This window comes from Pinus tabuliformis, chromosome 7 (genome assembly GCF_031772625.1).
Source record: "Pinus tabuliformis cultivar Carrire ecotype Pingquan chromosome 7, CPIR1, whole genome shotgun sequence".
NCBI classification, from domain to species: domain Eukaryota; kingdom Viridiplantae; phylum Streptophyta; class Pinopsida; order Pinales; family Pinaceae; genus Pinus; species Pinus tabuliformis.
Window position 1 is genome coordinate 33474692 of NC_142293.1, and position 288358 is coordinate 33763049.

At 39.1% G+C, this 288358-nt stretch overlaps 1 protein-coding gene, 1 non-coding gene and 5 pseudogenes across 2 annotated transcripts; 1 reads left to right on the top strand and 6 right to left on the bottom strand.

Annotated features, from left to right (window-relative positions):
- Nucleotides 1-11971: 11971 nt before the first annotated feature.
- LOC149245072 (5S ribosomal RNA) lies at nt 11972-12100 on the bottom strand (annotated as a pseudogene).
- A 210-nt stretch (nt 12101-12310) lies between these two features.
- On the bottom strand, nt 12311-12429 carry LOC149245073 (5S ribosomal RNA; annotated as a pseudogene).
- Nucleotides 12430-12651: 222 nt separating this feature from the next.
- Nucleotides 12652-12770, bottom strand: LOC149245074 (5S ribosomal RNA). Its single transcript, XR_016267495.1, has one exon. It is a non-coding gene; the product is annotated as a 5S ribosomal RNA (ribosomal RNA).
- Nucleotides 12771-13353: 583 nt separating this feature from the next.
- On the bottom strand, nt 13354-13472 carry LOC149245075 (5S ribosomal RNA; annotated as a pseudogene).
- Nucleotides 13473-15141: 1669 nt separating this feature from the next.
- Nucleotides 15142-15260, bottom strand: LOC149245076 (5S ribosomal RNA; annotated as a pseudogene).
- A 210-nt stretch (nt 15261-15470) lies between these two features.
- On the bottom strand, nt 15471-15589 carry LOC149245077 (5S ribosomal RNA; annotated as a pseudogene).
- Nucleotides 15590-64268: 48679 nt separating this feature from the next.
- LOC149245078 (ankyrin repeat domain-containing protein 2A-like) lies at nt 64269-188902 on the top strand. The gene is made up of 8 exons (XM_089457646.1): nt 64269-64662; nt 99553-99800; nt 120648-120857; nt 120973-121121; nt 121332-121503; nt 144185-144277; nt 188314-188453; nt 188536-188902. Exons 1-8 carry the CDS (start codon nt 64650-64652, stop codon nt 188633-188635), a joined length of 1125 nt encoding a protein of 374 aa, XP_089313772.1. The 5' UTR covers nt 64269-64649; the 3' UTR covers nt 188636-188902.
- Nucleotides 188903-288358: the final 99456 nt, after the last annotated feature.

Sequence of the window (288358 nt, forward strand, 5' to 3'; positions counted from 1 at the left end):
CCATTTCCCCACCATTGCTGGCGAGTACCCCGATTATTTTTTGATGACAAGCTTGATGGGGATAGCATATGCTTGAAAGGCGTCATTTTGACAGGAATCCGATGTCATTAAGTTTTAGCGAGTCTAACAAAGGAAGAACTCGGTCTTTTCATGTTAGAGAGTTTGAAAAGACAGCAGAAAAGAAAACTCCAGGGGTGTCCTTTTTCGTAAAGTTGTGTCTCTCGAGCCCGAAAAAGTATAAAATAATGCTCGAAAGAACCGCCCGACCATTACGATCGAGGAGTACTTTTCATGAGTAGTGATTTCGACTTGAAAAAGTAAAAAAGAGATCGAAACCATGTCACTTCGTAACCGTTAACGAACCTGAAACGACAAGGGTCCGACAATCTTTTCGTTTTTACACGGTTGGAAAAGGGTTTAAAGATGACCGCCTCTCATTTACATTTAACGAGTCGAGAGGAACAACTCGGCGTTCTTTTCACGTTTAGCGAGTTAGAGAAGATCAGAAAGATGACGCCAGGGTGACTTTTTCGTGTGTTTACCAAGTTCGAAAAAGTATAAAATACCACTTGTTTCGTCGCCTAAGCCGCACAAACACCTGTCGCTGCACAAAAACCCAGTGTAAAATCCATTTTGCCACACAAATATATATTAAAATATTCATAAAATGACTTTTAAAACCTATTTGAGGGTCAAAAAGTTATAAAATGGGTGAAAATGGTAAAACAAGAAATTACTTTTCACTTTTACCTTTGGAGAGTGACATTAGGGCTTTTAGTGTGCGATCTTCAAGCGTCGATTGCGACAAATCCAATTAACCATTCGGAGCGCTGTCAGTGTCAGGTAAGAGGTCTCTTTCTCCACTCCATTTCCATCCGTTTCAAATTTGTTTTAAATTGCATTTTCATCCTTTATGGGACGGATTTTAAAATGAGGGTTGCGCCCACTGGCGCGGGTTTCGGGCACAAACCAGTGCCAATGGGGCAACTTTCCCTAAGGGCACGCGCCCATTGGTGCGACTGTTTTAGAAACAGTCGCGCCAATGGCCGCGCGGGTTTTTTGCTCAAATTTTAACGATTTAAAGCAATTTTCACTGCATTTTTTAAAATTTTCCAAGGATCTAATTCAGTCTTTTAACCTTGTGAACGCAGAGAAACGATCAAAATGGCAATCCAGTGGAAGGAAAGGGAGCATGACCAGGTAGACGAATTGGCTTTAGCAGATGAGGGCTGCATGGAAGCTCTCAGAGCTTGTGGGCTCAAGAAATTTTTCCTACTGTCCTATTTACGAGCTCAGCCAGAGCTCTTGCAGTATTTGATTAACTTATGGGACGAACAGGAACAGGTGTTCCGAATACGGGACCAAACATTGGAATTAGATGTATCTGATGTCTACTTCCTTACTGGATTGTCGCGACGAGGGCCGGTGCCCCGATTGACTGGTAGCAGGCCATCTGGAGAGAAGATGGAAGAGGTGAAGGCTCGAGTTTGCCCAACTGCAAGATATGGGTCGGGCAGCGCGAAAGTGGATATCCCCACTGTTGAGGACCTGACACTCAGAGCTTTACTATTCACCATTACACGAGCTGCGGGGGCACAGGCGCCCCACGAAGCTACGAAGAACCACCTGATCTTGGCGACAGAGTGCCTTAGTCCGACGGTCTTCAATTGGGCGTCAGCTGTGACGACCAATATGAAGAGGCAGCTAACGAAGGCCAAGCGCGGCAAGCTGCAATAGTTCAGGTACGGCTCCATCTTGGTGGCGTTCTTCTTGGAACGTGTGCCACTCTTCTAGGGCCAAGGGGCCCTTGTTCCTGACCTGGCACCTCGAGAGCCGAGGCTGGCTCGTTGGGCGGCACTGATGCCGAGAGGGGGGGCGGTCAGCAGATGTCATTCAGACCAGAGTTTTTTGGGTGGCTTCGCCGCCAATTGATCGTGGTGGAGGACTGGCCGTATGTGGGGACAGACTTCATTGGTGACCCTGACCTCCCACTACCAGAGGGGGAGGACTGGGACAAGGAGATAGGTATGACTTCATTTTAATTTTGTGTTTTATGATTTTTTGTTAATACATGTTCGCTCTAACAACAGTTATATGTGTATGCAGATGTTGGCCCAGAACATCCAGCTAGCATGTCTCCTATTGCGCGGAGAAACCAACCTGCAGCTGACCCTCAGCTATAGGGTGTCGAGGGAGGAGAGTTGATCCAGAACCTCGAGGGGCTAGCCCGGGGGATTCCAGACTATGCCCGGCTAGCAGATGTCCCACCGGCGTACCAGAGATATACAGTGGGAGTGCCCACTCATATCCACCGCCTCTTGAAGCGCCTAGTGCATGTGGTGACGTGCTATCATGAGCACCACAGGGATTAGACATCTAGGGTTTTTTCATGCATATTTTTTGAGAGACATGTCGTCTCCGGATGTATTAAGACGAACATGTATATTTTTTGAGCTATGTGATGCACGTTGTGCAAACATTTCGACACATATATATACATGCCTATTTTGGATTGATCTTTTACATGTGATGATGTTTTTATATGCTATGCAGATGTCTAACACAAATGTAATCTAATGTATTAGTTGCATAACAAATGACCCAATGCGAAATGTATTTAATCACATATTTTATTTTTACGCAAGCTTAAAAGCACACATGACAACACATATGCAAACTATGCTTGGAAATGGATTTTATTTTTATGCAATCTTAAAAGCACACACACACAACACACCTTCTAGAAGCACACGTATGTACAAAAATAGAGTGCACGCATGATACTTAAGTCAAGCCCATTTCGTGACTTACCCTATTGCATCGCTATGTGACCGGCCTAGGTAGTGTAGGCATTGTCTCGGCCTGTTTTGTAAAATGATCAACGGCACCGATGATCTGCCCATGCCCCCCGGCCGAGCGAGGGTTACCGGCTAGAAAATCAATGCCCCCCTTTTCAAAGGGGCCAAGGGTAGCGACAGTGTGCAATGGGGAATCAGAACAAGCGGAAATCAATCCGATCGAGGCAAGATTCGGAGGTGGGAGTGAGAAGACACCCATGAGGGCAGGGTCTTTAAAAAGCCCAACTCCCACACTCTCTACGGGAATGGAGGTATGCTCCACAAAATGCACGTTACCTTCGGAAGAGGAAGCGAAGAAGGAGAGCTAGTCTACCGTGACAATTTTCCCCTAATGAGGGAAACGAATGACACGAAAGAGGGAGGAAGCCACGGCACGCATGGCATATGTCCAGCTCCGGCCCAAAAGGAGGTTGTAAGTAAGGTTAGCATCGACAACTTCAACTTCCACTTCAATGGTCTTCCCTTCCAAAGTAATCGGCAATCGTTGGAGGATACCGTAAGGGTGAGATTCTCTCCCGTCAAAGGCTTCCAGTGTCGTTGGAGACTGACTCAAAGTCGGAGACCCAATAGCCTTCCAACAAGCAACAGACATAATGCAAGTTGACGTGCCTTCATCAATAACTGTACGATGAATCGTTTTCGAATTGATGATGACCTGAATGAGGAAGGCAATCTGGTGAGGCAATCTCGGTACATGGCTCTCAAGATCAAACGTGATCAAATCCGAGTCGGCCGGGTCGATGCCACCGATGGCCGATAGCAAGGACTTCCTCTGGGGGGGGCAGTTCTGGAGAACTTCTAAAGCGGACATAGCTGATGGAGCCTGAGCTAAGTCCTCAATGATGCTGTAGTGCTGGGCAACACGAGCATTAGGGTTGTAAGATGATCTCCGGAGTACACCTTTAGGAGGGGGTCGAATAGGTGTCTCAGTGCTAGGTCTCTCGATATGGAGCGGACGAGAACTGGACGGAGGAGCACTTGAGGGGACCTCAGGCTCCTTCCCGGCGGATGACGGATATTCCTTTGCTCGAGTCGTAATATGAACGGGAATCGTTCCAACCATGAACACTTGGGAACCAAAGGGAGAAGAAGACGAGGATGGGTCAGCCACCATTTGCGTTTGATGTGAGGGAAAAGGCTCTTTCAGAGCCGTAGGAATCCCAGGAGCACCTTTCAATAAACGAATAACTTCGGACCTCCTTGGGCAGTCTTTGGTATAGTGATCCTCATCACAGATAAGACAAGGATACTTTGGTTTACGTTTGGCTCCTTCCTCGGGTGGAGGTTTAGGGGAGTCCTGTCTGGGTTGCTCAGATTTATCCTTTTCTTTCCCCTTCTTTTTTCCTTTCGAGGTTTTATCCGCCATGGTGGACTGGACGGCGTTGACCTCGGAAGTATTTCTGGAATTAGATACACCCTGAGAAGTGTTTTCGCTTGAAGCATTCGATTTTTGCTTCCCAGGGTTCGCGGATGATTTCTTCGAAGACGGATTTACAGAGCCAATAACATCGTCAACAGATGGCTTTGGCGGAGCTTAGGATGTTCTGGGTCTCGGGGCATCAGGAAAATAATCATATAAGGTACCCGACTGAGAATAAACTAAGTCGAGGTACTGAGCACGCGTGATAGCTTGCTCTTCAGTTACACAAGCTCCCATAGCAATGTCTCGCGCGATTGCAGGGACAAAGGAGGTCATAAACCAATCAGTCAGGAGCTGATCAGGAATCCAGAACTTGATCAAAAGCCGACGTTGTCTCCATTCATGTATATGATCGGATATGTGCGTGGCTGTGTCCTATTTAAGAGACGTGAGGAGATGCATTCCCGTCTCATACCAAATGGGCAACTGAAAGTGAGTTAGAAATGCCATTGCCAACAAGTTGAAATCTTGAAAGGATCTGCAATTCAACTCAATGTACCACTTAGTAACCGATCTGGTGAGAGTCCTTTGGAAGAGGCGGAGCCGGATGGAATCGTCAAGCCACGAATTTGACAAACACCAAAGGTGATAAGTCATAACGTGGCCTTGAGGGTCTTCTCCAGCTTTGCCATCGAATTTGGGACAATCACCGAGTATCTTGGTTGGAACTGGTGGCCAGAATGGATTATGAAGGATAGGATCATTAGTCAATTTGGACACATCCAGCAGTTCCAATGTTGCTAAGAAAGGTAACTGAGGATTGAAGGACATATGTGGTCGTGGATAAGAGGTAATACCAGAGTTCTAACCAGTTGGTGGTTGCCCCCACGGACTTTGTCCGGACGGGCCTAGCCCATAAGGGTTCTGTCCGTAGGGGTTGTAGCCATAACCGGACGGTTGACTCTGGATTTGCCCCCCAGCACCACATTGATTACCAACTTGGCCTGTAGGAGCAACATACTATTGCTGGTAATTCTGATAAGGAGCGACCTGCATTTGTTGATAATTTTGGTACGGGGCCAACTGAGCTTGCCCCTGGGGTTGCTAGTAACCATATGGTTGCTGAGCTCCATACTGAGCCTGGGGACTAGGCTACGCTTGGTAAGAAGGTTGGGATTGAAACCCACCTTGCATCTGAAGACCAGTTTGAGTCTGGGGCCCAGCCTGGGGCTGAAAACCGGGTTGAGCTTGAGAAGCAACCACCATTTGCATGCCCGGTTGAGCAGGCCCAGAAGGATGTCCTTGAGAGGATGGAGATTGGGCCACCTGGCCGGAAGGTTGCCCTAGTTGAGTTTGGGATGGACCCACTTTCCTAGAAGGTTGAGCTTGCTGGGTGTTAAGTTGTCCTTGTACAACCGAGGGTTGTCCTTGCGGAACAGATGGCTGAGCAGACTGGACAGTTGGTTGACCCTGAGGTTGACCAACTTGTCCAGATGGTTGACTAGGCTGGGCAATGGGTTGGCCTTGCTGCACGTAAGGCTGACCACCCTGCCCAGAAGGGTACCCTTGCTAGATTCTAGGTTGTCCTTGTTGCATATAAGGTTGTCCTGGATTCCCATAGGGTTGACCGGAAGGGTATCCCTGCTGGACTCCAGGTTGTCCTTGTTGTATATAAGGTTGTCCTAGATTTCCAGAGGGTTGCCCAAGATAAGTGAAAGACGGACCACCATAGGCCGAAGGTTGTCCCTGGAAGGGTTGTCCTTGTGGACCTTTGGGCTGCCCTGGATAGGATTGCCCGTAATACTGCTGCCCATAAGAAGGCTGCGTGTAAGATGACTGACCCTGATACGATGGTCCTTGGTAAGGCTGTCCTTGGGGCGCTTGGCCACCACCATAACCAGTGGTACCCCAAGCGACGCTTAATGGAACTGAGACCTCAACCGCAGGCTGAGATGGCAAGGAAGTATACAAATGATGCCCGATAGGGTCATAATAATGATTTGGACCTTGCGTGCCCGGATTTTGGATGGCATACGAATACTGATCATGTGCCTCCCCTGCTGGAATGGAACCAGAAGAAGGTGGGGCACTAAGTGCAGGATGAACAACTCTGGGTGTCTGTGCCGGCTGGCCACTATTTACTGGGCCGTGAGATGGACCAGCAATAGTAGTTACAGTCGAAGATGTCGTAACGACACTAACAACCGGTGTTGAATACGCTACACAAACAGTCGGAACAGTCGGGACTGAAGTGACGACGGTATTGTGAACTTGTGGAATAAAAGATCCCGTAGTGGGAGTGATGTGGTGATCCCACATGGTACCTGAAGAGGGGTTCCTAGAACCCATATTATCCCTCAAAGCCTTATAGCGTGAGGGTACCGGGGATGTGGCCGGGATAGGAGTTTTGATACTTGACAAAACAGGTGTCTCACTCGCTATAGGAGATGTGTCATCCATGTCAGAGGAAGACATTGGGACCGAAACACCAGTAGGAGTAACAGGAATATCCTCTTCGTAAGGCTCCCAAATAGGGTTCCAAAATAGATCGTGGAGATCATCTTCTGGAGCGCTAGAGTTAATCGGTTAGATACTCGGAACAATAGAGAGAGTATCACTCACAACCGGTACCTCAGGAGCAACAGAGGAAGGAGACCCTTGGTCACTTGGAACGGGAGACGGGATCGGTGATTCCGCCAGGATCACTACTTCAAAAGATCCTAGGCAAACTAACGAGAAAGGACCCTACTCAAGCTAACGCAAACAAGATCTAACCAGGTAAATGTGAATCGTGGCCGAATAAATTTTAAGACGCAAGGACATAACTTGACCTTTTCATTTTTTAAGAGTCGAGAAAAGGACAAAAAGATGACTCTAGTCGCCTTCGAATGCTTAATGAGCCTGAAGTGACAAGTGCCAGATGGACCTTTTCTTTTAGGGAGTCCGGAAAGGAATGAAAGTGACTACTCTAGAGAGCTAGGCAAAAGGGTTTACCAAACAAATCCGTAAAACTGCATATACACCTTGGCAGTCATATGAAAACCAAGGACTTTCTGTACGGCAGTCAATCTTCCTGAATGTTGTGTTCGGTGCGTTACGGCTTGTAAGGCGACAGACACGGCTTCCTATGGATAAAGGATGATAACCTAGTGGGGTCTCCCCATATACTCTACGGTACGTGGGAGCTCAAATCCGTGCTAGACCACTATTGCATCACGGAAGGAGGAATCACCCAACCTTGAGTGAAACAAAAGTGACTAGGTTTAATGACGCCGGAGCATGTCTCTAGTCTAGACCTCTAAAAAGTGTGCGTTTTGTTCCAATGCGTTGTTAGATTCATTCAGTTCATTTTAAAGTTGATCTTGTATTAGGTTTCAGTTTTCAGGCCTTACCGTATGTAATCTCTCAAAATTCCCTAAATGCAAACTATATGCCAAAATATGTCATTTCATTCGATGAATGCTAGTTATGAGAGGGTTTGAGAGCTTTCACGCAAACGAAATGATCACAAAACAACAAAGAACTTCCCTAATGCAGCTAATGGAAATTAACAAACTTTTCTTTAAGATCACTAATCACTAATCAAAATGAAAAGTTCTAATTCTCATTAACTAATACAAAGCAAAAGAGATTTTTTCTTTTATTGATGGTAAAGTGCATTAAACAAACTTTGAGAAACAAATTCTATTCAATACAAGCACATTCAGTTCCCTAAGTCACCAAGCAAACCTCCAAAGAACAAAAAAAGTCCCAAAGAGACCAATGAGCCGAGTAATCTAGGCTCAAAATGAGACGAAGCGGAATTCAAGTGAAAGCAAAGCAAGTCACCCAAATAATGCAATAAAATGATTTACAACCACCAAACAAGTGCAAGGGAGTAATCAAAGAATCGACTGGACCACTGGAAGATTAAAACACCTGAGGAAGGCTCGACACACAAAGCCACTAGATGCCCTAGAGCTAGAAATGTGAAATTGATAGAAAAAATCAAACACCCAAAGGGTAACGATCAAAGCCAGTCAAATCACACTCCAACACACTCAAGTAGTCTAAAAAAGGTACCCAGAACAAAAACTAAGCTCAGAGGGCTCACAGCCAAGCAAACTTCAAAAGTTCCCAGGCCTGGCGTGACTGTCAGGCTGAAACTAGCGCCTTTCAGGTATTGGCACGGGTTGTCAATGTGCAACATGCGCCAACTGGCGCGACTGTAACGCTATAAAACAGCGCCAGCCGAGTTTGCTATGGAAAAATAAAAACAAACGAGCCAAAGCTAAGTCAACAGTACCCAGGTACACCAAGGGGCAAGAAGCAACACAGGGATTCAACCCAGAAAGCTAATCAAGTAGGAGAAACCAAGAAACAAGGCAAGTTCCAAGCCGTTCAGTTCGTAAACCAAACCGGAGATGGACTGAAGTGGCGTTGATCTACTTTGCTAATGCGGAGCAATAGCGTTTCGAAGGCTATCTGGCCATACTTCAGGCTTCGTCTAAAGTTTACAAATCAAACAACAAGGCAAAAAGCCAACTCCCTAGCGAAGTCGCCAAATTGTTGTGGAGGTAAATCCCCTCTGCAGACAGAGGCGATCCCTACTAGTCCAAATGGGTTCTAGCAACAATCAAACAACGCTAACACGCAGGTTCCTAATTGCAAATCAAAGACCGATGATGATGGCCTACCTGGATTCCAACGCTAGTACTTGTAGAAGAGTCGTCGCTCCCGTTCCTTTGCTCCGGCTGGTCACAATCCCCACAATCCTCGTGAACGGACACCTGCACATGCAAAGAACAACACAAAAACAAGCATAAAATCTAATAGATGCAACTATATATCAGTCAAAAAGGATATAACTCAATCATCATTACAAAGACAATAAGAGTGGAACCATAATGATAGTCGTCTATTATTGATAAACAACAAAGAAGAATACAACCATAGTTCTGACGTCAAATCCTCCTTTGGCTGGGTGATCAGCAACACATGCCTTGCAAAGCTTGTTGGGAATGGGGAACAAGCCTCTCTCTCCTTGGTTACTTGGACAAGAATCTCCTCACTTAAGATTTAGCCTCATGGGAATGAATAAGGCTCCTTGTAGCATGAACTTGGAAAATTTCAGACTTTGGGACTTAGAAATTGGGAACTTGGAGACTAACTTGTCAAAGGCAAAAGGACAAGCTTTTATAGATAGAGGAGAAGGAGTTAGGGTCATCCACAAGATTCAAGGGATTTGCTTTATCACTAAGAAGCTTCCATGAGAGGTGGAGAACTACTTCCCTCCTATGGAGATTCGAAGCCAAACTGACCCAACTCAATATAGATTCAGTTCATGAGTGGGTTAGGAAGAACCTTCGTAAGTTTGTTTCTTAAAAACTTTACCCAACTGGGCTAGCGCGAGTACGACTCTGAGACAGAGCGCCAGCTGGCGCGCCCTCTTTGGAGGATTTCCCCCATTGGCACGAGTGATACACAGTGGAACCACGCCAATGGAAAAAGGGCTATTTTTATGGGTATTTTGCAAAAGGTGTCTTCAGGGCATATGAAGTACATACTCAAGGGGATACAATGCAAGTGTTTTCAAGTTATGTCACTTTTCACAGGTCCCGTAATAAGTCCTCCAATGTGCGGGAGAAGGGGTAACAGGGACGGTGACAAATTACTGTGTAACACCTATAAACAGTGAAAAACAAGTTATCAAACAGGTGAGAAAAGCAAGGGACTAGCAGGACTGATGGACTCAGGAGACAGAATTGAGAAAATCAATTCTACAGCAATCAGCGCGGGTAATACACAAGCAACAAGCGCTGATAAAGAACACGCCGCAGCAACAAAGCGATGTTAGCATTGAAGTACACGACTTTTCCGCGATGGTCTGATTTTCAGAACCGTCGCAACTGTGAGGTGTAATTACGCGATGAACAGGATATTACAAAAGGGTGGACGCAATGACAGTGCGACTGTTAAATTTAAAGCCACGATGATGTTCAAAACAATAACAGGCGAACCAAAACTCCCAAATCAAAAACAGTCAATCCTTCAATCAAATAAGGGCATTTCCCAGATCAGGCCAGGAAACTCAGAAGACTGATAACTAATCCCCAAAACTTCAAAAGAGACCAAATCAAAAAATCAAGACAAGAGTAAACAAGAAAAGAACAAAGGCCAAAGCTCCCCAACGCAGTCGCCAATTTGTGATGCAGGAAAGTGTTCCCTCTGCGGACAGAGGCAACCCCTCTAGCCCTAGAGTGGGTCTAGTCACAAACGAGGACAAATCAATAATAACTTTCCTTAAACAGTCATAGTTGGAGGCCTACCTCAACCAGTTGTCGATGGAGTTTTGTTGCGCTGCTCCAGCTTCCTTCTCCTAAACGAGTGATCAACCTGAAACAATGCAAAGGAAATACAACAAAGCACGTAACCGGAACAACAATGATCTATTTACTCACAAAGTCAAGAAGTAATGAGCTATCAAGTACATTACATACAAGACATAGGAAAACATTATTGATTGCATTAATAATGAAATAAGAGTAAGCTTACAACCAAAGTCTTCACATCACAAGCCTTCTTAGAGGGATCCAGCCAGCATGTTCCTCAAGCATTCACTCTTTGAAGATGGATCTCCCAACATGCAAGTCTCTCTCACTCATAAGTTTTACACAAGATCAACAACCTTCCACAAGCTATCAACAATCCCACACTTGTCACACTCACACCAGCTATCTAGCAAACTCACAAACACTAACAGCACCGCTCCACTAGCCAACTATCAGAAACTATCCAAAAACTAGCAGTGCATAGCAATGGTGAGAGTTTAAATAGGAGAAGGAGTCTCCATGAAAGGTGGAAGAGTGAGCTTATCTCCAAGGAAGGTAGCACAAATGATGGAACAGCCACGCCAAAGAAAGGAGGGCAATACAAACTATGCCAACAACCAGGCCTGGAGTCATCTAGAAGGCCGACTGTTGGACCAAATTCGCCCAATCTGGATCATCACGGGTACATAACTAATCTATAGCGCTTACATCGCTATTGAATAACGTAGCTAGTCAGGTCATCGCTAAAGATTACAAGCGACCTCGCGCTGGCACATAGAATCAAACCATTACAGGAATCAGGTGTTCTTCCACGATGGCAGCGCTTCTGGACTGTTTAGGAGTGCCCTTCAACACTTTTATTTAGCCAACAGATGCGATGAGGCAGATAACTTTAGGAAAAGTGGGTCATTTGGCAACATCAGAAAGCATTTGTCTAATATGAGCATGTGTTGACTTGGACACATGGCACAGTAGGAAGACTGGAGTGAAGATAGTGACAAATTACTGTGTAACACCCCCACAGGGCCACCCAAATGGCAGAGAAGAGGTATAAGTTCCGCAGCCACCGACGACGCTACGTAGAGCTCATCAGGCTTTCCGTTGATGATCCATGCATTTTTCCAAAGTCCGAATTCATAAAAAGAGACAGCGTATGACTTGAACCTCTAACATACTTTCCTCATGATGTCTTCATTGCAATGACATGAATAGCCCCCGGTTCATCTTCCACTCTCACAATACGTCACCTCTGTTGCCCCTAGAATCCCCGCTGTGACTCCCAACTAGGATGATAAACTGGCATCTCGTTTCTGATCTCGAACCTCTGTGATTCATCATGGCTAGAGAAGAGGCTCTTTCGGGTTAATCGCACATGATCTCTTTGGCGTCAACATTTCGATGAATCTGCGTGGAGCGCCTTGCCACGCAAAGAAAAGTGGAGGAGGGTGCAACACTGGGACTTCCCGGGAGGTCATCCATCCCAGTACTACTCTAGCCCAAGCGCGCTTAACTGCTGGGTTCTGATGGGATCCGATGCGTTCCAGTGCATTAACGCTGGTATAATCACACCCGCAAGGATCTCGCGCCCTCCCCCTCTTCAACGTGCACCGCGCAGGGAAAGGGGGAGGGTGCAGCACTAGGACTTCCTGGGAGGTCACCCATCCCAGTGCTACCCTAGCCCAAACATGCTTAACTGCCGATGGGATCCTGTGCGTTTAACACTAGTATGATTAAGCCCCCTCCCCCTGAAGTTCAACGGGCACCACACGAGAAAAGGGGCGAGGGTGCAACACTAGGACTTCCCTGGAGGTCACCCATCCTAGTAATACTCTAGCCCAAGCGCGCTTAACTGTGGAGTTCTGTTGGAATCCAGTGCATTAACGTTGGTATGATCGCACCTGAAAGGACCTCACGCCCTCGCCCTCTTCAACGGGCACCATGTCGGGAAAGGGGGAGGGTGCAGAACTAGGACTTCCTGGGAGTTCACCCATCCCAGTGCTACCCTAGCCCTAGCGTGCTTAACTGCTAATGGGATCCAGTGGGATCCGGTGCATTTAACGATGGTATGATCGTGCCCCCTCCCCCTGAGGTTCAACGGGCACCGCACGGGAAAAAGGGGGAGAGGCTGCAACACTAGGACTTACCGGGAGGTCACCCATCCCAGTACTACTCTAGCCCAAGCGTGCTTAACTGCGGAGTTCTGATGGGATCCGGTGCATTAACGCTGGTATGATCGCACCCGCAAGGATCTCGCCCCCTCCCGCTCTTCAACGGAGACCCGTGAGCCATAGGTATGCTCACAGCCCATCCACGACCCTCAATCCGAAGTGGCTCGACACGGTGTTTGCTCCCCTTCCCCCGGCGCAGCGCATTACCCGACTCGACACCGCCCTCGGCCCCCGCAGGGCCATCCGGACGGCGGAGAAGAAGGCGTAAGTTCCGCGGCCACTGACAACGCTGTGTAGAGCTCGCCGGGATTTCTGTTGATGATCCATGCATTTTTTCCAAAATCTGAATTCATAAAAAGAGAGAGCGTATGACTTGAACCTCTAACCTACTTTCCTCATGACGTGTTCGCTACAATGATGTGAATAGTCCCCGGTTCATCTTCCACTCTCACAATACGTCACCTCTATTGCCCCTAGAATCCCCGTTGTGACTCCCAACTAGGATGATAAACTGGCGTCTCGTTTCTGAACTCGAACCTTTGTGATTCATCACGGCAAGAGAAGAGGCTCTTCCAGGTTAATTGCACATGATCTCTTTGGCATCAACGTTTCAATGAATTTGCATGGACCACCTTGCCATGAGAAGAAAGTGGGGGAGTGTGCAACACTGGGACTTCCCGGGTGGTCACCCATCTCATTACTACTCTAGCATAAGCGTGCTTAACTGCAGAGTTCTAATGGGATCCGGTGCATTAACGCTGGTATGATCACACCCGCAAGGATCTCGTGCCCTCCCCCACTTCAACGAGCACCGCGCAGGAAAAGAGGGAGGGTGCAACATTAGAACTTCCCGGGAGGTCACTTGTCACGCCCCTACCCCGGCGATACTCTTCCAACCACACAATCGGGGGTGCAGCACCACCAACCACTTTCTTTTTAACAATACTTGCGATTGTGGACTATGCCTACTTCTGTACATGGTTTATTTTTCAGCTGCTAAGTACAACTTTTATTAACACAGCAGAAACATTCACATTAACTCATAAACACATTATCATCATTTAACACAAGTGCACAACGGATATAACTTGGGAGGGGCAAATCCCTACAAATATGAGTTTGCCCGAAATAATGATAATCTTTCACTTTTTACAAATTTACACTTAGCCTGCAAATTTTACACCAACACTGCACCATTGTGCAGCTTTGGCCTTTCACCGGACAAAGGCGCCTCTCGGGCTGCCTTGCCAACCCTTCGTTTACTTGTCGCACGAAATAGTCACACGAATCTTTCGTTCACCGATGCCCCAGCTCGCCTTGTCGCCTCCACACGCACCCACCGTTCGGCCAACCGACTAACCAAACTCACCGTTCAACTCGCCCACCTGGCACCCCTAGCTCGTCGTCGCACCGTTTACCCAACACAGGTGCTCGTTCAACACGATTCGCCAACCAGCCAAGTCACAACGTGCGCGCCCTTTGTCGTTTCATCCTGCACAGGGCGCGTCCACCCAACTCACCAACTAGCCGAGTCACAACTTGCTCGCCTTCGTCATTTCACCTTGCCCGGGGCGCATCCACCCAAGTTGCCCATTTGGCACGAGTCATCGCACACCCACACAACTCGTCGGCCCACAGGCGCCCTCGCCCGAGCTCGCCTTCGCCCGAACTTGCCCGCCCGGCACACTGACTCGCGGCCTTACCTAGCGCCCCTGTGTGCGCCCACCTAACCTGCGACCGACCCACACCCTGACCGTTCTACTCAGCCCGACTTGCGACTGACCCACGCCCTGATTGTTCAGCTTGGCCCGACCTACCACCCAAACCTGTCATTTCCCGTGTCACTACGCCCTGCGGCCACCCACCGAACATAATTTCACAGTTCTGCAGCTAGGGTGCTTCGGCCCCTAGCTCCGCTTGCACCTCCGCCTAACGTTTTAGATCTCACCCTTGACTTCTCACTTGAAGATCTTTGCACTTACCTTGGATTCTTTTCCTCCAACTCGCCCACGCTACTTATACACCAACTTCACCAATATGGGGGCATCGGCCCATGGCCCAGCCGACCCATCCTTTGGCTTTTTGGCTATTTTACCACGTCGGCCATGGTGAGGGCGCCCACACCCGGGACCGCCCCACCATATAAGTCTGCCACCAAACTTGAACCTCTAACCTACTTTCCTCATGACGTGTTTGTTGCAATGACATGAAAAGTCCCCAATTCATCTTCCGCTCTCACAACATGTCACCTATGTTTCCCGTAGAATCCCCGCTGTGACTTCCAACTAGGATGATAAATTAGCATCTCGCTTCTGAACTTGAACCTTTGTGATTCATCATGGCCAGAGAAGAGGCTCTTCCTGGTTAATCACACACAATCTCTTTGGCATCAACGTTTCGATGAATCCGCGTGGACCGCCTCGCCACACGAAGAAAAGGGGGGGAGGGTGCAACACTATGACTTCTCGGGAGGTTACCCATCCCAGTACTACCATAGCCCAAGCGCGCTTAACTGCGGAGTTCTGATGTGATCCGGTGCATTAAGGTTGGTATGATCACACCCACAAGGATCTCGCGCCCTCCCCCTCTTCAACGAGCACAGCGCAGGAAAGGGGGAGGGTGCAGAACTAGGACTTCCCGGGAGGCCACCCATCCTAGTACTACCCTAGCCCGACCATGCTTAACTATTGATGGCATCCATTGCATTTAACGCTGGCATGATCGCGTCCCCTCCCCCTGAGGTTCAATGAGCATCGCATGAAAAAAGGGGGAGAGGGTGCAACACTAGGACTTCCTGGGAGGTCACCCATCTCAGTACTACTCTAGCCCAAGTGCGCTTAACTATGGAGTTCTGATGGGATCCAGTGCATTAACGTTGGTATCATCACACCCACTAGGATCTCGCGCCCTCCCATAGGTTGCTCTGCCAACAACTAGGACCTAAAATCACTCCCTTGACCCATCATGCATGTGACTGGGCAGAGGATGAAGGAAAATCATAGTATCTTCAACTCAAAACTACCTCCAACTTGTTGCTCAACATCTCTTGCATATATAAAGCTTGTCTAGCCCTTTACAAGTCTTAAAACCATCTCGCAACCTCCTAAATGAGATTATACATGAAGTAGTCACCATAAGTGCAAGGACCAACATATGAGTGCAGAAACTATATGAAGTGGCATCACACATGAATCTCAATTATAGAAGGAAACTTGATACATCATGACAACCTCTACAACACCTTTAAACATCATCATGAGCATCGAGGTCAAGGTTATCTCCAGAGAAACACCACAAACATCATCCAACAATCAAGGTCATCACAACACAAGCATCATCTACATGGAGACCTAGTTGATCAACAAACCAACAAAACGATCAACGCATTTGCAACATAAACATTTTCCATAGAAATCATGTACCATCAAGCAATCAAGCATGTTCATACCATCTCCAAGTCCAAGTTGACATCAATGCCAACCATCACCCACTGTATCACTCCTCAACTATCACCTCATCACAACATTAATGCAACCTCCAACACCATGCTAATAGGTTGACATCAATGCCAACCAAACAAACTCATCACAACATCAATGCCAACAACTTCTATTTAATAAATTTTATTCTTTTTCCAACCCTTGATGATACACTCTCCCACCAACTTCTCCACCTAATTTTGAATTGGCATAATGTGGCTTCCTCCAAAAAAACCCTAACCATGCCTTCTCTTAGTGGAAAAGTTTCAAAACCACACAATTTTGAATTCCCAATTGTTTATCCAATGAAATCTAGCCCTAAACCATCATTTATAAAAGTTGATGCTTTAGAGCCAAAGCATAAAGGCAGTTCTAAGGGGTTATTCTCCAAAGAAATCTTTGAAAGAGGCAATGCATTTCTCTTAAATCAAAGTCCTCCTTTTATTGCCATCAATTTCCGACCACCATAATACCCTAGTCTTTCACCTCGGGCCTCAACTACATCACCAATCCAATACGCCTAAGCATGTACAAACATTGGCCATTCCTGTCAAGTTTGTTGATAACTTTGGAAAATGCATTCTCCCTATTTAAAAACCCCAAATTTACACCCAACCTTGAAGTTCCAAGGGGATCTTTATGAGGGAGGGTGGACCATTGAACACTTACACCTCTTGAAGGAGTATTCACTACATCATTTACCTTTGGATTACTATAGATTTGATAACCTTCAAGGGGACCTTTAGTGAAATCAACTAACTCCTCTTCTATCACTCCCACCCTTGATAATAATAAAAATAACTATAAAATTATCTCCACCTTCTTAGTATCACAAAAATCTAGCCACTTATATTTATATTTAGTTATCGTATATTATTATCATCAGTATTTATTAGAATAATTATATTTTAAAAAATGATATAAATAACATGATTAGCGTACATGACAACATCCATATCATACTAAATTATAAAATTAACCCTTTTTATTACAATAAACATGATTTATTGATTTATTTTAATCAGGGTGAATCAATAACTTATTGGACGATGGCGCCCAAGATCAAAACTACCAGCTACCACCATAACACAAGGAGTATATCCAATAGCCCGCAAATTAGATATACCAATCACTTAAAACTTAGAAAGAGTCAAGATGTTATGAAGGCTACAAGGGGAGCTCTATGTCAATGGTCACTTACTCTTTGAGTCTGATCACAACAAGCCAACACATCCCTCATAGAAATTAAAATTCAATAAAGAAAATGACAAACCATTATTCCAACCACTCAAACTAAACCAACAAAACAATAAACCTACACCGAGAGACGCTCTATAACCCAATATGGGGGTGGTGTAAATGTTTGTTTGTAAACATTTACATGTCGGCTTAATTAAAAAATAATAAAAGGCTAAAAGTAATAGAGAGTCCCATATAGGGGAGATGTTGTAGTATCCATAACATTTAAATGTTGGCTCAATCAACAACAACAAAACATCACTTTATTATAATTTTGTTTTTGTTAATAAAATTATGAACATTTTTTAATATAAAAGAAAATCATAATATACATATCACATTAAAATAAATAACATATAAATAGTAACTATAATTTAAGATCAATTTTACCATATAAATTAAAATAATGATTCTATGACCATATTTATACGTAATTAATAATCCCATAAAAACTTAATACTTATAATATAACAAGATTATTAACCATTATATTCACCCCCACTTTACCATGGATATTATTAACTTTAAATAAACTTTGTTACAATATCATGGCCTATCAATACCACATGCCCAAAAACCATAACTCATTTCACAATCAAAATATGTTTATAAATATTTTAATTTAATTTAATTTTGTAACATCTCTTTCCTATGAAAAATACCATAACCTTTTTTAGGCATAATAAACAAAATTACATTTTGCATATATGCTTTTATAAAAGGCGCATTACTAAGTATTGAAACAGATCCTTGAGAGACTCTAGAGAATACATCAAAATAGATGGTAGATTTTGGCCAGTCTAAAATCCCATGAGATGCATCAAACCATAAGTTGATTAATAACAACAACAAAAAATGTGACAAAAACTGTCCATCTAAGAATAGTACAAAAAACCCAACCCATAAGGCATTGATAATATATACATGATCACAAAATGAAAACAGAGTCTAATAAGATAACCATCCAAAAAAACTGATACAAGAGAAAATTAAAGGATCATGAAATCAAAGCTGCAAAAATTGATCATCCATAAAAGGTATATGAAAATAACTATAATGGGTTCCATTCAGTCTCTCCTTGATGTCCCAAAGACCCTGAGCTAGCTATAAGCCTTCTTTAGAAAGCATGTTCGCCTCTCTATTCTTGTCCCTGGAAATATGAGTGCATGTGACATGTGAGATAAAAATCTTTATCTTTTTTAAATCCTCCAAAATATGAACTAGATGAATGTTATGGCATTGTTGAATTTTGTTAACCCAATTTATAACCAAGGAATCACCATAAACTTGCAGATAGTCACATCCCTTATCCATAGCAAAGACAATCATAGAACGACAAGCTAAAATCTTAGCCAAGTTATTTTTGCCATGCTCTAGCCCCATACTGACATATAAACTATGTTGGTCATAAAGGTGAAGGATAAAACCACCACCACAATTATGATCCACTCCCTACTTAGCCCCATCAAAATAACCATGAGGATGGGATTTGTCTGGCTCTTCCTGGACCACATTCTGGATCCTCAAAGGGACCCTTTGTTGTGGAAGAAGGTCCAAAATGACTAACACTTCAACTACCAACCTATCCGGATATGAATATTTGTCTTGAAATATTTCTTTATTGCAAGCCAGCCAAACACCCCAGCAAATGAGAAGGGGTGGGGCTTTGAAATATCTGGTACTTCTTCTCTAGAACCACGATCTCCAATGACCCTCGACAAAATTCCCATGCCACTCACATAATTGACCAAAAAGCGATCGACATCAATCCTAAATTCAACAGACAAAAGGATATTTGACGAAAAGGTGTTCAATGGATTTGTTGTTTAATTTGCACAAAGGACACCACCCAAGCCCAATTTTGTGTTAATTCTGTAAAATAATCCCAAGTAGGTATTGGAAAATGGTAGCTTTGGTCGATATTTTCATGGTCAAAATTGAATAAGAAATTAATTATTTTACAATTGTCCAAGTTGATCTCAAATAGACAAGTTGGACCCACCACTTGAAGGGGTTTGACCCCAAGGTTAAAACCCTTCGCTTGACTCACATATATATTGAAATTCATTAACCTCATTTGGCATCACATCATCACTCACTCATTTGACCAATCACAAGGAGATCTATTCACACGTGCGAAGAAGAAGAAGAGCATTGATTTATGCATTGACCAGCTCATTTGACTATTGTTCACCAACGTTGACTTGATTCGTTTATCTCTTGTTTGACCGAGCTATTGATTGAAGTTTGAAGGCCGAAGTTTCTATGGTTTGTTGACTGTCTTTGACAAGAGTTTTTTCTCCATTATGGGTGTTTACCGAGAGTTGACCACAAGTCAACTACTGAAATTTGACCAAAATTGTGACTATCGAATTGCAAGTCAAATTTCATCCCCTTTGAACAACCGCCTCAGGCATAAATTCGACTATCTTGACCAGACTTTTACTCTTAGCAATTTGTTGACTTTATTTCTTATGATTGGTTCTGACTTGGCAATTATTGAGGTCAAAGATTGACATTTTGACTGGAATATTTTGATGTACAATTGATGAATTGAATTCTCTCTCATAAGGAAAGATTACCCATTTTCCCCCTTGTGGGTTTTTATCCCAAGAAATTTTGGTGTCTCTTATTTCATTGTTTTTACTGTGATCTCTATTGCTCTACTCAAATTAATGGTTGAAATTTTCAAGTATAACTATTTAATGATTAGAATGCTTTAAAGAAGTCAAATTGTATCATTGGAAGTAGTTATCAATTTTAAAAGTTCTAGTCTTGTTTGCAACTAGAAAATCAATAGTAGGGACCCTTTTTGTCAAGATACACCACATGAACAAGTGAGACTTTGCTAGGATTTTAACCTTCCATATCCCTTTCCACCACCATAGCTAAACATTGATCTTCACTTCCACATTCAACTGAATGTATCTCAACTTTGGGGTGTAGACACCATCACGAGTTATGGCCCACACCTTCACATCCTCCTCCCCGAAAATGTGAATATGATTTATTCCCAGTGCCTCTAAATATCGCTGCCAACTCTCTTTAAACTCTTGACCAATGTTCCTATCATCTGCCTCCAGCCAACCTTGCCGCTAAATACTAGTAATGTCATTATTAGAAATGTGAGCTAAACAAAAGAAATCATTGTCACATAACATATCCACCAATGCATGAGGAAGGCAATGTTTATGACCACTTCCAGGCCAGGATCCTGCCCCAACCTCACCCTAACGCCATTTATGACCTTCCATGCCAAATCCAAAGCAACGAGATTAAAATAATTCAACATAACATGACAAATCAAAGAATTGTTTGCCCGAGGCATTTCCGAAAATCGAATTCAGTCATCAATTGAGTATAGATGAATATATTTCTAAGTTAAAATAGAAGTCAAAAGACTTGCTTTAGAGTGAAGCCTACATCCACACTTAGCAAGAAGGACTTTAGAAAGCATGAAAATGTTCTTAAGTTCCCACCCACTAAGAAGCTTTGGTAAGGCAATTCAATTCAAGTTCACCCATGGGAGAACAAATTGGTCCAGAGTCCTAACCCACAAGAATTTAAAACATAAACGTCTCATTTTTTCTAAGTTTCCCTTGGGAATCTAGGCCACAGACATCCAATAAATAGGAATTTCCTCAAGAATTGACTTTACCAAGACCAACCTTCCCGCACAAGATAACCACCTGAAGCACCAACATTTTAATATTTTCTCAATCTTTTGAATTATCCACATCCAGTCTTCTTTTTTGTAGCAATTTGGTTTTAAATGGAAACATAAATATTTCATACTCACTGCCAGATCAACAACATGATATGGGAAAGTCCTGCTGAGATGTTGAAGTTGCAGAACATCCAGATTTTGAGCATAATAATTGAATTTTGAATATTGGCAAGCATCCCAGTCTCCACCTCAAACATATTAATTATTTCAGTAAGAGTCTCCACATCACAAGCATAGCCATTACAAAATATTAAAATATCGCCGACAAATAATAAATGAGTGATTGCAAGGTTTTTGTAATAATAACACCCTGAAAGACCCCCCCCCCCATTTTGCATTTGAAATCACGAGGCTTAAACATTCAAAGACTAGAAGAAACAACAAGGGAGACATAGGGAAACCTTACCTCAGACCACATTGTGCATGAAAGAAAGGGGATGCAACCTTATTCCTTAATACAACAAAATAAACCATTCTTAGACAACAGATGATCTAGTTGATGAAAAAGACACCGAAACCAAGACGAGTCAACAACAACCTAATATACAACCAACAAACTCACCCACATGCTTTGGATGAATCAATTTTAACGATGACACCTTTTATTCTAAGGGTTTTGATATTTTGGAGACCCTTCTGAGCCACCCCAATGGCTTCATGGATCTGTCTGCCTTCCATAAAGTCAAATTTCTCTTTAGAAAAAGCTTGAGACAAGACATAATTGCATATAGAGATTGGGTGGAAATCCTCAAAAGTAGAAGTATTATCAACTTTAGGGATGAGGGAAATAAAGGTCAAGTTGAAAGACTTCAAAATTTTCCCTTTCCTTCTAGACTCATTTACCACTTCAAGTAGATCAATCCCAGTGAAACCAAAGAAACCCACAAAAAATTTCATACCCTACCCGTCAGGCCCTGAGCTTTTGTCTTTTTAAATTTGGCCAACACATGTTTCAAACCTTCTTGAGAGACCTCCTTCAAATCACATTGACTTCCTCATTTACAAAACTGGGAAAAAATTGAGCCACTGTAATTACTTATGTTATATTTATCCTAGAGGCTCTTGAAAGAGAGTCTGAAAGTGATCTCCTGTCGTAGAGGCAAGACCCTCAAAATTTCAGGCCTCCCTACCATTCACATCCTGAAGGTTCCATATTGAGTTTGCAAAATTCCTGCCCTTAGCGTAAGCCTGGTTTTTGTATGTGTTTTCATCCTTACTTTCGAGCCATAGAGCATGACTTAACCTCCAGGTAGCCTCCTGATCCTCTAGAATGGCCTTTTTTCTAGCTTCCAAATGGAAGATATTTTCCCTATATGCTTCATTCAAAAAAATCCCACCCTTTGAATCAAAAGGTTCAAGAATTGCACCTTCAATCTCCACAAGCTCCCCTTCCTCTTTTCTACGTTTAATTTTCGCCCATTCCACTACTTTCATTTTTAGTATTTTTAGGTTTTCTGTAAATTGTTGAGTCGTTGAGGCCCTCGGAGAGGATCAAAAGGATGTCAACCCTCTTTGAGTAGTGTTACATAGTGATTTGTCACCAACTTTGCATTCCCTAATCTCGGATACTGCCAGTCCATATTACTGACATTTGTGTTGTGTCATGTTGCCAATTATGTATCATTACCTTCCTTGCAATCTCAGGAAGAGTGTCTCATTCCATTATCCCTGAAGAAGACCCTTTTTACCTAAGTTTTTGGGTCGGTGTGCGTCAGAAGTTATCCTCCTCGCGAAGATTGACAAATTAACACTAGCCCTAGCGAAGACTTCGCTTTGTCCCTGTGTTTCACCTGCGATGAGCCAGATTTGGCAAGTTTTTCAACAACTCGTCGAAACTCTAGATGAAATTGCTTCATGGGCAGTCCTAGGGCTGGTTGTTGGGTCAGCTGAGCTCACCTTTCTCCTCTGGGATAGTTGTTCCACCTTTTGTGCAACCTCCCTAACAGATGAGCTCCTCCTTCCTTCTCTTATGGGACCTCTCCCTCCTATAAATATCTCTTCCATGAATAACATCAACTAGCTTGGATGTAATGGAATGATAGCTAGATGTAATTTGATAGTTTCAAGTTTCTAAGAGAGGACTAGAGGTAGAGAGTGTTATTGGAGTGTCGAAGTAGCCTCATTTGTGTTGTGATTTGAGAGATGCTTGAGTAGAGTTGGCTTGAGAGCTTTCTAGTATCAACCCTGTTGGACAGAAGAGAGAGTCACATGTTCCCTTGGGAGATGGTTCACAAGTAAATGCTTACGGAGACATACAAACAGGACCCTTCAAGGAGGCTTACGACGTCAAGGCCCGATTGTAAGTTTATTTTGATTTATATTAATACAAATCAATAGCTTGTTTCCTATATCGTGTGTTAAATTATATGTCGATAGCTTGAGGTTCCTTGACTCTTCAAGTAGATTGTTTGGTTGTTTTCTATTTGCGTTTGTGGTGTTTCTCTACATGTTGTTTTTAGGTATTAACGACTAGAAGAACGAAGAGATGGAGCAAAAAGACGAGTACTTCATCGAACGTCGGATTGAAGGTAGGTCTTCATAACACCAACTTTCTAAGGAAGCTTGCTTTGATATTGTCTGTGCAATGACTAGACCCACTCTAGGGCTAGAGGGGTTGCCTCTGTCCACAGAGGGAACTTACCTGTGTCACAAGTAGAGAGGCAAAATCTTCCTCTTTTATCCAAGAAGAATTGAATTTGAATGGGCATCCATGCCTGGATATGTGGCCCTTTAATTATAGTAAGATGGGAGCATGATCAGAGATTCCCTCACAACCAACTTACTGTTTGATAAAATTTAGATGCTTCACCAAACCATCAACAATAAAAAACCTATCCAACCTCTTGACAATACACTCCTCCCCAGTGTGATGATTCCACTAGGTTAGTTTTAATTTAACAAGTTCAAGATCCATAAGATTTGATGAAGCAATCTTGTTTTCGAAATAATCTGAGAGATTGTCAATTTTGGCTCTGGGACCTCGGGACTTAGCAACACCAATAGAAAAATTTAGATCCCCCTTGAAATCAAGATTTTAGACTCCAACAACTTTAAACCAAAAAAATTATTCCAAAACCCTAGTATGCATTCGCAAGGGCCATAAAGATTTAAACAAGTGAAAGATACCTCCAACTCAACTTAAAAAATAACAACCCTTAGGCTCAAGCAAATCCTCCACACATTTACGACCTTCACTTCACTTTACATTGAATCCAACCAAAAAAACTACCCCCTGAAAGACCCCTAGCACTAGATGCAATTAATTTCCAACCATAAAACATGGACTACAGAGCAAAATAAACAGATTCACCAACACCCAAAGTTTCTTAAAGGAAGATAAGGTTTGATTGATCAATCTTAACCAACCTTTCTAAATCAAGTTTTTTGTGAGGGCTTTCCAACCCCCTGTGATTGAATGAGGGGATCTTCATTAATACACCACCCCTTGGGCATTCACAACTCTAAGTGCCCGAGGACTGGATAATTGTCAGTCTTTTTCTTTTGAGATGGTAGATTTACAACCATAAGATTTAGACCCCAAAGAAGAGGGTCCAATTTGACCCAAAGCACAAACCTAACCCTCCGATGGTTGAAAGATAAATCTAGACCTAAGGTTGTAAAGGAAAGAGCCACAATCAAAGTCCCTTAAGGATCTAGAGAGAGTAAAGGCTTTATGAGAGGGAGTCGACATAAACGAGGAGGGGACCAGATAAGGGATCTTAGCAAAATGTGTACTCGAAAAAAGTGATCGACACAACCATACTTGATAACCGAAATGCATGACTCCAATCATTCCCCATAAATGAGAAATCATTCAAAAGAACAGTACAAAGGGAAGGGGTAAAGAAGAACTTGGAGGAGGAGAGGTCATATCAAACCCAACATCTGAATTCGGCAATATTATGAAACCAGCTCACAAAAAGATAGAAAAGATAAACCAACGTATTAAAAATTAGCCTCTTCAAGGGGGTAACCTCCTTTACATTACAAAAATGAGCAATTCTTAGATGATACAAATGAAAAGACCTCCTTTCTATATCTAGGAGTCTAAGGAGTCCTAATACAATCAAAGCCTACATAACAATAATATTGTAGGGGCACAACACTAACAATAGTGGGCTTCTATTGGGCATAATAATAACAACATGGGGACTATATGGGCACACTAATACAATAAGGGGGTTGCACTAATAACAATAAGGGGTTACACTAGTAGCATAGGGACCTAACATGCCCCTCTCCTTCAAAAAGTGTTGTCCTCAACGCTTGAGTAGTTATGGATGCTTCTATATAAAATTCTCATCCTCCCATGTGGAATCTTCAGCGGGTAAGTTCTTCCACTTGACGAGATACTCTAAAATTGATCGATTTCGTAGTTGTCGATTTCTTATTTTTGTGACTGCTTCCAATTCCATAATGATCTTTCCTTCCTCGTCAAATTCTGGCAATATTGTTTGAACTGGGATATCCTCACCTATAACCTTCTTTAAGCATGAAACATGGAAAACTAGGTGCATTCGGGAAGATGTAGGAAGCTCCAATTTGTATGTTATAGTACCAATCTTTTGTAACACCTTGTACAGACCATAATACTTTGGTGATAATTTATTATCCTTCTTAGCTTGCTTGAGGGACATTTGTTTGTATGGATGTAGTCGTAGAAATAACCAGTCACCTACATCAAAAATGCTTTCATTGCGATGTTGATCTACTTGTTGTTTCATTCTATTATGCGCCAAAGTGAGGTTATCCTTTAAGAATTTGAGAACTTGTTGTTGATGCTCGATGTGATCTTCCACTATTTGAACCTCAGAATTTTCTTTTAAAGATGATTTGATGGATGGTGGATTATATCCATAAAGTGCCATAAATGGGGTCATTTTTGCTGCAATATGAAAGGAAGTGTTATACTACCATTCAGGCAGAGGCAACCACTTGACCCATTGTGTCTGTTTATCAGATACAAAGCAACGAAGATATCCTTCCAAACATTTGTTCACTATCTCAGTTTTCCCATCAGATTGAGGATGATAAGATGAGCTATGAGCTAACTAAGTACCCAAATATTCCACCTCTTGTACTCCAAAGAAACATTTGGAGCTTTTTGCATATAATTGTTTATCCTCCAATAGTTTGAGCAATGTATCAACATGTTGAACATGATCATTCTAAGACTTGTTGTAGATTAGTATATCATCAAAAAATACTAACACAAACTTTCTAAGGAATGTTTGAAAATGGAATTCATCAAACCTTGAAATGTAGAAGGTGCATTGGTAAGGCCAAAATAAATTATCAAAGATTCATAATCACCCTCATGAGTTCTAAATGTTGTTTTTGGAATGTCTTCAGTCTTCATTCTGATTTGATGATATCCTGAACGAAGATCCAACTTGGTGAAGTAAATTGCTCCATGTAATTCATCCAATAATTCATCAATGACATGAATGGGAAATTGATCTTTAATAGTAAGCTTGTTGAGCTCCCTATAATCTGAACACATGTGCCATGATACATCCTTCTTGTGTACCAATACCACTAGAGAAGAGAAAGAATTTTGGATAGGTTGAATTATACCAACCTCTAGTATTTTTGCACCCATACATTCAATTTCACTCTTTTGGGCATATGGATATTTGTAAGGCCTGATGTTGGGGGAACACTTCCGGGAATCAAATGAATAGCATGATTATGATCACTAATAGGTGGGAGGCCTTTGGGAGTCTCAAATACCTTGGAATAATTGTCCAAAACATTTTGGAGATCTAGAGAAAAAGATGATTTCGATGTGGGAACCTCTAGTGAACATAATTGTGCAATTACACCTCGTTGCTCTTTCTTTAGAAGCTTTGTCATGCTGTTAGAGTTGATTATCTTTCCCAGTTTCCCTTCGATACCCCTTAATTCGACTTCCTTTCCTTCCCAAAAAAAATTTCAAGAAACATTCTTGAAAATTAAAAGCTATCATACCCAAAGATTGTAGCCATTGGACTCCTAGTACAACATCTGCACCACTCGTTGGAATGGAAAGCATTTGCCTATTCAAGACATATTCTCCTATGGATAGATTGATATTATGACACTTTCCGGAGCAATTTATGTTTCCTCCATTTGCAACCATTATTTGACACTTTGGCGATGGATATAGGAAGCAATTCAATTGCTTGGCTATCTTACAATGAATAAAATTATGTGTACTACCCGAATCAATCAACACTATTACCTTTTTATTCATGATATGCCCTTCTATCTTGAGAGTTTGAGAAGTGGTAATTCCTGTCAATGCATTAAAATATATGGTTAGATTAGTTTCTTCTTTCTCTGGGATTGGTTCCTAGTGTATATCCTCTTCTTTTGATCCTCTTACCCATCTATGTAAATTAATTTCTTCTCAACACACTTATGACAATTGTAACAAAGCCCTTTTTCTCTTTTTTCTTCCATTGTGGTGTCAACCTTGTAGGTGGTGAAAGGCTAAGAGAAACAAAACTTCCATCTGTTATAGCCTAGATTTGCCTCAGGCTGAAAAGACAAGGTTCTAGGTCCACATCAAACCACGCTCAGCCTCGTCGCTAGCCCTACGAGGACAGGAGAGGGCTCTCTCCGGGTCGATCTCGGCAAAAGGTAATCGATAAGGCTCGAGATGACTAAATTTGCAACTGATCTTAGGCTAGGTATTAAGTGCAAGGATTTGTATTGAGTTTTTGAGAGTTTTGTGTTGGAAACAGGGAAAGGCAAATTTGGGCTCGGGGATGAGGCGCAGTTTCTGCAGGATTCTGATTGGGGCAAGGAAGGCAATTGTTTTGATGCTTTAAAGTGAGTGAGATGGATAGATCAGACCAGTGAGGAGCTAAGGAGAGCAAGATAGTCTCAAGAATTCTCCTTAAACAGATGAAAACATGAAAATTTAAACAAATTCAAAGGCAGAGCATAGCAGTTATGGATCCTACCTTAATCACTCATTTGCTCAAATTCAGAAGAAGAAGCAGGAAAATGATACACATAACATTAATGAACTTACAATTACTTAGAGAAGCACACCATCAAAACATAAAGCCACATGGATCCCAAACAGTGCTGCAAAACCCTGGTCTTTCCTTTGCCAAAAATGCAGAAATGAATGTACAATAGAGTGCCAAACTTTTCTCAAGAGTCCAACCCTGAAAATGACTTAGAAATTACATGATATAGACTAGCTCAACCCATTCCCTTGCCTCTAGGGGTCGAGCTCATCATTATAGAAGCTGTTTCAACCAATTCTAAACAAAGCACTACAATCTAGGCAGTCAAAACAACTTGCCTCTATAAGGTAGGAAACTGACTCATTCATTAAATTTTCACTTATTAGAGAATGAATCCTCTAGAAAAAGTAACTAAGTGCCAAAATTACATCGTTTTCATCCAATTACATCAAGATAGGTCAAAAATAACATCACAAAGCAAAACTAGTCAAATTGGCCGAATTTCTGAGCTGGAAGGTGAAAAATTGGGCAAAAAACCTTTGTGCGCCGCGCCAATTTCTGTATGCGTCGCGCCACTTTGATGCTGATTTTGAGGAACTTGCTGAAGTACAAATTGAGCCCAAGTGTGCTTTTTGGAAAGCCCTGCCTATCTACTTTCCAACCCAATTAGAATTTCTGAATTTGGTGCCCATTTGCCCCTCCAAAACCTCAATCTCCCATGACTGCTTCCTGTGTGTGAAATTAGGGGCAGAGAGGTCATTTTTAGGGTGTTTTTGACCTCCTGAGGACTCAAAACTTGCCCAAACTTCTTGGCCATGCCCCAGCAGTCATGATTTTTCATGAAAAATCCAAAAATATAAAGTTTTTTTCATTTGGAGCCTCCTATCATAAGCGTGCGCCACACGGCGCGGCGCACAGGGAGAAAAACCCTGTTTTCTGTACAAAAATTTGCAAAAATACCAAAAATGCCCCAAATTTATTGAAATTTGGGCTGGAGCTTCTTCATTAAGTGTTATGTTGGGATAAAGAGGCTTTGGCCAATATTTGAAGACGATCGAGCTCCCTTTTCCTCTTTTGCTTCTTTAATGCCTTCCTCAATTTTGCCTTCAAATTCCTGATTCGGGCCTTGCACACCTTGTTTCGTGCCATGTAGTGAAAAGCCATGTGTCTCAGCAATGCATGATCTTTGTCGGCCTTGTCCAATAGCCTCTCTAAGTGCATGTTAACTCTCTCGAGATTGGCCTCCCGATCCTCATTAATCTCTTGCTCCAATGACGTGAGCTCAATTCTTCTCCTTTGTGTAGCTTGGCGATGCTCATGAATGTCTTGTAGCTCCATGATTGCTTGTTGATCCTCAAGCTGTTTGTTCCTCTGCTCCAAGTACTTCATGGTCCACTTAGCCCTCTCCAAGTCAAGGGATAAGGCTTCGATCTCTGTTTGGTACTCCTGGATGATCTCTCTAAGTTTGGCGCTTTGTGGACCCGTATATGTATCATCATCATGAATGAGAATGAAGTCAGTCTCTCTTTCACCTGAAGGTCCCTCATCCTGCATTGGCCTCTTGCCTTTGTCCTGTAGTAGTGATGCTGATGGAGGAAGCGAGGCCCCTTCCACCCCGGGTGGAGATAACACTCGCTTTGCCGCTGCAAACAAATATCTGGTGCCTCTTTGATATGCGATGAATACCGGCACACTAGTGGTCTCATGGCGCTCATACTGATGAGAAGGTTCACCTTCATTCTTAACCTCTGATAATCCCCGTGAAGCTCTGAAGAAGTCACAAGAGATGAAATCATCCCAAGTGATGCCCTGTACTCCAAGCTAATGAACCACCAAAATCTTAATAAGAGCAAAATGATAGACACTATTTAGTTGCTGCTGAGGGGTTTTATGTTGTATAAAGGTGGTCATCCTCTCTATGTTCCAGCAAATGAAATACGAAATGTTCATCATCCGTACCCTGGTGAAATGCATGAGCAACCTGATGTGATAAGCATAAAGACGAGAGAACCGTCCCTCACAGCTGAAATATTTCATGATCAATTTCATATTCATCTTTCAGATATCGGAATGGGAACACTCTCTTGAGCTGCCTCAAGAAACTGGTTTTAATGTATGGCTCATAATGCTGCCGGTCAATCTTCTGTTTCTTGTGCCATGGTTCACCAATGTTCGGTATACCGGTTGCTAATGAGACAGATTCTGGTGTAAGCGTGAAGGTGACACCGGTTAAGGTAGCTTGATCTCCATGTAAGTGTAGCACGAACATACGAGCTAGATCATGATGAAATTGGACACTAGCCACCTTTTGATAAAACTCATAGCATGATTGATGCTGAAAACACTGCATAGCAAGAGGGCAGGCCTGCAATTCTGTAAGGGTGGTTGGTTCTTCCCTAACATGTCTGCCACTTTTATGAGGCCTCCGGGGTGCCTGTTCTTCCAAGGGTGAGTCACTTTGGGTTTCCACTTCATAGTCCGATGAATGCTCAGATGCCATGACTACTGTACAAAATACCTTGGAGAAAAGATGTTGTTGTATATGAATTGTGCTTGGACTGCTCTTTAATGATGTATGAAACTGTTGTGTTATAATGCAATATAGTTGGGTTTTGCCACCAAGGGGAAAAAACAAATGCAACCAGGGAATGTTAGGAAGGGGAAAATAGTAGGGGATTAGGGAATATTGAAATCAATTTTATTAGGGAGAGGAGGGGGAATTTATGTATGGGAATAGGGTTTAGGGTTTGGGATTGTTGTATAGGGTTGGGAGATTTTTACAAGGAATAGGGTTTTGAGGTTTTGGGATTTGAATGTAGGAAAGAAAATGTAGGATTGATGAGCTTGGTAGGGGGGGGGGGGGGGATAGGAAATGATGAAAAAAGGGAGAAATGGGGAAGGAGGAGAGTCCTTGGTGACAAATCAAAGATTTAAGAACCCACAGCAAACTTCCTTTGAAGGCACTTTAGATGTAGGGTTTGGATTTTTGTTTCAACCTTTATCACCCATAAACCACCACCACTTATCACAAAATTTGATGCAACATCAAGAAGAAGGGCCTACCTGGCAAATTCACGCAAGGAATGAACAATTTGGACAAATTTAAAACAATATCGAGCTTTGGACTGTATGCACCGTGCCAAGAACCTAGTGCATCGCGCTCGTTCAGAATAACACTGGACAAAAACTCCCAGTGCGTTGCACGCTTCCAGTGCGCCGCACCACCTATTCTGTGCGCTGCGCCGGCTAGCTGCAAGCTATTTCACCCCAAAACACGCACTTGCTCACCCAATTCAGTTTGAAATGCTTTTCTTTGACCTTGGCATGCAAAATGACATTGATCTTCATGGCAAAAGCTTATAAAGACATTGATTTGATTTTTGGTTCTTCAAAACCCATTTTGTAATGTTTGAAATTGGCACTTTTTCATAATTAATACAACTCCGACTTTTTGTTTCCTCCTTGACTTTTTGGTTGAAATGATGAAATTCTTGGCAAATGTTTGCAGGAATAGCCAACATGGGATTTGGAAAAGGAGACCAGGGCTGCGCCTGAAGAATACAAGAACTGAAAATTTTGGAAAATTATTACAAAAAACGAAATGTTGACTTGTCTTCAAAACAGAGTTTTGAAGAAAATTCATAATCCATCCATATGACGATAAAAATCTTTGAAATAACAACTTATTAAGAACCTCCCTCAGGCCTGCTGGCTTTATTAGACCTTGTTGAAGACCAAATTGACTAACCCTAGACCTAATGACTAAAATGACTATTATGACCTAGAAACTGAAACAGGACTGCAAATGACTTTTAAGACTTGATTTTGATGGACAGACCTGAGCCAGCAGTGCAAAGCATGAGGGGGATGAATGACAGAAGCCCTTCCGACAGATTTATGACATGCTCCTAATGGTATGCAACTGATCGAGCGAGATGGGACACCTCAAAATGAAATGCAAAAAGAGGTTTGATCTCTGACGGAGGGATGACCAAACCGACTCTAACATTGGCTCTAATGGGGATGGTAGCTCCTTGGAGGTGCCAAGAACGGCAGATCTCTAGAAGAGCTAGACAGTGCCTTCGTCCATTAGGCTATGGAGTCATTATTTCGACAAATAACACAAGACTTTGACTCAATTTATTTGACTGAAACTTGACTCAAAATGACTTGATAATAAAAGTGTAATGACTGAAAAACTAACTCGACAAACTGCACTCAAAACTGAAATATTTCTTCAGAATTATAGCCTTCACTTCGGGCCCCAGACTGAAGAAAAGATCACAGCACACACTTGCAGTGAAACTGAAATAAAATGGTATTTACAATGACAATGATGACAGCAGAAATAACTCATAAAAGGTACCGCTTGAGTAGCCAACCATTGACAGGCCCTCCTAGACAATATTCCCCATTCATCTCTTTCAAAAGAAAGGCATTATGTCCCCGATATGCTGCAATCTTAAAGGACCTTTCCAGAGATTTTCAAACTTACCGTGCTTGCCCTTTTCTTCATTCCTTGCATCCCACTTTAAAACCACATCATCCAACTTAAATGTGTCCGCCTTTGCTTTTTTGCCATAAATCTTTTTAATTCTCTCCTGTAACTTGAATGTGTTTTGAAAAACATCCTCCCGTGTCTGTCGCAAGTGGATCATTTGATTTAGTCTTCTCTGCATTGGATCCTCTTCACTACCAGCCTCTTGAAGAAGTTTGACTACCGGAGCTGCAAGAGAGGTAGGGAACATTGTATCAACTCCATAAACTAACTCAAAGGGGGACATACCAATGGATTTCTTCTGACTCACTCGATCTGCCCAAAGTACATGGACCAGCGTCTTATGCCAACTTTTCTTATTTGTTTCCAGCATATCCTTAATGATATAACCAAAGATTTGTTGGAAGACTCCGCCAATCCATTGCCTTGTGGATGATAGGCGGTTGAGTGCCCCAAAGTAATATGATATTTACTACAAAACTCAACCATCCTTTTTGACTTGAAAGCTGCTGCGTTAACAGTGATTAACTTATTCGGGCAACCAAAACGAGACAAAATATTATTCTCAAGGAATGAAATTATTACCGCATCCGTAGCTTGCCTAGTGGGAATTGCTTTGATCCATTTCGTGAAGTAATCTATTGCTGTGAGGATCCATTTATGCTGACCTGAAGAAGAATGATGAATTTCACCAATGAAATCCAACCCCCACTGCTGAAAAGGGGCACTCACCTCAATGGGCTTAAGCGGCAAAGGTTATAATTTCTGCTTTCCCTCAAAAATCTGGCAGTTATGACAGCTCTTGACAGTCTTGAACACATCAGCAAACAATGTCGGCCAATAGTATCCAGCCTTCAAAATTTAACAAACAATTAGATATCTGAATACTACCACCAAACAATTTAACAAAATGCCACCGGGATCTTTCCAATAAAGTGCAGAATTCAAGATACAAAACTTAGCAACATTTAACTTAAGAGTTCTAGCTTTGTTTCTAGCCATACCCGATGGCGCAGACAAATTCTGAAGGACATATATGATATCTGAATACCATGGAGAAAGAACAAACATTTCTGATACCTGAAGTGACGAACGTTCCTCATTTTCATCGGACATAGTAGCGATCAGATTCATGTCTAAGATGTGCAGATTTGATTCAACCATCTACTTCGCCAATCCCTGACCTTTAACAAGCTTTGTTGGCCTTATCTCTACATCATACTCCAGTAAAGCTGCTATCCACTTGCCACGTCTTCCTTCAGGATCTGTCTGGACCAAAACATCTTTGACAGCAGTGTTAGGAACATAAGCTAAAATATGGGAATGCAGAATGTAAACGCGGAAATCTTTCAGTGCTTTAACAAGTGCAAGGGCTTGCTTCTCAATAATGTTGTATTGAATTGAGACTTCTGTGATCCATATCAAATTTTTGAAGAATTCTTCGGCGAAAATCACATGGAGAAATTTTTGTCGACGCGTTTCGAACCAACCAGTGTGGTTCATCGTCAGGACAAGTTGAATGAGTAGATCTGGCTATGCACTTTAAATAGACAGGGCAGAATATTCGATGACTCAGATTTCTCGATAAGGTAACAGCTAAAAAGACAACAGCTAGATTTGACTTGATAACGGCTAGTTTGACCATGATAAGGGGTATTATATTAATTTATATTATTTATTTATTTTATTTATATAAAAGAAATTTCAGTTATTAATATAGAATAAATTAATATAATAAGTAAATCATGAAATAAACAAATTACAAATCAATTAATTTTAAATATATCAATAGACCTAAATTAATTTAAAAATTGTTAGAAATGTATACTAGAATAGGTAAAATTAGTAAATCATTAAATAATAGTAATAAATAAATAAATAATTTCAAATATATTAATTAACAAGAATAAGAATAAAATTAATTTTGACAATTAACTAACTAATATTTTTATCTAACAGTTCAAAATTAATTTTATTCTTATTCTTGTTAATTAATATATTTGAAATTATTTATTTATTTATTACTATTATTTAATGATTTACTAATTTTACCTATTCTAGTATACATTTCTAACAATTTTTAAATTAATTTAGGTCTATTGATATATTTAAAATTAATTGATTTGTAATTTGTTTATTTCATGATTTACTTATTATATTAATTTATTCTATATTAATAATTGAAATTTCTTTTATATAAATAAAATAAATAAATAATATAAATTAATATAATACCCCGTATCATGGTCAAACTAGCCGTTATCAAGTCAAATCTAGCTGTTGTCTTTTTAGCTGTTACCTTATCGAGAAATCTGAGTCATGGGATATTCTGCCCTGTCTATTTAAAGTGCATAGCCAGATCTGCTCATTCAACTTGTCCTGACGATGAACCACACTGGTTGGTTCGAAACGTGTCGACAAAAATTTCTCCATGTGATTTTCGCCGAAGAATTCTTCAAAAATAATGTTGTATTTCAACGCAGCATCTCTTATAGTCCGGCTGAAGAAAGCAATGGGTCTCTCATGCTCATCTTTTTTTTGCATTAACACAACTGCCACAGTATGCTCCGAAGCAAATGAAAACAATATAAAATCCTGAGTATAATCCGGGCTTATTAGAACCGGAGCTGAAGAAAGAGCCAATTTTACTAAATTGAAAGATTTTATAGCCTCTTCCGTCCACAACACTTGGCTGTCCTTCTTAAGCATGTTTGTAATCTCCCTAAGATGTTCAGCAAGATTAGGAACAAAGCGGCGTAGAAAATTCATCTTACCATTAAACGATTGAATCTCCTTTTTATTCCGGGGTAGGTCAATTTGTTGAATTGCTTCCACACGTGTTGGATCAATACGGATGCCATCCTTTGAGATAATGTGCCCAAGTAGTTTGCCTTCATCCATGGCAAACAAACTCTTCTTAGGATTCAGCGACATACCATATTTTCTGCACTTTTGAAAGACAATTTTCAAATGATACAAGTGTTCTTCATTTGATTTGGAAAACACGGTCAAATCATCAAGGTACACAACCAAGAAGACATCCTTCTCATTTGCAAAAGCCAAGTCCATTGCCCGCTGAAAAGTGGCACCCGCATTCTTCAAACCGAAAGGCATTTTGGCGTAATGAAATGTCCCCCACGGAGTGGTGAATGCTGTTTTGTCTCGGTCATCTTCATGGACTAAAATTTGGTTATATCCGGAATAACCATCGAGTAGTGACATGCGAGATGCTCCAACTACTCGCTGAAGTATGTGATCCATTTTTGGCAGCGGATAATTATCCTTCAATGAAACTTTGTTGAGATTCCGAAAATCAATGCACAAATGAATCTCACCGGTCTTCTTTCACACGGGCACCAGATTAGATATCCAATCAAAAAAATGGATGGGAACAATGATTCCTGATTTGTACAACCTATTTAACTCCTTCCCAATTGATGGCAGCAATTTTGGATTAAGCCTTCTTAACTTCTGTCTGAAAGGTTTTTGATTAGGCTTAATAGGAATTGTGTGCTGAATTATATTGGTATCCTATGTTTTCAAATCAGAATAGTCCCAAGCAAACACATCGGCAAAAGATGACAACAAACCGATATATTTGGCCTTTACCTTCAGTGGCAATGTTTTGGACAGCTTTACCATCTTTGGATGCTCGGCTGTTCCAATATTCATGTCTTCGACTCCCTTCTCTGTTGGCTGCAATGTTGGTTTGCGGGCTACGTCATCATGATCAAAGAGTTCTTCTAAAGGTATCAAACCTTTAGGAATCACATTATCCTTGAGCTGAAACACTTCCATTTGATTGATCTGCACATCATCTTTACCATCATCATGTTGTACATGAATTGAGGTATCCTTAAATTTACCTTTGTTTTGCAGAAAATCATTAATCTCCTCATCATCTTGGAAAACTTGCCAATATCTCTGATTGTCCGGGACAGTCGGACAATGCTTCACGTGGATTTCAAATTTATTGCTTGAGTTCATAGGAATCTTCAAATTACTTGCTGCCTCAGCAAGTGCATCAACAATACTATTTTGAATACGAGGCACACACGTCAAAATCGGAATGGGAACACTCTCTTGAGCTGCCTCAAGAAACTGGTTTTAATGTATGGTTCATAATGCTGCCGGTCAATCTTCTGTTTCTTGTGCCATGGTTCACCAATGTTCGGTATACCGGTTGCTAATGAGACAGATTCTAGTGTAAGCGTGAAGGTGACACCGGCTAAGGTAGCTTGATCTCCATGTAGGTGTAGCACGAACAGACAAACTAGATCATGATGAAATTGGACACTAGCCACCTTTTGACAAAACTCATAGCATGACTGATGCTGAAAACACTGCATAGCAAGAGGGCAGGCCTGCAATTCTGTAAGGGTGGTTGCTTCTTCCTTAACATGTCTACCACTTTTATGAGGCCTCCAGGGTGTCTGTTCTTCCAAGGGTGAGTCACTTTGGGTTTCCACTTCATAGTCCGATGACTGCTCATATGCCATGACTGTTGTACAAAATATCTTGGAGAAAAGATGCTGCTGTATATGAACTGTGCTTGGACTGCTTTAATGATGTATGAAACTGCTGTGTTATAATGCAATATAGTTGGATTCTGCCACCAAGGGGAAAAAACAAATGCAACCAGGGAATGTTAGGAAGGGGAAAACAGTAGGGGATTAGGGAATATTGAAATAAATTTTATTAGGGAGAGGAGGGGGATTTTATGTATGGGAATAGGGTTTAGGGTTTGGGATTGTTGTATAGGGTTGGGAGATTTTTATAAGGAATAGGGTTTTGAGGTTTTGGGATTTGAATGTAGGAAAGAAAATGTAGGATTGATGAGCTTAGTTGTTGGGGGGGTGGGTAGGAAATGATGAAACAAGAGAGAAATGGGGAAGGAGGAGAGTCCTTGGTGACAAATCAAAGATTTAAGAACCCACAACAAACTTCCTTTGAAGGCACTTTAGATGTAGGGTTTGGATTTTTGTTTCAACCTTTATCACCCATAAACCACCACCACTTATCACAAAATTTGATGCAACATCAAGAAGAAGGGCCTACCTGGCAAATTCACGCAAGGAATGAGCAATTTGGACAAATTTGAAACAATATCGGGCTTTGGACTGTATGCGCCGCGCCAAGAACCCAGTGCGCCACGCCCGTTCAGAATAACACTGGACAAAAACTCCCAGTGCGTCGTGCGCTGCCAATGCGCCGCGCCACCTGTTCTGTGTGTCGCACCGGCTAGCTTCAAGCTATTTCGCCCCCAAACACGCACTTGCTCACCCAATTCAGTTTGAAACGCTTTTCTTTGACCTTGGCATGCAAAATGACATTGATCTTCAAGGCAAAAGCTTATAAAGACATTGATTTGATTTTTGGTTCTTCAAAACCAATTTTGTAATGTTTTGAAATTGGCACTTTTTCATAATTAATACAACTCTGACTTTTTGTTTCCTCCTTGATTTTTTGGTTGAAATGATGAAATTCTTGGCAAATTTTTGCAGGAATAGCTGACATGGGATTTGGCAAAGGAGACCAGGGCTACGCCTGAAGAATTCAAGAACTGGAAATTTTGGAAAATTATTACAAAAAACGAAATGTTGACTTGTCTTCAAAACAGAGTTTTGAAGAAAAGTCATAATCCATCCATATAACGATAAAAATCTTTGAAATAACAACTTATTAAGAACCTCCCTCAGGCCTGCTGGCTTTATTAGACCTTGTTGAAGACCAAATTGACTAACCCTAGACCTAATGACTAAAATGACTGTTATGACCTAGAAACTGAAACAGGACTGCAAATGACTTTTAAGACTTGATTTTGATGGACAGACCTGAGCCAGAAGTGCAAAGCATGAGGGGGATGAATGACAAAAGCCCTTTCGACAGATTTATGACATGCTCCTAACGGAATGCAACTAATCAAGCGAGATGGGACACCTAAAAATGAAATGCAAAAAGAGGTTGATCTCTGACGGAGGGATGACGAGACTGACTCTAACATTGGCTCCAATGGGGATGGTAGCTCCTTGGAGGTGCCAAGAACGACAGATCTCTAGAAGATCTAGACAGTGCCTTCGTCCATTGGGCTATGGAGTCATTATTTCGACAAACAACACAAGACTTTGACTCAATTTATTTGACTGAAAATTGACTCAAAATGACTTGATAATAAAAGTGTAATGACTGAAAAAACTGACTCGACAAACTGCACTCAAAACTGAAATCTTTCTTCATAATTATAGCCTTCACTTCGGGCCCCAGACTAAAGAAAAGATCACAGCACACACTTGCAGTGAAACTGAAATAAAATGGTATTTACAATGACAATGATGACAGCAGAAATAACTCAGAAAAGGCACCACTTGAGCAGCCGACCATTGACCGGCCCTCCTGGACAATCTTCCCCATTCATCTCTTTCAAAAGAAAGGCATCTTGTCCCCGATATGTTGCAATCTTAAAAGGACCTTTCTAGAGATTGTCAAACTTACCGTGCTTGCCCTATTCTTCATTCCTTGCATCCCACTTTAAAACCACATCATCCAATTGAAATGTGTCTGCCTTTGCTTTTCTGTCATAAATCTTTTTAATTCTCTCATGCAACTTGAATGTGTTTTGAAAACATCCTCCCGTGTCTGCTGCAAGTGGATCATTTGATTTAGTCTTCTCTGCATTGGATCCGCTTCACTACCAGCCTCTTGAAGAAGTTTGACTACCGAAGCTGCAAGAGAGGTAGGGAACACTGTATCAACTCCATAAACTAACTCAAAGGGGGACATACCAATGGATTTCTTCTCACTCACTCGATCTGCCCAAAGTGCATGGACCAGCTTCTTATGCCAACTTTTCTTGTTTATTTCCGGCATTTTCTTAATGATATTAACCAAAGATTTGTTGGAAGACTCCACCAATCCATTGCCTTGTGGATGATAGGCGGTTGAGTGTCCCAAAGTAATATGATATTTACTACAAAACGCAACCATCCTTTTTGACTTGAAAGTTGCTGCCTTATCAGTGATTAACTTATTCGGGCAACCAAAACGAGACAAAATATTATTCTCAAGGAATGAAATTATTACCGCATCCGTAGCTTGCCTAGTGGGAATTGCTTCGATCCATTTCGTGAAGTAATTTGTTGCTATGAGGATCCATTTATGCTGACCCGAAGAAGAAGGATGAATTTCACCAATGAAATCCAACCCCCACTGTTGAAAAGGGGCACTCACCTCAATGGGCTTAAGCGGCAAAGGCTATAATTTCTGCTTTCCCTCAAAAATCTGGCAGTTATGACAGCTCTTGACAGTCTTGAACACATCAACAAACAATGTCAGCCAATAGTATCCAGCCTTCAGAATTTAACAAACAATTAGATATCTGAATACCACCACCAAACAATTTAACAAAACACCACCAGGATCTTTCCAATAAAGTGCAGAATTCAAGATACAAAACTTAGAAGCCTTTAACTTAAGAGTTCTAGCTTTGTTTCTAGCCATACCCGATGGCGCGGACAAATTCTGAAGGACATATATGATATCTGAATATCATGGAGAAAAAACAAACATTTCTGATACTTGAAGTGACAAACGTTCCTCATTTTCATCGGACATAGCAGCGATCAGATTCATGTCTAAGATGTGCAGATTTGATTCAACCATCAACTTCTCCAATCCCTGACCTTTAACAAGCTTTGTTGGCCTTATCTCTACATCATACTCCAGCAAAGCTGCTATCCACTTGCCACGTCTTCCTTCAGGATCTGTCTGGACCAAAACATCTTTGACAGTAGCGTTAGGAACATAAGCTAAAATATGGGAATGCAGAATGTAAACACGGAAATCTTTCAGTGCTTTAACAAGTGCAAGGGCTTGCTTCTCAATAATGTTGTATTTCAACGCAACATCTCTTTTAGTCTGACTGAAGAAAGCAATGGGTCTCTCATGCTCATCTTTTTTCTACGTTAACACAGCTGCCATAGTATGCTCCGAAGCAAATGAAAACAATATAAAATCTTGAGTATAATCCGGGCTGATTAGAACCGGAGCTGAAGAAAGAGCCAATTTTACTAAATTGAAAGATTTTACAGCCTCTTCCGTCCACGACACTTGGCTATCCTTCTTAAGCATGTTTGTAATCTCCCTAAGATGTTCAGCAAGATTAGGAATAAAGCGGCACAGAAAATTCATCTTACCATTAAACGATTGAATCTCCTTTTTATTCCGGGGCAGGTCAATTTGCTGAATTGCTTCCACACGTGCTGGATCAATACGGATGCCATCCTTTGAGATAATGTGCCCAAGTAGTTTGCCTTCATCCATGGCAAACAAACTCTTCTTAGGATTCAGTGACACACCATATTTTCTACACTTTTCAAAGACAATTTTCAAATGATACAAGTGTTCTTCATCTGATTTGGAAAACACGGTCAAATCATCAAGGTACACAACCAAGAAGACATCCTTCTCATTTGCGAAAGCCAAGTCCATTGCCCGCTGAAAAGTGGCACCCGCGTTCTTCAAACCGAAAGGCATTTTGGCGTAATGAAATGTCCCCCACGGAGTGGTGAACGTTGTTTTGTCTCGGTCATCTTCATGGACTAAAATTTGGTTATATCCGGAATAACCATCGAGTAGTGACATGCGAGATGCTCCAACTACTCGCTGAAGTATGTGATCCTTTTTTGGTAGCGGATAATTATCCTTCAATGAAACTTTGTTGAGATTCCGAAAATCAATGCACAAACGAGTCTCACTGATCTTCTTTCGCACAGGCACCAGATTAGATATCCAATCAGAAAAACGGATGGGAACAATGATTCCTGATTTGTACAACCTATTTATCTCCTTCTCAATTGATGGCAGCAATTTTGGATTAAGCCTTCTTAACTTCTGTCTGAAAGGTTTTTGATTAGGCTTAATAGGAATTGTGTGCTGAATTATATTGGTATCATATGTTTTCAAATCAGAATAGTCCCAAGCAAACACATCGGCAAAAGATGACAACAAACTGATATATTTGGCCTTTACCTTCGGTGGCAATGTTTTGGACAGCTTTACCATCTTTGGATGCTCGGCTGTTCCAATATTCACGTCTTCGACTCCCTTCTCTGTTGGCTGCAATGTTGGTTTGCGGGCTACGTCATCATGATCAAAGAGTTCTTCTAAAGGTATCAAACCTTTAGGAATCACATTATCCTTGAGTTGCAACACTTCCATTTGATTGATCTGCACATCATCTTTACCATCATCATGCTGTACATCAATTGAGGTATCTTTGAATTTACCTTTGTTTTGCAGAAAATCATTAATCTCCTCATCATCTTGGAAAACTTGCCAATATCTCTGATTGTTCGGGACAGTCGGACGATGCTTCACATGGATTTCAAATTTATTGCTTGAGTTCATAGGAATCTTCAAATTACTTGCTGCCTTAGCAAGTGCATCAGCAATACTATTTTGAATACGAGGCACACACGTCAAAGTGTAATCTGAAAACAGCTTCAAAATGTCTAGAACAGCATTCCAGTATGCCCGCATCCGAGGATGCTTTACTTGATATTCGCCTTTAACTTGCTTAATCACCAATTCGGAGTCGCCATATACAGTAATCCTCTTAGCATTCAGCTTTCTTAGGATCTTTAGGCCAACAATCAAAGCCTCATACTCAGCTTCATTGTTTGAGCAATCAAAAGCAAGTTTATAAGAACATACCCGAACATTACTCGGCACTTTGTTTGGAGCAGAAAAAGGACTGCGTACCCAAATTCCAATTCTAGCACCATAATTACCCACTGTGCCATCGAAATCCATGGTCCACAGGCCATCTTCCTCTTCTTTTAAGTGTTGAAACTCTTTTTCCTTAGTTTTTTCTGCTTGCTGTCCATTATCATTTTCTAATTGTTGAATGGCACTTCCATATTCTTGTCCTTCTCTCTTCAAAACTTCTCTGAAATTTTCTGTTATTTCTGGAATATCATCTGCTACAACTAACTGACTATCAATATCATTGAAACTATCTGAATACAAAACAAAAGACTATAGATCTATATGTACATAATTAATCGGATGATTAATTGGTTTCTCCTTGCTTGTAATCATGTATTTCATTTTCTGTTCACGATACAATTTTCTCATTTGGCCAAACATTGGAATCGTTGCATAGGAGAAATCAAGCTGCATAGTTCCTTTGATCTTTGCTCCCCAAGACTTTGAAAGAACCATACCGAATCGGGGAGGAATGTCTGCCACGACAACATCCATCAAAATATTCTTAGCCGGAATCTGATCCAAACTGACCACCAAGTCTTTAATAAGCCCAATACATCTCACCCTGCTGGAATCAAATGAATACAGATCATGATATTTCCTTGTGATGTCCAAACCCAACTTCTCCATGATAGCTTTTGGCATAAGATTGTGGGAAGCGCCGGAATCAAACATAGCATTATGCAACACAAACTCATGCACTCTCAAACTGATATAAAAAGGAGGCACATCACTGTCTGGAGACTCACCATTCAATGCTGGTCCAAAAATCAGTTCAGGTTTATCATCTTCCACACTCACCATATCAGACATTGGATCAAAATTCAGAATTTTGGTGACCTGACCTCTATAACTATTGTTCTTCATCAGCTCTGTCAAGGGAATGGATACCTTCAATTTAGAAATTTCATTTTCTAAACTAAAAGTGGAAATCTTCTCTACCTCTTTGGCTGGAACCTCTTTCTTCTCAGCTTTATCTTTTGGTACAATGGGCTGATTGACTCGTTCATTTGCTGATGGAGATTTGTTAGGCATAGGATTAGCAACTTCTTTTCCTTTATTTGGTGCAACAGGTGGCTCATTCTTAGATGTTGGACCTTCCTTTCTCTTTTGGATTGGATTGATGGGGACATTTCTGTTTCTTAATGAATACTGACGCTGCTGGGCGGACAAGGCATGCATATAACCTCTTTGATACTCATCCGACTCCTCTTCAAGAGTTGTGTCATTCGCCAAGATAAAATCTGCATCCTGCTGTACAACTGAACTTTTTGCATACTCATCATCTTCAGTGATAAATGTGGGCATATCATCAGGAGTAAAGAAGTGATTTTCTTCTCCTATTACATGGTCTTCATCATCAGATTCGGGACCAACAAAATTCTACTAAAGAGGTGTCTTTACTTGCTGCTGTTGTGATGCCATTTCTTGTGCTCGCTGCTCACGCTGTTTGATCCTGAATTGTGGCTGCTGCTGGCCACAGAAATTGGGATTCCGAATCTGCGGTTCAGGCTTATCAAGTGTCAACCTTTCAATCATCTTTTCTACCTTACGAAGCACTTAATATGAGGTAGAGGCTTCTTCTTTTATTGAGACTTTCTTCTCTGCTTTCAATCTAGCTCTCTTGTCATTCAAATTTGCCTCAACACTAACGGCAATTTTCTGCATTTCTTCTAAGGTAGCTGGATCTCTCTCCCTTAACTGATAAGCCATGTCTGGATCAAAACCATACGGGAACCTAAGCAAAGCTGATCTTCTAGTTGGCTTTAAATCATCAGGAATTGCATTATAAATCGCATTGAATCTAATACAATAGTCTTGAACGGACTCACCAGCATTTCGCTTGATCTTGGTATATTCAGAAGTGATTTGCAGAGGATCTTTCTTTACTTCCCAGCGTTCCAAAAACTATCTTTTAAGCTCTTCTAATGTAGGAATACTTCTGGCCGGCAAAGCTTTGAACCATTTTCTTACCTCGCCACCGAAAGTCTGCACGAATAACCTCATGGTCACATTTTCTGCATCGATCTCATGGAGATCGAAGAAATCCGTCATTTTGTCCACATGTTGCTGAGCTGTGATACCCTGAGGCGTGCCATCAAACAAAGGAATTTTGCTCTGATAATCTGCGGGCATGTCATTCAAAACTTGAGGCAGCGCAAGAGGTGCAAACCGAGCAGCCATTGCTCTTGGTGGACTTGGTCTGGGGGATGTTGGAGGAGTGGGAGCAGCTGATGTGTGAGGTGTATGAGGAGGTGTATGCGGGGGTGAAGCAATTTTGGGTGTAGAAGGAGTAGATGGAGGTGAATTTACAGAAGACCTTTGATCAGCAATATTAGGCTGCGGGGGAAGGGTGGGAATGAAGGAAGGTTCTGTAGGGTTTTTCAAAGCGGATGCCGTTACGGAAGATCCGAGGGATGCAGATGCGGCTTTTAGGAAATCAGCGATATTTGAAGCGTGAATTTCACTTTGGAGGTGCTTCGAGATAAAATTCTCAATTGATTTATTATTTCTTTCAACTTCAAGAGCTGCAGCAAAGTCAGGATTTGGAACTATAGAACCAACAGCACTTTCGGATTTGGTTTCAAACAATGACAATTCAAATTTTTCATCAAAATAAAGCTCTTCAAGATACCTAAAAATTGCAGGACATGAATGAGATTTAAACACGGGAGTGACAGAGCTCTCTTGGCGAACAATTCTTGAAATCAAATTAGGATTTTCGTAGAAAGGGGGAGGATTTGGATCTGGATTAGCTCTGGTATATCTCTTTGAAGCCAGCGTGTTATTTTCAAGAAATCAAAGGAACATAGACAACTTATTCAGCCTTTCAGATTCTAAACTTATCATCCAAAGCTTAGAATTCTCAAATGTACTGGGGCGATTTACAGGTCAAGTGTCACGATTACAAGCTAGACCGGAGATTGACTGAAGCAGCGTTTATCTACTTGCGCTAATGCAAAGCAAAAGCGTTTCGAAGGCTACCTGGCATAACTTCAGGCTCCGTCTGTAGCTTAGAAAACCAATGACATCAACAAGCAAACCATTTTCTTCCCCAGTATGGTCGCCACTATGTTAGAGCCTAGATTTGCCTCAGGCTGAAAAGACAAGGTTCTAGGTCCACATCAAACCACGCTCAGCCTCGTAGCTAGCCCTACGAGGACAGGAGAGGGCTCTCTCCGGGTCGATCTCGGCAAAAGGTAATCGATAAGGCTCGAGATGACTAAATTTGCAATTGATATTAGGCTAGGTATTAAGTGCAAGGATTTGTATTGAGTTTTTGAGAGTTTTGTGTTGGAAACATGGAAAGGCAAATTTGGGCTCGGGGATGAGGCACAATTTCTACAGGGTTCTGATTGGGGCAAGGAAGGCAATTGTTTTGATGCTTTAAAGTGAGTGAGATGGATAGATCAGACCGATGAGGAGCTAAGGAGAGCAAGAGAGTCTCAAGAATTCTCCTTAAATAGATGAAAACATGAAAATTTAAACAAATTCAAAGGCAGAGCATAGCAGTTATGGTTCCTACCTTAATCACTCATTTGCTCAAATTCAGAAGAAGAAGCAGGAAAATGATACACATAACATTAATGAACTTACAATTACTTAGACAAGCACACCATCAAAACATAAATCCACATGGATCCCAAACAGTGCTGCAAAACCCTGGTCTTTCCTTTGCCCAAAAATGCAGAAACGAATGTACAATAGAGTGCCAAACTTTTCCCAAGAGTCCAAACCTGAAAATGACTTAGAAATTACATGATATAGACTAGCTCAATCCATTCCCTTGCCTCTAGGGGTCGAGATCTTCATTCTAGGAGTTGTTTCAACCAATTCTAAACAAAGCACTACAATCTAGGCAGTCAAAACAACTTGCCTCTATAAGGTAGGAAACTGATTCATTCATTAAATTTTCACTTTTTAGAGAATGAATCCTCTAGAACAAGTAACTAAGTGCCAAAATTACATCATGTTCATCTAATTACATAAATATAGGTCAAAAATAACATCACAAAGCAAAACTAGTCAAACTGGCCGAATTTCTGAGCTGGAAGGTGAAAAATTGGGCAAAAAACCTATGTGCACCGCGTCAATTTCTGTATGCATCGCGCCACTTTGATGCTAATTTTGAGGCACTTTCTAAAGTCCAAATTGATCCCAAGTGTGCTTGTTGGAAAGCTCTACCTGTCTACTTTCCAACTCAAGTGGAATTTCTAAATTTGGTGCCCATTTTCCCCTCCAAAACCTCAATCTTCCAAGACTGCTTCCTATGTGTGAAATTAGGGGCAGAGATGTCATTTTTAGGGTGTTTTTGACCTCCTGAGGACTCAAAACTTGCCCAAACTTCTTGGCCATGCACCAGCAGTCATGATTTTTCATGAAAAATCCAAAAATATAATTTTTTTTGCATTTGGAGCCTCCTATCATAAGCGCGCGCCACGTGGTGCGGCGCACAGGGAGAAAAACCCTGTTTTTTGTACAAAAATGTGCAAAAATACCAAAAATGCCCCAAATTTCTTGAAATTTGGGCTAGAGCTTCTTCATTAAGTGTTATGCTAGGCTAAAGAGGCTTCAAAAAATATCTGAAGATGATCAAGCTCCCTTTGCCTCTTTTGCTTCTTCAATGCCTTCCTCAATTTTGCCTTCAATTTCCTAATTCAGGCTTTGCACACCTTGTTTCGTGCCATGTAGTGAAAAGCCATGTGTCTCAGCAATGCATGATCTTTGTCGGCCTTGTCCAACAACCTCTCTAAGTGCATGTTAACTCTCTCGAGATTGGCCTCCCGATCCTCATTAATCTCTTGCTCCAATGACGTGAGCTCAATTCTTCTCCTTTGTGCAACTTGGCGATGCTCACGAATGTTTTGTAGCTCCATGATTGCTTGCTGATCCTCAAGCTGTTTGTTCCTCTGCTACAAGTACTTCATGGTCCACTTAGCCCTCTCCAAGTCAAGGGATAAGGCTTCGATCTCTGTTTGCTACTCTTGGATGATCTCTCTAAGTTTGGCACTTTGTGGACCCGTATCTGTATCATCATCATGAATGAGAATGAAGTCAGTCTCTCTTTCACTTGAAGGTCCCTCATCCTGCATTGGCCTCTTGCCTTTGTCCTGTACCTGTGATGCTGATGGAGGAAGCGAGGCCCCTTCCACCCCGGGTGGAGATAACACTCGCTTTGCCACTGCAAACAAATGTCTGGTGCCTCTCTGATATGTGATGAATACCGGCACACACGCGGTCTCATGGCGCTCATACTGATGAGAAGGTTCACCTTCATGCTTAACCTCTGATAATCCCCGTGAAGCTCTGAAGAAGTCACGAGAGATGAAATCATCCCAAGTGATGCCCTGTACTCCAAGCTGATGAAGCACCAAAATCTTAATAAGAGAAAAATGATAGACATTGTTTAGTTGCTGTTGAGGGGTTTTATGCTGTATAAAGGTGGTCATCCTCTCTATGTTCCGGCAAATGAAATACAAAATGTTCATCATCCATACCCTGGTGAAATGCATGAGCAACCTGATGTGATAAGCATAAAGACGAGAGAACCGTCCCTCACAGCTGAAATATTTCATGATCAATCTCATTAGTGGAGCATATTCATCTTTCAGATATCGGAATGGGAACACTCTCTTGAGCTGCCTCAAGAAACTGGTTTTAATGTATGGCTCATAATGCTGCCTGTCAATCTTCTATTTCTTGTGCCATGGTTCACCAATGTTCGGTATGCCGGTTGCTAATGAGACAGATTATGGTGTAAGCGTGAAGGTGACACCGGCTACGGTAGCTTGATCTCCATGTAAGTGTAGCACGAACAGATGAGCTAGCTCATGATGAAATTGGACACTAGCCACCTTTTGACAAAACTCATAACATGACTGATGCTGAAAACACTGCATAGCAAGAGGGCAGGCCTGCAATTCTGTAAGGGTGGTTGGTTCTTCCCTAACATGTTTGCCACTTTTATGAGGCCTCCGGGGTGCCTGTTCTTCCAAGGGTGAGTCACTTTGGGTTTCCACTTCATAGTCCGATGAATGCTCAGATGCCATGACTACTGTACAAAATACCTTGGAGAAAAGATGTTGTTATATATGAACTGTGCTTGGACTGCTCTTTAATGATGTATGAAACTGCTGTGTTATAATGCAATATAGTTGGATTCTACCACCAAGGGGAAAAAACAAATGCAACCAGGGAATGTTAGGAATGGGAAAACAATAGGGGATTAGGGAATATTGAAATAAATTTTATTAGGGAGAGGAGGGGGATTTTATGTATGGGAATAGGGTTTAGGGCTTGGGATTGATGTATAGGGTTGGGAGATTTTTATAAGGAATAGGGTTTTGATGTTTTGGGATTTGAATGTAGGAAAGAAAATGTAGGATTGATGAGCTTGGGGGGGGGGGAAGGGTAGGAAATGATGAAACAAGGGAGAAATGGGGAAGGAGGAGAGTCCTTAGTGACAAATCAAAGATTTAAGAACCCACATCAAACTTCCTTTGAAGGCACTTTAGATGTAGGGTTTGGATTTTTGTTTCAACCTTTATCACCCATAAACCACCACCACTTATCACAAAATTTGATGCAACATCAAGAAGAAGGGCCTACCTGGCAAATTCACGCAAGGAATGAGCAATTTGGACAAATTTGAAACAATTTCGGGCTTTGGATTGTACACGCCGCGCCAAGAACCCAGTGCGTCGCGCCCGTTCAGAATAACACTGGACAAAAACTCCCAGTGCGCCGCGCCCGTTCAGAATAACACTGGACAAAAACTCCCAGTGCGCCGCGTCGGCTAGCTGCAAGCTATTTCACCCCAAAACACGCATTTGCTCACCCAATTCAGTTTGAAATTCTTTTCTTTGACCTTGGCATGCAAAATGACATTGATCTTCATGGAAAAATCTTATAAAGACATTGATTTGATTTTTGGTTCTTCAAAATCCATTTGTAATGTTTTGAAATTGGCACTTTTTCATAGTTAATACAACTCTGACTTTTTGTTTCCTCCTTGATTTTTTGGTTGAAATGATGAAATTCTTGGCAAATTTTTGCAGGAATAGCTGACATGGGATTTGGCAAAGGAGACCAGGGCTGCGCCTGAAGAATTCAAGAACTGAAAATTTTGGAAAATTATTACAAAAAACGAAATGTCGACTTGTCTTCAAAACAAAGTTTTGAAGAAAAGTCATAATCCATCCATATGACGATAAAAATCTTTGAAATAACAACTTATTAAGAACCTCCCTCAGGCTTGCTGGCTTTATTAGACCTTGTTGAAGACCAAATTGACTAACCCTAGACATAATGACTAAAATGACTGTTATGACCTAGAAACTGAAACAGGACTGCAAATGACTTTTAAGACTTGATTTTGATGGACAGACCTGAGCCAGCAGTGCAAAGCATGAGGGGGATGAATGACAAAAGCCCTTCCAACAGATTTATGACATGCTCCTAACGGAATGCAACTGATCAAGCGAGATGGGACACCTAAAAATGAAATGAAAAAAGAGGTTTGATCTCTGACGGAGGGACGACCAGACCGACTTTAACACCATCTTTATAGTTGTGAGTGGTAAGCTTCCTTGTTGCCATAATTTTGATTTCCATTTTTCTTGCCAACATGAATGCCTTCTCCAATGAATCAGGTTCCCAAAGGCGAACCTCATGTTGGATGTTATCCTTTAAAGTCCCTATGAACACATCAATCCTATACTCCTCTGGAATATCTTTTACCCTTATATCCAATTTTTGGAAGTTCTTAATGTGCTCCATCATTGAACCCTTTTGTTTGAGATTTATCAATTGGCTAAAAAAAGTGTTGCTTTTTGTATCCTCATAATGTGCTATCATTTCTTCTATAAAAATTGCCCAAGTGACAAATTGTTTACAAGAGCAAAGCCATCGATACCATACAAATTGATTTGGTTCCAAATATAATGTTGCAATGCGTACCTTTTGTGTGTTTTTCACATTATGGAGATCGAAATATTGCTCCATCTATAGTATCCATGTTACAGGATCCTTGCCATCAAACTTGTTCATATCGATCTTTGGAACATGGTGGGTCTTCAATGCAACATTAGAGTCTATGAAATCATGATTAACATTTCTTTTGTTCTCATCGTGAGTTTCCTTTACTACCCTTTCAACATTAGTTGGCATTTCTTGTAGCAACTTTGTCAAATATGTCTTCAAATCTTCCATGTTGCCTTTAATATTTTCTTCTATACCATCCATCTTAGCTTCCACGCCTTTTGAATTCCTTCAAACTAATTTTTCAACCAAACTTATGCAAAACTTAAAAAGAAAACTACATACCTTTTTTCACTTTGTAGGAGCTCAATATTGAATATGTTGTATCTCTATAATTTCGAATCTCCAAGGTCTAAAATTGCATCCTGCGGTATCCCTTTGAGTCCTCTTTCCAACCTCGCAAATCTAATCAAGGTTGGATTCTCTAAGGAAGAGTTATGCTAAATATCCCACGATGGCCTGATTATAGACTCGTCTAGTAAAGCGAACTTGTACAAAGTACCACGTGTCACTGTTTCGACCTTAGGACTTGAAACCGATACACATAAAACTGCAGGTTTCTGTAACTTTTTATGAAATTTCAATATGATGCTTAGAGAGAAAGTTATGACGATTTTCTCCGAGTCACTTGTTTGGGATGTAATTTGGGATCCTACAAAAACCCTAAATGTCTTGGACCATATTTCCAAAAATATAGTGAAACAAGATATGAAATTTGGTCCTAAGCTTCACCAAGATTTCAACTCAAATGGGTTTTAATTTCAGAGTTTGAACCTTCATAGAAAAAAAATTATAGTGAAAATTCCACGATGACCTATTTGCGATGGAATTCTGGAGCTTGCAAAAACCCTAACTTCCTCAGATCATATATCTGAAAATATAGTGAGACAAGATCTGAAATCCAGACTTGAGATTCAGAATGATTTTGGCTCAAATGGGTTTTTTTTTTAGCTTCTGAAAATTTGTAGAGAAAAATTTATATCGAAAATGCCACGATGACCTGTTTGGAGTAGCGAAACCCTAGAATCCAAAGCTCTGATACCAAATGTTATGAAACCAACTCACAAAAAGATAGAAAGTATAGACCAATGACTTAAAAATACGACTCTTCGAGGGGGAAACCTCCTTTACATTACACAAATGAACAATTCCTTGATGATACAATGACAATGCCTCCTTTCTATATATATGAGTCTAAGGGGTCTCAATATAATTAGAGCCTACATAACAATAATATTGTAGGGGCACAATACTAACAACAGTGGGCTTCTATTGGGCATAATGATAACAACATGGGGACTATATGGGCACAATAATACAATAAGGGGGTTGTGCTAATAACAATAAGGGATTACACTAGTAGCATAGGGACCTAATAGGGAAAAGTGCATCCATTATCCTCCATGCCCCCTTGATGCAAAGGTCCCCTGTCTGCGACAAGCTCATTCTCCGCAACATCCACCATATTTGCATCATTCTCTTGGATTCCAACACCATCTTTCGACCCCTAGTTCGAAATTAGAGGAGGGCCAACTTTATGCTTCTTTCAAATTTCCCCTCGTGACATCATTCTCTTGAAGGGAAGAGGGAAACAACTAACCACATGACCATATCTATGACAACGTTGACAAAAAAACATGAATCCCTCATAAACTAGAACTTGAAGCCTTTTGACCCCCTACTTATGTTAATCATCTATAAGAGATTTTTATGCAAGTCCAAGGAAACCATAATTCTCACCATAGATTTATCCCTAGTCCCTCTGAAAGAGAAAGCTACCTGGAGGAACACTCCAATGCTACTACCAGATCTTTTGTTAGGTCCCTATAATAATAGTGATTCCCCCACTACTATTGTCATTGTAGCCCTTATTCTTATTGTTGTGCCCCTATTGTCCCCATATTGTTATTATTATGCCCCATAGAAGCCCACTATTGTTTTTGTTGTGCCCTTATATTATTATTGTTATGTCGACTTTGATTATATTGTGACCCCTTAGACTCCTATATATAGAAAGGATGTTTTTTCATTGGTATCATCTAAGAATTGTTCATGTGTGTAATGTAAAGGAGGTTGGCCCCTCGAAGAGGCTGACTTTGAAGTCGTTGATTTATCTTTTCTTCTATTTTGTGAGCTGGTTACATAACATTTGGTATTAGAGCTTTGGATCCTAGGGTTTCACTGCTCCAAACAGGTCATCGTTGAATTTTCACTATAATTTTTTTTCTACGACGTTTCAGACGCTGAAATTAAAAACCATTTAAACCGAAAGTTCGATGAACCTCAGGTTCGAATTTCAAAAATTTTCTCGTTATCTTTTCAGAGATAGGATCCAAGGAAGTTAGGGGTTTTGCAAGCTCCCGAATTATATCTCAAACAGGTGACTTGGGGAAAATCGTCGTAACTTTCTCTTTGAGCATTAGATTGAAATTTCATAAAAATTTACAGAAAGATGACGGCCTATAGTTTTCAGTGTATCGGTTTCAGGTCCTAAGGTCGAAACAGTGACACACGAAACTTCGTACAAGTTCGCTTTACTGAACTAATTTATAATCAGGTCATCATGTGAGAATTGGCATAACTCTTCCTTGGAGAAACCAATCTTGATCAGACTTGTGGGGTTAGAAAGAGGACTCAAAGGGCTACCACAGGACGCAATATTAGACCTTGAAGATCCGAAATTACAGAGGTACAACAGATTCAATATTGCACTCCTACAAAGTAAAAAAAGGTGTGTATTTTTTTTTTTTTTTAATTTTGCATAAGTTTGGTTTGAAAAATTAGTTTGAAGGAATTTAATGGGCATAGTGAAGCATTATTATCATTAATTGATGCCCCGAAGAAAAAAAATGGAAACACCTAGTAAGCAACCTGAAAGCTCTAGCACGAATCATGAAAAAGAGGAAGAAATGCAACATGATATATCAAAATTACAAGACCAAGCCCAACAAATTTCACTCTCACAAAAAGTAACAGAAGTTAAGATGAATGGTTTAAAGAAAGACATGGAAGCTAAGCTAGATGGTAGGAAAGACAACATTGAAGATTGGAAGAAATACATGGAAGGTTGGAAGGAAGGTTTGACAAAGTTGCTATAAGAAAGGCTTCCTTATGGCGAACAGGTAGTAGAGGAAACTCATAATGAGAACAAAATAAATGTTAATCATGATTCGAAGAATGACACCATTGAAGATTTGAAGAAAGACGTGGAAGGTTTGATAAAGTTTTTACAAGAAAGGCTTCCTAATGGTGAAAAGGTGGTAGAGGAAACTCATGATGAGAAAAAAAAAATGTTAATCATGATTTCATAAACTCTAACGTTGGAGCAAAGACCCACCATGTTCCAAAGATCGATATGAGGAAGTTTGATGGCAAGGATCCTGTAACATGGACACTACAGATGGAACAATATTTCGATCTCCATAATGTGCAAAACACACAAAAGGTACGCATTGCAACTTTATATTTGGAACCAAATTAGTTTGTATGGTATCGATGACTTTTCTCTCGTAAAGAAATTGTCACTTGGGTAATTTTTACGGAATAAATGATAGCACATTATGATGATACAAAAAACAACACCTTTTTTAGTCATTTGATAAATCTCAAACAAAAGGATTCAATGATGGAGCACATTGAGGACTTCCAAAAACTGAATATAAGGGTAAAATATATTCTAGAGGAGCATACGATTGATGTGTTCATAAGGACTTTAAAGGATAACATCCGACACGAGGCTCACCTTTGGGAACCTGATTCATTGGAGAATGCATCCAGGTTGGCAAGAAAAATGGAAAGCAAAATTATGGCAACAAGGAAGCTTACCACTCACAACTATAAAGATGGAAGTGTTGTTACCCCTAGCCTTCCACAACCTACAAGGTTGAAACCACAACAATTGGAAAAAAAAAAGAGCAAAAGGGCTTTGTTACAATTGTGATAGCAAATACAATAAAGGTCATAAGTGTGCTGAGAATAAATTATTTTACATAGATTGTGAAGAGGAGGAGGAAAAGGAACAGGAAACGTCAAAAGAATAGGATATACACTAGGAACAAACCCTAGAGAAAGAAGAAATGAATCCAACCATATCTTGTAACGCATTGGCCAGAATTACCACTCCTCATACTATCAAGATAGAAGGACATATTAAGAAGAAAATGGTAACAATCTTGATTGATTCAAGCAATACCCATAATTTTATTCATGGTAAGATAACCAAGGAATTGAATTGCTTCCTATATCCAGCACCAGAGTTTCAAGTGATGGTTGCAAGTGGAGGAACCATAAATTTCTCTGGAAAGTGCCATAATATCAAGCTATCCATGGGAGAATATGTATTCAATAGCCCAATGCTTTCCATTCCAATGGGTGGTGCTAACGTTGTATTAAGAGTCCAATGGCTACAATCCTTGGGTACAATAACTTTTAATTTTCAAGAACTTTTCATGAATTTATTTATTTATTTTTATTTTATTTTTTTCGGAAGGAAAGGAAGTTGAATTAAGGGGTATCGCAGGGAAACCAGGGAAGATAATCAGCTCTAACAGAATGACAAAGCTTCTAAAGAGAGAACAACAAGGCGTAATTGCACAATTATGTTCGCTAGAGGTTCTCACATCAAAATCATCTATTTCTCTAGATCTCCAAAAAATCTTGGACAATCATTCCAAGCTATTTGAGACTCCCAAAGGCCTCCCACCTATTCGTGATCATGATCATGCTATTCATTTGATTCTAGGAAGTGTTCCTCCAAACATCAGGCCTTACATATATCCATATGCCCAAAAGAGTTAAATTGAACGTATGGTTGTAGAAATGCTAGAGGCTAGTATAATTCAACCCAGTCAAAGTTCTTTCTTTGCTCCAGTAGTATTGGTGCATAAGACGGATGGGTCACGGTGCATGTGTCCAGATTATAGGGAGCTCAACAAGCTATCTGTTAAATACATTCATGTCATTGATGAATTATTGGATGAATTGCATGGATCAATTTACTTCACCAAGTTGGATCTTCGTTTAGGATATCATCAAATTAGAATGAAGATTGAAGACATTCTAAAAACAACATTTAGAGCTCATGAGGGTCATTATGAATTTTTGGTCATGCCTTTTGGCCTTACCAATGCACCTTCTACATTTCAAGGTTTGATAAATTCAATTTTCAAACCCTTCCTTAGAAAATGTGTGTTAGTATTTTTTTATGTTATACTAATCTACAACAAGTCTTGGAAGGATCATGTTCAACATGTTGATAGGGTGCTCAAACTATTGGAGGACAAACAATTATATGCAGAAAGCTCCAAATATTTCTTTGGAGTACAAGAGGTGGAATATCTAGGTGATATTGTATCTCGTGAAGGTGTTAAGGTAGACCCTAGTAAAATTAAAGCCATTAAGGAATGGAAAATCCCCACATCCATAAAGCATCTACGAGGATTTCTCAGGTTGACAGGGTATTATCGCAAGTTTGTTGAGAATTATGGTAGAATAGTAGCACCTCTAATAACATTATTGAAGAAAGATGCATTTTCATGGACTTCGGAAGCAACAAAAGCCTTTGAACATCTTAAAGAGGCAATGTGCCAAGCACAAGTCTTAGCTAAGACAAACTTCACAAAAACCTTTATTATGGAATGTGATGCCTCAAGAAATGGAATTGGTACTGTTTTAATGCAAAAAGAAAGACCTGTTGCTTTCGAAAGTTGTCCAATAAAAGGAAAGTATTTAAACAAAGCTATTCATGAAAAGGAGATGTTGGCAATACTACATGCACTTAGGAAATGGCGACCCTACCTAATGGGAAGACACTTCAAGGTAAAAACGGATCATGATAGTCTTAAATACTTTTTAGAACAAAGATTATCTTCAGAAGAGCAACAAAAATGGGTCACAAATATGTTCGGTTATGACTTTGAAATCATCTACAAAAAGGGAAGCAAAATGTTGTGGTAGATGCACTCTTAAGAAAGGAAGAGGATGTGGAAGCATTTCTTTGCACCATTTCTATTATCCAACCAGATTGGATAAACGAAGCAAGGGATGAATGGATGAATGACAAAGAAGTGTGGGCACTCATTCAAAAGTTACAACAGGATCCTTGTACATCTGATACATTTAGTTGGAAAAATGATTCGTTATGGTACAAAGATCGCTTATACCTATGTAAGAATTCCCAACTCAAACAAAAGATTCTTATGTAATTGCACACCTCTCCCTTAGGAGGGCACTTGGGATTTTTAAAAACTTACCACAAGGTTAAGAAGGATTTTTTTTTGGGATGGCCTTAAATTGGATATTCAAAAGTTTGTGGCGAAATGTTTGGTTTGCCAACAAAATAAATTTGAAGCAATTAAGACCCCAGGTCTATTACAACCTTTATCCATTCCAAGCCAATGTTGGGAGGACAATGGAAGTTATCACAGGTTTACCCAAGTCCGAAGGAAAGAGTGTCATCATGGTCGCAGTTGGCAGACTTAACAAGTATGCACACTTTTGTGCATTATCACATCCATTTAAAGCAAGTACAATTTCTACTGCATTTATGGACACAATTCAAAAGCTACATGGAAACCCAACAATTATGTAAGCAACAGAAATCCCATTTTCACTGGAAATTTTTGGACATAATTATTTTATTGTCTTGGTACTTAGTTAGCTCATAGTTTATCTTCTCATCCTCAATCTGATGGGAAAACTAAGATAGTAAACAAATGTTTGGAAGGATATCTTCGTTGCTTTGTATCTGATAAACAAACACAATGGGTCAAATGGTTGCCTATGACTGAATGGTGGTATAACACTTCCTTCCATATTGCAGCAAAAATTACCCCATTTATGGCACTTTATGGATATCATCCACCGTCTATCACATCATATTTAAAAGAAAATTATAAGGTTCAAGTAGTGGAAGATCACATCGAGCATCAACAACAGGTTCTCCAACTCTTAAAGGATAACCTCACTTTGGCGCATAATATAATGAAACAACAGGCATATCAACATCGCAATGAAAGAAGTTTTGATGTAGGTGAATGGGTACTCCTATGACTATAACCATATAAACAAATGTCCCTCAAGCAAGCTAAGAAGGATAATAAATTATCACCAATTTATTATGATCCGTACAAGGTGTTGCAAAAGATTGGTACTATGGCATACACATTGGAGCTTCTTGCAGCTTCCCGAGTGCACCCAGTTTTCCAGTTTTCATGCTTAAAGAAGGTTATAGGTGAGAATATCCCAGTTCAAACAATATTGCCAAAACTTGACGAGGAAGGAAAATTCATATTGGAAGCTGAAGCAGTCACAAAAACAAGAACTCGACAGCTATGAAATCGATTAATTTCGGAGTATCTCATCAAGTGGAAGAACTTACCTGCTGAAGGTTCCACATGGGAGGGTGATAATTTATACAGAAACATCCAGAACTACTCAAGCATTGAGGACAACAGTTTTTTGAAGGAGAGGGGCATGTTAGGTCCCTATAATATTGGTGATTCTCCCAGTACTATTGTCATTGTAGCCCTTATTCTTATTGTTGTGCCCCTATTGTCCCCCTATTATTATTATTGTGCCCCATAGAATCCCACTATTGTTATTGTTGTGCCCTTATATTATTATTGTTATGTTGGTTTTGATTATATTGTGACCCCTTAAACTCCTATATATAGAAGGGAGGTATTGTTAGTTGTATCATCCAAGAATTGTTCATTTGTGTAATGTAAATGAGGTTTCCCCCTCGAAGAGGCTGATTTTGAAGTCGTTGATCTATCTTTTCTTCTATTTTGTGAGCTGTTTACATAACATCTTTAAACTTTTCTCATTCCACATATGAGTTGGAAGACTATGGATTTGAACTCATATGGGGACAAAATCCATTCTCTTGTGAGTAGTGTAAAAAAGGGGGTTCCAAAACTTGAACACAAATGGCATGGAATAGTTAACACAAACACAGTTAGCAATGATAGTTGCCTCTTCATGTGAACCAAAAGTTAGCATAATCATCCCGTTATCCAACATGTATAACTTAGGCCCGACCTTTAATTTAGGGGTAATTTATTCCTTGAGCCACTCCCGGAAAGTACCGAGGAAAAATTTACGACACCTCACTTTCCCACTAGAGATCTTGTAGCCATGTCTTCTACCTCCTCCATCTCGACATCTATCCCCAGGCTCATCTTCTATGGAGCATGATTCTCTTCCCAACCAAAAACTTTGGTTTCCCCTTCTTCCGATTAGGGTGAGCTAAAACCCTAGCAGGCGAAAGTGAGGCAACTTCACCTTCCCCTTCCTTTTCGAGCAAAACCTCGACAGCCTAAGCAACACCAAGGCAACCCCTCCACTGTCTGCCACAAATGAATTAAAAAAACTACTAGTGGTTGATTGAAAGTCTTCCACAACTACTTCCTCATGAAATATTTTCATAGATTCCTCTACATGAAACCCCCCTCCACCCCCACCCGCCAGCGAGAAAGGGACAAAGCCCACCGCACCCACACAACATGAAGGCAAAGGAGACACTTCATCTTGTAACAAACCCAAGGAAAACCCCGAGATTGAGGGGCCAAAACTGATAGAGAAATATGGGTTAGATAAAAATGCACCCGAAATAACCCTTACGCCATTTGCACCCCCATTTTCCACCAGAGGGTTTGAAACAAGATCAAACCAAGGAATTGGTGGGGAAAGGCCCGAAAATTTGACCCTTAAGAAGCAGACATTTGACCCACCAATGAAGAGCATTCTGAGGTAAACCTAGTAGGGGTTAGCCCAACCCTGATTGAGAAACCACCAGTACCCTAAGTTTGAGCCTTGGATACCCAAAATTCCTCGTCAGTAGAAAAAAATTGCATGTGACCAAGGTTAGTTGAATAATCCGCCAACTTTGGTGAATTCATACTATAATAGAAAATTACTAGAAGAAAATGAATAATCGCAACACAGAAAGTCAATGCTCGCCTTCCTACCCCATAAATCATATGAAACCTTATTCGTTAACATGAAGCACCTCCATCATTCCTCTGCGCAGCATGAGCCTCCAATTCTTTGTAACATATTTTTAATTAAATCTAAAAGAAAAATAGATTATAATTACCTTTGAGTTATATCTAAATCCTCTATCTTCACTATTACTAAAAAGATTTAGTGAATATTTTATAGATATTAAATCAAGGTTTTAACAAAATTAAAAATGAGAATACTTTTATATATAGAAATGTGAAATTTATTGAGCTGAGAGACTCATTTTTATAACCTAGTATGAGGGGATGTGTAAGTTTGTTTGTCCATTCTACAACCCAGTATGAGGGGATGTGTAAGTTTGTTATTTCGTTCGTTGTCCTTTAAAATAAAAATAAATAAATAAAACTATGTTCTAAATAGAAAAATAATGTGGGCTATAAAAAAAATGAATATGTTATAAAGTTATCATTTTAGGATTCAACTGTGTTAACTAAGTCATTCATCTATGACCATTTTCATGAGAGGTAATCATAACTGACTAATTTCTCATGATTTTTGAATAGTCCACTTAGCACTCATTGCATCGGGTGATGCTCACAGGGGCGAAGAAGTGGGATTGAAACTAGTGAAATAAATCACATAGCATCAATCATCACTTTTGGGGCTTACACCTGGTAACCAGGACTTTCTGGGAGGTCACCCATCCCAGATTGCCTCTGGCTCAAGCACGCTTAACTATGGAGTTTCCCCCACAATCAAGCCCACTTAGCTTGCTACCCCATTTGCAAAACCTTAACAAGTATTGTGCCTCGTGAACCATTCAAGTAGAGTTCCCTTCACTATTTTGAATTAAGTATTTGGGTTTTCACAGTGCATTATATTAGATATAATTTTGGGATTCAACTGCGTTAAGTAAGTCATTCATCTATGACCATTTTCATGAGAGGTAGTCGTAACTGACTAATTTCTCATGATTTTTGAATAGTCCACTTAGCACTCATTGCATCGAGTGATGCTCATATGGGTGAAGAAGGGGATTGAAACTAGTGAAATGAATCACATAGCATCAATCATCACTTCTGGGGCTTGCACCCAGTAACCAATACTTCCCGGGAGGTCACCCATCCCAGATTGCCTCTGGCTCAAGTGCGCTTAACTGTGGAGTTTTCCCCACAATTAAGCCCACTTAGCTTGCTACCCCATTTGCAAAACTTTAGCAAGTATTGTGCCTCATGAACCATTCAAGTATAGTTCCCTTCACTCTTTTGAATTAAGTATTGGGGTTTTCGCAGTGCATTATATTAGATATCATTTTGGGATTCAATTGCATTAAGTAAGTCATTCATCTATGACCATTTTCATGAGAGGTAGTCGTAACTGACTAATTTCTCATGATTTTTGAATAGTCCACTTAGCACTCATTGCATCAGGTGATGCTCACAGGGGTGATGCTCTCATGAAAATGGTCATAGATGAATGACTTACTTAACACAGTTGAATCCCAAAATGATATCTAATATAATGCACTGCGAAAACCCCAATACTTAATTCAAAAGAGTGAAGGGAACTCTACTTGAATGGTTCATGAGGCATAATACTTGCTAAGGTTTTGTAAATGGGGTAGCAAGCTAAGTGGGCTTGGTTGTGGGGAAAACTCCATAGTTAAGTGCGCTTGAGCTAGAGGCAATTTGGGATGAGTGACCTCCCAGGAAGTCTTGGTTATCGGGTGCAAGCCTCGGAAGTGATGATTGACGCTATGTGATTCATTTCACTAGTTTCAATCCCACTTCTTCACCCCTGTGAGCATCACCCGATGCAATGAGTGCTAAGTGGACTATTAAAAAATCATGAGAAATTAGTTAGTTATGACTTACTTAACACAGTTGAATCCCAAAATGGTATCTAATATAATACACTGCGAAAACCCCAATACTTAATGTTATAAAGTAATTAGAAGTTAAAAAATATGTGAGTAGGATGTTTAAATTTTATACTTTTCAAAAAAATATTTCAACAAGAAATTTAAATAAACTATTTGATTTTTTTGTTGTTAAAATAAAATATTTTAATGTTGTATATAAAAAAATATTCAATGTGGGTTATTAATAAAATATTTTAATAGGAATTAATATTCACATATTTTTAAAAATATATTAATAATAAAAAAATCATTTTAGTTTGCGTGATAAAATGTCTTGATAGACATGTTATTAAAATGTTTTAATGTTAATTCTGTATCATTTAAAAAATGTATATATCACGATTTTTTATTTTTTATTTTTATTTATTTATTTTCTAAATATGACTAAATCTATTAATGAAACAAAAAATAATAATACATGGAGGCACCATCCTCTGCAGATCTTGTCTCAGATTTTACCATGTTTAAACCAACAGTAACTGAAAATGACTGCCCTCAAAGGGGAAACCAGTCCAAAATTCGAGGATTGAGCTGCCCACACAGGGAACCAGCCTTTAATAACATTGTAGTAGAGTTTTTTTGACCAAAACAACAAAATTGACATCAATTTTAACAAAACTTCAAAACAGACCAGAAAAAGACCTTAGCTTGCTAGGTGTCAGTAGGTGGCAGAGGTTCCTCCACAATGAGACACCTGTAGGCATCCATATCTTCTTCGTCGTGCTGTTGCCCGCTCGTCGTGGCTTCCATCTTCACATTGCCGCCTGGAGTGTTGTGTACCTAAGTTGCGTCCGTCCGGTTCAGAGCTTCACCATGAGTTCTGCGAGTCCCCGAGCTGCTACTAGGAGTTTTCCGTTTGCTGGTGCCGGTCCTTTCCTGAATGATGCGTTCCGGGCCGACAGAGCTCTGTGGCTCCTCTCTAAAGGCAACAGAAATGGTAGCTATAATGCACGGGCACTCCAACGTACAACGAAACTAGAACTGAGTAGAATGGCAGGGATGCATCGTTGGGTCAGAGTCATCAGGAGGTTGTTGGGCATCCGCAGCACGCCTATAGCCGGCCGTCTGGGCACGCCCCCTACCACTGCGGGTGGTGGGATACCGACCCGTGAAGTGAGCAGCTGTCGAGGGCGAGGAGGAATCCGCAGGAGTGGAAGCAGAGAGGGACAACGAGGGAGGCCGAGGTGCTCTGCCTCTGCTGCTACCCCTTCTACATCTCATCCTGTGCCGCAAACGAGGCATAGTGGTCTGGTTGGAATTGGTTCGACGGGTGCTTGGAGGAGCAGGATGAGGGATGGAATGGCCAGTGGAGGCAGGAGAATGGGGAATTCGATTATCAGAAGCAGAATTCAGGGCCGAAGCAACAGTTTTGAAACAATAAATCAGGTTATGCGAGAAGTGGGCACCTTCAACCATTTCAATGCAACAGAGGATCTGGCACCTTCTCCCTATAGTCGTGCGAGAGCTCGGCTCTGCAGCAGCGGGGAGGTAGTTACAGGCCAAAGGAGGCAGGACGGGGGGAAGGCGATCCGAAATTGCCATCTTATGGATCAGTGTGAGGTATCCTCGGCCTTCACACAACATTAAATTTTTTTGGCTTTCACATAGCATTAAAACACCATTAATTATGGCGGTGGGCTTCTGGGTGGAAGCATGGGTGGCCATGTGGCCACGCCACTTGCCAGCCCAAATTAGCTGTGTTGTACCAATGCGATTAATCACCCGCATCCGAGATATATATCATGAAAACTTAAGTTTTATGGTTAAAACGTTTATTTGGTCATAATATAATCTATTTAATAGTCACAAATACAATTTAAACAATGAAAAATAACACATTGTATTTTGCACTGTGCTCATATTAGATCTGTGCTAGTATAATATAAATAATGTTATTAAAAACTAGCGTAAATCTATTTTAACTAAAAATTTCCTAAATAAACAAACTCTTTCGGTAGAAATCACATGAGAAATTTTTTTTGGCCGACGCGTTTCGAACCAACAAGTGTGGTTGATCTGGTCCCAACCACACTTGTTGGTTCGAAACGCGTTGGGCAAATTTTTTTTCTTGTGTGATTTCTACTGAAAGACTTTGTTTAATTCATTATGGATCACAGAAGTTTAAATACAGAAATTTCCTAAATAATTAAAAAATTAAATACATTTAAGTACAATTTTTTTTTTTTTCAAATTGTACACAAAAAAAATATTTAAATCTCCTAAAATTTAATCTTCGAGGTAAATTTAAAATTAAAATAAATATATGCTAGTATTCATCACCAATTCTCAAATAGATAATAAATAAGTACACCCATTTCGAATAACTTGGATAGTAAATAAGTACACCCATTTCAAATAACTTAGGCCACCCTTTTCACACAACATCATTATAAAAGTGCCCATTTCAAACTTAAACACACCTTATACTATATCTGTGGAAATTGTTTTTACCTTGAAAAACATCTTCCCAACCGCGTAGTCTAACGAGGTAGAGGAGTTGTCCGGAAAGTTATGGAAATTACGGTAGGAGTTGTCCGGAAAGTTATGGAAATTACGGTCATATTTAGAGAAAATCCGACAAAGATTTTTGTAAATCCAAATTATAGTTGTTAAACTTCAAAATTTTAGGTGTTGTTTTTGATGGTGCTGAATCCATTTCCACCATCAAAAACACCATTCAAACACTCCTTCTACAAGATTTTTTTGAATTTTTTTACACAGATTCCAACCATTTTCAACCGTCTGATCAATTCCTCTACATTGTTCGACGACTCCCTCCAACTGTTCGTCATTTAAAACGTCATAAACAAAATAATAATTTCATAAAATGGATAACCTCTAACTAATCTTGCCCGCTGTGCCACCTCACGGGTGGACGCATCATGCCATGCGATGGCAAGATTGGGGTTAGCCCACCTCTCAAGGCAACCCTAGTTGTGTTTAGCGGAAGGGGACAAGGAAAAAGGAAAGGATGTGGAGATAAGATGTTGTTTCAACACACACGTATGAACCCATATGGAATCTGTAACAGAGATTGAATTTTGGTGATCCTTTTTTTTTCTCGGGAGTTAAATATTAAACAAAGTTTAAAAGTATACAAGTAGGATCGGCAGTGGACATGCAGTTAGCAGAGTGTGCACAGAAAGGGAGGATCTGCAAAGCATTAGGTGTAAAGCGGATTGGAGGTTAACTGCCCTAAAACCTTCTTTGCGACCTTGAAAACAACAGGGAGACAACAATACATTGTTGGGGGATTTTTTCTCACTCCCGTCCTTGAACAACAGAGGAAAAAGAGGACACCTGTGATCTGTCGTTTGCTGCAAATCTGCGGAGGATTTAGTGTATTTTGCTGCAGCCATGGCCTCCGCAGGTTAGTTTGTTTGATTCTGTTTTAACCCTTATATACATAATGTGCAGTTTTTCTCAGGCTTGGTATATTATTAGGGGTTTTTAGGCTTGATTGGTAGCGCTGGATTGGCTGACTCATTATTGCCTTCTTCGTTTACATCGATGGTAAGTGCTGGAAAATAGATTTGAGTCGATTACTTTAGATTAATTGTTAGTAAACATTGGACCAGATGGACTAGGTTTTAGCTTTCCTTAGTGCTGCGTTTTTAAGACCATTTGTATTTTCTACACGGGTATCATCAAGATCCATCCTATTACAAATGCCATATGTCTTAATCCATACTCCAGCTAGCACCCTTGATGGATATTGCTTAATTGGATGACCTACTAAAGGTTCTTCGATCTCGCTTGATGGGTGTTGCCAAATTAGATGGAGCGCTAATGGGTTTTCGATTTCGCTTGATGGGTGTTGCTTAATTAGATAACCCGCTAATTGGTTTAGGGTATTGCTTGTGATGTCCATTACTCAGTTAAAGAACTGATAATGGGTTTCGCGTATTGCTTAACTAAATAACGGCTAAAGGGTTCTTGATATTGCTTGATGTGTATTGCCTAATAGCCTGCCAATTGTTTTTGATTTTATTAGATGTGGGTATTCATTAATCAGATGAACCGTTTACGGGCTTTTTATTTTGCTTGATGGGTATCGGTTAATTAGATATCCGGCTTATGGGCTTTTGATTTTGCTTGATGGGTGCTAGACTGGCTGATCAGGCTCTGAAGAGCGTGTTTTTAAGGTTGGGTTTCAGGGAAACTGCCATCTTGGTATTGAAGGGGCCCAGATAGAGTGCTCCATAACAAGCTTGATTAGACTACCATATTTTTGTTGACATCCCATTTCCTGTTCTCTCTTCGGGTGGTTCTACTCGACATGTGCCGGATCTCGAGTGGCCTGAAATGTATTGATGGAACCTCTCAATGCTTAATTTAGCTTTTGGGTTTTTTGATTTATTGAATATTCTGGTTATCGTTGAAATATATTATCCTGAGTGTTTTAGAAGTAGGCTGGGTGTAACACACTTCGGCATTTCGGCCTTGATTCTGCACACGATGAAGAATTGATGTTGCAAAACTTATGCAAACATCCTTAGACAACCATTTCAATGGATCTCAAACTTTTGTTTAACAAATCCTGAGGTCAAAGGCCGCATCCCGTAATACGGAGACTTTCTTTGGCTCAGATGCCAGGTTTGTGGGGTGTGTATTATGCAAAAACTGCTTGCTGCTTGCATCCAATCTCATCCCTTTTCTATATTCCCTTTGGGTGGGGACAGAAACATTGAAAATAGATATCTTATGGATGACTTAATACTCGATTGTCATAGGGCAACCCCTTATTGCAAATTTATTTTGATTCATTTGTTGTAGCAGGCTGATTTATGTGGATTGTTTTCTGATGTGCATATTCGTTTGATAGAGATAGCATTGTATGGTATAATGGCCATGTTATTATGTTTATTAGGTGTTAATATGACAAAAAAAAGTGAGTTTAGGTACAACGTAATAAAGTCAAGCATCTCAATAATAAATAAAGTTAAAACATATAAAGTATTAAATGTCTTAACACAATGGTAGTTGGTGATACATGCAATCATGTCTCTCGTTACACCTCAGGTTTTGCATTGTGATTTTTATCATGTTTGTGGAGATTTGCAGTTAATATCTTGGAACGTTGCGTTGACTTGGGGGGATATATCTTCATAGAGCCAATTCTACTCTTGGCATTGGATCATTTGATTGGAGGTTTTTGGTGTGGGGGAGTCCCGGTGCTTGCTGGTTTGATGGTCTTCTTACATGTGTTTTCCTCGATCACGACTTGGTTGCACATTTAATGGTTATAGAGTATGCTAGCTCATCATGGTGTGGTTTTAGTGTTCTTGTTTCTCTTGGATGTGTTACATTTTTTTATTGGATGATGGATCTTAGATGATGGTGTTAGGAGGGAGACATTTCATGATGTTGGAGTTTTCTTACTGAGTAGGTGTATTGATGTTATGATGTAGGTTTGTCAATAGGAGGGGTGTTTTATTTGGTCCTCATGTGTTAGATGTGTCGTGGGGACATACTAGATGATTGTATAGATATCATTTTCTCCAATGAGGTTGATGTGGTTGGAGGGCGTGTTGCGGTAGTGCACCTTGCCTTGGTTGGATTTCCCTAGGTGTCGTGACTTGACATTGTAACATTTGCTTAGACATCACTTAGATTGAATGCGTTTGATGATGTTACCACCCTTTGTGGATGTTCTTTTTCCTAAGTTTGAGTTAGAGTGGGGGTATACCACGTACATTTTTGGTGATCAAGCCTTCTCCTAAAATTTGATGAGGTTTTATCACTTGGCGGTGTGTCGTAGGTTCAAGCTTAGGATGAGATTCTGTTTTATCATTGTGGGCTTTGGTAAGAGATATAACTTGTTTGCATGGTATAATAGTTGTTGGAGCATGCCACTCCCTCATTGGCACTCATTTTCTTGTTTATCTAATCAATTGGTGACTATTGGGAGGTTGGACTATGTTCTATTTCAACATCAATCATTGTGCACATATGTTGAGGTTGATTTAACCATTTAATAATTAATTTAGTTTATTTTACTATCGTGGAGGTTAATTGCTTAAGTGCCCTACTTCTCTGGGTAGCTATTCACACTTTGAGGGGTTTTTATTTGGAGGAGATTTAGGGTTTTTGATGGAGTGCACCTTTATTGGGTACAAGTTCCAAGGCTGGCATGGATATTATCTAATTGCTGGAGATGTTGGCACACTTATCTAAGGTGCACTTTCTCTTGTGCACATAGTTTGGGGAAACTAGTAGATGGTATTGAGAAAAAACATATCGTTTTGGCATTCACTTTTGGCATTTCTTCTTAGGACACAATTCACATAGAGATTTTTTATTGTTTGTTGGGTGGATGAGGTAGTTACATGGTATAGTTTTCTAGGGTGCACCTCTCTTAGATGCTCTCTCATCTTCTTTGCATGGATATATCAATTACAGTTGTCAATTTTTTGACCTCCATTGGAGATTGTCTTCACCTCTTTGATATGGCATATATATTATTTTATTCGTGGTAGTTATTTTATTCTAGAAGCATGTGGCATACTTGGAGTGCCATACATGGCACATTGCATGCTCTTGCTTGGTCTTTTCTATATTCTCAGAGTATTATCTAGGAGGACATTTGTGGAAATGGGCCACTTTTTATTTTGAGATCTGACCACTTCCTTTTTTGTGGGACACTCCATCTACTTGGCATCGTGCACATTCATCCATGGAATTGGATGCCTTGGGATTCTCACATGTGCATTGCTCGCATGCATTTTGTAGAACACATGCTATTTTTGGATGGTTTCTATGGAACATTTTCCTTAGGAGGATTATCTTATTGTTTTATCTCTCATGCACCTTAGTGGGTGCTCGTTTTTAGCTCTTCTAGATGGACCCTTGAGCACATCCTCCTAGGTTTATTATATTTTGCATGCATCCATTCTTATAGGGGGAATTCTATGTGGACTTGTTGCATGATGATTTGACCTATTTTTGGTAGTATGCCCTCCTTTGGAGATATTTATTGTATTGTTCGTATTGTATTTATGGATGAGGGTGACTTCTCTTGGAGAGGTTGGATCCATGTGTTATGGCATGATCAATTATGTGATAAAGGATCTCACTACATTTTTATAATATTTGTTTGTCTTGTGCTGGAGTTAGTTAGCAAATAATATTTCTTTAATGTATGAGAGAAGAGGCTTCCTGTAAAAAGGAGCTTTCTCTCCATTGTGATGGTTGTTGGGTCTTTTGGGAGTGAGGAGCTCCCCCCTTGGACTACGTTTGTACACCATATGCTTGGAGCTTGACAAAGGATTGGAGTTATAATATCTTGTTCATATGAAGCTTTCATGTGTTGATTTTGATTGTAGAAAGCCCTTGTTATTTAGTTATGAAAGCCTTGTAATTAACTATGTTACATTTGGAAAATGTGATGTGAAGATATGTTAAGCTTACCCCAAGTAAACTTAGTTGCTGCTAGTATGATATGGCATCACCTTCATAGCTTAATTTTGAATGGCATCCCTCGCCTTCCAAGGTAATTTTTTGCTATAAATTTTAGCAAGTTAAGGCTGGTTTATGGCTTGCACAACAGTCCTTATTGCCTTACCTCTTCATGCGCTCACCCTTTTTGATCCATGCTTCCTTAACTCCATTTGCCCAAGGTTTCATTAGGCACTTGGTTTTGGGGTTTCCACCTTCATATTTTGTTCTCACACCATTCATTCTTCCACTTATACTACTACAATTTGTTTTGTTTAGATCTCCATTCTATAAATTTAACAATCTTATCCTTAGGGAAGCTGATCCAAAATGGATCCTAAAAACCTGTCTTTCAATACTTAAACACTATCGCAAAGGATAAACCTTCAAGAATGGCGGAAAACACTATTGGACGGGAAAAACATGAAGAAATAGCGAAAACAGAGTTTATCGGAGGCTTAAGCAACATCGCACAAGAGCCGTCGGATTTCGCCGATCAACGGTCTCGATCTAATCGGCATATCGCAATCGGAGGTAGCAAGTGGAGTTAATGAGAAGTAGCCTTATGGAAATCGCGATAGCAATTAAGCGCGATTAAACAAGGACCGCTGATCAAGCGCGCAGATCAACGGTCCAGATCTACTCACGCAATATCACATTGCTCATATGCATACATAGAAAGACTTAGCCCGTAGTTTGAAGGATTGGCGATATGCGATTGCGATATATTGCATCGCAACTTTGTAAGGGGTGATGCTAAGAAGGCCAGCGACCATGCGATAACGATGCGTCGATAGCTGATAAGGCCAATCGGCATAATTGGCGATCGAAAGTCAAAAGGGATATGCAACATGCGATATAGCCGGACCCGAAAGGGTTTATGAATGCGATATGATATATTTTGAAGTTTGATATGGAGCAATTTGTTAGGTTTTCTTGTGTATTTGGGGTTTTTCGTTATAAACCCAAATACAAAGGAACCCGCGACTAGCGACTTGCGATAGTGATATAAAGGTAGACTCGATGGAGTTTAGGGCAGATTCAATAATATTTCAAGTTCGATAAAAGGCGTTTTGGCGAATTTTTCAGTGTTTTTGTGTATTTCTCTGTGTAAACAGAGAAACGACTGTTTTGGGATTTCAAACGCATCGATGGTCCCTTCCGTTTAAAAACAGGTGGCCACCATACCTGAAGACGTTACACCATGATTGGTTAACGCTCAGAGGGGATTTGAGTGGACAGAGGCCGGGAGCCAGAGAGCCCGAAAGGGAAAACGAACAGACAAGCGTCGATAGGCTTAAAAGCCACTCAGTGTCAGAGACAGAGGGAGGCAGTGCTGAGACAAAGAGAAAACAGAGAGAGAGCCAGAGGGAGAGTTTGTGTACTTAGAAAAACTTGAGGGATTCAAGCAAGACCCTGTTGTTTGTTCCTGTTGTGTTCAGACTCAATTTGAGCTCACATTTGTAAAAACTTTGCTCTTGAAGACATAATAGAGAGGTCACCACTGAAAGCTGGACCAGGAGACGTAGCCCAAGAGTTTTGGGTGAACTCCTTGATTATTTACTGTGTTGTGTGTGTGTGTCTGTTATGTTTCTCTAACTGTTGTCTATATTATTCGCAATCTTTTCGATCCGTTGCACTAATTAATATAGACAAATCCTGCACATGAGTCTGTAATACCTTAATATTAATCTAAGATCTCATTTTTAGATCAAGTGGTATCAGAGCTTTTGGTTTTGGTTTTGTTAAGGTTAGACAAGCTTGTGCTGGATTTTTGAATGCTAACTAGGTCAAAGCTCAAACTAGGAGAAGGAGAACTTGTTGAGGCTAATCCAGAGATTGGAAGAGTCTATCCTCAGAGGAGAATGGCAGAAGAAACTCCATTGGAATCAGAATCTCAGTTCATGGACAGTTTTATGGCCATGCGAGCCATGGTGGAAGAGATGTATCGAGAATTTAAGAAGGGTCGAGGTGAAAGCACTTCAACACCCAAACAAGACAAAGGAGCAGAGGAACCTTCTCTAGATGCCCCTCCAGAGGGCAAAGGGAAAGGGGAAAAGCCTCCTCCATCATCTCCTCCACCATCACCTTCATCATCCTCATCTCCTAACCTTGATAAGAAAAAGAAGAAAACTTTTTTGATTAAATTAGATGTAAAGTTTGATTTGCCAATTTATGATGGAGAACTAAATGCAGAAAAGCTAGATAATTGGATAAGAGAGATTGATGTATATTGCAGGGTGCAGAACATTGATTCAGAAAGGAGAAAGATTCAGCTGGCTAGCCTTCGACTTGGAGGAACTGCACTAGTGTGGTGGGAAGGCAAGACACAAGTTGATCTGAAGAGACATGGTAAAATTCTTTCTACCTGGAATGAATTTGTTTCTGCCATAAAAAAAAATTCTATCCTCTAGCTTATATGCAGCAAGCAATGATGAGTTGGCAAACTCTTCGCCAATTAAAGGGCCAAAGTGTACAAAGTTATACCCAGGAATTTAGAAAAAGAGCTTTAACTCTAGGCATATCTCTAGACTCACCTGAAACTTTGTTGAAGTATATAGGTGGTCTGCATAGCTATTTGAAGCACACCATTCTCATGTTTAATCCCACTAGCCTAGATGATGTATCAGTTCAGGCTACACATCTAGAAGCTAGAGGCAAGAATGTGAACCCAGAGGTCGGGGGATCATCAAAACTCTCTGTGTTATGAAACCAGCTCAAGAAAAGATAGAAAAGAAAGATCAACGCCTTAGAATTCAGCCTCTTCGAGGAGGAAACCTCCTTTACATTACATAAATGAACAATTCTTGGATGATACAAATGAAAAGACCTCCTTTCTATATATAGGAGTCTAAGGGGTTATAACATAATCAGAGCCGACATAACAATAATAATGTAAGGGCACAATAATAACAATAGTGGGCTTCTATGGGGCACAATAGTAACAATATGGGCACTACATGGGTACATCAATATAATAAGTGGGTTATACTAATAACAATAATGGGTTACACTAGTAGTATAGGGGCCTAACATGCCCCTCTCCTTCAAAAAGCATTGTCCTCAACGCTTGAGTAGTTCTTGATGCTTCTGTATAAAATTCTTGTCCTCCCATGTGGAATATTTAGCGGGTAAGTTCTTCCACTTGATGAGATACTCTGAAATTGATCGATTTTGTAGCTGTCGGGTTCTTGTTTCTGTGACTGCTCCAGGTTCCAATATGATTTTTCCTTCCTCTTCAATTTCTGGCAATATTGCTTGAATTGGGATCTTTTGCAACTTTTGAATAAGTGGCCATACTTCTTCGTCCTTCTTCCATTCATCCCTTGCTTCGTTTATCCAATCTGGTTGGATAATATAAATAGCACAAAACAATGCTTCCACATCCTCATCCTTGAAGAGTCTTCCCATTCGGTAAGGTCGCCATTTTTCAAGTGCATGTAGTATTGCCAACATTTCCTTCTTGTAAATAGCTTGCTTGAGATGTAGCAGTAAAAATACCCAATCACCTACATCAAAACATTTTTCACTACAATGTTGATCTACCTGTTGTTTCATTTGATTTTGCACCGAAGTGGCGTTATCCTTTAAAAGTTGGAGAACTTGCTGTTGATGCTCGATGTGATCTTTCTCTGCTTGAACCTTTTTCTTCTTGATATGTCCTTCTATCTTTTGAGGAGTTGTAATTTCTTCCAGTCCTTTACAAGATATGGCCGGATTCATTTCTTGATGCTCAATGTGATCTTTCACTTCTTGAACATTTTTCTTCTTGATGTGTCCTTCTATCTTGATAGTTTGAGGAGTGGTAATTCTTGCCAATGCTTTACAAGATATGGTCTGATTCATTTCTTCTTTCTCTGGGGTGGTGTCCTGGCGTATATCCTCTTCTTTTGATGTTTCTTGATCCTTTTCTTCCTCCTCTTCATATTCTATGTAAAATAATTTCTTCTCAGCACACCTATGACCTTTAGTGCATTTGCTTTCACAATTGTAACAAAGCCCTTTTTCTCTTTTTTCTTCCAATTGTTGTGGTGTAACCCTTGTAGGTTGTGGAAGGCTGGGAGAAACAACACTTTCATCTTTATAGTTGTGAGGTGTATGCTTCCTGGTTTCCATAATTTTGCTTTCCATTATGTCACAAAGCCCTTTTACTCTTTCCAATGCCACAAGTCTGACCCAAATTGGATTCTCCAAGGAAGAGTTATGCGAAATCTCCCACAGTGACTTGATTATAGACTAGTTCAGTAGAGCAAACTTGTACGACGTGCCACGAGTCACTGTTTCGATCTTTGGATCTGAAAAACACATACAAGAAACTACAGTCCGTCCTCTTTCTGTACCTTCTTACGAAATTTCAATTCGATCCCCAGAGAGAAAGTTATGACGATTTTCCCCAGGTCACCTATTTTGAATGTAATTCAGGAGTCTGCAAAAAGACCAACTTCCTCAGATCATATCTCCGCAAATATCGCGCGAAAAGCTCTGAAATTCGGACCCAAGGTTCAGCGCGATTTCTTCTCAAATGGGTTTTTTTTGCGACTTCTGAAACGTCACAGAAAAAAAGTTATAGCGAAAATGCCACGATGACCTGTTTGGAGCAGCGAAACCCTAGAATCCAAAGCTCTGATACCAAATGTTATGAAACCAGCTCAAGAAAAGATAGAAAAGAAAGATCAACGCCTTAGAATTCAGCCTCTTCGAGGGGGCAACCTCCTTTACATTACATAAATGAACAATTCTTGGATGATACAAATGAAAAGACCTCCTTTCTATATATAGGAGTCTAAGGGGTTATAACATAATCAGAGCCGACATAACAATAATAATGTAAGGGCACAATAATAACAATGGTGGGCTTCTATGGGGCACAATAGTAACAATATGGGCACTACATGGGTACATCAATATAATAAGTGGGTTATATTAATAACAATAATGGGTTACACTAGTAGCATAGGGGCCTAACACTCTGCAAGCAAGAACAAGGAAAAGAAGAAGCTGAAATGGAAGGAGAGGAAGACAAACACTGTACAGAAGGACAAACTTTCATGCACTCATTGCAAGAAGGACGGACACGATGATGCACATTGCTGGTCTTTGCATCCGGAGCTGATACCTAAGAAGTTCGGTGGTAAGAAGAAGAAGACAATTGCTGCTATTTAGAAAGACTTGGGGTCAGACTCAAGTGATGAAACAACAGTCACAGCCACAGGTATAAAAGGTAGAAATTCTGAAGCATCTACAAGTAATTTTGCACAATGTATTGATAAGGAAGATAATGAGAGGAAAAGACATGAGCTTTTTCATATTAGACTTGTTTCCAAGCACCAAAAGATTGATACTTGATTTGATAGTGGATCACGACCACCTATATACTTGTATGATAAAAAAACCATTTTCTATAGAGCTGAAAATAAGTATCAACTCACTTGTATGATAGAAAAGCCATTTTCTATCATACTTGATAGGAAGTCCTTACTTGTATGATAGAAAAGCCATTTTCTATAGAGCTGAAAATAAGTATCAACTCACTAAAGATGGAATAGAATATATTGTAAGAGCTCATAAACTTAAAAATAACTATTCTCTCATAAACTCAAGGCAGATGAAAAGAATTGTAAATTCATGCAAGCAATTTTTACTAATGGTTGTAAAGGAAAAAAAACCTTGATAAAACCAATGTATTTGAAGGCTGTGATGCTAAACAGAAAGCTGATTTAGTTAAAGTTGTTTCAGAATATGATATCCTATTTCAAGAACTTAAAGGTCTGCCACCCAAAAGGGAAATAGTACATGATATTCATTTGCAGCAAGATGCTCCATTACCTAACATCAGAATGTACAGGTTATCTACTTTAGAGAATGCAGAGATAAAGAAGCGGGTACAGGAGTTGCTCGATAAAGGGCTCATAAGGCCAAGCACATCACCATGTGGATCTCCAATCGTACTAGTGAGAAAGAAAGATGGTTCGTGGAGGGTGTGCAATGATTATAGAGCACTGAATAAAATAACTATCAAGAATCGTTATCCTCTTCCTCGCATTGATGATTTATTAGATCAGTTGAAAGAAGCAGTTTACTTTTCCAAGTTAGACTTGCGTAGTGGCTATCATCAGGTCAGGGTTGCAGAACAAGATGCATGGAAAATTGCTTTCAAGACAAAGCAAGGGCTGTATGAATCGCTGGTTATGCCTTTTGGCTTAACTAATGCTCCTGCCACTTTCATGAGAGTTATGAATGATGTACTTAGACCTTTTATTGATGATTTTGTAATTGTATATTTAGATGACATTCTTTTTTCAGTAAAACATGGGAAGACCATTTGAGGCATGTAAAGCAGACTTTAGATGTTTGAAAAGAGAAAATCTCTATGTGAAGTTATCAAAATGTGAATTTGGCAAAACATCTTTAAATTATTTGGGTCATATTGTAGGGGGTGGTGAATTGAAGATAGATCCCTCTAAGGTCAAAGTCATTGTGAACTGGCCTAAACCCAAATCCGCTACAGAAGTTTGGAGTTTCCTAGGAGCAGCACAATATTGGAGGAAGTTTATTGCTAACTTTTCTTTGATTGCAACTCCCTTACATGTTTTAATAGGATTGAATAAGGTGTTTCAGTGGGGAGGCAAACAGCAGAAAGCCTTCGACACCTTAAAAGAAAAAATTAGTACAACACTAGTACTAGTACTGCCAGATCTTCAACGATTATTTGAGATTGAAACAGATGCCAATGACTATGCCATGGGAGCAGTGTTGATGCAACACGGTAAACCCATATGCTATCATTCTGAGACATTTAATTCTGTAGTAGTTAATTATCCCACATATGATAAAGAATTGTATGCATTAGTACAGACTCCAGAGTGTGAAAAAGTGGAAACATTACCTAACGGGCAAAGAAACAATCATACATACAGATCATCAACCACTTCAATATTTGCACTCACAAACTAAACTGCAACAATCAAGACATTATAGGTGGATGGGTTTCCTACAACAATTTCATCTTGTCATCAGATATAAGAAGGGCATACACAATAAGGTTGCAGATATGCTATCAAGACCAATCATAAATGCATCTACTATACTTAAGCATAACTCAGTAATGCATGAAAGTTACATTGAACAATATGCTCAAGATGTAGATTTTAAAGATGTATATGCAACTTTAAGTCATGGCAAGCAAGTAGAAGAATTGGATTATTATGTTAAGGACCAACTCTTATATCATTTGGGAAAGTTATGCATTCCACAAACTGAAAGAGTTAACATAATCCGAGAAGCACATACTTCTCTCATATCAGGTCATTTTGGTGTAAGTAAAACAGTTACACAGTTGCAAAGGTTTTGTTATTGGCCAAGAATGCATGAAACAGTTTCTAGATATATTAAAGGGTGTACTATGTGTGCTAAAAGCAAGCCCAGTAATAAAAAATTAGGCTTGTACACCCCACTTCTAGTTCCTTCTCGTCCTTGGGAAAGTGTTTCCATGGACTTTGTTGGGGGATTGCCAAAATCTAGAAAAGGTCATGATTATTTGTATGTTATTGTGGATAGGTTTAGCAAAATGTGTATTTTGATACCTTGTAACAAGTAGGTTACAACTGAACAAACAACAAAGTTGTTCTTTCAGCATGTATGGGTTCATTTTGGGTTACCCACTTCTATTGTATCTGATCGAGATTCCTGATTTGTTGGGAAGTTTTGGTCAAGTCTATGGGAGTTGATGGACACCAGATTGAAGAAGAGCACAACATTTCATCCACAAACAAATGGTCAAACAGAGGTGGTCAACAGGACAGTGATCTAGTTGTTCAGAAGCTATTGCAGCAAGCATCCTAAGCTTTGGGATGAACATTTGTGTTATGTGCAACATGCTTACAACAATGCCAAGCACTCTTCTACTCAGAGATCTCCTTTTGAGACTGTTTTGGTTTTATACTAAAGTCTCCCTTGGATTTTGTCTTTTGTAAAGACATAGCAGTTGATGGACACAGTGATGTGGATAAAGCAACCAAGTTCATTGAATAGATCCAAGAAATTCACCAGGCAGTGCAGGAACAGTTGGAAAGAAGTCAGGCCATGTACAAGGCAAGGCATGACAAGCATAAAATTGAGCATAGTTTCCAAGTTGGTGATCAAGTCTCGCTGTACATTAGCAAAGACAGAATGCAAGGCGAAGGTAAGAAGCTGAAACCAATAAGGTATGGGCCTTTCAAGCTACTTGAGAAAATTGGTGAAAACACTTTTCGCCTTGATTTGCCAACTTATATGCATATCTATTCAGTCGTTAATGCAAAGAACTTGAGACTGTATGAACCTTCATTGATTGAAGATCTTGAAGAGCAAAGTCAGTTGCTTTCTATTGATGATTTGTTCTAAATATCTCAATGAGTAGGAAGACACTGTGTTGGACAAGAAGGTGAGAACTATGCGCAGAGGGGATGTTGAGTACCTGAGGGTCGAACTCAAAGGTTCAAAACCAAGCAGTGCACGATGGATAGAAATTGGGCAAGTGAGGAAGCTGCATCCTCACTTGATCAATGCTTAAAAACCAACTTTTGGTGGTCCAAAGGCTTTTCAGTGGGAAGATGTGATCCAAAATGGATCCTAAAAACCTCTAAGTCTTTCAATACCTGAACACTATCTTAAAGGATAAACCTTCAAGAATGGCAGAAAACACTATTGGACAAGAAAAACATGAAGAAATGGTGAAAACAGAGTCTATCAGAGGCTTAAGCAACATCGCACAGGAGCTGTCGGATTTGGCTGATCAACGGTCCAGATCTAATCGGCATATCGCAAGCGGAGTTAATCAGAAGCGGCCTTATGGAAATCGCGATAGCGATCAAGCGCGCAAATCAACAGTCCAAATCTATTATTGCAATATCGCATCGCTCATATGCATACACAAAAGGACTTAGCCCGCGGTTTGAAGGATTGGCGATATGCGATTGCGATATATCGCATCGCAACTTTGTAAGGGGTGATGCCAAGAAGGCTAGTGACCATGTGATAGTGATGCGTCGATAGCCGATAAGGCTGATCGACGCAATCGACAATCGGAAGTCAAAAGGGATATGCAACATGCGATATAGCCGGACCCGAAAGGGTTTATGAATGCGATATGATATATTTTGAAGTCCTATATGGAGTAATTTTGTCTTTGAGGTTTCTACGAGTTTCATGATTTTTTAGAGTTTCTTCCAGATACATCGCATTAGGTTTCTTCCGGATACATCGCATTAGGTTTCTAGATAATTAATAAATAAATTAAAATAATTATAATTATTAATTATAACAACTAAAATTAATAATTAATTAAAATAAATATTATTAAAATAAATATAATCAAAATAATTAAAAGTAAAATAGTTATAATTAAACAATTAATTAAAATAATTATAAAATTAATCAAAATAAATATAATTAAAATACAAAATGATTAATACAAAATTAATTAATAAATAAATTAAAATAATTATAATTATAACAATTAAAATTAATAATTAATTAAAATAAATATTATTAAAATAAATATAATCAAAATAATTAAAAGTAAAATAGTTATAATTAAACAATTAATTAAAATAAATATAATTAAAATAATTATAAAATTAATCAAAATAAATATAATTAAAATACGAAATGATTAATACAAAATTAATTAATACCCATGATTACAATAAAACAGAAAAATTTATTCTAATTAATATTCAACATGATTAAATTCAAGTCCTGATGATGAGTCTTGGTCTAGACTCGAAACGTCGACAAAGAAAAATGAAAACTGTGGATTATCCGAGTTCAGATTCTAAAAAACCGAACCACAGAAATCTGCAATCCATTAAAGTAATAATAATTAATAAATAATCAATAAATAAATTAAAACAAATAGAATTAGAACATTGAAAATTAATAATTAATTAAAAGTAATATAAATAACATAATTAAATAAATCATTAATAAAATTAAAGAATTAAAATAATCAAAATAAATAATTAATTAAAATAATCAAAATAAATAATTAATTAAAATAATTACAATATTAATCAAAATATATATAATTAAAATACATAATGTTTAATACAAATACAATCAATATAACCATAACCCTAATAAAAATGACAATTCTATAATAATTAAAAAAAGAATAATTAAAATAATTCCGTCACAATTTAAAAAAAAGACCCCTAAATTTCATTAAAATAATTCTGCCCTAAATTTCACAAATAAAATCAAAATTAACAAAATATAATAAAACAATTAAAATTATAATTAACAAATCTTGATATCTGTCGGCTAAACATCTCATACATCTCTATATATTTGGAAAATGAGATCAGTCTTTTAACAATCTTTCACATCCTGAAGATGAACCATCGTTGCTGGTTCGAAACGTCGATTATAAAGAAGCCTAATTTGATGTATCCGGAAGTAACTCTACAAAATGGAGTAATTTGTTGTGTTTTCCTGTGTATTTGGGGTTTTTCGTTATAAACCCAAATACAAAGGAACCTGCGACTTGCGATAGCGATATAAAGGGGGATTCAATGGAGATTAGGGCGGATTCAATAATATTTCAAGTCCGATAAAAGGCGTTTTGGCAATTTTTTCAGTGTTTTTGTGTATTTCTCTATGTAAACCGAGAAACGACTGTTTTGGGATTTCAAATGTGCTGACGTCCCTTCCATTTAAAAACAAGTGGCCACCATACCTGAAGACGTTACACCATGATTGGTTAACGCTCAGAGGGGATTTGAGTGGACAGAGGACGGGAGCCAGAGAGCCCGAAAGGGAAAACGAACAGAGAAGCGCTGATAGGCTTAAAAGCCACTCAGTGTCAGAGACAGTGGGAGGCAGTGCTGAGACAGAGAGAAGACAGAGATAGAGAGTGAGGGAGAGTGTGTACTCAGAAAGACTTAAGGGATTCAAGCAAAACTCTGTTGTTTGTTCCTGTTGTGTTGAGAGTCTTGAGACTCAATTTGAGCTCACATTTGTAAAAACTCTGCTCTTGAAGACATAATAGAGAGGTCACCACTGAAAGTTGGACCAGGAGACGTAGCCCAAGAGTTTTGGGTGAACTCCTTGATTATTTGCTGTGTTATGTGTGTGTGTTTGTTATGTTTCTCTAACTGTTGATTGTCTATATTATTCGCAATCTTGTCGATCCATTGCACTAAGTAATATAGGCAAATCCTGCACATGAGTCTATAATACCTTAATATTAATCTAAGATCTTATCTTTAGATCAGAAGCTCCCCTTGAGTTGGAGAAGAGCCTTTTAAAAGTGAGAGGAAGAGTTACTATGGTGATAATGGGTAGTCTTCTTTAGTTGCACTAGCCTCTCGATGCTTGAGGCTTTACATCATATGGGTGTTCTCGATTTTGTTGTTACATTTTAGCATTGTTATCAAGGTAAAGTTGTTTTCTTGGAGACGTTTATAGAACAATTACATTCTTTTATGAGACTGTCGCTTTGAAGATCTTATTTTCATTTTAGTGACTCCATCGAAAGAACAAAGTCCTTGTTCCTTGTAGATTTTGGGACTTGTTGCTTGTAGAGCGAAGCAAACAACATTGTGAGAGAATTGAAGATTCATGTTGACGACTTGATATCCTTTCGTATTAGGTATGGAGATATTTTTTTTGTAGATTTTAGGTTCAAATTTGAAGATTTTGAAGTGAGGAAACATGGTTTTAGCTCCATGGTTCGCTGAATTTTATGCTTTGTTTGATTTCTTAGGGATTTTAGGATTTTCAAATGAAGGTTATGATCTAGATTTGCTTGATTCCATTGGGTTATTTCCTCTGTTACATCTGAACCGCATCCGAGAGGTGGGAAACCTGTTCCAATGGTTCCTGTGCTCTCGGGAGCTTTGGAATTGTATGGGAACGTTACCTTTTCAGCGGGCGCTGCAATGGGAGTTGGGGAAAGTTCCAGGAGCTTTGAAGACTTTTTTTTTTTGGAGTTCCGACATTCCCGGGGTTGAGGGAATACAAAGCTTGTAGAGAAATATGCTGAATTGCCCACAAAACAAGAGCCTATGTTGAAACCTTTGTGGGAAGAAAAGCCAAAGACATTCGTAACACCGATATCCTTAATTGAGAAACTGGAGCAATCTCTTGATGGGTTAAGGAAGCGTGTCGCACCTTGACGTAAGGGTGATATCTGGGATGTCATGCTGATGAGTATTTCTTTTGCCGTTTATGTATATCGCAGAAGATTGTGTGCACATATTGTATGTGGCAGTCAATGCTTAAACATTAGAGTTGATTTTTCTCTTAAGAGAATTGATAATGAACTTGACATTATATATATATATATAAAAAACGCAGAGACTCAGTGAGAGAGACACCCAGAGTATATTTATATATAAGAGAGATTATATATTATATATTTAAATTGATTTTAATATTTGAATATTTTGATTCAATATTATTTTTGATTATTACCTAAATTATATATATATATATATATATTTCTTTATTATATAATATTACCGCTCCCGATTAGCCGTTTTTTGTAAATTTTGGGGAAACCTCTAGCCGTTCCAGACACCTGTACCCAAGTTCCCAACATTCTAGAAAGTCATGCAACATAAGTTATTTCCATTGATCCACACCCTGGGGGGTGTACTCCCCATGTTTCCCACTCCTCTGGGATGGGGGGATGCCTAAGGAAACATTTCCCACGTCCCCCTTTTGGGGAAACTTGGAGAAACACTGGTGGAAGTGTTTCCCTGATGTGGGGGATGTGCTTCCCCAAAAGGAGCGCTTGTGGGAAGCCCCCCTCAAAAAGGAACGGACATCTCTTGAATTTTGCCTAAACACAATAATTTATGATTGGGAAGCCAAATATTCAACCCTAGGGCCTTATTGATGCTATGTAAGTAATGGACAATGCTATGATTGTTTTGGACTATAGGGGCCATCTATAGCCCCTTTGTTGATGTGTTTTTGGTTGAAAGATGCATTGCACTCGATGCTATTTTGGTTAAATGCACAATTGCTATATACGTGAGAAACTTTGCATGCTTGTGTATAATGGTTTGGATTCATATGGATGCACATGAATAATTATGCATTTGTTTTCAAAATTTAAATATTTGTGTATGTTTTGGTCTACCAATTTTTTGGTCCATTTTTTTCTGGTATTTTTTTCTTTGATGTGTTTTTAGTTCAAAGATGGATTGCACTCATGCTATTTTGGTTATACGCACACTTGCTATATACATGAGAAACTTTGCATGTTTATGTATAATGGTTTGGATTCATATGGATGCACATGAATAATTATGTATTTTTTTTTTTTAAATTTGAATATTTGTGTATGTTTTGGTCCACGAATATTTTGGTCCATTTTTTTTCTGGTATTTGGTTTCGAGGTCAACTGATTTGATGACCGTTCTGGTTTTGATAACACTGGTCCATTGTCCATTGATCTTTTTATTTTTGAGTCTTGACTCTAGATACTGATGACCTCAGACCAAGTCTCTGACTCTTCATTCTTCACTACATTTGAGTTTGAGTAATTTCATTTAATGGATATCATGATTCAGTTTGTTACATGTTATATCATATGTTGAAGTTATGGCAGATTTTCATATTTTTCATGAGCATGTTTGGATGATGACTTTTGCATGTACCTTTGAGGATGAGACATTATGATGGTGTGAAAATCTTGGCAGATTTTGGGGCCTTTGGACAGTCTTATGTGTGGATGAGTTGGCTGAAAGTGAGATGGTGAATTAAAAAATTTTGCAACCTAGTTTTCCATACATGCATCAAATTTAGTTAAGCATTTGCACTATTTTTTGACAGTGACAATGAATATATTGTTCATCCATTTAAATTTTGCAGCCTTGTTTTTCATACATACTGATTTATTTTAGACTTTACACTATTTTTTTGACATTGATAATGAATAAATTGTTCATCCATTTTATGCCATACATAGTTCATAACTTTTAGAAATTGGATATTGAAAGTGCTTGAAACCTAAAACTATCTATTTATTATTATTTTTTTGGTCCAGGGGAAAAAACCGTAATTTTTATTAAGAGAATAATCTTAATAAAAATTACATTTAGTAGACACACATGGTGTGTATGCAGATAGAGTCATAACACGAAGAAAGGTGCCACCAAGGCCCAAGAGAAAAACTGACCAAAAGGACAAAAGTTTCTGATAACTATATACATATGGATCAGAAAGGATCATTATCAACCAGTGAATCAAAGACCATAACCAGTTCATATAGATTTAAAACAAGTTATGAGAATGTTCTGGACAAAGGACAGTGCATGAAAGTTAAAATAAAAAAGAAAATTTAAAGTGGATGATCATCTTGGGGCTGCTACCAGGGCCTCTTGGAAAGGGCTGTGTGAGAAAAAGTGACTAGAACCATCCCGGACCTCCCTGATGTGCCACAACACCTGTTCATTTGTTAATGTTGCTTTTGAAAGGCTATCAGTCTCCTGATTATGCTCCCTGTAAATATGATGCCATGTAATAAAAGTAAAGGTAAAAGTATCTTTCAGCTGTGAAGCATTATCCAAGATAGGGGCAAGAGAAATATTTTTGCATGGCTGAGCTTTATTCAACCAGTTGATTATAAGCTTTGAATCACCAAAGATTTGGATATGTGTGACACCATGTTCAATTGCAAAAAAAAGGAGGTTTTGGCAAGCAAGGAGCTCAGCAGAATTGTTGGATCCCGGACCTGGACACATAGAAACCTGAAAAGAATGTGAGTCAGAGATATGTAGAATAAAACCTCCCCTGCTCTTTTGACCTTCCTTGCTTGAGGCACCATCAAAGAAGGCCCATGGAAAAGAGTAATCAGGCTGTGCTGGGACTAAGATCCTCACTCTTGAGTCTTTGAACATCCTTTTCGTTGTAGAAGTATAAACCATGTAAAACAATCATTTATCATCAAATAACCCAAGCAGAATACAAGATATTCAACAGACGCACAACGTCTTAGTAAGGATCCAGCAATTAAATTTTAAAAGATAAAAAGCTTTAAGCAACCACGAAATTTAAATGCTGACCAGATTTCAAATAGTTATCTCCAGATATAAACATTTAAAGCACGTTTAACTATAAACATTTAAAGCACATTTAACTATAAACATTTAAAGCACATTTAACTATACCATAACAGATAAACAACTCTAAAAGGAATTTCCAATTTTAAATTAGTCTTTTTTCATAATTTTTTTTAATTTTTTATATATTTTTATATTTTTTATAAAATTCTAAACTAAAAATCAAAATAGAACAATTAAAATCCTAAATTAAAAAAACCAAAGTCTAATCTAGAATCCTAAAAGAACCTTTTTAATTTTTTTGTTTCTTTTCTCTGTTTTAATGATTTTAAAATTCTAATTTTAAAACTAAACTAAAACCTAAAAACCTAAACTATAGAACAAAATCCTAAATGAGGACTAATTTTTTTATGCTTTTGATTTTTTAATTTTTTGTTTATTATGTATTTTTTATGATTTTTATATTTTATGATTTTTGATTTAAAAAAAATAAAAATAAAACAAAACTAAAAACTAAATGAAACTTTAAAATTTTTAAACTAAACTAAATAAATATATACAATCAAAAAATGAAATAAAAAAACTAAAAGCTACGCTAGAATTAAAAGAATGAACACCTGATCTATAACTAAAATTAAATCTAAATCTAACTAAAATTAAAATTTAAATGAAACAGAACTTTACAAGAATTTCGAAATACAAAATGACGCTATACATCCTAAATGGAAATATGAAAAAAATATCAAAACGTATTCCTAGTTCTAACATATACCCACAAACATACTTGAATAAAAGAAGAAAAAGAACACGCCTTTCTTATTTTTCTTTTTAGGTTGAAGGCGATGAGGAAGGGAAAGAAAACGCGTAGGTAAGGTTTGCGGACAAGGAGCTCGATGGTAAGAGCACGATGGAAGAATGAGATGGACAGGATGATGGGGATGCTGAGAAAGGGGCACGTAGGATCAGCAATGGATTGAGGGCAACATGGAGAGGCTTCGGACAGTGGTTGAGGAGCAGCTGCGTGGAATAGACTGCGATGAAGCGGATTGTGGAGTTGAAGGATAGGTAGTGGAGCTGAAAGGTACTGGAGCAGTAGTTGAAATAAACGCAATTTTTTTTTTTTTTTTTGTTTATTTATTTATTGTGTTTGCAGACCTGCAATGAAGATATGGAACAACGAGCAAAGGAAAGGAGTGAAATGGGCTGCGTGTATGAGCAAGAAGTGTACAGGAGTGGTACACACAGGAGGGGATATGGATAGGGTATCGATGAGATGGCTGCAGGTTGATGATGCGTAGGATGGACGTGGGCTGAGGACGTTGGAGTAGCAACATGCAGGCAATGACGTAGCAAGGGTTTCGAAGAACAACGATGAGAGAAGTTGCAATTTGCGGGAGAGTGATTAGACGCAGATCTGGAGCAGTGGAGATCACGCATAGATGAGCCAGGTTAAGCAACGAGGAAGGGAGAAACATGTGGGTAGAGAGAGCGAAGAGTATGGCTGCGTGGGATTTTTGGTAGCAGATGATGAATGCGTGGAAGATATGGGAGCTGCGGAATGGAGTGGGATGGCCAACATGGGCAAAAATAATGGCTGCCGCGAGATTTTGCAGCGTGGGAATTTTACACAGCCTGCTTAAAAAAATTTCAAAATTTTTCTCCAAAAAACACAATGAAACCCTAAGTAGCAGAACTGTACACCTGCCAAAAACTGGTTCTGAAACAAATATTCCTGCTAGAGTTGATCCCGAGGCCAGATCTTACCCTCCAGGGCCTAGATCTAGCTTCAAACGAAAATTTCTTCTCAGACCTGCAACCTGCAATGGCAAAAACAGAAAACCCAGAAGTAAAATGTGCAAGAAACAAAACTGAAAACCCTAAATCAGCTAAAAATTTACAATATTTACAGATTTTCGACTCTTAAGCAGCTAGATTTGTCAATAATCCACAGTAATATTTTTAGAATTTAAATTTAATGTGAGATACTTCAGAAAACCCTTCATGCATTCATAAAAAAATTCAAATGATAAGCCTGGGATTAAAACTGGCTGGGCTCTTTCAAAAAACGCAATCCGGGAGTTGGCTGGTTCAGCCGAGAACTTCCCCTAACGCCCGGTAAACTCAAAACTAAGATTTCCTGCACAGCTTAAAATCAACCATTAACATAGAGGGAGAAAACAATAGTGAAATCCAGATCAAATGGAGATACCTGCCATTATATTTCAGAATCTAAACTATCATTCAAACCCCAAAGATCAGACAAGATACCTGTGCCTAAATCAATCTTCATCAAGCTATAATCAATGGCTGAAAATAAAATTATGCAGAAAAATAAATCATCTTACAGCACTTCCAGAAGAGTAACACCAGCAAGATTTCAACCCCAAAGTCTTTCTTTATTGCACAAAAAAAGACTACAAGAGAGCTTTCTTTAGCACTAGACTCTCAGATCCCATCTGATCTCAAATGACCCCTAACACCATATTTAAAGGAAAAATTCCTAACACCCTATTTAAAGGAAAAATTCCCAACGACTAGTTCGAATGATCCATGTCAAACTAATCTCGACCATTGATGAGGATCAAAATCTCTTTTAATCTCATCTGTCGAATTTTTAAATGCATTTTAATATATTTAAAAATTAAAATTCTGCATCTATTTACTCAAAACTTTGACTTATTATTATTTTATTTTATTTTTTAAGTTTTTATTTATTTATTTTTAAATTTTATTTTATTTTATTTTTTATTTTTTAATTATTATTATTTATTATTTATTTTTTTAAAATTTTATTATTATTTTATTATTATTTTTATCTATTTTTTATTTTTTAATTTTTATTTTTAGATGCTCGAACTTAGCCTTTGGAAAAATCACTTAGGACTAGGACTTAAGATTTATGAGGGGATTAAAACATTTTCTAACCCTTAAGACACTTTACATCATGACTTTTACAATTTTACATCTCAAGGGGGAAAACCCATTTGACATAGACGCTCATAGACCACCCAGTTCTGCGACCAAATATAATTTAGCAGATCAACACACTAGGATTCCCCTAAGATTCTAATGACAAAATTCATTCCGGCTTTGGGGTCAGGGTGAAGGAAAACTCTGCTCATCATGGATTGGTGAGACAAAAAACCTTCCGGAACGTAGATTATCACTAGAAAATTAGGTTTGCCTAGGCAATTTACATACATGACTCAGGGCAGCTAAGATTATTTACAATTTACACATGCAGATTGGGTTTACAAAACAATATGATCGGGCTGATGATGACAGTCGAATGGCACGGAGACGTCGATCAAGCGCTATCCCTTTTGCGAAGAAAAGGGGGTGTACTGCTATGGGTAGTTGACACGTAGTGGTCAACAGTACCATTAACAATAACTTGTATCATCTTCAATCTAAAACTACCAAATTGAGCTGTGATGAAGATATGCCTAGAAAACCCACTAATATATGGATGTTGAATAATTTATTTGGAAGTGAACAATTGCTATGTTTGAACATTCCCATTATGTTGATTGGCATCTTGATAGTTGATTTGATTGATTAGAGGAAGCTAGTTGTTATGCTAGATTTCCTAAATGTTGGTTGATTTTTATCATTGATACAATTTTGAATCTTGAAGCCTAATTAGTAATTATCATCATTGATGTTTGATACCCCTCCTTGTTAAGAGCAAGATGAGAAGTTTGTTGAGGGGATCCAAGTTTGAGCTTTGGATTCTTCTATTATTCGATAGTTGATAGTTGAAGGGATCCAAGCTTGATCTTTGAATGCTTTATGTGGAGGTCTTGTTGGTTGACCATCTTAACTTGATTTGTTGGTTTTTGGTTGGCCACTAACTATATTCACTTGATCTGATTATGTTTGGTTGACCACTAACCATCCTTCATTCATGTTGGTAGCTTTTGGTTTACAACTACTCATTTTCACTTGAAAAATGTGGTGCTTTTGGATGACCACTAACTAATTTTATTTGAACAATGTGGTGTTTTTGTTTACCACTAGCCATCTTCCCCCCCGCCCCCCAACGTGCAAGAGAGTCATCATCGTGCTCCCCTCGAAGGTGTAGGAGAGTATCTTTTCATCAATGTGCTCCCCACTTGAGGTGTGGAGAGTACCATTGTTGATTCATGTATTAATTTCAGAGAATATGTAGAATTAGACATAGATTATGCCTTGCGTGTCATATGTCACAACCATCCTTCAGATAAGCTCCTCTGTATCACATGTTGCATCAGACTTTTCTATTAAATCTTTTGTGTCACAACTTGCATCAACCTTTTGGATTCAATCTTTTGTTGAATGTATTATATCACCATGTGATCAATTATGTTTTGTCTATGAAGTAATATGACATGAAAACCAAATTAATTAATAACATGTAACAAGAGGCCGAAAGGTTGCTTGGGGCATTGCTAAAATATTAAAGATAATAGTCTTTTGAACGCTTAAATCAAGAGCTGAATTGTAAAAGATGAAGAAGGATAAGTTATGTAATCTAAGTCATTGATTTGCTCAAAGAGAAGAATTGCAAGATTTGTTGTAAAGGGACCTACCTGAAATTTGAATAAGGAGGTCAATTGAGTCATCAAAGTCAATAACTATAATCACATGTTGGGGTGCATGAACAATGGTACCCAACACCCTAAGATGACATAAAATCAAATGAGCATGATATAAAAGAAACAAGTGTAAACAAGCGAGTGCAAGCAAGCGTGACAAGTAAAAATCACAAATGGGTAAATGAAGGAAGTGTTTACAAAATGCCTCCGAGGAAATCAAGGATTTTGCATGAGTACAACCATGCATTGCAGGATCAAATTCATATAAAAGATAAATTGATTGAAGCAATTGAGTGGAAATTAATTCATAGACAAAACATATTTGATCAATCTATTCCAAAAGTTTAATGCAACATGTGATACAAAGGAGCTTATTTGAAAGGTTGATGTGACTACAGAGAAGGCATAATATAGATGATTGATGCTAATTGTGATATAGAAGACTTAATGGTTGATACAAAAGAGAGAACATATGGTTGATATGGAATCTTTTAGTCAAATGATGAAGGAAACATTTATTGAAGATGAGTCACAAAAAGAGGCATAAATTGACAACAATAACATTATCAAAAGTAAATTCCATGATATAAAGGAACTAAGTCAATAATGATCAAATAATCATTTCAAAATGATTGTTAGACTCAAAGAATTGTCATTCAAGAAAAATTGACGTGGCATAGGATTTGATAACCATCAACTTGCATTTCCAAGATTGCTCCAAAGTGATTTAGTTTGTGAATGTGGGTTTTTTTTGAAGAAGTTAAGAATTTTGGTAATAAGTAAGAATATTGTCAAATAATTGGGCATGTGAAGACATAATGTTTCGATTTCTAAAACTGTTGAACTATGCTTTGATGAAGATAAGCTTTGAAAACCACTGATATCTAGAAGTGAATAGTTGCCATGTCCTCTCAAGGAATAATTGAAATGATTGTTGGTTGCCTATTGAGGAGACTAGAAGCTATGTTGGAATTCCCAATTCTTGATTGGATTTTGATTGTGATAAGACTTTGAAACTTGAAGCCTGACTATCATCATTAATATCTACATTGCCAGGGGTAAGGTGAAAAGCTTGTTGAAGGGATCCAAGCTTGAGCTTTTAATTTTTTAATGTGTTGGTCTTGTTGGTTGACCACTAACAATCTTCACTTGATTTGGTGGTATTTGGTTGACCACTAATCTTCGTTTGATGTTGGTGGTATGGTTTATTAACCATTTTCACTTGAACAAGGTGGTGGATTTGGATGACCGCTAATCTATTTGATTTGAACAATGTGGTGGTTTTGGTTTACCACTAACCATTTTAGATCTAGATTTCTTTGACAATTCATGAATGGATCATGACAACACCTCATCAATAGATAAGGTTTTACAACTCATAACAATGTGGGCTCAAACTTTGTGATTATCTAGGGACTCACAGTCTAACATGAATATTAGATTTCCATGATCATAGTCAAACTCAAAGATTCAAAGTCTCCTTACATGTTAAAAATTAGATTACAAGTAAGACAAGACAAACATTGGTGGAAATGGTTTTATGCTATTTTCTACTCATTGCATTGATCTTATGATATCAATCTATAATACATGAAATTGACTACTTCCAGATCTAGATTTCATTGGCAACTCATGAATGGATCATGATAGCACCTCATCAATAGATAAGGTTTACAACTCAAATCAATGTGGTCTCAGACTTTGTGATTGCCTAGGGACTCACAATATAACACTATTTTGGGGTTTGACCACTTCCTTCCCCGTTGAGCACTCCATCTACTTGGCACCTTGCACATTCATCCATGGGGTTGGTTACCTTGGATTAACACGTGGATTGCTTGAATGCATTTTGTAGACCACTTGCTATTTTTGGATGGTTGTTATGGAGCTTGTTACTAGCACTTTATGAGCTCTTTTAGGTGGATGCTTGAGCACATGCACCTTGGTCGAAGATTATTTTATTATATTTTGCATGCATCCATTCTTGGAGGGTGAATTATATGTGGACCTTTTGCATGTTGAGTTGATCATCATGCCTGTGCTTGGTAGTACACACTCTCTTAGAGATATTCATTGTATTTTTCTTCTTATTTTTGGACATGGTGAACCATGGTGTGTCCACATATCATTACGTGGTGAACAATGGAGTGAAAAGGGATCTGGCCACTCCCATTTTATAATGTTTGTTTGACTTGTCATGAACTTAGCTAGCAAATAATATTTCTTTATCATATGGCGGGGAAGGCTTAATGCCATTCTCAACACATTGTATTAATCTTAAGATATGAATTTATAGTATGTGAATTTGACCATTTTAGATCTAGATTTCATTGACAATTCATGAATGGATCATGACAACACCTCATCAATAGATAAGGTTTTACAACTCATAACAATGTGGGCTCAGACTTTGTGATTATCTAGGGACTCACAGTGTGACACAAACAGTAGATTTTCATGATGATAGTCACACTTGAAGATTCAAAGTCTCCATACCATGTTAAGAATTAGAGCACAAGCAAGACAAGACAAACATTGGTGGAAATGGTTTTATGCTGTTTTCTACTCAATGCATTGATCTTATAATATCAATCTATAATACATGAAATTGACTACTTCTAGATGTAGATTTCATTGGAAACTCATCAGTGGATCATGACAACACCTCATCAATAGATAAGGTTTACAACTCAAATCAATGTGGTCTCAGACTTTGTGATTGCCTAGGGACTCACAATCTAACACTATTTTGGGGTTTGACCACTTCCTTCCCTGTTGAGCACTCCATCTACTTGGCACCTTGCAAATTCATCAATGGGGTTGGTTACCTTGGATTTACAGATGTGGATTGCTTGAATGCATATTTTAGACCACTTGCTATTTTTGGATGGTTGTTATGGAGCTTGTTACTATCACTTTATGAGCTCTTTTAGGTGGATGCTTGAACACATCCTCCTTGGTCGAAGATTATTTTATTATATTTTGCATGCATCCATTCTTGGAGGGTGAATTCTATGTGGACCTTTTGCATGTTGAGTTGATCATCATGCCTATTCTTGGTAGTACACCCTCTCTTAGAGATATTCACTGTATTTTTATTCTTCTTTTTGGACATGGTGAACCATGGAGTGTCACATATCATTACACGGTGAACCATGGAGTGAAAAAGGATCTAGCCACTCCATTTTATACTATTTGTTTGACATGTCATGGACTTAGCTAGCAAATAATATTTCTTTATCATATAAGAGAAGAGGTTCCTTATATAAAGAGGTGCTTTCTCTCCATTGTGATGGTTGTTGGGACTTTGAGGATTGAGGAAATCTCTCCTTGGACTACATTTGCACATCATATTCTTGAGCTTGATGGAGAATTGGAGGTATAATATCTTGTTTATGCGAGGCTTCCATGTGTATAATTGATTTTTGTTGTAGGAAAACCTTGTCGTTTAGTTATGAAGGCCTTGTAATGACATTGAAATGTGAGGACATAATCCGTTTTATTGTTTTTGTTGTCATGTGTAGCTTACATCTAATAAACCTAGTTGTTGCTAGCATGATATGGTATAGTTGTAGCCTTTCAAGGTAATTTTTTGTTATAAATTTAAGCAAGTTAATGCTGATTTATGGGATTCACAGCAGCTTTTATTGCTTTACATATTCATGCACTCACCTTCTTTGATCCATGCTTCCTTGACTCCATTGTTGTTGATAGCATGATATGGTATAGTTCTAGCCTTTCAAGGTAATTTTTTGTTATAAATTTAAGCAAGTTAATGCTGATTTATGGGATTCACAGCAGCTTTTATTGCTTTACATATTCATGTACTCACCTTCTTTGATCCATGCTTCCTTGACTCCATTTGCCTTAGGTTTGATTAGGCACTTGCTCTTGCTCTTTTGTTCTCCCACCACTTACACTTACACTACTACCATTTCTTTTTTGTTGTTGTATATAGAGGAATCAACAATTGGGCCGGTTTTGTACTCGCGTGATGTGGAGTTGGTTTTGGCCACTACCACCATAACCTCTAGGTGCTTACATACACCCCTTTCGTAGAAATGGGCTAATTGGGGGGATCTGAATCTCAAATATCACGGTTTACATAATACTTCATAACATGGCCATCACCAATTGAGTCGTTCCCGGAGGGCTATTTTCATTCATTTTGCTTAGGTTAACTTTCAATATATCACCTTGTGCCTCTCTTAGAAGTCCTTTCCTTAAGGAACGCACCTTTGAGCTGTAAAAGAGCCAGCCAAATGAGAGGAAGAGCTACTATGGTGATAGTGGATAGCCCTTTTGATAGTGGATAGCCTTTTTGAGTTGCGCAAGTCTAAGCTCCTGATGCTTGGGATTTTACATCATATGGGGGTGCTAGATGAGATATGCTTTTTTTGATCATACTTTTACATAAAATAATTCTATAGCTCTCCCTCTCTTCTTATGCAACTTTTGCATATGTGGATAATTTATTATTGCAATAGAACCAATTTTGGGATTGTCAGATAGAGGGATTATTTCATTGTGGGCTTATTAGTGTAGGTATGACCAATAATTGTGGGACATGGGTGCAATTTGTGTGAGGTAGCAAGTCACATAGGTAGGGAAGAATGGATTAAAAAGATGGAGAGGTAGCTTGAGAAAATAAAAAAGTAAAAAATATAAGTGAAGATTTACGTAATTATTAAAAGTTTAATTTATATTAGCTCACTCAAAAGAAAATGAACTAAAATTAATTGTAGATTAATCAAATATTGAAATGGTGGCTTCAAGGCATAGCAAGGTCACTCTAGTATGATGATTGGATGATGACGTAACAGGGCCAGATTATGATGGAGATGATGAGCAATGGTGGAAAGTTGGAAACAATGAATTGCAAGTAGGAAGTTTTACATGAAGGTCCATAGTAGGTCTTTACATCATAAAGATGGTTTTGTCCAACAAATTAATTTTTTCGAAGTAAAACTGTGAAAAACTAAAACAATTAGAAACAGTCAATTTGATAAGATTTTGACAATAGGTAGATGAGTATGAAAATCTATGAATTAGATATATGATAGGATAATTTTATTAATGTCGAACAAACAACCACAAATAGGTTAGTTGGATTGCCAAGTACAACAATGTAGAATATGGGGATCATGAAGATGGCTCCTTAATAGCATGATACAAGTAGATCTAATCTATACTAAAAAGGCATATAGCCTAAAACCAAGGAGCAAAGACAAAACTATATTGCAGATATGCCCAAGTACCATCAAGAACCAACTGATGTGGAGGATGTCTCATCCGAGAGAGAATTAGCAGCAAACTGCAGCATTGGTGACTCCAAAATGGAGATTGGGAGTTTGTCAAGTCACAAGAGAAAGTAAACAATGGTTAGCAGGCAAAAATTTGTTCTCCTCAGTGGACAAAGAAAATTTGGTTTTTGCAAGCATTTTCTCCATTTTGGTAGTGCACATTTAGTGAAGAATGATGGTTACACAATAAAATATATTTTTTATTTGTTGTGCCTGAGCAGGTAGCATCCATATTTTTGGCGACAAGTGTGGCAGCTTGATGGGGAGCAAAAATCATCATAGATTGTCCACAAATTGGCTGGAGTAGAAATACCTTTTTGTGCAAATAATTTGATAATCCACATGGTGTTTGACAAATAGATGATTATTTTATCTGTTGTGTTTGAGAAGGCAGCATCCATGTTTATGGCAACAAGTGTGACAGCTTGATGGGCAACAAAGATCATTGTAGATTGTCCAAAACCAGGATGGAGTAGATATACCTTTTTGTGCATATAATTTGGTAGTTGACATGGAGATTGACAAAAAATTGCATGTGATCAGTGTCAACAAATAGCATGATAGAGTAGGAAATATAGGCTTGTTAGCCTAAGGTGGCAACTCTTACACAAAAATACCTAAACATTAAGGAAAAAATAATGATGCATGCCTCAACATGCATTGGTTGTAGTCTTGTAGGTGCAAGACAAGTGATAGTCTCACGATAGGTTTAAAGAAGATTATAATTAGAGTGGTTTGTTAAAATATGTCGAGAGCAAGAACATCGTTAGGCGTGGTTGGTGAAGAAAGCAATTAGAATGTTGTCTAGGTACAATGAGAGTGCTGAGTACAATAGGATTCATAGGTAAACTTTTTTTTCCTATTGGAAGGATAATTTCAGTGTGGGAGTGAGGAGCATTAAAGTGGGAAAAATATCACTAGGTGAGAAGAAACGTAGGGATGAGAAAAGAAACTTCGTTGGTACTAGAAAGGAAAAATTTTGCTATTATATTACTAACAAGGAGAGAAAGCTCAAGCATAGAGCTAGGATTACCAGAGTAGTGATAGATCTAGGAAAAGCTTGTTAGGAGAGAGATATAGCTAAGGGACAATAGTCAACATCACATGATAAAATTTATTGTTGGAGGTGAGAAGTGTGTTGTAGGAGGAAACAATAGTGTTGGTTTGTAGTCATTGTTTGTGGGAAGGTGTTTTCTTGGTAGGATAGAAGGCACGTGAGTGGTAAGTTTGTTTTGTGATTTAAAGCTTGTTTTCCTTCTCTTTGGAGCTTATTTGAATATTTGAACATTGCAAGCTTGCAAAATAGAGTAGTATTGGATTCATAGATGTTTGGTGGTTAGTGGAATAATGTTTCCAAGGTATTTTGACTTACACTTCTCGAAGCATATTGTTGGTTTGTTTCCTTTTTTGAGGCTAGGCCCAGGATAAAAATATTTATCTAAGTTAAGGAAGAACCCATGTGGTGGAAGAGTGCAAGGATGTGCAATTGTAGTGAACAAGAGATAAGAGCTTCATATTCAAAAATGTTCTTTACAGTCCTTGTTCGATTAGAATTTTCTGTTGGTTAGTTAGATTATTGCTCTAGGGGGTGGGCGTGGTGGTGGGGTGGTGTGACATGGCCTGTACAGGTTGCAAGGTGCGGCGCTGACACATTCACAGGACTTGGCTTTGACAATTTCACAGGACTTGGTGACAAGCGTTGATACTAATGTTATTTCATTTTGTCATCACAGGTTTGGGCATTTGGGCTTTCAACATCTTTCTCTTTTGAGTAGGTTAAAGATGGCAGTTTAATACTTTCTATTTAGAAAGGGGAAGGAATGTGTGCAACATGTTTGGTAGGGAAGCAAAACAAGTATTTTGACATAATTTAAGTTTGTAGAGTACGCAGAGTGTTGGAGCTTGTGCATATTGAAATACATGGTCCAAGGAATACATGATCATTGGTGGTTGCGTAGTATTTTTTTTCACTGTTCTTGATGTTCTTGGATTTCCTTTCTCAAGGAAAAGTTGGGTGCAGTAGGAGTATTTAAGAAATTTAATATTGAGTTGAAGAAGACATTAGTAGAAAGATGAGTGTTGTATGGTTGAATGATGGGGTGAATGTTCTTTCAATTTTTTTGACTTCTACAAAAAGAGGAATTTGAAGCAAATGTTTGATGGTGGATCAAGCAAAGAGTTATAAAATGGTATGGTATGCTGTAGGGAAAGTCACTTCTAGATAAATATTGAGTGGAAACAATGCATACTACATATTTGTTAGATAGGAGTCCCACCATAGAAATGATAGAAGTTGCACTTGAGACATGGTCCTGAAGGAAATCAAATGTAAGTCACTTAAAAATCTTTGGATCTGTTGGGTTTAAGGCAGCTTTTGAAGAAATTAGGAGTGAGTTTGACTCCATATCTAGCAAAATGTTATTTGTTGGCTATTTTGAGCAAAAGCAAAAGCATATAGGCTTCTGGATTGTTGTACAAACCAGGTTGTTGTGAGCAAGAATGTCAGAATATATGAAAAATCAGATCTGAATAAGATAATTTCACCCTAAAGAATGAATGATTGTTTCTGGTTTGAAGCTAGAAAATCAACTGGTCTACAAGGAGAATAGATGCAGGCTGATAGGCTATTATCATTTGATGATTTGCTAATTGCATAAGAGGCAGGTGATTTTAAAAATACTTCCAGAGAAGAGGGAAATAGTGGTCCTGATGTTCAATGGTATAGAAGAGAAATGTAGTTCAGAGGATGTGCGGAAATTTTTTTTCCACAACCTAGCACTGCGGGAACTAGTGGAAGGCAGAAAGGAGGAGGTTACTGGGGTGCACAACATGGTTCTTTTGTTTGGTTTTTTGCTGGTTTAAACTTTTTTGAACTCCAGTTTGATGAAATTGTAGAAGGTAAAGATGAGTTGAAGAAACAAACATTGCTCCTAAACAAAGCTGGATATATCCAGGATAATTCCAGCCACAATAATACAATTTACATGTTGGATTTGCAGGTTGGATGTAAAGAGTGGTATGTGTAAAAATCAGCCACATGAAGGTGGCTTGCAGGTAAGAGCGTTCTTGTGGATAGGACTCTTTGCATAAAAAGGCAGGCCCCAATAGCCTGGTTGTTGGGGATTGACATACTTTGCTATGTTGACGGTGGGTGAACAAAAAAGCCATTCATTGGAGTTCAAATCAGACTCTACATACTATGGCAGATGGGTTGAAGTTTTCAATGCTTCAGTTAATATTGACTCTATTGTGGCCAGTGAGTCAATATGGTTAGACAGGTTGTTGTTGCTAAAATAAGATAATTTTATTAACGTCCAACAACTGACCACAGAAGTAGGTCAGTGGGACTAAAAGATACATCCAATGTGAATACAATGTGGGAGTGCAAAAGCAGCTTCTATACAATGAGAGAAAGAAAGATACAAGAAAACAGAAAGTACAGTCTAGCTAAATATCTGACAAGGTTAAGCACCAAGTATAGCTAAGACCAAAAATAAAGTGTATATAACAGTATCATAGGTACGGTGATAGTAGATACAAAGTGGGAGTGTCTAAGGTGGGAGTTGGATAACTTGATACTAGTCAAGAAGGAGAGAGAAATATTTGAAGATGAAGCCAATGAGGTGAAGGTCTCCTAGATCTGATAACTGATGGCGAGGGGGCTGACGGGGGTTGCAGTGCCTCTGTCAGAGTCCTTGAGTAACATAGGGGGATCCATCTCTGTGACCATGGGAGGGATGTAGGATCATATCTTGCATCAACCACGCTGGTTACATGTCATGTAGTCAGATTTATTGATCACTTTGTGGTGGCTTAAAAGCTGATTTTTGGCGTTGGTTTGCAAAACACATCAGAATGTGAGGTTGTGGACAATGTTGATATTCATCATCACTACATTCAGTGGCTGAGAAAAAGTGAGAATCTTGAACTGTATCTTTACACTATTCGCAGGCAAGCTGCAAACATCTTCAATATACTTGGTGCATATAAGCCTGCAATTTTTGGGCACAAGTGTCTGTTTTTATATGACCATTAAGGAAGATTGATAGAGCAAACAATAGCCTAATGGTCATATTGTTATGTTTATTAGGCGCTAGTATTAGATTATAGAGTGACATGACGTATAATATAATAAAGTCACATGTAACATCAATAGTTAAGGGTAAGATATGTAAAGTGTTAATTAGCCTTTAGCTGTCTTAACTAAGTTACAGTTGGTTGTACAGGTGATTGTCTCTTGAACGAGACATTATTTTTGCATCTTACTGCCCCATTGAATAATACTATTAACTCTCTATCTCTCACTCTCTGCAATTTTTAATGTGTATATGCATAATTTAATACTTTCTGCCTTAATGATGAACGGTTATATGACAAATTTGAATTGCTGAAGTGATTGAGGTCTTGTTTCCTTGAGCCAGCTGCATCTACCCTTTGTTATTTGGGATTAGAACAATGACTTGTTCAATGTGCAATTGAAGTTGATAAAAAACAAGTGAACCCTTTGGATATCAAGAAAACACACATAAGGTCACTAGACTATACACATAGGCTATTTGAACTGGCTGTATGTATTCCTAGCATCGTCTCTGCATGTTGAAACTAAATACTACTGTATAACCTAAAAGCAGACCACACTCACTGTTTCTTTTTTAAATGTCATTCTAAACCATTCAGGTTTCAATCTTTTAAGGTTCATCTGGATTTGTTTTGCATGCAGACCAGAAGCCATTGTCAAAACTTTTGTCTATTTGAACTGGCTGGATGTACACCTAGCATCTTCTCTCCAGTGTTGAAACGAAATGCTGCTGTAGAACTTAAAAGCAAGCCATGCTCGTTTCTTTTTTAAATGGCATCCTAAACCATTCAGGGTTTCAACCTTATAATGTTCATCTCGATTAGCTTTGCATATAGACCAGAATCCATGGTTGAAGAATTTGTGTATTCTTCCAACAAACTTCTTGTTCATAGCTTCTGTTATTTGGGTAGTCCCATATTGGTAATAAAGTACATAAGTCCTCAGTGTAAGTTTTATTTAAACTGTGTAATTTGGTATTTAAATACGATGACACTGACAGACTTAGATACCAACAATGGAATGAAAAATTTCATTACTATTCAATAGATCCTCTGCTGAACACATAATCTTCTTTTCCACAGCCTGCATGAAAGTTCTTTCATAAATATGATGTTATCAAGGTCGTGTCTACATCTTGGCTTGCTAAAACAGAATGTCCCTAATTTCAATCCCCAATCTATTCTGGGGAATTAGGTTTGGTCATCTCTATGTTATGTTGTCCAGCCATTCCATGTTGTGATGCAACATGGTTTGCTAATGTTGTTGGTTTACTTCCAGTTTGGTTTTAACAAGTGAAAAGTGGTAGCATTGTGATAGTTGCATTTTATCTAATTGGAAATATGTCATCTGTATATAATATTGTTTCTACAGTTAACTAATAATTCTATTTTTCTTCTTCATCTTTATAATTTCAAGTAATGGTAATGTTGGTTTTGATGTCTACATGTGAAGCTTACAGTGTTTGTGTATTTTTTCTAGCAATGATGTTCTGTTGCGAGCATGCCATATGTGGACTGAAGTTTGTAGACTTTGGCTTAATTAACTCCATAGGTTCATTACTTGTTTACTACAATAGTGCTGATGAGCTGGTCATTCAATACTAAATCCATCCCAAAATAACAGGCATCTATTCGTCTAATCTTGCTGTGTTTTATAGGTCTACTTGTCTCTACAGCACATCTTTATTATTATAATGTTCAATGTTTTAGTTTTCTTTCTTTATTTTCTACATTAAAGCATTGATATTTCTGCTATTTTTGCTTATTGTACTAATTGTCATTATATCTTTATTTTGTGTTGTAATTACTCCAGAGGAAAAGTCAAGTGCATCTGGCAGTAAGGGAGCTAAGACAGCAACATCATCATCTCAACCAAAAGCTCCTACTAGCAGTGGACGCACAGTGGCTTCCGCTGAGCCAGAGATGGGGATACAACCAAACCCATTTGATTTGTCTGCAATGTCTGGCTTACTTAGTGGACGCACAGTGGCTTCCGCTGAGCCAGAGATGGGGATACCACCAAACCCTTTTGATTTCTCTGCAATGTCTGGCTTACTTAATGTATGCTCCTTTCTCTTTTCCTGGCATCATTTCATTGAATTTTAAAATGAGACATCCCAGATTCAGTTTGTGGAGGAATATGTGCCAAGTCCTTATGGTGATATACACAAATTTGTTATTTTAGTGGAAAAGCATGCATCTACTGTTGACTATTGATGCACAAAATTTTGCAATCCTATGTATTGCGGCCTATCTTTAGATCCTCGGTTTATTTCCGAAGAGTATTATTTACTGAATAGCAGAAAGCCCTTTCAAAGGTTCTTCCAATTCTTAAATACCATTTTGATATTTTAATGTGTGACACTGAAATCAACAAACGTGCATCCTGTAGGCTCCACGCAAGAACCAACAGTTGCCATGGATGAGATCAAATATAAAATAATTTTATTAATGTCTATTAGTGACAAAAAGAGTAGGTCAATGGGACTAGAGAATAAAATAAAATAAAATGAGATTTATATTATGTCCACTAATGACCACTATGTCAAAGTGACTAGAGGTTACATCAGTCATGAGAAAGCCATACAAAAACAGGGGATAGTACCAAAATGTATTCCCAAGATGAGAAATAAACTAAATTAAGTGAAATGAAAATACTATTATATCAACATTTGTAGATGAACAACATATTGAAAAACTGGGTTTACAAGAAAGTTATCCCTGGAAGAGAAACCCTATGAAGCGGGGAAAGAGCTGGTGAAGAAACAACCATGGCTTGACATGTTAAAGATATGCAACTAGGGACAAATTCTGCTTTGGAGTCTGGACATCTCATTTGCATAAGATGATTATTGGATTGAATTCCTCTTTTCGAGAGGACCAAAATTGACCTAAGGATCACTGAATTTGGACAAGGAGAAATATGTTTTTGAAGACAAGCCCACACATGTACTTTTGGTCAAGGTCAGCCCTACCTTCATGTAGGCTCATGAAGCCCAAGAGACATGTCTTTTGACCCACGTTGACTTGTATAAATAGACATTGAGGAAACTTCATTTTGGCATCTCATCAACACACATCTCTCTCTCCTCATCTGATTGGTTCGTACATCTGATTGAGCAGCAGTCAGAAACAGAAAGTCAATGCTCATTTGACTGCTGTTTTGATGGGTTTCTCTCTGTTTCATCAAGCCACATTTATTGGCACAGATTTGAACGCATTATGAGCAGGTTGACCTGCATTGACCACAAGCCTGTGTTGGCTGTTTGACTGCAGCTTTGACGTTGACTGAGTTTGACTGCTCCTTTGATGACTCTTTTTGCTGCTGGTTGACCTCCAAGGAAGGCTGAATTGCTTTGACCTTAACCGAGCTCAAGGACACTTCTGCTGCATTGACTACTGCTGACTTTCTGGTTAGGGCTGTTTGACTACTGTTGACTGAGAGCAGAATTGCAGATTTTGATTGGGCCATCTATTTGACCAAGGGCAGTGGTATTGGATCATCTATCATTGTACTCTATTGGATATTTTCTCTGTGCTGAACATTTGATATTTGATAATAAGAAGACTTGATTAAGGGTTTTCCCCACCTTGGGGTTTTTCCTTGGCTTGAGCCAAATTCTTGTGTTCTCGTGTCTTGGCTTGTCTTCTGCATTTTATTGTTCATGTTCTATCTACAGTTACTATTAGTGTGAGTTAATGATTTATGTGATTGTCATTGGGCTAATAAAAGGACATTGACGTAATTGTTGTAAGCATAGAAAATACCATTGTTATCTAAAATTAACATGGTATCAGAACCCAAGTGAGGACAAGTGCAAGCAAGAGAGAAAAACAATCATTAAGATATTTGTTGGACAAAGATTATTGGACACGTCTCCATGGCCTCTACATCTTACTTCAAGACTGAGGACAAGCTCAATGGAAAATTTCACGGTCATGCATGGAAGATGACTTTGGACCTGACTTTGGAAGAGAATGAAGTATTGGACTATGTGCGAGGAAAAGTGGTAGAGCCTTCTTCAAATGCACCCACTGCTGTTACGCTAAATTATAGAAATGGCGAGGTCAAAACAAAGGAAAATTTGATTGACTCCATTCAAAATCATTTGCTTGCCTATATTTCTGATTTCAGAACTTCTAAGGAAATGTATGATAAGTTGGTTGGGATGTTCAAAGTGAACAATGCAAGTCAAAGATATCAAGATGGATAAAGGGGAGTCTATCCAATCTTACTTCATGAGAATAAATCAAATCAAGAATAACCTGTTATCTATTGGAGAAGTTATTGCTGAAAGGGAGCTCACTCTCATTACTCTTGGAGGTATTTTAGACGATGGGATATATTTACCACCACTATTCTCAACAATGATAGGATACCTGATTTTGATGAGTTATTGGCTAGATGCATTAAAGAGGAAACAAGGATTATGGAGAGTGATAAATCCATCAATGGAAATGAACCTACTGCTAAGAGGAAGAATGATGTTGGTCCAAAGAGACAGGGTCAACGATCTAAGAAGGCATTCGAAGGAAGAGGCAAAGGAAGGTGCTACAGTTGCAACAGGATTTGAAGAAGAACCTGTTATCTATTTATACAATGGAAGAAAAAGGCTTCAACGTAGCATTCGTTGATGGAAATGTACGTATTTGGCATAGAAACCCTAAGGATGCTTTTACACTTGGATTTAGGGTTGATGGTCTCTACCAAGTTGGTGGAAGTTCTTTGGGAGCTTTGGCAAGTGATACTTCTCTTCAATTTGAACTATGGCACTGAAGATTTGCCCACTTACATTACAAAGCCTTACTTGGGGTAAGGAAGATGGTCACAGGGATGCTCGAGTTTAACATGAACCATGAAGGATTTTGTCAGGGATGTGCAATTGGGAAACATACAAAGGGACTATTCCTTTTAGTGAAAGCAAGACAACTGATATTCTTCAATTCATCCATTCTGACCTATTTGGTATCTTGTCTGTAACTTTATTGGGAGGATACACATACTATGCAATTTTTGTGGATGCCTTCTCACACAAAACATGGATTTATTTCTTGAAGAAGAAGGATGAGGTGTTCAAGTGGTTCGATTCCTTCAAGGCATTGGTGGAGAATCAAACAGGGAAGAAGATCAAGATGTTGAGGATTGGCAACGTATTTGGCATAGAAACCCTAATGAGGCTTTTACTTTTGGATTTAGGGTTGATGGTCTCTACCAAGTTGGTGGAAGTTCTTTGGGAGCTTTGGCAAGTGATACTTCTCTTCAATGTGAACTACAACACCGAAGATTTGCCCACTTACATTACAAAGCCTTACCTGGGGTAAGGAAGATGGTCAAAGGGATGCTCGAGTTTAACACGAGCCATGAAGGATTCTGTTAGGGATGTGCAACTGGGAAACATACAAAGGGACTATTCCTTCTAGTGAAAGCAAGACAACTGATATTCTTCAATTCATCCATTTTGACCTATTTGGTATCTTGCCTGTAACTTTATTGGGAGGATACACATACTATGCAATTTTTGTGGATGCCTTCTTGCACAAAACATGGATTTATTTCTTGAAGAAGAAGGATGAAGTGTTCAAGTGGTTCTGTGCTTTCAAGGCGTTGGTGGAGAATCAAACAGGGAACAAGATCAAGACGTTGAGGACTGGCAACGTATTTGGCATAGAAACCCTAAGGATGCTTTTACTTTTGGATTTAGGGTTGATTGTCTCTACCAAGTTGGTGGAAGTTCTTTGGGAGCTTTGGCAAGTGACACTTCTCTTCAATGTGAACTATGGCACCGGAGATTTGCCCACTTACATTACAAAGCCTTACCTGGGGTAAGGAAGATGGTCACAGGGATGCTCGAGTTTAACATGAACCATGAAGGATTCTGTTAGGGATGTGCAACTGGGAAGCATACAAAGGGATTATTCCTTCTAGTGAAAGTAAGACAACTGATATTCTTCAATTCATCCATTCTGACCTATCTGGTATCTTGCCTGTAACTTTATTGGGAGGATACTCATACTATGCAATTTTTGTGGATGCCTTCTCACACAAAACATGGATTTATTTCTTAAAGAAGAAGGATGAAGTGTTAAAGTGGTTCTGTTCTTTCAAGGCATTGGTGGAGAATCAAACAGGGAAGAACATCTAGACGTTGAGGACTGGCAATGGAACCGATTCCCGAATATGAATCCAATGAATTCAATGAATTTTGCGGAGAGGCTGGCATTAAGGGGGAGACTACGATTTTTTGCTTCCTGCTCATCCACAAAATTGAAGCAGATCCCAAAGAGAAGCAAGAACCTGACGTGCTCTCTCTTTCCACCACATTGCCATCCCAGTGAGCATCAGAATGTCTAGGTAGCCTCAAATTCCCGACAGTATATCTCAATCCATAGTTGGTAGTGCCACGAAGATATCTTAAGATATTCTTTGCAGCAACCCAATGTATGTGATGAGGCTCAACCATAAATTGATTCAACATATTTATAGCGAAGCATATGCCTGTTTGACAGTTTATCAAGAACATCAGGCCCCCCACAAGTTGTCTATATTTAAAAGGATTTGCCAATTTGGGCCCAGCAACACTTCCTCATAGCTTCTTGAAGTTGAGTTCAGTTGGAGTAGACACAAACTTGCATTCCACCATCTCACATCTTTCTAACAACTTGCTATGTATTTCCCTTGAGAAAGGAAAATTTTGTCTAGTTTTTGCCAGAATTTCAGGCCTGGGAAGTTATGCATCAGTCCTAGGTCTTTCATCTCAAATTCAGAAGTCAACTCCCTTTTGCATTGATAAATAAGAGGGTCTGCACCAGTGAGAAAGAGATCAACATGAAAGACGAAAATAAGTCGCATGTCTTTTTCAACCTTAAAGTGTAGGTTTGGATCATTATAGCTCCTTGTAAATCCTAGCTTCATAAGATAGTTATCAATCCTTTCTTACCAAGCCCTAGGTGTTTGTTTTAACCCATAAAGGGTTTCTTCAACATGCATACATCAAACCTTCGATCTTGTACTTTAAACCCTTGCGGTTGTTCCAAGTAGACTTCCTCCATAAGTGAGCCATGCAAGAAAGTAGTCTTGACGTCCATTTGATGTAGGCTCCATCCTTGATTGGCAACAAGAGAAATTACAAATCAGATAGTGTTATATCGAGTAGCCGGTGCAAATATTTCATTGTAGTCCACTCCTTCCTTTTGAGAGAAGCTACGAGCTACGAACCTTGTCTTATACTTTTCAACACTTCCATTAACTCCATGTTTTATCTTGTAGATCCATTTAGAAGTGATCCTAGACTTGACCTTGGGTCTAGGCACCACTTCCCAGACATCATTCGTCATGATTGATTTATATTCTTCATTCATCGCATCTTTCCAAACTTGGTGTTTTATAGCTTCTTCGAATGTGCAAGGTTCAATTTGAATAATAGTATTCATGGCAGCCAAGTACCCTTAATACCTGTTAGGTTTCTTACTTTCTCGAAATGTCCTTCTTGGGGTAGTATGCTTTTTAGCGTCATGAAGTGTATCCTTGAGCCATAGTGGTCTTTTCTTTGAGGTAAAGGGATCACCAGGAGGTGGATCAAGAGGATCCATCAAGTCATCAACATCGAGAATAGGCTCATCTATCAGAGTTTCTTCTTGTTTTTCAACAACATCATTATCGTCCTTCCTTGAGATGGGGAGATCTCTAGCTTTTCCGAGGGCAGTGTCTTCATCAAAGGTAACATCTCTGCTTACTCCCACATCTCTTTTATCAAGTGTAAAATTCTATATGCCTTTGAATTTTCACTGTATCCAACAATTATATCTTTCTTCCCAAAAGCTTCCAACTTATTCCTTCTCTTTAGGCACATGAAAATACACAGGTCAACCAAAGATTCTAAAATGAGAAACATCATGTTTCTTACTAATGAAGACTTCCTTGGGTGTCTTGAAATCCAAGGCTTGATGAGGGCTCCTATTTTGAACCTATCTGACAGCTTTGGTGGCTTCTCCCCACAATAATTTCGTTAGACTTTGATTATAGATCATGGCATGGGTCGCTTCCATAATCGTTCAATTCTTCCTTTTAGCAACTTGGTAGAGACCATCAACCCTAAATCCAAGAGTAAAAACATCCTTAGGGTTTCTATGCCAAATACGTACCTTTCCATCAATGAATGCTACCTTGAAGCCTTTGTCTTTTATTGTATAAATAGACATTGAATTCTTCTTCAAATCCTGTTTCAATTGTAACATTTTCCTTTGAATCCCTTTTTAGATCCTTGACCCTGCCTCCTTGGACGAACATCATTCTAACTCTTAGCATGTGCAGGGAAAACAATAGGTTCATTTCCATTGATGGATTTATCTCTCTCCATTATCCTTGTTTCCTCTTGAATGCATCTATCGAATAACTCATCAAAACCAAGTATCCTGTCATTGTTGAGAATGGTGGTGGTAAATATATCCCATGGTTTTGAAATACCTCTAAGTTGCACGAAACGGGGAAACGGGGTTGAGTTTCTGAAACAGGCTCGGGTACGAAACGTGAACCCCCCCACCAAAAGCCTCCCACCTGTTGTAGCATTTTTTGGTTTTGATAAGAGAGAATAAAATAGTCAAAAAATGAAAAATATTTTGAAAAAATGTTAAGTTAGGATATGGACATAATATTATTGAATAGGATGTTTTTGAAAATATCTTGATGATGATGTCCATATCAAAGAAAATGTTAGGTTAGATGTCCTAAAAAATCAAGACAAAAAGAAAATGTTAGGTTACAAAGAAAATAAAACAAATAAACTCTGAAAGTGAGCAAGTCCAAATGCCACTACTATTTTTCTGCAAAATAATGGTTGTGTGCAACTTGTCATAAATGCCACAACCCATGACAGTCAAATAGTTTAATCTTGACTGCTTCATGCTTTAAATTTGATGTTATAGTTAGAGAATAAAGATCTGGCCAAACTGTTAGGCATCGACAGATCACAAGCCTTTCAACGTGCATCCATTCTCCCCGCATTGCGATATGCGATTGCGATGGACCTAGACCCGACGCAAATATATATCATAATTTATTGCCATTTCGCATTCGCCTCCATCGCAAGTCCCAGCGATAACATGTACTCTCTGCATTGCGATATGCGATGCGCGACGGACCCGACACAATATATATCATAACTCAATGCCATTTCGCATCTGCCTCCATCGCAAGTCCCGGCTAAAGTATTACCCTTCGCGATTGCGATCTCCGATACGCGATGGGAACCCGGACTCTACGCCATTTATCCGCTCGAGTTCATACTTTTTCAAATCTGCCATACCATGTTTTGCGAAGGATTTCTTTGTTAAATCGTTTTTATGATTTAAACAAAGAACCCCGCTAATCTCAGTTTTAACCCATAAATAAAGTCATTGCTGCCATAATTAACCGCTGGGCCCCTCCATTGCTCTTTCCTTTTCCCTTCGCGTTGCTCTTTCACTTCACCACTGTTCGATCAAATCCATTCAAATCCACGACCCTTAGTGATTTCGGGTTGGCTCACTGTACGCGCATTACCTGCCCGAAAAGTGGTATTCCACAAACCTCCCCTTGCTACGTGTCAGGCTCAGATCGTATCGGGTGACCCCTCCCAAAACCGCCCGCGCCTCATAAAGTGGTGCGATGAAAACCAAAACCACCTCCCGCATAAAGACAAAATGACCACTGTTTACTTTACCCCATATTTCAAAAAAGAATGCCGTTTTTCCGTCTAAACTCAAAATCACCATTTTTTCTTTGTTTCACCTGTTTTCACACTAAACCCTCCATAAGCCTCTGCGACCAATAAAGCCATTATTTTACCTTTCAATACGCTTTGGACTCCTTTCAAAATCCTCTCAAGCTCAATAAAACCATTGATGTCCTCCTCTGTCATTTATGTTTTCTTAACAATTTCTGTGTTTTGCAGGGAAAAACTGCTGTTCCATGCTTACAAAGAAAAAGCCTGCATACAGTTTGAAGACAAATCTAAAGGGATTTACTGTTGAAAAACATAGTAAAAACCTGAAATGCACAGTAAAGGTTACTCAGCAGGGTCAAAGGATATTTACAGAGTTAAAAGAGTATCAGATGAAAGATCAAATGAAGAAATTCACCAGCGTAAAGGATACAAACAAATAAGCAGCTTAAAGGGGCAAAATATCAAACAACAAAGCCAACACAACCTGAATAAAAGGGACAGCAAGAAGCAGTTCAATAGCTGCCCCCATCTTCTTGCATGAAGATCTCTCCTTTCCTAGAATAAATCTTAATCTGTTTTAGGATATTTTCTTAGTTTCATTATTGTATAAATAACTCTCTTTTCGAGTTGTTATGGGTTCAAAGTTCAGGATTCATGGTTCATTGCTTGTTAAGTTGTGACTGTTCATTCTACTTTGAACCTGGTTGCACCTTTGAAGGAAGCTTTTGTAGACACTTGATGTACTCAGTTTTTCTGGAACTTTAATACAAAGCAGAGGATTCTGAATTTGGTTTTACATAGTTTGTGTTATCCTGTAAGTTTTTCCAGTTATCAATCATTATGTTTTTCTTCATATGCTTATGACTTACAGAGATATCTAGGTAGGAATAATTGTGTCTCAATTTATTTCTATAAGCTCCTGAAGTGATCATCTATTAAGAGAATGGATTAATGAATTGTCTGTTTAGCTAATCCCCTCTAATCAATAAATCATCAACATCTTTTGTAAGCTTAAGTATACTGCCTTGAATCTTTGGAACGTAGTTCAGAAGGTTTTCACACTTATGATTGTTCTGTTTTACAGTCTGGAAACTGTGATAATCATATTATTTTCTGTCTTCTTCTCGCCACTATTTTGATCTATATCACTATGTAAAGCTTTATAGCAACCCTTTGCTGAGATATTAATATAACCCAAAGGATTAAGTATTTCAATTCTACATCTGTCTTCATTCATTGGTCTTCCAAAACTAAAACCGAAAACCTCAAAACAATTGTTTTAGATGCTTTGGCATTGGTAGCTGACCTACTACTATCTCAGAGGTACAACACCACCATTGTGCTGCAAAAAACATAGTAGTGTATTGAGTTAACTCAAAAAATACTTTCAAATTATAAACAATTTATCAAAATAAGAATTTGAAAATTGAAAATTTTGGTTTATCTAGCTCATCTGTGTCCCTTGCAATCTTTGCTAGGTTCTTGCCAAAGGTACCTGTTGCTTTGCTGAAAGTTGTGACCTATCGGTGTATCTCTAGATGATCACACTCCAATGGGATCATGCGATCAATGTAGTCAATCAATCCATCTCTAACCTCCCCACCCAAAGCTCCTGCCTCCAGAGCTTTATAATGATACCATGGGTTAAAAAAATACCCAGCAACATGTGTAGGGCGATGGAGTTGATTGTTCCATCTTTCATCAATGATTGTCCAAATAGACCCATACTTAGCCACTCTATCCTTGTATGCCCTCTTTATTTGCTCCTTTGCTTGATCCATAGCCCCATAAATGAAGCCCATAGCCAATCTTTTCCCATCCACCAACTGCAACACCTTAACTAGTGGCTCAACAACCTTCACAATCTCCACTGCCTTATTGTTTGTTAGACCACTGGCTTTGATTCCAATCATCACTGAAAACATCTTTTGCAAGTTTATATGTTGGGAAAGCATAGATTGCAATGTCAAAAAATGAGTTGCAAATCTAGTGATGGTAGGCCTAACAATATCTCTGCACCCTGGGTGTCTCCTTATCAGGCTCAAAATCCATGAATGATTGTAGATAAATTTTGTTATGGTTTTGGCATGATCTATAGTGTTCTTGACCCAATCTAATTTGCCAATATCCTCAAGCATGAGGTCTATGCAATGTGCAGCACATGGGGTCCAAAAGATGGTTTGTGTTTTTCCTCTAACAATTCACCAGCAAGAACATAGTTAGAGGCATTATCTGTGATGACTTGAACAACATTAGCCACCGCCACCTCCTAAACAACATCATCCAATAGTTGAAACAACAATTGTCCATGAACTGATTTTAGAAACATGGTTCCCTGTGGGCAAAAGATAAGAAAGTTTATGATGGTACGGTTCCTTTGATCAGTCCATCCATTTGACATGATGGTACATCTTGTTTTTGCCCATGAGTATTTGAAATCTTTCAAATACTCATTAATGGAGGAAATTTCTTTCTGCAAATGATGCCTCCCTAACTCATGCATAGTCGGGCCTTTGTAGCGCTTTCCAGCAGCAAATATGGCATCAAACATAGGCTCAAAATATGGTGAACGTGAAGCATTGAAGGGGATATCAACATCATACCACCATCTAGACATGTAAACAGAAGCAATCTTCCTCAATTCTTTCTTCCAATGGTCATCTAAAGTGGGCTGCAAAGTTCTAACAGCTTGAGGAGCATCTAATGGATAGGAGGGTGTGACAGTGAAATAAATTTTGATATTCATATTACCCTTCTTTTTCATTTTACCCTTACCCTTTTTTTCTTGCATGGAATCCAAAGCAATGTTTTAAAAAATGGTCGGCTCGGAACTGACTCGGCCAAGTTGGTCCGAGCCAGCTTTGGATTTTGTGACCCGGCCATTGAACCGGTTCGGCCGACCGGGTTAATACCAAGCCGGCTCAGTCGAGTCCGTATCAACCCGACTAGGTTAAGTACATCGACCAGTGAACCCAAAAAAACGGCTTTTTTTTTTATTTTCGCTGAGTGCGGGGGACTCCAAAGGGGTTTATTAATTGGTTTGTTGGTCTTTGGGGTCCATTCCCCTCTCCCAAACCTTATTTAACCCACTCAAGCCCCCTCATTCTCTCACAACCATCTCATGCATTTGAGTGAGCATTTTAGTGAGAGTTTGTGAGGAGTTGTTGAGTTTGTTTTTGGAGCAGCAGTGAGGAGTCTTGGAAAAACATTGTAGCTGGAGTGAGGAGCTTCTTGGTTAGCTATTTGGAGCAGCATTGAGGAGTTGGTTTCTTGGAGCAAGCTTGAGGAGGCAGTTTGTGCCTGGACGATTTTTTTTCACTTGTACAAATCTGTTTTTGCTTATTAAATTTTAGGTGCCTATCTAGAAATCCTAAAGAGTGTTTTTTGTGAAAGAAATGGACATTGAATCAATGTTTTTTTTTGTGTTTTATTTGTTTTTTTTTTCATTTTCAGATTGTTTGCTTTCATTTCCAAGTCAAAAAATGGCACCTAGAGTGAAAGATGCTGCTTGGGCATATGTTGAAATGGTTGAAAGTCAAATGCATTGCAAATTTTGCCATAGGAAACTTAAGGAAGGTCCTGGGGACATTAATAGGTTGAAACAACATTTGGCGGGGATTAGAGGCCAAATCACTCCATGTACCTCACCAGAAATTGGGGAGATTAGGAAGGAATTGTTAGACAGCTTTGAGAAGTTTAAAGAAGATAAGGCTAGGCAAAAAGAGTTAGAGGCTGAAATTGGGAGGAAGAGGAATATACAAAAAATGATGGCTACCAACCCCCATTTTGATTTTGAGGGTTCTTCCTCTATCCCTTGTATTGATGCATCCAATCCCTTCCGATATGTTCCTCCCTCTTTTGAGTCTATTCAAGAAAAGGGAAAGGGTAGAATGAAAAAGGGTGATATGAATATCAAAAGTTATTTCACTCCCTGCTCTCCATGAGATGCACATGGTCCTCAAACTAGTAGAAGTCAAGTGCAGCCCACTTTAGATGACCATTGGAAGAAAGAATTGAGGGAGATTGCTTGTGATTACATAGCTAGATGGTGGTATGATGCTGATATTCCCTCCAATGCTTCCTGTTCACCATATTAGGAGCCTATGTTTGATGCCATACAAGTTGCTGGAAAAGGCTTCAAAGGCCCTACTATGCATGAGCTAAGGGGGTATCGTTTGCAGAAAGAAATTTCATCCATTAATGAGTATTTGAAAGATTTCAAGGGCTCATGGGTGAGAACAGGATGTACCATCATGTCAAATGGATGGACTAATCAAAGAAACCGTACCATCATAAATTTTCTTATCTTCTGCCCACGGGGAACCATGTTTTTAAAATCAGTTGATGTATATGATAAGGTAAAATATGGGCAATCGTTGTTTCAGCTATTGGATGAGGTTGTTGAGGAGGTGGGAGTGGCTAATGTTGTTCAAGTCATCACAGATAATGCCTCTAACTATGTTCTTGTTGGTAAACTGTTAGAGGAAAAACACAAGACCATCTTTTGGACCCCATGTGCTGCACATTGCATAGACCTCATGCTTGAGGATATTGGAAAATTAGATTGGGTCAAAAACACTGTAAATCATGCCAAAAGCATAATAAAATTTATCTACAATCATTCATGGATTTTGAGCCTCATGAGGAAACACACTGGGGGCAGGGATATTATTTGGCCTGCCATCACTAGATTTGCTACTCCTTTTTTGACATTGCAATCTATGCTTTCACAACATAGAAACTTGCAAAAGATTTTTTCTAGTGAAGAATGGAGTCAAAGCCAGTGGTCTCACAAACTGGAAGGCAAAGAATTGAAAAAGAAAGTTAATGAAGAAATATTTTGGAGAAAGGCAGCAGAGATTGTGAAGCTTGCTGAGCCAGTGGTTAAGGTGTTGCGGTTGGTGGATGCCAGATGGGGAAAGATTGGCTATGGGCTTCATTTATAAGGCTATGGATCAAGCAAAGGAGCAAATAAAGAGGGCATACAAGGATAAAGTGGCTAAGTATGGGCTCGTTTGGGCAATCATTGATGAAAGATGGAACAATCAACTCCATCGCCCTATACATGCAGCTGGGTATTTTTTGAACCCACAATATCATTATAAAGCTAAGGAGACAGGAGCTTTGAGGGGGAAGGTTAGAGATGGACTAATTGATTGCATTGATCGCATGATCCCATCGGAGTCTGATCAGCTGGAGATACATTGACAGATCACGACCTTCACCAATGCTTTGGGTACATTTGGGAAGAACCTAGCAAAAATTGCAAGAGAAACAGATGAGCCAGGTAAACAAAAATTTCAATTTTCAAATTCTTAATAGTTTTTTTTTAAATTTTGTTAAATCGTTTATAATTTGAAAGTTGGATATAATTTGTATTTTTGTTGAGCTAACTCATTACACTCCTATGTTTTTTGCAACACAATGGTGGGAGGCTTTTGGTAGCCATTGTTCTAAATTGCAGAAGTTTGCAATTCGTATTTTGAGTCAAACTTGCAGTGCTACTGGGTGTGAGCGCAATTGGTTTGTCTTTGAGAGGATTCACACAAAGAGGGGAAACCGTTTGGATAAAAAACGGTTAAATGATCTAGTCTATGTCCAATACAACCTCTGACTTAGACGCAACGAATTGCTGAACAAAAGACCTGATTCAGATCCCATTGTGTTGGAAGACATTGATCCAACATCAGATTGGGTAGTGGAGAGTCATCCAACAGAGTTTGATTTTGATGAGGATCTTGATTTGGATTTACAGGGGGAGGCATCACTCGAACATGATGTTCAGTTGAATGCAGATCCTGATCCACTTGTACTAGCCTCAACCTCGCAGCCAACAAGTCCTCTAGTTGCAGGCGCTTCCTCTGCGCAGCCACGACAGAAGCGCAACCGCATATCTCATCTATCTCAGATTGCATCTGCTGCATAGCCTGCTAGTGCTACCACTTTTACAGTTGCAGTTGGAGATGATGATGAGGAGGAGCCATGGGGCCCCCTGTCTGACTCTGATGATGATCCAGAGATTGATCCACATGATCTTGGCTCCTCTGGCAGTAGTTACTAGCCAGTAGTATTGGTCATAGTTTACTTTTGTTGTTAGAGGCCATTTCTAGCCTTCTTGGTTATGTGTTTTTGTTTTGATCATGTATGTATTGGACAGTGCACTGAGTTCCATTTTGATATAATGGATATATTCATGAGCCTACTTTGATCATATTTTGTCTTCCATCTATATTCTAATGCTGTGTGTTTGGAAACATGAATGAAAATCTTTAAAATTATGTTTTTTTATAAAAAAAATAAATATTTAATGTATTTTTTACAACGACCGAGTCATTGAAATCGAGCCGGCCGAGTCGATATCGAGTCGGAGTCGGAGTCGGAGTCAGAGTTCTAAAACATTGATCCAAGTAGGGAGGAAGATAGCGGAAGGGGTTGGATGCATCAAATACAAGGGATAGAAGAAGAGCCATCAAAATCAAAATGGAGGTTGGTAGCCATCCTTTGGTGTATACTCCTCTTCCTCCCAATTTCAACCTCTATTTCTTTTTGCTTAGTTTTTTCTTCCCAAAACTTTTCAAAGCTATTTAACAACTCCTTCCTAATCTCCTCATTTTGTTTTGATTCACATGGAGTAATTTGGCCTCTAATACCTGCCAAGTGTTGTTTCAGCGTATAAATGCCCATAGGACCCTCCTTATTTTTTCTATGGCAAAATTTGCAATGCATTTGATTATCAACCATTTCACCATATGCCGAAGTAGCATCTTTCACTCTAGGAGCCATTTTTTGACTTGGAAATGAAAGGAAAAAAATCTGAAAATGAAAACAAAAAAATAGCATTGCTTCAATGTTCATTTCTTTTACAAAAACACTCTTTTCAATTTCCAGATTTGCACAAAAAAATAAACAACAAAAAACAGATTTTAGAAGTTAAAAAAAAAAGTAACTCTAAGCACAAACCACCTCCTCAATGCTGCTCCAACAAACCAACTCCTCAATGTTGCTCCAATGGCTGCCCAAGAAGCTTCTCACTGCTGCTCCAATGCTTTCCCAAGACTCCTCACTGTTGCTCCAAAAACAAACTCTTCACAAATTCTCACACAAATGCAATGAGATAGTTGTGAGGAAATGAGAGGGGTTGGGTAGCTTTTATAGGGTTTGGGAGAGGTAAATGGACCCCAAATAACCCTAAGCCAAATTAGAATTGGCTGTGGGGTCCTTTCCTCCAAAAAAAAATTTGCAGGCTGCTTTTCGGCCGTGGCCACGGAACCGGTCGAGTCGGTCACTGGCTCGGCCGAATCGGTAACAACTCGGCCAGCTGAACCGATTCGGCTACTGAGCCGACCCGACTACGCTCTAGCTCGGCCGTTTCGGTTTCGAGACGACCGTTTCTTAAAACATTGGCATATAGAGAGAATTAGAAGATGCTTCCAACCCTATCGTAATGTATGAGATACAACTTATTTTACTTAGAGATTCCTATAGTCTCCTAATTCTCATTCGTCTCTCTTGCTACTTGGATTCCAATAGGTACACTTGTTTTCCTGATATCGGAGTTGCTACATGTTGAAGTAAGTGGTAGTTTTGGAAGCTCTTTTGCATAGGCTTGGTGTCTTAGCACGTGGAAGCCATTATTTGCCTTGTCTAGGTGCTTGCTTGGTTCAGTAAGTGATTTACGTCTTCTTTCCCAAGTCTGACTTAAGAAAAGTACAATGATTAAAGTAAATTAATTATTGTGGACTATTGAGTTATTTTTTTAAGGATAAATAATTTAATTATTTATCTCCAAGATGGTTCTAGAAGGAAGATTGGTGTTAGGGATTTGAACTCAATGAAGATTATAAAGGGAGCTTAGTGAGGAGGTGAAGACATAAAGAGTGAGTGAGTCATCATGAAGAGAGAGTGGTTTTCTTTGAGTGCGAGTGGCTTTGTGGACCAAGAGCACAAAGAAGGAGAAGTGCGAGTGGATTGGGGCGAATCTAGGAGGGTTGAGTAAGAGGAGATTGCAGGGCCGAGTTGCCAGAAGGAGATTGATTTTATCTTAAGGAGGCTGAGTTTTTCCTAGTGCGCATCAGTGGCATGAAAGGACGACGCAGGTCGAGTATCTGGGCCGAGTTCTCTAGGCTGATTTCATCTGGAGGCTAATTTCCTAGGGGCTGAGTTTTTTGGGCCAAATTCATTTCGAGGGGAGTCATGTTACATGTTTCAAGGTTTTGTATTTTTCCTTGCAACTCTGTCGGTCAAAAAACCTAGATTTTCTAATTAATTAAATCATAGAGAATTGTTGTTGGTGAATTTATTTTGCAATGTGATATCTGAGATATCACATTGATATCTCAGATATATTTCCGCTCCATATATTATTCTAGAAGTTAAAATACCAGTGATTTTATTTTTTGGCGATTCAGTAATTATTTGGGTAAAGAAATAAATTGTTGGGGATAAATTAAATTGTCATGAGAAAATAAATCTGGCTGGTATTAGAAATTTAACACTACTGTTGTTGATTATGTTTTGTCTAAGCTAGTCTTTATCATCCCTGTTTGGAATCTGTCTTTCCCCCACTTCCTATTTGTAAATGCATGTACATTGCCTTTGCCCTCTTAGATGTACACCAACCCCTCTCCCCTCTTCCCCTGCAACTGCATTAAAACCCAACACACTATTCATTTTGATGCCAAGTATGTTGATTCTTATGCCTCTTGCCTCTCCCAACTTGTTCCACTCATAACCAGGTGCTCTTCCCTTGATACAAACAAAGCCATGTACAACTTGTTATCCTTGGTACTTTCAGAAACTGCTTTAGACACTCAGCACCAAACCATTCACCACAGCACACATGATTGCCTCCTGTGTATTTTTTCCCTGAGCCAATGGGTTGATGAGGCATGCAAGAATATGTATTTGATTCCCATTGACACATTTCGGTCACTTGTGGACGTTAATATAATTCCGTATTATTTTTCCAACTGTTTTGCTGGTTGCGTGTTTATTTTTAGAGATTTCCAGCCCCTTCTCAATTTACCTTTTCTCAACAAGCTTTTTTAGTTTATTGGGTTTTGCTACATTTTCCAGCTTCATAGCTTCTACCTTGCCTTTTCTTTTGGTTGTTCATTCTCTCTGTCCTTGCTGCATTTTGTAGTGTCATAACTTCTACTGTTATTTTTCTCTTTGTTATATTCTCTCTGGGTTGCCGGGTATGAAATGTGACCCCCCCATATTTAATAAATGTTATGTGCAATCATAAATCATGCATGATACATTATTACATTATGATTACATTGTTCAATGTCATTGCATAAATTATAAGTCTATCATTTATACATGATGATGAAACATACTAACATCACATTTACTCATGAATGATCACATAATGAATGTAGTAACATCCAAAAACAGCTTTGATGCTAATAAATATATATCTAAAATCAGCCTTTATATATGAGGCTGCAAGTACAGTTCTAGATCAACAAGTATCAAACTGTGGACAATGAACATATATAGAAATAAAACATGAGCTCAATCTAGTAAGCAATAAAGGCGAATAGTCTTCATCCAAATCTGCTTTTGAAATCTTTTTTGCTCGCTGTTGGAATCTCCTTTGCTCACACTGCTGAAATCGCCCTCGCTGAAACCACTGCTCTCTTCCACTTTTCTCCTTTCTAAAATCGCCCCTTTCCAAGTGAAATGACTTGCTCAATTCGTGTGATGAGGGAAAGAGGTGAGAGTCTTTTTATAACTTGCGATAGACATCTAGAAACACCCACACATTAATTTAGTTGCAACATAAAAAAGTTAAAAAAGAAAAAGAAAAAAAAAAAACGATATTTTGAGTGGAAATGTGCCCAGATGGGCCTGAAACACGTTTCAAGCTAAATCATTTCAGCCTGGGGAATCGCGCCTGTACGGCCTGGAACGTGTTTCAGGCCCATATGGAACGTGTTTCAGCGTTTCAGGCCGGAAACTGGGATGAAATGTCCCCCTGGCACATGTTTCCTGCAACATAGCTTTCCTTTTGGTGATCTATCTACCCTTATTTGTTCATATATATATATATATATATAATACCACTTGGAAAAGAAGCATGAGGGTGATCTTGGAAATATGTTGATGGAGGCAGGTTTTGCAGAATAATATGGTGGTGGGAGGTAAACATCCGAATGGAAGTTAACAGGGAAAATAGTTTGTTAGGCAGCAGAAAAGGGTGCTCTGATATCACTTGTAGAACTCCACAAGGATTGCTACAAAGATCTAGTGATTGCATCAGTTACCTGTAAGGGGAATAAATAAAAATTAATATTGAAGAGAATACGAAGAGGCATATAAATTGAACACACCGTGCTTCTTTATAACAGTTACAACTAATTACTGACTTTATAATACATGGTGCACAGATAATAAAAATGTGTTTGTGTTATAATAAGTTACAAACATCTCTACTGTGATCAATGAGAAGCAGCTTCTCATTTGAGTTCTGTTCTGTCAACTGTATGCTTCAACTCCATTCCCCACAATTTAAAGATAGTATTTATATTTGGTATTCTAAAATATTGATTTTTCATTATGCACTGGGCCTCATTGTCGATTAGAGATTTGACATTCTTGAATATGAATATTGTAAAAGAATGTTGCACCAGGTTTCTGGAACGGCTGGAAGCTATCCAGAAATTTCTAGGAGATGGATAGACACGGATGATAACTGTTAAAAATTATACTAAAATTAAATGCAATGATTCTACTACTTCGGACTGATACAATTCAATAAAAGTAGCAGTTGTTAAATAATAGGTATTAATGACCTTATCTATGTGGATATAAGAACCTTGAAGAAAAGTAGGTATAGGGTACCAGAAACTACTAAACATGGTTATCAACACTGTTATTGACAGCATTACAAAATTATACTACATAATATACAATGATGCATCGTGTAAATAATATTTGTCATGCCTGAATGCAAAACTATTCCATGAATTGTTTTTGGAGAACCTGTGTCCCATGGGTGCCGGTTTGCATAGGCGCTGTACAAACATCCCAAAATCAGCCAGTAATTTCTCCTAGATACCAGACCTTCCCATTTTTGGTGGGAAATTTTAAATGTGTAGGGGACCCACATTCTAGGGACATCCCTCTTCCAAATGAGGAGTTCACCCTGCAGTCCCCAAGTTTGCAGGGACAGGAATAATGCGGAGGATGCTTCCTCCAGCGGTGGCAACAGTTTCACGTGTGACTGTGAAAAGGAATGCCTTTAAGTGACATATTGCTCACATTAAAGTTTCTTGAAACATACTCATCTGAGGAACAGAAGTGCTGTTTTCTATTTGATAACTCTTATCCAAGCTGGTCAAATGGATTGTGGTTAAATAGTATTATAATTGCTTTCATTGGGGAGATACAAAATTCATAAACCATCAATACATGAAAAACCTGCATTAATATGGCCGGAGTTATAAAGTACCTTCCCTCTCACCAAAAGGAAGTTTATGTGAAGAAAACACTTATCCTAACTTATAGGATGGCATCTAAATGTAGTTATTGTGTAATAAATACATATGTTGCTAGCATATCTGGCAATATAAATTTGGGAAAATCCTAAATTGGCTATTGGGTTTGCTACATTGAAGTTGTTGCCAGTCTCTATGAAAGCTATAGGGTGATATATAACCAAATTTACTCTTTGATAATTGAAACTGTTGTGCTTGTGGCACAATCACAAATATGTTTGGAAATTTATAAACTTTTCATGTTTAGTCCTATATTTCACTGCTTTTTAAATTCAATTGTACTACACAGCATCTTGGTGGAGGTTGCTGTTGTGTTTGGTAATGACTTAAGGCATTGACCAAGGTTGCAGGGGAGCGCTGCCACCCCGTAACACCGATCTCACTCCCGCTCCCGCTCTTGAAGCATGCTCCATAATTTTTTTTTCTCCCTGCCAATTTAGGAGTGATAGATGGAGCTATTGAAGATTGGAAACAAGAATTTGGCCCTAGTTTTGATATGCAGTTCATGGTAATGTGTGAGAATTCTCAAAGTAAAAGTGACATTCTCCTTTATATTTCATTTTCATCCTTTTACTTAAATTTTTAACATTACCATGAAATGACTCAGGATGTTTGAGAGTGGTTCTGACCTCATTGGATTTCATATACAGAAAGTAGAATTTTAAATCTCACTCAAAATCCAGCAGACTTGTCATTTTTCTAGGATTTTAGGATTGGGGTGATTGCAATTTTTCCATTGGATTTTGTCATGTACTAGGGTATGGAACTTGTATTTAATGAAGAGCACCTAGGGTACTAGTGTATGGAACTTGTATTTAATCAGGAGCACCAAGGTTGTTCTACTATGGAAGAGGAGACTCTCAGTAAAGCATGAGACAAGAAATTAGAAATTCGTGGAAAGAGGGTTAAGTAGTAGATAATAGATTTACTTGTCTTTTCTAGTTTCTAGTACTTTTTTATAACTATTGACTGTTTCATATTTATTTTGGTATTTTTTTGTAAACAACATATGACAATTTAAGTTTGAAGTTTGAAGTTGGCATTTATACTCATTAGTAATGAATTATGAATATGATGCTTCGTGAAAGTTGAAACATTTCATTTCATGTTAGATATTCTTTGTTATTGTTTGGTTACTTGGTAATGGTAATGATTACGAGTACAAGTTACAACTTTTGTGATCAATGATCATAACTTTTATATATCGAATTTTGAAAGCTTGAAACTTTAAGATTGATGAATCACAAGATTCAATATGTTGTATGTTACTAACATGTGTACGTGGTTGATGAAGATTATGACTTCTAGATGACTGGTGTTATATGGTTCAATCCATGCTTTTATGCTTTTTATATCTAATTCATCATTCTACATGCTTTTGTTGACATATACGCATCAAAATATATAAAAATATATATTATATAAAAATTCGCTCCCTATTCGGTCCCAAACCGGAAGCTTTTGAAAATGTCGCTCCCGCTCCCTCTTCTGCTCCCTGCTTCTGCTCCCGCTCCCAAGTAACCTTGGCATTGACATGCTCTCCTTCCCCTTTTAAAGAATTTTTATAAAATATAAATGTAACTAGTAAACAAGTCAAATTTGATTACTTATCTGCTGGTTTTCTTGATACTTTGTTTTCCTTGTTTGTTTTGCATGCAACTTGAGTATGGTTGAGCCTTATTGCTTGCTTAACTGTTTTCTAGGATCCCAGCATAAAAGAATTAGCAGAGCAGATAGCCAAGGATCCATCATTCAATCAGATGGCGGAGCAGCTTCAACAGAGTGTTCAGCATGCAGGGCAGGAAGGTATTCCACAGCTGGATACACAGCAATATTTCTCTACAATGCAACAGGTTATGCAGAACCCTCAGTTCATGACCATGGCAGAACGGCTTGGTAATGCTCTCATGCAGGTATGGATACTGTGCAGAATGTATCCAGTATGAAACTTAATCATGATGGAGCTTCTCTAATTGTAACCATCACGATATTTTCAATGACTGACATATTTTATCTGTAACTTTTCAGGATCCATCCATGTCCAGTATGCTAGAGAATCTTTCCAATCCTGCTCACAAAGAACAGTTGGAGGAGCGCATGTCAAACATTAGGGAAGATCCATCTTTGAAGCCTATCCTTGAGGAGATTGAATCTGGGGGTCCAGCGGCGATGATGAAGTAGGACAATCTTTTCATTAGAATGTTTATATAACATCTTAGATATTGTATGAAGTATACGATGATTTTACACGATAAAATGATTTTATTATATCTTAGGTATTATACACGATAAGATGATTTTATTAATGACCAATGAATGCTATAGAGAAGGTATTCAGCTGTTTGTTTGTTGATTCATTTTTTCTGATATGTCCCTCGTGTTTACAGGTACTGGAATGATCCAGCAATTCTGACCAAGTTAGGTCAGGCAATGGGTGTTGGAATTTCTGGTGATGCTCCTGTCTCCAATGAGGGAACTGGTGCAGATGAAGCTGAAGAGGATAATGAGGATGAGGATGAGCTGACTGTTCATCACACTGCAAGTGCTGGTGATGTAAAGGTGTGCCTTCTCTTTAAAGATTGCCTACATCATTTATGCTACAAAATGTTATTCATATTGAATAAGAAAGATTTGCATTTTGTGAATTGCAAGTTGTTAGGAGCAACTCACAAAGAGACAATGGGTAGTGAATGGGAAAGAGATGGCGTGTTCGGTGGAAGTTCTAGATTTTGGTTCTTGCTATAGATATGTGTTAATACATAGGTTGTGAGGAGCTGATGTGCGGGAAAGGTTGGCGGCACAACTCGTTATATGCCAAGTATTAGTCATAACATATAGTGATGCTGCATGAAAAATCCAGAAAATTCTAATGTATAGCTGTGTTCTTGCACTTGGTCAGCAGGGTAACATAACCAAGTTCCGTGTTTGGGTTGGGAATCTTCTTACTCTGAACTGAATTCCTCATAGCTCCTTGAGAAGAAATGCCATACAAGTTTTCTGCAAAGCCAGGCAAATCTTAGTGTTCCTCTCACAGAAATTTTTAGATAAGATACGATAAATGTATTAATGTTAGACAAATGGTAGGTCAATGGGGCTGTTAGGTACAAAGGAGTCTATACAAAGTGGGAGCAACTCCTATATAAAAGCAACAATTAGGAAGTGAAAGATTATAGAAATCTAATTTAAAACCTAGAAAGCCAACTTCAAAGACGGAGAGGCAATCCAGGAGAGAGATGTACAAGGTGAGTGGATCAAGAGTTTATGGTGCATGTGGTACAAGGCTACCCTGGTACACTGGAATGGTAGATGAAATGATATTATATTATGATAGGTTATAGAACAAGTGAACACACAAATTATTCTTTAGAAATTAAGAAGCTGCAATATTACATAAAATTAAAAATAGGGACTTTCTAAAATAGACATATCAATATGAGGTTTGAACACCATCAACTGTGAGGGTTTCAAAACTAGTTCTCTCAAATTCTTGTGTTATGTTTTATTGATTTTTCATTTCTTTTCTGTACTGTTATTTGTTTGTGGTTTCCAAGTGAATTGCGGGATCCAAATTTTGAGCTGCTTTTAGGAGTTTCATTTTTGGAAAAAATTAAAGGTTTTTGAATTTTCACAGTGATTTAAAAGCTTGGTTTCATTTAAATGCACATACAGTACACCTTTAGGAAAGCATCCCTGTAAAATGGAAGGCAAGAGGATCGCCTGGTGAAGCTAGCTGACTGTTCGATTGTGTCTGTTTAAAATGTTTGTGTTGGCTTCTGGATGGGTGAAAGGTTGCGAGAGAAGTGATTGGGGCTTTTACACTCTACATTGAGGCAGCTTCTTTAAATTGTGTCTTGATATGCTTACCTTGGATGTGGATGATAGTTCTAGCCCCCCCAAAGGGGTCAGATGATGGTGTTAGAAGGTAGATGTTTCATGATGTTGATGTTTCTTAGCGACATGGTTTGTTGATGTATGATGTTGGTGCCACTAAGAGAGGGGGTGTTTTACATGCTCCTCGTCATGCGTTGGCTGTGTGACGAGGTCACACTTAATGATTGGATTGGTTAGCATTTTGTTATGTCCCTTCTCTTACAATGTTGCTATAGTGGGACGATTCATGTTGTCTTTGTGAGATATTCCTAGGTGACATGACTTGATGATGTAACATTTGTAAGGCATCACCTAGGGGGGAATGTGTTTTATGATGATAGTACTCCCATTGATATGTTACTTCCTAAGCTTAAGTTAGAAGAGGGAGGGGGCGTGCTACATATCGTTTGATGGTGATCTAACCTTTTGTTAAGGTTGGATGATGAATTTTGATGTAATAATCCCTTGGTGGGGGTGCACTTTAGGTTGTTATTTATATTTTGTTGTTACCATGGTGAAGTTTTCCTAGGGAGAACATCTTTTATTTACATAGTACTATGAGTGCATCCCTCATTGGCACACATGTTGATGGTGATTTAAGTTGTTGGTCATTGTTACCCAACAAAATGGGTAACCCTATAGGAGGGAACTTTTTCTCCTATCTTGGACAACCAACCAACTAGCAACCCTACACATTTGCTTATTGATGATGATATGCTAGTTTCCTTTGCCATCTACACCGGTCACACATCTTTCACCATTTGACATTCCTCTTGGATGAAGGTGCGCTACCACTCAATAGGTACTATGACCATTTTGCAATCGAGTGCTTTTACTTAATGTTTCGACCTTTCGAATGGATAAATGGGTGATCTGAATGTTTGACCAACCCTTATTGTAAACTTGTTCTCTCACTTTACTAGAGGGGCTAATCTTTAGCCCTAGTCTAGTGGGACCTTCCTTAAGGCATTAGGGTCATAGATGGGGCACTACTTGGGACACTTGGATTGAGGTAGCGTGTCCATTCTCCTTTTCCATACTTAACATTTTCTATGTCACATTATTTCCTTTGATATCATCTCCATCCTTCGGGTTAGCTGTCATTGGTTCATTGGGATGTAGCATTCACATACCCACATCTTTGAGTTGGGCTGTGAAATGTTGCTCGGTTGTTGGAAAAGTAACTAGGTTTGGTCTTCATATTTATCTTTGTACTTGTATCAAATTGTATATATGAAGAACAATAATTTTATTTGTTCATGCATGGGTTTCATGCTCAAGTCTAGGTTAAGCCATAGTTTTAAAAACTAGCCGACGTAAACGGAAACCAGTCAAATTGGTTGGTTCACTGGCAAATATAGCCAGACTGGTCACAAAACCGGGTTTATTTCCATTTCGCCGGATTTTCACAAAAACCACACCTAACCGACCGATTTATGAGGAAACCAACCAGTTTATGGGTAAATCGGCCGATTCCATCATAAACCGACCGGTTCAATGCCACGGCCGCTACGGAGCCAGTGCCCACTGGGCTAGTTTTTGGAAGCTTTCTTAAGTGGTTTGGAGGGAAACTAAGGGTTGTTTCCCTCCAAAAACACCCATTCCAAGCCAATAAAAGGAGGTCACCCCCCTAATTTGCCTCGCACATATCATTTGGAGTTTTTGTGAGTTTCATTGAGATCTTGGAGAGTGTTGAGTTTTTGCTGCATTAGTCATCTTGGAGGCTTGGAGTTGGACTTGGAACTATTTTGGAGATAGTTTGGAGCTGTTAGTAGAGTTGGCATCTTCAAGAGGAGGCTAAGGAAGCTAGTTTGCATTTCCAGGTAATAATTTTCACTTGAAAAATTCCATATTTCACTGTTGTCCATGTATTTAATTTTTTATGTGTTCTATGTTATCAAATCTCTAGTTCTATGCTATCAAATTTTGTAGGCTAAATATGCATTTTGTTTTCCTAAATTTATCTTAGGCTTTCCATTTTTCTTAGCTGCAATCTTTTATTTTATTGTCGCATTTCTTTGCAAATTTCATTTATTTCTAGTCATCATGGCTCCAAAAGCAAAAGACACTGCATGGGTTCATTGTGACGTGATTGATGGAAAAATGATATGCAAATTTTGCAATAAATCTACTGGGGTGGGGGTATTCTCAGGTAGAAACAACACTTGGCTGCGATAAGAGGCCAAGTAAATCCATGTGAAGCACCCAAGGAAGTGTTAGGTCCTATTAAGGCAGAATACCTTGCCAAGTTTGAGGAGAATAAGGTTAGGGAGAAGGTTATCCATGAAGAAATTGCAATGAAGAGAGAAATATGACAAGCCATGAAAGAGAGTGGGTATGATGTTTTTGAGATTCAAGACTCCTCTTCTATCCCTTCCACCATGTCTTATCATTAAGGCCAACTATCTAAAGGAACAAAGAGGCCAAACATCCAAAGTTATTTCTCATCCTCTGCCACCACTACCTTTGCTAATCCCACTTCCTCCCAGCCAAGTCTTCAAGTCACTTTGGATGAACATTGGAAAAAACTATGCAATGAATATTTTCTTCAATACATTGCTAGATGGTGGTATGATGCAGACATCCCATTTAATGCTGTTCGCTCACCTTATTACCAAGCTATGTGGGACTCTATTATAACTGCAGGAAAGGGCTTCAAGGGCCCTATTATGCATGACTTGAGGGGAGCTCTTTTGCAAAAAGAGATATCTTCCATTGATGAGTATTTGGCCGAGTATAAAGAGTCATGGCTCAAAACAGGTTGTTCCATCATGTCAGATGGATGGACCGATGGAAAGAACCACATTATCATTAATTTCCTTGTTTCTTGCCCTCAAGGAACCATGTTTTTGAGATTGGATGATCCATCTGATAAGGTGAAGGATTCAGCCCTTCTATTTGAGCTTTTGTATGAGATATTCAGGAAGTGGGGGAGAAGAATGTTGTGCAGGTCATCACAGATAATGCCTCAAACTATGTTCTTGTTGGAAAGATGCTTGAGTCCAAATATAAGACCATATTTTGGACACCATGTGCTGCACATTGCATAGACCTCATGCTTGAGGACATAGGAAAAGTGGAGTGGGTAAAAAATACTGTAGAGCATGTCGAGTGCATTACAAAATACATCTACAACCACTCATGGGTATTGAGCCTAATGAGGAAAAACACTGGGGGCAAAGAGCTTGTTAGCCATGTAATTACAAGATTTGCAACTCACTTCCTCACGTTGCAATGTCTCAATTCTCAACAAAAAACCTTGTAGAAAATGTTTTCTTCTGATGATTGGATTGAATCTCGGTGGGTTCATAGACAAGATGGAAAAGACACCAAAAAGAAAGTTTTTGACAATTGTTTTTGTAAAAGGTCTGCAGAGCTTGTGAAAATTACCAAGCCCCTTGTTAAGGTGCTACAGATGGTGGATGGGGAAAAATTGGCCATGGGCTACATTTATGAGGCTATGGATCGGGCATATATGGGCAACTTACGAGGATAATTTAGCTAAATATGGGAGTATATGAGAGATTATTGATAACCGATGGAACAATCAACTCCATCGTCCTATACATGCAACTAGGTATTTTTTGAACCCAAAGTATCATTATAAAACTCAGCTAGGAGATTTGCAGGTTGGGGAGGTCAGAGATGGATTGTATAATTGCTTGGAGTATATGGTCCCTAACCATGCAAACTAGTTGGGAATACATAGACAACTTACTCTTTTCAGTATGGCAATTGGTAACTTTGGCAAAAATTTGGCAAAGATGGCAAGAGACATGGATCAACCAAGTAAGCAATTCCAATTTGTTTTTCTTTTAAAGTTCAATTGTTTACAAATTTACAATTCAAATTATCTGTAAATACTTTTAACTAAGTAATGAAATGAACTAAGTTACTAATTAATGTCTTTTTCTTTGCAACACATTGGTAGGAGTCATTTGGTGGCCAATGTCCTTAGCAAACTTGCAGTGCTTCAGGTTGTGAGCACAATTGGTCTGTTTTTTAGCGCATACACATGAAGAAGAGAAACCGTTTGGAACAAAAATGATTAAGTGATCTTATCTTCATGAAATACAACCTTCGAGTAACGGCAACCAAATGATGAACATAAGACTTGATCTAGATCCCCATTGTGTTGGACGATATTGATCCAACATCAGAATGGGTGGAGGAGACTGAAGATCCCGTGTTTGATGCTGATTTTGATATTGACATGACATTGGGGGATGAAGCAAATTTAGTAGCACCATCAGAACCAGAATTAGTAGCCGCATCAAGCAAGGGTAAACAACCAATTGAAGGTACTAGTCATGCAACTCAACCAACTCGTGCTTCCATTAGGTCCACTTCTATTGTTATTGGTGGCAATGCTATAACTAAGGTTGCAGATGAGGCTGAGGCATCCTCAAACTCTGATCTAGATGATATTTATGTAGCTCCTGTTGATGATCCCGTGTCTAGTAGTGGTGATGAATTTGATCGTTGATATGTTGCTCATCTTGATCATTGATTTGTACCACTAGACTCGTAGTCTTGTAGTAGGCCAATGGCCCCATAGTTTGTAGCATTGTTTTTGGACTTTATGGGCCATTTAACTCCTCGTTACTTATGTATTTTGTCGATGTTATGTATTGCACTTGGTGCCATTTTGAGATATTCGCCTTTACATGGTATATAGATGAGCAAACTTCACATATTTTGTCTTCTATTGGTTTGGAATCATGGTTTTAAATCTTAAAAATAGTTTTTTTAATTAAAAATTAATTATTTCATATATTTTTTAAAAAACCAGTTCATTTGAGATCTGACCAGTTTCGATTCGATTGGTTCTGGTTTGAAACCCGATTTATTAGGTGGATTGGTCCGATCGCTGGTTCCAGTTTTTAAAACTATGGGTTAAGCATGTTTTTCATGCTTCTAGGAATTGTAGAGCCATGAAAACTATTTGTCATATATTAAAGGCCCATTTGGACTCTAACAAAAGAAAAATATTAATTTTTGAGTCATGTAAAGTCATTTTGTCTCCCAACACTAACTCAGTCCTGTTGGGGCACCTTTTCACTCTCGTGGATGACTATATATAGGGTAGACGTCATCCTCATTTGAAGTTGTGACAAGAAAGCTCGTTCATTGTATAAGACAAGAAGGAAGGAAGTGCGAGGGACATAGAAGAAAGAGAAACCCAAGGAAGAAGTAGACAACTCGAATTTCAGAATGTTTTGCTCACATGTGCTAGAATGTTAGCGTTTTTGCGAGCTAGAGGGTTGAGGATTGCAGGTCTGAGTTGCAGACTTGGAGTAGAGGGCCGAGGCTCTGAAATGAAGGAGACTTTATGAGTTTGGATCATCATTGACTTGGAAAACGTTGAATTTATTGAAGAGGACTTTTGGAGGGATGACTTGGTGCTTGGAGGAGGTTTAGTCTTTGGGTCTTGGAGGTCTCATTTTGATCTGATTCTATAAGAATAGGATTGTTCGGATTCTCCCCAATTGTGGGGTTTTTCCCTTGCTTGGAGCCTATATCTTGTGTTCTGTGTTCTTCATGTTTTGGTAATTGCTTGATGAAGAAGTAAAACTAAGTAATAAAAGGCTAACAAATATCACAAGTAATTATTAAGTAAGGATGACCGATTTTAATCTACAAACTCATTGATTTTCCAACATGGTATTAGAGCTAAGGTAGTTTGAAGGAGGAGCTTTGGAGATCACATTCTGTTGGTTCTATGGCTTATTTAAGTGGCTCGCTCTTGCATATAGTTTGTAGCCTCCATGCATCCAAAGCTCGTAGCCTACATATCTGAAGTTCGCTCTTGCATATAGTTTGTAGCCTACTTTCTATAGCTTGTGATGACTACTTGCGGATTGGTATACACCAAGGATCGCTTGATTACAGTGGCATTTTTTCTTTATATACAATATGAAGGTTCGTTCTATGGTGGCTTACTATGATGATCTTATACCTTTCAATGGCACCAAGGATAGTTTAGCATTGTTTGCACCTATGACTCATGTTGACTTATGGACAGATATACAAATATCAATTTACAAAGAAGATAAGTGTATATATTTGACTCGAGCTTCTACAATATGTGATCCGTGTTGCTAAAATACATGTTTGATGCGAATATGCTACCATTGCTATATGATACATGGCAATGATACAATGACATTAAATTCGCTAACATATAGTGGCATGGTATAATATATGGCTTAGTGGCTCGTACTCCTTTGGCAGCATATGGATAAATAGTATATGGGTGCTTGCTCTCAGATGATATGTATGGGAATGCCCTTGACAAAGACAGTAATATAGTCATATTAAGAGTAACCCTATATAACCTTGATGCTTAATTGGATGGATGGAAGTGACAATTTACAAATTTTTTGTCAAGAATGTTCAATGATGTATGACAATAACATGATACTTAGTGGAAAGAATATGGATAATCTCTCAAAAACTGAAAAGACTATGATACATGGAAGGACCTACCCAACGATAGAAGAAGTTTGAGTCATCTTGTCGTAACATAAGGGACTTGTGAACCCTGTGAAGAAACAAGGACGTTGCAGAATATCTCTATGGATTATGCCCTAGTGTGAAGTACAAAAATCTAAAGCACCTTTGTTGAAGATATGAAGTTGATTGTGACATGACAATTGGGCAAAGGACAAGCAAAGCTGATTGGACTTGAAGGATAACCAAATTTTCAAGGTAAAGTAGAGCCAAGTTTGAAGAACATCTCTGTGGTTATCAACGAGTTCTCATTTGAGAAAAGGTCAAGAACATTCCTAATTTATCTTTGTTCTAAGCAATCATAATGACCTAGCTATTCCAATTGTAGTAGAACTGTAGAAGGACCAAAGGTCCTAATTGAATACTATAGGAGGACCAAGAGGCAATTATGATTGTGGATTGGAGGCCCAAGAAGCCTCAGGAAATAGTGAAATGTAAAAGGGACTGTTGGTCATGAATGAGGGGTGCTACAAGTTGAGGCTAAGGTTACCATAGGTCTGCAATATGATCGAAGTTTGATAGAAAGCCAAGGCATGAAAAGGATTTGTGGTTAGGTAGTAAATAAAACTTGGATCTGGGCATGAGCATAAAGTTAGATTTGGCCAAAGTCTAGAGGGCTAGTTCTGAGCAGAAGGAGGAGGATTCTCATAGTCAAGAAGGAACAAGGCTTTTGTGTAATTGCAGGTTGAAGGTAGGGCATGTTTTGGAGGCCGAGTTGTCTAGTAGGCCTTCCAAAACAAAGTCACAACCCTCTGTGGCAACTGCGCATGAAGAGGGTCCTTTGGTGAGGATTTTCTGTTTTGTTTTGTAGGGCCAAGGAAGCCATAGATAGGGACAAAATGTGCAGGCTCAGATCTGAGGTTGTTTAGAGGGCAAACTTGAAGAAGTTCTTTGGATAGTGAGCGCAAGAGTTGGTTCGCTATTGTGTGGGCAGATTTGATTGGTGCCCTACGAATTGTCAATTTGAAGCTACAATAGGAAAGTTAGAGGGTTGTGTATAGAAACCCTAAGGACAATCATCTAAGAGGCAGCTAGAGGATGGACAAGAGGGTTTATTTCAAGACCCTGAGAGTTGGCTATTTTGGAAAGATGAAAATATCAGGTTGAGGGAAAATATATTTGAGTCTATGGAGTTGCATTGATTGATAGAGATTGATTGGTAAGGTTAGCCAATTTGTGTTCATGGTTGACTGAACAATAAATTGGCTAACCTTGTACTGTAATCTGTCAGGTGAAGGAACTGTGCGATGGACTATCTTCAAGGCAGGAAGCAACGTAGGAAGCAATGCAGTGCAGGAAGTAGTGTTGGACATAGTTCATAATGTAGTAGGTGAAGACCTAAAGTACAAGATCATGGACTATTAGGAAGCATATTTGGAGCCCTAGTTCAAGAATGTTCAAGATGAGAAAACTTAGTGATAAGAGGGTTGGTTGAGGAAGCTACAACAATAACAGGTAACTGATGTAAGGGAAGTATGAGTACTTCTGACACAAGCTGGGGCTTGTTGATGCACTCTCTCTGTTTGAGAGGTAGTAAGCATGGATTTCTCCTCTCAGGTTGAGAGGGTGTAAGGTTGGTTGCTGGTTCTCTTTGTGTTAGGTACTGTGACAGATTAGGATTGATATCCTAAGTCAAGTACATGGACATGGATAAGGAGAATGGTGGATTGAATAAGCATCTTGGACAAACATTCTTGAGTCATGTACTATGATGGATTAGGATGGAGATCCTAAGTCAAGTACATGGACTTGGATAAAGAATGGTCTGGTGGACAGACATTTCCTTGAGGGAAATGGAATGTTGGAGGACATACTCGGGTATCCTAGGTGGAGTATGTACCTCGGTGAGGTGGTGTGGTGTCCCATGGAATGCCTCCCAACATTGTGCTCTGATCTTGTGGAGAGATATAGTGTACCTGTCAAGGCCTTGGTAATGTGACAATGTTGGCTATGATGATACTATCATCATTGATGCTTATCAATCTAGATCCCTTCTTGTGAGAATATTTCAACTTGAGATAGACTTGTTGAGTCATTATGAATACCTCCCTAGTGAAGAGGGAGTGTTGGAAAAGCAACTAGGTTTAGTCTTCATATTTATCTTTGTACTTGTATCAATTTGTATTTTATGAAGATTTATTTTATTTTATTTGTTCAAGCATGGGTTTCATGCTCAAATTTAGGTTAAGCATGTTCTTCATGCTTCTAGGAATTGTATAGTGATGAAAAATATGTCATATATTAAAGTCCCATTTGGACTATTTGTAACAAAAGAAAAATATTATTTTTTGAGTCATGTAAAGTCATTATGTCCTCCAACACCAAGTCGGCCCTGTTTTGGCACTTTTTCGCTCTTCTGGATGACTATATATAGGGCAGGCGTTTTCCTCATTTGAAGTCATGATAAGAAAGGAAGGAAGTGCGAGGGACATAGAAGAAAGAGAAACCAAAGGAAGAAGTAGGCAACTCAAATTTTGGATTGTTTTGCTCACACATGCGAGAATGTTAGCGTTTTTGCGAGCTACAAGCTTGAGGATTTTAGGTCTAGTTGTAGACCTGAAGTAGAGGGCCGAGACTCTGAGATGAAGCAAAATTTACGAGTTTTGTTCGTCATTAGCTTGGCAAAGGTTGATTTGATTGAAGAAGACCTTTGGAGCGTTGACTTGGTGCTTGGTAATGACTTAAGGCATTGACCAGGGTTGCGAGGGAGCACCATCCCCTTGTTCTGATCACTAGTTCCAGTTTTTAAAACTATGTGTTAAGCATGTTCTTCATGCTTCTAGGAATTGTAGAGTTGTGAAAAATATTTGTCATATATTAAAGTCCCATGTGGTCTCTTTGTAACAAAAGAAAAATATTAATTTTTGAGTCATGTAAAGTCATTTTGTCCTCCAACACTAACTCAACCCTATTGGGGCACCTTTTCGCTTTTGTGGATGACTATATATAGGGCAGTCGTCATCCTCATTTGAAGTCATGACAAGAAATCTCTATCCGTGTATAAGACAAGAAGGAAGTAAGTGTGAGGGACATAAAAGAAAGGGAAACCCAAGGAAGAAGTAGACAACTTGAATTTTGGTTTGTTTTGCTCACACGTGCGAGAATGTTAGGGTTTCTGCGAGCTAGAGGGTTGAGGATTGCAGGTATGAGTTGCAGACCAAAAGTAGAGGGCAAAGACTTTGAGATGAAGCAAACTTTATGAGTTTGGATCATCATTGACTTGGCAAATGTTGATTTGATTGAAGAAGACTTTTGGAGGGCTGACTTGGTGCTTGGAGGAGTTATAGTCTTTGGGTCTTGGAGGTCTCATTCTGATTTGATTTTATAAGAAGAGGATTGTTCAAGTTTTCCCCAATTGTGGGGTTTTCCCCTTGCTTGGAGCCTATACCTTGTGTTCTTTGTGATCTTCATGTTTTGGTAATTGCTTGATGAAGAAGTAAAACTAAGTAATAAAAGGCTAACAAGTATCACAAGTAATTATCAAGTACGGAGAATCAATTGTAATATACAAACTCATTGAGTTTCCAGCAATGGCCACAAATGAAGGAAAAAGAAAAGTCAAAATGCAAAAGATGGCCGAGACATAACTTAGCATGTGGGCAAAAGCATAGCAAGAGCTCTACATCCCTCATTAACATCACTTGGTTCTTAAGCACTTGATACTCCATCTCATCAAAAGCAACCTTTGCATGTCCCAACCCCGATGAGTGAGAAACTGCCTCATATTAAGGGGTAAAATAAATGCTGCATCATAAAGAGAAAGCTTTGATCCTTGGGCTATGCATGCATTAAATTTTTTTATCTAAAAGAAGTAAAGGCACACCAGAGGGGTGGAAAAACCGTATGAGAGGGGTAGCTCATGCCTCCACAATTGCCCCCTCCATTACTTCTTTATACTTGGGATGTGGAATCTCATTAGTTGGTCCCTCATTAGGGGTAACCATGGCACTTGGCTATGGAGTCCTTCCCCTTCATTGTCACCTATTTTCACTAACACTTATGAATTAAAGGGTTGACTTTAGAAATGCCACCTCTCCATGGGGTTAGAGTCACCTAATAGGGTTGATTACTTATCCATCCCTACAAAGGTGGGGAACACTTAAGTTAGATATTTGAAGGTGATCTCAGTCTAACGTATTAATGTGCTCTTGACACTTAAATACTCGACTTGTTGCCTAAGACATACTACACTCTGAGAGAGCAATATGATCTTGTAGATGTGGCGTTGCCCCTATCAAGCAGGACGTTGGGCACTTTGATGATCTTAGTAGATGATGGATATCCCAGAGTACCCCTAGATGCTAGAACGTTGAGCCTCTCTTGCTTGGCATGGAGAATTCTTGATGATGTACCAGTGGACCCAACATTCCCCTATGCTGGCTTGACACTACTTGATCGGAGTGCCTTGATCCAAAGTCTAGATGAGGATGGTTATCCCTAGGATGATTGAGGAGGGCTCGTTGCACTTGATGGAGCCTCAACACGGTTGAGAGAGCACACCACATTGCTTACTTGACACCCAGAGAGCTAATGTAGGGCACCCACAACTGAATTTTGAACACATTGAGATGCTTTGAGGCTTGATTTGATGACCTTCCCCAAAATTGAGGATGGTCACGATGCTTGGAGAGCTCTGTATCCCTTCTAGTGCGTTGTTGGAGCTTTTTGAGCCCTTAAAGGGCATATTGTCATCTATTTTATAGGCATATAACTCACTTGTGGGCTTCTATTGGCATATTTTGTTGTTGAGCTAGTGGGTTGGCTTGTAACCCAATTTTACTTTGTCTATTGTGTTAAACACACATGGGCAGTGAAAGATAAAACATGAGAATACATTTTTATTAACAAGAGATATACATTTATAGTACATGGTTTGACTGTTGGGTTTCACATCCCAAGGTCTCTTGGACTCCTTTTGTCTATTCGGCTTCCACACTAACCCATTGAGGATTAGGTGTCCAACATTCCCCCCCTTAATCGGAAGGGTTATGTATGGGTCCAAGAAGAGACCTGTAATACAAAATGTGCAAAAATGCATGGCAGCACTAGGATGAATGTGCTCTTCGAAATGTTGGTATAAAGGGCGGTGGTTTAAGGATGACCACCAACACTGGAATGCTTAGTGCAGTTCCCAAAGCTCTTCCAAAACTGGGAAAAAGCTGAAGTCTTTTGCGAGAGGAAGTGCTCCTATTGTTTTGAAGAGGGAAACCTTCAACCATGAAAGGGAGGTCTCACCTCGCATAAAGGGAGAACTTCAACCTGAAAAGGGAAGTCTCAACTTGTGATGGTTTAAGGATGACCAACAACTCTAGAATGCTTAATGCAATTCCTGGAACCCTTCCAAAACTGGCAAGAAGATGAAGTCTTCTGCTAGAGGAAGTGTTCTCAATTTTGTTCCTGGAATTCTTCCGAAACTGGCAAGAAGCTGAAGTCTTTTGCTAGAGGAAGTGTCCCAGATTACCAACTGAAGGCATGCTCAGGGGCATCTTTGTTTCTGACTACAACTCTGAAATTGGTGTGGCAGGTTGTGGCTCAGGCTTGCTTGATGTGGCTTTGAAGCATGTAGATGACCATCATTTCCCCCCCTATCATATACAAGGTGAGATGATGGAGAAAACTCAACTGCAAGACTGTTCAATACTCTGGAACAAGTTCTGACATGTGATTGAAATATCTTCTTGGTTGTTGATGCCCATTGCCAAGAAGCGATCCATCCAAGATGAATCTTTGTTCTTGCAGGACGTTTGTTTCTGAAGCATCTGTGTGAAGAATGGGTGGTTTATGACAATGCTTACATGGATGAAGTTCAAAATAGTTATCTTAAAATGGCCAACTTGGTGACAGTGTTGGCATTTCACAATCAGTTGTTGTTGCTGTGGAAGAGGAGCAGAATCTGGAACAACTGGCAGTGAACTGTCATGAAGAGCAGGTGAACTGTCATGAATGAATCCAACACTTTGAAATTAGATTGGTTTGGAGTAGTCTGGAATATGAAAGGACAAGTCCTTGTCATATCCAAGACCGGTTGTGTGCTTGTTATGGACAAGCTGTTCCCAAGGTCTGATGTTGGGCTTGGGAAGTGCAGACTGAGTTTTTGCATCTACATGTACAACTGCTGCTTTATTGGGTACTAAATCTGAACCAACTGTAACATTATTGACTTATGCTTACATGGATGAAGTTCAAAACAGTGATCTTAAAATGGCCAACTCGGTGACAGTGTTGGCATTTCACAATCAGTTGTTGTTGCTGTGGAAGAGGAGCAGAATCTGGAACAGCTGGCGGTGAACTGTCATGAAGAGCAGGTGAACTGTCATGAATGAATCCAACACTTTGAAATTAGATTGGTTTGGAGTAGTCTGGAATATGAAAGGACAAGTCCTTGTCATATCCAAGACCGGTTGTGTGCTTGTTATGGACAAGCTGTTCCCAAGGTTTGATGTTGGGCTTGGGAAGTGCAGACTGAGTTTTTGCATCTACATGTACAACTGCTGCTTTATTGGGTACTAAATCTGAACCAACTGTAACATTATTGACTTGCTTTTGATGGGTTGCGGTCTCAATGTTCTGAACAGAAACATGTTCAGAATGACTCCTCTATTTTAATTCTTCTTGCTGTAGCTGAGATTTGAGCTGCAAAAAAATCAATTTTCTCTTCTGCATTTTGTAGACAGACCTGAATGTCTGTGAGAGAAACTTTGCTGATTTTTAATGTATCATGAGTGGTAGACAATATCAGAGTTTTGAGGAACTCTAATACTTCATTGATTCTGGCCATTTTTTTCTTCAATGTCAAAATTACACCTTAAAAAACTGAACACAACTACTACTACTAAATGCAGAAAAAGTAATATCACTCATAGTACACAACAATATCCTTTATAAATGTGCAACAAATGATCAGTGTGCAACCAACAAGCACCAATTACAATCCATATAAAAATAAGAGTTTACTCATGACCAGCACTATGTTCTGACAATACAACCGACTAAACTTTTCTCCACAAAAGACTACTTTTATTTGTCAAAACCCTAGAAAAGGCCCCTGCCATAGGCGGGTATCCATAGCTTTCCATGGTTGGACCTAGGACTCTGGAGGCTCGGCTAGCTCCTCCTAGATCTATAAGCCCTACGGCATTTTAGATTCTATGGCTCTACACCTTGGAACAAATTAGTTGCTGCTATGTTTGCACTTGTATTTGCATATCTACGTCTGCACTGGGATTGGCATAACCTGCTGGGTTGAACCCGATCTCCGGGGGCCTAGTTTTCATCACAATGGTGCCATATAGACTGGAGCCATGGATAATTCTTGGCAATGCTATGCCTGGCAGCATGTTGAACTTGCATCTTCTCTGTGCTAGCCTTGTGAAAGCCATATTCTAACCAACTAGAATTTGCATCGATACGTTGACACGATTTTGCATAGAAGAAGTTTGAACTTGAACTTGTAAGCTAGTAAGCTAGGTTGCCTATTATGCCAGAGCTCTCTGGGCTAAGATACTATGATGCTTGGTGACTTTGGACGGTATGATGCCTACGTGTTAATATTAGATATGGCCCATCGAGACGTTGCACTTGGATCTTAATATCCATAATATGCGCATAGAGCAGTTGACCTTGGACTCGCATGGCTCCCTACTGTCCTTGGACTAGCTATATCCACTTATTCTATATGATATCGGCATCAAGACGTTGAACTTGAACTCGTATAAGATCTAGCTGAGATAACTAAACTAGCTTACCTAGACATCGCAGCTTGACCTATGCCCCATTGTACGTGCCGGACAGCTCCCCATTGATAATAATCAATATCGGATTACTACTATACTTATTCGTACTACTCGACTGGGCTACTTGAGAGAAACTCACTATGTAGGCTAGGTGAAAGCCTTGTGAAAGCCATCTCCATTAAGACCTAGTAAACCTAACAAAACCTGCTGACCTACCTCATAGCAGCCCCATACCTACACAACTCTACTATAGCTTACCTCATTGCAGCCATCTCTGTGAAAGCCTTGGTGAAAGCCAACAGATATTACATACTCTATTTTGCATCGAGACGTGTTCCCGGACTCACTACAACATATTAATATCTAATGTAGGCATCGATAAGTTGCTCTGGAGACTCTACTAGAATCTAGTTCCACGCATCCCAGCCAGAAGCAATCATTGCCTTTATACAACCCACCAAACTCTTATGCAGCAGTCGAATCAAGGAATCAATGCATATATATGTAGACAAAAACTATAGTGAGTTTTAAATACAATGCCACAACTGGGGCAGCAGCAACTGCAAACTTGCTTGGATCCTTCAAATACTCCTTCGCTTTCAAAGCAGAAATGATGGCTATCAAATCTTCAACAAATATAGCACCATGTCATGGACACGACTTGAATGCTCATATATAAATACTTTGACTAGGGTACGAATCAATATTCTCTGATCTTGCCACTTTCTTCAAAGAAAACAATAGTCCACTGTAAGAAACCCAACTAGAATAACTAAGAGAAAACCACAGAGTCCTGAGTTTGTATGGTTTGGTCAACTGTAGTATTTTAACAAACAGTTTGTGTATCAAATGCTGTAGGTGCATTCCTTGTTGTTGGCTCATGTAAATACATAATATACTGGGACAAATACTTGTGGAAGAAATTCAAGATATTAATTTAATATCAACTTTAGACCCAACAAGCATAAATAATACTAATAACAAGTGTGGCAACCACAAACTTCTTCACTCTTCACTGAAATACATGTTCAGAATCTACACAATGATGTTGTAGATGCTAGCACACAAACAAAATCTTATATATATATGCATTGTCTATGATGGCATTAACTCACAGTTCGCTTCAGCATTGGAGATACCAGATTTGAGTAAGTTACTGGTGGATTTTTGGCTACCTCTTCAACATATATCCGCATCTCAGTATAACCAACACATCCTCTTCTGAAATAGTGACCATGTTTAGAAAAGCCATGCAATGTTGTTGAAGTTCATTCATCGGCGACTTCATCAATCACTTATGCCCAAAAATCATCTCATGTTGTCGACGTAGAGATTGATAACTTAGTGAAGAAATCTTCATGCAGACAAACAAATGACTGCATATTCCTTTAAAATTGCATCGGCTTCACCTGAAACCTTGATTTCGGCTCCATCCGTAATATGACAACGACTTCGCTCTTTCCAACAAACAGTGGTTACCCTCTGTTGAGCAACGATTAACATCAGTTTATTGTGGCAACAACACTCTAAACAACAGGAGGAAAACGACTGTTCTCAACAATTAGTGGATGACTAGCAAATAAATAATGGTAGCGAGAGATAAACTCTTAGCCGAGCAATGACTCTGTTACTCTTGATATGGGCAGAGCAGCTCAAGGGACAACAACAGTTTATGAACCATGCTAACACATCCTTCAAAAATCAATTCGACTCATAATCTTGCACCATACAGGGTCTTCATAAAAAATTGAACGCACACATGAATACTTCAACATACAGGTATATCGGTATTCCAAGAAGCAGCTTCACCATGCAATATATATCGACCTTCTCAATTTTTTTTAAGACAACTGTTTATTGACCATCAAAAACTTCACCCAACAGAACACATACCTCAATGTTAGGCATGCAGCTTTCACAGTGGCAGAGGTTTCGACTTCCAGAAAACGCAAAGATTAACGCACAAATTGACTAGAACGACCAACGCATATGCTAGTCAACTCTTCATCGCAGCAAATATCAAATCTTCAACGCAACGTTGATCACCATCCACAAGCCCTTGCTCTGGTTGTCTGGCCGGGAAAGCCAAAAATGTTATCACTTATTTCTTTAACCCGTGCAATCCAGAACTCTCGGTGTCAGGGAGGTAGCGAAATTAAAAATAATACACAGAGAAATGGCAGAAATGGTAAATTGCAGAGAATTTTAATGCACAACTAGCATGGTCTCCATGGACATTTCAACGCACAGTCAAGCACATAGAAAAACTCAACACACAGTCTAAACAATTGATCTTCATTGCAACATTTGACTTCAATCCATAGGGCTATATCAGCTCACAGATTCCAATATTTAATCAACGCACGGGCTCTGGGCTCCCTTCACTTGGCTTGGCTTCCCAATAGTTCAGGTACCACGGTTACACTGCGTGGAGGTCTTCTTCAGCAACAACGCCTTGTCATTCTCCTTTCCTCGGCATAGTCAGTTATTAGATCCAAAACAAATTTGTGGGAAATTGGCAAATAGTTAAAAATATCCGACCGGATTGCAGATCGAAAATACCCAGCCAGAACTCGACCAGATAGCAGAATCAGATTAAAGCCCAAAAGGAAAAGTACCCAACGATTCAGAAGCTTTGATCATAAAATGACGCCCACTACACCCACAAATAGACCCAGTTGTACCCAAATTAAGCTGACTGAAAGACCCAAATCATAAATGCAACATGCAGGACAGAACTCTGGAGCTGTGGGAAACGCAAGCTGAACAAGATTGTATGGATAGCTAGATCGGGCAGGTCACGATACACCACAAATAAACGTATATACCTAATTCAATTCCTGGCGCACAATGCACATGAACACTGTGAATTTGCTTTGGAATAATGGTGGAATGGTGGAGCGTTTTATAAATCCCGACGAGTTCTCTGAAGTAAAAGAGATCGGGAATGCGCAGAGGTCGTAGTCAGGAATACATTGCATTCAATGAAGAATCCTTACAACACAATCAAGTACCCGACGAGTGTTTCTGAGGCAGAGAGGAGTAACTCACGGTGAAGAAAATATTGATGCATTATGCATACAATGTTCTGTATTGACAAATGCTTTGAAACCGGTGTATTAAACACAGTTATATGGCAGAGGTGAGCAGCGCAGCCTGGGAGGAGAGGCATTCAAGGCAGCGTAAATGTTTAAATGAATATGGACACCGCATACATAATAATGGAGCAGCGTTCAAATAAACCTGGAGCAACATTCAAATGAATAACACATTCAATGTGTATTCCTGTGTGGAGGCACAATACAACATTCAGGATTCAAGGCAGAGAGCCCAGAGAAAATACCAGGTCAGGGGTGTCAGTTCTGAAATATGGGCAGAACAGGAAAATAGGCAAAAAATGGAGTTACAAAGGCAGGGATACTAAAAATAGGAGCTGCTCATAAAGACCATAAAACAAATGGCTCAAAGAAATTATGCAGGGCAGAAATACGCCTGCTCTGATACCATGTTAAACACACATGGGTAGTGAAAGATAAAACATGAGAATACATTTTTATTAACAAGAGATATACATTTACAGTACATGGTTTGACCGTTGGGTTTCACATCCGAAGGTCTCTTGGACTCCTTTTGTATATTCGGCTTCCACACTAACCCATTGAGGATTAGGTGTCCAACATATTGAAAAAGCAAACTTGTTTTAGGGGCTTTTGGTCAATAATTAGAGGTGATAAACCTCATATAAGTAGAGGGTCACCTCTCTCATTTGTTCATCATAACATTTGTGGATTACAACCTCTTTAGAAGAGACTCAACTTGCTTTGTTTTACTTCGTTGCTTGTGGAGATGTGATCTTATGTGGATTTTTGGCTATTTTGATCTTCATTTTTTATCTGTTGTAACTTCATTAAATTCTTGTTGCATCTTGGATATTGACTGTTGACTATCTTCACTGATTATATTTAATATATAGTTCATCTCCTTGGATGAAGGGATTGTCAAATTGGACGATACTGTAATGTCCTAAAATGTCACCTTCTTTTTATGGACAAAAGTTAAAAACTTCTTTTCTGTGTTTAATATGAAAGTACCCAATTCTTCGAACCAGGGTAAACTTAGAATTATGTCAATTTATTTTTCATACATAGTTACGAATCTGAATTGAGATATACATTCATAATGATCAACTATCACTTGTAAACCATTAATTTCATATTCTCTCTTGCCAAGAATATCTTTTCTTTCACCTATATTTGGTTTTGAAATTGATAGCTGATTCACCAAATTAATATTGATGTAATTTTCCTTATTGCTTGCATTGATAACAATATTAATCTTTTTCCTTTGGATACTTCCTTTTAATGTAAATAATGTGTGATCTGTGATTGGAAGATTGTTGTAGGTAAATCTTCCTTCATTTCTGGATTAAAATCTATTCTTTTTTCTTCAATGCTTGACTTTATTTTAGTTTCGTCGATAATTTCGTTAACAATTTTCACCGTTTTTTTCTTAATAATATTTTTTCTTTATATAACCTTCAAAATTTTATTAATCCTTCAAAGCTTACTAATGAATTCTTAAAATCCTTTCTTAAAATACTATATAATATGACTTTATAAATAACTAAAATATAATTTTTTAAATAACTTTATTAAGTTATTCTTACTAACTCCTAATAACTTGTTCCTTGAGAGATGTAACCATACGGATCAATACACTGATTAGATATATTTTTTTTGGTTGACTATCGGAAAGCATGGTTCGATCTGAAATGGTAGCTTGGATTCTTCAATCTGCATTGAAACTTAAGTGACCGTATGAACATAATGAGATGGCACTGTACGGATAGGTGGCTGTCACAATACAGACGAATTGGGTCGATACAGAGGAATTGCGTCGAACAATTGTTGACAATGTTATTCACTTTTCCCCATGAAAGAAACATGTAAGAAGTAATCCTCTGATTGAGATTCAGAAAATTGCAGGTGGAGTGCAAGTCAAGAAAACCAGCAAATAATTTAATTTTGTTGTGATATATGACGATACTCATTTGGCTATGCAGATAGCCAAAACACACATTCAGTCTTCACATTGACTTTGTTTATATAAATTGGAATTAACGGGCAAAAATCAACGTGGTGGGCATGCATCTGTGGTTCGGTGGAAGAGGTCGGTGCGGCCTGCAGTGACCCTTAGTGGTGGTCTGTCAGGGCTGTGTATGGCGGCTGGGCGGTTGGTCTGGCTGTTTTTGTTTTTTGTTTATTTATTTATTTTATTTTATTATATATATGTATATATATTATACAATTATAATATCTATAACTTCCTCCTTTTTTTGCCTATAATTTTATATCTTCTTTTTCAATATATACACACACACACACACACACTTATTTTTTAAATCTATTTATTTATAATTTTCCTTTTTTTTATTTTTATTTTTATTTTAATGGCCAAAGGCTTGACTACAAAATGAATAACTTCCAAGAGCTTTCTGTGGCTAAAAGTCTCAATCGCAACGGCAATGAACTTGACAAAGAGTTGATGGTCAATGGCAGGATCAGACTGGCTCTGATACCAATGTAACAAACAGTGTTTGTATACATAGTGGAATATTCAAAATATCTGGAATATATAAATATCCATTGTAGGACAGCAATATATTTGTATAAGAATATTGAATGTACAAGAGATAAGATATGATATGACCATGTTACAGATGAGGGCCCTGCTTATATACTAGGCCAGGCACCCCTTTAGGATTAGTCTAATTATTATTTAATTAATCATTATTTTGATCATAAACACAAAATGTCCACATGACAAAAATGGCTCCCATAGTTCACATCTTGGAAATGGGTCGCAATGTTAGGGCAATCTTCTCAGTAGGGGGCTTATTGAGGACCAAGGTCAATATTGAAACAAGTTCTTGCATAGAAGGTTAACCTTTTTGTTTAGTTATTTTGTCATACATAATATAGGAGTCTAAGCCATTACTTATTTTTCTGAGAGAATACTCATTCAAGAATTAATAAAGGCAGCAAGGGAATCATTATCCAGCCAAATGCTTTTGATGGCATCTCTGATCTAGGATTGAACCTGAGTAACCAAAATTTCATGTATAATCTAGCTGTTTTGACAAACCATGGTGCCCCTTCATATATTGCACCCCTTTCTTCCAAAAAAGAGAAGATGACAAGGGACTGACCTGTACTGACACAGGCCATTTTTGTCTTCCTTGTATCCAGTTTTCTGCAATCCTTCCTGTTATAGTTCTTTCTGTTTGCCATAGAGTCTAGGCCATAAACCTTCTGATAAGAGAAAAGGCTTCAAGTTTGATGGTCCCCTGATATCTCTTCTGGATCTATTTTTGTAACAGATTTAGAGTACCCCTGCCCCCAGCCTCCAAACCAATGCCATCTGAGCAGATGGAAAACTTTGGGTCCATAATGTTCTGCTAAAAATTTCCATCGTGATCACCTTTGCGCCTTCCCTCTCCAACCTTGCTTTCCATTTTGTTATTCTCCTCTCCAGTCCAAATCACTCGCTCTTGCATAATTACAATGTTATAATCACTCATATGCATCATAAATATAGAATGTGTTAAAAAGTAAAATATATAAATCTGGCTTATATCATCTTAAGTGAATTCTAGTATGTGTTTTACTCTTCAGAGGGATTTTTCGAACATATTTAGAGCAATTTTGTACTGAGATTATTAGTTGTTGGTGCTTAGCTTTGAGCAGTTATAAGCTTTGCATAATATAAGGAGTAAATTGTTTGAGATCCCAAGAATGAAATTCGCTTTAATAAATGATTAGGGTCAAAACTAATGTGTTAGAAATACTATGCTCTAGAGGCTTATTGATTTTATGTCGTTAGGAAGGAGAATGACTCAGAGTTCCAAGGGGTAACTAAACTCATTGAAAACCCAACTACTTGGTTGCTACAAGAAAACTATGTTCAAGCATGAACTGCTTACTGTGCATGCATGTGCATTGCCTAGCAATTTTGTTGACTTTCTGCTGTTATATCTTTATACATATAACATGTTTGATGTTTCAATTTTTGGTTTTCAGTTTTAAGCTTTTTATCTATATGTCAGTTTTTGTTGTTTTGGACAGGGATTGAAGAATGTTCTTGCAATGGGTGCAGACAAAGATGAGGCAGACTCTGAGGGCCGAACAGCTTTGCACTTTGCTTGTGGGTATGGTGAGGTATGGACTATTTTTCTGAATAGACTAATACCTTTTCCTGTCCGCTTTTTTGAAAGCTTAAGATAACACGTTGATACTATAATTGCATTCATTCAATATTTTGAGTAATAATTACTTTGATGCTTGATTGTGCTTGTTGCATTCTTTATGGGGAGAACTTTTTGTACCTTTTACAAAAATATCATATTGAATATTTTTTTTACATCATGTGATGTCAGCTTAAATAATGATCGTTAACTTTGAAAATGCAATATCATCTAGACAAGAAAGTATTTGTTGTTAGCTTTCGGGGATACGCAAAAATGCAGTCATGCTAAAAATAGAAATGCTATAAATAGCATTTCAGGTACCAGTGTTGGTATAGCAACAAGGAATGATAAAATAGAAATGCTAAAAATAGCATTGCTATAAATAGCATTTCGGGATACATTCCAATTTTAGTTAGTCCTTGAACTAAAATTGAGAATTAAAATTCGAATTTGATCTTAGCAACTTTTTGTAAAATAATTAATTAACTCATCTTGAGTTAGTTAGTTAGAGAAAATCAAACATGAAGTCTATGTGAAGACATGCAACAGTTATCCCTTTGATTGAGGAAGTTATCCCTTGATTAAGGAGATCAGGATGAGTTGTACTTTGAGTTGTAATTAGTTAGCTTAGTTAACTGGGTTAAGTTCAATTAGATTAGTTCCAACAGTTTGTGGAACTGATTGTGAGTTAAGTTAGTTAATGCATGCATGCATGTAATTGTTGCACTTCAGATAACTGAATATTCTCTAAAAAATAACTCATGCATGTCAGTTCAGTCAGAGACCGAGTTGAGATCATAGGAAAGGACAATGTACTATTAGTTGGAGGATTTTTCCTATATAGGAAACTCATCCATGCAGAAGGAATTATCTCCTTCAGGATTGCGTAGTTATTTCTGAGTTTAGTGAGCAGTGTGAGAGGTCAATTCACACAGGTGGCAGCATTGGACCCCAGGAGAAACTGCGCAAGGAATTAGGAGGCTTGGAGGGCAGAGGAGAAGGTTTGTGAGAAGCCTTTGTCTGTCTATGAGCAGCAGAGGGATTGTACTGAGAGATGGATAGCTTGTGAGCTAAAGCTTTGTGCAATCCGGACTTATTTCTACTTGTATGATAATACAGAGATCGGGGTTTTTAGATGAGGCTTTCCCCAGAGTATTCTTCTGCGTTTACGTGTGATTGCTTTCTCATTCTCTGTTATGTGTTCTATTTGATCTTGCTCATAATCGATTAAGCTTTCGCAAGTTTGTTTGTAGAAGTAGATCAAGTATTTTGCTTTAGTATATTGTATTATCTGGTGATCTACAGTGGGAATTTCTACATGGTATCAGAGCTAGTTGATCCATGGAGAAATTTTTACATGGTATCAGAGCAAAGGTGATCAAAGCGAAGAACAATATGCAAAGAAGGGAGAAGTTTGAAGTTCTTGATTATAGAATTCGAATTCTTATCACATCTCAAATTTCACCAATGGCGTGCAACAATTTAAGACTCGAGTATGCCCTTGATGGCAACTCGAATTATATAGCCTGGAAGGATCACATGGAAGCAGTATTAGAGGACAACGGTCTAAAGGACTTCATTGATCAAGAAGTCCCTTCCATAGAGAAGTTTCTACATGGTATCAGAGCAAAGGTGATCAAAGCGAAGAACAATATACAAAGAAGGGAGAAGTTCAAAGTTTGAAGTTCCTGATTATAGAATTCAAATTCTTATCACATCTCAAATTTCACCAATCGCGTTCAACAGTTTAAGAATCGAGTATGCCCTTGATGGCAGCTCGAATTATATAGCCTAGAAGGATCGCATGGAAGTAGTATTAGAGGACAACGGTCTAAAGGACTTCATTGATCAAGAAGTCCCCAAGCCAGCAGCGACTAATGCTCAAGAATTGGTGGAATGGAAGAAATGTGTGGCTAGAACGAGGAGAATCCTTTTGGAGGGAGTTCGAGACCACATAGTCTCGAGTTTCCATGGGAAGGAGACACCGTTTTCAATGTGGAAAACTGACGCAGGGTCACCCCTGCTTTACCCACAGTTTGCATGGATTATGCACATATCTGATTTGACCCAGGAATTTTAACTCTCTTTGTGGAGTTAAGTCTTCAATATTAAGGTTTAAGGCCCACTTTAATAAATCTCTATGCGGAATGGTTTATTAAAACCCAACATAGTCTAACCCTTCATTTATGACTTTATTAAAAACCCTTCTTTTATGCCTTCCTATCGGGACATTATACACCCTTATAAACCTTCGCTAACCCTTTATTTGCATATATAGCCTTCCCTTCTTTATGCTTTAGTTATATAAATATTTGACCCATAAAACCTTCCATCGACGCTTTATTCCTTTATAAACCATTTACAAAGGAAATATGCATAAACATACATTTTTCGCCTTTTATACGACCTCTGCACAGTTTTTGATGCTCCCTTTATTGCTAATCGCAATCGCATCCTCCGCGAGTTTCTTAACATAGGCCTCTATCGCATCCAATATGCGATAACGCAATATCGGATTTCAAATATTATTAAACTGTGCTTATAACGATATCGGGTCTGCCTACTTCGCTTGTCGCGCTACTCCTCCGATCTCCAAAGCTCGATCGCCGATTAGATCTTGACCATCGATCTGGTTCCCGTTCTGGTGGTCATTATCTTTCCCGATCACCAAAGCTACGTTGACTGTTCTCTGTCGTTGATTTACGCTTAGCGGATCCAATAGTCCACATCAATTTTGGGTTGACAACAAGCGCGACACTTAATACCCTTTCAGACATTATAAACTCCCAACCTAATAAAGTTTGGGTCCACGCCTTTTGGTTAACATTCAGTCAATTTACGCAAGATGATCGTAGATGTTATATCATCGACGACTGTGACGCTGCGTTGTGCAATTTAATCCTGGCCGTTGATCACCAAGATCCAACGGCTACGATTCGTCCACACTTCATTCCTTCGCCCTCTTTCTTTACTTGGGTTTTACGCATTTCTTCAGTCTTCTATGGTTTTCGGGTTTTCTTCAGGGTTTCGTCCCTTGGCTCTTCCGCTACTTAATTCGCGTCCGCTTGAACTTAAACTCTGTGAATTCTTACTCTGGATCATTCCAAAGCATCACTTGGATTCTCCGATTGGCCCTCTGCCTCTTCTCTTCCTCTGTATATTCGCCACGACTCCGCCTGCATATATTTATTACACAGGACTCTGGTTCACATTGCATTTATCGTTCAATCACTCAAAATACACATTCGAACTCAGAATTGAGTTGTTTATATTAACAAACAAATATTTACATAAAAGAATCTCTTCGGCCTGATCTTCAATGTCAGTGGCCTCTGTTACACTCGGCCCATAGGCTTAAATCCCACACTCTAGCTTAACCAGCTAATTATCTAACTTTCTAACCCCTATCTTTGCCTTTTAGGCTTACATTTATACAAAGGATTCTAAAACCAATTTCTGGTTTAGATCCATGAATCCCTTAACAAAATTCCTAAATCTCTTCCTTGTTCCTAAAACTCCTCTCTAATCCCTAAATTCATGAACTAACTCTTAATCTAAGATTTACAATCAATTCTCAATCTCTCAATCTCTCAACTATCCTAAATCTCTCATGTTCTCCTATATTCGAGAACATTTACAAATATGCCTCACAATATTCAATTAATTCCCTACTCTAGCTTCTCTCATTAAAATCACTCGAAACATTAATAATTACATTTAATTCACTCTTAGGAAACCAACTTTCTTGAAAACACAATACCCCTATGTCTACTAAAATACAATGAGTTTCTCTTGGGCTGGATGCTCCTGCATCAAAAACATTGAAGGATCTATATCAGAACAACAGCGATCAGAGGAAGTTGGCGCTGAAAGACAAGCTTCGGAAAATCAAGTGTGAAAAGGGCGACATGATCTCTACATCTCTGAACAAGCTCACCACCTGCAGGGATGACCTCGGAAGTGTAGGGATCACGATAGCCGATGATGACATGGTGAGTCTTGCCCTCCTCGGTCTTCCTAAGAGCTTGCATAGCTATCAAGACTCGGTAAATGGAAGAGAGAAACTGCCAGATTGGGAACGACTTTGGTCGGATCTGATGCAGGAGGAGATAAGGAGAAACACCAAAGATGGTTCTTCATCCAAGGAGGCTGAAGAAAATTGTGCCTTAATGAGTAAGGCAAAGAAAGGGAAGGAGAAGGATTCTCGTCCCAAATCGAGTTCTTCCCGTCCCAAATCGAGTTCTTCCTATGGTGGGAAGAAGTTTGACAAATCGAAAGTGTGATGCTTTCATTGTCATGAGGTGGGCCATTTTGCTACAAATTGTCCACTGAAGAAATCCAAGAAGGGATCCAAGGAAGGATCAGAAGGTGAGGCATTGGCCTCACAGTTCGAGTTGGATTTCACCCTCATCGCATGCATGGTTTCATCCATGGTGGGATGTGGTTGGTTTCTTGACAGTGGAGCTTCATTCCACATGACCGGCGATAAGAGTTTGTTCAGTACCTTGGAGGAGAAAGATCTCCAGATACTCATAGAGATGGGTAATGATGAAAAGTATAGTGTCTCAGGAGTAGGCACAATTGTTTTTTAGAGGGAGCATGGAGCTCGCATTACCTTGACAGATGTGAAGTATGTGCTAGGACTGAGGAAAAACTTGGTATCGATCGCAATGCTGGAAGACAAAGGCTATGATGTAGTCTTTAGTAAGGGAAAGGTTTTCCTTAGACACATCACCATGAGACAGGTGAAGTAGATTGGTTCACGAGTCAAGAACCTGTATGCTCTTGAGTTTCAAGATGCATGAAAAGCCTTGATGAGCAAGACAATTGATGGAGACTTGGTGGTTGAGAGGGAGAGTACATTACCTCTCAACATGCAACGCCAGAAGAAGTCTCAGACAATTGTGGAGGAGCCACAATTGGTGAAACAACTTCAGGAGGTTGTGGAGCAGCCACAACCAGAGACCGAGTGGAGGCATCCACTCATGCAGAGACATCCAGTAGGGGGAAATTTCGAGCCAAGTGGGTAGAGGGATCACATGCATTCATACCTCCAGGTCAGAGGTGGGGCGATGTGGAGTGAAAGTCCCAAGAAGGCTGTAATAGGGGCAGGATCATTGAGGTACTCAACTTCTTTGATTAGACCTAGCTACGGGAGCCCCGACGAGGAGTAGCAGGACTGGTTGAGTGGGTAGAGACAGATGCGGATGGAGGGGCAAAGGGAGCTTCAGCATCAGAGGGTGTTTCTAGCCCAACAGGGAGGTCAATTACTTACTTCTCAGTAACTGAGTTGCAGTGCAGTATTGGGCAGCACAATGCAACATGATGAGAGGAGGTGCAGTGCGGATGCAGTGTTGGGAGATAGGACCAGCAACAGCACGGATGCAGCAACAGGAATTAGTGTGATTGATGCAGTCAGAGATCAAAGTGACAGAGGCTAGAGCAGTCAGATATTGAAGAGCACAGAGGTGCAGAGTTTTCAGTTGAAAGAGGCAATAGCAGTCAGAGACTTTGATGATAGAGGCATCATTCTGATTCAGGTTGGATATTTTTTTTTTGTTTCTAGAGTTGCTGGAGCAACACACTAGGGAGAAGTGTTGCATGTAGAACATTCCAAAGGTTCAGGATTGGGTTTGAGTTGAATGCCTTTCTTGTTGAGAGGATGTGTTGAAAATAGCAACAAGAAATGCTATAAATAACATTTCAGGTACTAGTGTTGGATATAGCAACAAGGAATGATAAAATAGAAATGCTAAGAATAACATTGCTATAAATAGCATTTCGGGATACATTCCAATTTTAGTTAGTCCCTGAACTAAAATTGAGAATTAAAACTCGAATTTGATCTTAGCAGCTAAAATAATTAATTAATTCATCTTGAGTTAATTAGTTACAGAAAATCAAACATGAAGTCTATGTGAAGACATGCAATAGTTATCCCTTTAATTGAGGAAGTTATCCCTTGATTATGGAGATCATGATGAGTTGTACTTTGAGTTGTAATTAGTTAGCTTAGTTAACTGAGTTAAGTCCAGTTAGATTAGTTCCAACAGTTTGTGGAACTGATTGTGAGTTCAATTAGTTAATGCATGCATGCATGTAACTGTTGCATTTCAGATAACTGAATACTCTCTCATAAATAACTCATGTATGTCAGTCCAGTTAGAGACCCAGTTGAGATCAGAGGAAGGGACAATGTACTATCAGTTGGAGGATTTTTCCTATATAGGAAAGTCATCCATGCAGAGGGAATTATCTCCTTCAGGATTGCGTAGTTATTTTTGAGTTTAGTGAGTAGTATGAGAGGTCAATTCACATAGATGGCAACATTGGATCCCTGGAGAAACTGCGAAAGGAAATAGGAGGCTTGGAGGGCAAAGGAGAAGGTTTGTGAGAAGCCTTTGACTGTCTATGAGCGACAGAGCGATTGTACTGAGAGCTGGATAGCTTGTGAGCTAAAGCTTTGTGTAATCCAGACTTATTTCCATTTGTATGATAATACAGAGATCGGGGTTTTTAGTTGAGGCTTTCCCCAAAGTATTCTTTTGTGTTCATGTGTGATTGTTTTCTCATTCTCTGTTATATGCTTTCTATTTGATCTTGCTCATAATCGATTAAGCTTCCGCAAGTTTGTTTGTAGAAGTAGACCAAATATTTTGCTTTAGTATATTGTATTATCTGGTGATCTACATTGGGAATTTCTACATGGTATCAGAGCTAGCTGTTCCATAGAGAAATTTCTACAATCGACATAGATGACATAGCCTATGTGGATGCTTGATCTTTGATAGAATGCTAGATAACACACTTACCTAAGGAGGTTGTTATCCTCTGTGGCATGTGTAGGTTTTCTTAGGCTTACTCCAAAAGCGTTTACACCCTGCTTTGGGGTTCTTATGTGATGTAAGGTGCATGGTGTGTTGACTAGCCTTGGTTGTATCTTAGATATAGCTTACTCACGGATCACTAGACCTTGTTTTGATGCTTGTGTGCTACATTTCCTGGGAGTGTTGGATACACAGATGGCACAGATGGTATGATACACAATGTATGATGGCATGATACAAAGAGGTTGCTTGGATGCTTGCTTGGGAGGATGACTTAATCTTCAAGGAGCATTGGGTATTTTGGATGAGGGTGTTGAGCCCTGTATGGCTTGGGCTTACTTGGTAGCCTACATGGAGGCTTGAACATGATTTCAAGATATGCTTCGATCAAGGAGTGGTCGTGTAGGTGGGGTGGACATAGAGTTGCACATGGTTTAGGAAGTAGTTTTGGAGCATAAGAGCCTTTGGAGGAGGAGTGTTGGACCTTTCTTGAAAGTATTCAACCTTGGATCCTCTTTTTGGGTTTGCATGCCTTGAGGTTTGACATGTGTCACTAGAATTGGAGTGTTGCACATGTGGGCCTATGTTCTTGTAGTTAGGTTGCTTATAGTGAACCCATTCCACTTTGTATTATTGGCCTTCCTCACCTTTCATATAAATAAAGGGAGGAGAGAGTCCATTCATGTTGATGATTGTGGCTTGGACATGAACTTTGCGCAAATCTTGTGTCAAATGTGTGGGAAGTCTTTTGAGTATTCTATTTTGTAATTCACTTTATTGATAAAGTGAAAAATCTTTTTGAGCTGTAAAAGTCTAAGAAAGTGTATTTAAGTACATAAGTGTTTTAGATTAATCTCAATTGTAGATTAGATCTTCAACTTAAGGTAGGGCAAGGTAGAGGGAAAAGACACATTGATTATTTATAAGAGAGTTTTATCTGTAGGTGAAGAAAGAGGTCAAGGTAAGGAGAAGATGGTGTATCGGTGAAGTGAGTAGCCCATCAATGATTGTAGGTTGTTCATCTGCCCGCACAACGAATTCCGTACAATGGTATGAACAGTATGGACGGTTTGTACAGTCATATGAACATGGTCGTACTACACGTTTTTCATACTTATTTTGCAGTTTTCTTATTCAATAGGAAGAAAACCTCCTTTTTGACATTTTGAGGTGTCCTTGTAGGTTTTGAGTTATTAAAGATAAGATGATTTGAAGCATAGATTTCGTGTTTCATGTTTTATGCTTTTGTTGTAAATTTTTAAATATATGTTAATAAGTAAGTTTAAAATCTAATTTATTTAATAAGGTAGCATATGACAACAATCACATAAGGTGTCGAAAATTAACATCGTATCAGGGCTACTCTGATTAAAAGATTGAAGGGTAGTTTGTACACAGATTAGGGATGGCATGACCTAGCCTCAGGTTTGAGGACAAATTGTGTGGTGCCTCTAATTTTCTATCTTGGAAGGGTCATGGTTACTCTTTTGTTGAAAGAGAATTATATTTGGGACATCATGAAAGATGCGATGACACCATCGACAAATCTACAACAGTTGGCAGCCCGTGACAAGGAGGTAAAAGCGAAGCAGATGATCATGGAAGCCATTACATATCACTTGATTCCTCACATATCAGAGAAGAACACTACTACGGACATGTTCAATGCATTGGTAAGCATCTACCAGAGTGAGAACATCAATAGGAAGATGATCTTGCGAAACAAACTCAAATCCATAGAGATGACCAAAGTTGACACTGTTACCATTTACCTGATGGCAATCATACAAATTTGTGACCAATTGTAGCAATTAGGGAGAAGGTGGAAGACGTCGAATTAGTGAACCTAGCACCTAATGGATTTCCATTTTCATGGGAACCATTTGTCTAAATTGTTTGTGCTTGTGAGAAACTTCCCAATTTTGAAACACTGTGGGATGACTATATCTAGGGGGAGACTCAGATGGAGTCAAAGGCTAGCAAGAAGGGTGGTGATAGAAACTTGGCCGTATTCGGTTAGACTAGGAATGGGAAAGGAAAATGTTCCACCAAGGGTAGGGGAAAGAGTGAGGAGTTAGTCTTATAGCTGGGAAAGGAAGACTTGAGTAAATGGAGTGCTTTATTTGTCATAAGTTTGGACATTATGCATCATAGTGTCCAAAAAAGAAGGGGGGCAAAGGGAAGCAACAATAGAAGCATGCAACAACCTTAGCAGAAACTTAGATGAATGAGTTAGTTGCCAAGTTGGAGAAAGAATTTTCATTGGTATATTGCCTTTCTACTACCATGGTTTAGAGGAATGCGTGGTATGGATATAGTGGGGCATCTGATTATGTGACATGACTTGTCAGTTGTTTAAGGGGCCAGGAGTACAGGTTGAGCTTGGTGTTGATGCCACGTATTTAGTAGGTTGATACTATTTCCTTCCAACTCAAGTTCGATAACTCTTGAGGCTTTAATGATGTGTTATTTGTTCTAGGTCTATAGAATAATTTTCTTTCAATTTCGGTTATGGGAGATAAGGGCTTTGTAGTAGAGTTCAAGAAAAGCCAAGTCTTTATTAGGTCGGAAGAATCTAGCCCAAAAGCAACACAAGTGATTGGGGCTAGAGAAGGCAATTTATATAGGTCATAGGTGCAGAGACGCTTATTGTAGGGTGCAAAGCTCTTATGGTAGCTAAGTTCAAGATGGAGGACACTAACATGATATATTACTTCTTGGGTTTGGGGGTTTAGCAAAAACTATGGGAGATATTTTTTGGGTAGGGTAAGTATGTAGTCGAGATATTGAAGATGACTTGAGGATGGTGATGTGAAGTTGCAGGGGTATACATAGTCAGATTGGGCAGACAATGTAGTAGACATGAAGAACATCTCAAGGTGTTCTTTTAGTCTGGGTTTGTTAAAATTGGCAACTAGGGCCAAACTCCATGTGGGTCATCTTATTTATAGCAATTGATATTTTTCTTGGATTCCTCTCGTCTTGTGATCTGATAATCACCCTATGAGTGACCTCAGTTGAAGATTTATTAAACAAAAAGTTATTACAAACCCATGTGCTGGTGTTATTGAAACAACGGATTGATCAGATTGCCAATACACAGAAAATAAGTAGAAAGACAGCAGAGAAATACAGTAAGCAACACAAAGACAAACAATTTTTAATAAGGAGTTCACCCTATTCTCCAGGGCTACGTCTTCGGTCCAGCTTCAGTAGTGGCCTTGTTTTATTGTGTCTTACAACAGAGAAGTTACAATACAGGGACTCAATATGAGTTCTCCCCAAGTAGATTTTGCTTGGCAGGGTGGTTCTTGGATTTCCCAAGCCACTCAGAGTTCACAGACTCGTTTTCTTCCTACCAGCTCTGTGATCCTTGGTCTATAGTGGAAAGAGCCAAATGTGATGCGCAGTCCGGACATATTCCTCTATGGGAAGGCTTGAATCTTCAAGCTCTCTGGTGCTCAATGCTGCCTGTGATCAGCTCGACCCTCTGTCTCCTCTGCTTGGCTTTACTGCTCTCTGTGTTCACTGTCTGTCTTAGTTGTTTGGACTCCTCTCAATTCAGGTTTCCAAGTAACTCTTCTCCTCTCTCTCTTTTTTTCCGACTGTCTTTGTTCATGGCTTTAGTCATTCGATCCCTATGCCTGTTCGGTTCCTTTCCCACCTGCGTCAATTCACCTTCTGCAGCTACGCTTGGAATTCCCTGTTTGGCGTCAGCACGATCGCTCAGGAAGTGGCCACGTGTCTCCATCTAAATGGTGCCAGCATACTTCGTCGGTTCGTTTCTTTCGTTACGTCGTGTATGCGTTCTTTCCCCACTGTGGCGGTCAAACAGACTCCAAATCTCTTTAGAACTCGGCTTAATCCTTTGTCGATTCCGCTTCCTCCATCGGGCGCAATCTCAGCCGTCCAATCTGGGCTCCTCTAGATCCAACGTCATACGCACGTTGAGCGCGGTTGACTTGCTCGACTGATAACGCGCGATCAACGACGATTTTTCTTTCACCTCCGCTGCCACGCGTCGGTCGCTGAGTGGGATCGCTCTGCTCTCCTCCAAAACCTCTTACCGTTCAAGGGTGCCCCGATCAATACTGCCGGTTTTCTAGAGCGCGGGTCCCGCTTTTGTCCTTTAGCGCTTTTTGTTTCTCCGCCTGCGGTTCTTCGGCTCCCAACGCGACCGAGTGCTTAAGGCTCTTCCATTTTGGCCCGCGCTAATCGCGCATCAAAATCGCCTCCTTTTCTCGATCCGGGGCTCCTAGGGGCTACTTTGACCTCCTACGCAGTGTCCATGGGCCTCGGTCAGCGCGCTTTAACCGAGGTCCTCTTCGTTCTACATTGGCGGCCATTGCCACTGGTTCAAGGCGTTTTTGATCGCTGTTTTGGAATTTTCAAGGATTTGTTCAACTCGATACAGTCAAGGTTCTTGACAGTCTTTTGTGGATCCGATTCGGATCACGGCCTCCCTACTGAAAAAGCTTTTGGACCACCAAAAGTTGGCTTTCTTCAAGCATCGGCTAAGTGAGGAAATTGCTGTCTCACCTGCCCAATCTCAATCCACTTCGCACTGCTCGACTTCGAACCTTTAAGCCCAATCCTAAGGTATTCCACCTGTCCACTGCACGTCGTCCTTACCTTCCTGTCCAGCACTGTGTCTTCCCGTAACTCATTAAGATATTCAGGTAGCAGGTCATCAACAAAAGGTAATTGACTCTGCTCTTCGGGGTCCTCAATCATTGAAGGTTCAAACAACCTCAAGCAATCTGTGTTCACGACTGAGTAGATGTGCATGTAAGCTGGTAGATCAAGGCGAAAAGCATTTTCACCAATCTTCTCAAGTATCCTGAAGGGTCCATACCTGATAGGTTTTAGCCTTTTACCTTCACCTTGCATCCTGTCCTTGCTGATTTACAGCCAGACTTGGTCTCCAACTTGAAAACTATGCTCCATCCGATGCTTATCATGCCTAGACTTGTACTTGGCGTGGCTCTTTTCTAGCTGTTCTTGTACTACCTGGTGGATCTCCTGGATCTGTTCAATGAACCTAGTTGCCCTGTCCACATCACTGTGTCTATCAACCATGGTATCATTACCAAAGACAAAATCCAAAGGAGACCTTGGCACGAAACCAAAACAGGTCTCAAAAGGAGATCTCTGTGTAGAAGAGTGTTTGGCTCTATTGTAAGCATGCTGCACATAACACAAGTGTTCATCTCAAAGCTTAGGGTGTTTGCTGCAATATCCTCTCAGTAACTGGATCACCGTCCTGTTAACTACTTCTGTCTGGCCATCTGTTTTTGAATGAAAAGCCGTGCTTTTCTTTAACTTGGTGTCCATTAGTTCCCACAGACTTGACCAAAACTTCCCCACAAATCGGGTGTCTCGATCAGATACAATAGAAGTGGGTAATCCAAAATGAACCCATACATGTTCAAAGAATAATTTTGCAGTTTGTTCAGCTGTAATCTGTTTACTACAGGGTATCAAAATACACATTTTGCTGAACCTATCCAAAACAACATACAGATAATCATGACCTTTCCTAGATTTGGGCAGTCCTCCAACAAAATCCATGGAAATGCTTTTCCAAGGGTGAGAAGGAACTGGCAATGGAGTGTACAAGCCCAGTTTTCTATTGCTGGGCTTGCTTTTAGCACACATAGCACATCCCTTCACATATTTAGAAACTGTCTCATTCATTTTCGGCCAATAGCAGAACCTTTGCAGCTGTGCAACTGTTTTACTTTCCCCAAAGTGACCTGATATTAGAGAAGTGTGTGCTTCCCTAATTATCTTTACTCTCTTAGTTTGTGGAATGCAGAGTTTTCCACAATCATATAAGAGTCGGTCCTTCACATGATAGTCCAATTCTTCTACTCTTTTGCCTTGACTCAAAGTTGCATATACATCTTTAAAGTCCATATCCTGAGCATACTGTTCTATGTAGCTTTCATGCAGCATAGAATTATGCTTAAGTATGGTAGATGCATTTACAATGGGTCTAGATAACATATCTGCAACCTTGTTATGTATGCCCTTTTTATATCTGATGACTAAATGAAATTGTTGTAGAAAACCCATCCATCTATAATGTCTTGACTGTTGCAACTTAGTTTGGGAGTGCAGATATTGAAGTGGCTGATGATCAGTATGTATTACTGTTTCTTTGCCCATTAAGTAATGTTTCCACTTTTTCACACTCTAAACTAATGCATACAATTCTTTATCATACGTAGGATAGTTAACCACTGGAGGATTAAAAGTCTCAGAATGATAACATATGGGTTTACCATGCTGTGTCAACACTGCTCCCATGGCATAGTCACTGGCATCAGTTTGGATCTCAAATGGTCTTTGTAGATCTGGCAGTGCTAGTACAGGTGCTGTACTAATTTTTTTCTTTCAAGGTGTCAAAGGCTTTCTGCTGTTTTCCTCCCCACTGAAACACCTTGTTCACTCCTGTCAAAGCATGTGAGGGCGTTGCAATTGAGGAAAAATTGGAAATGAACTTCCTCCAATATTGTTCATACTTCTGTAGCAGACTGGGGTTTAGGCCAGTTTACAATGACTGCCACTTTAGAGGGATCTATTTTCAGTTCGTCTCCCCCTACTATGTGACCTAAATAATTTAGAAAGGTTTTGCCAAATTCACATTTGGAGAGTTTAACATAAAGTTTTTCTCTTTTCAAAACATCTAACGTCTGCTTAACATGCTTTAAATGTTCTTCCCACGTTTTACTAAAAATCAGAATGTCATCCAGGTACACAATAACAAAATCATCAAGAAAAGGTCTGAGTACATCATACATTAATCTCATGAAAGTAGCAGGAGCATTAGTTAGGCCAAAAGGCATAACTAGCCATTCATACAATTCCTGATTGGTTTTGAAAGTAGTCTTCCATGCATCTTGCTCTGCAACTCTGACCTGATGGTATCCATTGTGCAAATCCAGCTTGGTGAAATAAACAACCTCCTTCAATTGATCTAAAAGATCATCTATGCGAGGAAGAGGATAATGATTTTTGATTGTTATCTTATTCAGTGCTCGGAAGTCAATGCACATTCTCCACGAGCCATCTTTCTTTCTTACCAAAACGATTGGTGACCCACATGGTGATGTGCTAGGCCTGATGAACCCTTTCTCGAGCAACTCCTGCACCTGCTTCTTGATTTCAGCATTCTCTAAAGCAGATAACCTGTACATCCCAAAGTTAGGCAAAGGAACATCTTGTTGCAAAACAATATCATGTACTATTCCATTTTTGGGTGGCAGACTTCTAGGTTCTTGAAATAAGACATCATACTCTGAAACAATCTTTTCTATATCAGCTTGCTGATCAGCATTATAGCCCTCAAATACATTGGTTTTTTCAGGTGTCTTTTCCTTTACAACCATCAGTAAAAACTATTTGCATGAATTTATCGTTCTTTTCATCTGTCCTGAGTTTATGAGAGTATAATTATTCTTGAGCTTATGAGCTCTTACAAAGTATTCGATTCCATCGTGAACAAGTAGATACTTGTTCTTAGCTCTATAGAAAATAGCCTTTCTATCATACAAGTAAGGACTTCCAAAAACAATTCCACATATATCCAAAGGAATTACATCAAACTCAACCTCATCTACAAATGCCGACCCAAAAGAAAACTTGAGTTTGCACCATCTAGTCACTTGTAGTTGTGCTTTATCATTCAACCATCCTAATGATTGTGGCTTCTTATGAGGTGTAGTTGCTAATCCCAATTTCTTTACAATTGCTCCAGAAATCAGATTTACTTGTGAGCCACTATCAAACAAAGTATCAATCTTTTGATTTTTGGAAACAACTCGAATATGGAAAAGCTCATGTCTTTTCCTACCATGTTCTTCATCAATCACAGATTGAACAGAATTACTAGTAGATGCTTCAGAATTCTTACCTTTTATACTTGTGGCTACAATGATTATTTCATCTCCTGAGTCTGACCCCAAATCTTTCTAAATAGCTGCAACAGTCTTCTTCTTCTTGCCCTCGGAATTCTTAGGTCTCAGCTCTGGATGCAGAATCCAACAGTGCTCATCATCATGCCCCTCCTTTGAGCAGGAAGCAGAAGTCGGTGGCTTTGAGCACCGCTGAGGCAGAGTACATTGTTGCGAGTATGGCCTCTTGTGAGGCTATCTGGTTGCGGAAGCTCTTCAGTGAGCTGTTTGGATATACATTTGATACTATTGTGATCTTGTGTGACAACCAGAGTGGGATTCGTTGAACAGAGAATCCCGTATTTCATGGTCGCTCCAAACATATCGATATCAGGTACCACTTTATCCGGGATATGGTACAACGGGAAGCAATAAAGGCTCCATCATATCGGTACAAATGAGCAGGTCGTTGACATTCTGACAAAGCCCCTGGGAAAGGTCAAATTCTTGACTTTGCAAGAACGACTCGGAGTCGTTGAGAGACCCTCTTATGAGGGTCCTGCATGATGCATGCATTGATCTCTGGGAGCTCTTGGGGGGCTGGGGTACTTCTTGGAGCGACATGCGACCATAGGGCAACTCACCCTCCCCTAATGGTGCGCTATGGACAGGGTGAAAGGTTCAACCTTCCCCTGTGATACCCCGTGGTGACTTATGGACAGGATGAGTGGTTCTCCTGTCGAGGCATCCTACCATGCAATCTGGGACTCATGGGAAGTACCTTTCATCTGGCCAACGAGTAGGGAAATGGGGTTAGGGACCATAGTAGTACTATCGATGGACGCATCGTTGTATGTACCGTACTCCCTATGCTAGGATGACCTCCATTGATCTGGGATCAGTATGAGTGGTTTGAGACACTCTCTTCTGGTATTGATCTGTGATCAGTAAGAGTGGTATAACACACTCTTTGGGACTGACTTCGGGTTAGTGGAGGATGGTATGATACATCCTCGATCATTTCTTCTTCTTCATCGTTTAGCAGAGCAGAGTAGAGCCGAGCAATGCAAGGTAGTGCATTTGATGGCAAAGATAGTACCAACGGTTAGATGGATTAGCAGATGGAGTTCTCCGTAGTTGAGAGGGAGTGTTAAAATTGGCAACTAGGGCCAAACTCCATGTGGGTCATCTTATTTATGGTAACTGATATTTTTCTTGGATTCCTCTCATCCAGAGGTGTAGGATTGATCTAACGATCATCCAATTTCGACAAGTATTTATGGAGATATGAATTTATTTGTATTTACTTGACAAATTGTCAAGGTCGGCCAACAGCTAAATGTGTGGCAGACATCCTCAACGTTTCAAGTTAGGTTGAGGCATTATTCACTCATCTCATCTCATCTTACATTCTTCTCTCTCTCTCCTTACTTGATTTGGTATACAAGGAGCAACATCTCTCACGTGGGAGAAGAAAGACGCAACAAGGAAAGAAGATGCAACTAGGAGGACGCAGGTCTGTTTCAACGTTGACTGTGGTTGACCTAGGAGCAACAAGCTAAGGGTGATTGCGTTGACCAGCGAGGAAGGTGTTTTGACTTCAGCCTAGGGTGAGGAGTCTCCATCAAGCAAGTCGTAGATCTAAACAACAATCCGTTGACCTGATTTGACCACCGAATTGACCAGCACTGACTGGTTAGGGTTGAACCCAGGGCTGCATATGCGTTGACCTGTTTTGACCATCTCTTTTGGGTTGTTTTGGGTTGACCTTCATTGCTGTTGAAGGCCGAGTTGACCAAGGTTGACTCAAGGTCATTTGTGGACTGTTTGACCAACTTTGCAAGTGTTGGTTAGGGTTTTATTACTGCTGTCATAAAATTACAAAACTGTACATTTGTAATATTTCTCTCTGTTGAACTATTGAAGATTATAGAAGAATTGATCAAAGGGTTTCCCCACATTGGGGTTTGTCCTTGGCTAGCCACCACATCTGGTGTCTCTTGTCTTGGCTTGTTTTTTGGCAATCTATTAATGTTCTATCAGCATTTTACTTTATGTTAATGTGATTGCTAAACATGGCTAATAAGAAGAAATTGAAGTAAACTGCTCTAAGCATAGAACATACCATAAATTAACAGGGTTCAAATACGATATCCCGAATCAGTGGGACGCAAACTTATGTAGCAGTTAGCTCAATAGAGGCAAAGTATATGGCAACTAGTACAAGTTGTGAGGCCATTTGGATTCACAAGTTACATGCATGTTTATTTGATGAATAGTTGGGTCCTATGATTATCTGTTGGGATAATCATCATTTTATCAATTTTTTTGTGAATCTAGTGCTCCATGACAAGTCCAAGCATATAGAGATCAGGTATCACTTCATTTGTGACATGATTTTGCAGGGAGTAGTGAAGCTCCAGTATGTACCCACAGATTAGTAGGTTGTTGATATATCGACCATGATATTCTGACCAAGGCCTTAGCAAAAGGGAAGTGTTGAAGCATTTAGAGACAAACTTGGGTTGGTGAAAAATTCCTTTCTCATTAAAAGGGAGTGTTAATGATTGTAGCTCAAAGGGGGACTTCTGCACAGGTTTTGTGTCAAACGTGTGTGTTGGGCTATGAGCCAAAATTTGAAAGAATAATCTTAAATGCATTTCATTAAACATATGTTTATATAAATACAATTTCTTGTGACCATTGGATTCATATTCATATTACAAGTTCCATGGACTGATGTGACAATTCATATTCTACCCCATATTTGTTATGGATTAGGTGTCTAACATTCCCTACCTTAATCCAAAGGGGTGTATGTGAGTCCAAGTAGAGAGATACAAACATTTGCTAATCGCTGAATGTGCTCTCTGAATCTAGTGGTGTAAGGAAGTCCACAAACCAAATCGGGTAGTAGAAGCAGAAGTCTTATGCTAAATGGTGCTTTAAGGATGACCACCAACTATGGAATTTGGCTCTATCACTCAACAATTCCTAGAACATTTCCAAATTTAGCTAGAAGTTGATGTCTTGTTAACAAATAGCAATTTGAAAATGACCACCAACTGTTGGAACTTAGCTCTAAGGGTCAACTGTTCCCGTAACATTTCCTAATTTAGTTGGAAGTTGATGCCTTTTGCTAATTGGAAGTGTTTGTGAATGGTGATTTGAAGATGACTACATACCAATGTTATTGGAACCAAACCAATGATCGAATCGGAAAACCTTCTGAACCAAGAACCAATCGGAATTAATAAAAAATCTAGACCAAAAAATTGGTTGACCAAAATCACACAAAATATTCAAATTTTAAAGGAAAACATATATATCCATGTGCATCCCATATGAATGCAAAACATTTATACGCATGCAAAAGTTTTTATTTATATAGTGAACAAGAGTGCATATAACCAAAATAACACTTAGTACAATACATTTCTGCACCAAAAATACATCAACAAAGAGGCTCTAGATGGTCTCTAGTGTAAAAAAAAATCATTCTACAACAAATACCTACATATCATCAAAATCATTGCCTATTTTGGGATCTTCATCATCAATATCACCCTTTAAGCATTAAAATAAGATAGAAAAAGCTTCACATGTCAAATCGACATTTTGTTCGAGTGATGGGTACATTTTTACTAGGGCCATGATATAGGAGTTCAATAGTCTATGCCACCGACACCAAGCTACATAGAGGGCTTTGTGCCCTTGATTAAACACTAGTTCCATACCCTAAAATCCTGAAAACTATTAAGTTTGTTGGATTTTAATGTGATCTAAAATTCTACTTTCTCCATATGAAATCCAATGAAGTCTGAACCGCTCTCAAATATCTCATGTTAATTAATGGTGATGTTAAAAGTTTAAGTAAAAGGATGAAAATGAAAGATAAAGGTTATGGCCACTTTTACTTTAAGGATGTAACATTACCATTAATCACATAGCAATAGTATGGCCATAGGTTTGAATAATTAGGTTGCCCCACTCAAAAATTCGTGTTTAAAAAAAAATCATTTGGAATATCCTTGGTCATATCGTATGAAATTGGATGGTTCAGTACAAAATCGGTCAGTTTGGTGAAAAATGGTTGGTTCGGTACCAAACCAACCATTTCTGGTTCTAAACCTCGTACCAGATTGGTTTGACCCCCACACCAGTTATACCGATCCAGTTCCATCAATTCCGATAACACTGCTACAAGCTGATGTTAATGATTGCAAACTGAATCATGCTCATGGCTTTGATTTTCCTATAACTTTGATTTTAACTAAGGCCTAAGGATGTTGTTTTAACTATGGCTGAGGTTTGCTTGTGCATGCTTTGATTGATGCTTTAAAACTAGAAGCCTCATTGTGAAAGGATTTTTTTTTTTTTTTTTTACAATGCTTATGATCTAGGTGGATATTGGTGGCCACCCACTTATTCCACTGGCTCGCAACACAATTCTCCTATTTTGGCAGTGTTCAGGTCCTTAACTCTCAGATCTGTTTTGAGGCCCTAAACACAGTGTTCCACGGGGACTCGCCCCCACCCCTAGGGGTCTAGTTTCCTCGCTCCCCCGTGCTCCGGGGACTTGGGGACGAGTAGGGGACGTTTCCCCACGCTCCCAAAAATGAGGAAACTTAGGGGGACGCGCTAGGGAGTCGTTTCCCTTTCCTGAGGGGGCGTTTCCGAAAAGGGGGACGTGAGGGGACGTGGGGGGGCGAGGGGGGACGTGGGGGGGCGAGGGGGGACGGTGAGGGGACGTGGGGGGGCGAGGGGGGACGGTGAAGGGACGTGGCACATGTTTATGCAAAAAAAACGATTTTAATTAACTTAATGCTAAAACTAATCTTTAATTAACGGTTAAACTAAGCGTAGGGTTTTGGAATTTAGCTGTTTCATGTTATAAAAACCGCAACGTGAACACAAAACAACACACTCACAGCCTTCACTGAGCGCTCCACTCACAACCTTCGATTTCACTGTTCAGAGTCCAGAACTCCTCCCTCCCTCCGGTCAAGCATCGTGCGAGCAGCACCTCCCGTCGAGCATCGTGCGAGCAACACCTCCCATCAAGCATCGTGCAAGCAGCGCTGCGTGCGAGGAGCGGACTGCTACAACCTAACAAGTAAGTAACAATTCATGAGCATTTGCGTAACTGCGTTCACTTGATTTGATGAAGGATCGAGCTTCTTATTTTAATCGTTATACTCAGAAATTTTAGATGACCAAGACCATCAGATGCAAACAGGCTGCAGAGAGGTAATGCATTGTATTCACTTGCTCAATCCCATCCGCATGACACCGATACCTTTTCTATAATCAACCTCAACGTGTATTGAGTTGCTATGGTTCAAAGGGGATGAATATGTTTGCAAGTACTAGCTAGTCTGAAGTGCAAAAGTATGTAGCCTTAATGCCACCGAAAATTAGAGTGATCCACCTATAATACGAAACTTAAGCCCTGATTTGGTGCTTCAGTAGAGAACAGAGAAATTCACTTCTTATTTCTGGAATTCGAGCTAACAAAAATTGAGCTCTAACTTCAGAGTTCAAGGCCGAAAGCTTGGGATAGACCTTCATCATTCAAATGCTATTCTAGTAGACCTGTAATCAACCAAACAACAAGAATGAAGCCCTAACCCTTAAAAGATTCCTTCATTTTGCTCTTGTAGGGTGATCAAACAGTTCAAATGATAATTCGTTAATATCTTCACATCTTTTTATATTTTCATCAAGATACATCACATCTCAATTTATATTCTAAGTAGGAGTCAAGGATTTCTGATATGAACGTCAGAAGGGATTTCAATTTTCATGAACGTTGGAGGTAATACTTCCTTGTGAATGAAGAAAGAACCATGACTTTAGACTCCCATGTCCCTTATCCAAATGTAATCTTGTACTGTAGGAACCTGATATCTGCTATTGAATTTTCCTGATTTAGGCTGCTGTTTTTTTTTTCATTTTTTTAATTTCTTTTTTTATCATTATGTTTTGAGTGTTCACTATGTTTTAAAAAAAAAATTGAAACTGTTTTTAAAACGGTTTTTGTTTATAATTAGAATTTTAAATTTATTATTTTATATGATATTAGAAATTTAGATAATGATATTCATATCAATGATCATGCTTTGCAGCTTTTCAATTCAAAGCAAATTGTCATAGTGGACTCAATTAATAAATTATATTTTATATTTATAAGTTTTTAAGACCTTGACGCTCCCCCACGTTTCCTAAAAAATGGTGGGGAGCTTTTGCATAGGCCGCTCGCGCACCCCCTCGCTCCCTTGCCCCCTCGTCCCGGAACCTTGGTGGAACATTGCCTAAACAACATTTATTGGGGAAACAGGCTGACAACAATCAAATATTGTACTAGGATAGACCTTTCTAATGGGCTATTTTGCACACCAAACAAAGATTGTATGCCAAAGTTACGACCTCGAGAAATTGCCGTTCCAACTTACCCCATTGGGGCCCATAAGCCTTTAGCGCTTCATCTGCTAGGGTTAGGTTTTTGGATGTTTAGGGTTTTTCATTGCTTCTTCATAATAAAAAATCCTTCAAGCCACATTGTAACACAATTCAGTAAGGCACGTAGTAGTCACATCTCTTCTCAGAGATTAGCTACCACAATTCGAGCTAAGTTGCTACCATTTTGCATGTATACAGTTTCAACATTTTCCATTTATTAAGTAAAGTCAAGCTTCATTGTATCTATGTGTTTTGGTCTTAAATTTGTATTTCATTTTGTTCCCTTCATAAATTCTGATTAGAGGTATGAGAGCGATTTGCTCTTTCACTGTTTTCTTGTGCATGTCCCCAACGAGGTCAGGGTATAAGGAGTTGGGATTGGAATTGCATGAGCCCTTTCAAGACTGTCCTCACTGGCCTTGATAACTTCCCATGGCAGAAGAAAAGAGAAACGATGGAGCAAGAGACCTTATCAAATTGTTGCTCGAAGAAAGCCATTAAGAGACAAAGGAATTGGATGATGGATAATTTTTCTCAGATCCTTCAGTGGATACCAATAGGCAATGCATCTTCATCCAGTGGCCACTTCAAAATGTTGCCCCCTTTAAGGTACAATTTAATTTTGACATTCCTATATTTGAAGGCCAGGTAGATGCAAATACTCTAGACAAATGGTTAAATCTGCTAGAAGGATATTTTTTGGTCCATAATTTTTCTGATAGATAAAAGATTACTTTTTCCTTCCTTAAGGCTGCCCCCCATGTCAAGGATTGGTGGGAAACTTATTGTGAAAAAGGGCCATGGAGGAATCCACGCTATTTGGAAGCTACAAAAACCAGTACATGAGATCGACCACACTATGGTAGGGAAGGGACCAAGTAATGCTAGAGCTCACAGATATCTTCCATACCTTGTTCACCAAGCTATGTATCAAGGACTCTGAGCGACATTTGTTGCTCAAGTACAGTGGCTGCCTGCAAAGATACATCTAGATAGAAGTGGAGTTCCTTGGCATCTCCTCACTTGGTGCAACATATCGATATGCTATTGAAATTGAACAAAAATTTAAAAAGAAAAGAATGAGATTTTGGATCTGGGAATCCTTCATGACAGAAGTAGGGCAAGGGTATCCCCAAACCCTAGAACAAAGGACTGAGTTAGGATGGACCACACCAAGGCAACCCATCGATTCCACACAAAGAATTCTAATGGGAAGGCGAAGAAAGACTCGAGAAAAGTGGTGTGAGTTCCACAACAGCCTCGCTTATAACACAAATGAGTGTTGCGCAAAGTAGTTGTTGGTGGCCGAGCTGAGAGCTTTAGAGTCAGATGCAAGTTCCGACTTTGAACTAGACCTAGACAAGGGGAAATAAATCATTGATGCGGAACCTAGTGCCACCATCGCCACCACCAAGGTCCAACAAAGTGAGCCAGAAGATCAAGAGGAAGCTAAGCCTCTCTTTCACTCACAAATGTGGGTGAAGGGTACTCCATTGCGTTTCATTGTTGATAATGGGTGTCAAAAGAACCTCATCTCAACATAGGTCGTTAAGCAGTTGGGCTTGCTGACAACACCACACTCGTAGCCGTACACCATCGGTTGGATCCACTAAAGGCAATATCTTGATGTGAGCCAATAGTGCCGCTTGCCCTACAACTACAAGTCTTTCACGGACGAGGTATTGTGTGATGTTGCTCCCCTTGAAGTTTATGATGTTTTGTTAGGCCAACCAAACTTGTGGAAGCATCACGCTATGTATGAGTCTAGACCTCGTGTGTTATTATTACTTTGGGTAGATGAATGTACAGGATATCAGAGGTAGTCCTGCCTTTTGCCATCTCGTTTATCTTTCCTAAGCAATGCAGTAAGATCATCTCCCAGACAGGGAAATTTGTTTTCTTCTTGATTCTCTCTTAAAGTTAGGGGATGATCGTGGCCACATCGATGGCCTCCACACAAGGCTGCTCCACGCAACAGAGGTAAGTGGATAAGGTCGTGGAAGACTACAAATACATCTTTTCCTCACCCACGGGAGTACCTTTGCAGTGTTAGGTCAACCATTCAATTGATCTTACTCCCAACGCACCTCTACCCAATGGGCCAATCTATCATTGCTCTCTTCTGGAAAATGAGAAAATCAAGTGAAAGATCCAAGAGTTGCTACAAAAAGGGCACATCCAACCAAGTTCCTCACCTTGTGGGAGCCTAGTTGTACTCGTGCAGAAGAAGGATGGGACATGGAGACTCTGCGTTGATTATCGAGCTTTGAACAAAACCATAGTCAGGATTAGGTACCCGATTCACTGGATTGACGACCTTCTTGACCAACTCAAGGGGGGCAAGTACTTCAGTAAGATTGATTTGAAGTCTGACTAGCACCAATTTCCAATAGAACCAACTAATGTATGGAGGATTGCTTTCAAGTTCAAGGAGGGCCTTTTTGAATGGTTGGTCATGCCCTTTGGTTTGACGAATGCCCCAAAAAATTTCATGAGGCTGATGAATGACATCCCGTGGCCTTTCACCAACTCTTTTGTGGTTGTATATCTGGACATATTCTCATGGTCAACAAGATTTGGGAAGAGCATTTGTAGCATATTTGGCAGGTCCTTCACACTCTGTGGCAACACAAGCTATGTGCTAACTTGGAAAAATGCTCCTTTGGCATGGACAAGGTCCAATATCTAGGTTACATTATTGATGATCAGGGTGTGCCTGTGGATCGAGCTAAGATCCAAGTCATTGAGGATTGGTTGGCCTCAATGACACTAATAGAGCTTCGTAGCTTCTTGGGCCTTGCTAATTTCTACCGAAGATTCGTGTTGGGGTTCTATTATATTGCATTGCCCTTGAGTCAAGTTACCAAGGGTGGAGCAAAATCCAAGTTTTTTTGGTCCGAGTCACAACAAAAGGCATTTGGTGAACTGAAACACCACATTTGCTATGCACTATCCCTCACTCTGCTAGACCTGCAACAACCATTTGAGATTAAGACAAATGCCTCCGACTATGCTATTGGTGCAGTCCACACAAATCACCGACCTCTTCAATTTATGTAGACACAGGGGAAGTTATAGAACAATCGACATAAAAAATAACCCATATATCTGCAACATTTCTGTTTGAACATTAAATACAAAAAGTGTAGCACCAATCATGTCGTAGATTCCCTCAGTGGACCCCCAGTTGTGGCATTGACCACCGTTCTCAACTCGTGTGGGCACAAGACCTCTAGATCGCCATAATTATACAATAATGATTCAAAATTTGCTGCCACATACCAGATGTTGATGGCAAGAAAGCAAGTTCTAGACTTCCACCTCTAGGATGCATTGTTGTGCTACCTGGGACACCTTTGTGTTCCTTCAAGCGAGCATGCCAAGCTGATCTAGGAGGCACAATACAGTCGGGTAGCAAGGCACTTTCTTGTGGAAAGAGAATGGCAGTGTTGCAAAAGTATTTTTGTTGGCTGAAACTTCTACAAAATGTTTGCAAGTATATTAGGTACTGCATAGCTTGCACCATTGCCAAACCAACCATTAAGAAGCAAGGCTTGTACAGCCCTTTGCCTACTCATAACCGACCTTGGGAATCAATTTTGATGGGTTATATGTTTGGCCTTCCTTCTACCAAGCATGTTACTGACTGTGTGTTTGTGGTTGTTGATAGATTTTCTAAGATGGCCATCTTGATTGCATGCAAAAAGAGTATCACAACATAAGCCACTGTCGAGCTCTTCTCCAAATGGGTGTGGATACATTTTGGGGTTTCACAAACCATCATCTCAGACCGAGATAGCGGGTTCCTAAGCACATTCTGGTCAAGCCTCTGGTCATTGCTGGACACCAAGCTCTCGAAATTAACTACCTTCCACTCCCATACAGATGGCCAGACGAAGGTTGTCAAAAAGATCGTGCACATTTTGCACATGTACAACTGCAAGCATTTGCCCACATGGGACGAGAGTCTCCCCTATGTTTAGCAAAGCTACAACAGACCTCTCCATAGCTCAACCAGCCACAACCCCTTTTAGATGGGCTTGGGATTTCAACCATTAGGTCTCATTGACCTTGCATTGCCCCTTGCAACAACACAGGTAGAGTTTGCACATGTTCAATCTGAAGCCAATAATACTACCAAGTTTATTGAACGAATTTAGCACATTTGCTAGTAGGTCCATGATATCCTGAAGAAATCTAATACTAAGTATAAACAATGCCATGATCAACATCGAGTGCCACAAAAGTTTCAAGTGGGAGATAAGGTTTGGTTGCATCTACAAAAGGAACACCTTTCAAAGGCCCATTGGAAGCTTTGACCCCTCCGCTATGGGCCTTACTTCATCACCAAAGCTGGGGTTGACAATGATTTTGAGCTAAGTATTCCCCATTCCTTGGTCTGCACCCAATGTAGTGTTCAGTGTGGATGACCTTCGTCCATACTTACCACCATTGTTGGACACATCAGAAATCACTAAGAAATTGACATCGACAGAGCTCAACCTAGATTGCACTAGACATACCACAATTGATCAGTTCGTGGACACAGATTAAGAGCACTCGCTAATAGAGGGTCCAATTGCCAACTCTTGCACCAAGGCAAGTGGCTCACTAGGGGCCAAGTTCAACATAAGTTTCCCCATCTCATAGAGGCACTCAACACAATGGAGACCATTGCGTCTTAAGGGGTTAGGATTGATCCACGTGGATATTGGTGGCCACCCACCTATTCCATTGGCTCATAGCACAATTTTCCTATTTTGGCAGTTTTTATTTTTGGCAATTTTTAAGTCCTAAATTTCGAAAGCTGTTTTGAAGCCCTAAACAACTTTTTTTTTTGGGAAACAGGCCAAGGATAATCTAAAATTGTACTCCTCGGATAGACCTTTCCAACGAGCTATCATACATGCCAAATTGAGATTGTATGCCAAAATTACGACCTCAAGAAGTTGACATTCCAACTTGTTGAAGAATCTAGGGCAATTAGGTTAATAAAATTCTTCTCACGATGATAACTATTTGTAAGGTACTTTTTACTTTTTCTTATTAGCACAATCTTCTCTTGTTATTATTAGAGTGTGTTTTCTTTCTTCATCAAATAGTTACCAAAACAAAAGAGACAAGAACACAAGATGTTGGCTTTCTGCCAGGGCCAAAACCTTTCACTCTTTGAGAGGAAAACCCACACAAATTCTTCTTATAGAGATTCCAATTGACGAATACCAAGACCAAGACCAAGATGCTTGACCTAATAGCCACTCCAAGACTAAGACACTGTCTCCTCTTCTTGTCTTCCTCTTTCCTTTGATCCTTCTTGTCATCGTGACTTCATCATAGCACTGAGGTCTTCGCACTGTAGTTATATCGAGACTATAATAGATCTGAACCGAATCATAACACATAGCTCATCAAAGTATTGTCTCCATTATAACATTGAAGTCTCTATAATGTCTTCGCTGTTTCTTCATGACAGATTTGAGTTCCTTTTATTCTTCATCATCTGAGCTGTCTACCTTATAACACTATCCATCAAAGAGGCATCCAAACTGTCAACTATAGATCCTCCTTGCTTGTATCTTTTCTGTCCCTTCATCATGAGAGATCTTTGCTATTCCTTCATTACTATTACAAGTTCATTATGTATCTTGGCATTCGAACTAGACTCCTTTCTTGTCACTGTGACTGTGACCCAAATTTCAGAGAAATTATCCTTGTTCTTCTGTGGAGATCCGAACTTGATGACTGTCATTATTTATCCGAACTTCAGAGGGAGATCCATTAATTGTTGACTGTAACTAGTACCGAAAATCTCAGGGCTGTCCGAACTTGGTCGACTGTAATTACCCACCGAAAACTTTAGAGATATCCGAACTCTGTCTTACTGTAATGTGAATCCTTACACGTCTATATTTAGTGGTTAGTCATGCATATAAGCCGACCAGAGAGAGAGAACCATCGTGTCTTCATTGTAAGAGCCGACATGAATTATTTAATTCATCTTGAAGGCCGACTTCAAGAGATCCGTGCTTGATTTTTGGAGGGCTATCTAGACATTAGATTGACTCATATACATTTTACATATACTTGAGCTCTTTATACATGACATTGACTTTTTGATGTTAAAGACAAACCCTAAGGCTCTCAATGGGAGCCATCTATATATAAAAGCTCTTGCTCATGAAACCCATGAAGCAAGCATAATAATAAATTTATTTTCTTGTTTACAAGATCATAATTACAATGTCATTATGAAAACCGAACCTAGGTACATTTTACAACACGGCTTACCCCGTCGGGGCCCATAAGCCTTTGGCACTTCATCTCCTAGGTTAGGTTTTTGGATGTTTAGGGTTTTTACATTACTTCATAATAAAAAGGCCTCCAACCCTCACTATAACACAATTTAGGATGGTGCGTAGTTGTCACATCTTTCTTAGAGATAAGCTACCACCATTTGAGCTAGTTTGCCTCCATTTTGCGTGTACACAATGTCAACATTTTCCATTTATATTTTATATTATTATTCCGCGCGTTTCACTCCAGTTGGCTACTCTGGGAGCGATTTTTATAACTCGAGAGAGGTCAGGAGTGATCGCTCCTGATCGCTCATGGAGCTACGGTAGCGAAACGCGCAGAAAAAAAAAGTTTGGCGGTAATTTTTTTTTTGATAGTTGTTTTCCTTGTTTATTTATTTATTTATTTTTTTGTGGAAAATTTGTGAGGGAGGGAGGGAGGGAGGGAGGGAGGGTTAAATAGACCCTCCCTCATTTCATTTCATCATTGTGAGAGTGAGATTCAGATTGAGAGAGGGTGAGAGTGAGGAGCAAGGAGAGAGTGAGAGAGAGCAAGGAGCAAGAGAGTGAGAGAGCAAGAGAAAACAAGGAGCAAGGGGAGATTGAAGAGCTTGCAAGGGGAGATTGGATGCCAAAGAGGTAGGCTCTACAATATTGAATAGAGTTTCTAGCAGTTTTTTTTTTAATGTTTATTCCTAAATAAATAAATAAAATTTTCTCTATTTCCTATTCCCATTCCCGTTCCATTTTTTTAATTTTTGCAGATTCAAAACTTCAAATTTCAAACATCATGGTTATATTTCTTGGCATTTTCTTCTTCTTGGTTCCTTTTTTGGTTATTATGGTGTTGGAGAGTAGAAAAAGGAGGGTTGAAAATGAAGAAGGGGATGAAAAAGGGGGTCATAGTGGATTTGATGAAAACCCCGGTGAGGAGGAGTTGGAGGAGAGTGAACATGAGTCAGCTCAAAAAACTAAACAAGACTTGTGGAAATATGTTAACAGCCCTGAAGCAGGGAAAGTGGGTGGAACCACTAAATTTCATTGCCCCAATTGCAACAATAATTACACAGGTTCATACCAATGTTGCATTAATCGTTATCGGGATAATATCGGCGCGAGGAAAAAATCGGAAAAAATTGGAAATAAACGAGAAAAAATTGTTTGGTACAAAAACATTCATTTTTTTTCATTTTTTTTTTTCAATTTTTTTAATATCTAAACCATCTACAACATAAAATAAATACATTGACACATAAATATGATAAAAAAAACTAATATATAAGATGTTTAATATCATTTCTAGTGCTAGAATCACACATAACAGTGAATCATGTCCTGAATAGTAAGTCCCGACTCCTGAGTCCCAACTCAGCCTCAAAATATCAACAAAAAATATAATAAGGTATCTCATGAGTCATAATGTCATATACAATAAAATGAACAAAATAACTAAAGTGTAATACTATTGATTTCCTTTGCCCCTCTTGCGAGAAAATGCCACAGCTTTCCCTTTCCCTCTAGATGTAGATGCTGGTGCTGGTGGAGTTGGCAGTGGAGTCTGCTGTGCTCTAGAAGTTGAAGAACTAGAAGTAGGAGCTATAGGAGGTAGACCACGTCCTCTACTGGTGGCAGGGGTAGCCCGGGCAGGTGGTGTCACCTCCTCCTCCTCCTCCTCCTCCACTACATCCCGCACTAACCAATCATCAGCAGACTCCATGAGAGGCCTCTCGGCCTCAACCCTCCATGCAGAAGTGGTGTCAATCCCATCCAATGAGATGGCCTCCATATCAGGTGTCCTCTCAAGTTGCCTCACCCACAATCGAAGATTGTAGTAGATGTAGACCATGTCATTAAGTTGCTGGGACTCCAACTTGTACAAAGATCATGAAATAATAATTAATAATTATAAAAATAATATTGTTTAATGAATTCAAAAATTTATTTAGAAATTTGCAATATTTTAAATGTTTAAGTGTTAATCTGTTGCGCTTCTTGTTGTGTATTTTTTCAAATACACTTCAGTTGCGCTCACATCTTGAGGAGCTACATGTTTGGCTGAGGATTCGAATGGCAAGCTTTTGCAGAAGGGGTACCCTCGCACCATACATTCTCCACCATGCATCTACAACAAAATTACAAATAAAATTTTAAATAAACATAAGAAAAAAATGGAATTTGAAGAGACAATGAAATTTGAAACAAAGTTACAAACTAAAAAATACCTGGCATTTTAATCGTCCTATCAATCACAACCATGTCAAAGCCAAATGTGCCACCTGCCATCCTATATGTCTCAATTTCTTTAGGGATCTCTATACGTTCTGCTCGAGATCGCACCATCTTCTGGACATAGCATAAGAATCCATCCATGATCTCAGCATTAAATACAAACCCACATGCGTAAGAAAATGCAGGGTTCAGGAAAAGCCTAGCAGCATGAATGGAACGATGGAGTGTGTTGTTCCATCGCTCATTAATCACTCCCCATAGGAGGAGTTGTCTCTGAAACCCATTATCTCCCTTATCATCATAGTAGGCTTGAATGGCTTCTTTGGTCCTGTCCATGGCCTCATACAAATAGCCCATTGCGAGCTTCTCACCATCAACTAACCGAAGAACCTTTACCAAAGGTTCAGTAACGGCGCACACCTCCTGCACTCTCGCCCAGAAGTCTTTCTGGTATGAAACTAGTCTGCATACGACCTCTCCCTCTGTTTTGCGGCTCATTGGCAAAGCACGCCACTCCTCTGAAAGAAACATTCTCTTCACATCCCACATAGAATTCAAGAGGGATTGAAGAGATATGAAACTGGTGGCAAACCGCGTAATGGCGGGGCACACTAACTCTTTGTTGTTGGTGAATCTTCTCATCAAGCTAAGCACAGATGTATGGTTATATATAAATTGTGTAATGCTTTTGGATGAGTCAACAATATCTTTGACAAAGGGAATTTTCCCTATGTCCTCCAACATAAAATCAATACAGTTTGCAGCACAAGGTGTCCAAAATAAAGTAGGATGCCTGTCCATAAGCATCTTGCCAGCATCAACATAATTTGCAGTATTGTCTGTTATGACTTGGACAACATTTTCTGCACCCATCTCCAAAATAAACACATCTAGCAAATCACATGAAGTTCTTGCACCTTTGATTTGTGTAGATGCATCAACAGATTTGATAAACATAGTCCCCTTGGGACAACTAACCAAGAAGTTTATAAGGGTTCTCCTCTTTTCGTCAATCCAACCATCTGACATAACAGTGCATCCTGTTTGTGCCCATGATGCCCTAAAATCCTCCAATCTTTGGGTGCAGTCAAGCTTTTCATTTTAAAGAATCCGGCCTCTGAAATCATGATAAGAAGGGATTTTGTACCCTGGGCTAACAGTTGCAATAGCATGAATATCAGGTTGAAAAAATGGATTATTCCTTACAACGCTGAAAGGAATATCACTCCAAAGGAGAAATTTTGCCAGCAACTTTTCCGCTTGTTCTTTCTCAGTTCTTTTTAGCATTGAACTCATAGATGGCTGTGAACCAGGTGTGGTTCGAGGAATGAAAAATGATGTGGCAGATACCGGATTGGTTGATGCTGCAGTAGAACAAGTGCCACTTGCTTCAGCTGACTTTTTTAGTTGCCTCTTCACTTCTTCTTTGGCCTCTCTATTCTGGTCTAAAGCTGCCAATGCTTTCATGGCTCTTTTGATGAGTTTAGGATTTGTATTTTTGCAAGGTGATACTTCAATCTGTACACCTCCTGGACATATGGTACCCACACAACTTGCAAGTCAAGTTTAGTCTATCATTCGAAGCATCAGGTTCAACATATTCCCAAAAAGGATCCAATTTCCTTGACATGTTTGATTTTGAATTTTGAAGTTGAAAACTTGAATTGTGTTTCGGTGAAATTGTGAACCTATGGGAAAATAAGGATTACAATTTAGTATTTACAAGTTTCAAACTTACAATTTAGTATTTTAATTTTACATTGTACAAAAACTAAAAAAAAATTACATACATTTTAAGAAACTCCATTCCAAACCCAACCAAAAAAACTAAAAAAACAATACATTGGACAAATGTCAAAAATTCCATTTCAAACCCAATCAAAAAAACTAAAAAAAATTACATTGGACAAATGTCAAAAACCCCATTCCAAACCTAACCAAAAACATTGAAAAAAACAAAAACAAAGTTTCAAAACAATGAAAACAAAAAAAATTGGTGCCCATACTGTTTTTTTTGAGATAATCGGTCTCCTCCTTAGCACACTCTTTGATTTTCTCCTCCACGCAGTTGATTTAGCTCCAATCCTCTCCAAGCAAAATCTCCAAGCCTCTCCAACACTCCATTGCCCTCCGCGTGCTCTGCTATGCAAATGAAATTAAAGAAATTTGTTTGTTTGCTTATAAAATCGCGCTGCCCCGACCCTCCATGATAAATTCTGAAAAAATCGTGTATAAAAAAATTTGCGAGTACTTCTCGCATTATTATCGTTTTAATGAAAAAATCGCGAGAAAACGATAAAATCGCGATTTTAACAACACTGGTTCATACACCCGTGCCAGAAAACACCTCTGCGGGAAAATGCCATGGGATGGAGATAAACAAATAGGAATCAAAACTTGTACAGGTGTGTTAGCAGCAGATAGAGCCAAATACATAAGGGAAGAGGAGGAAGCCCGTTACAAATCTAAAATGTAGAAATTTCTATTTTTCCCACCCGGGTTTTCAGTTTCTCCTTATTTCTCCCATATAGTTAAATGCCCTTTCCCATAACCATACATTTAACAAGCTGGAAAAAATAAATTTGCTGAAAACACAAATTCTGGAAATTTTGCAGAATGCTGGAAATTGCAGAAATAAAAATCAGCAGTAATAAACAACCATTAAAACACATTTAAACACTGAGATTTTTGGTCAATTTGACCCTGGAAAAACCCCCTACAACTCTTGGGGAAAACTAGTTTGAGAGCTCTTCTTTATTTATGAAAATTGCCTTTTTACAGTGAGAAATATTCAGCAAAAAATCAGCAAGCAAATTTACAACTTATCTCTTTTCCCATGCCTCACAGCAAACTGGAAATTACAACAATCAGGACAGCAATAATTTTGTACGGCCTCGATTTTCGTGCCCACTTTCAGCATTAAATGCTGCTGTATGACCCTCGTTTTGCGTGCAGAAAAATCAGCAAACTGCTCCTCGATTTTTGTGCAAACCACTCCTCGAAAATCGTGCCAAAATCTACCTCTCACTATGTGCTGAACCAGCTGTACAAATTTGCTCAACTGCTGCCTTGGAATGTGTGCCAAGCTGCTGTCTCCTTCTCCTCTCTGCTAAGAAATCTCTCTTGCTCTCTTGCTCTCCTCCCAATCTGCTCATGAAAGAATGAATGACCTTTTCCTCATTTTCCTCTTTTGATCTAACCCCAAGTGACTTTTGGGTGATCCAAGTGACTTTTGGGTGATCCCTAAATCCAATGGCTGAAATAGATTGAGATCTAAGGCTGAGATTAAATGCTCATTTAAATCTCACTTTTTATTTTTTAATTCACCGCACTTTAATAAAGACCCACTTAGTCATTTATTTCCAAAGTCACTTTTCCTTTCTAATTTTTTCATTGACTTTATAAAAGTCACTTTAAAATTAGACTTAGTAACTTTATCACTTAAAGTCACTTTTAAATTAGATTTAACTTTATAAAATTATAAAGTCACTTTAGGAGAAAAATTAAATTCTTTTGGACACTTTTCCTTAGGCCAAAGATCAAAGCCTTAAGGAACCACCTGTCCTCCGGTACCAAATTTCAACACTCCTTACCGAAGAAGGTGTTCCTCACCACACCCATCTTGTCTCTGAAGTAGACATGCTTGCCCCGTGGTAAGGCTTTGGTAAGAAGATCTGCAACCTGCTCATCAGTGGAAATATACTCAAGCTTCACAGCTCCCTTTTGAACAGAGTCTCTGATGAAATGATATCTGATCCCGATATGCTTTGACTTGTCATGAAAAACTGGATTCTCCGTGAGTTTAATGCAACTCTGATTATCACAGTAAATCACTGAAGGTCTCAAAGGCTGACCAAATAAGCCAAACAACGTCTTGTGAAGCCAGATAGCCTCACAACTAGCTAGACTAGCTGCCATATACTCTGCTTCCGCTGAACTCAGTGCTACTGACTGCTGCTTCCGGCTGAACCATGACACTACTGCTGAACCCGACCCAAAACAGCACCCTAAAGTGCTCTTCCTATCAGAAGCACAACCTGCCCACTCAGAATCAGTGTATCCTGCCAATCTCACTCCATCTCCCTGCCTGTAGTCCAGACCATAATCCACTGTCCCCTGCAAGTACCGCAAAATGTGTTTTGCAGCCACCCAATGAACCTTCCTAGGCTCACACATAAACTGACTCAACGTGTTGATTGCAAAATAGATATCTGGTCTAGTGTTGACCAAATACGTCAAGGAACCAATCAGCTGCCTGTACAATGTGGGATCCACCAACTCAGAATCCGAAGCATGAAGCTTCTTCCAGTTGGTGATCATCGGTGTCGACATGGGTCTACAATCCTCCATGTGGAATCTGCTAAGGATGTCCACAATATACTTCCCCTGCCCCAGGAAGAAATGCCCCTCCTCCTGCCACACCTCCAAGCCCAAAAAGTAATGCATCAAGCCGATGTCCTTCATCTCAAACTCCGTCGCAGGATCTCTCTTGCAGTGCTCTATGAGTCTCTCTGCACCTGTAATGACCAAGTCATCCACATACAACACCAAAATGAGAGGCTCCTCACCAATCACAATAAAGTAAAGGTTCGGATCTGCCTCACTCTTTGTGAAACCCATCCCCTGCAAATATGTATCTATCCTGGAGTACCAAGCTCTGGGAGCTTGCTTCAGGCCATAAAGGGCCTTCTTCAGTCTGCACACATGGGTCTCCTTCCCATGCACCTCAAAGCCCTGTGGCTGCTCAATGTACACCTCCTCCTGTATGAAGCCATTGAGAAATGCGGTCTTCACATCCATCTGGTGGATCTTCCAACTCATCTCTGCTGCTATCGATATAATGGAGCGGATCGAAGTATATCGATCCACGGGAGCGAAGGTCTCCTCATAATCAACTCCCTCTACCTAGGAGAACCCTCTAGCCACAAACCTTGCTTTGAATTTCTCAATGCTGCCATCTGCAGCATGCTTTACCTTGTAAAGCCATCTGGAAGTAACCACGGATTTGCCCTCAGGCCTCGGCACCACCTCCCAAACATCATTCTTCATGATAGAAGAATACTCCTCCTGCATGGCCTCTCTCCAGACCTGTTGGCTAGTTGCCTCCTCATAGCTAGAAGGCTCAGAGTCAAGGATGCTGGTAGCCATCGCCATATAGCTACAAAACCTCTCAGGTGGTCTACTCTCTCTGACCGGCCTCTTCGGCTCAGCAATAGATGTGGCATCTCTCAAGGTGTCCTGAAGCCACTTGGGCTTTCTCTTCCTTGAGTATGCTTCTCCCATAGGAGAATGAAACTCCTCCTCCTCATCACCATCAGTACCCTGAACTCTTGACTGTCTGTCTGCTGTCCTCCTGCCTGCACCTGAACCTGTAGAAGCTCTGGTACCGTGTGAACTGTCCATCAGTGGACTCCCTAGTGAATTGCTCTGCATGCTGCCTGGAGCACCACCCCTCTGGCTCGGTGAGCCACCGCTCACTGACGGACCTGATATCCTCATAGATGTACCTCCTGATCCTCTTGATCCTCCTGATCCCTGCCCACTGGATCCCTGTGACTGACCCAACTGTTGCTGAGGGTCTGGCTGATCCAGATACTCTAACTCCCGTGACCTCCTAAAGGCCCTGTCCTCCTCGAACTTCACATCCCGTCTGACAACAACTCTCCTCTGTGCGGGAATGTAAATCCGAAAGGCCTTTGAGGTCTCACTGTAGCCCACAAAGATACCCTTATCTGCGGTGGGCTCTAGTTTGGTCCTCTTCTCCTTGGGTACATAGGAGTATGTAATGCATTCAAAGATATGAAGATGACCAATATCAGGCTTCTTCCCAGAGAAAGCCTCCTTCGGAGTCGTGCCCCAAGGCACGATGCGGACTCCTGTTTTGCAAGTAAACAGCTGTGTTGCAGGCCTTTGCCCACAAGAACAATGGCAACCCTTGATCATGTAACATGGCTTTGGCAACCCCTATGATGGATCTGTTCTTCCTCTCCGCAGCCCCGTTCTGCTGGGGGTTGTAAGGAACAGTGAACTCCCTCCTAATGCCTGCCTCCGCACAATAATCAACAAACTCTCCAAGGGTGTACTCTCCTCCATTGTCCGACCTTAGGGACTTGATCTTCCGACCTATCTGTGTCTCCACAAGAGCTCTGAACTCCTGAAACCGCTTGAAGACCTCACTCTTGGTCTTCAAGAAATAAATCCAGGTCCTCCTGGAGTGATCATCAATGAATAAAACATAGTACTCATATCCACTCAAGGAAACATGAGACATCTGACCACTCACATCAGAATGAATCAAATCAAGTATCCCAGTCGCTCTGCTGTCACTGCTGGGAAAAGGGGATTTGGCAAACTTGCCCATCGCACAACCTCTGCAAGTATCAAAGTGATCACTACTGAAATCTGGCACACCTGTAGTGATATCCCGCAATGTCCTCAAGGCTCCATGATACATATGTCCCATCCTGCGGTGCCAAATCTCACACAGCTCAGAACTGCTAGCTCTGCTGTCGGTACTACTGCTCAATGCCAAAAGGGGTTGGAATGCAAACTTGTACACCTTTGCATGGCGTACACCTATCACTCTAGCTGAATCAGTTGGAGTGCCCCTGGGATACATCAACACCTGTCCTCCCTTGAACAGTACCTCATATCCTCTGTCCTCCAAAGCTGAGACGGATATGAGGTTCTTCCTCATCCCTGGCACATAAAGAACATCTGACACTTTCAAGGGAGGTTTGGACTCCCTCTGAAATGTCAGTGTCCCCACCCCGACTGCTCTAACAACTTTGTCATCACCGAGTACTACCTCTATATCAGTGCCACTCTCTGAAAGCTCTGAGAAGTACTCATGAACTCCTGTCATATGACGTGAAGCCCCAATGTCCACATACCAGATACCTGAAGATGCTCCGCTAATCGAGGGAAAAGCATGCTCCCTCTGAACTTGTGTGGCAGGTGATCCTGCACTAGAGGACTCACACGTAGTGAACACAAACTCCCGGTCAAAACGACCTGCAAAGTCCTCAATCTCTGCTGAAGCTGCCACGTCCTGGTTCTTCCCCTTCTTCTTCTTCTTCTCCGGACACACAACTGCATAGTGTCCCATCTTTTGACAATTCCAACACTTCACCTTGGAATAGTCCTTCTGTGTGTTCCCCTGTTTACCTTTACCTTTGCCTTTGCCCCCACCACTGCTTGTGGAAGCCTGCTTCTTCCCTTTGCCTTTCTTGCCTCCTGCCACCAGTGCTACATCCTCATTCTGCTCAACTGGCTTGGCTGCCCCAAGCTGACCTTTCCTGATCTCTGTCTGAATGCAATCATCCCAAAACCTCTCCCATGTGGGAAGGGTCTCACGTGCACAAACTCCATCAGCGAAGTTCAACCATGAACGGGGGAGGCCATTCACTGCAATTCACACCAACTCAGTGGGTGGAATGGCCTCTCCAATCGCTACCAACTCATCTCTCACATTAGTAATCTTTGTGAGATATCCAACTGCACTATCATTACCCATCTTAATGTTCTTCAGCTTCTCCTTCAGGACCATCTTCCGGTTCTCATTGGTACTCTGGTAGAGATTGGACAATGCTGTCCACATCTCATGGGCATTGCTCTTTCCTCTCACATGAGGAATGCAATGGTCTTTGATTCCGTCTAGAATCAGCCTCTTACCCTTATTGTTCTTCTTATTATACTCAGCCAACTGAGTAGCATCAGTAGGCACAACAACAGGGCTCTGTGTTGTATGCACCATGATATCCCAGACTTCTGCCTCCTCAAAGATACTCTGCATTCTCTCATTTCAAACGCTGTAATTTGTATGCCCATCCAATTTATCCTCCACCCTCAATCCCAATAACATCCTGCTGTCCTAAAACTGAAAAATAGCATTGCTGCAATAAAGGTAAAACTGCTGTTTATGTAAAAATCAGCTTGCTGGAATTTTCTCAGTGAAAAATCAGCGACTATAATTTTTCCTTTTGTTGTCCCAAACTGTCCTTCAGCACTCAAGCTCTGATACTATGTAGAAATTTCTATTTTCCCACCCCGATTTTCAGTTTTTCCTTATTTCTCCCATATAGTTAAATGTCATTTCCCATAACCATACATTTAACAAGCTGGAAAAAATAAATTTGCTGAAAACACAAATTCTGGAAATTTTACAGAATGCTGGAAATTGCAGAAATAAAAATCAGCAGTAATAAACAGCCATTAAAACACATTCGAACACTGAGATTTTTGGTCAATTTGACCCCGGAAAACCCCTCTACAACTCTTGGGGAAAATCAGTTTGAGAGCTCTTCTTTATTTCTGAAAATTGTCTTTTTACAGTGAGAAATATTCAGCAAAAAATCAGCAAGCAAATTTACAACTTATCTCTTTTCCCATGCCTTACAGCAAACTGGATAGCAATAAATGCTTTACGACCTCCTCGATTTTTGTGCCCACTTTCAGCATTAAATGCTGCTGTACGGCCCTCGTTTTGCATGCAGAAAATCAGCAAATTGCTCTTCGATTTTTGTGCAAACCACTCCTCGAAAATCGTGCCAAAATCTGCCTTTCATTGTGTGCTGAACCAGCTGTACAAATCTGCTCAACTGCTGCCTTGGAATGTGTGCCAAGCTGCTGTCTCCTTCTCCTCTCTGCTCAGAAATCTCTCTTGCTGTCCTTTTTCCAATCTGCTCATGAAAGAATGAATGAACTTTTCCTCATTTTCCTCCTTTAATCTAACCCCACGTGACTTTTGGGTGATCCCTAAATCCAATGGCTGAAATAGATTGAGATCTAAGGCTGAGATTAAATGCTCATTTAAATCTCACTTTTTATTTTTTAATTCACCGCACTTTAATAAAGACCCACTTAGTCATTTATTTCCAAAGTCACTTTTCCTTTCTAATTTTTTCATTGACTTTATAAAAGTCACTTTAAAATTAGACTTAGTAACTTTATCACTTAAAGTCACTTTTAAATTAGATTTAACTTTATAAAATTATAAAGTCACTTTAGGAGAAAAATTAAATTCTTTTGGACACTTTTCCCTAGGCCAAAGATCAATGCCTTAAGGAACCACCTGTCATCCGGTACCAAATTTCAACATAAAAAATCAAAGGGTTTCTTTGAACCAAGTTCAAAATCACATGCACAAAGAACTCCTTCATCATCTTCCCAAGGCAGTGGATATGGAGGCACAGGGTCACCAGGTTTAAGGCGTAGAACCATATCAGATTTCCTTGATGAAGGGTGTAGGAATGATGTGGATTCAAAAGTTTACAGGTTTCTCTATGCATGTGGGATACCATTTAATGTTCTTCGCTCACCTTATTGGCATGAAATGGTTTCTACCATAAATGATGCCCCTAAAGGATATAAGAGCCCTGGGTATGACAAGGCAAGAACCATTGGACTTGATCATGAAAAAGCAAAAATATCACATTCTTTGAATAGAATGACAAGTTCTTGCACTGACCATGGGATGCCCATTGTATCTAATGGATGAACAAATGTAAAGGGCAAGCGATTGATAAATGTTCTTGCTGTGTCTGTTAGTGGTGCCATCTTTCTTTTAGCATATGATTACTCAGACAAATTCAAGACTGCCATCAACATTGAAGAACCATTACTTGAAACAATTGACCGTATTGGGCCATACAATGTCATCCAAGTCATCCACTGTAATGCTCCTAATTGTAAGGCAGCGGGAGAGCAATTATTGAGGATAAATACCCCAACATATTTTGGTCTGGGTCTTTGGTTCACACAATGAACCTTTTGATGCATGATATTGTTAAGAACAAAAATGAACAATACAAATGGATTGGTGATTTGTACAAGAAAGACAAACAAATGATAAAATTTATTACAAATCATAGCAATACCCATGGCCTTTTTGGCAGTCGCTCAATATTGGAGTTGTTGAAGATTGCGAGGACTAGATTTGGTAGCTATTACCTCACCTTCAAGCGCCTTTTGAAGGTAAGAGAGTCATTGGCTAGCATGGTATCAAGTCCACACTGGCAGGTATTAAAGGAAAGGGCTACAAATGCAATTGACAGGCAAGGTTTTGAACAGGTGGAGGAGCCCGTTCTTGATGGTATGTTTTGGGCATGTGTGAGGCAAGTATTGGATTTCACCAAGCCCATTTATCACATGATTCGGTTTGCAGATATAGATAAACCAGTGATTGGCGAGGTGTATGAGCAGATGGATACCATGTTGGGGCAAATAAAAGATATTGTTCATAACAATGATCCTAACTTGTACAAACTGATTCACGATTGTGTGTGTATATGGTGGAATAAACTTAATGTTTCACTACATTGCTTGGCGTATATCCTTATGCCAAAATACTACTCGTCATCTTGGTTGGGTCAACCTGCACCAGGGGGTGGGGTTAGGGCCAAACCCCATATAGATGAAGAGGTATCTACAGGATATTTGCAAGTATTAGAAAGGTTGATACCTGACAAGGAGGAATGTGCTAGTGTGTGTCTTGAAATAGGCAAATACTTCAGTTGCACTGGTTTATTTGGTACCTTTCATGCAATGGAAGATAGAGAGACATATTTGATGCTCTCACATGGTGGGAATCATATGGTGGCCGTGGACTTTTGCCAAAATTGGCAAAAAAAGTTCTCTCACAGGTTGTAAATACTTCTTCTGCAGAGAGGTGTTGGAACACCTACAACTTCATACATAATGTGAAAAGAAACAAACTCAATGAAAACCGGGCAAAAAGCTTGGTTTATGTGCACTACAACTTGAGGTTGTTGAGTCATGACTCATTACTGTGAGCGGGCTTATGAGGATCCAACGTATAAAATTCGGGACAACCACCTAGAGGATGATAATTTGGAGGATGGCACTATACATCTTGAAGAACTGGAAGCTAAACTTATAAGAGAGGAAGATGAAGCAACAACCGTGCCACCTCCACCATCCAGTAGCAGTGCTCGAGTTCCGAGTCTTGTTCCTTTGCTTCTGTTGCCTCCATCTACACCCTCACGTGGAGGGCATGTGCCTTCTAGTTTTGGTCGTCGGTCTGTGCGGGAGACTCCTAGAAGACCACCACGACTTGCTCATACATTAGACACTTCTCGTGGCAAGGGCCACATGTAGTAGTAAATAATAGATTTACAGTTGTCTTTTCTAGTTTCTATTAGTTTTCATAATTGTTGAGTCTTGCCTCTTTCATATCATAATGATATTTTTTGTAAACAATATATGACTGTGACAATTTAAGTTCGAAGTTTGAAGTTGGCAATTATAACTCATTGGTAATGATTCTGAATAATGAATATGATGCTTCGTGAAAGTTGTTTCATTTCATTTCATAATTCATTTTATAACATTTCATTTCATTTCATGTTAGATATTATTTCTTGTAATGGTTAAAGTTTAAACTTAGCTTACAGGTACAACTTTGATGATCAATGATGTTAAATGTTATATATTGAATTTTCAATTTTGAAAGCTTGAAGTTGAAACTTTAAGATTGATGAATCATGATTCACGAGACTCAATATGTTGTATGTTACTAACTTGTGGACGTGGTTGATGAAGATTATAACTTCTAGATGATTGATGTTATATGGTTGATGTTTCAATGATCAATCTATGTTTTTTTTTTTTTTTTTTTTTTTTTATGTTTTTTTATATCTAATTCATCATTCTACATGTTTTTGTTGACATATATGTATCAAAATATAAAAAATATAAAAAATCGTTTCGGGATTCGCTTCCAAACCGGGAGCTTTTGAAAATGGCACTCCCGCTCCTGTTTTTGCTCTTGCTCCCAAGTAACACTGGTCAAGATCTGGCACGTGAAATTGGTGTTTACTTTGGGTGTTAAAGATCTAGGAACCATCATGATATAGTTTGTGTCTTTTATTAGAGGAACTGCAACCCTTTAGCATGTAACTAGGGGTCAGAGATTGACTGTGTCCATGAACGGAAGAGTTGCTTTAGAGAGAAGTTCGCCCAAGAAGTTGTAGGGTGCACAGATTTGGTTGATGTGTTGGAGGTGCAGAATAATGCAGAATCATCAGAGCAGGATGAAAACATCACAGTGGACAATCTTTTCTGTGATCAGAGGCAAATTGTTGGTGTCTTGGATCATTAATATCCTAGTTGCTTGGTTTTGGTGTGTTGTGAGCTGGTTATGCAATCTATGTTGGCACATAAACTTTGATGCCAGAACACAGTCCAACTTAGCCCAGGTGCACTAGTGTGGATGGACAGCTCACCAGATTGTCTTGTGCGAAAGCCCAATACTTGGGATCACGATGGGTTGTCTTTCTCTCTCTATCTCATCCTCTTCCCAAATTTTGAGCAATTATGTAATTTAAAAAGTATGGAAAGAAGGGACGAGGCATTTTGTATCCCCTTGGTAGATTATTTATGCCCCGATTTGGATTGTAAACACTCTCATTGTTGGTTTGATGAGTTGATTAGTTGTTGGTTGCACGACCCTTTATACTATTTCATATCTTATTGTATATTTCAGTGTTCCACAGGGACGCGTCCCCCAGGGTCGGGTGCACGTTCCCTTCGCACCCCACGCACCGGGGACGGGGGGATGTCTAAGGAAACGTTTCCCCATGTCCTCCTTTTGGTGAGACGTGGGGAGAGGTCAGGGGGGGGGGGGGACGTTTCCCCAGTGTGGGGGACTCGACTCCCCAAAAGGGGACGCTCCCCCCCCCCCCCCCAAAAAAAAAAAATGGTCTATGCATCCCCCCTTAAATTTGCTTGTAAACAATGATTTATGACAGGGGAAACTTAGTATTTGACCATATTTCCCTACTAATGCTATAAAATTCATGGTAATTTGTTTGTAAACAATGATTTATGAGAGGGGAAACTTAGTATTTGACCATATTTCCCTACTAATGCTATGCAATTCATGGTAATGTTAAATTCTTAAATTAAAAGGATGTCACTTCTACTTAAATTTTTAACATTACCATGAATTGACTCAGGATGTTTGAGAGTGGTTCCGACCTCATTGGATTTCATATGGAGAAAGTAGAATTTTAGATCTCACTCAAAATCCAGCAGACTTAACAGTTTTTCAGGGACTCAGGATTTGATGGATTGCAACGTTTCCATTGCATTTTGTCATGTACAAGGGTATGGAATTAGTATTTAATCAAGAGCACCAAGCCCTATGTGTACTTTAGAGTGACATTTAGACTCATCACTCCACTGTTTTTGAGTTTTAGTTATATCAATTTACTAGTCCAGTCGTCAGATCCAGTATCTATTATAATTTATTTTGCTTAGTACTAATTAGATTCGAGAACGATGAATGATGAATTTTAATTTTAAATCAATTTAGAATCGAGAATGATAAACGATGAATTTAATTTTTAAATCAATGTAGATTCTAGAATGGTGAATAATGAATAATGAATATGGATCAAAGTATTTCATTATTGAATCTCATGGTTTATGGATGAATCATGTATGTATTAGTAAGGATGATGAGTATGGATCAATGTATTTCATTATTTAATTCAATCATGTATGTATCATTGTATTTATGCTTTCTTTATTTGAATATGAATTTGAAATATATATATATATATATATATATATATATATATGAAAAAGGAAAAAAATTATATACCCCGACGTCCCCCCACCCCCCCAAATTTGCCTAAAATTTGAGGGTACTCCGACATGGCCCCCTTGTGCTTCTCCCCACACCCGCGTCTCCCCATCCCGGAGTCTTGGTGGAACATTGGTATATTTATCTTTCCGTTAATAAGAATTCAGAGCTGGATTTGCTTCCCAACTTATTTGCTTCAACGCATGTTTTATACGTGGATTCATTTCTGTTTGAGTTTATTAATCTGTTGAACCATAAAATGAAGACTTATTGTTCTGAGTTGAGCTCTTCGCAGCTTCTTGTGGTTGTGCTAATCCTGCAAGTGAACCACCCCTTTGGATCATTATATTGCTGGGTAGCTATATGCCACCACATATTTTTAATTACTTTTCTCCTTATCAACTAAGAAACTATCATTTTCTATTTCCATGGGATTACTTGCACTGATTATGATGCCGTACACATCTGGATGTAATAGTTTCAGTTTATTTAGATTTAGCTTCTTCTCCAAGGACTTGCTAGTCTGATATTTTTCGATGTGTGTGTATGTGCATGCATGTTTGCCTGTTAGTGTCAAACGACATGGATAATGCTTATTTTACTATTGTCCTACTTCATCTGGTTTTCAATCTTCTAGTAGACTTATTATCTGAGGCAGGTTCTTAACATCCTTTTTCTGTTATTTGCAGGTGAAATGCGCTGAAATACTTCTTGAAGCAGGTGCAGCTGTTGATGCACTAGATAAGAACAAAAACACGGCTCTTCATTATGCAGCTGGCTATGGACGGAAAGAATGCGTAGAACTTCTTTTGAAACATGGAGCAGCTGTGTAAGTTTTAATTCCTGCAAGATACATATAAGCAAACACCACGTGTTTTGACATACTGTACTCAATGTTTTACTTCTTGCAGGACCCTTCAAAATTTGGATGGGAAGACACCTATTGATGTAGCCAAACTGAACTCTCAGGAAGCAGTTTTGAAGCTGTTGGAGAAAGATGCATTTTTGTAGTCTCTAGGAATTCAAATTTGTTTATAATTGCTGTAATACAATCGTAAGTGTTTTTTAGCTGGATGGATGTCTTGGTTTACAAAGTTTGCTGCATATTCAAAAATCGGAATGACATTTGCTATTGTTTCAGCAGTTTAGTAGTTCAACTGGGCAGTTGCTTTGATCCATACCCAATGTGGATTAGGTTGGGCTCCTACATTCAAATGTTCTTGTTATTACCTTATGCAAGGTTATAATGTAATTAGTTATTATTCTTGTATTCGTCTATATTCTGCTTTTCTGGGGAAGTTAAATTTTGCTGCAAACAAAAGACGACATACAGTTTGCAAAATTAGAGGCCTTTTGCTAAAATTTAATTATGTGTTTCTTCTGTGAATTCACGGTCTTTCTTTGCATATGGCATGTGTATGCGTCTTCCCTTACTATTCAATAACTTTCTAATGTATCTACCATGAAAACTTTTTTCGGAATTAAATGCAGGGATCTTGCTTTAAAAACGGAAACGTTTCAGGGTATGAAGCTCCAACCTTTTTTTATTGACTTATTGCTTTTATTAACGTCAAATTAAAATTGGGCCAGCAATTGCTGTTTTTCAGGTATTATACATTGCATCATGATTTACGTTAGTTAGTTCTTCAACCTTTTTGAGATGCTTGAAGAAACATACCTGAGAGACTGCTCTATTGCATAGGTGTGAGGTCTAGGTCGTAACTATTCTTGCAAAATTACATGTTAGTTACTTCTTAAACCTTTTTGTTGAGATGCTTGAAGAAACATACCTAAGGGACTGCTCTATTGTATAGGTGTGAGGTCTAGGTGGTAACCATTCTGCCAAAATTGCCAAGGCCTTGCAACCAGCGTCACACTCTAGAACTCATGGCATTCATATGGGGCAGACCATGACTGATGCTGACCTCTTTAGGAAATCAACATCTCGGCAGACCACAATGACTGATGCTGACCTCTTCAGGAAACCAACAACTCGTTTGCAGCATTTTCAACATTCACTTAAATAAATTAAGTTTACTTCTTGACTAGAACGTTGTCTTTATAGAATTCATTTCAGTTTATGTTGAACTTTTTTTTTGGGCTTTTATGCTGACCTCTTCAGGTAACCAACAACTCGTTTGCAGCATTTTCAACATTCACTTTCAATAAATTAAATTTACGTCTTGATTAGAGCGTTGTCTTTATAGAATTCATTTCAGTTTATGTTGAACTTTTTTTTTGGGCTTTTATGTTGATTTTTAATCTACCTTGGACATTGGTTTCCCATGGGTTAGTTTCTACCTAGGGAAAAGTTTGACTTTATAAAGTGAAAGTGACTTTACAAGTGGTAAAATCAATGTTAAATTATAACGTGAAAAATGACTTTAGACAAAGTACAATGTGGGTACTTTATTTAATGGGTGAGTTAAAAAATAGAAAGTGAGAATTAAATGCACATTTATTCTCATCCCTTGATCTAATGAATTCGAGCCATTAGATCTTAGGGTTTGCCCAAAAGTCATTTAGGAAAACAAAAGAGGAAAATAAAAAAGAGATTGTATTCATTCATCATGACCAGATTGGAGAAAGGAGGCTGAGAGTTGGAGAAAAGTTCTGAAGGAGAAATATGTTGCAGCGCGCTGAAAGAGTGATTTTTAGGCAAAAATGGGTTTGAAAATCAAGGCATAGAAGACAACGTAAGGTAGAGTACAAATACCATTTAACGCTGTGAGTTGCATGCCGTTTGAGAAAAGTTAAAGTTAATTTTTTTTTTTTGAAAAAAAATTTCGTACAGTGCGTACATTGATACGGAAATCAGTACAGTCAGTATCTGTACATTACATATCTTCAGCTTCGAGTGGGCATGAAAATCGTTGCAAACAGTACAGTCCATATCTGTACATTGCATATTTTCAACTTCAAGTGGGCACAAAAATCGGGGCAAAAGTGGGCATGATTTTCAAGGAGTTTTGGGCTGAAGAGATGAGTTATATTTTGCTATTTTGTTTTGTCTGCAAATGTATTTTTCTTGAACTTGAAGATAAATAAATTTGAAGAGCTCTCTAACAAGTTTTCCTCAGAGAAGATTGGAGGGGTTTTGCCTGGGTCTAAGTTGACCAAAAATCTGTGTATTTTTATGTGTTGCTGGTTTGTTTATGTTCATTTTTATTTTCAGCATGTGTTGATAGTCCCATGTGTTTTAATCTGAAAGTTTCAATGTTTATGGGAAAGGGCATTTAACTGAATGGGAGTGATAAGGTGAAATTAAAATTGGTTTGGGATTGTAGGGAACTTTTTTTAGTTATCAAATGTCAACATTTTACTTGTATTCACTCAAGTTTCAATTGAATATCTTCAAGTGAGAATGGTCAATTGCCAGTGTTATACATTGAATTACATGTTAATTACTTCTTCAACCTTTTTCTTGAGATGCTTCAAGAAACATACCTAAGATACTACTCTATTGTGTAGCTGTCAAATCTAGGTGGCAACCATCCTTGCCAAAATTGCCCAAGCCTTACACCTAGCTTATCACTATGCCATTCATGTAGGGCATACCACATCGCTCATGTTGATCTCACCAGTGAACCAACAACTCGTTTGCAAAATTAAAACTGGTTTGGGATTGCAGGGAACTTTTTTTAGTTATCAAATGTCAACATTTTACTTGTATTCACTCAAGTTTCAATTGGATATTTGCAAGTGAGAATGGTCAATTGCCAGTATTATACATTGAATTACATGTTAATTACTTCTTCAACCTTTTTCTTGAGATGCTTCAAGAAACATACCTAAGATACTACTCTATTGTGTAGCTGTCAAATCTAGGTGGCAACCATCCTTGCCAAAATTGTCCAAGCCTTACACCTAGCTTATCACTATGCCATTCATGTAGGGAATACCACATCGCTCATGTTGATCTCACCAGTGAACCAACAACTCGTTTGTCTTTGTGGAATTCACTTTAGTTTATGTTGAACATATTTTGGGTTTTTACTAATATTCACTTCATGCACCTTGCTTTTTGGTAATCATGTTGGTTTAGTTATACTTCACAAAATAGCCTTGTTTGAATCTAGCATCCTCAAGTGATTTAAATACTAAAATCCTTGATGCCATTTGGATTGTTTTTTTCTTGTCAAATACCAAACGCTCATTGGTTGGCAAAATTTTGTGGAATATATGCATTATAGAATACTTTTGGACCACTTCTCAAATAGGTAAAGTTTGGGTTTGTTTTTTATTGATTTATTCCATGAGTATTTTTGTGAAACATTTACATCTAGTTGGTATAAGTTTGCATAACGCAAGTGACTAGGGTACATTTAGTGTTGGGATAAAGAGTTGTCATTAACCCTAACCCATGTCCTAAAAACACTCCTTGCCCTAATCCTTTAATGAAACACTAAATCCTAGATGTATACCCTTATAAAATAACAAAATCCCAATCCTACTTCCCTTTCAAAAAAAAACCCTAACCTTATCAAACCCTAGAAACCCTAATTTTTTATTTCTTAATTCCTTATTAATTATAGTCTCCTTATTTCTTTTAACTCATTAAAAGAGCAATTCCCGAAATTCAATTAACACAACCTATTCCTATTAAATACTTCCTATTCTATTCATATAACAAACCTATCCTATAAAACTAAGTGACAAGCCTTAGTTACTTCTCCCCAAACAAAATTAAAAAAATATCACTGTAGATGTTGACCTCAACAACTGCAGGTTGGCCCTTACCAAGGCAACGTCCCTCATCAAATTCATTTAAAAACATATGCATCAACTCGGTTCAAGGAGTGTTTTTGTCAATGAGCAAAAGAAGAACGAAAAAGTTCACATCTCGTGAACTTGAGAAAGGAAGTCAAGGGAAATACAAAGAGAAAAGATTGGAAGTGTCGTAGATGACGCTGGGAGATTTTGTGGATTAATTTTTCGAATTTTTTGATGACAAAAAAATTGTAGAGATTTTTTTTGATTCGTTTCTCCTGAAAGCATCGGATTTGTTGATAAAGCCTTAAACCAATTGGAAAAGGAATTTCAGATCTGTTACTTGCTAAAGCATCGAACTTGGACTCACACCTGTAAAAACAACAAAGTTTTTGTTTACAATAATATATATAATTACAGACAACATACAACTCGCTTGCAGACCTAGAGCAATTTGGTGAAAGAATTGAAGACACCTTTGACAGTCCTTGGCATATTTTGAAAGCAGTGTATTGGACATTGTTTGGAGCATATATATACATCATTTATAGACCCGTGCGTGAGCTCAGTTGAAAACCTCTGAAGAACAATGGTATATCTATCATTGCAAATCTGCTTGGAACATAAAACAGAGAATTGTGAAGTTTTTGAAGACCCTTTTTGGACTAAGTTGCAAACTTCTCGAGATTGGTTGAAATTACAAAATTTTTGGATTGGGGATTGGTGACCTTAGGGTTGGAGCCCTAAAACTATTTGTTTTGGATTTATGATTAGTGTCCTTAGGATTGGAGCCATAGAACTATTCTTATAACACGCTGGAGCTTGTAACTGTTGTAAAAGAGGATTGGTGTCCTCAACACTCGTCAATAAAAAATATTTTATTTTATTTCTAGTTCATTTTGTGAAAAATCTTAACTGGCTAAAATAGAAATTGTTAAAAGAAACATTGATTCACCCCCTCAATGTTTTTAACAATTGGAATCAAAGCCAACTTCTTCATAATCAGCCTAATCACTGGAAGAAGGATTTTTAGTCACAATGGTAAGGAATGATGCATGAAAGGTCCGTCAATATTATGAAACAAAAATTTCCGTTTGGAAAGTTAGGCTGAAATTTTACTTGATGTCTCTTGGTCTAGAAGTATGGCAATCAGTTCTAGACGGTTATAAAGTTCCATCTTCCCCACCAACAAATCAGGATGGAAGAAAAGTTTATATAGCAAATGCTAAAGCCCTAAATTCCATAACAACTGGAATTTTGGATTCATAATTACAAAGGCTTTGAACTGTCGATCTGCTAAGGAAATGTGGGACAAACTTGCTTCCATTTATGATGGAGACACCAAAGTCAAGGTAGAACTCCAAATATCAAACAACAGGAAAAAGATTGATAGCCAGAGCTTTGGACATGAATGGCTGGACTGTAAACAGAGACGATAGCGCGCAGGTGAGCTCTGGGGAAAACGAGGGTTTGACACTCATGGATTCATCAGATCGAGGTTTCAAACCTGGAGAAGAACAGGGCCAAAGCGACAGAGCTCCACAGAAGAGGACAAACTCTGACCCGACAAATGGAAAATGCGGGGTCCATAGGGACCCCAACTTTCAAACAAATAATGATGAATAAGCCGACAGCACGGGATGGGGTGCAGATAGCAGGTTACGAAAGGTCAAGTAAGGAAGATTTGACCAGCAAGGGGAGGAAAGGCACTATAGACAATGAAGGTAACAACAATCAAAAACTGAAAGGCAAGGATGACAGCAAAAGAACAGAAAGCAGAGTCAGAGAGAATCCAACACAAGCACATTTCGCTCATGAAAATAAACAGGGAAAGGAGCACGCAGAAGCAGAGGAAGAAGCTCTGAATCTAGATAAAGAGGAACAAAAGGAAACGACATCAGCGTTTAACCAAAAGAAGACCCAGGGTCCGTGCAAACCCAAAGCTGCGGAAACCCTAAGGGTTGTGTTATCAAACTCGGAGATTTAGGCATACCGGGATCACATGAGTGAACATGCAGTGATTTGCAGATTCATGGGGTTTTGGCCAGCAGAACGGGCATTATGTCAATGGTTAAAACAACAGTGGAAACCCAAAGGTGATGTTAGATTGCACCAAGGAGTTAAAGGTTTTCTTACTGTTGTTTTCTCAAATCTAGAACATAAGGACAAAATATTCGACAGAGGGCCTTATTTCTTTGTCTCTACGGGGCTTTACATAAGGCCATGGAAACCCAACTTTGTACTAGAAAAGGAAACCTTCAAGCAGGTACCAGTGTGGATACGCCTTTTTTTCCTACGAATTGATTACTAGGGACATGCAGCTCTTGAACAAATAGGTAACAAGCTAGGGACCTTCATCAAAGCCTCAGAAGCGACTCTGCAAAAAAGGTATACCTACTGTGCCAGAATATGTGTGGAAATGGATGTTTCGGGGGCTTTGCATGAGGGCCTATGGCTGGAGTATAGGGATGATGATTATTTCCAAGCCATAGACTATGAGCAAATCCCATTCCGCTGTAGGAAATGTCATGAGCATGGTCATTTAATAAGAGAATGCCCACTGAACAAAGCAACAGGAGATCACAAGGATGGCAAAGCAGAGAAGAACAAGGAAATCTTTACAAGACCGAAAGCTAGACAAAGAGCAAATAGGAAACGCCAAACTAAGGCAAACACCTTGCAAGTTAACATAAGCAATGCTTTTGAAATCTTGGAAATTGAAACAGAATCAGAGGACAACATCAAGGTACAAAAAGCCACTGAAATAACTAAAGCTACAACAGGGCCTGACATAAAAGAACTGGAGGGAAGCCCCTTGAGCTTAGCACTCCAGGTACCGGAAATAATAGAAGGTATTGAAGAAGACTTAGAAATGCTCATAAGTGAAATCGGAAGCGAAGATATGGAACTCAATGATATACTAGAGCAAGAGGGCGTGGATCTACCAAACATGGTAGAAAACTGGAACGAGAAGGGAATGGAACACATAGTGGAAGAGGAAGTAAAAAGAGTTAATGATATACTCATTGCACGACAAAGAGCAGAGATGGAACTGCAAAGCAAAAGCTTGGGTATAGCTAAAGGGCTAGGAGTCCGAACACAGGGTCTGCATCAAACCTCCATAAGTTCCAAACACCGTAAAAAAAGAGGACGCAGAACCAATAATGAAGCACTGCAAGAGCTGGGACAAATGCTTCTGAACTCCGGTAAGATGAAAGCCCTAGAGGCTTTTTCTCTAAGCTCTTAAACTTTGTTTAAAATGAAAATTCTTTCTTGGAATGCTAGAGGGCTAAATAGCCAAACAAAACAGCATCTTTTAAAGAAGAAAGTCCAAAAAGAACAACCAGACATAGTGTTTATACAGGAAACTAAATGTTCAAGCAACACGATACTCAATATAAGCAAAAGATTAGGTAAGCATATGGAATACTTGGAGACTGCCAACAATGGATGGGAGGGGGGCTTAATCACTCTGTGGAATCCACAAGTACTCAAGGTCCTCTCCTCTGAGGCGGCCAGATCTTTCATAGCTGTAGAAGCTCAAGTTGTAGGGAACTCTAAGACCTATCTATGCACCAATGTCTATGGTCCACAGATGCAAGAGGACAAGCTTCTTTTTTTTGAGAACTCTGCTCAACCTGAAGCTAAGGTATCCTCAAGCAAAGGCAATCATAGGAGGGGACTTCAACATGATAACCACCCTCATGGAGAAGAAAGGAGGTATAAGGAAACTCAACAAAGACTTTGAAGCTTTCCTAGACTTCATCAAGATGGCCAAGCTAGTGGACGTGTTTCCCAGAAGTGTTGTTTTCACATGGAACAACAAAAGGGGAGGTGAAAGGCAAATAGATTCTCGTGTACACAGATTTCTGGTTTCAGAAAATATATCGCTGGAAGGAATCATAGTAGAATCAAATATTCTTTCAAGCGGAGGGTCAGACCATTGGCCCATCACATTGACAACCACTATACAGGGCACTCCAAGAAATAAACCTTTTAGATTCGAAAAATTCTGGCTCACCCATCCTGATTTCATACAACAAATTGAATAATGATGGAAAGAACCTGTGGGCATTAAAGGCACCAAAATGTTCAGATTACAAGGTAAGCTGAAATACATTAAAGACAAGATCAAAATCTGGAATCAAGCAGTTTTTGGGAACATATTCAAGGAAAAACAGAAACTAGAGGAGAAATTAGAGCAGATACATGAAGGATGGATCAAAGGGACCATAAACCCAGAAACTGTGAGTAAGGAAAAGAAGTTGATGCAGGACTGGCAACTTCGTTGCCAACAGGAGGAAACTCTGTGGAAGCAAAAATCTCGAGTCCAGTGGCTTAATGAAGGAGAACATAATACAAAATTCTTCCACAGATCAGCTATTGACCACAGAGGAGCTAATAAAATCCTTAGCCTTAAAGATGATCATGGAGCCACGTTACAGACACATCAAGAAATCACTAACCTGCTTACTACACACTTCAGTAGCATAGCTCAAGAACCTGAAGTTGACAGAACGGAGGCCATTGATGAACTTATCTCCTCAATTCCCAAGCTGATCACGTCGGAGCAGAACTTAGCTCTAACTCGGGAAATTTCCATGGAAGAAGTGGAAGAGGCCGTGAAAGAAATGCCCAATGATAAAGCTCCTGGGCCTGATGGTTTTACCATTAACTTCTACAAAGCTTGTTGGGAAATAGTCAAAACAGAAGTTTGGGAGGTTGTGGAGGATTCCCGACGATCTGCCTCAATCCTCAAGTCCCTCAACTCCACCTTCCTAGCCCTGATTCCTAAAGAGGAAGAAGCTAATACCCCCTCAAAGTTTCGGCCGATAGCGTTGTGCAATGTCGTTTACAAGATCATCTCCAAAGTAATAACTAATAGAATGAAATTCATAGTTCCGGGCCTTATCTCAGAAGAGCAATCTGGTTATGTGGAGGGGAGACAAATTTTGGACAATGTCCCACTGACACAGGAGATGATTCACACTCTTAAAACTCGGAAGAAAGTAGGTATGTTGATGCAACTAGATTTGTCAAAGGCGTACGACAAAGTCAACTGGCATTATCTGGAAACAATTTTGAAAGCCTTTGGCTTTGCTGAACATTGGATAGTCTGGATTCTAGCTTTGGTCAAATCTCCAAGATTTTCTATTCTGGTGAATGGAGCCCCTTCCGCGCAATTCTCTCCTTCGCGAGGTCTTAGGCAAGGTGATCCATTATCCCCCTTCCTCTTCATGATCTTTATGGAAGGGTTAAGCAGACTTATCCACAAAGCTAAGGAGGAAGGAGTTATTAAAGGACTGCAGCCCCTGCCCTCTATTCCAGCAACTACCCACCAACAATTTGTTGATGACACGATGCTGCATGGCACTCCCACTGTCAAAGAAGCCTTGGGCTACAAAAGGATTCTCAATCTCTTTAGCCAAGCTTTAGGTATGGAGCTAAATCTATAGAAATCTTCTATATTCTTTTTCAATACTCATTTAGCTGTGCAAAAAACTCTCTCCTCAATTCTAGGCTTCCGAAGAAGCAACCTCCCCTCAAAATATCTAGGAGCACTGTTGACTGACAAACCTTGGCAAAAAATTCACTGGGAAAAGATCCTGGCCAGTCTGGAGAAAAGATGTCATCATTGGACCCATAGGGCCCTTAATTTTGCAGGAAGACTGGTTTTAACCAAAGCAGTCCTCCAGGCCATACCTCAATATATGCTCTCCATTATTCCAGCTCCCAAAGGAGTTCTGCAAAAGATAAGGGCCGTCTAAAGGACGTTTCTCTGGTCGGGAAACTCAGAGAAGAGGAAATAGTCACTGATAGGGTGGAACAAACTTTGCAAACCTAAACACCTGGGAGGGTTGAATTTACACGATCCTCCACGATTAACCGAGCCTGTGGTGCTAAGTTATGGTGGAAGTGGCTGAAAGAACCTAATTTACCTTGGGCCAAACATTGGAAGGAAAAGTACACTCCAAATTATAGTTCCCAGTACCTAATAAGAATGCAAGAAAACCCATAAGGCTCACCCATCTGGAACCTAGCTAGAAACAACCGACAAATTATCCAGGAACATAGATTTTGGGAAATTCGAGATGGGAAAACTGCCCTTTTTTGGGAGGATGCAGGGCAACAACTCCCCAAGTTGGAAAGGCCTGAGTTCGCAGATTGCAAAAGAAATAACTAGGAGCTAGGGCGAACTACAGTGAATCATTAATGGAAGCCTAATGAAAGGGACCGGGTGTGGAGAACCTGGATATTCAATGAAACAAAGGACATAACCGAGGAACATAACAATATGAGGAACCTGAGAACACAACTGGACAAGCGAAGGATAAGGATAGCAGGAGATAGGGACCAATTACGATGGGGGAAGCCAGAAGGAGGTAACTTCACGCTCAGAGAAGCCATAACTCACTTAGAAAACTTGGAGCAGGAAGAAAAGGTTAAATGGTGCAACAAAGTTTGGGATTCCCAGCTCTGGCCAAAAATCAAAACTTTCCTTTGGCTCCTAATGCGTAGAAGAACACTCACTTGGGAGAATCACCGGAAAAAAGGGTTCTCAAGCCCTTCACGATGCCCCATGTGTGGAAAGGAAGAGGAAACCATGAATCACCTCTTCAAAACTTGTGACTGGGCAGACAGTTTATGGAAATGGGCGGAAACCATACTTCAAAAGATGGACAGAGTCATGAATTCTATTCAAGAAACCATCGAAGACTGGAGGAGTAATTTCTCCAATAATCATATGGTTAACACCATTTGGAAACTCCTACCAAGTTTCATTGCATGGTCAATTTGGAAAGAGAGGAATCGCAGAGTATTCCTAAAAAAAATGAGAAATTTAAACCACTTAATAGAGACAATTCTCCAAAATGTCAAACAGACAGTTCTCGCCAAAGGAAGGATAGAACAAGACACAAACATTTCAAATGCAGACTTGCAAATTTTGAAAGCTTTTAACCTTGACAAGGGAAACTTTGCTTCCTCCTCGATTTGTCGGCAGGAGTTGAACACTAGTATGAACACTTGGAAGCGGCTGCCTTTAGGTTTCCTCAAGCTCAATTTCGATGGAGCCTCAAGGGGAAATCTGGGACCTGCTGGCATCGGAGGGGTTCTTAGGGATAGTGAAGGCAGTGTACAATACATCTACAGTCGAGCACTGGGGGAAGGGACTAACAATGAAATGGAGTTCGCAGCGTTGGAACAGGGCTTAAGAATTCTCAGGCATCTAAAAGCGGGTGCAGCTGTGGTAGAAGGGGACTCTCAGCTGGCTATTACAGCAGCGAGAAAACTGTATTCGGGAACCAAAGTGAGTAAGGTCACTCAGCACTGGAGGTTGGCCAAGGTGACAGAGAACATTGCCGAACATCTCTCTTGGTTGAACGGCTTAATCTTTTAGGCAGTTAGACGCAAAGCTAACACCGTAGCGGATCACTTGGAAAACCATGGCATAGATAACCCCACGGTCGTCTTGGACAGCTGTTGGCAGAACATCCCTTGCATGGAGCTGAGAAGCAGGTGTACATTACTTTCGAGGCAGGACATTTTTAACGAAAGATAAGGCTAGGGGTACGAAGATCTTCGCTGGTAGTGGAGAATGACGCCATCCAATCGAAGGGAAGTAAGGAAAAAGGGTCGACAGGTGAAAATAGTACACGAATGGCAGAGGCATTTAATGCACAAGCAGGCCGGGGCAGATCTTAGGAGCTCCATGAACAAAAAGTATGAACTCCGCCGGCATAAAATTAAAATAATAGCCACATGGCACTCACCGGAAAGGTTCAAGCGGGGCAAATTTAATAACAAGGATCCGACCCATCAACAATATTGTGATCCTCGAAGCAGAAATAATCATGAAGGGACGTGTGAGCATGAGGTGACGAGATGGGGAGCCTCAAGCGACTCAGGGGCTCATCCCTCTATAATTACAGTCCCCAACTACAAGAGCATTGCTCTGATCTCCGAAGGTTACCTACATCGTCTCAATTGTGCTCTCAGAAGGTGGTTTCTGTCTGTTCTTAGTCACAGGAGGATGGCGCGTGAAGGCAGCAGGAATGCTTCGGCCAACAAAGACTTGCAACAGGCTCGGGAGGCATACAAAACGAGGACCTCGCAGAAGGAAAAACACAAAATAGAGGAGTTGGAAGCTATTATTGCTGAAGAGGAAGAAAATTTGGAGGATAATGATATGGAAAAGGATATGGAGTGTGGGTTCAGGATCCTGGCACAACGTCAACACGAGCAACGCAGTATGTCTGTACTCAGGCGGAGATGTGGCGTATGAAAACAATGTTAGCAAAAGCAATCAACATGCAAGGGGAGTATCTCAATCAGGCTTGTCAGGGTAACCAAGCTATTTCTATGATTTCTGCGGATCACACAGCGGTTTTGGAAGCTTTGGACTTCAAAATCAGTCCATTAGAGCAACAATTTGGTACCATCACCAAGAAGTTAATAGTGTTGATTAGCCTTCTAAGGCAGTCCATTTGCAAGGACGCCGCTGCCGTGGGGGAAGGGGCAGAGGAAACCGTGGGCACTAGTCAGGGGAAGCGGCCACCTCAAGCTGGCAGAGCCACAACTTTGGTTGGCTAGGATTCCTCCACCAAGGATTATATTGTTCTGGAGCTGTAATGGGAAGCTTGAAGAGTCTTTGTGTATTTTCATGGGTCTTGGGTCAGTTCTTTTCTGTTTCGGCTCAGCGAGTCTATATGTCATGTTTCAGCACTCTGTCTTTCTGTTTAACAGTGTTTATCTTAGTTTTCCTTGCTAGTATTGGAGGAACTTGAGTTGGATAGGTCTCTGTTTTGCCATTCTATCAGTGCGAATTCTGTTTTTGTCGTCCTCAGCCTCTTAGAGCCGCCCTGCGTGCTGTGCCCTGGGGATTTTTTAACAGTCTAGTAAGTTTGGATTGGCTAGATTCGGGCAAGGATGTTGATCTTTAGTCTGCATGGGCAGACCTTTTTGTACCATATGCATTTTTTTTTGTCTTAATACAAATGCTAATTTACACAAAAAAAGGTAGAACTCCAAACTTTTAGAAGACAATTTGGAAGCCTAAAAATGAATGACAAAGAAGACATTGCTTCTTATTTTCTTTGAGTGGATGAAGTTGTCAACTCACTCAAAGGTCTAGGTGAAAATATTGAAAAACAAATATTGTCCAGAAGGTTTTGAGATCACTTCTAGAGCATTTTGATTCCAAAGTCAGTGCCATAGAAGAATTAAAAGACTTGGACACCTTGTCAATAGATGAACTTCATGGAATTCTCATTGCATATGAAATGAGAAAAGGAATCTCAAATCCTAAAGAAGTTGTGTTCAAGGCCTCAAAAGCATCAAGAAAATGGAAAAATTGTAATTGTAGCATGATTATTCTGACATTGAATCATAATTAGCACAATTTGTGAAAAAGCTAAGGAAAGGATCCAAACTCAAAGGTAAGTATCCTCTCATTTGTTTCAAGTGTGGTAGAATAGGACATTATGTTGCAAAATGTCCTTTCAAGGATGATAGTGATGATGAAAATGATCCCAAAAGAAAAATATTCAAAAAGAAGGGTCCAAACAAAAAGAATTTCTTCTCCAAACAAGATGATTCTGATGAAGATGAAATCAAGGTAAAGAAGGAAAGTTCAATCAAAAAGACTTTTCTTCTCAAAAGAGATAGTGATGATTATGATGAAGAAGATGACTATGCTGGAAGTAGTGAAGTATTATTCATGGCATTCACAAATGATGATGAATCTGAAGAAGAAGAAGGAAATGTGGATGAATTGTTGATTAGTGCTTTTGAAGAAAATGAAAAACTAAAAAATATCATTTCCCTCAAAACTGAAAAAAAAGAAGCAAAAATGATAGAAGAAATCTTGAACAACAAACTAAAAGAAAAGGAAGAAATGTGTGAGAAACTAGAAGCTGAAATTGTCTCTCTAAAAAAGGAATTAAATTAGGTCAATAAGAGTTTGCAAAGCTCTCAAACTCTTGATATCATCCTTAATACTCAAAGACCTCAACATGATAAAATAAGGCTTGGTTTCAAAGGTGAATCATCAAATTCAAAGGAGAATACTAATGAAAAAGTTCAAAAAAGCTATGCTGACGTCCTTTGCAATTATCCAAAAGAAGAGAAGTTGCTCAATCCAGGACAAAGATCCACTTGCAACAATCCAAGGAATGAAAAGAAGCCATCTCCAGAAAGAAATGTTACATCAAGCCAAAGCTACCCAAACAAGTATCAAACTATCTTTCTTGGTCATTGTTTCTATTGTAAAAATTTTGGTCACCAAGCTAAGCATTGCAAGGCTTACAAGGATAATAGTTCAAGAAGATATAGGACCAATTATCAGAATAAGTTGGTTGATTCAAGAAAACAAGGTCAAATCAAGACCTATAATTCATTTGATCATTTGTCAAAGTATAGTCTAGAATGCTCCAAATGCAATAATCTAGGTCATGAAGCACAAAATTGTCCACTTATATCAAAGGAGAAAATTTGGAGAAGAAAGGAATCTACTACAAATAAATGTGGTCTAGCTTTATGTGCACAAAGTAATGAAAATAAATGGTTTGTGGATAGTGGGTGTTCTAAACACATGACAGGTGACCAAAATAAGTTTATCTCGCTGAATAAAAAGGATGGAAATGTGTCTTTTGGAAGTGGATCTGCTAAGATTGTTGGTAAATGGACAATGACTCTTGTTAATGGCAAAAGAAAAGCTCAATCTTTTTAGTGCAAAGGATTGTGAGGTAAAAAAGTCTTCTTCAAGAAAACTTGCGGGAAAACGTGTGATAACCCTAGATAATGTATATATTCTGAGTAAAATTAAAGAAGAAAAATACTACATGAGTCAAACAAATGAAAGAAGGTTATGGAAAAAACGATTGGGACATCTAAACTTTGACAACTTAGTGAAGATCAACAAATCACAAGATGTAAGAGACTTGCCCAAAATTTGAAAACCTGAAAAGATATTTGTGGACCATGTCAACACAACAAGCAAACAAGAATCAACTTCAAGACCAAGGAATGCTCAACATCAAAGCCTTTGGAGATCATACATGCATATTTATGTGGATCAACCAAAACTCCAACTTTACAAGGTGAAAGGTAATTTGCTCTATTTGTAGATGATTATACTAGAATGATGTGGGTATTTTTTTATAAGATTTAAATTAGAGACACTGGAATGTTTTAGGAGTTGCAAAGCTCTTGTGGAAAATGAAAAAGAATAAAAAATCAAGTGCCTTAGAACAAATAGAGGTGAAGAGTTTACTTCAAAAGAATTCAATGAATTTCGTGAAACACGTGGAATCAAAAGATAACTTTAAGTTGCTACAACTCCTCAACAAAATGGAGTAGTTGAAAGGAGTAGAACTATACAAGAAAGGGCAAGAAAAATTTCGCTTGTAGTTGATTTACAACCCAAATTTTGGAAAAAAATAGTTGGGACAACAATATATACCTTGAATAGAGCTCAACTCAAAATAAATAGTGACAAAACTCCATATGAATTATGGAAAGGAAGACTTGTTTCAGGAAAATACTTCAGAATATTTGGAAGTAAATGCTTTATAAAGATTAATGTTGATTCGCCAAGAAAGTTTGATTTGCATAATGATGAAGGAATTTTTCTTGGGTATTCTACAAGAAGCAAAGCCTATAAATGCTACAACAATCGATTACGGAAGGTAATAGAAAGAATTGATGTGAAAATTGATGAGGCACTTCTTGAAAGAGAAATTGAAGTCAATGAAGAAGATCCAATCTTTGAAGAAGTTGAAAAAGGGACTACAAAGGAAGAAAAGAAGTTAGAAAGTCAAAAGGAACCATCTCAAACTCCGTCAAGAATCCAGTTCATACCAAAACATCATCCAGAAGATCAAATCATTGATGATATAGATAATGGAATACAAGCCCGAAGAAGGATGAGAAATACGCCAAAAAAGAATGATGTTGCTCTAATATCCATGATTGAACCAGAATAATTCACTCAAGCTAGTAAGGATCCTTATTGGATAAAAGCAATGGAAGAAGAAATGTATCAAATTGAAAATAATGAAACATGGGAGCTAGTGCCTCGTCCAAAGGATAAAAATATTATTGAAACCAAGTGGCTGTTCAAAAACAAAATGAATGAAGATGGACAAATTATCAGAAATAAAGCAAGGTTGGTCTACAAAGGATACTCACAAGATGAAGGAATTGACTTTGAAGAAACCTTTTCCCCTGTAGCCCAACTATAAGAATGTTCTTGGCATTTACCTGTTCAGAAGGTTTCAAAGTTTATCAAATGGACATAAAATTAACATTCCTAAATGGTGACCCAAAGGAAGAAGTTAAGTTTACATGGAACAAATGGAAGGGTTTGATCTAGCAGAAGGAAAAGATTTTGTTTGTAAACTGAAGAAAGCCTTATATGGATTGAAACAAAATCCTAGAGCTTGGTATGCAAGATTAGATCATTATCTACAACAAGAAGGTTTCAACAATCTCTACATGAAGATAAACAAAGACATACTCCTAATGAGAGGTAGGGGTGTTTTGGATTGTTTCAAGAATTCATTTGACAAAAGGGATCATTAAGGGATTCATTGTTTGTTTTTTCAAAAGGGTTTTCGTCTTTTAAGGTTTATCATTATGGGCATAAGGATGACCTTTAGTCCTCCTAAGTGTTGGACATTGGATAAACTAACTCTCCCTTGTGTTTCACGACATGGAATAACCACCTCTTGTGGATCATTATCTCTAGTGACATGATCGTTGACTAACACCTGCGGGTTTTGGTCTAACGAAAGTTGTGATTCCCAACAGGTGGTATCAGAGTGTAGGTCACAAGTTCGATACACACTCGACTCGCATTGGGGGGATATTGTTGGAAATTGGATAAACCAAGTTTTCCCATGTGTTTCACGACATGGACTAACCGCCTCTTGTGGATCCTTACCTCCGGTGATGCGATCATTGACTATCACCTACGGGTTTTGGTCTAATGAAAATTGTGATTCCCAACACTAAGGACTAGTTATTGTAAGGATGCGATCATTTATGGTTTGAATTTGGCCATAAGTATCATGCTTCTGTTATAGGGCGGACTTCACTTTCTTGTGTGATCTGCAGACAGTTTAGGACTTTATAGGCTATTGTCCTACTATCTACATGTTCTTAACTCATCATTGAAGGGAAGTCATTGAAGGTATAAGGAGCATGCTCACTCTCTGAATTTCGACCCTCATTAGGGCATCATTCTATGAACATATTCTCTGAATTTTTAGAATCAAACAATGTTAGATGATCCAAAAATAAATATTATCTTAGGTTATTAAGTTAGAATAATATATATATATATATATATATATATATATATATATATATATTATTACAGTGGAATCGACAATAGGGGCAGCTTCGCAACTCGCGTTACACAGGGTCGAGTCTGACCACTACCTCTATAACCACTGGGAGATGTGCTCGCCCCTCTATACAACTCCAGGATAAGTCCGGGGGATTTGAACTCGTGACCTTCAGTATGGAGCCTTCCTTTCTAACGAACTTCACCGCATTGTGATTACCAACTCGCCTACCCCTGGGGGCTTAGAATAAAATAAATATTAATTTAAGATATTAAATTAATAATTATTAATCTAGAATATTTAATTATTTAATGGAGACATTTAGAATTAGTATATTGTTGTAAAAGATATGACTCTACAAATGTGTCGTATCTTAGGCTCTATTTTAGGAGAATTGTTAGTAAGATTGTTTGAATAGCTTTTATTGTAAGTGGACACTTGTTATTGCATAAGTGATCCATAATTAGAGGTAGTTAGGACATTGAGTTTATAAATAGCTCATTGCAAGAGTGTTTGGTTGTTCGGGTGTAAACTCTTGCAAAATTCTAGATGTAATTATTTTTTTCTGATTAACAAAATTACGTGTTTGAGGACACTTCTACCATTATTGTGGTATCAGAGCTCCAGTAATGCTACAACTGATGTGAGGAGGAGATTCTAGCTCTACAAGTTCTTGGAAAACTCCATTGAATTGATCAACAAATGATTGGTATGGAAATTGTCCAGTTTTTTTGTTTAAAAGGAAAAGAAATTTTATTATTGATTTTAGATTTTTAAATCCTAAAATCATTTTTTATTATTATAAATAAAAAAAAATTGCCTCTGTATCTTGAACTTTTGTTATCTGCTCCGCTTCAATATGATGTTTGGCCATGATAAGCACATCCTCGTTGGTAGATAGTGGGCCAATTACTTCTAGATCGCTCTAATTACAAAGGAAATTTCTGGAATACGGTCATTACCTACCTACGAAAACATATATCCATTACAATTTCTTCCAGATCGCTCTAGTTTGGGATTACTTCTAGAGGGCTTTGTGAGCTACAAGAAAATTTGTCTGGATTACTATTTTGAAACACCTCTACAAGTCGCTGGAGATGTAAGGGTGGTTTTTTATGAAAAGAGTATAGGCGGGAGGTTATTTTATGCATGCTTCAACATTGTGTTTATTACAAACAACTTACTACAGTTCTCTCAACAAGACCTGGACAAAGTAGGACGTAAAGGAAAATCTATATGTGGGCCAGGTTTCTGTGTGGCGTTATTTTTCGGACCTTCTAAAGCTCAATACCCAGGATTTCCTTGGCACGAAAATGCTGAAGATTCTTTCTAACCCATAGTTAAAAGACCAACAATTCTGTCACCGAATCTAATCAATGTTGGCTGACCCGAGAACTGAAAATTCTCATTGCCTTGATGCAGTGTCCAGCAAATCCAGAGTCTCAGCATCCGGATTGAGGTCATACTGCTTAGACATATTGGCTACTCTGAACTCGGACAAAGGAATCAGAGATTATCCAGAGCCCATTTGAGGGCAGATTTGCTTGAGGCTGAGTAGTCCACTGCAACACCAATATTTCGATCACCAGGCATCTTGCGTTGCGATCTCGCTGTTATGAGTTTCGCTTTACTCGCTTGTTGCTCCTCTCAAGATAGTGCCAACGTGAAACCAGCAGAAGAAGCCAACGTGAAGCTAGCAGAAGAAGCCAGCAAGAAGCCAGCTTGAGGTAGCTAGCAGCCAGTGTGGAGGAAAGCCTGAAACAAAAAAATTCAGCTTCTTAAAGAGTTTTTATTTGGATGTTTAAAGTTGAATATAAGAAGTGAATAAGTCTTTGCTGGAGAGAAGGATTTTTCTACTGTTTGTAATTTGTAATTTGGAGAGATAAGGTATATATTTTTATGTAATGTTTTTTTATTATTGGAGTAATAAGGATTTTTTATTTTATTTTGGAGAGATAAGGAAGAGATTGTAACTCAAAGTAATTTTTTTACTTTGAGGGGGGGGTAACATTTTTTACCAGGTTTTGCAAGAGCATCATTGTAAAAGTCAAATTTTGAAAGTTACCTTGTAAATATTTGAGAAATTAACTAGAGCCAAGTGCAAAGCTCAGTCATTTTTCTCCTGTTTCAACGACTATACGAGGGTCAAGGCCAAGCCCCGATAGATCGTTTTTTGCGTAGTGTGTTGCGTGTTGTGTTGCCCATCTTGATATTTTTTTCTGAGCCTAATTCTTGGTGCGAAGCTTCAACACTACAATGTCAAAGTTGATTAATTTGTTTTCTGATTCCGACAAACTTGAAGGTACAAAATCTTATAAAACATGGCAATGCCTCATCGAAAGCACTCTCATTTATAATGAACTATGGCAGGGTATATGTGATGGTGATATTAAGCCAAATAAACCCACAGATGCAGCTCCACTAGAAAAATGGGGAGTTAAGAATGCCAAAGCATTAGCTCTCATTAAATCTTCTGTTAATGATGAAATGTATGTCCATATAGAAAATGCTACAGATGCATGGTCTGATTTGAAAACTTTTAAAGAATTCTTTGATACTCAGCCTGAATCAAAGAAAGTTGATCTACAATTAAAATTGTTGCAACAAAAATTCACTAAAGGAGGTGATGTTCTTGAATATATTTCCAGAGTTAAGAATATTAGGCAGGAAATCATTAATGCTAGTTTTCCAGCAGTAGATGATAGTTTTATGGTCACAATTTTAATTGTTGGACTTCCTTCTTCCTATACACATTTTTTGGGAACTCTACAATTAACTGGAAAGTTAGAGAAGCTAAAGTTTGATGAGATCTGCGAAATGTTGACCCAACATGATAAAACCTTTGGGAAGAAAAGGAAAGTTGGTGAAGATGTTTTTTTCAGAGAGGCTGGCACTAGTAAATCATCAATTGATAGTTCTAGAAGTAGAGGCAGAGGGAATTTCAATCAGAATGAAGCAACACGTAATGTACAAAGTCGAGGTCGAAGCCAAAGTAGAGGAAACAACTTTAACAGTGGCAATAGTTAATGCAGGAGTAATTTTCAAGGTAGAGGAAACAATCAAGAGGAAATAATAATCAAGATAGAGGACAACCTCAAAACAAAAGTCAAATTAGAGGCAAAGGACAATCTCCAGGAAGAGGAAGAGACTTAAGTCAAATTGTGTGTCGAAGATGTAAGAAAGTTGGACATTATGCTGAAGATTGTCGAACTTCTATTAATAAAATTCCCAAGTTTCATCAGCACTCAACACAATTTGCAAATCATCAAGATGATGATAGCTCAGAATATGTTTTTAATTCTTCGTTGGCATTACAACTTTCATCCCATCTTAGAAGTGATTATGAAGATGCTTGGATCTTGGATTCAGGGGCAACTTAGCACATGACTTGTTGACATGATTTTTTTTGGAATTTTCAAGATTGCCAACTTAATTCCATTTTTCTTGCAGATGATACAAAACATACTCCTTATGGAAAAGGAGCAGTTAAAGTTTTTCTCCCTGGCATTGGAGAAAAAATGATTTCAAATGTATGGTATGTACCAACCTTTAAGAAAAATTTGTTATCTTTAGTCACGATTCGACAAGCAGGACATCAGATAATTATGGAAGATGGCTTAGTTAAGATTAATTCAGTCAAACAGAGCTTGCAAACAATAATGACAGGTTATGAAGATGGAAAATTGTTAAGGATGAAAGGAACAATTATTCCAAGGCATTTTGATTTTGCAGGGGCAGTGACTACAGGAATTTCACCTATACGATTGTGGGATGTAAGATATGGACATTTAAATTTTGATAGTCTTTCTCAATTGCAAAAACAAGGAATGGTTAAAGGAAGTCCAACCTTCAAAACGGAAAATGCAAAATGTGAAGCTTGTATTTATGGAAAACAAAGTCGAGAAAGCTTTCCAACAAGTTCATGGCGCGCAAACAGGCTGCTGCAACTATTCACAGTGATGTTTGTGGACCACTACAAACTTCCATCGGTGGTTGCAAATATTTCTTATTATTCATTGATGATTTCAGTAGAATGACTTGGCTTTATTTCTTAAAGCAAAAGTCATAAGCATTTGAAAAGTTTAAATTTTTCGCCAACTTGTTGAAAATGAAGTCAAAGAAAAGATAGGCACTCTCAGGACAGATAATGGGGAGAATCCACTTCAAATGAATTCAAAACTTATTGCAGTGATAATGGCATAAGAAGACATCTTACAAATGTTTACACTCCACAACAAAATGGAGTACTAGAAAGAATGAATCGCACCTTGTTAGGAATGGCGAGATCTATGTTAACTTTCAAAAGGTTAAGTCCAACATATTGGGCAGAAGCAATTCATACAGCGATCTACTTAAGAAACAGATCTCCAACTACCTTCTTTAGATGGAATCACACCTTATAAAGCTTGGTTTGGTTTCAAACCTCGAGTTAAACATCTTAGAGTTTTTGGATCAGTATGTTATGCCTTAGTTCTGAAAGAAAAACGAACTAAGCTTGACTTAAAAAGTTTGAAATGCACAATGGTTGGCTATTTTGATGAGAAGAAAGGGTACCGTCTTTTGACCAATGGAAAATTTATTGTGAGCAGGGATGTAATTTTTGATGAAATAGAGAGTAAGAGTGCTAAAGAAATCGAAAGTCTTCTTCAAAAGTTAGAAATTAAAGGCAATCAAAGAAAAGGAAATATGAAAAGTCAACCAAATTCACCAAATTGGTATGAACTTGATTTTCCTTCATCTGAAGATGATTCCCTTGTCCATCTACTTCAACAACACCATCAGGATCTTCTAGCAGTTCATCCACATCTTCAAGTAGCAGCAGTTCTTCTGGCAGTGATTCTCCAAAATCTTCATCTGATCAACGAACATCAGTTTACATTAATTCTCTTTACAATGATGGCGACTTTTGAGAATCTCAAACAAGTGAGCATCAACTACCAAAATGGGTAGTTCAAGTTTTGAAAGATGTAAAATTTGATGAACAGAATAAAACAGGAACAAGGAAGTCACACAGAAGTGAAGAAAATTTTTCCTTGATAGCAAATGATTTTACTGAACCTTCCACATACAACGAAGTAGTAAAACACAAAGAATGGCAATAGGCTATGATTGAAGAATATCGAGCAGTGATTGATAACAACACTTGGAAACTTGTTGATTGTCCTCAAAATGTTAAACCCATAGGATGCAAATGGGTTTACAGAATTAAGTACAACCAAAAGGGAAAACTTGAAAAGTATAAAGCAAGATTTGTCGCTAAAGGTTTTGCGCAGCAGGAAGACATTGATTATGAGGCAAATTTTGCTCCTATAGCTAAATGGAACACCAATCGATTAACACTTGCATTGGCCGCTCAGAAAGGATGAAAGTTCATCAAATGGATGTGAAAAGTGCTTTTCTCAACGAGGATTTACAGGAAGAAGTGTATATTGTTGAAAATAATACTGAGAGGGGGGGGGTGAATCAGTATTATCAAGTTCTTTTAACAAATCTTCCTTATTTACACTTTGAATTATTTTTGCATATCAGTACCATAAAATAATGAGCATGAACAAGAAAAACAGATAGTCACACCAAAGAACACCAGATATAAGGAGGAAACCCAATGTGGGTGAAAACCACCTGCTGCAATATGTCTCTATCTTCTTTCAAATTAGAAACTCTTGTTACAATGATTTTGTACTGGTGCAGTCCTTTACCAGTACGCAGGCTGCAACCTGCAAAGAGCTACAACTCTCTCTCGTTTTCCAGTCTCTCCTGGAAGGGAGCTACAACCCCCTACTTCTTTTCTTTCAAGGACCACTTTTCATAAATTTTCAAACTGGATCCAACAACAACATTGAAGCTCATAATCAAACAACCTTCTGAATCACCCAATCACCAGATCCATACATATACAATGATATTATGAGAGTTATCAACCAGATCTAGTACATAAAGATAAGTCATTAATCATGCTGTTATCTGAACTCAATACCAGTAACCAAACATCAGTTATGCACTCAAAACCCTGCAGAATAGTCAAAGGCAGTTAAAAAAAATTTTAAGCAGGGATCGCAACTTCACTGGTATAGATCTGCAGATATCTATACTACCTCCGCACCTGTGCCTTCTGTGGCGCCGCGACCACCGCACCTGCGCCTTCTGTGGCGCCTCCGCACTGCGCCTTCTGTGGTGCCTCTGCACTGCGCCTTCTGTGGCGCCTCCGCACTGCGCCTTCTGTGGCGCCTCTGTGGCGTCTCCGCACTACGCCTTTTCTGGCGCCTCCGCACTGCGCCTTCTGTGGTGCCTCCGCACTGCGCCTTCTGTGGCGCCTCTGTGGCGTCTCCGCACTGCGCCTTCTGTGGCGCCTCCGCACTGCGCCTTCTGTGGGGCCTCTCTGGCATCTCCGCACTGCGCCTTCTGTGGTGCCCCCGCACTGCGCCTCTCTGGCGTCTCCGCACTGCGCCTTCTGTGGCACCTCCGCACTGCGCCTTCTGTGGCGCCTCTGTGGCGTCTCCGCACTGTGCCTTCTGTGGCGCCTCCGCACTGTGCCTTCTGTGGCGCCTCCGCACTGCGCCTTCTGTGGCGCCTCTGTGGCGTCTCCACACTGCGTCTTCTGTGGCGCCTCCGCACTGCGCCTTCTGTGGCGTCTCCGCACTTCCGCAGCTGCAGCGCTCGAGAGATCACCCTTCACAGATTCACTTTCAACTTCCCTTTCATAGATCAAACTTTTAAAACAATAACCCAATATTTCAGATCTTAAGATATTCGATTTGCAAGAATGAATTAGCTAAGTGATCTCCTTTGCTTTATATAGGCAAGCTCTTCCTCAAATCATGGATCAATACCACGAGCCAAAACCATAAGATCAAAAAACTGTCGGACTAATACCATGAACCAACCATGAAAGTGCGTGAGATCAACACTTTTGGATGCAATACCATGGACCAAAACCATAGGATCAAAAATTGTCGGACTAATACCATGAACCAACCATGAAAGTGTGTGAAATTTTCTCTTGCATGAAGGGAACTTTTCTCTGCATGAAAGTGCGTAAACTTTTCTCTACATGAAATAAACTTTTCTCTGCATAAAAGTGCATGAACATTTCTCTACATATAATAATCTCTTCTCTGCATAAAAGTGCGTGAACTTTTCTCTACATGAAATAAACTTTTCTCTGCATAAAAGTGCGTGAAGTTTTCTTTACATGGAATAAACTTTTCTCTGCATAAAAGTGTGTGAACTTTTCTCTACATGAAGGAAACTTTGTTGCACTATAATTTATCATTTGTGTGATTTTCCATCAAGGACAACACTTGTCTCATAATGCCAACAATCTCCCCCTTTGGACTTGTCATACTGAGAATTGTCATCTGATATCTCTTCCATAGATTCATCTAGATATATATAAGTGAGTTGATCTTCTATGAGTTGTTTGCCATCAAGTACAACACATGCACCATAATGCCAACAATCTCCCCCTTTGGACTTGATGGCAACAATACCAAATCACTCTCCCCCTTTGACATCAAGGGCAAAGGGCGGACCAAGATATTCTCTTTCCTAGAAAGGCATTCCGCTGTTCATACTCCCCCTGAGTACCTGTTGAAATATCTGAATGAGCTCCCCCTTTGTATATGCCAAGGTGTACCAATCTGTTCATGCTACATGCTGAAAGCTCTGCTCTTTCTGAATTGTGTTGTTCATGCTCCCCCTGATTGTAGGAAAGATCTGCAAAAGATGTTCTTCAAGAAGAACCAAGACTTATACACCATGAAAAAGATAGAGACGTATTGCAACAATATTCAGACCAGCATCCATGATCTCCTTCTGTACATCCTCCATAATGCCAACAATGCATTATAAGCTCCCCCTGAACCAGTGCTATTTGATCTTCAACCAATCCGCAACCCAGCACATGTACGCATATTCTCGTACAACCAACAATCAGAAGAGATTCAACAACAAGATGATGCATCAACAACCCCCAGCTTTTGCCTGAGGTATTCAAAAGTCTCCCTGGGCAATGGTTTGGTGAGAATATCAGCAACTTGTTCCTTAGAAGGAACATACTCCAACTTGACCTTCTGTTCAAGCACTTGTTCCCGAAGAAAATGATACTTGATTGGTATGTGCTTGGTTTTTGAATGCATGACTGGGTTCTTTGAGACGCTGATTGCACTTGTGTTATCACATAAGATGGAGATAGGTGGTGTACAAGTGATTTGAAAATCCTGCAAGGTCTGCATCATCCAAAGGAGTTGAGTGCAGCAAGATGCAGCAGCAACATATTCTGCTTCAGTTGTAGATAAGGCAATCGAACTCTGTTTCTTGCTGAACCAAGATACTAGTCTGGAACCCATAAAGAATGCGCCACCACTTGTGCTCTTCCTGTCATCCACGCTTCCGGCCCAATCGGCATCTGTATAAGCATGAAGTGTGAGATTTGTATCTCTAGGATACCATAAACCATAATTTTGAGTCCCTTGAAGATATTTGAAAATTCTCTTCACTGCCTGAAGATGAGTCTCCTTCGGATTTGCCTGAAATCTTCCAACTATTCCAACTGCATGCATGATGTCCGGTCGGGTACCTGTCAGATAAAGTAGACTTCCAATCATAGATCTGTAGGTTGGTTGATGTACTGCTGCAGATTCATCATTTGCACTGAGGCTACATCCTGTGACCATGGGTGTACATACTGGTTTTGCATCTTCCATGCCATATTTCTTCAAAATCTGTTTGAGATACTTGGTTTGAGACAAAAAGATTCCTCCTTCCTTTTGTTGGATTTGCAAACCAAGGAAATGTGTCAGTTCTCCCAGCAAGGACATTTCAAATTCTTTCTGCATGACCAAGGCAAAGCTTTGACTCATAGCTTCTTCATTGCTGCCAAAGATAATGTCATCTACATACACAACAAGTATTAGCAATTTGTCATTTTCAACTTTTATATAAAGATTGCTATCTGCTGATCCTTTTGAAAAACCTTGTTGATGAAGATATTTGTCCAAACGATAGTACCAAGCCCTTGGAGCTTGTTTGAGACCATAGAGAGCCTTTTTCAATCTGCATACAAGATTTGGATCATTTCCAAGAATGAAACCATTTGGCTGCTCAATATATACTTCTTCTTCTAAGTCTCCATTCAGAAAGGCTGATTTCACGTCCATTTGAAATACTTTGAAGTTTTGAAAGCTTGAGAGAGCAAGGAACATTCGGATGGCCTCAAGTCTTGCAACAGGAGCAAAGGTTTCTTCAAAATCTATTCCTTCTTGCTGCGCATACCCTTTACAAATAAGTCTGGCCTTGTTTCTAATTACTTCTCCATTTTCATTCAATTTATTTTTGAAGACCCATTTTGTTCCTATAACATTCTTATCTTTTGGTCTAGGAACCAACTCCCAAGTGTTGTTCTTTTCGATCTGCTCAAGTTCTTCATCCATTGCTTTGACCCAACATTCATCTTTGCATGCCTCTTTCACATTTTGTGGTTCAGTGGAAGAGAGTAATTCCAAATAGCTTGAAGCTTCTGCAATTGTTCTTCTTGTTTGTACACCTGCTTCTTTCTGCCCCACAATCTGAGATTCTGGATGATTCTTCTGAACATATCTGGATGGAGTCTTCTCTTCTATTCTTGTCTGCTCCTCTGGTTCTTCTTGAGGTTCTTCTTCTTCATCATTCTGTCTTTGAGGGTAGCCTTCATCTTCTTTGATGTCTTCATGATGTACTTGCCTAGGAATGTATCCCTTCTCATCAACCACCACATCAATGCTGTCAACAATTCTGCCAAGTCTTTTATTGTAGCACTTGTATGCTTTGCTATGTGGAGAATAATCAAGAAGAATGCCTTCATCTGCTCTAGGTTCAAGTTTTCCAAGTTGCTCATGATGAATGATCTACCTTCAAGCGATCAAGCTTCTCTGAAGGACCTGCTCTGATACCAATTGTTGAAAATAATACTGAGAGGGGGGGGTGAATCAGTATTATCAAGTTCTTTTAACAAATCTTCCTTATTTACACTTTGAATTATTTTTGCATATCAGTACCATAAAATAATGAGCATGAACAAGAAAAACAGATAGTCACACCAAAGAACACCAGATATAAGGTGGAAACCCAATGTGGGTGAAAACCACCTGCTGCAATATGTCTCTATCTTCTTTCAAATTAGAAACTCCTGTTACAATGATTTTGTACTGGTGCAGTCCTTTACCAGTACGCAGGCTACAACCTGCAGAGAGCTACAACTCTCTCTTGTTTTCCAGTCTCTCCTGGAAGGGAGCTACAACCCCCTACTTCTTTTCTTTCAAGGACCACTTTTCATAAATTTTCAAACTGGATCCAACAACAACATTGAAGCTCATAATCAAACAACCTTCTGAATCACCCAATCACCAGATCCATACATATACAATGATATTATGAGAGTTATCAACCAGATCTAGTACATAAAGATAAGTCATTAATCATGCTGTTATCTGAACTCAACACCAGTAACCAAACATCAGTTATGCACCCAAAACCCTGCAGAATAGTCAAAGGCAGTTAAAACAAATTTTAAGCAGGGATCGCAACTTCACTGGTATAGATCTACGGATATTTGTACTACCTTCGCACCTGCGCCTTCTGTGGTGCCGCGACCACTGCACTTGCGCCTTCTGTGGCGCCTCCGCACTGCGCCTTCTGTGGCGTCTCCGCACTGCGCCTTCTGTGGCGCCTCTGCACTGCGCCTTCTGTGGCGCCTCCGCACTGCGCCTTCTGTGGCGCCTATGTGGTGTCTCCGCACTACGCCTTCTGTGGCGCCTCCGCACTGCGCCTTCTGTGGCGCCTCTGTGGCGTCTCCGCACTGTGCCTTCTGTGGCGCCTCCGCACTGCGCCTTCTGTGGCGCCTCTGTGGCGTCTCTGCACTGCGCCTTCTGTGGCGCCTCCGCACTGCGCCTTCTGTGGCGCCTCCGCACTGCGCCTTCTGTGGCGCCTTCGTGGTGCCTCCGCACTGCGCCTTCTGTGGCGCCTCCGCACTGCGCCTTCTGTGGCGCCTCTGTGGCATCTCCGCACTGCGCCTTCTGTGGCGCCTCCGCACTGCGCCTTCTATGGCGCCTCCGCACTTCCGCAGCTGCAGCGCTCGAGAGATCACCCTTCACAGATTCGATTTCAACTTCCCTTTCATAGATCAAACTTTTAAAACAATAACCCAATATTTCAGATCTTAAGATATTCGATTTGCAAGAATGAATTAGCCAAGTGATCTCCTTTGCTTTATATAGGCAAGCTCTTCCTCAAATCATGGATCAATACCACGAGCCCAAACCATAGGATCAAAAAACTGTCGGACTAATACCATGAACCAACCATGAAAGTGTGTGAGATCAACACTTTTGGATGCAATACCACGGACCAAAACCATAGGATCAAAAACTATCGGACTAATACCATGAACCAACCATGAAATTGTGTGAAATTTTCTCTTGCATGAAGGGAACTTTTCTCTGCATGAAAGTGCGTAAACTTTTCTCTACATGAAATAAACTTTTCTCTGCATAAAAGTGCATGAACATTTCTCTACATGAAATAAACTCTTCTCTGCATAAAAGTGCGTGAACTTTTCTCTACATGAAATAAACTTTTCTCTGCATAAAAGTGTGTGAACTTTTCTCTACATGAAATAAACTTTTCTCTGCATAAAAGTGCGTGAACTTTTCTCTACATGAAGGAAACTTTGTTGCACTATAATTTATCATTTGTGTGATTTGCCATCAAGGACAACACTTGTCTCATAATGCCAACAATCTCCCCCTTTGGACTTGTCATACTGAGAATTGTCATCTGATATCTCTTCCATAGATTCATCTAGATATATATAAGTGAGTTGATCTTCTATGAGTTGTTTGCCATCAAGTACAACACATGCATCATAATGCCAACATATATGACACAACCACTAGGTTTTGAAATTGAAGGGCAAGAACATAAAGTCTGCAAATTGATCAAGGCTTTATATGGGTTAAAACAAGCTCCCCGAGCTTGGTATGCAAAAATGGATGAATACCTTAGGAAAGTTGGTTTTCAACGAAGTGAATCTGATGATACTTTATATGTGGGACAAAAGGGCAAATATTTGGTGATTCTTGTTATGTATTTAGATGATTTGATCATTATTGGAAACAATGATGATCATATTGCCCAAGTGAAAAAGGAGTTACATGCAGGTTTTAAAATGAAAAATTTGGGATTACTTCACTACTATCTTGGAGTTGAAGTCTTCCAACGTCCACATCATATTTTCATTTCTTAGAGTAAGTATGTGGTAGAGGTTCTTCAGCGATTTGGTATGCAGGATTGCAAGCCTGTTCTCACCCCCATGGAGCAAAACTTGAAAGTTTCAAAATTTGAAGGGGGGGAAAGGTGGACAGTACTACTTATAGACAGTTGATTGGCAAATTGATTTATTTAACAAACACTCGCCCTGATCTATCTTATGCAGTCAGTATTCTTTCACGTTTTATGTAGGAACCACAAGACAAGCACTGGAATGTAGCCAAAATAGTTCTTCGATATATCCAAGGAACAAAAGATTTTGGTCTTCTTTACACAAAGATTAAAAACTTTGTACTTGGTGGACTTTCAGATGTTGAATTTACTAGAAGTATTGATGATCGAGCATCAACATCAGGTTATTTAATGAACATGGGGTCCAACAACAGTATCTTGGAGTTGTAAGAAACAAGCTATAGTGGCCACTTCTTCAGCAAAAGCAGAGTACATTTCATCATGGGAAGCAGCATGTGAAATTGTTTGGTTGCGCAGAATTTTGCAGGACTTGGGCATCTCTCAGGTAGAAGCTACATTATTATTCATTGACAGCTAGTGAGCCATCAAACTTGCCAAGAACCCATTATTTCATTCAAAGACAAAGCATGTGGACACCAAGTATCATCATATCAGACCTCTCATTGCCAAAGATGTCCTCAAGCCAATTTATTGTCCTTCATAAGATTAGATCTCCGACATTTTCACGAAACCGCTTGGCACAATACAATTTACTAAGTTCAGAGATGAACTTGGTATCTGTTGTAATGTATCTTTGGATCATAGGGGGAATGTTAGATGATCCAAAAATAAATATTATCATAGGTTATTAAGTTAGAATAAAATAATTATTAATTTAAGATATTAAATTAATAATTATTAATCTAGAATATTTAATTATTTAATGGAGACATTTAGAATTAGTATATTGTTGTAAAAGATATGACTCTACAAATGTGTCGTATCTTAGGCTCTATTTTAAGAGAATTGTTAGTAAGATTGTTTGCATAGATTTTATTGTAAGTGGACACTTGTTATTGCATAAGTGATCCATAATTAGAGGTAGTTAAGACTTTGAGCTTAAGAATAGCTCATTGCAAGAGTGTTTAGTTGTTCGGGTGTAAACTCTTGCAAAATTCCAGATGTAATTGTTTTTTTTGATTAATAAAATTACATGTCTGAAGACACTTCTGCCATTAAAAAAAAGGGAAAAGCCTAATTCTATCACTATAACTATTACCATGACAAGAGCACAATAACATTGAAGGCCTAATACATTTTTGACTTGTGGCCTTGTTCATGTCATGCTTATCCCAAGTTACATACCAAGTTTGAGAGTTGGCTGGGCATTCACTAATTTGTCTTTTCATTGGTTTCTCATTGGAATTTTGTGGCATTTTGGAGTAGATGAATAATGAATTTCTAAGGAGTTTCATTGATCTTTTTAGGCCTGTATTCGACCCTCTTTGAGACATTTATTTTATAGAACCACAAGATTTAATATATATATATATATATATATATATATATATATATATATATATATATATATATATATATATATATATATATATATATATAGGTGCATAGGGCTATAAGCAGCAGTCAAGGAATAGAGTAAACAATTGCTTCAAATCTGCAAATTTAGACATTCACATGCCAAATAGTAATGGTGTACATTGCCCTGGATCCATCTAAAAGGATGCTCAAATTGTAATGATGTTTCTACCGCAGACAATCGATGAATGTGTCATAAAAGGCCATATATATATATATATATATATATATATATATATATATATATATATATATATATATATATATCCCTGGATCCATCCAAAAGGATGCTCAAATTGTAATGATGTTTCTACCGCAGACAATCGATGAATGCGTCATAAAAGGCCATATATATATATATATATATATATGGCCTTTTATGACGCATTCATCGATTGTCTGCGGTAGAAACATCATTACAATTTGAGCATCCTTTTGGATGGATCCAGGGCGATGTACACCATTACTATTTGGCATGCGAATGTCTAAATTTGCAGATTTGAAGCAATTGTTTACTCTATTCCTTGACTGCTGCTTATAGCCCTATGCACCCTTGGCATTGTAATGTGATCGACCTATCCTTTGCGTCTTGTCATTTGAAGTGGCCTATCCTTTGTGATCTTGTCAACTGATGTATGCTATGCGGCCTTGTCAACCGAGCGACCTATCCTTTGCAGCCTTGCTATTTGAAGCACTAGCATGATATGAAGTCTAATACACCTAGATAAGTCCAAGCGATGTGATTAGAAAGAGTGCGATGAACAAGACTCTGGATGATTGTCTAATATAGACATTTATTGGAGATCTGTGACCTCATTCACTGAGATGAAGTATGGAGTAAAAGTTCAACATGCCAGTGCAATGGACACACATTCATCTGGATTAGACCATTGGAGCTCAAGAAAATATAAGTGCGAGATCTTGAGCACGTGGACCAAACATGAAACTGGAGGAGCCTATTTGAATAAGTAAAATTCCTTTTATGAACATATGTTATATCCTCCTCACATTATTGTTGTGGATCTAAATAACTAGCAATTCATATACTTTACTGCCATTTTGTCGAATAAATAATTGGTTGGAGAAAAATCTTTTAATTGTTGGAATTTGTGCAATTTGTAGAAGCATGACCTGAAAAAGGAGAATTTGTTGGATATTTAATTTATTAAATGATTGTGGGTTTTTGAATTTTCTTCTAATCCAAATTAAACTTCAAAAGAAGCACACCCCATTCAGAATTCCAGTCTTGGTTCATAATCAGATTTGAGACCTATAACCATCAATTATGAGGCTTATCAACTTGCATCATCTACATACTTCTTTCAAGAGAGCATAATACAATCATCGGTAATGATGTTATTCAACAATTGATCAAAGGCATAAACAATGTAATATTTGGAAATGATTTGTAGCGCTACTAACCAAAATCCATTGTTTAGCTCACTGCAGTTGGAGATAGACCTGTCTTGACCTGTTTGTGTAGAAATCAACAAAGATATCAAATCAATCCTAAGTCTGTCAGCTGCAAGCTGAAGGAGCACGTGTGTCTGGAGACTTTGATTGATTATAGATCCACTGTAGTAGCCACAACATTTGTGGGGGATTAGACTTGCAGGGTATTTCTTGTTTCTTGTACCTGAAGCTAGCTAGCTTTCATAACGAGTTATACCTTCAAATAAGTATTTTCAAAGGTTGAAAGTAGTGACTCTTGTTGGAAAGGTCCCTCTAGTGCATTTATCTCTTCATCAGGTGTAGACATGAATAAAGGTACATGAGTTTTAGATTGACTTACATAATCTAGCAATTGACCTTCATTGTAATAGTCTATATCATATATAAAGCAATTAGTATATTAACAACAAAGATTGAGTGATCCATGAGTTGAATATGACAGAGTTTTCGAGTAAATGATATATATATGAATAAAAGTGAACTCAATGTTTGAAGATGAATAACCTAGGGTTTCATATTGTGTTTGATATACTAAGTAGAAATTCTGAGAAACAAACAACTTGAGTAGAAAATGTGACTATGACATACAACTAGGGTTTGTCAATCGATGTATGTAGTAAATTTGGTGGTTTACCTAATTGATTGATGATTATATATTATTAGAGGTGAATGTTGAATGATTTCAACCAATAAAAATATATGTGTTGCAGTGAATTGAGAGCAGGGAAACAAGTGGATCCAATATTTGACAACGTTGGTTTGAAAAAAGTGTTTGGATTGATTTTTTGATGCATCTAAGGTTGATTCTTTTGTTGGAAACAATGTTAATACTTGGGGGGGGGGAGGTAATCAGTTTTAATGCTAATTTAAACTTTTATGCCAAATTATCTTTACTCATTCAAATTTGGCATCCATTATATGAGAGAAACCATTAAAAGACCGTAATATCAGCCATATCAATCAATACAAACATACACATCATGAGCAAAAAACACATGAGACACAAAGGTTTAACGTGGAAACCCTTCTTGGAGAAAAACCACCAAATCTTGTTTTTTTTATTGATGTAAACATAAGAGTACCTACTCTATTGGATCAATATGTTTTTGAGCCACCATTGATAGGAAGCACCAACTCCCTCTGATTATTTGCTAGCACCGACTAGCAGGAAGCACAAACTCCCTCCTTTTGCAGACACCTGATCAACTTACCAGATGCACCATTTGAAGCACCAAATTCTTGGATTTGTTGCAAGCACCAAATTCTAACTCCTTAGATTTATGCAAGAACCAACTTGTAGGAGGCACCAACCCCCAAGCCTTCTCAAACACCCGCTAGAGATGGAAGCACCAAATTCTTGTATGTAGGCTCCAACCCACACTCAAAAGAAAACTTACTACTCATTGTAATTGAAAACCTCTCTGCTTGTTTTCAGCTATGTTCTCAACAACCTTTTTACCTACACAACACTATGTAATCTGCAAACTATGCAACAACCCGTTGTTTTTCTTGACAATCTACACTAATATGCATAACTCTCTGCAGTTTTCCCACTCTACAACAACACACTGACACAAACTCTTTTATCTCAGCCTTCTCTTTTTTCTCAGGCACACATGGCCTCTTGTTAACATCACACTCACACTCAGAGCTCTCCACATAGCTCACACTCCATAACATATACTCTGCTCTCAGCCCTCTTCTAGTCCACGGGCTTTCTTGACCTCTCACAACATCCCTGACACACTTTGGGACTCTTTCCTCTACATGGAACACTAAGCCTCTCTCTGCAACATTGTTAGACTTGGCCTCTCCTTAGCAGTGCACACACACACCGAGCATTCCACACAACTCTATCAACAATGTTGCTTCCCCACTTTGTATAACTTCTCTCCACGATTTTATTCCTCTCTTGCATTGTGATCATGTTGTCTTTGTTGGCCATCATTTCGCCATTCATGCTGCTCGAGTGTACTCCTGTACTTGGCACTTCTTCATGTTGTTGCGTCTGATACATAGGCTTTGAAACTTCATTAACCACTGAGAATGGGCTCTGTTATCTCACCCATTGTTGCTGCATTAAACATGAGGATGGGCACTTGCGTGTTTCCATGTTGAGACATAAATCCTCAGTCAACCTGCACACCCCAACAAGGCTCTTGTTCTTTCTGTGAATAAATCTCTTGTCCTTGCCCTCTGAACTTCATTCAATTCAATGAATCATGCATGGGAGATTAGTGGTATCTTATTTCAACTCAAGACAAACCTAACACTATTCTTTGAAAACCGTGGTCCTGGTCGCCCTCGACTCAACGATCTTGACAGTCGCTATTTGTTACAACGACCAAATCTTCTGCGCGCATTTTTTTAGTTTCCGACTCATTCATCCTTCAGACACCTCTGTGCTGCAATATTAGAGCCCCCTAACTTTATTAAGGTGCTATGTTCCAGGATTTTACGAGATCTTGAAATTCCGAGCCTAGCCTTTAGCTCCTTTTGCTTTGCCTCTTATTTTTTTTTCCACCATAGGACTGGGTGCTGTGACTGGTGTCATATCACTTAGGTGCTAATCCCTTCAAGATATTTTCGGGGGCATATCTCCTTGTGTTATTTCTATATGCCCTTGGTTCTTTGGTCTCCACGAACAAACACCAACAACATCAGAGCTCCCTGGTATCACAACTTTCTCAAAGTGAATTTATGGAGGAGTTATGAAATCTCCAACGTTCAAACTATACTTCCCACGTGGTGTTTCCATAGAACTTAGGTGCTAAGCTCTTCATAAGCTTGTCGGGGTCCTATCTTCTTGTGTTCTTCCTCTACACCCTTGGTTAAGTTAGGCTCCACGACCAGACACCAACAACATTAGAGCTCCCTGGTATCAAAACTTTCTTAGAGTCCAATTATGGAGGAGTTACGAAATCTCTGACCTCCAAAATACACTTCCAGGGTGACATCATGATCGTGTCATCATCCCCATGTGGTGTCTCCTCAGTGGTGACATGTTTCACCAGTGTTTGCCCCATAGGCCACTCAATAATGCTGAATCTGACTACCATGTGTCCTTCGTACAACCATATCATGTTGATGTCATATGCCACCATCAACTCCTGAGGGCCAATCAATTGCTGCCATGTGTCCCATTCGAGGAGAGAGAAAGGGTCAGTCCTTGGTTTTGCAATTGATTTCCTTTGTAAATCCCCGCTCCCCGCAACCCTCAATGCTTTAAAAAGAATTCATTATAAGTCTTGAGGGGTCCGAAATTCGGCCTACTTCCCTGGTTCCATGATATCTTGAGTTTCTTGTAAATAAACCTCTGAGGCTCTGATATTTTGAAATTCCATTGTCCTGAACCTCTAAGCCTCCGAGGTTTAGAAGTTTTGAAATTTGGGGTTCCGATATTCGACCTACTTCTGATATTTTAACCTTCTGACATCCTGAGCCTCCGAAATTCGGGGTTTCGATATTTTGACCTGCTTCCGATATTCTACCTTCCTTGGTTCTGAGGTTCTGAGGTTTCGAAATTTGGGGTCTCTATATTCTGACCTTTTGACATCCTAGATTCCAATCCTCTGAGGTTTTGAAGTTCTGACATTCCAAAATTTGGCCTGCTTCCCTGGTTCTGAGGTTCTGAAATTTGGCCTGCTCCTTATGAATTCAAGATCCTTACTTCAGCTATCAATAAATTTTGATCCCAAAATCCATTTATGGACTTCCACATACCATTGGAAATATTTTTCAAAGTACTTTCTAGTGGAGAAGGTCTGATGTAGTCGTTGAGCCCATTTGCTACCTGAAACATTGTTGCAAATTCTCTGCCATTATTTTCACCTTGACTCTTCTTCTTGTGCCTAGAATCTTGGACTCCATGACCAACAAAATTTTATTTTTATGGCTTTTCCAATAGGCCTGCTACTGTGATGATACTTTACCAGAACAAACTTGTTATCACATACATCCATGCTAGTCTAGTTGACATCAATTCCAAAATACTTTCTAACTGTCAGGAAATATCAATTGCCCAAAACATCTCCTAGTATGGGTGTTGAACTCACTGCCAATAGCCATCTAGACAATGGAAACTGTCCAACAATCTTCCCATTTGGCATTGATGGAAACACCTCTTCACTTCTCCACGTTGATGGCCAATCCTTATGCTACTTTTACACATCCTTGCATGATCCACCAATGGATTTCTTTCCTTTGCTTGGGCCATCACAACTTGTTCTCCAATAAGATTCCCTCTCCCTATGAGAGAATCTTACAATCTGCTTCTTCTTCTCCATGCAATCATCGATTGTCAATGACCGAGGGTTTGGTTGCTGATGTGCATTCTGCTCTGCAGAATTCTCTTCAAGGACTGATAGCTACGACTGCTCTGTAAATTGGACTTAGTGATATTCTCCCCCTGAACATATTCTACCTCTGATTTGAATGCCTCCAGTTTTTTACACCTTATCGCCGCCAAATAAATACTCTCTATGCCAATGCATCTTTTGTACCAATTTAAAAATAAACCAATGCCAATTAAAATTTCTCATGGTATTGCTGTTGAATAAAAATACCATCCATTATTGATGTGTTGAGATTGCTCTTCACTACTGCCATTGTTGCTGAGACTGCGCTCACTCCCCTTGAGCATCTTCAACACTTCCCTTGAGATCATACTTCTACAATAGGGAATTCTTTTATTTACTCGACAATGTTTCTTTATGAGGCTGAAAATTGTTGCCTACTACTACTATCAAAGAAACTCCCCCTGAACCAATGCTCTCTAATATCATGCATCTACTTCCTTACTTCTGCGTGGGCACTGATCCTGTGGACCTGACTTAACCGTGGGCCTCTTCATTCCAAACTTTTGTTGTAGCTCATCTTCTTCTCACAACATAGAATATTTTTATGTACTCCCCCCTGCAACCATGCTAGCTACACTCTCCTCTCTCTCTCAATGTTGATACATTTGAAATAAACAACTACATTACTGTAATCAACATGGGGACTTGACCATACATTTAATAATTAGATGCACCTTTCTGTTTATTCTTTCTATCTTCCTGCATCTGGCTTATTCGACATCCATTGAGGCCATTCTCTTCCTTTACTGAAGAGAAATAGAGAATATATTCCCCTTGAGCAGATCATCTTCCTTTTTCTTCCAAACCTTCAATAGCCGAATCCTGACATGAACATTACTTTACAAATTCTTCTTTGCCCATTTTTGGGCTTTCTCTTGGCTACACATGGATGGAGGACACTTCTCCTTCACCTCCTCTTTCTTCACCCAAATCTTCTTGTTGCCTTTTTTCCTTATAGAGGGGTCCACCACAAGGGTAATAGGATCATTCTTCTTGGTTTTCTTTTGATATATTCCTCCTCTTTTTAGCTTTCTCTTTTCACATAGAGAACCGAAGACAAACTCATATTATTTTGCTCTTTTGTTCCTTTTTGTCTTCACATTCCAAGTTACAATATTTGCATGCATATGTTGAGAAGTATTTTTTTTTCTTCTCATATCTATAGCTTGCTCTCTTGTGCCCAAGATTGCCACAATTTTAGCATTTGATATAGCACCAGAATGGGGCAGAGGAGTTACTTTTCTCGACAACATTCCTGTCAAAACTTCTATCACTGCCAACATACTTACTCTTGGCCACTTTGTCCATTCTTGGGTTCTTCTACCCAACATATCTTGTTTTCTTGCATGCCATCTATAGTCTATGGATTTATGTCCAAAATTATTGCAAGGAAAACAATATCCATGAAAAGGATTTTGATGACAGAAGTTACCTTTTCTTCGAAGGCTTTGTCCTTGAGGGGGAAAGGAATTATTTTGCTTCTTTATGTGCCTTCCATGGAATTTTGTATTACTGCCATGCATTCTTTTTTGCCGCAACTTGGCTCTCTTCTACTGCTCTCCTTGCTATTTCTTCTTAGCATGTTGTCGCTGCCTTTTCTTCTCCTGTTGTTGATGCTTTCCTTTGTGATCCTGAGGGTCAGCAACTTCTTTTCCTTTGTTTTGGTTGGAACCTTGAACTTCCTTTACCTAAGAAGTTGACCCTTCAGTCTTCATAAGCCTGGATCTTGGATTTTCTTTGAAACCTAAACTAGCTTTGATGAGAGGAGATCCCTGCTTAAGAAACATCTCATTCAAAGCCTTTTTTCTCTCCTCAAGCTTTTTATATTGAGACAACTCTTCATTAGTCATTTCTAGATCATGTATCAATGAGACTACTTCATTTTGTAGTCTCTCATAGTGAGCTTCTCTTTCACCTAGCTAAATGGTTAACCTCCCATTCAATCTGCTAGCCTCTTCTTGTTGAGCATTTAGATCAACTATTGTTTTGCTAAACTTTTCATTCTCATGCTCATAAATTTTCAATTGCTCCACTTGCTTGAGAATTGACTCTGATAGATCTTTTACCTCCTTTAGAGAATAGATCAAATTCTTTCTAAAGTAGATCCTTTCATTCATATCCTTCTCTTTGCTATCAGAAGTTCTAGTTGAGTTACCACAGAGATCTAAATTCCTCTCTATGTCCATGGAGTCTTCCACAGGTCTGAGGGATATCCCTTCTTCATCACTACTAGGGGTACTCTTATTTTCTCCTATGGACGAGCACGCTTGGGATACCTCTTTTTCTATTGCTACTAAAGTAGGTCTATCTTCATTACTACTACTAGATGCATGGCTGTCTCTATCCTCAAGTGATTCACATGAACATCTAGATAACAAGTGACCTATATCTTTACATTCATCACAAAGAAACAACTTACCTTGTGATTCACATGGCCTCGCATCCAGGTCTTATTCTTCGCCATCCTTGGAGTGAAGATTAGTAATTTTCTCATAGGAAGAAATATCTTAAATCTTTTGAGCATATTTCCTCTTAGATGTCTTCTCATTTTTCTTTCTTTTCTTCTTATCACCAACATCTAAATGTTCTGGTTCACTACTTGAGCAAAAAGGTTCTTCAACCTTCTTTGAGCAACATTGCAAGCTTCTCCATATATAAATTGCAATCTATTTAGCATTTCCTTTACTATCTCATAGTGCCTTACTTCCTCAACATCTAGTTTAGAAAACCGTTTCATGATGATTTCCTTGGCTTCTTCATTTTGCTCACTCTTTTCTCTATTCAATAAGGATCACCATACATCAACATCCAAAGCCATTAAATAGGTTTCCATTCTAACCTTCTAGAGTACATACTATGATCCATTTAAAAATGGAACTCCTTCTGATGTAATCCAAATTTGATTAGTCATTGTTTCCCTTTGATCTACCTTTGAGCGATTGAGATGTTCATGAAGGAAGTTGGCTTTGATACCAATTGTTGGAAACAATGTTAACACTGGGGGGGGGGATTAGTATTAAGGATAATTTAAAATTTTATGCCAATTTATCTTTAACCATTCAAATTTGGAATCCATTATATGAGAGCAACCATTAACAAACCATAACACCAACCATATGAACCAATACAAGCATACAAATAATGAGCAACAAACATATGAGACACAAAGATTTAACGTGAAAACCCTCCTGGGAGAAAAACCACCAAATCTTGTTTTTGTTATTGATGTAAAAATATGAGCACCTACTCTATTAGATCAATATGTTTGTGAGACACCACTCATAGGAAGCACAAACTCCATTTTATTGCTTGTTAGCACCCACTAGCAAGAAGCACCAACTCCCTCCTTTTGTAGACACTTGATCAACCTACAAGAAACACCATTTGAAGCACCAACTTCCTGGATTTGTTTCAAGCACCAACTTGCAGCTCCTTGGATTTATGCAAGCACCAAATTGCAGGAGGCACCAACCTCCAAGCCTTCTCAAACACCCACTAGAGATGGAATCTCAACCTTCTTGTATGCAAGCTCCAACCCACACTCAAAAGAAAACTTATTACTCACTGTAATTGGCAGGCTCTTTGTCTCTTTTCAATGATGTTCTCCTCAAGATCCTTTTGGCCCACACAAAACTCTTTCCTCTACACGCTTTGTAGCAACTCGTTGTTCTGATCGACAATCTACATTAATACACAACACTCTCTGCACTATACCCACTCTGCAACAACATACTCACACGAGCTCTCTGCTCTCGACCTTCTCTTTTTTAGCGGGCACTCATGGCCTCTTCTTAAAAACACACTTACACTCAGATCTCTCCACACAACTTACACTCCATCACATATATACTCTTGGCCCTCTTCTATTCCACATGATTTCTCGGCCGCTCACAACAGCCTTGGCACACTCTGGGACTCTTTCCTATGCATAGGCTGTTAAAATTGGCAACCAGGGAAAAACTTCATGTGGGTCATCTTATTCATGGCTAATAATATTTTTATTAGATTCCTCTCGTCGAGAGGTGTAGGATTGATATAAAGATCATCCAATTCCGATAAGTATTCATGGAGATATGAATTTATTTTGATTATGGAATTATTATCAAGTCGACCTACAACTCATGTAGGCTCAGAAGCCCAACAGTCGCATCTATTCACCCACCAACGTTGTGTATAAATATAAGAGGACTTTTCCTCATTTGGACTCACTCATCTCATCACATCTCTCTCTCTCTACTGCGCAAATATGAGTCTCTTCTCTACTGCGCTGAAATGGGTCTCTCTCTCTCTCACATGTGAAGCTGGAAGCTGTTGAATTTGAAGCTGCAACTGCAGAAGTAAAGATTGACTTGCATGGCCTAGAAGATCTCCTCTTTGGAACTGCGCTGTAGGTTCATCTGAACCTCCTTTGAAAGCCGCAACTTTTGGTGGTGGAATGAAGTCAATCCAACGAATGGTTTGCAAGATATCGACTGCCCTAGTTTGAAGCCGGAAACTGCTGAAACTGAAGCTGCAATTGCAGAAGTAAAGATTGACTTGCGTGGCCTAGAAGATCTCCTCTTTGGAACTGCGTTGTAGGTTCATCTGAACCTCCTTTGAAAGCCGCAACTTTTGGTGGTGGAATGAAGTCAATCCGACGAACGGTTTGCAAGATATCGACTGCCCTAGTTTGAAGCCGGAAACTGCTGAAACTGAAGCTGCAACTGCAGAAGTAAAGATTGACTTGCGTGGCCTAGAAGATCTCCTCGTCTGAACTGCGCTGTAGGTTCATCTGAACCTCCTCTGGAAGCCGAAACTTTTGGTGGTGGAATGAAGTCAATCCGATTGTCGGTTTGTGAGATATGGTCTGCCCTAGTTTGATAATGAAGCCGCTAATGCTGATGCTACTGATCTAGGGTTTGCTACTGCTGATATGAATCAGATTTATTGTACTATTTCTCTCTGCTGAATTATTGAAGATAAAAGAAGATTTGATCAAAGGTTTTCCCCACACATTGTGGGGTTTGTCCCTGGCTAGCCGCCACATCTTGTGTCTCTTGTCTTGGCTTGTTTTCTGTCGATCGTTTAATGTTCTATCTGCACTTTACTTTATGTACATGTGATTGCTAATCGGTGGAATATAATAAGAAAAATAAGTAAACTGTTATAAGCATAGAACATACCATAACTTAACATGGTATCAGAGCTGAGGTGAAGACAAAGCCCGAGCAAGAGCAAGAGCAATCATTGAAGAGAAGATTGGCAAGGCTATCCTAAAAGAACTATGGGGTCCTCAACACTCTTTCCTGCCGAAGACAAGCTCCATGAGAAAGCTGACTATCACGGATGAAAGATGTCTATCGATCTAACCCTTGAAGATCAAGGAGTGCTGGACCATGTAAGAGGCAATATTGTTGAGCCTTCATCAAATGCATCTGCTGCTGCCTGGAACAAATGGAAAAATGGAGAAGTCAAAACAAAGAAGATCATCCGGGACTCTATCGACAAGCGCTTGGTGGCCTACATCTCTGATCCAGACACCTCCAAGGAAATCTACGACAGACTGGTGAGTTTATTTAAAGTTAATGATGCAAATCAAGTTTTGCTTTTTAGAAATAAGCTGAGGGAAATCAAGAAGGGTAAAGATGAAAGTATGCAAGCATACTTCTTGAGAGTCACCGAGATCAAGAACGATCTCCTATCTATTGGGGAAACTATTACTGACAGAGAAATGGCACTCACAACTCTTGAAGGATTACCATCTGAATGGTATGTGTTCAGGACTACTCTTCTGAACTATAATGTAATTCCTGGTTTCGAGGAATTAATGGCTAGATGCATTCAAGAAGAAACAAGGGAAGAAGTGTAAGAAATGCCCATGCCTAAAGGTCCTCTTGCTGCCTTTTCTTTTCATGCAAAGAAAAGAAATAATTCCGGGACTAAATCAAAAGGAAAGGCTGGACCTAAGGCTAGAAGAAAATGACGATGTTACATTTGCGATAAATCAAGTCACTATGCAAGGGAGTGCCCTGATAGAAAGGACTCACTCTAGGAAGATGATGAAAATCCCTCTGATGGAAATCAAAGGAATGACAAATTCAACAACAAAGGTAAGAGGAGAGCTGGGAATCAGGGAAGAGGACAAGCATTCAAGAAGGCCAGAAATTCCAGGATGTATTAAATGCACCTAACCTCAAAAAGAACCTAGTGTCCATCTGGGGAATGGAAGACAAAGGCTACAAGGTAACCTTCAGCGATGGCAAGGTATGTATATGGAAAAATAATGTTAAAGATGCCTTCACTCTTGGGTTTAGTGTTGATTCATTATATCAGGTCGATGGAAGTCTGCTAGGTGTCATGTCTTATGACACATCTCTTCAGTCCGAACTTTGGCATCGGAGCTTTGCCCACCTTCATTATAAAGCTATACTCGGTGTAAGACAAATGGTGATAGGGATGCCCGAATTCTGAATAGAGAATGAAGGTGTATGTCCAGGATGTGCTGAAGGAAAGTTCAAAAGGGGACAATTCCCCTCAAGCCAAAGCAAGACCTCTGATATATTACAATTGGTTCACTCAGGCATGCATGAGGTTGGGATTAAGAGGGATACTACTACACCACATACTCCTGAGCCGAATGGTGTGGTGGGAAGGAAGAACCGCACGATGATGGAAGCTGTCTGGGCCATGCTACATGATCAAAGACTTCTGATGTTTCTATGGGCTGAAACTACAATCACCGTCGTATATGTACAAAATTGATGCCCTCATCAAGCATTGGGTTCCAAGACTCCTGAAGAAAAATTCACCGGTAAGAAACCTGATGTTTCTCATTTTAAAATTTTTGGAAGCCTTGTATACTTTCATGTGCCGAAAGAGAAAAGAAATAAATTGGGAGCATCTGGAAAGAAGGGAATTTTCATGGGCTATGGTGAAAATACTAAAGGCTATAGAATCTATGTAGCCGGTCAAAGGGAAGTCATAATTAGTCATGATGTCACCTTTGACGAAGATATGGCTCTCAGCAAGGTGATCAATCTTCCGACTTTGAGGAGCTCTCAAGAAGCCGACACCAGGGAACCGAAAGAAAAGGATGATGAATCAATGCCTGATGTAGAAGAACCCATGGATCTGATTGATCCTCCTCCATATGAGCCTTCCTCTTCTAGGAAGAGGCCTTCATGGCTTAAGGGGTTACTTGATGATGCTGAAGGACATGCTGCACCTTGATGAACCTTCCGTCAAAGTAAGAAACTTAATAGGTATCAAGGATACCTGACCATCATGAGCACGATCATACAAAATGAGCCTTCGTCATTCTCAGATGCCGTCAAGCATCAAGTATGGAAGGATGCTATGACCGAAGAATATGAGTCTATCATAAAGAATGATGTTGGAGAAGTAGTTCCCAGACCCCAGGATAAGACTGCTGTTACTTCCAAATGGCTTTACAAGATAAAGCATGCAGCAGATGGAAGCACGGAAAAGTATAAGGCTCGTTTTGTTGCTCGAGGTTTCTCCCAAAAGGAAGGTATAGACTATGATGAGATATTTGCACCTGTTGCCAGATATACGACCATCCGCTCGATCATAGCCCTTGCCGCTTCACAAGGATGGAACCTACATCAGATGGATGTCAAGATTGCGTTCTTGCATGGCTCGATCAAAGAAGAGGTCTACGTGGAGCAACCCGAAGGATTTGAGATTTATGATCGAAAATCTCATGTATGTAGGTTGAAGAAAGCTCTCTATGGGCTGAAGCAAGCACCCCGAGCATGGTATGAGAGGATCAATAGCTACTTGATGAAGCTAGGATTCACTAGGAGTGAAGCTGATCTTAACCTTTACTTTAAGGTTGAAGATGACAAGCCTCTCATACTGGTGTTGTATGTGGATGACCTCTTTCTAACAGGTGTAGACCCTCTCATTCACAAATGTAAGAGGGAGCTGGCCTCTGAATTTGAAATGAAAGACCTAGGACTGATGCACTACTTCCTAAGACTTGAAGTATGGCAGAAGCCAAGGGAAATTTTCCTATCTCAAGGGAAATATGTGGTAAAGATATTGGAAAGATTTGGTATGATGGACTGCAAGCCTGTGACTACCTCGAGGATCTTAACTTTTAGAAGTTATATGGTAGTGATGTCGGACCAGATTTGGGAAATGCCTCTGAGTTTCATAAACTCATTCGCATTGATGTTCTTGGTGAACCTCCGTCCAAACATATTTTTTGCAGTTAGCATTGTGAGCTCATATTTGGTTGAGCCTCACTGGATTGATGCCAGGATTCTTCTGAGATGTCTTCAGGACACAATCTCTCATGGATTAAGATACACTGCCGGAGATGTGAGACTACTTGGATATACTGATGTTGATTGGGCAGGCAGTGTGGTGGACCGTAAGAGCACTTCCGGGTGTTGTTTCACCTTGGGATCTGCTTCGATATCCTGGATGAGCAGGAAGCAGAAGTCGGTGGCTTTGAGCACCGCCGAAGCAGGATATATTGTTGCTAGCATAACCTCGTGTGAGGTAGTCTGGTTGCGAAAGCTCTTCAGAGAGCTATTTGGATTTACATTGGATACCACTGCGATTCTCTATAACAACCAGAGGTGGGATTCGATTATTGAGGAATCTCGTATTCGTCGATTTCTCCAGTAGATAGACATCATCTTGGATATGGTAAGTTGATGAGCAAGGAGGCTCCATCACATTAAGATGATGTACAGGTTGATACACCTTGTCAAAGCCCCGAGGAAAGATCTAATCTGTGATTTTCCCAAACGACTTGGAGTCGGTAAGAAACCCTTGTACAAGGGTCCTGCATGTTGCATACATTGAGCTCTGGGAGCTCTGAGGGCTTGCGGTTATTACTGGAGCAACATACGACCACAGGGTGACTCACCCTCCCCTGGTGGTGCACACTGGAACAAGATGATTCGCTCTCTTGTGGGACAAGATGATTTGCTCTCTTGTGGAACAGGATGATTTGCTCTCCTGTGTAGCAGGATGATTAGTTCTCCTGTGAGGCCTGGATTGATGTGTTCTCCATGGCGATTGTAGTAGGATTGATGTGTTCTCCTGTGAGGCCTGGATTGATGTGTTCTCCATGGCGGCCTGGATTGATGTGTTCTCCATGGCAATTGTAGCAGGATTGATGTGTTCTCTTGTGAGGCCTGGATTGATGTGTTCTCCATGGAAATTGTAGCAGGATTGATGTGCTCTCCTGTGAGGCCTGGATTGATGTGTTCTCCATGGCAATTGTAGTAGGATTGATGTGTTATCCTGTGAGGGCAGGATTGATTAGTTCTCCTGTCGAGGCATCCTACCCATGCAGTCTGGGACTCATGGGAAGTGCCTCTCATCTGATCAATGAGCATGGAAATGAAGTTAGGGACCATAGTAGTACCGATGGATGCATCGTTGTAACTACCGTACTCCCTATGCTAGGATGACCTCCATTGATCTGGGATCAATGATACTAGTCTGGGACCAGTGGTAGGAGTTGTACCATACTATGACGCTGACTTCGGGTCGGTTGAGACTGGTCTGGGATCAGTGGTACATACTTTGAGACTGACTTTGAGTCAGTGGAGGATGATATTGGTCTGGGACCATTGGAGTTGTACTCACTATGACGCTGACTTTGGGTTGGTTGAGATTGGTCTGGGACTAGTGGTACATACTCTGAGACTGACTTTGAGTCAGTATGATACATCCTTGATCATTTCTTCTTCTTCATAATTCAGACAAAAGCAGAGTAGAACAAAACAATGCAAGAGCAGAGCAGAACATAACAAAACAGTATAGATCAGTGCAGGGCAGAACAAGACAAAGCAGAACAGGTAAAATAGAGCAGAGCAGGGCAAGGGTCAGGCTGTACAAGGCAGTGCATTTGATGGATGAATAGTAACGACCGATAGACAGATTGCAGATGAAGTTCTCCATGGTTGAGAGGGAGTGTTAAAATTGGCAACCAGGGCAAAACTTCATGTGGGTCATCTTATTCATGGCTAATAATATTTTTATTAGATTCCTCTCGTCGAGAGGTGTAGGATTGATATAAAGATCATCCAATTCCGATAAGTATTCATGGAGATATGAATTTATTTTGATTATGGAATTATTATCAAGCTGACCTACAACTCATGTAGGCTCAGAAGCCCAACGGTCGCATCTATTCACCCACCAACATTGTGTATAAATATAAGAGGAATTTTCCTCATTTGGACCCACTCATCTCATCACATCTCTCTCTCTCTACTGCGCAGATATGAGTCTCTTCTCTACTGCGCTGAAATGGGTCTCTCTCTCTCACACATGTGAAGCTGGAAGCTGTTGAATTTGAAGCTGCAACTGCAGAAGTAAAGATTGAATTACGTGGCCTAGAAGATCTCCTCTTTGGAACTACGCTGTAGGTTCATCTGAACCTCCTTTGAAAGCCGCAACTTTTGGTGGTGGAATGAAGTCAATCCGACGAACGGTTTGCAAGATATCGACTGCCCTAGTTTGAAGTCGGAAACTGCTGAAACTGAAGCTGCAACTACATAAGTAAAGATTGACTTGCGTGGCCTAGAAGATCTCCTCTTTGGAACTGCGTTGTAGGTTCATCTGAACCTCCTTTGAAAGCCACAACTTTTGGTGGTGGAATGAAGTCAATCCGACGAACGGTTTGCAAGATATCGACTGCCCTAGTTTGAAGCTGGAAACTGCTGAAACTGAAGCTGCAACTGCAGAAGTAAAGATTGAATTGCGTGGCCTAGAAGATCTCCTCATCTGAAATGCGCTGTAGGTTCATATGAACCTCCTCTGGAAGCCGAAACTTTTGGTGGTGGAATGAAGTCAATCCGACTGTCGGTTTGTGAGATATGGTCTGCCCTAGTTTGATAATGAAGCCGCTAATGTTGATGCTACTGATCTAGGGTTTGCTACTGCTGATATGAATCAGATTTATTGTACTATTTATCTCTGCTGAATTATTGAAGATAAAAGAAGATTTGATCAAAGGGTTTCCCCACACATTGTGGGGTTTGTCCCTGGCTAGCTGCCACATCTTGTGTCTCTTGTCTTGGCTTGTTTTTTGTCGATCGTTTAATGTTCTATCTGCACTTTACTTTATGTACATGTGATTGCTAATTGGTGGAATATAATAAGAAAAAGAAGTAAACTGTTATAAGCATAGAACATACCATAACTTAACATAGGCACACTAAGCCACTCTCTGTAGCACTGTCAGACTTGACCTCTCCTCAGTAGTGCACACATGCACCGAGCACTCCACACATATCTATCAACAATGCTTCTTCCCCACTTTGCATAAATTCTCTCAGCGGTTTTGTTCCTCTCTTGCACTGTGATCAATGTTATCTCCGTGAGCCATTATTTCACCATTCATGCTGCCTGAGTGTACTCCTGTATTTGGCACTCCTTCCTGCTGTTGCGTCTGATACATAAGCACTACAACTTCATTAACCACTAAGAATGGGCTCCATTCTCTCACCCATTGTTGCTGCATTAAACATGAGGATGTATGCCTGAGTGTTCCCACGCCGAGACATAAATCCTTAGTCAACCTGCACACTCCAATAAGGCTCTTGTTCTTTCTATGAATAAATCTCTTGTCCTCGAGGATTTGATCTTCATTCAATTCAATGAAGTGTGCATGGGAGATCAGATGTAGCTTATTTCAACTCAATACAGGCCCAACACACTTCTCTAAAACTCGTGATCCTCGTCGCCCTTGACTCAACAATATTGACAGTCGCTATTTATTCTAGCAACCAACTCTTGTGCACGCATTTAATCTTAGCTTCTGTCTCATTCATCCTTCATACACCTCTGTGCTACAATATTAGAGCCCCACATATTGTAACTTTATTAAGGTGTTATGTTCTGGAATATTACAAGATCCTGAAATTCCGAGCCTGGCGTTTAGCCCCTTTTTCTTCGCATCTTATTGTTTTTCCACCATAGGACCGGGTGATGTGACTAGCAGTATATCACTTACGTGCTAATCCCTTTCAAGATCCTACCGAGGGCCTATCTCCTCGTGTTCTTTCTCTACACCCTTGGTTCTTTGGGCTCCATGACTAAACACCAACAACATCGAAGCTACCTGGTATCAGAACTTTCTCAAAGTGAAATTATGGAGGATTTAAGAAATCTTCGACCTCCAAAATATACTTTTCATGTATCATCTCCATAGAAATTAGGTGCTAAGCCCTTCAGTATCCTACTGGGGGCCTATCTCCTTATGTTCTTGCTCTACGCCCTTGGTTCTTTAGGCTCCATGACAAGACACTAATAAAACCAGAGCTCTTTGGTATCATAACTTTCTCAAAGTGAAATTATGGAGGAGTTACAAAATATCCAACCTTCGAAATATAGTTACAGGGTGACATCATGCTTGTGTCATCATCCCCACATGGCGTCTCCTTAATGGTGACACACACACCAATATTTGCCCCATTAGGCCACTCAATAATGCTGAATCCGACTACCATGTGTCCTCTGTACAACCATGTCATGCTGATGTCATCTTCTACCGTCAGATCCTTAGGGCCAATCAACTTCTGCCATCTGTCCCACTCGAGGAGAGAGAAAGGGTCCCTCGGTGCTTAGTTTTGCAAATGATTTCCTTTGTGAATCCCCACTCCCTGCAACCCTTGCCACTTTTAAAAGAATTCATCATAAGAATTTAAAAGGTTCTGAATTCCCGAGGGGTCCGAAATCCGACCTGCTTCCCTGGTTCCATGCTATCTTGAGTTTATTTTAAATAAACCTTTGAGGCTCCAATATTCCAACCTTCCATCTTCCCGAGCTTCCGAGCCTCGAAGTTCTGAATGTATGAAATTTAGGGTTCCAATATTCGACCTGCTTCTGATATTATAACCTTCCGACATCCCAAGCTTTCGAAGTTCCAAAATTCAAGGTTCCGATATTCGGCCTGCTTCTCATATTCTGCCTTCCTTGGTTCTGAGGTTCTGAAATCCAGGGTCCCGATATTTCGACCTTCTGACATCCCGATATTCCGACCCTCTGAGGTTCCGAAGTTCCAAAATTTGGCCTGCTTCCTCGGTTCCAAAGTTTTGAAATTCGGCTTGCTCCCAGGTTCCAAGGTTCCAAAATTCGACCTTCTTCCTGGTTCAAAAATTCGTCCTACTTCCTTGGTTCAAATGTTCCAAAATTCGAGCTACTTCTAAGCACTTCAAGATCCTTACTTTGACTATCAATAAATTTTGATCCCAAGATAAGGAATTCCATTCTTTGCAAAATCTCTGCCATTCTTTGCACATTGACGCTTCTTCTTGTGCCTAGAATCCTAGAATCCTCGGCCAACACAATAATATTTTTATGGCTTTTCCAGTAGGCATGCCACTGTGATGATTCTCTATCAGAGACTGCAGCAACCATGAAACTCCCCCTGAAACAAACATGCTAGCACATACATCCATGATAGTCTGGTTGACATCAATTCCAACATAGTTTCTAAATTTCATGCAATACCAACTGCCCAACACATCTCCCAGCACGGGTGTTGACACAAATGCCAACAAACTTACTGCCACTAGCCATCCAGGCAATGCCAATTTTCCAACAACTTCTTGTCCTAATGATGGGTACTGATATGGACTTGAAACTTTGACATAAAAACAAAACTATGGAGCATATTTCAGACTCCTCTTCTTCACATCTAAGGTTGTAGTTTCTATTATTGACCAAGGTTATATGATTGAGTTATGGATTGATAGTACATTATCACAGAGAAATGAATTGGTTGAGTTTGATGTTTGGTGCAATAAGGGATTAATATGAAGATAGAACTAAGAATTGACAGTGATCGTAGAGTAGTTTATTGTATCACTACTTATTTGTATTGATATTGGAGCATAGGTGGATCCAGTCTAAAAATTGTGAAACATTATTCGTCGACTGATCAAGGTGGAAGGGTGGTGCAAGGAAAAAGAGTGGAGTCTCCTTCAGGTTGGAGCTTAAGAATACTTCAGGGTGGTGGGGTGGTGCTAGGGAAGGTTGGATATTGCACAGGGAAATGGAGCATCCACCCAGTTGCAACTGATAGACAAGTTGTTGGAGCATCCTTCAAGTTGGAGCATGTAAACCGAGGCATTGGAGTGTCCTCCCGGTTGCAGTTGGTAAATCAGAGAGTTGGAGCATCCTTTAGGTTGGAGCCTGCAAATCAAGGGGTTGGAGCTGAAAAATTGATGTAAATATTTGAAGGCAAATATTAAGAAGCATTCAGTGGTTTTTGTCCTGGAGGGGTTTCCACCTAAAAATAACTGTCTACTGTCTTTGTATTTATGCATTGTTTATTGGTTTTGATGAATGTTTATGTTTATTTGAAGGTAATAATAATTAATTCTTTGTGAAATTAAAAATATAATAATTAGAAAGGAAATATTGGTTCACCCCCCTCCTAGTATTTCCAACTTCCAACTCAGAAGATTTGATTTTCTCTGTCGCTTCCATGTAATATTTCTATTGATAATGGATACTCGTGATTCGAGAAATTAATGATGGAGGCTCTATGTCAACACTACATTCACAGTCAAAAACCTTTTCTTCCATGCTCAATACTTTTCTGTGCAACTTTGAGGAGGTATTTTTCATGATGTTCATGCGACTTTTTTTGTTTGAGAGAGAAATTGATTAATATATTCTTTGTCAAATTTGTTCGATTCTTTGACCAAATTTTTAGCATATTTTCTATGTTTGTGTACATATGCAGTATATGAATCTTTTTCCCATGAACTTGGCACTGGGCATGTCAAAATCAATATTTAAATCCATATCTCCATCAATTAGTGTAGTGTAATGTTTCTATGCATCCTTAACCATATTTTGAGAGAGTGTGAGGTTATGTTTCTAGCTTTCCAATGCAATCTTGGTCTCCAGTTTATCATTTTTTTATATTCGAGGCAGGTATTTTGGAGCCATCTTTTGTTTAGATTGCCATGATAACAATATTTAAAGCTTGTTTGAACTTGTGCATGCTAAATTTATTTTTTCATTGATTTAAGAATATTTATTCGACATATTTTATTGAACCTAAATTTGTCAGATTTCGGTGAAATTATTCTTGGGTTAAATTTAACTGCTCATTCACATAAAGGTCCTCTTCTTTGAAAATATTGATATCAACATTGTTCTTTTGCAATTCCTACATGTAGATCCAAATTAGTAATTTGGGCGTCATTTCTCAGTTGCAGTATTTGTAGATGCTTGTTGCACATTTTGGATTTAGAGATTTAACTCATTCTTCAAGTCTTGAAAGTCCTTTTAATGTTGCTATAGTAACGATACTTATTTGTTGGAATTTTCCCTCAAAATGTGATTGTTTTTGTTCCAACTTGGATTCAAGTTCAATCTTGTCTTGCTATTGCCTTATTATTTGTATTAAATTTTTGATGGACCATATATTTATTGTGACTGTTGGAAATAATTTGAGGGGGGGGTGAATCAATATTTCTTTTCAATTTTTATTTTTATGAGTTAGATCACTTATATTTAGAACACAAAATGGACAATAAGAATAAATGATTTTATTAAATTCTTCTTTGCAATAAATCAAGTACAATATATGTAGGGCTCCAACCCTAGATGAAGACAGCGATCTTCAATCTCCCAAGCTCCAACCTGTATTTTCCAAGCACTGACTTGGACTTCCAAGGCTCCAACCTTGTCAATTCTGAGGCACCAACCTCAAGGGCTCCACCCTGGTTTGTTGAGGACTTCAATCCTCTAGGGCTCCAACCCTATCCTCCAAGGCACCAACCTTATCTTTTCGAGGCTCCAACCTCTTGTGATCCAACCCTCAACTTCACTTCATCAATATGTATTTGGTTTTACTTCACGACTCCCAATGTCTTCTTCAACGAGCTATCAATCTTCGCTTAGTATTCAATGTAGTCTCCACATTACGTCATCAATGACAAACTTGATTTCTTCACATGAATGTGTCTCTGCTATCCTTCGTGGTACTCAAACAAAATATCTCCAAAGTAACCTCAAGATTGCTTCAATGCATCATAGTCTCCAATGGTATCTCCAAGATCAGCTAAAGCTTCTCAACAATATGTCTTCAAATGGTTGCAAGACAAATCTACAAAGGCTTCTTCAATATGCTTACACACCACTCTTAGAGTGTTCTTTAACATGATATCAAAACTTGAAGTGTCCTTCAATTATGCTTCAATATAGGATTAACCTTCAATCAAGACTCAAGTCTGCTTCACACAAGCTCCAAGATCTGATGTGTTATAAATCCACCTTCAAAAGGTCTTCAATGCTACAAAAAATAGTGCTTCAAGCTTTGAGGTTTTAGAAACTTTCCACAACTCTGAGCTATCTGAGGTCTTCATTGAACATATGTCTTAATATCCACCAATGTATAGTTCCAACACCACTGGTAAAGGTCTAATATTCTACACTTAGGTACTAGCCTCCAAGTCTTCAATCTCAACCTAAGGTTTGTTCACCAGTGTGACTGTTCGAGATTCACTGGACTGTGTTAATATATCATGCTTCAAGTTTGGGGTGATGAAAAATCTGAGGTGGGGTCTTCTGTCAATGCTGTGACTGCTGGTTTGAGCTTTTTTAATGAGTTTCCCCACAAATCTAACCTTTCAATTGAGCTACAATGTTCACTATCTTCACTTGTTTCTTAAAAGTCCGAGGTTTAGTAAAGACTGTTCTTCAAGGATACCGAGTCCCTACAACATATATCCAAGCCCTCACCTTCCACTGTAACTGTCTATGGGTTAGTTTACCATAGATCCGAGCTCCTGTAGGCCTGTTCCCGAGGTCTGTAACCTGTTTCGGACTGTAATTGGTCCAAGGAATGTAGTATACACACAGGTTCGAGGTACGGTAAGATAGTCTGAGAGTATAAATCTTTGTAGCCACAAGTTTGAGCCCTCTCTCATATGTCTGGTCCCTTGTAATGGGTCTTTTCTTCTAATCCGAGCCTCCAATGTGTCACTGTTAAAATATTTTCACTTCTTCAACTTCTTAAATGACAACACAATCACAAAAGTATGCCTAAACAATATTTGATAATGTGCTCCTTAGCCTCCTTTTAATTTTGTGCTCCTTCTCAGAAATGATCACCGAAATTGTCGAGGAGAAACGCAGTCTGAACTATATATATAATGTTTTTTTTCAAGCCAAAGCGAAGTGACACATCACTGTACGGAGGCCGACTTGAAAGACAAGGTGCAAGTTGGCGCACTATCAAAAATAGTTTTTTTAACTTGAAAGTTCAATATCTCACAAACTATTTGGAATTTCGGGGCAAATAAGGGCTCATTGGAAAGAGAAAAAAATCCTCTTTGAAAAAATCTAGGTCCCATGTTGAAAGATTGCCTCCAAGTTTCCCAAGTTTATTTTTCTTTGAAACTTTCCTCAACTTTTGTGCATAAAATGTTTAGGACAACAAGGGCTTCTTCTTTGTCACCAAGTGTTTTTAAGTGAGGTCTCCACTTGTTATGTCTTTAACCATCACGTCATCAAGTGATCTCCAATTCCTTCATTGCCCATGTCATCAAATGTAATGTCACCATATATGTCATCATGATAGTGCAGTGATATGTCATTAACCATATTCCAAATTCATCAATTTGTTAGAGCAAGGGCTAGATCATCACAAGGAGAGATTCTTCATCAAGAGTCACTATGAGCATCAATAAGACAGACTCCTTCATCAAGAGTAAGGACATCATCATGATTTCTAGGGCTTCTTCATCAAGAGCAAGGATACAAGAGGTTATGGTGTCTTCATGGTTAATTCAAGGACATCTAGGACATTATGAACAATAGGCATCTAGGACAAGACTTCTTCTTAGTGACTTGACATCATAATGGCATCATTAATAGCTTGACATCTTCATTAATGGCATCCTTATCAAACAAGAGGGACTTGTCATCATGAGCAAGGACATCATCATAATATGCATGAGGTTATGATATCACAAGAATATTTGCCATCCCAATAGTACCATATTGACATCAATGACAACCTTGATTAACAATCTCCCCCTTTGTCATTGATGACAATATTCTTTCCCTTCAACATTCTCTCCCCATTTGACATCAATGGAAAACAAGGTGCCCATATACTCCCATTGACAAGCTGGTTCTTTTCATCATATTTTATTTATCAATAGTAGTTCTTCACAGGTGTGTTACTTCCCCTATCATGGTGCTTTTCCTTCTAGTAATGTGGTCCATGATATATGTGTTTACATTTATTCATGTGATGAACCAACTCGCCCTGCCTGCATAAAATCTTTTAGCTTCTTTAAACAAGAAATATTTTTGCCTTGTGATCAAGTGGAAGAAATATTCAACAATAGTCCATCAGATAAGTAAGGAATCATGTTATTCAATGGAGTTTCTCCGAAGAGATGATCTAACAAAATATGATTGTCCATGTGTGACTCATCAAGAATTTCATAGGGCCCATTCACAGATAGCTTCTGCAAGAAAGATTAAGAATCATAAGCTCCCCCTAACAATATGCATGGTCTCCTTTGGTAGAGTCTCATTATTAAACACTTTGAATATCAAGGATGAATTCATTAGATCAACAACATGTGTTGTTTTCTGAAGTTTCCAAGAGACTTTCAGATCCAATTTGATTCTTTCTCGATATTTTTGTAACTTTCTTTTATGGCTTGGTTTTCAAGGTTCTAGAATGTGTAGGGACCCAAGTCGAGTTACAATCACATGCCATATGTCCAAATTTTTAGCAATTGAAGAACTCCATCTTGTTTATGAATGAATAATCATGATTTTTTCTTGTAAAATTTCTTCTAGGAGATTGATGGGGACCATTATATTTATCTTTGTGATATGTCCTACAATCTTTTTTCCATGTGCCCAAAATTTGTACAAGAATAGAAATAACCAAGAAATATACTTTGGTACCTGGGAGATGAAGATTTACTTGATGTACTTCTGACGTATTTCTTCCTTGGGATTCTTTGATGATATTCATTGTCTTTTGTATTCTTGACACCATCTGCAAGTCTCCTTGGAGTAGGATTTCTTCCATAATTGTCTTGACTCTTCTCCTTGCCTTTGCTGGAACTGGGAGCATCAACATTTCTTTCTGGCTTCCTCACATCCTTGTTGTTTGAAGCATTATCATTATTGCTTGAGGATTCACTTGCATAGCCAAGACCTGATTTATCAAGGGGAGACCTTTGATGACTTAGGATGTCATCTAGGGTTTGAGAACTTCTAAAGTTCTTATTCAACAAGTTAACTTCCTTTTTAAGAAAGACAATTTCTTCCTTCATTTTCTTGCATTCTTCATCCTTCTTTGATATAATTATCTCCATTTCTTCATTCATCTTGGTTGCTTCACATGATTGGACCTTAAGAGAAGTGATTTATGATCTTAACTTGGTGATTTCATCATACTTTTCTTCTAGTTGGCATATCATGGCGTTTCTCTCCTTTTCTGCTTCATCAACTTGTCCTTCTATGAAGGCTAAAGTTTCCATCACCTTCTCAGCTGCTTGTGCTTGTTTCCTTGCTTTTTATAGTTGAGATCTAAGAGAGGATACCTCTTCCTTGTATTGACCAATCTCTGCTTCAAGTTTTTTCAAGCTCTTGAGTCTTTGTTCAAGGTGGCTTGACAAAGTTTCTTCCTCTTTCTTTGCCTTATCTAGTTGATTTGTCATGGATATGACTTATTCATTATGCTTTCTTTTGTTTTGATGAAATTCCTCCTTAAGTTTGGTGAGATCCTCATATCTTTCTTGTACTTGAAGCTTGAAAAGGTAAAATTCTTTCCTTGTCTTGTCCTGGTAACCATCTTGCGCTTTCTTCTTAAGTTCCTCATTTTCCTTTTTCAAACTGTTAATCTCTTCCATGGAATCTATAAGTTTAGTCAGGACATCTTCTTCAAAGCCTTCTTTGCTTTCTTCTTCTTCTAGTTCTTCTTTGGCCTTGATGCCATCATTCTTATTTTCAGCTTCCTTGATGGGTTATGGATTTCCTTCTTGCTTTCCATCATATTTTTGACTAGAGGTCATGGTCAATGATCCTTTTGAGTGAAGGTCATGAAGTTTGGCCCATATATCTTTTGTTGATGAAATTTTTTCCAAATTGGCCTTTATAGAATTTGGTAGCCTATTAAAAATTGTCTTCATTGCTCTTGTATTGTACTCCTTGGATTCATCGTCCATCTTGCTATCAATAATCACTAATTCCCATACTCCAACACCTTGAGCCATTAAGAAATTTCTCATTCTTACCTTCCATACATCAAAGTTTCCATTGAACACTGGAACTTTCTCAATTTGATTGTCTTTAGTTTTCATGGTTGAGGAAGTGACATATTTAGGAGAATTGGAGGCTTTCTTCCTTGGCTTTTCCATTTGTGTTCTAAGGATCAACCTTCAAGCTGCTAGGATTTGAATGAAGGTACTAGCTCTGATACTAATTGTTGGAAATACTGAGAGGGGGGGTGAATCAATATTTCTTTTCAATTGTTATTTTTACCAGTTAGATCACTAATATTTAGAACACAAAATGAACAATAAGAATAAATGATTTCATTAATTTATTCTTTGCAATAAATCAAGTACAATATATGTAGGGCTCCAACCTTAGATGAAGATAATGATCTTCAATCTCCCAGGCTCCAACTTGTATTTGTTGGAAATAATACTGAGAGGGGGGGGTGAATCAGTATTATCAAGTTCTTTTAATAAGTCTTCCTTATTTATACTTTGAATTATTTTTGCATGTCAGTACCATAAAATAATGAGCATGAACAAAGAAAACAGATAGTCACACCAAAGAACACCAGATGTAAGGTGGAAACCCAATGTGGGTGAAAACCACCTGCTGTAATATGTCTCTATCTTCTTTCAAATTAGAAACTCCTTTTACAATGGTTTTGTACTGGTGCAGTCATTTACCAGTACGCAGGCTGCAACCTGCAGAGAGCTACAACTCTCTCTGGTTTTCCAGTCTCTCCTGGAAGGGAGCTACAACCCCCTACTTCTTTTCTTTCAAGGATCACTAAATTTTCAAACTGGATCCATAAACATCAAGAGATCATCAAATACAAGTAAATCACCCAGTCAACTGCAGTAACCAGATCAACAATAACAGTAAACTAAACCCAGAACACCTTAAAGTCAGCCAATAAAAGATCTTAAGACAGATACGCAGTTTTTCTTTCTCTGGCCTGCGAGCGTACGCACTTCACCTTCTGCTCCCCTGCGTATACCCGCAGAGACCCTTCTGCTACACCGCGTACCCACGCACTGTTTCTTCAATCGCGCTGCGTACTGTTACTATAGGCACGTACCCACATATACTATTGCGCCGCGTACTGCTACTGTAGCCACGCACCCACAGATGCTATCGCGCCGCGTACCTACGCACCTGCGGCTTCTGAAGAGCCGCGTACTTCCCTTGTGCCCACGCACCTGACCCTCTGTCGCACTGCGTACCCACGCACTACGCCTTCTTCTGCTCTGCGTACCCACGCAGTGTGCCTTCTTCTGCTTTGCGTACCCACGCACTTGCACTGTTAATCACTTGCGTACCTCTGGTTAGGGCCGAATTTGGCAGTCCACCAGTGTGCTACAGATCGTCAGATGCCAGATCTGATCATGCGCTCGAGAGATCACCCTTCATAGATTCGCTTTCAACTTCACTTTTATGTAGATCAAGCTTTTAAAACAATAACCCAATATTTCAGATCTTAAGATATTCAACTTGCAAAAGATACTTAGCCAAGTGATCTCCTTTGCTTTATATAGGCAAGCTCTTCCTAAAATCATGGATCAATACCATAGATAACCAATACAAGGGGCCCAAAACATGAGGCTCAATAATAATAATAATATAAAGCAATACCACGGGCCAAAACCATAGAATCAAGAACGGCGGGCTAAATACCACGGGCCAAACATAGGAAACCCCACGTGAACGCGCTTCTCTGCCTTGAAGTAAGTGAACTGGGGGTACGCACCTTCTGAACGGGTGACCTGCGTGTGCGGCCGCAGTCCCTTCACGGCGTACCTGCGTGTACGCACCATTTGAACTATTCTCCTGCGTACTTCTTGATTTTCAACATTTTGAGAGCCTGATCAGAGCATTGCCACTTGAGGGTGTTTCCATCAAGTACAACATCTGTATCATAGAGCCATACCAGAATCATAATGCCAACAATCTCCCCCTTTGGACTTGATGGCAACCTCAAAATCTTCAACGTTATTCTCCCCCTTTGACATCAAGGGCAAAGGGTTATGCTCCCCCTAAGAACATGCTCCTCCTGAGATCTCCTTCTGTACGTCCTCCATAATGCCAACAATGCATTATATGCTCCCCCTGAACCTGTGCCAACCATCAGAAGAGATTCAACAAGATGATGCATCAACAACCCCCAGCTTTTGCCTGAGGTATTCAAAGGTCTCCCTGGGCAATGGTTTGGTGAGTATATCAGCAACTTGTTCCTTAGAAGGAACATACTCCAACTTGACCTTTTGTTCAAGTACTTGTTCCCAGAGAAAATGATACTTGATCGGTATGTGCTTGGTCTTTGAATGCATGACTGGGTTCTTTGAAATGCTGATTGCACTTGTGTTATCACATAAGTTGGAGATAGGTGGTGTACAAGTGATTTGAAAGTCCTGCAAGGTCTGCATCATCCAAAGGAGTTGAGTGCAGCAAGATGCAGCAGCAACATATTCTGCTTCAACTGTAGACAAGGCAATCGAACTCTGTTTCTTGCTGAACCAAGATACTAATCTGGAACCCATAAAGAACGCACCACCACTTGTGCTCTTCCTGTCATCCACGCTTCCTGCCCAATCTGCATCTGTATAAGCATGAAGTGTGAGATCTATATCTCTAGGATACCATAAGCCATAATTTTGAGTCCCTTGAAGATATTTAAAGATTCTCTTCACTGCCTGAAGATGAGTTTCCTTCGGATTTGCTTGAAATCTTCCAACTATTCCCACTGCATGCATGATGTCTGGTCGGGTACCTGTCAAATAAAGTAGACTTCCAATCATAGATCTATAGGTTGGTTGATGCACTGCTGCTGATTCATCATTTGCACTGAGGCTACATCCTATGACCATGGGTGTACATACTGGTTTTGCATCTTCCATGCCATATTTCTTCAAAATCTGCTTGAGATACTTGGTTTGAGACAAAAAGATCCCTCCTTCTTTTTGTTGGATTTGCAAACCAAGGAAATATGTCAGTTCTCCCAGCAAGGACATTTCGAATTCTTTCTGCATCACCAAGGCAAAGCTTTGACTCATAGCTTCTTCATTGCTGCCAAAGATAATGTCATCTACATACACAACAAGTATTAACAATTTGTCATTTTCAACTTTTATATAAAGATTTCTGTCTGCTGATCCTTTTGAAAAACCTTGTTGATGAAGATATTTGTCCAAGCGATAGTACCAAGCCCTTGGAGCTTGTTTGAGACCATAGAGAGCCTTTTTCAATCTGCATACAAGATTTGGATCATTTCCAAGAATGAAACCATCTGGCTGCTCAATGTAAACTTCTTCTTCCAAGTCTCCATTCAGAAAGGTTGATTTCACGTCCATTTGAAATACTTTGAAGTTTTGAAAGCTTGAGAGAGCAAGGAACATTCAGATGGCCTCAAGTCTTGCAATAGGAGCAAAATTTTCTTCAAAATCTATTCCTTCTTGCCGCGCATACCCTTTACAAACAAGTCTGGCCTTGTTTCTAATTACTTCTCCATTTTCATTCAATTTATTTTTGAAGACCCATTTTGTCCCTATAACATTCTTATCCTTTGGTCTAGGAATCAGCTCCCAAGTGTTGTTCTTTTCGATCTGCTCAAGTTATTCATCCATTTCTTTCACCCAACATTCATCTTTGCATGCCTCTTTCACATTTTGTGGTTCAGTGGAAGATAGTAATGCCAAATAGCTTGAAGCTTCTGCAACTGTTCTTTTTGTTTGTACACCTGCTTCTTTCTGCCCCAAAATCTGAGATTCTGGATGATTCTTCTGAACATATCTGGATGGAGTCTTCTCTTCTATCCTTATCTGCTCTTCTAGTTCTTCTTGAGGTTCTTCTTCTTCATCATTCTGTCTTTGAGGGTAGTCTTCATTTTCTTCGATATCTTCATGATTTACTTGCCTAGGAATGTATCCCTTCTCATCAACCACTACATCAATGCTGTCAACAATTCTTCCAAGTCTTTTATTGTAGCACTTGTATGCTTTGCTGTGTGGAGAATAACCAAGAAGAATGCCTTCATCTGCTCTAGGTTCAAGTTTGCCAAGTTGCTCATCAGTATTCTTAATATAGCATTTGCTCCCAAAGATTTTGAAGTGCTTTACCGAAGGAGTCTCACCATACCAGAGCTCATGAGGAGTTTGAGTGCTGTTCACCCGGACATTTGTATTGTTGAGAATAACAACCGCAGCATATGCAGCTTCACCCAAGAAAGTTGCGGGAGTTCCAGACTCATCAAGCATAGCACGAGCCATTTGTTGGACTGTTCTGTTCATTCTTTCCACTACTCCATTTTGCTGAGGAGTTCTAGCTGTAGAGAATTCTCTTCTTATCCCATGTTCATCACAGAAATCGAAAAATTCATTTGAGGTAAACTCCCCACCTCTGTCGGATCTGAGGCACTTAATTTTGTATCCTGATTCATTTTAAACCAAGGCTTTAAAGGATTTGAATTTTTCGAATGCTTCATCTTTGTGCTTCATAAGTCCTAACCAGACAAACCTGGAGAAATCGTCAATGAATAATATCAGGTATTCTTCTCCTCGAGGTGTCCTTTTCCTGAATGGTCCACATACATCTGTATGTACAAGCTCAAGAGGCATGCTAGCTGATCCTTCCTTCTCTGGAAAGTTAGTTCTGGTTTGCTTTCCAAACTAACATGATTTGCATATGGTGTTGTCTGGAATTTTGATATCTGGAAGACCGCGAACTGCCCGATATTTGCATGCTTTCCTTATTTGTGAAAATCTTAGATGCCCCAACCTTCGGTGCCATAACTAGTGTTCATCATCCTTGCCTAGATAGCATTGTTGTTGCGCTTCTTCAAATATGAATAGATTATTTGGAGTTCTTTTACCTTTGATCACCGTTTTACCTGTATCAAGATCACGAACAAGACATCCATTTGATCTAAATATCACCTCGGTTCCTTGATCACACATCTGGCTGACACTCAGAAGATTATGCTTCAATCCATTAACATACAAAACATTTCCAGCTTTGACCTTTTCTTTTAACTGAGCAGTGCCTTTTCCTTTTATAGTTGCAGGAGTATCATTTCCAAAAGAAACTTTCTTTCCCTTTTCTAGAGCAGAATATGATTCAAGTTTTTCTTTATCACCTGTCATATGCTTCGAACATCCACTGTCAATGTACCATAGATTTTCCTGTCCCTCTGCACAAAATGCTATTCCACATCTTTCTGTTTGTGGTTCCTTTATTCTCCATGTTTTGGTGTTTGAGGCTTGTTCCTTTGTCTGCTGAAACCTGCTCCTGCATTCAGAATCTTCATGACCAAAGTTATTGCAAATAGAACATTCAACTTCATTTTCAAGAACCGAAAAGTTGTTATAGGTCCTTTTTGTAATCCCGGTCATACTTCTTTGTTTTTGAGCTTCTATAGTCATGATCGTTTTATATGCAACACATTGAGCTGCTTTGTGACCAAAGTTATGGCAAGAAAAGCATTGTCCATTGAAGAAACTTCTGCGGTTATCCAATCTTCCGGCCAAACGATTGTAATTTCTATTGTCATTCACTCTTGAAGCAAATTGAGAGGATTTTACCTGTGGCTGGTTGTAGCTTTTGTTCATCCTTAAGACGGATTGCCTCTGATTTGCCTGATAGTCTTTGTTTGTAATTTGTCCCTGCGTTACCTGGTGATCTCCATTGTGCCTTTGCTCATTCCTTCTTGCTGCATCAAGATAAATTTTTGAGGTGGATGCTTGAGAAGTTTCTCCATTATAGCCCAGACCTATCTTGTTTAGAGGAGAGCGCTATACATTGATGATCTCATCCAGAGTTTCAGATCCTTTGACAAACTTAAGATTAATAGCCTTTGTTTTCTCGATCTCTTTTCTAAGACCAACAATTTCACCTTCTAACTTTTCAAGATATTTTTCCTTTTCATCAATTTGAAGTTGTAGAGTATCAATGATCCTATTCTTTTCTTCTATACATGTCTTGAGTCTAGAAATTTCTTCACAAAAGCTATCCACATCTATAGCATCCATGTAATCATCATCTTCAAATGCCACTAAAAGTTTATAGTCATTACCTCGTTCATCTTCATCACTATTTGATAGACCATCACTATCTTCATGCGTGTAGTAGCTTTTCTTATTTGCAATCTGTTTCTTGTTCCATCTAGCAGGTTCCTTTCCTTTATCCTTATAAGGACATTTCACAGCATAATGACCTACTCTTCCACAAGCAAAGCATTTAAAGGGTAACTTACCTTTGAACCTTCCAGAACCCCTTTGAAGATTTCTGACAAAATTTGATTCGTCTTCTTCTTCTTCTGGCACGTGACTTGCTTCATAATAGTCTCCTTTGCCTGAAGCCTTGAAAGCAGCTTCTCTTCTGTCAGAAGGACCTCCCTTTCTCATTTCATAAGCTGTTAGAATTCCGTGTAGCTGAGACATAGTAAGAATTCGTAGATTTTCCTTTTCTTCTATTGCAGACACTTTAGATTCAAACTTGGGGGACAATGATCTTAGAACTTTTTCAACCACAATAGCCTCTTTTATTTCTTCACCCAAGTTTTTCATGCAATTAACAATCTCATCTACCCGAAGAAAATAGTTAGCCACACTTTCATCATTATACATTCTGAAATTCTCATACTGAATCCTGAGGGTTTGAAGTTTAGCACGCTTTACCTGTTCATCTCCTTCATAGCTCAAGACAATCTTGTCCCATATTTCCTTTGCGGATTTATATTGCATAACCTTTACGAATTCTGTTTGAGATAAGCATCCTAGCAGAGTATTGACTGCTTTAGCATTTGTTTCATATTTCTTCTTCTCAGCCGAATCTGTAGGAGTAGCTGAAGGAAAAGTGTAGCCTGTATCTATGATATCCCAAACTTCTGTACCAAGAGATTGAAGATAGGCAGTAACTCTTACCTTCCAATAATTGAAGTTTGTCCCATCAAAGATTGGTGGCCTGATTGATGCTTCCCTCTCGTAGTTGCTCATGATGAATGATCTTCCTCCAAGCGATCAAGCTTCTCTGAAGGACCGGCTCTGATACCAATTGTTGGAAATAATACTGAGAGGGGGGGGGGTGAATCAGTATTATCAAGTTCTTTTAATAAGTCTTCCTTATTTATACTTTGAATTATTTTTGCATGTCAGTACCATAAAATAATGAGCATGAACAAAGAAAACAGATAGTCACACCAAAGAACACCAGATGTAAGGTGGAAACCCAATGTGGGTGAAAACCACCTGCTGCAATATGTCTCTATCTTCTTTCAAATTAGAAACTCCTTTTACAATGGTTTTGTACTGGTGCAGTCCTTTACCAGTACGCAGGCTACAACCTGCAGAGAGCTACAACTCTCTCTCGTTTTCCAGTCTCTCCTAGAAGGGAGCTACAACCCCCTTACTTCTTTTCTTTCAAGGATCACTAAATTTTCAAACTGGATCCATAAACATCAAGAGATCATCAAATACAAGTAAATCACCCAGTCAACTGCAGTAACAAGATCAACAATAATAGTAAACTAAACCTAGAACACCTTAAAGTCAGCCAATAAAAGATCTTAAGACAGATACGCAGTTTTTCTTTCTCTGGCCTGCGAGCGTACGCACTTCACCTTCTGCTCCCCTGCGTATACTCGCAGAGACCCTTCTGCTGCACCGCGTACCCACGCACTGTTTCTTCAATCGCGCTGCGTACTGTTACTGTAGGCACGCACCCACAGATACTATTGTGCCGCGTACTGCTACTGTAGCCACGCACCCACAGATGCTATCGCGCCGCGTACCTATGCACCTGCGGCTTCTGAAGAGCCGCGTACTTCCCTTGTGCCCACGCACCTGATCCTCTGTCGCACTGCGTACCCACGCAGTGCGCCTTCTTCTGCTCTGCGTACCCACGCAGTGCGCCTTCTTCTGCTCTGCGTACCCACGCACTTGCACTGTTAATCACTTGCGTACCTCTGGTTAGGGCCGAATTTGGCAGTCCACCAGTGTGCTACAGATCGTCAGATGCCCAGATCTGATCATGCGCTCGAGAGATCACCCTTCATAGATTCGCTTTCAACTTCACTTTTATGTAGATCAAGCTTTTAAAACAATAACCCAATATTTCAGATCTTAAGATATTCAACTTGCAAAAGATACTTAGCCAAGTGATCTCCTTTTCTTTATATAGGCAAGCTCTTCCTAAAATCATGGATCAATACCATAGATAACCAATACAAGGGGCCCAAAACATGAGGCTCAATAATAATAATAATATAAAGCAATACCACGGGCCAAAACCATAGAATCAAGAATGGCGGGCTAAATACCACGGGCCAAACATAGGAAACCCCACATGAACGTGCTTCTCTGCCTTGAAGTAAGTGAACTGGGGGTACGCACCTTCTGAACGGGTGACCTGCGTGTGCGGCCGCAGTCCCTTCACGGCGTACCTGCGTGTACGCACCATTTGAACTATTCTCCTGCGTACTTCTTGATTTTCAACATTTTGAGAGCCTGATCAGAGCATTGCCACTTGAGGGTGTTGCCATCAAGTACAACATCTGTATCATAGAGCCATACCAGAATCATAATGCCAACAGTATTTTCCAAGCACTGACTTGGACTTCCAAGGCTCCAACCTTGTCAATTCTTAGGCACCAAAATCAAGGGATCCAACCCTATATCTGGTTCAGGCTCCAACCTGGTTTCTTGAGGACTCCGATCCTCTAGGGCTCCAACCCTATCCTCCAAGGTACCAAAATTGTCTTTTCGAGGCTCCAACCTCTTGGGTTGCAACCCCCAACTTCAATTCGTCAAGATGTATTTGGTTTTACTTCACGAATCCCAATGTCTTCTTCAACGAGCCCTGTCAATCTCCATTTAGTCTTCACTATAGTCTCCACGTTACGTCATCAATGAAAAACTTGATTTCTTCACATGAAGGTGTCTCCGTTGTCCTTTATGGTACTAAAAAAATATATCTCCAAGTCACCTCATGATTGATTCAACGTATCATAGTATCCAATAATATCTCCAAGATCAGCTAAAGCTTCTCAACAAGATGTGTTCAAACGGCTGCAAGACAAATATACAAAGGATTCTTCAATATGCTTACACACTACTCTTAGAGTGTTCTTTAACAAGCTATCAAAACTTGAAGTGTCCTTCAATTATTCTTCAATATAGGATTAACCTTCAGTCGAGGCTCAAGTCTGGTTCACACAAGTTCCAATATTTGAAGTGCTATAAATCCACCTTCGAAAGGTCTTCAATGTGCTACAAAAAATAATGCTTCAAGGTATGAGGTTTTAGAAGATCTCCATCGCTCTGAGCTATCTAAGGTCTTCATTGAACATATGTCTCAATATCTAGCAATGTATAGTCCCAACACCACTACTAAAGGTCTAATATTTTGCACTTAGGTCTGAGCCTAAGGTTTGTTCACAAGTGTGACTATTTGAGCTTCAGTAGACTGTGTTAATACATCATGTTACAAGTCTGGGGTGATGAAAAATCTGAGGTGAGGTCTTCCTTCAATGCTGTTACTGTTGGTCTGAGATTTTTTAATGAGTTTCCCCACAATTATGACCTTTCAACCAAGCTACAATGATAACTGTCTTAGCTTTATTTCTTATAGGTTTGAGCTTTAGTAAAGACTGTTCTTCAAGGATAATGAGTCCCTACAACATATATCCAAGCCCTCACCTTCCACTTTAACTGTCTATGGGTTAGGTCATCATAGATTTGAGCTCTTGTAGGTTTGTTCCCGAGGTCTGTAACCTGTTCCAAACTGTAATTGATCAGGTGCTCATGTCCTAAGTGTCGTAAAATGCTCAAAATTTAAAGTGCTTAGAACTGGTTCAAAGTTGAATGACTATAAAGTTCTCATCTTCCTGATTCCAGCGCCGCAAACGGTTCGAAAAACGGTCGCCGTATGAGGAAGTTATGGCAAAAAGAAGAATTTGTTCATAACATTAGAAATTTTAATTTTTCAAAAAAAAAAAATTAAAAAAGGAATATTCTGCCTGCACGAAATCCGAGGCAACTACCCAAACATTAAATGTAACTGCAGTTAAGTTGGCGGAATTTTGGCAGGAGCGCCAAATTTGGCGGACCTGCCATAATTGGCGGAGCTATCTGGAGTTAACTAAAGTTAGCTAGAGTTTTTCTAGGGAAAAACTGGAGAAACTTTAAATGGCCATAACTTTGGCTAGGAAAGTCGGTTTTGGACAATTTTTTTTTTTTGATTTTGGGTATTTTCAACATTATAAAGCCATTGGTGTAGGTCTTACAGCCATATGAGGTCATTTTCAGAGGTTTTGGATCCGTGAAAGTTCTAGGAGCCACCAGGGCCCAGTTTTGTGAAGACTGTATAGGGTTGCAGGTATCCATTGGAGGTGATCCAATAGTCAATCCTAAAGGATTCAAGTGTTCTGAATCCATTTTTACCATCTATTTCTCTTGTAGATTCTTCTATTCAGCTGTATTTTCAATTTGAGCATTTAATAAAAACAAGGACAAGCCCGGTTGGGAGCTTTGGACCCAGCAGACGTAGCCCTGGAGGGGGTGAACTGCTTTATCAACTTCTTTTGCATTTGTGGTTGATTTATTTTGCAGATCAAATTCATTTTAATGTGTTAAACAGTAAAAGGAAATAACTCTGCTATGCTTAAATGGATCATGAACAGCTGAAAATTTCATGTGTTTTCTTTTTGCAAGACATGGAAATCTTTTAAACATGTTTAATTCTGAATTGAATACCTTGCAAACAAATTTCCAGTAGTTTCAAATTCAGATCAAGTTGGTATCAGAGCTCAGGGTTTTGTGCAAAGATCTTCTAACTATCTTGCAAAGTATTGATGCTTACCAGGTTGAAACTCAAAAGAGGGGAAGGACAGTTGACTAGAGAACGAGAGAATCCTCAGTCAAGGAAGGCCAGAGAGCCATCACCTCCACCTTCAATTTCACCCTCAAGAGTCTCAGCAGAAGCTTCAAGGATGTCTGAACATGAAGGAGAAATTCCTATAGAGACAGATCCAAGAGAAGAAGAAAGAGTCTTCAGAAAGGCTTTCTTAGACCTCACTGAAATGGTGAGGATATTGTACCAAGAAAGAAATGAGAAATTGGCTGGAGAAGGGTCCAAACATCCACATGAAGGAGAGGGCTCTTCAGGAGGTAAGAAGGATGATGATCATTCCAAGAAAGGACATGGAGGAAATGGTGATCCACCACCCCCATCTTCACCTTCTTCCTCTTCATCTTCGTCTTCTTCTGTTCATAAGCATAGATCCTCTGGAACAAGTCCTTTTTTGAAGCTTGATGTAAAATTCGAATTACCTATGTTTAATGGTGAAGTGAATGTAGAAAAGCTTGACAACTGGATTAGGCAGTTGGAAGTTTACTTGAGGATCCAGAATATGCATGATGATGCCACAAAGATTCAGTTGGCTTCTTTGAGAATGGATGGAGCAGCATTGGTCTGGTGGGAGGCCAAGACTAAAGAGGAGATCAAGAAATTTGGTAAGGTTACCTTAACATGGCCTGAATTTTTGTTAGCCATTAAAAAACAGTTTTATCCTCTTGCTCACATGCAAGAGGCCATTATGAATTGGAAAAATTTCAGACAACTTAAGGGTCAGAGTGTCCAAGACTACAACCAAGAATTCAGGAGAAGAGCTCTCTTGTTAGGGGTAGATTTGCAGACCCAGGAAACCTTGCTGAAATACATTGGTGGCTTGCATAGCTACCTTAGACACACCATCTTGATGTTTAACCCTACTAGCCTGGACGAGGTTTGTGTCCAAGCTACCCATTTAGAGGCAAGGGGAAAAAACACATTTGAAGAGGGTAGAAACAAGCCCCCCAAGGGGAAAAACAAAGAGAAAACCTCCAAGGGAAAGGGCAAAAAGAATGCATCTGTCAAACAGGAGAGTGAGAAAGTGATCTGTAAACACTGTTCTAAACCAGGCCATGAGGAGAAAAACTGTTGGAAATTATATCCTGAAAAAAGACCTCAATTTAACAAATCCAAAGGGAAACAAAAAACTGCTGCTACTACATCTACACCACAAGATTTAGGGGAAGATTCAGGTGATGAAACCAAAATTACAGCCATGGGTTTGAAAAACTTGAAGGGAAAAGAATTTGAAACTCAAGCCAGCACTAGCACCTCAAACTTCCATGTACAAGCTCCTAATGAGGAAGAAAGAATTGAACTGTTTCATGTGAGGGTGATTTCAAAACATACTAAAATTGACACACTTTTTGATAGTGGTTCACAAGCAAACCTTATATCAGAGGACTTGGTCAAGCAGCTTAAACTTGAGACCGTTCCACATCCTAAGCCATATCCACTTGGATGGATTTGCAAGGATGCAAATTTACAAGTTTCAAGAAAGTGCACATTGTGCTTTGCAATTACTGCACATTTTATTGACACAGTTGAACTTGATGTGGTACCTTTTGATATAGCAGGAATTGTTTTGGGAAATCCTTACTTGTTTGACAGGAAAGCTATCTTTCATCGCCATGAAAACAAATATCATCTGTTCAAAGATGGCAAGGAGTTCATTGTTCGAGCTCATCGCAAGAAGACAAATATAGCGATGGTGAATGCAGGACAGGTAAAAAGGCTGGTCAATTCAAGTAAGAATTTTGTTCTTCTTATGATTAAGCCCAAGGTTGATGTGAATCATGAGTCATTTGACAATTGTGATCCAGAACTTAAATCAGATCTGTATGATGTAGTTGATGCATATCATGAGATGTTTCAGGAGCCAACAGGTTTGCCTCCTAAGAGGGAGATTCAACATGAAATCCATTTGCATCCAGATTGTCCTCTTCCAAACATAGGCATGTACCGCATGTCTATTATGGAGAATGCTGAAATCAAGAAGCAAATCAAGGACTTGTTGGACAAGGGTTTCATAAGGCCAAGTACTTCGCCATGTGGGTCACCGATTGTATTGATTCCAAAGAAAGATGGCACTTGGCGTATGTGTGTTGATTTCAGGGCCTTGAACAAGATAACGGTAAAGAATCGTTACCCACTCCCAAGGATAGATGATTTGCTAGACTAGCTGAAAGATGCTCGATATTTCACTAAGCTAGACTTGCACAGTGGATATCATCAAGTAAGAATTGAAGAAAGTGACATTTGGAAGACAGCCTTTAAAACCAAACAAGGACTCTTTGAGTGGCTTGTGATGCCGTTTGGTTTGTGCAATGCACCTGCAACTTTCATGCGGGTAATGGATGATGTCTTGCGTCCTTTTCTTGATGATTTCATTATTGTCTACTTAGATGACATCTTAATTTTCAGCAAGTCTAGAGAAGATCATGTCATGCATGTTAGAAAAGTACTTGATGTTTTGAAGAAGAATCAGTTATTTCTTAAAATGTCAAAGTGTGAATTTGGAAAGAATTCTTTGGTTTATTTGGGACACATAGTAGGAGGAGGTGCTTTGAGAATTGATCATGCTAAGATTGAGGCTATTGTGAAGTGGCCTACTCCCAAATCCATAATAGAGGTAAGAAGTTTTTTGGGTGCAGCTCAATATTGGAGGAAGTTTATCTCTAACTTCTCTTCTATAGCAGCTCCTATGCATGCAGTGACAAGTGTGAAGCATGCTTTCCAATGGGGAGGCAAGCAGAAAAAAGCTTTCGAATCTTTGAAAGAGAAGATTAGTTCAGCTCCAGTCCTTGCATTACCGGATTTGAGACAGCCATTTGAGATACAAACTGATGCTAGTGATTATGCTATGGGTGCAGTTCTTCTACAGCATGGTAAGCCTATTGCTTTTCATTCTGAAACTTTTAATGGTGCTGTTGTAAATTATCCTACATATGATAAGGAGTTGTATGCGTTGGTACAAAGCGTCAAAAAGTGGAAACACTACTTGATGGGCAAAGAAACTGTTATACATACCGACCATCAGCCCTTACAGTACTTGCAATCACAAAGCAAGTTACAACAGTCACGACACTTCAGATGGATGGGCTTCTTACAACAGTTCCATTTGGTAATAAGGTATAAGAAAGGTACTTTGAATAAGGTTGCTGATATGCTTTCAAGGCCTATTATTGGTGCTGTTACTTTACTTAAGAATGATTCCGTTGTACATGATAGTTACATAGAACAATATGCATCTGATGATGACTTTAAAGATGTGTATGCTAACTTGAGTAAAGGAAATCATGTAGAGGAAAATGACTATCACATGCATAACAATTTGCTGTTTCATTTGGGCAAGTTGTGTATACCACAGGGGGAGAGGATAAATGTCATAAGAGAAGCTCATTCTTCTCTTATTGCAAGCCATTTTGGTGTGAGTGAAACAGTTGCACATCTACAGAGGTATTGCTATTGGCCTCGCATGGTAGATTCTGTTTCAAGGTTCATAAGAGGTTGTTCATTATGTGCTACAAGCAAGCCTAGCAACAGGAAGATTGGTTTGTATACTCCTTTGCCGGTACCTTCTAGACCATGGGAGAGCATCTCTATGGATTTTGTAGAAGGTTTGCCAAAATCTAGAAAGCAGCATGATTATTTATATGTAGTAGTTGATCGTTTCAGCAAAATGTGTATACTTATGCCTTGTAAGAAAACTATAACTGCTGAACAAACTGCTGAATTATTTTTTCATCATGTATGGATTCACTTTGGTTTGCCTACTTCCATTATTAGTGACAGGGATTCCACATTTGTGAGGAATTTTTGGTCCAACCTATGGGAGATGATGGACACAAAGTTGAAGAAAAGTACTGCTTTCCATCCACAAATAGATGGACAAACCGAAGTTGTGAACAGAACCATTGTGCACCTATTGAGAGGTTATTGCAGCAAGCATCCCAAGCTTTGGGATGAACATTTGCACTACATACAACATGCTTACAATCGTGCCAAGCACTCTTCCACAAACACCTCACCGTTTGAAGCTTGTTTTGGTTATTTGCCAAAATCACCTCTTGATTTCATTCTTGAGAAAAATGTTGCCATTGAGGGACATAGTGACATTGACAAAGCTCGTTCATTCATTGAAAGGATTCAGAAAATTCAAGAACAACTTGAGAAGAGTCAAGGCAAGTACAAGGAAAGACACGACAAGCATAGAGTCGATCACAAGTTTCAAGAAGGAGATGAGGTATGGCTGTACATTAGTAGGGAAATGATGCAAGGAGAAGGTAAAAAGCTGAAGCCTATTTGTTATGGTCCATTCAAAATCCTCAAGAAAGTTGGAAATAATGCTTTTCAATTAGATTTGCCTTCCTACATGCAAATGTATTCTGTTGTCAATGTGGAGAACTTACGTTTGTATGAACCTCCTTTGATTGCTGATCATGAAAGTGTTGTTCAGCTGTCATCTATAGAGTCCTTGGCCTCCTTTTAGTTATGTGCTCCTTATCTGAAATGATCACCGAAATTGTCGAGGAGAAATGTAGTCTGAACTGTATATATAATGTTTTTTTGCAATCTAAGGCGAAGAGACACACCATTGTATGAAGGCCGACTTGAAAGACAAGGTGCAGGCCGGCTCACTGTCAAAAATATATTTTTTAACTTGAAAATTCAATATCTCACAAACTATTTGGAATTTCGGGGCAAGTAAGGGCTCATTGGAAAGAGGAAAAAATCCTCTTTAAGAAAATATAGATCCCATATTGAAAGATTGCCTCCAAGTTGCCCAATTTTATTTTTCTTTGAAACTGTCCTCAAATTTTGTGCATAAAATGTTTAGGACAACAAGGGATTCTTCTTTGTCACCAAGTGTTTTTAAGTAAGGTATCCACTTGTTATGTCTTTAATCATCATGTCATCAAGTGATCTCCAATTCTTCCATTGTCCATGTCATCAAATTTAATTTCACCATATATGTCATCATGATAGTGCAATGATATGTCATTAACCCTATGCAACATTCATCAATTTGTTAGAGCAAGGGCTAGATCATCACACGGATAGCTTCTTCATCAAGAGTCACTATGAGCATCAATAAGACAAACACCTTCATCAAGAGTAAGGACATCATCATCATTTCTAGGGCTTCTTAATCAAGAGCAAGGATATAAGAGGTTATGTTGTCTTCATGGTTAATTCAAGGGCATATAGGCCATTATGAATAATAGTCATCTAGGACAAGACTTCTTCTTAGTGACTTGACATCAAAATGACATCATTAATAACTTGACATCTTTATTAATGGAATCCTTATCAAACAAGAGGGACTTGTCATTATGAGCAAGGACATCATCATAATATGCATGAGGTTATGATATCACAAGAATATTTGCCATCCCAATAGTACCATATTGACATCAATGACAACCTTGATTAACAATGACAAAGTTGTCCATTGAATCTGCAACTTCCTCAACAAATTCCTAGAGTTGTTTATATTTGGAAGCATCCCATATTGTCATTTGTTAAATAGGGGATTAATATTTCTATTTGATTGTCCTCCTTTTGGACCTTCGCTTTACAATGAATTTTCCCGTGCTGCTAAAAAGGTAAATGCTAGGAGGCATATCTTCTTCTTCAATAGGTTTTAATGAATCAACTAAAATTATGTCAGGGGACATAATCCTAGGAAAAGAGGAAATAGGAGTTTTTGATATGATATCGATGGTGACAATTCTAGTTTGTTCCTTAGTTATCCATTTGTTGTTTCCTTTATTAAACTCTTGACTACGATTCTGTTGAAGTGAAAAAAATCATTAGATTGAGAATTATCTCCTTGAACTGACCTGGTGTAGTCTTTTATCTTTGCTCCTTTTGAATGGGCATAATAGAGGTTTGCGCCTTTTCTTGACCTTGTGTAGTCTGAACCTGTTCAATTTGAGTATTTTTATCTAAATCCAATTCAACATGTGGTTTTTCTTCAATAAGTATTTCAATTTGTGACTTGAATATTTCCATATTAAGATTCTTAACCAATATTTCTTCCATCCAAGTTTGATTAGTTGGAGGTTGATCTATTTGAGTATCCTGCACTTGAATGCTATTATACTGTGTATTAGTTGGTAATGGTGGAGATGAAACTGAAGTACATGCTTGTTTCTGACCTTGTGACTTGACATCTGTCATGAAGTGTCCAATATGACACACATACATATATCGATCAACCAAATATTGGATGTTTTGTGATCTTAATTAATGTACAATACATCCGATTTTGATAATGAGAAGACCTAATATCGAGATACTGTATATCGAGGTTCTCTTTTATTATAGTGAAATGAAATGGTAGGAGAGTGACATGGCAGTGATGGTGATGTGGTTGTGACAACTAAATGCCACATGTCAAGTGAAAAGGTGTTTTCAAATATGTAAAAAGAAAAAATTCAAGTGACACATGTCACATGATACATCATCATTGCTAATTGTAATGAAAACATGTCAGTAATGGGTCCAACGTGGCAATCATGCTTGTGACATCGGTCTACCTAATATCAGAGTGTTGATTGAAGCCTTGGTTTAATACTCCAATATCTGATATCTGATAATGAAAAATGGCATAAAAAAATCATGAATATACCTATTTGCTAACATGAAAGGTAGTGTACAGGGAGTGGGATATTATATTTCAAATGATATTGCTAAAGAGTAGGTACCCGATATTTTATAAGGAATAAATAAAATAGAGATAGGGGTGAATCTTGAGGATTTTTGAAATAAAGATTTAAAAGTCAAATGAGTATAAAAGATTATATTTATGGAAATTTTTGCCACCTTATGATTTATTCATGACTTTTGAGTTTATTTACAAATTTAGGGAAAAATTTCAAAATTTAAAATTCAGGGATCATTATTTAAAGCATATAAACAATAATAAAGGGTTTTTGTCACACCATAATACGTAGTGAACAACATATAAATACTGATAAATGGTTAAACACCTATATGATTAAGCTCTTATTAATGAAGCATTATAATAACCATATGAAACATGCATCCAATTCATGTACATTGTAGTAACACTCAAGCTTTTCACAAACCACATAACAACATATAAAGGTACATATTATTAAATAGATGTTTTATAATGAATAGAAAGTGTTTAATAATTTTAGCTCATAGTAATGAATAAAGTAAATATATGATAATAAATGTTTGATATAGTTACATATATGATTATTTATTTCTAGTTTTTGGGATAATTTAATTGATGATTGTTGTGTTATGAAGTATTATGTAAACTATGAGATTCAAGGTTAAAATCCTTTCAATTAACCCGTGCTTGTGGAAAGGGTGTACATAGGCACTTAAAGATTAGAGTATAGTGGTTGGAATTGACCTCGTTTCATGCAAGTACGAAATTGGCCTAGTTGTTGATTCTCCTAGATACAAAAGTAAAAAGAAGAAAAAAGAAGAAAATAAGACTAGTTACTTCATAAATAATGAATACAAATATTAGTTTTTATGGAAAAGTTACAAAAATTATACATACAAAAGTTAGTTAAGTTCAACTTGATCTAGTGTGTTTATTAGGTAAAAGTGTGTTTTCTATTTAGTATGTATTAGTTGCATTGTAATTTGACAATCACGATATGTTCTAGACGTAGAGTGTTTCGATGGTTTATATTATCCTCGATGCTAACAACTATTGACCAATGGCTTAACACCCTATTGTTCCATGATCCCTATTTAAAGAGCATGGAGGATCATGGATGATGATAAATTATGAGAACTATTTTATTTATTTATTTTTCTTTTACATTAATAAAATTTCTCCAAGTGGCCATGTTGTTGGGTTTGTTGATTGTTTTCCTGTTAGAGGGTTTTATCCACATAAAAACACTGACATTATGATCTTTGATTTGGTTATGTCCATGGTTACTAAAGGTGTTTGTTCGATATGAAAAGCCATGTTTTCCTGAACATGGTATCATAACTTGTTTGAAGAGTTACTTATATTATTGACTAAGATCTTAAGCTTGTGCTGCCACATTTTCAAGATATACTATTTGAATACAATGTTTGCTTGAACAAACTGTTCCATTACATTTGGAGTGTTGTTTAAAAAAAACACCTATTGTTTTATTCGAAAAGCTGTTTGTTTGCTCGAGATTTTTTTTTTTTTGGTAAATCTAGAGAAAGAGAAGTGAATGTGTTTTAGTTTGTTTATGATCTTGGTAAATCAAAAATAGAGAGATAAATTGGATTTCTAGGTAAGTTAACTGAGATTCAACACCATTGTTGTTGAGGTTTTTTTTTTGGATGAACGTGCTTTTTTTTTGGTAAGAAACAATATCCCCATCCCCCTCCACTATTGTCACGTGTTTTGCACTAGTTCACTTAGTTAAAAAATATTTTGAGGTATTGAGTTAAATTATCATTTTTCTAAATTAGAAGTTCATAAAAACTTAAGTTATTTCATAACTTTATTGTGAAGTGTGTTTCACTTGTATTATAAAAGTGAATCACTATAATATAACTTTAACATTTTATTTATTATTTATTTATTTATTACATGCAACTCTCATTTATAGAGTGACTTCATTGTAAAAGTGATTCTTACTTGTTTTTATAAAAGTGGGCCACCCATAAAATAATATATTTGTAAATGCGAACTTATAGGAAAAGTTAGCGAAGGAAAATAATAATTTATTTTTTGGCAACATCCATCACCACATGGGTAACCTATGGTGTGGCTCCTTGTTACTATCAATTCTTTTTTTTCTTTAAGGGCATAACTTTTTCATCTGAAGTATGTTTTGTGTTGTTTTTTACGAAATAACATTTTTTGAGAGCTTTCCATCCCATAGTTAGTTTCAACTTATATGCATATTTACCAGACTAAGTGAATTTTAACTTATTAGACCAACTATTTCTCATGGAAATCCCACGTGGATGATGCACTAAGAAGTAAAGGGTTGTTTTTAGAATTACCTTGGAAAAATAAAAAGCCCCCACTGAAGCTGATAACAAAGCAAATTGAGGTATTAATAATGATGAATCACATGTTAAATTCATAAATACCAAATCTGATTTATACTCCCAACAATATTTTATACCTAGAAATTATTTAGCCCAGTAAATTAGTTTTTTGAATCATTGAATAAAAATATTAGTATTTAATAATAGAAAACAACAGTAAAAGCACAAGTAAAAAACAATCACATAGAAGAAATTTTAAACCCTCCAATTTATGCTTCACCTATATTACTCTAAATAAATAAGGGTTCCTTTACAGGGAAAATGGCCCACAAAGAATCAAAAAATCAATACAACAAATAGAAACTGTAAAAACTTGGCCCCTAAAAAATTTAATCTTCTGTAATCTGCAATTCAACATCCTCTCTCCTAGCCTTTTATGGCCAATGCACTGGATGAACCTCTAGTCCTAAGCTAGGTCATGAATCATACAACTCCATGTGCAAACCTCCATGCTGGATCTTACCGCCCCCCCTTCCCCCTACAATATATTGACCTCTACAATTTTCCTCTCTCCAAAATTCCCCATTGCAACATTTCCTTCTCCTTAGTTCTACTCTTCACTTAAGGAAATTTCTCTCTAAATGATTCAATTTATCTTCCTCTCACCTTGAGTTTTCTCTTATAGTTGTCATTGAGCTAAACCCTTAATATTAATATTCAAATTAATGGATGGATAGGATTAAATCCTAACCCATTTGAGATCAGTGGTAGAGATTTGATCTAATTTTATGAAATGGATAATTCACTTTCTTTAGAAAACCTTATCCCAATAAAAAACATTAATTAATTGATTAATTGATGTTCTTTTCCTAAGTTATAATTAGGAAATAATAATAAAATCCACTTAATAAATTCAACGAGTAATTAGAGAAGCTTTGGACAACTTTTGCATGTTTGACACCATGCTTATGTAAAGGAAATTTCCTAAGCTATAATCATCAACACTCCATTGTCGTGAGGAAGGTATTCTACACTAATACCAACTTATCTATGTAAAATACAAACTCCCCCTTTATGAGGGACTTGGTGAGAATATTTGCAAGTTTCTCATCTGTGGAGTTGTATCAAATTTTCACAACTCCCCTATGGACTCCGTATCAAAGTTTGATATGGATGTTGCTTGTCTCCAAATATTTCAGTGGTTCATTCATCTCAATGGCTTCCAAGAGAACAAGATCACAGGACACTGATGGAAATACAAGTAGAGCAGCAGTTAAGCGAGTGTTCTCTGGTCTGTCAATATATGAAGATACAAAGTTGTATGCAAACAAGGATATCAAACTGAAGTGGTAAGAGGTCAATGAAACATTCGTAAGAACTTTTGGGGAAGACCTCAAAGACCGTCAGTTGTACGTGAAGATTCACAAGTCTAGCTTGTACCAGATTGCATGTAGATATCCCACGTTCCCATGCATGAACATGATACACTGGATCATCTCTCACACTGATCCCGAGATGATGATCTTGAGCAATGCCAATGGGACGAAGCTTGCAACCTTCTGGGCATGAGATTATGATGAGATGTATTAGATTTTAGAGTCTGTTACTGTCATGAAGAATCCTTTCAACTTACCCAACAACAATGCTAACTCCAAAGACATTCTGAAGAACTAGGTAAAGGAGCCAACTCGATTCAGGTTAACACCCAACCAGATCTACAAGATGAAGATACTGAAGAAGGCATACACATTCTTCGTCATATTTTCATGTCGACTGTATGGCCAAGCCAGCGCATAAACCTTGCCATAAAGTTGGGTGATCGCACTGGACCAAGTGCCTAGAGAAGGAAAACCATGTAACTGGTCCGACATATTGGCTCATCAGATGAAGGAACAATTAATGAAAGTTCAACAGTCACCCGGAGGTATGCATGCAAGGATTTACATGTCCACCTACATCTTAGATTCAGTATGTGCCCGACAAGAGTTCCCGGGCTTAGAGTGGGAATGGTCACCGACGGAGACTGCTGTGAACACGTATTTCAAGTTGTTGTCCAAATTCAACTTCAAAGGAGTATTCACACGACTGTCTGATCATTTTGTCACCCCCGTGTATAAGATGATATTCGAACAGGATCCACTGTGCATGTCAAAGGAAGCAATGGAGGCATTGATAGGCATTGCAGATTGGTATGCCTCACCATCTGACACTTTCATCCGAACGTTCAGTGTAGAGAAGCCTCCGCATATTCTTCTGAAGCATGCCTTAGACGTACTTGTCATGCAAGAAGTAGCATATCACATCTCGGCAGGATTGACAGCTAGACTGCATCAGAAGAAGAAGGCACCTTGGCCCTCTCTTCCATTGTGAATTGGGTTATATGAGATCTGGAGTATCAAGTAAGCGGATGTCGAAGCAGAACTGATGAAGAAGTACCCATTTGACCTCTGAAGCTATAATCCGTATGACTCACATTGCATTGTCAAAGATCATTGCATGAGAGTTAAGTTCAACTGGATCCAAAGGGCATGTCATTGGGCCGAGGAGGACCCATGGAGATATTGCTACAGTTTATCTAGACCCAATGAACCGATCGGCTTCATTGTGGAGTGGTTAGATTATCAACATGAAGCAGCATTACGGAGAGTACCAGCAGTAGCAATAGTGGTAGCAGAGGCAAGCATACCAATGCGCAACAAAGGTAAGAGGAAGATTGTCAATCACATGGAGGAGGAACAAAGCTGCAAGTTTCGAGCATATCCACTTGTAGAGAAAACAACTATGGCTATAGAGGCAAAGAGGCAGCAACGGGACAAATGAATCGCGTGAAGGCAGAGGGATAAGAACAGAATGGAAGAAGCAGAGAAGGAGTTTCATGAGCTGAAGAAGGAACTCCGAAAGGAACAAGAGCTGCACAAACATGAGAGGGAAGCATAGCAGCAACAGAGACAGCAGGGGGCACAACATGTGCAAACAGACGAAGCAATGCCCGTACAAGTAGTTGATTCATTTGAACATCTGGCATGAAGCGGACAAGGTGAACCATCGCAGGGGCAAGACTTCGCTCATGAGATACAACAAGCACTTCAACAGTTGGATACAGACATGGAGTAGCAAGAGATGGAGGAGGACACTAACCTCATGCCTCACCACAAAGAGGTCGACTCACCTGCTTCAATGCATCCAGATGATGAGAAAGTCTCGAATGACCAAGGACGCACTGAGATCCTTGGTGATCAGCCAGAAGAAGAGATGCGCAACATCTCATTCGACGAATCCCAACATAGAGTTGTGCAGTTTCGTAGAGTGTCAACTTTGGAGGATCATACGTCTCCTGCGCAAGTTGAGGAATGAGTGATCGTGACTGATGTGTGCAAACATCCATCTGCCTTCGCCAATGCAACCAGCGTGTATGCCGAAGCCACTAGCTCAAGTGTTTGCTTCCTAATAGCTGAGAATGAGCGAACATGAAAGAAAATAAAAATGGCCAAGCAAGGAGGAAACTTGGTGAGAATGTCCACCTGAGCTGAACTGAAGAAGGAAATACTAGATGAAGTATTGTCCCTTGACACAATTATGTGAGCATTGTACTCCAAGTTTGGTACTGTGCACAAGGCAATCTTCCATCTCAACGGATGGTAGCAATGATGTGCTAGAAGAGCACGCATCTTAATGAACTTGCATGTTGCTATTGATGACATGCAAACATGGACGATGAAGTACAAGGGAGCACCACTTCACTTACCTAAGATGATGAGGGCCAATGCAGTCGAGCTGAAGGCACGTATTCAGAGTCAGATCCGGAATTATGAAGAGCTCCTGCAGTTCATCACTAGCATACAGGCTTTCCATGCACGAGTATTCAAGAGTATGGATGTTGTGGTGCACACACATGCGATACCATCACTTGGGACTCTCACCCAGGTGAAGACAAAGAAACATGTCTGACTAGAGCTTGACTCATACTTCGACGAGTTGATGCACATTTCCACCAACCCAGACTTGCACATCAATGCAGACATCATGCACAAGTATGTAGTTGGTCCGACCACATTGAAGACAATGATGTGCATGCTTTCAGACGAGTTGGAGAAAGGAGCCCGAGCAGTGTACCCAGATGCTATGGAGGCAAGGGTCAAGTTTTAAACAGATGTCACAGCAGAAAAAAGTGACACCATCAAGGACTACAGATCTTGTCATCAATATGTTACTGTTGATCAGCATGAGGATGTTGAGGAGTTGGATTTCCATGGTTTTCTAAGTCAGAGTGATGTCTAGCATGGCTTGTTCAAGCCATTGTGTTCACATGAGTACATGTGCATTGCAATGTTAAATCATGTCAAGTGTAAGTCAATACTGGATGTAACAGTCATAGAGTAGGTGAAGAGTTATGAGGGTAGTTGAACAGTCACAAAGGGGAATGTCAAGGGCCACCCCACCCTTTGCTATAAATAGCCCCTCATAACTCATTGTAGAGGCTTTTGGTCAGCCAAGCTTCCGATAAGACTATCTTGGAGAGAGCTTGGACAGTATTGTAACGTGCCTTGGCTTCTCCACTGCATGGAGCTAGTTCATCTCTTTGGAGGAGTAGGTAGATGTGGCTGTAACGTTCCGTATTGGGGCTAGCAGGTTTACATGGATGTATTGTATGATTGGAACTTACATTTATTTATATAATAAGAGCCAACACATTTCATGCATATGTTGTATTGTATTCCAGTTGTCTTGTTTACTCTAAATGGCATATGTCTTTTATTTCTTACACACACATGTATGGATTGTTCTGTATAAGCATGTATGAATCTTTCTGAAATGTGTTGATTGGTTTAACCATCACTTTGGATTTCCAATTGACTTTATTTCCAGCTTGTGATGCATCTTCACTCATTTGTTCCATTTCCATCTGAGTACTGTTACAGGTTTCCAAGGGGTGCACTCATCTCAACCCACCGATGTTAGAACCTCTCATGCACCTTCCTTGACTCACTGCAGTGGTCACACCCTTGCTACCAACAGAGTTAACGTACTTGCCTCTGTGCAAAACCACAGTCAAGGAATTGCTATACGACCCACTGCTGGGACTCCTACACCAAACAGTTTGAGGTCTAATTAGGACTTCTTACCAGGGAGATCCCCTTGACATGTTGGCGGGTCCAACACCATCAACAAGTTGTTAAGAAGTATTTCCCCTCGAGAAACCGTACTCAACCTTTAGCTTCAACTCCTAAGTCTTCAACTAAGAAATCCTTGAAGAGTACTTCAATAAGCAATAAAGGTAACCCTAACCCTCCCGAAGCTACTTCTAGGTCTTCTCAACCTACTACTAATGCTCAACCATCTAAGGAAGAAACCATATCTTCTCATATTGGATATAACATTATTGAAGATATGAAGAAGACTCAGGAAATAATTTCACTTTATGATCTTGCCAAGCTAGCTGGTTGGAGGGAGTTGATTGCCAAGACCTTTGCTTCCATGTCTCTTCAAAATCTCCTTCCACTGGTCATTCTAAAGAACCCATAAATATTCAATCCATTGTCAATGTAGCAAACTCTAATTCTAGATCTTCAACCCCTCCTTTCCTACCAACATTTGAGATCTTCAATTATAATGTGCACAACCATCTCATTGATTCTGGTGTATCCACAAATGTCATGCTTCTATCGGTTTGCAAGAAACTTAATATTGAGCTAGAAAAGATGGATTCCAAAATAGTTCAAATTGATAGTTCTCAAGTTCCTGTTGTTGGGGAGTTGAATAACATAATAATTATACTATATTTCAATTCAAGAGTGCATCAATGCATAGATATTGTGGTAGTTGACATAACCATGCCATATGGACTATTACTAAGAAAAGATTGGTCTAGCAAGCTTCAAGGATATTTTTCTATAGACTGGTTGCATTTATGGCTCCATTATAAGGGAAATAATAATCAAATTAGATTCAATACCGAGCCATATATGTAGTACATGGTTACCGAGTTGGAAGCATCATATGAGCTCGTCAGTTTTGATAAAGAAGAATTGGGTATGTGTTTCTTGGAAACTACCATTAGTTGTTATGAAGCCATACGATCACCCGTCTCATCAAATATGTAGTTGGAACTCCTTCCTTTTCCTCCAACTGATGGTAATGAAATTTGTACTTTAGATGTAAATAATTTTAGCTTAGATCATAGTTGTAGTGATATGTGGAATTTATATTATGATGGGCCCAAGACTCAAGATGGAGTCAGTGTCGGTTTCATCTTGATGGAACCCAAACAAAATAAGTTTTTAATTTATTGTAGATTATAATTTCAGTGTACTAACAACACCGCAAATTATGAGGCATTGATCCTTAGATAGAATAAGGCCATTGACATCAAAGTTGAATGTTTAAAGGTAAATGGTGATCCAAAAATCATCGCAAGGCAGGTATGGAACACAATCCATTTCTTTTCTCCGCCCCTGAAAAACTACCAATAGGAGGTTTGGTGGTTGATTTATACTTTTAAATATTTTGGTATTAAAGCAGTTACCAAATTAATAATTCTAATATTCCAGCTAATGCTACAACTAGATTTACAGTGCTTGGGGATGAATTTTATATTGAATTTGTTTATAAGCCAACTGTCCTAGACAATATAACTAACTTTCATGTTTTTAATGATGATCAACAAATATTGGATTTTACAGCCAACACAAATGTGTTCTGTTAGGCCCTTATAATACTAGTGATTCCCCCATTACTATTATAGTTGTATCCCTTATTAATATTGTTGTGCCCCTATTGTCCCCATATTTTTATTACTGTGCCCCATAGAATCCCTCTATTGTTATTTTTGTGCCTTTATGTTATTATTGTTAGGTCGGTTTGGTTATATTGTGACCCCTTAGACTCCTATATATATAAAGGAGGTTTTGTCATTTGAATCATCCAAGAATTGTTCATTTGTGTAATGTAAAGGAGGCTGCCCCCTCGAAGAGGCTTATTTCTAAGGCATTGATCTATCTTTTCTGTCTTTTTGTCAACTGGTTTCCTAACATTTGGAATCAGAGCTTGTCTCGCTATATTCTCGAAGATATGGTCTGAGGAAGTTATGGTTTTTGCAGAACCCTGAATTACATTTCAAACAGGTCACCTAGGCCACCTTAGGAAAAGCGTCATAACTTTCGCTTTGAATATCAGATTGAATTTTCATAAGAAGTTATAGAAATAGGACGCACTGTAGTTTTTGTGAGTATCATTTTTAGAACCTGAGATTGAAACAGTGAGACGTGGCATACACATTCGATCTACTGAACTAGTCTATAATCAGGTCACCGTGGGAGATTTGGCATAACTCTTCCTTGGAGAATCCAATCTTGATCAGACTTGTGGAGTTAGAAAGAGGACTCAAAGGGATACTGGAGGATGAAATTTCAAATATTTGAGATCCACAACTACAGATATACAACAGATTAAATATCGAGCTCTTACTAAGTGAAAAAAAAGGTGTGTACTTTTCTTAGGACGCATTGTAGTTTTTGTGAGTATCATTTTTAGAACCTGAGATTGAAACAGTGAGAAGCGACATGTCATACACATTCGCTCTACTGAACTAGTCTATAATCAGGTCACCGTGGGAGATTTGGCATAACTCTTCCTTGGAGAATCCAATCTTGATCAGACTTGCAGAGTTAGAAAGAGGGCTCAAAGGGATACTGGAGGATGAGATTTCAAATATTTGAGATCCACAACTATAGATATACAACAGATTAAATATCGAGCACTTACTAAGTGAAAAAAAAGGTGTGTACTTTTCTTTATGTTGCATAAGATTGGTTGGAAAAATTAGTTTGAAGGAATTCAAAGGGAATAGTGAAGAATTATTAGAATTAATTAATGCCCTGAAGAAAGAAAATGGAAACACCTAGTAAGCAACCTGAAAGCTCTAGCATGACTCGTGAAGAAGAGGAAGAAATGCAACATGATATATCAAAATTACAAGACCAAGTACAACAAATTTCACTCTCACTAAAGGTAAATGAAGCCAAGATGAATGGCGTGGAAGCTAATATGAATGACATGCAAGTTAAGATGAATGGCATGGATGCTAAGATGGAAGCTAAGATGAATGGCATGGACGATAAGATAGAAGAATTGAAGATAAATTTGAATAAGTTGCTACAAGAAATGGTCACTAATGGTGAAAGGGTAGTAAAGGAAACTCATGATGAGAACAAAATAAATGTTAATCATGATTTCATAGACTCTAATTTTGGATTGAAGACCCACCATATTCCAAAAATCGAAATGAGGAAGTTTGATGGCAATGGTCCAGCAACATGAATACTACAGATGGAGCAATTTTTCGATCTCCATAATGTGCAAAACACACAAAAGGTACATATTGCAACTTTATATTTGGAACCAAATTAGTTTGTATGGTATCGATGGCTTTGCTCTCGTAAACAAATTGTCACTTGGGAAATTTTTATGGAAGAAATGACAACACATTACGAGGATACAAAAAGCAACACCTTTTTTAGCCAATTGATAAGTCTCAAACAAAAGGGTTCAATGATGGAGCACATTGAGGACTTAAAAAAATTGAACATAAGGATAAAATATATTCCAGAGGAGCATAGGATTGATGTGTTCATAGGGACTTTAAAGGATAATATCCAACATGAGGTTCACCTTTGGGAACCCGATCCATTGGAGAAGGCATTCTGGTTAGCAAGAAAAATGGAAAGCAAAATTACGGCAACCAGGAAGCCTACCACTCACAACTATAAAGATGGAAGTGCTACTGCCCCTAGCCTTCCACAACCTATAAGGTTGACACCACAACAATTGGAAGAAAAAAGAGCAAAAGGGCTTTGTTACAATTGTGATAGAAAATACACTAAAGGTCATAAGTGTGCTGAGAAGAAATTATTTTACATAGATTGTGAAGAGGAGGAAGAAAAGGAATAAGAAATGCCTTCATAGGTGTCAAGGGTCCTTTGATCATTTTCTTCCTTTGTCAGAGTTGTCATGCCTTCTTTCGGGAGATGCCTTTAATGGATCTTGTTAGATAGTGATTCTTTGTGACCATGGTGTTCTTCACATTATTGATCTATTTCTTCATTTTCTTCGTCTTGGATTGATTAGTCAACCACCTTATACTCCTTATGTGAGCACTTCTTCATGTTGACCTTCTTTGTATTATAGTACATGATTTTGAGCATGTCATTGGTGAAAGAGATCATGTTTTAGAACTATTCTAATGACTCAATAATATATATGATGACATGACTTAAATTTGATGTATACATACCTCACCTTGAATATGCTTTGATCATATTGGCTTCATTTGATGGTTCTTCTTGATTGGTGTAGCCTTTCTTGCTTCATCTTTTCTTGCCTGCATATCATCCTATCTTGAATCCCATGAATGGGACTCCCAATGAGATATATGCTCTTATTTATCAACCTTATTTTGAAGATTCTATTAGAGGATCTTGAAGACCCTTATCCTACAAATGTTTCTTCCTTTTGATGATAGAGTCCTTCTAAGATTCTCAACCACGATAACTTATTATTTCATTGTGGATGAGGTCCTATAATAGGTATGCTCCTTTTATATGAATATTTTGAGCTATATCTACACCATGCTCCATAATTATAGAAGATGCTACTTAACCATGCATTCTATCCTATCTCTATATGCTCCCATGCTATTCAAAACTTTGAAAGAAGACTTAAGTAAAGGTGTTGACTTAGTCATATTAGAGATATTTAGCATCTTCCTTATTTTGCTTCTTGCCTTATTCTTTCACTTCTTGAGTTATGTGAGCTTCTTCTCTTTTTCTCTTGTTGTTGTTGTCCTTCTTAAGTTTGGGACAATCCCTTTTGTAGTGTCCATATTCTTGGCATCTAAGGCATTTGACTTTGGACATATCTCCATTGCTTTTTCTTCGTGGACCAAATTTACCAAATTTTCCCTTTCTCTTGGCCATGGTAGAAAATTCTTGTTCCTTTGATCCCACATCATCCTTTTCTTTGAGTCTAGTTTCCTCTATCTTTCATAGAGATCATAGTTCAAGTAGTGGGTTGCTTCCTTCTTGGAATATATGCTTGATGTGAAGTTGCCCCAATCCTTAGGTAGAGCATTGAGTACTACAGTTGTCATTTCTCTGTCAGACATGACTTCTCCTAGTTCTTGAAGTTGATCTCTCATCTTAGAGATCTTCATGAAGTAGGGAGCTATTCCTTCCTTTTATATCTTCATTTTGTACAAATCATTTCGTAGAGATATCACTTCTCCAACTGTGCTTACTGAGAATAGCTCTATTAATTTATCATAGATTTCTTTTGATGTTTCAAATTTGGAGACATAAGGAATGAGAGAGTCCTTGATAGATTCTATTAGAATCATTTGAGCTCTTTTCTCATCCTTAGTGTACCTGGCTAAAGCTTGACCTTGTTCCTTAACAGGGATATAGATATTCCCTTTGATGAGGTCTAGAAGTTCATTCTCCTTGAGAAGTAAATCAATCCTCTTCTTCCATGCAAGGATGTTAATAGTCCCAACCAATTTGTTTCTTTCCTTGCAAAAATACATTGATGTATGTTAAGGAGGGAACATATATACTTACTTGATATAGTTTGTGATGTATTAGTCTTTCTTTCTTCTTGAAGAATTGATGGCTTGCCTTCTTGTATCTTGATGATCTTCAAATTTCTTCCTTCAAATTGACTTACTTGATGATGAGATATGTGTGGAGAGTGAGGCTTGAATTGTAGTGATTTTTCCTTTGTAGATGATGTAGACCCTTCTTTGGATGGATCTTCTTGTAGGTGCCTTTATATGAAAGGCTTCTCTTCTTGCTTAGTAGTCTCCCTTAATGGATAGTAGATAGTAGATCTTGTTCTTGATGAATTTAAGACTTCTTGGCTTGATGCTTCAAACTTGTAGATGTTCTTGAGATGTCATTCCTTGATGAGTCACCTTATGAGGGTTCTTGAGATTCACTTTCCTTGATGTGTCACCTTATCTTTGATACCATGTTGAAGAATCTAGGGCAATTATATATAGTAGGATTCTTCTATACTTGATAACAATTTGTGAAGCACCTTTTCAGTTTAACTTTTTAGCTTGATATTTTTCTCTTATTGTTATTGTATGTGTGTTTACTTCATCAAACTGCTACAAAAACAAAAGAAACAAGAACACATGATATTGGCTCTCTTTCAATTCAAAAATTCTCTCTCTTAGAGAGGAAAATACTTTCGTAAATTTCTCTTATTGAAGCTTCTTATTGATCAATTCCAAACCCTAGAACCTTGACAAGAATATCCTCAAAGCACAAGTCAAACCCTTCCTTCTTCCAACACTTTGTTTCCCGACACTTGATCCTCCTTCTTTCGACACTTCATTACCCGACACTTCATCCTCCTTTTTCTTCTGGAAACTGGTGATAGACCTTGTTATGTGAGATCTAGAAGAGATGCTTATCTTTGATCCTTGGTGAGGTTATTCACCTATGAAGATACCTTCTCTTGTCCAACCGAGCTTCTTCTTTGATGTGTATATGTAGACTTGATATGACAACACTACAACCCTAGTTTATTGCATGCGTGGGAGGTTTCCCTTCTGTTTTGACCCTTTTCTTCTTCGCTTGAGAGAGTCTCTTCTTTGCTATAGTTGGAGATGTTATAGGCCTAAGTTTCTAGCCCAAACAATGAGAGATATGAGATTGTGATGTTGATGTTGTTATGACAGAGGAGAGACCTTCTTTTTCTCGCACGTGTGACTGTGATTTACCCTTAGATCAACCCTTTAAACTTTAGTTTTGTCTTCTCCTTATTCAATTCACTAGAGGCTCCTTTTATTTGAATTCTTTTACCCTTTACTCAGTTTCTATTGCTCATTGATTTTAGAGGTATGATTGCTTTTCATTGGAGGAGTGGACAACCTCTCTATATAGAGGTTCATCCCTTCTTTAGGCCAACTTGAGGCCAACTAGGAGGCTTTAGGCCAACTCGACTTTTATTCTTCGAAATTACTTCTTTTTGTGATGTCGTTTCATGGAGGACTTATGACTTTTCTCGGAGGTATTCTTTTGACTCTTATACAAATATATACATGGTGTAACATGCCCTTAAGGGTCTTCAACTTTTTATTTTGACTCTTTGGCTTACCTATAGCATTTTCACATGTGCTAGACCTATTTTAATGAGAAAGGAACTCATTGAAAAATATAACATAAATAATATTTATTTTCTTGTATAAATACAAATATCAAAATTAAATTTATGAAGACTGAACCTAGTTACACTTCAACATTTAGGAGCTACAACATCTTCTGGCATCATTGTTGGGGAATGAATCAGAATATTTTCCCCTACGTACAACATTTTTACATTCCTTCTATCAGGTGACCAAAGGAAGTTTGGGTTGAATATCTCTCACCTTCGCGACTCCAGTGTTTATATATTTATTTGACAATATTGGATTTAAAAAGGCCTCATACTTTCTTTGATACTTCCCAACAGAAAACTTCTCCCATATTCAACCTCAAAAAGATCATACCCAGGAGGATTTGGAAAGAGAGGCCCTAGTTACTCCAGATCCCCGATATCTTTTCCTAAAGTGTCAACTTCCATCTCTAAGAATATTGAGATAAATTACCCCAAGTCTTCTTCCAAAGTCTTGGAATATTCTGAAGAACGTTTCCAGTTGTTTAGTTCATTTTTCTCTAAAGTCAATTTTGAAGAATCTTCTCTTATTTTACCTCCTCTCATATTCCCTACCTTTCCAAAAATTGAAGAAGTCAAATGTATTCTCCTGAATAGGCCCACTCAGAGCATCACTGGCACTTTTTCTCATCTCCATACAACCATAATCCATACAACACCTCAACGAGGCCCTGTGATAAATCTTCTACCACCTCCATTGCAAAACATGGATGTCACTGGTTTCCTACTTAATAGATATGCTCCACTTAACTTGCCTCAACCTCTAAATGGTATGCCATAGGATTACCTTAAAAATATGCCAAGTCTCACTAGAGAAGATGATATTTTGGCACAAAAACATATAGAAACTTTATGTGCATTCACAAAGAATTTGAATGTTGAACCTTTGGATGTTGTCCTCAGACTCTTTGTTCAGTATTTGGATGGAGAGGCCATGAAATGGTTCAAGAATCTATGAAATGAGTCAATTAATACCTAGGAGGAGATGGAGAATGCTTTCATGTGGAAATGGTGGGAGAAAAGGGAATATGGCTATATTCTTACATAATTTAATGCAATAAAGAAAAATCATAATGAAGATGTTTCAGAATTTATAAGGAGGTTCAATAAGTTATATAACATTATTCCTACTAAAATTAAACCCCCATGAGCTATTTCTAAAATGGTTTTTACTATATCCTTTAAACCAGAGTTTGGGTTTACCCTCAGAGAAAGAAAGTCTCGTACTCTGGACCAAATCCAAATAGATGCCCTGGAAGTTGAAGCAAATTTTGCCTCTATTGGAAAATGGGAAGGAACAGTGGAAAATGGTGATAGGAGGAGAGGAAAGGAAGAAGACATCCCTTCAGGCCCTGTAAAGGAAACTCAGGAACAAAAGGTAGAAGAGATGGACAAGTTGATAAGGAATTTGTCTAACAAATTGGTAAATATGGATTTGGAGAACAAAAACCGCCCTTGATAAATTCAACCAACTCCTAATAGAAATTTTAATCCTCAATACAGAAGACCACCTTTGCAACTCTTGCAAAGGGATAGGAAAGATAAAAAGGATCATATTCATCCTCCTTTGTACCTAGAAGATGACCCAGAAGAGAATATTGAAGAAGCTATAGAAGTTCAAGAAAATCGATTCTCTTCTCTCTTAGAGGGAGAAAATGAAATAGAAGCCAATGAAGGAGAAGGGGATGATTTAGAGGCCCCACTAGATGATGATGAGATAGACAGTTATTATAAGAAGTTTGATGACTTCATGCAAGCTCAATGACACATGAAATATGATCTCAAGGCATCTAGGAAAAGGTCCAAGGGGCAATATCAGAATGAAGAAACTCTTCATCCAAGTTCCCTTAAGCCACTAGATAAAGGGAAGAAACCACTCAACTCTGTCCCACCAACCAAGAAATAATCATCCCATCCCATTCCAAATGAGTCTGGAGCCTCCAAAATATAGAAAATTTTCCCACTAATGATGCCAATTTGCATTGAGGATAAAGCACCTGTCGAGTCTTCGAAAATTGATAAGAATCCCTCTACCTTCATTCTCCAAAAAGAGTTAGAGAAATTCAACATAGTTGTCCCTTTGACTGAATTATTGAAACAACCCCAGTATAAAGCTTAAGTGTCTCAGTTTATGAGTTCACCCACCACTACCCTCCTACAAGATATCCTTAAATTTCAAGAAGAGAGGCCTATGGTTGTGTTTGGACCGCATGTGGAGGAGCAAGACCCATCCAATCCTCCATTCTATTTCACCTTAGTAATTCATGACCCATTACTACATAATTGTATGCTTGACTCAGGGGCATCTCATAACTTAACGCCAATGTCTATAATGGAACAGTTCGGACAGTAGATTGCAAAACCATACAAATATCTATACTCCTTTGATTCCAAAAGAGTGAAGTGCTTGGGTATGATCAAGGATCTTGTGGTCAATTTGGCTCAAATCCCAGCAAAAAGTGTGGTAATGGATATTGTAGTGGCTGATATCCCTGCAATATTTGGTATGCTTTTATCCAGGTTGTGGGGAATGAAACTTGGGGGTTCCATTAAAATGGATTTAACCTATGCTACCATTCCTGTGTTTGGTGGAGAAGAATGCCAAATGTACAAGGAATCTAGATTCGTGAAGATAGTTACAAGAGAAGATTGTTCAAATAATGCTCCTGTGTATGGTAAGCAGAAGGATTTTTCTTGTCTATTTTTAGAAGAAGATGATCAAATCATGGGAGACACCTAGGTGGAACGTACAACTCAGCTGAGTAAATTATATTGGAGGATGGCAAGATATGGAAATTATATTTCAATGGAACTTATTCTAGAGAAGGAAGTGGGGCAGGTGTGTTGTTGGTGTCTTCAGAAGGTAGCATAATCCATCTCTCCTTCATGTTGGAATTTGAAGCCACAAAAAATGTTGTTGAATATGAAGCTTTTTTGTTGGGGATGCAACCTGCAAAAAACATTAACATCCTGTGCTTGAATGTGTTTGGGGATTCAAAATTGGTGGTGAAACAAATAAAAAATTAGTGTCAAACCAAGCAACCAAGGCTGAATGCTTACAAAAATGAGGTGTGGGAGTTGATTGAGAGATTTTTATTAGCCTTAAATATTCAATTTTTACCTAGAGAAAGAAATCGAATGGTTGACTCTTTGGCAATTGATGCTAGTAATTTTAAGCCTCCTCAAAACCCCTTGCTTAGATATGAAGTTGAGGTTAGGTACATGCCTTCAATACCAGACAATGTGAAGAACTAGTAGGTGTTTGAGGATGATGAACATATCAAACGTTTTATTAGGGTTATTGGAGAGTTTCCAAACACAATGATTGATCAGGAGGACGAGGAGATGACATGTGAACAACAGGTCATTTGGGAGGAAACCATTGTTGGAAACAAGATATTGTAGCTAGAGGGAATACCATCCCCAGAGGGTTGATTCCATTGGAAAGGATTTTTAACTCAAATGATGTGGCTTCTAAGTCAACTAAGCAAGAGCTTGAGGAAGATTGTAATATTGGCATCGAAGAAGATGTGAGAATCATCAAATTAGCTAAAGGAGTTCCTAGGGAATATAAACAAAGGTATATGTACATATTTAAGGAGTACATGGATGTGTTTTCCTGGTCATATGATGATTTGAATAATTTTTATCCTAGTGTCATACAACACAAAATTCCTTTAAAAACAGGGGTGAAGCCATATAAGCATAAGCTCAGGAAAATTAACCCTCTGTTACTTCCATCAATTGAAAAGGAGGTGAAGAAATTGTTACAGGTTGACATAATTGTGCCTTTAAGGTACTCTGATTGGGTAGAAAATTTGGTTCTTGTTAGGAAGAAAAATGGAGAAATAAGGATGTGCGTAGATCTCAAAAATCTAAATAAGGCATCGCTGAAAGATAACTATCCTCTGCCTAAAATGGATTATATTCTGCAGAGTGGTAGGGTTTGCCCAGATGTCCATGTTGGATGGTTTCTATGGATACAACAAATTCGTTGTACACCCTAAGGATTAGAAGAAAACAACTTTTACTACACCATGGGGAACATTTATGTATGCCAGAATGCCTTTCATCCTCATAAACATTGAGCTACTTTTCAGAGAGTGATGGATATAGAATTTGTTGGAGAGAAAGATAAATTTGTAGTAATCTACCTGGACGACATAATTTTTTTTCTCTAAATCAGATGAAGAGCACCTCCAACACTTGCAAATCACATTTGAAAAATGCAGAAGGTATGGTCTGCCCTTAAACCCCAAGAAATAATAATTTGCTTTAAGTGAAGGGAAACTTTTGGGTCACATCGTAGCAAAGGAAGGAGTGAAGATTGATCCCAAGAGGGTGGAGGCTATTAATGATATTCCATTACCAATGAATAGGAAAGAGATCTAGTTTTCCTAGTAAGAATAAATTTTCTAAGAAGATTTATACCAAACTATGTTGAAATTGTCAAAGAGATCACATAGATGTTGAAGAAGGATAGGGAAGTAAAGTGGACTATAGAATCCAAGGAATCATTCTCCAAAATTAAAAAATATTTTGTAGAATCCCCTGTATTAGCTAGCCCAAATTATTAGAGGTCGTTCCTCATTTTCTCTTTTTCCTCTCCTAATAGGGTGGAAATTGTTCTATTGTTGAAAAATAATGAAGGACATGAACAACCAATTGTGTTCTTCAGCCAGGTGTTGTGATATGTAGACCTGAAGTATAATATCTTAGAGAAACAAGTTTATGCCTTGGTATAATCCTTGAAGTCCTTCCGAATTTATGTCTTGCAGTCCAATATAATAACATATGTTCCAACTGCACTTGTGAAAGACATTCTTATGCAAGGAGACAGTGAAGGTAAGAGTGATAAGTGGATTACCAAAATTCAAGAATACGACATGGAGATCAAACCCACTAAGTTGATAAAGGGGCAGGGATTGGATAAAATATTGTATGAGACTAACTACCAAGCCCTGGGTATAAATTTGCTAACAGATAAGGAAGGAGGAAGCAGAAGAAACATATTCATTATGTTTTTATGATTTCTGAAACATCTTCATTATGTTTTATCTTCATTGCATTGAATTCAGCAAGCAATACCCATGGTCCCTTTTCTCTCCCCATTTTTGCATAAAATAATTCTCCATCTCCTCCTAGGTAGTGATTGAGGCATTTGGGAGGGCTTTGAACCATTTCCTTGCCTCCCCATCTAGGGATTGGACAAAAATTCTTAACACTACATCCAAGTGTTCTACATTTATATTTTTGCAAATGCACATAAGATTTATACATGTCTTTGAGCTGAGATATCATCTTCTCCACTGAATCTTGGAAAGAGTTTAAGGTAGTCTTATGGCATACCATTTAGGGGTTTTGGCAAGTCCAATGGAGCATATTTATTTAGGATAAAACTATGGACAACCATGTTTTGTAAAGGAGGTGGTAGGAGGTTTATAACAGGGCCTTGCTGAGGAGTTGGTTGAATTGCAACTAACTGGAGCTGAGTTGGGAAACTGTTAATGCTTTGTGTTGGACTATTTATGAGAATATCTTTAACTTCCTCAGGTTTTGGGAAGGTATGAAATGTGAAGGGAGGAGAGATGATAGAAGCTTCTTCGATTTTGACTCTTGAGGAAAATGGGTCAAACAGTGCACAACATTCCTCAGGATATTCCAAGACTTTGGAGGAATACTTTGAGTAATTTATCACAACCTTTTGAGAGATATAAGATGATACTTTTGGAAAAGAGGTCACATGAGCTGGAGTGACATGAGTTCTTTCTTTCCAGGCTCTCCTTAATATTATCTTTTTAGGGTCAAACACAGGAGGAGTTCTTTGTTGTGAAGCATCAGAGCGAGTGTGTGACCTTTTGAAAGCCAAGATTATCAAAATTAAATTCGACAGTCGAATCGCCAATGTGAGAGATGTACAACCCACACCCCTTTCTACTCACCTTACTAAAGGGTGTATAAATGTCATACCCAAGGGAAATTTTCTAATTCTTCCCCGTCAACGGTGGAAGAAGATGTTGTAGCTCCTGGAGACAACCCTTGGTTTGAAAAGAGACCAGTGCCTAGGACATCTTGATGAGTGCTTTAAGGATCTACTGATATTTTCTATTACACTCAGTATTTAACATATTTGAGATGAAATTGATTCAAAACCTTCCTTAAGAGGAGAAATACAAAGTCAGATGCAAAATATTACTCACATAAGCATTAATATTTGACTCTAGTGGCCAACACATGAACATGCAATTTTATAGGTCATTTGTAGTATATCAGATAGAAGAATAGAGGAAGAAAGAAAACCAATGCATAGGGATTAAACTAAGAATCCAGTGCATCGAATTTTAGCATGAAATGTGTGAGAAGGATGTTTAAATGAAATACTAAGATACATGGAGCGCATTTTGAGGATAACAATTCATATAATTTATAAGCATCTTTAATCAACATTAACCTAGATGAATCCATAAATCCATGAAAACATATCCAATGGCTACTATTACATGTAATCCTAGAATAAGAGTGAGAACATATGGAATAAACACAAGAAGGAATACATATTGCACATTTATATGAGCTAGAATCGCTAAAAACTTCCATTAATCTTCCACTGAGCATACATTTCACTGAAAACTTGCAGAGCTTCTCTCTTGGAAAACCAAAATTATGAACCCTTGGTTTTGTATCATAAATTGTTTTTATAGGGCCTTAGAGGGAGTACTTGTTACAAAATATTATTTCTTGATTTGGTAGTGAATCATCATAGTGGAATATCAACATGCTCTAGTGGCACAACTATACTAGCTAGATCCTAACTAACTAGTATTGATTCTTCAAAAACAAAATATTTAAATGAAAATAGAAAATATCAGAGTGTCATGATCCAAAACAATCAACAATATCTTTAGCTATGATAGGCAAGTACAGGAGGCAACGTCGTTGGGTTGATTGTCTGGAGTACAATAGGATTGATGAACTAGTCACACCTTTTCCATAACGTTGGAGGTGGTAGAGGAGCACGAAAGAATCATTGATATAAAATCTTGAGATTTGTAAGCCCGTAATAGTTCAACTTAGGGTTAAACAAAGTCTTCACCGATCCTAATAGCTGAAATTCCTTTCTGATATAGTTAACCAATGTTTTACCTTTAAGGGTGGCAGAGTTCTCATTATAGGAATCCACCTTTCTCTTAGCCTCCACTAACATATGATTGCATTGTGTTCATGGGACCAACATTCCTACAAGATCTCAACAACTAGGCAACCCTGCCTTGACTTTCTTATCAAACTCAGAGTTGAAGGAAACCACATCCTTCAACAATATATTTAGGAATTATTTAGCTTTGGCTCTGACCTCTTCCTTATAGACTACTTTGGAGATCTCCATGATAGCATATACTCTATTCACCACATCTATGGGCCTCAACTCATTGAGTGGCCTTCAGTTTACAAATTGAATAAAATTCATAGCAATCTAGGAGTTCTTTTCACCCTCTTCCTTGGAAGCTAGGATGAAGAAGTCGTAGTCCTTAATCATAATCTTCTATTCATCCATCAGAATTATGCACTCCGAGTGGGTTTTCATCTATGCTATAATATCGTCCCAGACCAGTTGCTTAGTGTAGGAATTTATAGGGTAAGTTCCTTAGACAAAACACCAAAGGACACCGCTCATAAACAGATCACAGAACAATACACCAGTATTGTTGACATGGTTAAAACCCTCAAAGAGGGAAACAGTCCACGCCCTGAGCCAATGCAGCCACTTCAGGCAATTTATTAATAAAATAATGAAAATTTACATAAGCTTCTCTCATGAACGATTACCCTACAAATGACCCTCCATGGTCTTTAAATAGAGATCATGGACCAATCGGGTGCTAAGCCACAAATCGAGTGTCGGCAATATCGAGAAGAGAATGAACCGTCGGATCACTACATATCGTGACTGTTAGATTGTAAGTTACAAAAGTACATAGTAAAGAAACACACTTTACCTAACTCTACACTAGACCAAGTTATACTTAACTATTTCCTATGTGTTGGATTATCCTAACATCCCCCCTTAAGAACAACTTGGGATAGGATTGAAGGATGCACACATATGACACAATAGGAGAAGGAAGGAGGCACTAGAGCCTATCCCCCCTAGTGACAACTTCCTGAACTCCAACCATAAATCAATGTTTAGTAAACTTCACCTCTGTGAGAGCCTTTGTAAAGATGTCTGCAACTTGATCATTTGTTGAACAATATTGCACTTCAAGAACATGGTCATGAATGAGCTTTCTGATGAAGTGCATGTGAAGTTCAATGTGTTTGTTGCGCTGATGTTGGACTGGATCTTTGCATAGGTCAATGGCACTTTAATTATCACACCAAAGTGTAGTCGAATGCTGCTACTGAAAGCCAAACTCTAACAAGATCTGACGAAACCACAAGGCCTCCTTACTAGCTTCTACAACACCACAATATTCTACTTTTGCTTAAGAAAGAGAAATGGCACTTTGTTTCTTGCAAGCCCATGTAATAGGTCCTGAACCAAGAGTGAAGACATAACCTGCAGTAGACTTCCTATCATCAGGGTCACCAACCCAATCGAAATCAGTGAAACCAACCAATAGAGGAGATGCTTCTGCACTGTAATGAATCCCAAACTGAACTGTACCTTAAAAATAATGAACTATTTTTTTAACTGCTTTCCAATGACTTTCCTGTGGGTTTTGCATAAACCGAGCAATAAGGCCAACAACAAAGGAAAGGTCAGGACGAGTATGGGTCAAATACAAAAGTTTTCCTAAAAGTTGACGGTATAAGGTAGCATCAACTTAAAGGGAAGTACAAGTGACTGAAATTTTGGCTCCAGACTGAAAGGGAGAATGGGCTAGCTTATAGTCTTCCATGTGAAAATGGCGTAGAAGATCACATGCATACTTGGACCGGGAAAGGGAAATACCTTCCTTGGATTGCAAGACTTGAAGACCAAGAAAATAATGCAAGTGTCCTAAGTCTGTCATTTCAAACTTCTTTTTAAGGCTAGACTTCACATGGTTTATAAGGTTGGGATCACTACCAGTGAGGATAAGATCATTGACATAAAGAACAAGAATGATAAGAGACTTGCCCACTTTCTTGGTGTAGACAGTATTGTCAAAATGACACCTAGAAAAGCCAGTTTCTAAAAGAAAGCTATCCATTTTGGCATACCAAGCTCGAGGGGATTGCTTGAGACCATAAAGGGATTTCTTTAGCCAACATACAAGGCTAAAGTCTGTTTGTATAAATCCAATAGGTTGTTCCATATAGATTTCTTCAAGCAAGTCTCCATGCAAGAAGGCAGATTTAACATCCATTTGATGGACTTCCCATTTGAAAAAGGCAGCAAGGGAAAGAACAAGGCAAATAGAGTTCATTTTGGCAACAGGGGAGAAGGTTTCAGTATAGTCAATGCCTTAAACTTGTGAAAAACCCTTAGCAAAAAGATGAGCTTTATGTTTATCAACTTTTCTATATGGGCCATACTTCGTTCTGTAAACCGATTTGCATCTAACAAGTTTTTGTCCCTTTGGAAGAGGAACAAGATCCCATGTATCATTTGCCAATAATGAACAATATGCTTCATTCATAATTGCGTCCCAATCTGGATGGCCTGAAGCTTCTACAAAGGTGTCAGGATCATAATTCGCTGAAGCTTGAGCTAGTAAAGAAGAGGCTCTATCGAACTGAGAACGTGTACAACACTCATCTGTAGGATCACTGGCAAGAGCACCTACTACATCCCGAGTAGCACAAACCCATTTTGGAAGTTGAGGAGCTGAAGGAGGATCTTGAGAAGGTGGGGGAGGATTGTCATCCTCGTTGTCATCATCTGAAGAAGAAATATTTTCAGAAGTAGAAGGGATAGAGAGAGGTGGCACATCTGCGGCACTAGGCTCGTAGGCTGATATATTTTTATGAAACTTTACATCTCTTCTAATGATAACATTTTTGGACTTAAGTGGAATAAGTCTATATCCTTTGACATCTTCAAAATATCCAACAAAAATACATTTTTCACTCTTAGTTTCTAAAGCTTTATGTTTCTCATCTAGAATATGGGCCGATGTTTCACTTCCAAAAACACGAAAGTGACTTACATCTGGTTTAGTTGAGCTCCATGCTTCTTCTGGAGTGATGTTCTTTAAAACCTTAGTAGGAGTGTGATTTACTATGTAATTTTCACAATTAATTGCTTCTACCCAAAAACTAAGACTGAGTTCTTTAGATTGAAGCATACAATTAGCCATTTCCTTTATGGTGCGATTCTTCTTTTCAACTACACCATTTTGTTGTGGAGTATATGGAACAGTATGTTGCATTTGAATTCCATTCTCAGTGCAAAAGTTGATGAATTTGTTGTTAACATATTCTCCGCCATTATCAGATCTTAAATTAAGAATTTGATGTCCAGATTGTTTTTCAACAAAGGCCTTAAAAGCCAAGAACATGTTAAATACTTTACTCTTGAGTTTTAAGAAGTACACCCAAGTGTGTCTGGAGAAATCATCAATGAAGGTTAAGAAATACTTGTAACTAGAGAATGAAACAACTGGAAGTGGACTACATAAATCACTATGCACAAGTTGTAAAGGCGCTGAAGAGTGCCAAGAGGCACGTTTTTCAAAACTATCCCAATGATTTTTTTCGAGTACACATCTGGAGCA

Excerpts from the sequence above, each read along its gene's own strand:
- LOC149245078 (XM_089457646.1), top strand. Across the intron at positions 121,504-144,184 it reads CAAGTGCTGGTGATGTAAAG|GGATTGAAGAATGTTCTTGC; the intron begins GTGTGCCTTCTC and ends TGTTTTGGACAG. Across the intron at positions 188,454-188,535 it reads TTGAAACATGGAGCAGCTGT|GACCCTTCAAAATTTGGATG; the intron begins GTAAGTTTTAAT and ends TACTTCTTGCAG.